Source organism: Pempheris klunzingeri, chromosome 2 (genome assembly GCF_042242105.1).
Source record: "Pempheris klunzingeri isolate RE-2024b chromosome 2, fPemKlu1.hap1, whole genome shotgun sequence".
NCBI lineage: Eukaryota > Metazoa > Chordata > Actinopteri > Acropomatiformes > Pempheridae > Pempheris > Pempheris klunzingeri.
The window spans coordinates 12,642,756-12,922,078 of record NC_092013.1 but is presented as its reverse complement, the minus strand read 5'-3'; the positions used below and the strand labels follow the sequence as shown (position 1 = coordinate 12,922,078).

Sequence of the window (279,323 nt, the reverse complement as noted above, 5' to 3'; positions counted from 1 at the left end):
TGCTTTAGATATTTCCCCCGTCCAACATACCTGATTCACATGAATTGGTCATTATCTTTCTGCTGCTTCAAGAAGACCCATTCATTTAGCAACAATGATAAAATATCCTGTGGCTATTAAAGTACCATTTTAAAAGAACAGTTCTTACTGTGTGATTTCCAAAACCCTCTGTAACGTAAATTGTTATCAGAAACATATTGCAAGTAGGAATACACAAGAGGAATAATAATAGATCTACATTTATAACCAGGAAGAATAGATTAACTTATTGCAGATACAACGGATGATACAAACATTGTAATATATTAAGATGAGTGTTTCTCATGAATAGTTTTTTGGCAGTTTAGACTAACAAGTATTATTGCTTGTAGGGTCTAGGATTGTGACGATAACCGCATTACCATGGTCACGTGATGCATACAGCTGTGTTGAGCTAATTATGATATAAATCATTTTTATGTTGTACTTTGAAAAGGCCAAATCAGACTAAGGGCTAAATATCAATAGATCTGTAATCTTGCCTAAAGCATGTCATTTGCTATAAATTTGAGACTGTTTTATGACTTGTCCATGTTCATGTATAAGCTGCATGCGTTCTTAAGCTTTTGTTTAGTTTTTGGAACAACTTTGCTCACAGTCCATACTATGTTGTTTGCACACGTTTTTAAATAGCATATGGGCCTGTGTCCATGTAGAGTTTATTTCAAAGGTAAACCTCCAAACCGCAGGGAGAAGTTGCTTTTACATGTCACAGCCCCAATAGGATCCACACATCTCACAGTTATGGTTCCATTTCAGCTGGGTTTTTTTTTTGCAGATTAAATAACAGACGATCTCTGGGCTCTGTCACCGTTGTCATCAAGGCCTTCTGTCATGCGCAATGTGTGCAAGTCTGTGAAAGTCTGGAATACTTCTTTATTTGACGCCTTCTTTACTGATGCAGTCGGTAAGTCCGTTGCTGGAGTGCACAGAGTTTTCAGTCTCTGTGCGGAAAAAGAGAAGGACAGTTTGCTATTAATGTCTAGAGTATTTTAACTGTGCTAAAAATAACTCATCTGCTGAACTGTAATCATGTTTCTCCATGAAAGACATTAACAGTCAGTATGGGCAGGTTCTAGGCTCAAAATCAATAACAACAACAATACAGTTTTCACAATTTGTTTTTCACAGAAGTGAATGGGTTTTTTTTTTACATGCATGAGTCACACGTTTTTTCATGCAGTGAAGCCTGAGCAGACATTACTCGTGTCATGCCTCATATAGGGGCATCAGATCAGAGGGCGATTGTAAAGTATGTGTGGTGCAGTTTATTTACCTGTATATGCTTGAGTGTTTCAGTTACAATCATTCACTCAGTTACCGTGTTAGAGACACATAAATTGAGGCATTTCCAGAAATGTATTACAACCTTAATTAGTTTTTAGTTTGTAACCATTCTAGCTCTGTTGTCTGATTTACTTTTGTAAACTTACCTGTTTCAGTGTTCCTGGAGTGACAATCACAGCGTACAGCATCCACAGAGGAACCATGAGCGTTGAAGAGAGAGTAAAGAATCCTCCAATGGCATAGCCCCACCAGGGGTATTCATAGGTGTTGTTGAACTTGAGCGGGGTATATTTGATCAGGGAGAAGAGGAATGTGCACTAAAATAATACAAGCAAGAGAGAAGACATAAAAACACACACTCTCATTTATGTTACACACAGAACAGCAAGGTCACAGTCAGCTATGATTATTTTATTGAGTTTAGGAAAACACAATGCAGAGTGAGACTTTTGTTCAGATGGAAAAAACTGCTGACTGTTAATATCCATCTTAAGATTACACACAGCCTTCATAACTTGCTTTGCTGATAACTTGCAATACAGTAAATAGCCAGTTGTTTTTATCTCCCTAGACTGAAATTTAAAAAAAAACACATTTTAGATTTAACTCAAGTTACATTACTCAACTCAACTTGATTTTGTTTTTTGTGTTATTTTGACAATCTGTATCTGAATTTGGTCTCATCATTTTTCATAAAGTGAGTGTGGAGGCTGCAGATCATATATCAAAGTTATTTAGATCATTGTACAATTAAATATTCCTTCAGAGGAAACAAGCCAGTGATCTGTTTATAACTTTCACAGATTCTTTAAATGGTTCCTTCAAAATGACATTCAACAGCTTTGAGTTACAATGCAGCACCCCATCAGTGGTGCTGGTTTCCATCTGGTTGAGACATGGACTACCTTCAGGACAGAAGTGTCTGGCAGCTGTCAGATACACTCGCTTGTTAGGGCAACGTGAACAAAGTTACAAGGCAGACATGCCTACATTTCCAATACTTACAGTACAGACGGCCGGTGTGAAATACTGCCAACAATATTTAATAAAAGGCCACGGTCGATATCCAATCATGTCTTTTATATTATCGTACTGACGATCTGCACCTGAGGAAAATATGTAGTGTTAGTTATACGAGTGTTAGGGCCAACACTGCTGTTTTCATTCATGCTGTAAAACAATATTAGCTTTGTGTTCTGTGTCTACGCGTTAAAACACACTTCCAAAGCTATAATGCTTGCATTAAGTGAAATATTTCCATCAATCTGGAATATTCCAGGTGATCATTGTATACAGGTTCTCAAAATTCAGCCTCAACTTGCATTCAAAATAAAGTTAAATGGGTTTAAATCAGAGGTTCTCAACATTTTAGTCTGTGCCCCCTTAACATGAAGCAAGACTGTCTGTGAACCCTCACAGGTATCATGTGTTTGTGATGAGGTTAATCAAACCACTGATTTGTCCCTATTTCATTCAAATAATTTTTCACAAGTATTTCACCAGAAAATAATATTAGAGTAACACGTCAAACATGAATAGAATTTTCTGTGGCAAAAAACATATTTATTTATTACTTTATTATTTATTTATTACAAACTACTTGGCTGTACAGCATGAGCTTATAAAGAGGGGGCCAACAGCAGCTACAGCAGATTTTAGAAAATTTTTCCTCACCATAGACCCATCCAATACAGACAGACTGAACAACTGCAAAAAGCAGGAGTGTCATCCCACTGCAGGCGTAGTAGTCAAATAGCTGGAAGATATAAAGGCCTCCCTGCAAATAAGAAGAAAATGAGTCTTTGGTGAAAGTCAAAACAAGGTTGTCATTGTGCCATTCACACTCTCTGTTTTTCCAATATGTTATTGTATAAGTTTGTACCACATACAGCAAACAAGTTACATCCACAAAAGTGTATTATTCATGCTTGTTTTATGTCATCTGTTCCTCTTTTATGTCTTTACCCATAATTGTTTTGTTTGTTTCTGTTTTTACAGAAATAGTATCTGCCGTCATTACATTTATTCTGTAAATAAAGGCTAATTAATCAGTGATGTCAATATCACAACTCACCTCTGTGATCATCAGAAGGCCCACAAAGAAACTTCCAACAGAAATGGCGAGAAGAAGGAGCTTGCGGTAACAGCTGCTTTGAAAGATGGCAGGATACAAGTCCGAGATGGTTGTGACGAGTGCCTCTTGATATACAAACTAGAGACATGAAAAAGATTATTTTGCATTAATACAAAAGAATTGTAACCTGGTGTCTAAATCTGATGATTAAATTCCAAACAGACTTGGTACACAGCCGTACCTCACTATCCAATCCTAAGAAGATGATCATAACGAAGAAGAAAATAGCCCAAAGCTGAGGAAGAGGCATCAGGGCCACAGCACGAGGATAAGCGATGAATGCCAACCCTGGACCTGCAAAGGTACGTGGGTAGGTATTGTCACATTCTTACAATATTTGGTGTCACTCTGAGTTTCTGTCAAGTATTATTAACCTGCCATACCTGATTCAGCCACCATCGATATATCCACACCTTGCTCCTTTGCCATAAAACCCAGCACAGAAAAGATAGCGAAGCCTGCTATAAAACTGGTTAAACTGTTTAAGAGGCACAGGTAAACACAGTCTCTGTGGGTGAAAAATGGAAAAAAATATTGTAAACCTGTGCTCTGATGTTAACTGCAGTAAATACTTGAATACAGAGTACATTCAGTTAACATGGCCAAACATCCAAACCTGTAGCAGTTGTTGCTGTACTTGTTGTAACTTCCTAAAGATGTCAAAACACCTGTGCAAACTCCATAGGAGTAGAAGATTTGACTGCCAGCATCCATCCATACCTGAGGGAGTAGAAAGACATTATGTTCAGTTTAGGTTTGTCAAGATTCAAGTGTCCTAGGAATTACATTTCTATACTACTAATTGCTACTGGTGATGAAATTCTGTTATCGAAGGTTTCTGCGAAGCCGCAAAATGATAGCAAGGTAGCAATGTACTTAAATACAGGCTGACAGAGCCGCTAACCTCACTTGGTTAAGGTTCAGAAAAGATTTTACCTCTGGATCAGTGAGGCGGGATGGGTTGGGGTAGAGGTAGAACATGACTCCATCTTTGGCCCCCGGTAAAGTAAGACCACGAACAAGCAGCACCACCAGCATCACATAAGGAAATGTGGCAGTGAAGTAGACCACCTAAGACAGATCCAACAACCAATATTTGATATTTTAAGAACAGGGTTTGCATGAAATCATAGGCTACATCACAAACTAACATTAACAATTGTACTGCACCTTTCCTGTGGACTTCACTCCATTCCAGACGCAGAAGTAACACAATGTCCAGGCAAGAAGAAGACAAAGAGCAAGGTCCCAACGAATATTGCCAACTTGATCAATTCCACTGGACAGGCCCAAGATTCTCCTCCTGTAACACAGTTCATTAAGGAACAATACAACAAAAAACAGCAGTGTAATATGGTGATTTAAATCATGCTACTTACTCCCAAAATTCTACAACTGAAGATGTGCTATTTGCATACAGCAGAGGGGATGTTTGATTGAGATGTTCAAAACAGCCATCTTACATGAAAGAAAGAAAGAAGTTGTTGGAACTGACTGACAAAGTGAACGTATCGCACAGTTTCTGATGCCACAGCTGGAATATAAAATCTTGGTACCTGTATTCCAGCTGTTGTGACAGTTTGCCCATGGAAGCTCAGACGTGAAGGATGAAAACAGGTAGAGAAATGCCCAAGCAAGTATGATAATATAGTACACCCCAGTGTACAAAATAACCACTTGGCTTCCATAACCTAAGCCTGCAGATAGACAGAAATGTTAAACATATTGGAGGACCATGAATAAACACCATTAATGTTTGTAGATGAAAAGCAGCCAAAACTGACTTTCAAAATTACATATGAACTGTATAATGCAATAATTCTGTATATCGGCATTAGAAATGTGCAAATATTACAATACAAAATAACAACATAGCAAGCAGATGCCTATTTACACATCTAGCGGACACAAGCGACGCCAGATGGTATGTATATTGGTATGGTATGTTGGTATGGTAACGGAGTGGCATTCATTTGACAGACCTGACCAATGCAAGTCCAATGCTGACTTCCAGCTCTGTCTTGGTGTGTTTGGGAAGCATTGGTTAGATAAAAATATCAACTAGAGCAGCTTTAAGTAAACAAAACAGAGAGATAAATTAAAAACCACTAGTACTGTAAGTGCCATAACAGTGGACTTAACCCTTGTGTGGTGTTCGGGTTTGTGGACCCGATTTCATCCGTTTTCATGTTCTTTATCAAAAGAAAAATTATATTAATCATTTTTTCAAACTCAGACTCATCAATATGAGGCAAAGCCAATGAGTCTGAGTTTGAAAAACTAATTAATCGTATAATTTTGCTCTTCATAAAAAAATTAAAACGGGTCCCACAGACCCGAAAGGGTTAAAGACTGGTTACAATAACCTAATCTCCTTCAAACTGTGCTGGCAATATCCATTAGCAGTGATGTATGGTGGCTTTCTCTTTTGTATCACACAGAATTATTTTTTATACTTTTTTGAAATTTATGCTGCTACTAAAAAAAACTATAAACATTCCTTACCTTCAAAAAGAGGGCAGATTTTTCTCCAACATGTAATTCCACCCTGACTGGTGTACTGGCCCAAAGACGTCTCCAGGAAGAAGAGTGGGATGCCACAGGTGAACAAAAACAAAACATAGGGTATGAAGAAAACACCTTTGAAATAAAAACGAGATATCTTGTTAAAATATTGAACTGCAATAGATGAGAAATGATTTTTATCTCATAATATGATCTGTTAATTAATAGTCAGCTTGTTGTTTAAGGTTCCATGGCTGCAAAAGAGATGTAATTATTTTAACATAAAAGCTGCAGTAGGCAATATTATTTCACACCACTTTTATGATTTTTGAAGCTGAACTGAAATCGACAGAGGTAAAAAAAATCTTCATCATCACTGCCACTGCCAAGATACACATCAGTTTGAAAAAAAACTAATATACTGTACTAATACTAATACTAATACTAATACTAATACTAATACTAATACTAATACTAATAAACTGCTTAAAGATGCAGTTTACCAAGTCCCCCGGAAGTGCGTTCCACTTTTAAACAAATTGCCATGTGGCTGTGTGTAACTCTGGAATTACAACCACTGAGCCCTTTCAATTTCGCCATAGACATACATTATGAAAGAAACACAGTGTCTACATTTTATGAATTTGGAATTCATTTGGAAAGATTTGGAAAGTGTAGAAAAGTCACATGATCAAATCATTTTACCTCAGTCAAGTTAGTGTAGGGTTAAATAGCTGCTTCGACCTGTCGTGCACTCATCATATGGGCATAGCTGCATAATTATATCTTTTAATGAACAGGGACACAACTCTGCCCCAACCTAAGACTAGCATTCTAAAAATGTTTGGCTACGAGCCAACTGTCAACAACGCTTTTATATGACATACACCTGGCCTTAACATCTAAAATTTACCTCCTCCGTTTTTGTAGCAAAGGTACGGAAACCTCCAGACGTTTCCCAGACCAACAATGTGTCCTGCCACAGCCAGGATGAACTCTATCTTGCTGGACCACTGCTCTCTCTCCTGAGCTTTGGGCTGAGTGTGTCCTGGTCTCGTCCCAAGGTTCATCAAATTCATTTTCACCTGTGAGTTTTGTCCTTGGTCCATTTCAACCTTTAGTAAGAATTGAATGAGTGCATGTCAGTGTGTCACACAGTATGTAACATGAAGTTGCTGTTAGGCCATATTAAGTAGGTACTGTACACAGGGATACATGTTATACTCCATTCAGTATTCTCAGACAGTAATAATGTAGTTAAAAAACACGCTAGAATTGTGACCTGAAGATGGTGCTATATAAAAAGCCATTTGATCACCACATTCATCACGAACTATGAATGTCTATACATTGTTCATTAGAGAAAAATCAGGGAGCCACTAAAATTAGCAGGATTTAAGAGAAATATGAATGTCTGTAAAACAATTTGGAGCAACTAGCATGAATAATAATGTTTATCATTGTTTACATTTAGTTCACATGACTTTACATGAGCTGATTAAATCTCAAGTGCTGACCTGTTTATTAGCCACGTCACAGCCCCATTCACTGCAGTTACATTTCCAGTCAGTATAGCATCAAAATATACTTTACCTACAGCGTAGGACTGACAAGTGCTAACTGTGTCATCACAAATATTTAAGTGCAGCAGTTGACAAGGTCAGAATAAAATAATAAAATAATAATAATTTATAATAAAATAAAATAAATGTCTGCTGAATTTTCTACCGATCAAAACTTTGGACTCGCCAATTATACTTACGTCTACTTATTTCCTTCAATAATGGCTATTTTAACATAGTTGAGAATTCAAAAAACAGTATTATTTGTATATGAAATACTTTTGTTCCCAAAAGAAGAATCATTAAATGATTCTGAGGACAAGGAATCATTGTATGACTAAGAATCTTGTTGTACTGCCAGAGCTTGTCGCATTTTTCCACTAACAGCATTCAGATATGCATTTGTTCACCCGTGTGCAAACCTAAAGTCACCCTATGATTTATGAACTCGAATTTGGCCTCAAGCAAATTTACTGTGACTGTTTTTTTTTTTGGCCCTCTGCTGTTTTCTCTGTGGGTATACAGAAGATGATTAAGGTATGATTTAGGACTTTAAGCTCATATCCTGTGCAAACTGTCAACTAACATTAAAGTATTAAGAATAGCTCTGCTGAGACAACATGTCTGTTAATTACTTATTTTAGGCATTATTGAGCACAGGAAACTGTTTCTATAGAAATCTGTACAGATTTTGATGGTAAGCTTACAATTTTTTTTTTCCTATGGCTAATGATTTATTATACTCTTATTTAGTTATTTATTTCATTCTGCCCTTTCTGTTGAGCCATTGGTTGAGCCATTCTACAGTGTTTTGTTCTCATAAAGTACATAAAGTAGTCTTCTCAGCCATCTGACTGTACCAAATCATGCGTCCTTTTGTGAAAGGCGATGTGCTGTGACATTTAGGCACCTAGTGAAAGTGAAAGCATATGATCTTTTGTGCCTAAATTGAGTTTGTAATTATTTCCAAATTGAAATCATTGTAATAAAAAGATTAGTTGGTCAATCTAATAGATGTATATATCGACCTTGCCTAATTTTTGCCTTTAATGCAAAAAGAAAAACATGAGCAAAACGTCAATATAAGATACTATAAAATGAGAACATCAAAGCTGAAAGATGATTTACCTTAAGCAGTTGAAGTCTTTCCTCGTCTGTTTGTTAAAGAAAACTGTTCCTCTCCACACTTAAGTACACTGAAATGGGTTTCTATAGGAGTGGCAACTGAGAGTGAAATAACAAGTCTTAACATTTGAACCAATAGAAACCAATAGAGGAGGGCACAGAGCATCAACGTCTGTTTTGTCTGTTTTCCAAGATAACAACAGATAACCACTTGGAGGGGGGGGCTCCTTTATCTTGGGGCTACAAGTTCACATGCAGCACATTTGTTTCCCTCTTGTTATTCTATAAAATGCATTTGAATGATATAGAAAAGTGTCATTGTTGTAGTTAGTTTTTCATGAATCAATAGTATTATCAGTGTTTTTGGGCTGAGTTGCACAAAGCAGTGCCCCTTTATGTTATCTGCTGTGGTTATAAGTAATTTAAGATATCATTCATTTATTTTTACCTGAGTCCTGTTTGAAGCTACACTGAGCTCAGCTGAGTTTGAAGGCTACCTTGGACCGGTTTTCTCTCTATTCACATTCGTGTGACATTGCTTAACAAAAGAACAAAAGCATCTGAAAAGGGGATAAGATTTCTCACCATGCCCAGTCTCGTTGTGCTCCCAGAAAATTAAAGCCAGAAAGTAGTCATTTTTATTTGGTATCTGATGGTCTTGTGGTGTCTTTACAATAATATGCATGCTTGTCAGTTTTACATAAGCCCACATAGTGGCAAAATAAAAGACTATTTGATAGTACAACATCTTTTCAAAAAGCTTGTTAGATCATTTGTTTTACTGTAGGGGAGAACGGGCTCATTTAGGCCTGTGGGAAAGTTGAGCCACCCCTTGTTTCTAGGCAGCCATACACAAAATTGGTCACGTGACTGGGCTCACAAAATAAGTGGTAAGCATTTAAAAAAAAAACCATTCTTTTGCCGTGCAAAGTGATTCATGATTCAGTGTATCAGAACAAATCAGAAAGATTCACATGTGAAGGAGTGTTTTAGGAGGTTACAAAATGAGGCAGTACTGTTGATGATGTTAGCTCCAAACTGCTTGATGATACAAGTTTGTTGAAATGCCAGGGGTGGGGTAATTTGAGCCCAAAAGCCTTGGGGGAGTTGAGCCAGTGGCTAAACTTGAACCCAAAATTAATAATGTATTATTCTAATGTAATTCAACATTGTAGCAGCAATCCAATAATGCTTTTTATTCTCAGAGTCATAACGCAATCGACACACAGATTAATTTGAGGCACCATGACATCATAACACTTCTTGTTTACATCACCATTAGCTGGTTAGCTTAACCAGATACAGCACATACAGACGCCATGACGCCCCTCTTGAGTGATAGAAAACTGAAGTTTCTATAGATGTCATTAGACCGTGACATTGCTATATTGTTATAATTTCATATTAAATAAATCTTTGTTTTATAGACATAATAATTATAATGATAATTATTTTGCAACCTCACATGAGCCTGAGTGATCGCAATATTTTGCTCCGAGCCATCCAGTGTCACCCCATCCAAGTGGGTAACGCCTAACACATTTGTCAGGCACGCTCATCTGGACATCTACACATATTTGATTGAATCAGCAGGTACCGTTAGGATAGCTGTCATCTGTAAATAACCAGCTTGTTAATATCCAACTGTTTTAGATATGCTGGGCTGAGATTTAGTTGGAGTTGACACTCCGATGCTGCTGTATGGCTGTACTCCAATCTCAACGCTCAGTACTAGTGCATTCTTTCCTTGAAAAGAGGGCATCGTCTTCAGCCCCCCAGCCACATTAGCCGCACAACATGCTAACACCAAGTTGGAGTTATTAAGTCAGTCAGTAAGAGGAGTTTTCAGTTTACTGTTACTGCGTTAGCCAAGAAACAACAACAGCTCCTTCTGGGACAACATGCCACTATGCTTGTGGTTAACTGTCATGCCAAAGAAAAAATCGGTATGTGTTAAGGAAGTGAATGTTGTCTCCAGGTCTGAAAAGTGAAACCGATACATAAGTGCCTTAAACCTGTATTCTTTGCAAAGGCCAGCAGGGGGTCACTCCACTGGCTGTTTGTGTGGAAGTCTTTGAGAAAATGACTCTAGTTTTATTCAGTAAACACGTTCCCAATAAGTTTATGGTCTCAGTCATTTGCTTAAAGTCCTCTTCAATACAGCATGATGATCATTTTGTAAATGATGATCTCATTTAGAGTGAAATGGACGATAAAGCAGGGTATGCTTTGGTGTGGGATAACCTTTTGCCTAAGCAATCAGAGACGGGTCATGTCTACACCTAACAAATCAGAGGTGGGGTCTTCAAGGAATGAATGTCATTGCTTAGCTTCCATGCCTACCACTTGGGGGCGTACCAATCTCTGCCAACTCAAGGTAATATATATTGACGTGGGATAAGTAAGTCATACCACTTTACTTCAAACGTCCAAGCCATCCCTAATGCACCACTAACTTGGATTCTGTCCAAACGGGAAGTTTTGTCCCAACCTTTCTGTAATCTGATATATTGTGTTCTTTGAAATGTTGTTGTGTGTTGTGAAATGTCTTTGTGTTTTCTGAAATGTTGTCGTTTTGACCCTCAGGACCATCGTAGTTGTTAACTCAGGACACAGCTGTGTTTCTGAACTCGAGTACCCCTGTGCAGCCCCACTTTGAAGACATTGCCAAAGATGATTCATTAACAGTCAGTGTAATGATTTGTCCAACATGCTGTTACTTTTTACCATTCACCTTGTTACCATTACACTCTACAAGCTCCTCTGTCAGAGATAGAACGTTAGCACTGATCTGAAGTCGAGTATTTTGAAATGACAAAAGGTGAAGCAAAGTCAGAAGGACACCAACAAGGATATCAATCTGTTTCGGAGGATGACAAATGGTGAGTGTACATAAAATCTGAGTTCCTATTTTATTGGTAACCAATTGGATCTCAGTGGCGTTTTTCAACCTTATTTGGCTCACAGATGTGATTTATCTTATTATTTAAAAATCTGATTTACTGACAAGGGCAAAGCTGTTAATTTGGTGTTTTTTTATTGATGTTAAAACTGACATAAATGCCAGGATGTCTGTCAGATCAGGGGCTCCATCATCATCTTTGTATTGAGGTTTATGTCTCAAATACTGCACGTTTGAACAATTGTACACTGGCCGATTTCAAACTCAATTCAAATTTGTTGCACAGTTGGACCTGAAAGTTGCCACTGAAAATAGTTTATAAAATAGTAGTTCGATGGAATAATATCTATATAATCTCAACGTCCATTTACTAGCCGTTTCCAGATCATTTAACCATTTCTCATGGTTTAGAGATGTCCAAAGATGGCTCATCTGTCATAATATGTGAGTATGGAACTTCTGTGAGCTGTATTACATGTCAGCAATTGAGTAAACTCCGTTCCCAGATGCAGACTTTGAGATGTGGTTGAAAGCTCCCCAAAAGCTAGTAAGTGGAATTTGAGTTAAGATTACTTAATGACTCTGCCCCACTTCACACTGCTGCTGCTGGGTATAATCAGAATTATTATTATTATTATTATTTTCGGGTGATAATAGAGATGGTGGCTCAGCAGCGTTCACTACCCTCCTCACTCCTCCAGCATATCACCACACTGAGCGCAGCTCGTCTTTAGTCTTTTCTCCATTTTTTTCCCTTCCTTTGGTCTCATAGTTTCTTGTCAAATTCTTCAATGTGTTACCTTTTATGTCATTTTTTCCAAAATTTTCACAATGTGACAACAAATGGTTTACTAACCATATACTCATATCTATAGCATTAGGTCTTTTATATATACTGTATTCAAGCGACTTACTGTAAATTAAGTGCATTTTAACTCAGTAGTAATAACAGCTGTTTGTCATGGAAAATTGGAAGGGACACTGAGGCAGCAAACAACTGAAGGATGAGCCCAGATTTACAGTGCAAGTGCATGTTCAGACAGATTTGAGCCCACCCTCGTCTGTCTGAACACAAAACTCTCATTCATGAGACCCATCCACTGCCTCAGCAGGGGTGCCAACACAAAACAATGCAGGAAACATGCCTCATCACCTGCTTTGTTAGCTAATCATATACATGAAAGTGCCTTTCCGGTAGATTACTTTGGAGCATGAATGCTGTATTTCTATCGATGCTTTATTTCTATAGTCGTCTATGCCATAACGTCTCAGAGTTGTAAAACCGCTGTGCAGTGTTTTGCCATTTGATAAACCTTTAAATGCATGATCTGTTACGTGAACTGGACTTCCTAGATCATTGTCTGGATCCCTGCTGACTTTTAGCATGAGATTAACATTAATTATGAAGGGAGCAAAGGAAGAAGTCAGGTGATATTGTATTCATAAAGAAATGATTACAGCTGTAGAAAGAAACAGATGCTACCTATAAAGCTAGTCCTACTTATATGTCAATGCTCCTAGTATCAATAGAATTAGAAAGAAAAAGACTGTATGTTAAACTTAATGAACTTATTAGCTCACCAGTCACTGTTTGTGTGTTCATCACATTCTGCATCCATTTGTGGTATTTAGCACAACCTGTGTTGAAATCATTGGTGCTGAATGTAATATAATGTTGTAGTGGAGGGTTGTGGATGGTGGACCTCAGGGTGCCTCTGAGGGACGGAGACTGACGCAGAGGGAGGGAGAGAAAGGATCATCTCAGGTCGCCAGCTGTGCCTTTAAGACCTTGCATTTTTAGACATGTTCCTAAAATCTATCAGGATTATTATAGTTATGCATATCTAAAATTGTATTGTATCTGTTCATCTTCAGTTATTCACTTTTTCATTTCTGGTACTGTAGTTTTGTGATACTCTGCTTTGTGGTCTCAGTTGACAACCACTTGTAATTCTATATGTTAATGACTCATCCTCATATAAGATGATTTGGTGTCAGATTAGTGTGTTCCCCTATTTTATTATGATAAAACAGATCAATATCTGCATCTGTTCAGGCTGGTGTGCATTCAGCACAGGCTCCTTTATGGAGGAGCACCACTGCTGGCACTGTTTTTGATTTAAAGCCCCTCTGTCTTTGGTGACTCACAGTGGTAGTAAATGTTATGCTGCTGCAGACAGAAATTCATGTCTCTACCTTCCTCCATCCTGCCATCAAAGACTGCCATTATAAAAGAGACACATGTAAACGTGTTGACAGGCAAACAGTAATTATTGTTATTACAAACAATTAGGAATTACTACCCAATTATGTTTCTACACCCTTGTAAAGCATTATTTTTCTCAAGTATGACGTCTGTATGGGTTGTCCATTTCCATTCCCTTTCCAGCAGGCATTATGTTGATGATTTCTCACCTCAAAACAGTCTCATGTAATTTGCAGAACTAGATCTAAAAATGACAGATGGTGTTTTTTAGGGGAAGTTAAACTTCTTCTTAGTGGCAAACAGTCAGGCGCAGTGCCTGTGTGCAAAATCCCCAAATCTTGACATCGTTTTGTGCAACAGAGAGCACATCTGTGTTCACAGACTCCATCTGACCACCCACACTTTAGCCAGAGACACTGCACAAATATACTGGGCAGACGGATATAAAAATTGTAATTCATCAGGAAATATGTAGCTCCACAATGTAACTCCACCTAAAATTGCCAAATTGTGATTATCCATTTCTGTTTATGTACTGTATCATGTACAAACAAATGAGATTCCATGTAATGAATCAACTTTGGGTGTGTTAATAGGTGTACTTTAAAATGATATCTGGGCCGCTCCTGCTCCTGCTTTCAGTCTTTATACTAAGCCATAACAAACATGATGTAAAACGAACTCTGTCCTGTGACTCCAAAACACAACTGCAAATGATAAAGTAGTCATAAAGTCAACCACATTTCACCTGTAGGCGTGTCAACATTTGCAACCTGCAGCATTCTTCAACCCAAATATGGCTTCGTTCCAAGTTTATGTTTCTCTATGTGATCTTTACTAGCCAACACTAAAGTGGTACTGACGACCGACATTGCACCCACAGCAGCCATGCTGCTGCTGTACAAATCCCCTCCTCTTTACTGTGAGACCATGTGGCCTCTTTGAATAGTCCCCGCCTTAAGTTGGTCATTCAGAAACACATTTCATCCCCGCCCCCTCCTCCCTCACTCTATCCCTCTTGCTCTTTTGCTCTCCCTCATTGTCACACAAACACAGCTCTTTCAAACCTCCCCTCATGGGCTCACTCATGGTCAGTGCTGGGAAGAACACTTGTCCTGGGGAGACTGGGCAATCTAGACTTGTATTTTCTCCGAAAGGCGCCAGATGAATCCCACCAAGGGCTAAATGGAAGCATAACAGAGGACCACAGACTACAAACGAGAAACAACCTTTCTCAGGTACTCTTTACCAGTTCCTTTCCTTAGAGGTCACAAGCAGGTTTTTCTTCCATCTTTTATGTTTGTTCTCTGTATAAATTGTAAGTGTACAAGACTGTGGTTTAATTTCTTGAATAGGAAGCAAACAGTATCTTTGCAGTGCAATGACAGCTGGGCTTTTGTGGTTGCACTTACGCTTGGCGCCTGTAGCTGTATTATGTAGGCCAAAGGTTACTGGCTACGCTGCAGTGAGAGCAGCTATTTCCCTTGTTTAGTGCAACACCTCAGGCTGCACTGTGATCATTGCTGCTAAAAGTTCACATTGTTTTAACACATACATTTCATAGCAAAGACTTTAACAGATTGTATAATAATAAGCTCTTTTAAGTTGGAAAATTGGACTAAATTAAATAAATATATTTATGAAAACAATACAGTTTACAGATTATACTAGTTGCATGCATGAATTCTCAAGTGTCTTACGTTTTCAGCATTTTAAAACAGCTATTGACGTTAATAAACGGCAGAAAAACAAAACGAAGTTTATAACTGCAATTAATGTGTTTTTTACATGTGTAGTTTGGGACAATCAGCTAATCAAAACAGAGATAGAAAACTATTTACCACTGAGTACTGCTTCAGTGTCTGTGGTGGACCAGGATAAAAAAAGAAATGTACCCAGCAGAAATGACCAACAACTATTCCTTTCTCTGCCAAGTCTTTCACTTTTAGGTCACATGTAGAGCAAAAATATCATCTGAGATATTTTTTGAAAAAAAAAAAATCTTAAGTTGTTGACAACATTCTTAGCACGTGGGCTTAGTAAGTCTTGTGTCCTCCTCATATATTTCCCCTCTTGTCAGTGTTGCAGCTTTTCACTAGGCTCTTTTTTAAGTTTTGTGATGATCAGTTCAGATGGAAATTATCTAAAGGTACTAATACTGGTGCGAATAACCTTTTCCTCTGGAGTAATTTGTGATTTGTGATAACATATCTGCTCCACTAAACTCAGCCAGACAAAATATTTTTTCATGTTTAAACATAATCCTGGGGTTTTCTGTCAGGTGATCATCAATGGTGCAATGCTTTTAGCCATGTTTGATGCATGGCTTTATGAGTGTCCACCACATTGATGAAGATTAAAATCTCACACATCAAATATGAGAAAAATGCTGTACAGAAATTCATGTTCCCACCTGATGAATCCTGCTGACTTTGGCGTTCACCCGACTTTTCGTGTTGTGCCGCAAGATGTCCAATGCTTATAACCATATATCTGCAAAACTAATGACATTCCCATCACCCTGTCATGCACTTTGTCTGTAGTGCTAATTAGCAAATGTTAGCATGCTAACATGCTAAACCAAGATGGCGAAAACTGGTAGATTAATTAGACGTGCTAAACATCAGCAAATATTTAGGTCAAAGCACAGCTATACCAAAATACAGCTGCTAGCATGGCTGTAAGCTCTTCCCAAATTCATGCTATGTACTACATTGAAGAAGGTTTTTAGTGTTTTCGCATCTAGTGTGCTCACAGGGCCCTATGCCACGCACTGTTCTCTCACAATGCAGTTTAATTTAATTTGCAGAGACATGCAAAAGTCACACTTTAACAGATGTCTAATCCCGCATGTATTATATCATCTCCTGTTTGTATAGGCCTTTACTATTAAACTTGTTTTTTTGTATACTAACTGTTACAAAAGTGAATTATGATGATCAGTATGTGGTAAATGCTGAATAGAAATGTGTTACATTGTATTGTAACATATACAGTAGGGTACTGTACAGTAGCTTTTGACATTCAGACCACACTACAAAATGATGACACAAAGTTGGTTAGAGCTGCATAAGGAAGCCCAGTCTGGCTTTTACTCTTAGGTGGACAAGAATTTGCCTGCCTATGATGTGCAGGAATCTTATCAAGGTAGACTGACTAATTGTCAGCTAACTGTCTGTTTCCTGGAGCCTTCCCAGCTGGACTGACGCCCTGCACCTTGCTGGCCTGAATATGGGAGCAGTCACTCTAGTCAACAACAGCTGTTGCCTAAAGCAACTGTTCTTGTGGTTCTGCATAATATTATTGTGCAATTATACTTTTGTTTCCAGGATAATGGAGATTTAGGGCCCATCAAGCAAAACAAACAGACCTGACTTAAAACACACATCATCTGTGATTGTATCTCTCAAGCAGAAACTGATGACATTTGAAATACGAATGATCTCAGATACGAAAAGTGGAACAACCTTTTTCTTGAATAGTGAAAGATCTCAGAAAGAGCCCTGTTTGAAGATGGTGGCAAGTTATTTCACCTTGCAGGTATTTTTTTTTCTTTTGTTATTCATGTTGCAGTAGGCAACTGGGGCAAGAGGCAGGAGTTGCTGTGTTTGTGTCACTTAATGCTGTATTTCCTGTATTTTCCAGCATACCAGTGATCTATTTGGGTGATAGATAGTCTTGTGGTTTAAGTAGTTTCTCCCTCCGTCCTTGAGATACAGAGTCCCTACCAGGATTGAGGTTGCTGCTGTGTGTTTGATTCTGTAATCTGTCCTCTCTTTGCCCATAAGGACGCCTACAATATTTTCAAGTAGTTGTCCCAGTAAAAAATCTGGTTTTATTTCGTGATAACTGTCAACCAAATGCAAAAGGTTGTTTCAAAGTCCACTATTTGGTTTTCTTCATATTTGGCTTAAGGACTGGATGTTAGAGGATCATAATGTTATTATAACTCATGATAAAGTTGTTACAGATGGATTAAGGTAAAGGTTAGGATTAGTCAACTCTAATGACAAGTTTGGCCAGCAGAAGCACAGCGAAGTATCGTCATATGTCGATAAATGGTGGGTGGGCTTTTTAAATTTCATCATGTTGGGGTTCTATATGTCATTAACTACAAGTTCATATAAGTATTCCATCATATTGTTTGTCCAAATGTGTTCTTGCATAACTTGCTGGTTTAATGACTTCATAGCAATCATATATTTGAAAAAGCAAATTAAATCTGGTTGGAATCAATTTATTTATTGTTTATTTGTTAACCAGTGTACACCTTGCGCAATTTGTGCACAAAAGAAGATATTTTCTATGGAAATATTCATGAATGAGACCCATTGTTAGTGAACATACTTTTCCTATGTTGAGCAATTCTGTCCCAAAAGAGTTGTTGTCCTTCCAGGACAACAAAGACACCATTTACAGGACACGAACTGAATAGAAGTTTAACATGACAATTATGCCACAAGTTGTGGCTCAGTTGATTATTCAGACCTTGGAAACACTATATCATTAAGGGAAGGGTGTGGTGGAAAGTAATTTGTACTAATTTATATGAATGTGTGTTTAAAGCTGTCACTCAAAAGCGTGTGTATCGTTCAAATATGGGAAACACTTTCAGACAATAGTAATTGCAAACTATGCAAATTAAATCCTTTACACCCCAAGCATTGCCTATGGGCGATTAGTCACCAATTAACCTAACCTGCATGTCTTTGGACTGTAGGAGGAAGTCGGAGTACCCAGAGAAGAACACATGTTGTGCAGTTTGCATAACATGCAAACTGCACACAGAAAGGCCCCAAGTTCAAACCTGGATTCGAACCTGAACCTTCTTGCTCTGAGGCAACAGTGCTAACCACCACTGCCCCACCCACATAACAATAATTACTTACTGCTATCAATGCTGTCAGTGACAGGATAGATATGGTCAAAGGTCTATAATACCTTTCTATAAATTCAGATTATTTCATATTTTAATAATGTGTCCACCAGAGCTCTGCCAGGATGTTATATTGGCTAATTTTATAGTGGATATATCATATCAGCATAACATCAGCCGATATATAACAATAGTAAGTAAAATGTCCTCAGTTAGTATTGTTCACAATTTAAAAAAACAAAAAAAATCTAAGGGATTCGTATAAACAGTGCTTGTTTATGTTCTGTTTATGGTAAAAGGAAAACACCATCAGCAATATTTATGTATTATGCTCAGCAATTTTGGGTGGAAGAAGATCAAAATGTCACATCAAATGTCACATTTATTAGAATGCTCATAGAGCCTGAAGAAGAAAGCCTGAGTTAACTAAGACCGTAGATGGCCCCCTTCGTTAACATCTGTTACCTCTGGTTGTACATTTAGGGTGTGTACTGTTGCTATGTTTCAGATGTTTTCGTGCCCCAACACACCTGTTTCAAATGAACAGCCCACCTTTCATATTATGTAAGAGCACAGGTTGCAGAGAGGTCTCTGTAGAGCAGAGGGAAGGTGGGTGTTGGAAAGGATTTAAATATTCCTCTGTCACAACTTAGTCAGTCATTTCCATTTCAGCCATTTCATTTAATAGTTGCACAGCCCAGGTTTAAAACAAATAGGGATCATGACTTTGTGGTTTTAGCTGCAATACTCTCGCTCAATATCAGATCAGCTGAGTCAGTGGCTCAGTTTAAAAACCCACCTGCACTGACTGACATTTGTACATTGTCAATTCAAATGTATTAATGTTGTTCTTTTTATATTTCGTTTTATCTCTATTTGTCATAATCCGGCTCTGCCCCCCCATGTTCTTTGTGTTTTAAGACTGTTATGATTCTAAGGACTTTGAGTAGTTTGGTTCTCCCTGGTTGTGTCTTGTTTTGTTTTACCTCACTTCCTGTCCTTGTGTGTGTGTTTTTTTTTATTTTGATTGATTTTAATTTCTCTGTTTGCTGTCTTTGCAACTATATTTTATTGTATTTTGTGAGTGATTTTGAAAGGCGCTGTAGAAGTAAAGTTTATTATAGTGTTTCACCTAACCAGCCTCCAGAATCTGTATTCCTGCCTGTTACTTGACCAACTTGACTGCTTTTTGGGCCTTGGGTTTCCCCTGCCTGCAACTAATTGGATGTGTTTGACCCTTTTCTGTCTCTATCTGGATTCTCAGTAAACTTCTGCTTCCTGGACTTGTTGTTGTTGTGCTTTTGGATTCAAGTCTGACTCCAGTCGCTACAGCGAGTATCCGCTAAAACCATTTGGTTGTTAGCATCTCAGGATTTGAAGCTATTTAACAGTGATGTAGTAGCAGACATATTTTCCAGTCTATTTGCTTCACTCCCACATCAAATCCAAGGCAGCAACACAAAAGCAACATTGATGGAAGAATTACCCTCATGCCAAGCAGCACTGACCTTCTGTTGACCTAATACAGCAAGACTGCCGGCATTGTGCAGATTTTGAACATTAACATACAGTGATTCAATCATGTCAATATTACTGCTGTGGTTAGTGATTATATTGGTGTGTTGTTTATATGCTACTGAAAAGTGGCCATTTGACAATTATAATTAATACAGAAACAGTATATAGTTTTAAAAATGTAGTTAACCATGTTGTGAAAATTGTAATTATCAATAATTGGACTGAAGCATCTGCCTCAGAAAGAATGTACTCTGATCAGAAATCCGATTGAATCTTTTATCTAAAAGTAACTTTGTTCTATGAACCCTTTCTCTCATTACAGTGCGATGAATAAGCCTTTTGGTCCCGAAGTCAAGTTTAGACTGGACAAGGGCACAGCCCATCCTGCACCCAGCACCCTGATCAGAGGGCAGTGGTCCAGCAAAATTGAGTTCCTCTTGGCTGTTGCGGGACAAATCATAGGTCTAGGAAATGTGTGGAGGTTCCCTTACCTGTGCTACAAAAATGGAGGAGGTGAGTTTCATTGCATTTAAAGATATCAGAAACAACCCTGGAGAAAGCTTCAAAAGTACATGTGCAGAATGTATAAAAATAAACTGTGACAGCAGTTGATGGCAACAAAAAATAACTATTGAGGTAAGCTTGAAAGCTGAAACAGCAAGATTTTTATTATGATGATGTTTGTCCATTTATAATCAGCCCAAAAAATACAATTCAGAGCTACTATGTTAACATTACTTTCACTTGAAGTATCTCAGATTAGCCAAAAACTATTAAACTGCTCCTTTTCTGAAGAGTAACTACATCCGGATTACTGTGCTGAAGGATGAACAAACAAAACTTGTGTATCAAGTTGAAACCTGTTGAACCTCCTAATAGCTTGGGAGCTGGATCTCTCCTCCACTGTGGTGCTCCCGGAGGTTTCTCTTTTCCCACTGGGTTTTTTGAGTTTTTCCTTCCCGAAGACGGAGGGTCATAAAGGGCAGGTGATGCTTCGGACTGATTCATCGGACCGATCCGTTGGCCTCATCGACTGCTGGACTCTTTATTAGATTGTTTGTTCGCTTACACTTGTTTATTTCAGTGAACTTTGTAAAGCACTGTGAGACACTCTGTTGTGATATTGGGCTATACAAAATAAATTGAATTGAAAATTGAATTGAATAGCTTATATATTGGAACTTTTCATTTTCCTAAGGGGTTTTCTTCATTCCGTATGTGGTCTTCCTCTTCACCTGTGGCATTCCCCTGTTTCTCCTGGAGACGGCTCTAGGCCAGTACACCAAACAGGGAAGTATAACCTGCTGGAGGAAAATTTGCCCCCTTTTTGAAGGTAAAGATCTAGAATTACTGTATCATAAATTTGGGTATTTAAACATGAAAGATTTTTGTTTGACGTAGAACACATGGCATTAAATTGTTAAAGGGACAATCTGTGGGCTAATAGTTAACAAAGTGACCGAAATTCATATGATTGAAACCTGCTATTAATCTGAAATTGACTGACTGGCTTTTTAGTATTCCATTATATTTGAGTACCTTATGCTTGCTCATGTGGGGATTCTTGAATCCTTACTTTTGACTTCTTGACTCGTTGGGTTTCTCTCTCTCTCAATTAAAGAGTTTGGTCTTAACCTTTATGGAAAGCATCTCGTGATAGCACGTATGAATTGGCGCTATATAATTAAAGATTGATTGATTGATTGAGTAATAATAAGTGTTTGTTCAAAGGCACAAAGCACATAATGTATGTAGACATAAACAGGCCTTGATTTGTCACCTGTTGAGAAAATACACACATAAGTCAGACTTCAGTGACGTACAGTATGCGAGTGAGTCAAAGTGGGAAAGGAAGACAGAAAGGAAACTTTAAATTCAAGGTGCAAGAAATGTAACATTACAGACAAAATATATGTGTGTGTGTATATCTGCAAATTTGTATATGAATTACGTAATGAGAACACCAATCTCAGTTTGTCTTAAAAATAAATATTTTCTACATAGAATCAGTAATTCCCAATGGTTGGTTCTTACAGCCTTTCAGACGCTGTTTTTCTCATAAGTTAATTTGTGTTTTCAATGTTTCACCAGCCTGCCTCTCAGGTTCTTTTGCAGAGAAAGAAACAAAAGATTATTGAACAAGTCATTCACCCAGTATCACATCACCTTTTCTAAGAGATGATCGCATCAGTTAAATATTGCCCCCTGTGACCTATCACATGTGGCCGAAAGAGTCACAAAAATTAATGTTAATCTTTCCCATGTACGCATTCAGCCATGTGCAGAGTTCTTTAGTAAATCTACCACAGTAGACAAACTACTCATTACCCTACATTTACTCTGCAAGACTGTACTGCTCTTGGGCAGTTTCTGTCCACTAGCTGTTTGTCTGATATTGATGGGCCTTAAATGGCTATTAATAAATTGTTTCATTGATAATTGAAAACTGGGTATAAAGTCTGGAAGGAGCTGGATTCCCTGTGTGCCAAACAAAATACTGTATTATAGACTAAGTCAAACAACACATTTTTCTTTTCTTATATATAATATTTCATATTGCCTAATACTTGTTATTAATGTTATTTTATTTGTTTTATATAGTATTAACATGTGAGATAATGTAATTACTTAAAATTTGTTGTGCTTTGTATATTCAATCACTGTTTGTTTGTTTTTTCACATTTTCCTTTTTTTCTGTTACAATTTTGCATTATTTAATTTGTTTGTATTCAAATTTAAGTGATTTAATCATTTTACCATTTGCTGTTTTGCATATAATTAATCAAACGAGTTTTTCATGTTTTGCCACAAAAAAGAGTCAATAACAAGGCATCACAGAAGCATGTTGAGCGCTTCTTTCTTATTTTGATTTATTCTAAAATTATTTACAGCCATAATTAGATATTGGTCACTTTCAAATGTTGATCTTGTGATTAAAAGACTTATTGTTTGTGTGTTTGTTTGTTTCAGGGATTGGTTATGGCAGTCAGGTGGTTGTTTTGTACTCCAGCATCTATTACATCATCATATTGGCTTGGGCCTTCCTCTATCTATTCTTCTCTTTTAACTCTGAACTTCCCTGGGCGAGCTGCAGAAACAGCTGGAACACGGGTAAGTCCCAGTACACGAATAAACACACATGGAAACAAACAAATAACTAGATTATCAGGAATCTTGCAGCAATAATGCAACAATAACTCATCACATTTGCATAAAGTTAATGGAAATCATCATGTTACTGGCTGGTTTTCTTCTTTTTGCTGTAGAGATTAATCACATTTTAGGCTCAGAGAGTTTGATTGTGGATCTGGAGTGCAAAGTCCAGCTACTGGAAAACATTTTAAGTGCCAGGATTTGCCTGCCAGGCGTGGTATTCAACTTCACATTACGTAACATCCTTAAAGATCCAGACACATTTTAAGACTAAAATATGAATAATAACTAGTCCCTGATGCAGGTTTTCCCCCAAAGAAGTTCACTAAATATTCTTTTGCATTACATCAACTCTGCCTCCCTCAATGAAGCATTCAGGATCTATGAATATGCAAATATTGTCCATTAACTACTGGATATAAGATGTGTCTTACCTCAGTGAAAATCCATTTTCAAGGTATCAAGTTTCCACATCACACTTGTATAAGTTGCATACAGGACCCTGACTTCCATACAGCTGTACAAGACATACACATCTTAAACTGAGACTTTAGGTGAAAACAGAGAAACCTTTCACATAAAATAAAATACTAGCACATGTAGGAATAAAAAGAAAGAGGGATACGCAGGGAGTACAACAGGTTGTTCAGTCAAGGTGAAAATGTTGCTAAATGTTCGAAGGATTTGACAAGGAAATAATTTGACAATGTGTGTATATGAATATGTCTTTGCATGCCTTGTTTGAAGAGACCTGTGTGGAGTTTGATCGAAGATCGAATCAGTTCAACTTGACTGTTGTCGAAAATGCAACATCGCCAGTGAGGGAGTTTTGGGAGTGAGTATGAAAACTAAATCTAAAATTCAGATAAAGGAATAAGCTCCGAAAGTGACTCTACTTTTATGAATTATGGCTGAAAATGTGATTTCCAGGAGAAGAATTTTGAATGTCACAGGAAGTATCCACGAGTTAGGCAGCATGCGATGGGAGTTGGCTCTTTGTCTCCTGTTGTCCTGGACCATCTGTTACTTTTGTGTCTGGAGAGGAGTGAAGTCCACTGGGAAGGTAGGACCGGGCTGTTAGCACTACTTTATGTAGTATGTAAAGAACCAAGCAACTGCTGAAGGGCAAAGCAATAGGAATGGGATAACAATTCTTTTGGTGGACAACGTTCTCTTCCACTCCTAAAAAATGCTGTAATCATCTTATTATATCTCATAACATGATGTGTTCATAAAAGTGTTGATGTTTCTAGCAGAAGTATCAAAATAAAACATTTAAGAGTTGAACAAAGGGCTAATAAGGGCTAGATGGTATAATTAAAGGAAAAGCTTGGCAAGACTGTGACACCACAACATCCAACACGACTGTTGATGTCCTCAATTTTTTCACCAATGAACCCTCACCGTGGCTCTTCCACAGGTAGTTTATTTTACCGCCACATTTCCATATGTGATGCTGGCAGTGTTGCTAGTCCGTGGAATCACGTTGCCCGGGGCCTTAGATGGGATCAAGTTCTACCTCTACCCAGATCCATCCCGCCTCACTGATCCACAGGTACGAGCAGCTCACACCACTTCCCTGTGGCTCTACTGAACCAATGCCTCTCAAGCCATGGCATGCTCATAGCAGGTCTCATAATTAACAAAGCAAATCAATCAGTCTTTATTTATATAGCGCCAAGTCATAACAAATGTTATCTCAAGATGCTTTCCATAGCACGCAGGTCTAGACCAAACTCTTAAATTAAGAGAGAGACCCAATGATTCAAGAATTAAAAATTAAGGATTCAAGAATCCCCACATGAGAACTCCCCTTTAACGGGAAGAAACCTCGAACAGAACCAGGCTCAGAGGTGGGCGGCTTTAGGTCGGGGTCCGTGTTGATTGGGGGTTGGAGAGCCAGGAGAACCGCAGCCACGATCCAAAGGAACCTGAGAGATGAGAAAAGCACAAAAAGGCTCCAGGGAAGACAGGGAAGTTGGTAACAGGCATTAAAGGGACATTATAGGAGCATATGGGAGCATAGAGATGTGTCATGGGAAAGGCCCCCCAGCAGTCTACGCCTATAACAGCAGAACTTGGGGCTGGTCCAAAGGTACGCCCAAACATGCAATGAAGTGTGAAGGCTGCCAAAACCGTAAACCTGAGTCACACAGAAATGGATTTTATTCTGTCATTACATTAAATTTAGAAATATAATATAGCTCAAATGAAGCGCTGGAAGAATCGTAATGAACATTTAGTACACGTGACAACACAAAGCTGCTTTAGTGGAAAGTTAAGTGGAAATCTGAGTTCAGGAGGTTGAAAGGATCGGTTACTCATACACTGTATGACATGGCATCACGTTTTTCACTATGGCTGTATTTGCAGGTGATTTGACACATAAGTCAACTGCAGTGTAAAACATTAGCAAATGTTCATGAGGTGGTTCTGTCTAGATTCACAGCAGGGTTGCAACACTCAGTGAACCGCCTTTCATATGTAAGATAAGTGTAATATGTGTAGATAAGAACATGTCCCTTATTTGTCTTTGCAGGTGTGGATGGATGCTGGCACCCAAATATTTTATTCCTATGCTATTTGCATCGGGTGTCTAACTGCACTCGGCAGTTATAATAAGTACAACAATAACTGTTACAAGTAAGTTTTATACAGCATTTCGTATATGTTTTTCAGTTTGGGTACTGTAGATACACATATAACACTTTCCCAAAGTGTTCTCCCAGGTAGCAGCTCAGTGGGCAAGTGATTTAGAAAGACAGATTGAAATAGAAATTATGCACACAAAAATGACGTGATATGGAACAAAATCTTAAAACACACAAGACCTTTATGTGAGAATTTAGCTGTTTCCAAGTGTCACCCCTGAAGATACACAAGACCCTTTGAGACGTTCACCAGAACCTCTGAGCCTCTTCAATGCCCATTTTAGGCAAAATATTTATAGTTTATACAGTAGTAGTAGTTTATACAAAGGAAATCCCATCATGTTTGATTATAGTCTCCTCTGAAAATATTTCGAGTCAGGAGCCAAGCTAAAGATTTAACTAGCCGTTTTGGGACAGTTTAGGATGTAAGTGGCAACTATGGAAAGAAAAATGTGAAAGATTGTTTACATTTGGTGCAAAATAATGGAGTATCATATGTTATTTTTGTCTTTTTGTTTTTAGGGACTGTGTGTACTTGTGCCTTCTGAACAGTGGGACCAGTTTTGTGGCTGGCTTCGCCATCTTCTCTGCACTTGGATTCATGGCATATGAGCAGAACACAGACATATCAAAAGTGGCAGAGTCCGGTGAGAATATAGAAAATAATTGCTAATAATAAGAGAATAAATCAAGGAATGAATGAACCATTACATTACTGAGCATTGGAGTTTTGGACGAGCAAATGAACAGAAAACATCTGTCGTCTCATTCGTGCTGCAGGTCCTGGCTTGGCCTTCATTGCGTATCCTCGAGCAGTCGCCATGATGCCTTTTCCTCAGATCTGGGCGATATTCTTTTTCATTATGATCATCCTGCTGGGACTGGACAGTGAGGTAAGCTGACTCCTCTTTAAAACTCAGAGAATCAGAGCAGAAGTTTTTCTCTTTAATGTAAAAGTAAAAGTTTTAAAGTTTTCTTTAATGTCTTAAATGATCATGAAATAAAATATTATTATTAATACATACAGTAAAAATAATGAGTTACAATCTCTTCAATTTTTGATGTGTATGCCAAAATTGAACTCCATGGATGTCTCACAGTTAAAGAGATTTTTCTATCAAAAATGTTTGTTTTTCCTGTTTTCCTGTGTGTTAGTTACCACAATACCTTAAAAACTAGCCAGCAGTTCGGCAACATGGTGAACTAATGCACTTACTAATGTGACATAAATCTGGCTCATGTATCCCATGATTTTTTTTTGTCACTCTGTGTATTTTGATGCAGATCCGGATCCAGATGCAGATTTAAAAAAATCTTATCTTTATCATTATTATACATTTATTAGATTAGAGGATTATGCCGCCTTGGCAGAGGTATGCACTCTCTGAGTACTTAATATAATTATGAAATGATCTCTGCAAAGTTTGTATGTGTGTGTAGCATGTGTGGAGCTACTGTGTAACTGGCAGGACTGTGTTTCAGTTCGTAGGTCTGGAAGCCATCGCAACAGCAATTTCTGACATGAATCCTTCCTTCTTCCACATTGGCCATCGACGGAAACTTATGCTGCTCGCTATCTGTGTTTTTAGTTTCTTCATTGGCCTTGTGATGGTCACAGAGGTAAGATCAAATTAAAATATCACATCACTTTTCATCACAGTACCTACATTTTCTTATCAATCAATCAATCAATCTTTATTTATATAGCGCCATTTCACAACAGCGTTATCTCAAGACACTTTACATAAAGAGCAGGTCTAGACCAAACTCTTTAATTAAGAGAGAGACCCAACGATTCATGAATTCAAAATTAAGGATTCAAGAATTCCCACATGAGCGAGCATCAGATGTTAAATTGAGCAACAGTGGCAGGAACAGACCCAGGCTCAATGTGGGCGGCTTCTGTAGGGGTCCGCGTTGGGAGGAGGTTGGACAGAGAGAGAGACAGAGACAGACAACACAAACAGCAACCACCGTACTAATAGTGGCTATAGCACTAGCAATAGGAGTGTGACTAAAAGATTAGCAGTATGATATTATTGAAAAACAAGACGAGTGTCCGACGATCCGCAGCAGTGATTCATGAAGCAGAGAACCACATCAGCAGGACCAGGACCAGGATCCACAGGAACCTGAGAGATGAGAAAGCACAGAAAGGCTCCGGGGAAGATAGCAAGTTAGTGGCAGACATTAGGCTGACATGAGACATAATGATGGAGAGGAAGAGGAGGATAGAGAATAGAGGAGCTCAGTGCACCATAGGAGTCCCCCGGCAGTCTGAGCCTATAGCAGCATAACTAGGGGCTGGTCTGAGGCCTGATCCAGCCCTTAACTATGTGCCTTATCAAAAAGGAAGGTTTTTAGGTCTACTCTTAAATGTAGTGAGGGTGTCTGCCCCCCGAAGCCAAACTGGAAGGAGGTTCCACAGGAGAGGAGCCTGATAGCTGAAGGCTCTGCCTCCTGCACTACTTTTGGAGACTTTGGGAACCACCAGTAGGCCTGCATTCTAGGAGCGCAGTGCTCTAGTGGGGTAGTACGGTACTATGAGCTCTTTAAGATATGATGGGGCCTGACCCTTAAGAGCCTTGTAAGTAAGGAGAAGGATTTTAAACTCTATTCTAGATTTTACTGGAAGCCAATGAAGAGAAGCCAGTAGAGGAGAAATGTGGTCTGTATGTTAAAAGTCTAAAACCCAACAGCTAACTGCAGTCTCATGTCACACACAGGGTGGCCTGTACATCTTCCAGTTGTTTGACTACTATGCCTGCAGTGGGATGACTCTGCTTCTCTTTGCCATACTGCAGTCTGTATGTATTGGATGGGTTTACGGTGAGTTAATATTTAAGCATGGTTTCTTTACTGCAAAGTTGAAATTGAGTTGAAGTTTCCCATCACATAATTTCCATCTCCTTACAGGTGCAGACCGGTTTTATGAAAACCTAGAGGACATGATTGGATACAAGCCTTTCCCCCTGATTAAGTATTGTTTGAAATATGTCACTCCAGTAATATGCATGGTGAGTTGTAGTACAAGTTTATATGCTACTGAACATTAGCTCAGCCCAGCCCCCGGTCAAACTTTCTCCTAGCACGGCACCTGTGCAGTTTGCAGTGACACTGGTGAGAGATTTACCACCTTAAAATCATACTGATTTGTGAAACAGAGAGTCCATGATTTGAGGCATAAGTAGACAAAGGCAGGATTCTCAAGTCTGGAGAGCAACTGTCACTTGAAGAAATAGAATCATAAAAAATGTCCAATAATAATAGTATGAAGAATAGAAGATCAGACTGTTATTTTTCCAAGCAACTCTGTTTGGCTGTTTTGGCTTAAATACTTTGTTTGTATTATCAAACTATATAATTTTGATTTTAAGTTGTCAGGCTGTCAGGTTGACAACTAACCAATGAGTTTGATGAATGTGAATTAACTCACATAACGAGTTTTGCTGGCGCTGCTGGAGTATAAACTTCCCCAAATACAATAAAGAGGAGGACAGAGACAGAAACCAGTGGTGGGTGGTAGCGCATTACATTTACTCCATTTCATGTGCTTAAATGTTTTTTTTAATATGTACTTCTGCTCCGTTTCTCTGAGCTACACACTTGGACTGATACGTTTAAGGCCTAATGTGAGTGTGGTGAGTGTGTGGTGCAGAGAGTGAAAGAGTCCAGTGAGTGACACAATTTCTTCTTGTTGCTTTTAAGAGATTAAACAGTGCTTAACAATGCATATTTTGTCATATATCTGGTTCTGGAAATGACACTTAAATGACAATTAAAAAGTAACTTTTTTTTATTTTTACTCAAGTAGTTATTACAAGTAGTTGTTGCTACTATTTTTACTTCTGCTTCGGAGCCAATACGATTTACTTCTGAGTCAATATAATTATAAAGTAACAATATAATTACTTGAGTACCATTTTGTTTACTCAACCCACCACTGGTTAACAGCAAATAATATACAGTGGATCCACTGGCTGGATGGATCCATGAGTTGCACTAGCTAACGGGGCTTTTTAATAATGTAACTTGTAACCTCACAGTTTGTTAGTTTATAATGTGCTCCTTGGCCTCACTATAATTGTAGGTAAAAGGTAGTTTTCCAGACATGTTATTGATTGCAGTTTCCCTAAGAGCAAATAAGCAAAGTGATTAATCCATCCCTGACGACAGAAAAAGACGAAAGAAGAAACCCACAGCCTGACACCTGCACTAAACTAGGATTGGATAATTACTGTTAACGTGGGGGGGTTTAACAGTCAATAATCAAGCTGGAATCAATTGTCTCCAGACAATTTAATGTTAAATTAATCAACATTTCTTTTTCCTTCCTTTAATAAGCTATCTTTATCAGTTGCATTTAAATGGTTTCACTATGACTCCTTTGTAGTTTGAGGTAATTTGGGGCACATTTATAGAATTTATTAAACTGTCTTCAGACTTAACGATGCTTTCTCCATGTATGTTTTCAGGGAACATTTGTTTTCTCCCTGGTCAAACACACTCCTCTGAAGTTCAACAACACTATTGAGTATCCATGGTGGGGTTATGCTCTTGGCTGGTGGTTCACTCTCTCCTCTACACTCATGGTTCCTCTCTGGATGCTGTACAATGTGAGCACCACTCCTGGTACACTGCGAGAGGTGAGCTGTTTGTATATGTAAATGAATCAACATGTCTTCAAAAGGCGATGCGTTTTGTTTACTCATTTATTTATTTGTTTGTTTGCTCGCTTGCTTGTTTATTTTCATGAAAACCGATATTCTTCTTTGTCAGAGGATCGCCATCTTATGCACTCCAGCTGCAGACCTTTCTTTGAACAAATCAGAGAAGAAAGAGCTTGAATTGCTGGACTTGACCTCATCTCCTGACAGTGTGGTGTCCTAATGACAACAGACAAACTGGAGCAGCTTCGGACGTACGGACCACTGTGAGGCATGAGAAAAACCTACTCCAAGTTTCTTTTAAAGCAGGTTTTTTTGGTGTTTGACCTCTTTAAAACAAAGCATGACCCCGCTTCTACCAGACGCATATGTATACCAGCTGATTGTGAGCAGCTCAAATTCATCAACACTACAACACAATTTTGTGCAACAGAAATCTGCTCTCCTCACCTGTTAATAATGATCTTGCGACCCGTCAGATTTACGCTGTGGCCCCTTGTGGGGGTCCCGACCTCCCGGTTGGAAATCCCTTCGCCAAAGAAACGGCTTAAAATGTGTTACTGTCATGAACATGGTGAAGAGAAACTAAACTCAAAGGTCCACTCACTGTACTGGGAACATTTGTTTTCTCCTCAGTCTCTGAGCTTTCAGCCACATATCATGGTCATGGCTGCAGATGCAGCTGGCTCAGGTGTCATCACATGACCTTTTTTTTCCCCCAATTAATTTAGTTTTTAAATGTCAGAGGTGACGTCTTCAATTACATAAACAACAATACAATTCTCTGCTCTACTAGCAAGTGGACCGTAAAACCTAAATGATCTTCGGGCTGGTGTTTGATACTTAAAACTGTTACTTATCTAAAGTAAATGTGTTGAGCATATGAGTATTTTCATTTGTTTTGTTTTGCTTTAACCAGATTGTTGAACTATTTGAAGTAAAGTAACACTGATAGACACTTGCCAAATAAGCCATGCAAACTGAACACTTCAGTCACTTTTCGGTCACTGTGAGTGACATAGATGAAACGCCTACGTAAATTATAACTAAATGAAGAAGTGTAATGAGAGAAAGGCCAGATTCAAACCACACTATGTGCACCTTAGCAGACTGAGCCAGGCTATCCCAACACTTTGAGTGTTTCTAACCTGAGTACAGCCACTGTACGAATCACAAAAAGGATATATTAACTGAAGTATGAAGGTCATATTTTTAGGCTACTGTAACTGTCAACTTTTCTCTTGTTTGATTATAGTTTTTATACAGAATACTCATTTATCAAGTTTGACAGTTAATGTTTATATCATTTTGTATAATTTTTTACATGTATAACAGAAATTTGTGACAATATCTCCTTGTATAACACAAAAATGCTGTAATATGACATTTTTCACATTCAAAGAACAATCAAAATTTAGTTTTTAAAGGCTAATGTCTGCCTATGCTGCCTATTGTCAACAGTAAATACATCATAAACAGTTAGCTAATGTTTTATCAATGGTAATGTTTGTGTGATTGAATGAATAATAGGGTTGGTATATAAGTAGTTAGTTTCATGATTTAAGTGCTATTAATTAATGAGATATTTTCACTATTATCGATGAATGAGGAAATCAGGTCTTAATATTAGTTAACAGGCTCATCATTACTGATTTATTTCTTTGTTTTCAACTCATTATTTGGTTAAATTGACTCAACTCGAATGGTGAGAAACTGCTTAAAATTTGATGAGTTGATGCAAATCAGTTATACATAAAACATGGATCAGATTAAATAGAATAAGGTTACAGTATTTCAAGTAAGTTAACTGTTTGTCATTTACAAACATTGAGTCATGATGATTGAGTCAGAAAAAAGTTGCTTTCTGAATATTTTTTGACCTTTTTTTCTGACCAAGTTAATTAAACTGTTGGTAAAATGTTGATAGTAATCTGGCTTTATTTCTTCTGGGTGGTGAAATGTGTAAAGCCCATTAACGGAGTCTCGTGTATGAACTGTGTCCCTGAAGGCACGAAACCAACAACGTTTTCAAACAAATTCCTACTAAGCTGCAAAACCACACATCAATAACTCACCACAGCTGTTCTGGAGCTTTCAATCATATCACATGGTCTTCATTCTTAGACTTTAAACTAACATGAAGGTCTTCAAATGCTCAAAAAATGCAAATCTGAGTTTTATGACAACTTTGTGGTGAGATTGTTCCCTCAACAGCCGTTTCTAAGGTGCAATATGAACTTTGGACCTCAGATGAATAATTAATTCTAAAAAATAAAGACTATAATGAGTAGGCAATTATATGCTGACCTTTCAACCATATGCTCTGACATCCATGGACTTCCTGTCCATGAATGTCTAAAGAGAACTGGATAAAGTGTTGGAGGCAGGGCCTGTTCATTTCTATGAAAGTTACTAAATGGTACATAAAGCCAAAAAAGTTTGACTTCCCAAGTGAAATCTTTTGCATGCGCACTAGCGTTTCAGGCCCTCCGCTGATTTTAATGGGGATAAAATTATTTCATTGTGCAGCTCTTCTAGGCTTTCCAAATGCAATTGGACTGCATTCTGATGGTGAAAGGAGCCATTTCACAGCAGTTGTAACACTTTACAGACATCTATAATAAAAGTCTATGTATGTCAGATTGGCCTCAAAACCTTGGGGGTTTGAGTGGAGCAAGATTAGTTCAGTCTTGTCACACGATCTGTGCATTCGCTTCATTGAATGAATTACTGTTGTGGATGGACCTGAAAAGCAGGTGAGATGTAAAAAACAAACTGAGTGTGCTTGTCACATATGGGCAATAATTAATTTGATACACAACAACTGAACGACCCCTAACGCAGTGTCTTGGTCATTTTTCTAACAAAGGGGCACGGCATCCTTCCTCAACTTATCTACTGACAATACATGTTAGATCAGTATTTACTTTAATAATAATGTATCAAATGACAAAATGACAACTATGTGAAATGCATCATTTGTACTGGTGAACCTACAGAGCTGATGAAGAAAGTGGAGCAGCTAGAGAGCCACATATTTCCCCTCAAGAGGTGGTGCAGACCAAAAACAGAGTTACTGCATAAAAGAGTAAATATTAGACTTACATTCATCAGGTGGACACGAATACAACTCCACATGATTGATGACATTGCTCTGTAACTGCAAGATGTTTTGAACTGCAAGACAATTTGGTATGTCAGCATTGTGCTCACAACTTGTTTCTGATGCCCCCAAGTGGCAAAAAAACATAGTAAATGTGTAGCTGACATGAGGACTGTACCCGGTACCAGGTACTATCGCCTAGTGGAAAACCAAAAAGACAGAGTCGAGTCGAGTAGGTGCTAGTGGAAAAGCGCCATATATGTGTATGAGCAGAGAGTTACCTGACTAACCTGAGTGTGAATATTAAGTCAGTATATGAGTAACTCTGATGAATGTCATCGCCCTTTGTATATATTTCATAAAATACAGTGTTGAAAGAATACAAAGCTAAAATTCATTAAATCTGTTGTTATAGGTTTTTTAGGTTCAGAGAAATAAATATAATGTTTCCTCAGATCAGACTATTTGGTGACGAAACATGTAAGATTAAGATAAAAGCAAAGGCCAGTTTATTTATTGGAAAGATATTTACCATTGTGTCACTAAGACAGCAAATTAAAAGCACAAATTAAAGACGTTAGTAATGATGGTGGCACTAACCTGATTCTGTCTTCTATGAGATCAATAAAACTTCTTCATAATTCTCTCATTTAAGCTTTTTTATGACAATATCGCCATGCTGACGTCAAAAGCAAACTTCAAAGATGTTATTACAAAGTAAAATACTGACCTGTTACATGAAGAATGACATCTTTCTTTAAATGCAATTTTTGGATTTATTTAATGCTTTTAAAGTGCAAAAAAATAAAAAAAAATATATATAAAGAAGACATGAACAAAGGTACCTTACGTCATTTTTTTTGTCTGAAAATATGTCTTTTGCATAAATGCCGGTTTATAACATTGATCACATTTTGCTTTGCAGGGCGCAGATGTAACATGTAAACATTTTGTATGACATAACACGCCTAATAAAACCAATCTCACACCAGCAGTGCCACAGTTTAACCAGCATTTGATCAGCTGCATTTCATTCTGATTGTATATGTCAGAATTGTCCAAATTATTCCTGTAATTTGCATTATCAAGTTATCGATGATCAATGTGGCACTAAGAGGCCTGGGGATCTTTTCATAGTTGACAGTAGGGGGAAAATATTCCGTATATTCATCAATGCAATTTAGAATTGCTAGAAAAAGTACTTCATGCTCTTTTCAACTGTACAAAATGTTTGAATGTTCAGAGCCAACAGTACTTGAAAACATTTAGCAATAAGCTGTTTAAAAACCTTGCTAACATATAACAATATACATTAACACACACACACATACACACTTTTTTTTTTTTTTTACACAAAATATTTAAGACAGCTAAGGTTTTCATTCTGAACCAAACAATGCTTATAAAACATGTCAAGATTATTGTCAAGATTTAATCCAGACATTTCATGAAAAAGACAACAGTGTTGGTTTGACAGTCACCAAAGTGCATCATTGTCCACTATCCACTAACATTCACACATTTAGAAATAAAATTAAAAAAATAAATGCAATGAAATAAAGAGACTCCTGTTGCGGGACTGAGGTAAAAATAACTGCACAGATGTAAAATTATGAAGTTGACCACATTACCAGAGTTGACAAATTCATGAAATTTGTCATGAATTGGCAGAAAACTGTGATTCTGAGGATTTTAAAGCTTCATTGTGGTTTGTGTGTCCCTCTCCCACTTGAACTAACAGAGTCAATGCTGGTGTGTCTGCTCTGTCAGACACAAAGGTGGGAGCGAGGGCATTTTAAGATCAAATGCCTCCTTTTAGGGGGAAGTTTGAATCATAATTATGAGGATTTGTGACGGTCATGTGTTCACCTTTTGAATGAAGAAGTTACGTGCGCTGAGGATTGTGCAATGCTGTTCATGTAATCAGCTGATAGATAAACATACAATGAGTGCAGCAGTAGAAGAAACTTTGAGTAATCAGTCACTACAATCCACCAAAGCTCAGGCGAGGAAACATTTAACTTAATATATATTTTAACTTATGTATTTTTTTCTACGTTTTTGCAGCTGCCACTGGATTGAATTGTAATCTGTCCATAAAAATGATGTTATCGTCTGTTATAGTTGTTTTACTTGATCGCCTGCCATACCGGACTGGCTTCTCATTTAAAAAAAAGGTTGTACTGTGTGATGTGTTTCCTGGATAAAAACACAAAATTGCAACAAATTAATAAGGACTTACCATGCATGTATTTATGAACAAATTATTTTAGTGCATGACTGTGGTCTTGTCTATCTTAGTAAAAACAATTCCTCATCTTTGCCCAAAGCAATTGTACTTATAGAAATAATCTCTCTACACCACAGTCCTGTTATAGGCTTTAAAAAAAGATGTACTGATTTGGCTTTATGGGTAGTATCTCAATGTCACGAATTAATCTCATATCAATTCTGCTGTCGTTAGCAATAATTTAACACAGTAAATTAAAGACTTTTGGTATAATTTAGTTTCTGTAGTTTGTGCTTTTCTTTAGGTTCTCAGCCGCTTGTGTCTGCTAATTGGAAACTTTAGGCTTCTATCACTGATTGTGAATCCTTGTATTAGTATTCAATTCAATTCAATTCAATGTTTCCCAACCTTAAATGACTGCAGGCTTTCCTACACAAATATTACTTCCTATGAAACAAGGCTAAGTTATCAGCAATTTTCTTACTTTTCCAAAAAGAGGAAAAGTAGAATTGTTTGTTTTTTGTTTGAAATACCACTTAGCAGACGGGACCTGTTACACCTTCTATCCAAAGTACATATTGCACATTAAAAAAATAGCAACGTTTCAAGTCTGAATCCCAAGCACCTCATGATAAATGCATGCAGCTGCCCAAGAAAAGGCTTAATAACCAAATACAAGTCTTGGAATTAGAAACACGCTGTAGAGGCACATCTCAACTCTACACAGTCGCCTAATGACAAATAAAATGGAATTCCTCTGTGTTTTTGAAGAAATAAATGGTGTTTTTTTTCAAGATAAAAGTCAGGGCTAGAAGTGTTCACCAATCTTAACTCAATGTTTCTGCAGTCCTAACTCCACTGGAAGGTGCATCCTGGCAGTTGCACAGTCTGTGTGACAGGGTGAAATGCTGTTTGGCTTGCAAACGTCCCTGTTTACACTCTGCTTTATATGCAGGAATGGTAACGTTGGATTTTGGGATAAAGAGGTTTGGATTAGAGGCCTTTATGCGACTTCACTCCTGCCTCTGCTCCCATGATTTGGAAAGCAAAGAGAGGCATGTCATTGTTTTTCTCCCTTTCAAATGTCACTGTTACGATGGACAGTCCTGACTCCTCCGCCGTCGTTTAATGCCCACGTCACCATTCATGCCGCTCCTCATGCTGTCATCCCGCCGCCTCTTCATCTTCCCAGTCTGTCAAGGAGAAATGAAGCACAAATGACTACAGCAGTCTAAAATAAACCATCGTTGATATGGAAAACTATTTTGAAATTGCTAAAATCATAGACTGTATCTATGTAAAAAGTGTAAAAATGTAAAAAGTAAATAGCATTAAATCAAGACTGTAAAAACAGGCCAAATTTAGATTTTTCATTGATATTAAGAAATCATTTTATTAACATGTTGTGTTGTTGTATTATATTTCCCTAACAGAGAAGCAGTAGGTGGAAACACCAACAAATCCATGACTGAACACTAGAGGTCAGCATCATACTGAAGAAAGCACAATAATACACAGGACGACGATACTGCAGGCCAATTTACTATCAAAATGTAATCGAAACCTTTGGGAAAAAATAATAACTCAGACATATACATGTATTATATCTGTAATATAAGGCATCCTGTCATGAATATTAAAATATTTTACATTTGGCTGGAAGTGGTGGGCTCGATCTCCATCAGTATTATCAATTATTCTCACCATGATACCCAAAATGGCTGACCATAAACTGAACAAAGTGCCCCAAGCAATTAAAGGTTTAATGAGTCTGGTGCGCATAAAAATCTGATTAAGTTGAAATACAAATCAAATTAAACAATTGAGAGGTCAATCCCTCTACTAGTTGCTGTTTAGATTCTATGTATCAAAGGGTGAATGAATGCAATTGCTGTGGAAAGTGAAAAGGGAGTGCCATTTTTGTGGCAATGCTGGATTTAAATTAGTTTTTTCTTTTGTAAAGCATTTTGTAACAATGTTTTAAAAGGTACTATATGAACAAAGTTTTTTTTAATACCTGCAGATAAAACAACGAAAGAGTTGCTTTGGTTGGTCATAAAACAAGCTGAGCTTTTAAAAAAGAGCATGAATAACTGAGTAGTTCCGTGTGTGTGTGTGTGTGTGTGTGTGTGTGTGTGTTGAGTGCTTAATGTTAGTACAAATGACAGTATTCTATAAAAGAAAAGAAAAGACAAGAACAGAAAATAAATGAAAAGAAAAAAACTCAAACAAGACCGGCTGACTGTTTGTCCACTTTTAGCCAAGAACAGTGAGTTTACAGACCTTGGCGTCCCGTTCAGCAAATTTCTGGAACATGTTGGCGTATGTCTTCTTGTCCTGCTCATGATGTTCCTTAATCTTGTTCTGGCAGACGGAAATCTGAGCACGAGCTGCTCGATTTGAGGGGTTGACTTGCAGCACTTGCTGAAAGTCTGCCATGGCCATGGTGAACTCGTTGCGAAGGAGACGAGCTTCCCCACGACGATACAAAGCCTTCTCGTTGCTCTCATCGAGCTCAATGACCTTATACACGCACACAAAATCACAGAGCAGTTAGTTAAGGATGTATTCACACGTATTTAGCAGCTACAGAGAGACAAAAATGAGAAAGTTAAGTGTTTAAATATGGACAATCACCCGGGTATTGCAGCTCACCTTGTTGCAGTTCTCCACAACTTGTGAGAACTCTTTTATCCGCAGGAAGCAGATCGCTAAATTGAGATGTGATGTCAAAAGAAAGTCCTGTATCCTCTTCTGCTGATCTATCCCAGTACCACACTCCATTTCTAGCCAGGAGACGATGCGCTGGTACTGGATGACTGCCTGGTAGTACCGCTCTGCCTAATACCAAAAGATAAAACCATGTTATGAACATGTTATGAAACAATTATAATTTGTTGAGATAAGAGCTCAGCACGAGGACTATACCTTAAAATATTGATTCCCTTTATGCTTGACTCCAGCAGCCAACTCCAGCTTTTCCTTCAAGTCCATTTCCCAGGATTCTTTAGCCTTGTGCAAACACATAATATCACAGGATATGAGTAATCAGTGGTTTTAATTTGAATTTGTTTGTCTTAAATGCAAATACGAACCAAAGTCCATATAGTAACCAAAACTGGTCTAATGTACAATTTGTCTGTTTATTTCTTTAGAATAAAACGTAGGAAGCAGGAATCACCCGTTTGAAGTCTTTGAGAGTAACTTCATATTTGATGTCTTTGTCTGATCCAATTTTATACTCTGGTCTACCTTCACTTCCAAAGCCGTACCTATGAGAAAAAGAAAAAAAAAACACGACAGAGCATGAGCCTGTTGATATATACTGCTCAGAAGAACAATGAGGAAGAAAAGAACATAACCGTTAAACCTCGACTTTGGAGCGTGCCACTTTGAAATATAGAGCAGCCAAACTAAGTTCAAAGATGGTATCAACTGTAGCAGCATTACAGACGCTATCTTAAAATACCATGATGAAAAGGGAAAACTCTTTCATTGCTAATGAGATATAACATATATATATATAACATAAGTGGTTTCAATACATCTCCCTTCATTCATTCATCATATATTTATTCATATGCATACGTATTATAATACAAAACAGAGCCAGTTTGTAGTTTAATTCAAGTTTTTGCATTTTGAAGGCAAAGATGCTGGTAGCTCTTAACTGAGAAAAATATATAGATATAATAAAAAAAACACACGGATTAAGGAGATGGCTTCATATATAGCATTAGAAGAATTCACATACATATTGCAAAATAGTTCCGTTTTCTTAAAAGGGATGAAGTAGCTCATGAAAAAAATGTAAAGTCAAAATGTAAAGTTATTTCTATTTAATTTATCTTTATTAATCTCTTATCAAATGAGTTTCTGTGTTACTTGACTACTTGCAGGCATTAATTCTCAGTATGAATTGTTAGTGTGCTCTGAATCCCTTGTGTTTTGTATCGCGTTCGCCTGAGGAGATAATGGGGCAGAGTTAAGGCAATGATATGATGTGGTTTGGCCAGTACAATGTGTTCTGTTTATTTTTGTAATTCCTCTTTATATCTCTCTTTATATCTATCTATCATCAAAATATTTTTTTTTGATTAGGGGAATGGTATGATGTGGTTTGGACCGTACTCTATGTGTTCTTATTTTTTTGTGTGTCTATGTTGTTCATTAAATTCATATTCATTAAGTTAAAAATAACATTTAAACATGACAGAGAAAGCTGGATTAACAAATTAATCTCCTTCTTGAATGTGATCAAATGGGAAGAAAATATTATTGACAATAAAAATAGGAATTTACTATATTTTTTGGATGACTTGAAGAACCCACTCATCAAGCTCCTGCATTTATCAAGATGCTGGTGGATTTTAAGCTTTGTGGAACTATTAGGCATTAAAAGTACTGCACATGTAGTTTTAAGAATATCGCTAAATCAATATCAGCACAGTATCCCCACCATATGAGACAAATTTTAGCCTTTGATTTAGCACTCAGATTACAGTGAGTGACGATGGTTTCTCATACAGTTATTGTATAGTTGTTGAGGACCACGTTACATCTGACTCCTCACAATGTATATTTATGTATACAAAATATGTACTAGAAATAGTAGCAGGAACAGCATTGTTGTAATACCGAATCTTGTAAAAAAAAATCTTGTAAATTTAGGGATTTTTCATGTTAGAGTATAATTCTTCAAAACCTCATATCAGACAAACACAGAGAGAAGAAAGGCTGCATATTGAAATAGCAAAATGAATATAATCGTCATCGGACAGAAATCCTGATCCAAGTACTGTGGACTAAAAAGCTCCTGGGGACATAACTGTATTTTAGTTTAACTGGTGTAATGAGGGACCACAGGACCTGTATGAAATCTAGCGATCCCACTGCAACTGCTTTGAGAGAGAAGTGCCAAGGATCGCGATTTAACTTACTTTGGTTTTAAGTAAAGTATACAGCACTCTCCCTTCTGCATCTTGTCCATGGCTCGGTCCACTCCAAGAGGAACGCCTTTATCTTCAGCCTCACCAACAGTAAAGCTCTCGTCCCTGCAGTCAAACAATCTACCACCACAGCTTCCCTCCAGGTGCACTGTGGGACATAACACACAAACCACAACACAGTTTAACCTCTGATGTAACCGTTTAATGAATTGATCATTTGGCAAACTGGCACAACATCAAGCAACTATCCATGAAGAAAAGAAGTGGGTTTACCGTCAACAGTTGCTCCATCATTGGGATTAGTGTATCCCTCTCCTTTGACTTTTATTCTTCTGATGATGCCGCCATCGTCTGTAAGCATCTCTCCTTCAAACTTGAGTAGCTCCATCTGTGTAGTTGTAAACATTTATTTAATCATTGTACAACACAAACAGTTATACAAAGCTGAAACCAAAATTACAGCTACGTCTATCCCGTTGCTACAGTTCGTGTAGGAGGAGAAAAACAAACGCATAATGAAAAACAAGTGGGAGTTACCACATAAATAATGGAAATAAAAAGAGATTAAAGCAAAAGACAACTGGATATAGATAGATGCACTCAATACTTCTATCAGGACAAGAAAAATTTTTATTCCCCCCAGGTTGTTAAAAGTACATTTTAATTTCCCCAAAATTCAGCCTGGCTTATTTGGGCATTTGGAAACTTTGTGGCCGCTATAATTTAAAGTTTAAAGTCATGTGCATTAGAACAAAATCTGTCTGCAAAGCATGAGTTTGTAGTGACTGTCCCATCCGTAGGTCACAGCCTGACAGACAGACAGACAGTCAGACAGTCAGACAGACAGACACACAGACACACAGATAGATAGAACTCCTCTAGCACTGAACTCCTGATTATATGATGCTTTGTAACATCTAACACAGTTAGTTTATTGTTGGCAGTGATAGATGGGAAGCACTGAAAAAAGAAAATGTATGGACATTAGAACAGTACATTTTTGACCAAGATGTTTCCTTGGGGGGTAAGCTATTAAGCAGAGCACTTGGCTAAATCTCTTTTGATTTTTCCCACAGCTGAAGTATAATTACAATTGATTATAGGGGACGGAGAAAGCCTGAATTGTATCCCCATTGAGCTCCAAACAGTCTGTAAGAGTGGCAACTGAACGACTCTGGCTGTCTGACTGAGGGGGATTCAAAGAGACAAACCAGTTCATTTCATGACCAGACGGCTCCATCTGCAGAGACGGACACATGCACCTGACTTATCAGGGTCCCTCTGCGCAATGCACAATCAATGAACTGCACAAATGGCAGCACTGACGAGGCACACCTACCTCAAACACGACTGGGGAGCTGGGAGGAATTTTCTCGGGATTACCAGCAATTCCATAAGCATACTCTGGTTTGCACAGTAACGTGCACACCTCGCCTCTCTGCATGGACAACACGCCAATGTCCCAGGCCTTGAGGACTTGTCCTGTGAGTGGATCAAGAAAACACAAAGACTATGAGAGGAGACAATGCTGGTTTATAAAACTGACTCAAATATTATGTGAGAATCAATGTATTATTTGAGATTTTAAGGGAATAGTTTGACATTTTGGGAAATACACTTATCAACTTTCTTGTCCAACATTGAGAGGACTGACACCACTTTTATATCTGCCCGTTAAACATGAAGTTACAGTCAGGAGACAGATAGCTTCGTATAAAGAATGCATACAGAGGGAAACAGCTAGTCTGGCTCTGTCCAAAGGTAACATAAAGCCTGGCCACCATTTCCTCTAAAGCTCTAAAGCTCATTAATTAACTAATTAATGAAGTGATGGATGCGTTTGGGGGGGGTTAGGCGCTTTAGCTTTAAAGGTGCTAGTAGGTGAGTTTGGTGTCGGTGGACAGAGGCAGTTGTTTCCCATATTTTCCAGTCTTTATGCTAAGCTAAGCTAACTGTAACGGAGAGGTATCAATCTTCTCAGTAAGTAGTCTCAGCAAGTAAGCAGAGAAGCGTATTTTTCAACAAACTGATCCTCTCAGTAAGAGCCAACATGAGGACACCATCAGGTTCGACAGTAATGCATAAAGTCCCCTACCCTTGCCCACATTGAAGCAAAAAGGTTCTTTGCGATCTCGACTGGAGTCAAACTTCTCCCCAGTGAGCAGCTTCCCAGTGTAATGGACAGTCACTCTGTCCCCAATCATTGGATGCTCTCCATCGAGCCCCTGACGCTTCACAACCTGCAGACAGAAAGCTTCCGGTTCAACTGTGAAACCTTTTTATAACAGGGAGTATAGAAGAGATAGGAGCTGAGGGAAGAATGAGTCCTACTAGTGCATGAAAAACTGAAAGAAATGAAGTAATAAATACCTTGACAACTCCATCGTCTTTGTTAGGTGTTACATCGATTCCCCTTGCAGCAAACACGGCTGTGGCTGACTGGCCATCCATAGGCAGATCCTGATCAGTGGTCATTTCTGCGTGTGGACATCACACGGTAACACTGTAAAAATGATTAACACACAAGCCTACGTGTTAGAAATCTGAGCACCATAAATACCATGTCCCTGTGCCTCATGTTTTCACTTTAGGACAAACTTGCAGCGACGACTGGAAAAGACTGGAAAGTCACAATCTTTGACAAAAATATCAGTACAAGATCTCCATAATCGACTCAGTGAACAAGACTTTTTTTTCCTCCACATTATATAACTTGTAGCTATTTAAGAGCCCGTGTTGTAAATCCGCATACTCTACTGGAGATATATTTACTGCAAAAGCCACATTAACATCGATCCCAGCTGTGCGAGGAGCATTACTTTGCACTGCAGTTGTGATATCACTCAGCTGTGCTGCACCTCGCCTGATCACCCACAGATGAAGTAATTACATGACTATAAATATGTTACTTCAGTCATTTAATTTTGTAACACGCGCTGCCCTCACCAGAGTACACTATGTTCCAGGCTATTAGTTTATAGCCCTTTGTGATCTTTGTCAACCTATAAATGGCATCCAGACATCTTACGGACACCAAAATTCAATCCGCAGCACAGCAGAGCCTCATTTAGATGTGTTCACTGTTTCTGTAACGAGTATTTGAACATTAATCTTCTTCCTTGTATGCACAGGAAAAGTGTGGGCTCGGCTACGCTCACACACTCTGTACTGATAAAGCTGCACCATCACAAAAACAGTCATGTAATCTCTCTCAGTGTTTTGTGATGAGGCAGGTAAGAATCTTGAATTTGATCACGACTCTTCAACTCGGTGGTGATACACACGGTGATACAACATCTTATCAGAATATGAGGCTATTTATTGTCTGGTTTTGATGGGTGATGTTGTGATATGGGTGAAATACTGTGACTCTTTTGGGCTGTGCTGCCGTTAGGTCATATGTTTTTATTTAACAGCATTTGACCTCTATCTGCATGGTCATCATACCCACATAGATGCTGATCTCTTCCTAAGATCTTTCCTCTTTTGATAGCACTAATTCTCATTTTGTTTTTGCAAAATAAATTGTTTTCTCAAACAGTTATTGTCAAACTGATCAGACAAAGAATTCTCATTTTTTCTCTTTCTTAATGCCATAATAGCACAACATTAAACACTGTTGTAGAGAGATAAATAGATGGATCAGATCAGACATTTGATACCAGAACCTAATACGTTGCAGTAGTGTAGACACATACCCAGGTTGTCAGTCAGTCAGACAGAATCTGTAGCTTTGCCAGAGCAATAAAGCTGTAATGACCTGTTGGTGTTACAGCTGCTAAATGTTGCCTCTCTCATCACAAGAGCAATCATTGTCAACAAGCATTGTTACCACCTCAATACACACGGCTGCAGGCATTTTCGGTCAGCGCAGGCAGAATAATCTTGACATTGTTTAAAGACAATGAAAAAGTTAGTTGGCAATGCCGAGCACATTGGCAAACACTATTTGGTGATTATTATCACATGCAACAGCTGAGACGTTAACACTTGCTCGAATAGCATCAGCTCACAGCTGTTGTGGGACTGTCGGGATGTTACTAATGCCAGGACTTTTGGCCAGAGTTGTGAAGTGACGATTGCAAAATGTAACATCTACGGTGAGAAAATACATGGTAGGCTAACCAACGAGGGTTTTCTGCTTCTCAAAGACTCACAGCAAAGTATGCTGGTTTTAAAAACATGTGCACTTGGTGATGTTTAGAAGTACACCGTGTGGAGCCCAAATTGGCCCGTCATTAGGTGTACAGCCGATTTGGGATGTGAATGTTGTACGTATTCTAAATGTAATTACGTTTTCAAAAGTTGTTCCGCTACTGTGTGACGTTATGACTCTTTGGGAAGCAGAAGTCAGTGGACCTGGACCAGAATGATGTGTACATGTTTTGCACACTGACCAACAAGTGTTAACAAAGGAAAGAAGACAATTTGATTTTATAATTACAAGCAGAAAATGATGTAATTTCTCTCTAATATTGTTGCAGGTCAGACAGATTTATCTAAAAGCTAGGTTTTGCGTTTGTTTGAGTTGGCTTTGCTTATAAGAAGAGCTATGTAATTACAGATAAGAGGTAGTCTCATCGATGTCACAGTCAAAACTCCTTACTGTGACTTTCGACCATCGTTTGAGCTTCTCGCACTGGACGTCGTGTGGCTTTAGGACAAGTTTAAGTAGAATTTCTCAATTCTGTTGAAGCAAACAGCATATCTAAGTTGCCAGGCTAAGTAAAGTCATACTCGTATATACTGCAAAGCCTGAAGACAGTAATATGAGGGATAGATCATGCAGGGTGCTCATCATACGGCTCTCTTGTGGTCACGTAATATTTCCACAGAGATGGTTTAAGATTATAAACTTTGCTCAAGGTCAGTGGGCCCTCTGGTTTCTCAGTTTTTCCACCACTTGTCATGTCTTCACTTCCAGGACATCGCAGATGCTGCTCATAACTATGTGCAAATCGTTGGACATCCTGATGTGGTGACTAAGTTCTTGTAGAGCTTGTGAGTATGAAAATGGTGCAACAGAGCTTGGCCTGAGATGCACCAATTTGGCAATACGCTCACTGCATTGGATATTGATCAAGAGATGGATTTGAAGTCCCTTTCTTCATACGAGGAAGATTTTAGGAAGAGCAAGAGCTCAAGCCATGGCACCTCCATGTCCCTTAACCCACTGGGTGAAGCCACAGAGATCTGTGTTGGTGATACCTGAACAATTCATTCTGCTTCTTTATTTTCGTGTCATTCTCAAAGAACAAGTATTCGTTCACCGAACTCCTCAACACGAGCACAGCACAAAATGTCCGTCTCTTCTGTAGCAACACCTTGTCCTGTTGTCTTTAAGATGTCATGGATTGCATTTTAGATGTAACTGGTTGTACGTGCATGAGTGTGTGTGTGTGTGTGTGTGTGTGTGTGTGTGTGTGCGTCTGAACACAATGTTCCTTCTATTCACAGATCCCCGCTGGCAAAGCCTGACGGTTTTCACCAATCTGAGACCCCCTCACATACAGCCATCCTCGATTTTCGAATAAAAAATAAGCAAATTTTGATTATTCAAATTAATTATGCCTTTGTGTTTACATTGACATGCAATTCAAATGAGTAATGGTGTAACAGGAGTAATAGTGTGATGATCAGTGAATTCACACAATGAACAGTTATTCACTCCATCAATTTGATCGTTTAACTTTTTGCTTTTCCTGTATGAAACACTTTATTTTTATCTAACACTGAGAGCCAACTGCAAATAGCTACAACACAGATAAAATAATGGCATGTAGGCTACTTGTACCTAAACTCAGATACCCTGCGGGGGAATGCAGGAACAGAACACAATGAGGCTAAGACCACATCCACAGACGCTCTCAGCCTATCTGTACATTCTGTCTCACATCCGTACTCGGCTGCTGATTCATATATGAACATGTGAGCACACACTGTGACCCATTGACTGGCATCCTGAAGCAGAGCATTGTCATGGAAGTCTTTTTTAACCTGACAAAAGCATCACTGGGAGACAAAAATTAAGCTTGTGAAGTTGTTTTTAATGGCATGGCTTTATTTTGGAAATGCTGCTACAGTGGCAAAGGTTTGTGGCATTCACTTGTATCTATGTGTAGCGTCTAATGGTTATGTATCCGTTCATGTCAGTGCATTTAGACAGAAAGTTATTTTCCCTCATTAATATCCCCCTTAGGCAATCTGATTCATTTCTAGGACATTGCCTCAACCCATGTCCATGTCAGCTGGCCAGCTCTGCTTCTACCTCACCGCCTCATCTCCAATACAAACACATGTATGATAGCACCCAAGTCATTCGGAGGCTCCCATGATGTCATGTAACGTCCAACTTGGTCCCAGTATGAGTAAGAGTCTGCACAGAGTGAACCAGAGTTAATGCTACTGATTCTCAGAAACAGGCTTAGATAACCTGTAATTTATGAAGGTACACCTAACCCCAAAGGGATTCTGGATGTAAACTGTTGTTCTCCTCCACCTCCATATGGGAACCACAGTCAAGTGCCACACTCACTCACACACACTCACCTAAAAACCCACACACACACCTAAAAAGACACACACACACCCAGGGAGTCTTATCACCCCTTATTTTCCACAGCACATTGGCATTTATACCTCTGTAACCTCAAATGCCCCCACGCATGTGGCAAATTCAACATCCATCCTAGAGCAATTGCTACTCAGACACTGGACGTGTATTTTAATTAATCATTAACGCGTTTATCAGACTCCTTTTTTAATCCTCCGGATAAAATGTAAATTCATGATGTATAACAAGTGTCCCTTTAACTCAGCAAGGCGTGAACAGAAAGCCGGTGAACATTATGTCTTAATTAACTCCTTAATCAAGTTAAGCAGCACAACAGAGGGAATAAATTAAAACACTCACATTTCCTTGCGATCCTTTTTTTCTCTTATGTCTTCTCAGAAACGGTGGATTTTCAATCGGTGGATATTTGGTCCTCTTAATTCAAGCCCTCTCCTCTCATCTCACATCCAGGGAACTAAATGTCCTGCTCATGTGGTGACTATGTAGCGCTTTTTTCCCTTCCTTTTCTTTTTTAGCCCCTTTCTTCTTTTTATCCCTTTCCTCTCTAGTGACCATAAACGTGCCGGCGAGGCAGCCACATGGATCTCTGGACTTGAAAATGCTGCTGGTGAGGGAGAGAGGCAGAGACGCACGGGGGAGAAAAAGAGAGAGAGTAGAATAGAGTAGAGTTGTGGGAGGGCTTTTAGTGTAAAATTAAGGGGCAGGTCTTGGAAAGCAGCCACAAAGTAACACAGTGTTCCGGCTGTACTGTAGCTGTACCGCTGCCGCTGCTGATGAGAACACTGTGTTCCAATAGACACCCTGACCTGTAACCCGTTCCGTGCCGAGCCAGGCCGGGAACAGCCTGTACCGCAGCAGGCTGTTCTCTCCGCTCAGCTGACAACACATATCATCAACACTGCTGTGTGCGAGCCGAGCCCCAGTCAGCCTGCCTGCCTGCCTGCCTGCCTCACACACACACACACACACACACACACACACACACACACACACACACACACACGTTGGGTGTGTGAGCACCGACATGAAAGCGCAGATAAAACGCGCCGTGAGACGGATTACTGTTTCTGAAAGAGGCGCTAAAAACACCGCTTTTTATTTTTGATTACCGGACATTTTTATGCAATAAGCACAGTTGCTGTAAGGTTTTATAACTTATTTGAAGGTAGGGATCTCGACAAATGCGCATAAATGTGTACTTTTAATAATCATTGTTATTATTTTGTTATTACTGGCTAACTGCCTGGTGCTAATTTTGCTTTATTGTGACTTTCATTGGGTGAAGCTCATTTGGCAGTGTTTACATGACTCACCCGTTTTCAGATGTTATATGTAAAAGTAGTGGCACTATAATGAAAATCATATACAATTATAATTTTAATCAAATTAAATTAAAATCAACTTTAATTTATGGATTGAAAGTTCAAAACACTCACCAAGGACCAGGTCCAAGTGTTGAATGCAGTTATTTCTCTTAATTTTGGGGAAGTATAATACATTATGTTTTATAGGTTCTTGTTTTGCAAGTCAAATCTTAATCTGCAAAGAAAACATCACAGCTGTTTGGCAGTAAATATAGAACTGCACCAGAATCACTACCACTGGTGAACACTCAGAGGAATCTGACTCTGGTTTTAAGTTGCTATGAATGTAAACACAATACCAAGAACAATTTACAGGAAGATAGAAATAGACATGCAGATAAAAGCAAGGCCAACAATGCTGAGCACGGATGGGTCAAAATAAACATAGAATTATTGTGTAGCTATTAGAATATGCTTATAGTAAGGTATATGTGAACAACAATGAACAACTGTGCTGGAATAAACTGATTAATGTCATAGATTTATTTATACACATGAGGTAGGAGGCTATGTACAATGTATGCATGGATACACGTGTACAGTATATGCAGCATGCATTCATTTATATTTAACAGCAATGCTGAATGTTAAAAAGCAAGGTTTGTTAAAACTATAGAATATATAATTTGTAGGTACAGTTAATGTTGTAGTGTTGAATAAATGTTGCAAAACAGAAAAGATACCAGAGAACGCAACACTGAAGTTAGCATCCCGCCGGCGGCATTTTGTCTAGGAAAGTGAAATGCCCTTGTTTAATTCCTTGTTTAGTTTTCCCTCTTACCTCTGTTAAAGTAAATACTGAAGTATGTACAATGACGGATACCCAGCAAACAATTTTTAGTTAGTTGGTTCAAGCTAACATTTCCGTAGGTCATTCAGTATCTGGAACACTGTTTTTTCACGTTGGACCAAAAATACTGTTTAATATGTACAAAACAATACGAACAAAATACTACTTTAAGTGTCAGGGAGCGTTGCTGGAACATTCCCTGGTGGTTTGTAACCACCTTGGCCCTCTTTATCAAAGGCTCCATACTATTTTATCGCATTTATTGTCACTCCAGCATCATGACCACATGTGCAGGCAGTGTTACCCTTAAGCTGGCGCCCATAAAATGTTAGTGCACCAAAAGTAATTCAAGCTAGTGTAGCGTGCTTCACTAAATACTGCTCAGTCGCTATTCCTAAACCCAAGACATCAGTAAGGCTGACTTAAGATCAGTGAGCTAAGATTAGCTTAGCCATTAGCTTAGCTGTTAGCTATCAGTATCAAACTCTAGCTAGCTCTTATCTGATGAACAATGGAAGACACTGTATCGTAAAGATGTAACTTATACTGTAAAGTTGATAATAAGAAAAATTTATGACAAATTTGACTTGAGAGTGCGACTTTATCCATGAACTGATATAACCACACCATATTTACGAGGCGGACTCAGCTCGCAAGACTGTGAGCTTGGCACTCTTTGGGCAACGTCCCCTTTAGGTTATTTAAAGGTTTTTCAAGAATAACCTTCTGAGAACCTTCAGCCAGCGTTCCCCAGACGTCCTGCAAAGGTACAAAAATAACCTTCGGTGAACCTTCCGAGAATCATAACACCCAATGGGAACGTTCTTAATAACTAATAGTTGCAAATATGACAAGAAATTTTAGGAAACGTTTCAGGAAGGTTTGTTTGCGCTCACAGTGTGAAATGATACCTTGAACTTATAAACCTGTTTCAGGTGCCGTTATGTGCAATTGTTTCTTATAATTTGGAGGTGTTTAATGCATCCCATTTTATGAGCTCTTGTCAATTCATATCCAAAGAAAAGAGTGTGTTGTGAGTGCCGTTTTGTAGAAATGTTGTCAAAACAGTTCTACTTAACTGTAGCCTACAGGTTTTCTCCTACGGCCATAAAGAGAAAACAAGTGTTATAGTATCAAAGTACCAGTAAGTATTAAAAGTAAAAGAAGTCACTGTGAATGACAGTAAAGATAGTCTCCATAAAAGTGTTCAATGGCAATCTAAAGCAATAAACCTGTTCCAGGTGTTGTTATGTGTTACTAGTTCTTGTAGCCTATGTTTTATGAGCTCTTTTTTCACAAAACATATTTTAGTAAAACAGATAATAGTAATTTTCTCTAAAATGTAGTAAAGTAAAGAATGAGTATAGCTACAAATACTTCCAGTCTTACTTATCATTGTTATTACTTTGTGCACACTAATAGAAAACAGGTGATTAGATCCAGCAGGGAAACACAAAGTATTAAAAGTAAAATTACTTTATTAGTGTTGATCGTGACATTAAAGTAGTCTACCTGGTCCTGGTGGTGTTATCTGTAATTACTTCTTGGGAAGTAGTATAATTTATCATATTTTATGCGCTCTTGTAACCTGTAACTGCAGCCTAATGAAGCTTCACCATTGTTCTCACCATTATTTATGTACAAGTAAATGTTGGAAATTAATGTACTCACTGTCAGAGTTGTTAAATGATACGATTACATAATAAACCTGGTCCAGATGTTGTTATGTGTAATTACTTGTTGTAAACGTGAGACTGGTGTAATGCATCATATGTTATGAGCTCTTGTTGTGCAATTCAGATCTTACTCTGCAAAGAAAATAGTGCTGCTCTTTTGCAGTAAAACATACAATAATTTCCTCCTCACATGTAGTAACGTAGCCTAACTTGCTATTATAGCCTGATTCCTATGTGACCTATAAAACAGTTATTAAGTAAAAGTATTAGACAGAGCAAATGCTAATAATTATCCAAAGTAAAAGTATGAACTGTGAGGATGTATTGTGATGTTAGAAAGTAAAACGCATCCTAATTTATGAGCTCTTGATTTGAAAGTCAAGTATTAAGAAGAGAGTACAGTTATCAGGGAAATACTATGTACAGTAGTATAGCGTGCCATAATTTAATCTGAAATGTAATGGAAATGCCCAAGAACCACTATTACTATACTTCCTAACCAACATGTTCTCCCATGTGACCATAAGTTTGTCTTTAACCTGTATTCTATCACAGTTTCCTGAAAAATACAATTTGCACAGTACATGTACTAAAGAACTCAAAAATAGAGAAAGACATGAGAGTGTGGGGAAGGGAGCAGAGGAGTTCAGAGTTGTGGGAGTTATTGTCTCAACAGTTTGGGGAAAAAACTGCAAGGGATTAGACAAAGATTTGTTTTTTAGATGTTTTCCAACCACATTCTGGGAAAAGTTGGTATTTGGAAGTGCTCACAGAGAGACAGTTGGTTGTGATCATATATGTGATCATTGGTTATGTGCATTAGAAATCATAAAAGGTGGTTTATGTTGGCAATTAAACTTCTATCACTCATCAGGTTCTACTATAAGATAAGATAATAATTTTGACTATTATACTACTACTGAATCTAATTAATGAGCTCTGGTTCCTAAAACGTACCTTTGTATTTAAATACAGGCGACCAGTAAGAAGATATTTATGTCAAAACTTGACTTTACTGTAAAAACTGTGACTAACTGAGAATCATCTCCTGTGTACTAATGAAATCTTATTTTCAGTATTGGACTGTATCTTCTATTGTGTTTAAATAAAGAGCATTTTGTTAATGGGTGAGATGTTTAAAAGAAAAGTACTCAGAGGCTCTTTGATGAGCTCAGGATTTCTCTGAAGCAAGACATATACAATGGGGGGCCAGGAGGAAGAGGGGGGAGGTGGTGTCAAAGCAGCTGAAATTCCCATAAAAGTCATAAAAGGTTTTATGGCTTTGCTTTTACGCTTTTGCGGTCTGAGTATGCTGATATATTATTATGCCCATGCAGGATGTTTGCAATGCAGCATGTTTTATGGCTTCTCCTTATATTTATGTTCATAATATTTTTGCATTAAAATGTTTTAAAGCTTTAAAATGTGGCATCAGTTCTTTGTGTGAGTACATATCTTTGAGCAATAAAGGAACTAAGATTTGTTCATGTGAAGGAGCTGAAACCGTGCCTTATTGCTTGAGCTGAGGTGCTCAGATAGTTAAAACTTTATTGCAGGTTCCTGGTGGGTGAATCCCACAGTCAGAGGTGGTGAGCACACTGTCTGACCACACTGCTGGCAGACAGCCAGGCAGCTATTGAAGGGAACATGATGATCCTGTTAATTATAAAGGTGACATAACACAAGTGAACCTGATTCTGCAAACCCACCGGGGTGTTGTCAACCGGCTGAGTAATCTTCTGAGCAATCTGTGAAAGGAAGAAAGTAGGTTTAGCACACTCTTGTATTAGTACATTTTATTCAGAAATAGCACAGAAACAGGATGACAGTGGCCTTGTCATCTAAACACACAACCAGCCCTCGCAGTGCACCAACGTCCAACTGAAGCTGTAATAATAAATACATAGATAATTCTTTAAAACTCATCAAGACAGTGGACTCTAGCAGACATTTGCTTGTTTTCCCAAACCCTCGTCTGAACTGCGGTGTCCTGGTAGCTTTGTTGGCCCTTCCCTCCGTCTTGTATGCGTAAGCGGAGGTCAAAAATGCACTCAGCTGACCTGAGCTGAACCGAAATGCATGAATAGATTTCTATATTGACACATGGCCTGAGATGTTGTCTTCCTTCCTGAAACATCATGAACATCTTGTTTCTGTTGTTGTAACAGCAGCAACCTGGTAGGAAATAGGAGAGTTAGATCAACGTTTAAATACACAGTTTGTAGTGTTTAATATGAACACATTAAACACTTTTATCTGGACTTAGCACTCATATTTTTTGAGCTTTAGAGCCTCTTTGCTCTAAGTAAGAAACATTAGCTCAACACCCACTTAAAAGCCTTTCAGTCTTTGTTAAAAGTAACCAATAAACAGTAGAGCCTCTTGATAATTGGCTTACACATTTACTAAATATTGTAAGAAGCACTAAAATCTGACAGGCATTTGCGAGAATACGTCTGTCTGAATGAGTGTCTTGGTGTAACCAGAAGCACGCGGGTGAGTTCATTCAGGGATACAGGCTGCACAGTCATCAGGAAGTGAAACAGAACAGAATGTGCTGTACTAATCTGATTGAAAAACACTGCCCTGAGTGGAGGCACGAAAAAAAAAAAAAAGATGTTTCATTTAAACAGCTAAAAGGAGAATCCTATGGCAGCAGGATGACATGTAGAAAGAAAACAAGCCTGGCTTAACTCTTCATTTGGTGATATAAAAGACAAGTGGTGAGGATAAGGGTAGAGAAACACTCGCTCTCACACAAACATGCACCCAGCGACTAAAATAAGCTGAGCAACATAATGCTCTTTGTTTGTGTTCTAGGCATCCGTGTTACGTACATGGGAGTAATCTTGTGAGTGATCCCTTTTATCCCTGAACTTTTGCCCCCTGAAGCAAGAGTTCCTTACTGCTGCTTCTGCCAAGGACCCTGAATAAATGGTTCCTCGCTGCCGCCGATGAAGACAAACACAGAGGAACAGTGACTAATGGGGGAATCTTTTCTATTGCTTAATTTCCACTTGAATGTTGAATAACTTATATGTATCTTATTCTCAGCTATGTTTAGTGCTCATTTTTATCTCTTTATATAATCAGTTATTATGACTGTAGTAAAACTGGTTTCCATATCATGATGATTATCACTGGAGTTTACTAAATACATAAAGTTGTCAGTTATAAATGAAGTGTACAGATAGTTTCCTTAAGGTACAATACAATACAGTACACTCAATACAACAGCGAAAGTCACATATTTGAAATGTATTATATATAATTATTATATATTACAGTACTGGATAATTATTAACTCTGCCTATTAGAGGCATTTTAGTTTAGTTCAGTATTTTAGTTTTAAACTTTGAACATATATTGTTGGGTAGTTTAATCTATAACAACTGACTATCTAATAAGTTAATCATGTGTGTTTAATGGCATTAAGGTAAATTCAGTGAACAAAAAAAACTAATATTTCCCGATTAAATGTGGAGCTATGAAGTGGCATAGTCAAATAAAGTACAAGTACCAAGTACCGAGTTGTATTAAGTGCAGTAAAACATAGTTACATTCCACCACTGGCTGTGGTCAGACCACACATTCATGCATATATTTGGAAAGGTAAAATGGTTGGCAGAGGAGGGTTTTTTGAACATACAAATGATCTGTACTCATTTAGCAATATAATTTGTCCTCTAACTTTAGGTGTTTTTCTGTGATTTTCCTCACTACTGTGGGATTGTGGTTGTTTATTGCCTCTCACTGGGAACACGGCTGGATTAAAAGAGTGCACGACTTCCAGATGTGTGCCTCCTTTTGTTTTGATGCTTTCATGTTTTGTCTGATATTTTGTCAATTCATCCTCTGGTCCTCAAAGAAAGATTTCTTTACAAATAAAAAGACAAAGAGACTTCCTTGTGCTCTCTTTAACAACTCAAAAAACAGCCTGTTATCATCTTGACACTATTTTATCAGAATAGTTCATATGAATTCGACATATTTCAGATGTCGGCTACAGAAAATTATGTATTATTTCTATTGTAGGTCTCAGAGACTCCAGCTGTAAAAAAAAAAAAAAACATGGCTAAATATAATGGATTTCTATATCTGTGATTAGTTATGATACAAATTATCATGCAGCATTACCTCTACAAATTCCCTAATGAGTCTTTTTGGATTTCAGCAAAGAGGTGTTTATATTGTTTAGCCTACATTGATATAAGTTCTCCACAATGACCACCCTGTTGAATCTACACCTCCCTAAAACAGTTTTGACAATAGCTGAACATGGAGGTAGGATTTATTGCAGGATTGTTGTATTAAACAGCGTTAGTTTTAGTTCAGTCCACCAAATAAAGGGCAACTGAGTATATGTGTTTTTAGGCCATATAATAATAATATACATATACACATATACATATACATAAAACATGAGATATTTCCTTGTTTGGTGAAATGAAAATGTTTTGTGGTCATTTCTTCATTTCGTCACCTTCATTTGCTGATGTGTGAGCACAGTTCATAGTCAAGGGGAGGGTTAACACTTCAATACTTTTCTACATAGTGAGTATCAAAGAAGCAAATACATTTAAAGGAATAAAATTAGATGATTTTGATGTTATTACTAGTATTTTTACACATTCAGCTGCTGGGTTCAATGGAGCCAAAGCTACAAGGCGGTAAAACCAACGTTAACCTAACAGTACACTTGACAATGAAACAGCTCTGTCCTCCACTGGGCAGCACTTCACTAAACCTCTGCTAACTCCATCAAGTTATTCATCATAAGTTTAGCATACATGTATAGCATATATGCAGCAGTTTCATCCATACTAATGAATCATGTGTGAGTATTTACTTGATAACTTATTTAGCTGCTCACAATAGCAGGTAGCAGCCTATTTAAATATATTAGAGTGTGACATTGCTAAAACAAAATTAGTAGACTGATTTACAAAACAGGATGCTTCAAAGCGGTCATTACTGAGTTTAAAATGTGTAACATTAAAGGCTGTATTTAGGACTAGTGTGGTACCATAACACAGTAATTAGCACAATTTACCATCAACTACAATTACTTGCAGATTTTCCACTTCTAGCATGGAATAAAGAAAGATTAAAGGAGCACGTGAAGAGTGCGATTCAGGGTCAGAGAGGTACAAGGACTTCTGTTACTCGTACTTCTTCCCCTGCTCATCTATGCCTCTTGAATGTGTCTCTGTACAGGAAGTGTACATCCAGTGTCTAACCACCCACCTGAACACTTACAAGGGATCGTTTGTGGTGTTTTCTCCTGTTGAGCAATAACCCCCCTGCTCTGCTGATTTACTGGTATGTTCCCTGCACAGTAATTGCTAAACAGCAGGCAGTAACTGTTCTCTGTTTTTAAGGTCAAACTGCATGAATAATGTTTATATTTCCTGTCAGCATAAAACAAAATGATATAGTGTCTGCTTCTGCAGTGTGTTTGATGTAACATGAAGTACATTTGGCAGAGAAATAATTTTCTTTCATCAGTGGAGAAAGAAATACTTAGATCCTTTACCAGAATAAGAATAAGAATCAGCTTTATTGACCAAGTATGTGAACACGTACAAGGAATTTGACTTCGGTTTTTCCACTGCTCTCATGTACTCACACATAAACAGACAAAAAGGAGACAAGAGCAACAGAGCTGAACAAAGTAAACACACATTTAATTTAAGGAAGAAAATAAACATTTTTGGTCTATGTACTATGTAAATATGTGAATATATATATATAGGTGTAAAAAAAAAACTATGTGTGAAAAGACAATAGTACTTGAGTAAAAGTACCAACACAGCAATGTAAAAGTATTCCAACACAAGTAAAAGTCCTGCATTTCAAATCAAGTGAAAGTACAGTACAGTACAAGTATTATCAGCTAAATTTACTTAAAGTACTAAAAGAACTTGTTTTGCAGAAAATCAGCCCCCTGTGGCTGATGTGACAAAGAACAATATTAATACTGAAGGAGGAGCTCGTTTTAAATACTTACAGTTGCAGTAAGTGGTTACCAATCTTGGGGCCAGGGCCCTTCACAAAGGATCACTAGATAAATCCATGGGGTCATGAGATGATTAATGAGGGTACTAAAGAAGAAAAAACACAGATCTGCTACTTCAACTTTGATTCATTTGTCAGACTTTTTTCTGTTGGAGAGTTTTACCCTGTTGGGCCTCACACAAATATTTCAATGAAACAATGTGAAAAATTTAGAGGGTGAATCTTTTTTTGGCTGAACTGCTAATAACTCACATAAATAGTTCAAACATGAGGGGCCCCAACTAGACACTACTTTTTCATAAGGACTCACAAACCAGAGAAGGTGGGAATCACTGGTTTAATCTTATATAGAGAGAGAACAAAGACCTACTCAGCACAGTATGTAAAATAGCACAGATTGTCTTTATTTGTGTTGTAACTTCAACAAATTATAGTATAGTGAGCTGTTGATTCACTATTTTTGAAGGAATATTTAACAGTTTGTCTCTTAAATAAACAGCTGAGTATAAATTAGAAAGAGTGTGTTTGTGCAACCATCCTGAAGAACAAACTAAAGAAAACATGCTTGTTTGGAATAAGAAGAGTGTGAAACTTCTCCTCAAACAAAAAAAAAACAACCTATAAAGGGATGATGAAGTGTATTAAATGTTTTGTGATGTGATGGACGGTCCGCTCCGCTACAGTAGGTGGCGGTGTGTACATTTAGCATTAGTTTACGAGCACCCAATCACACAAAGAAGAACAAAGGCTAATTGTTGTGTCTCTCTTCCGCTCCGCTACCGGTGCTAACAACAAGTTAAGCTAGCTGCTGCGTGAGCGGCGTGATCTGCTGCTAACATTTCTGTCGAGCCGCAGCTACAGAAAAGGTGAGCCGGCTACATGTCTGAATCTATATATCTGCGTGGTTTACTCCACCCAGTGTATGGTGTGATGTTGGTTACCATGCAGGCGGGCCGGGATGTTAAATTTCTTTTTAACTGTTTCGTCGCGGTAAATGCTAATTTAGCTAGCTGCTACGTTCTTGTTCTAGCTAACATGGCGTTAATATTTGCATGGCTGTGTCGGGGGTGGGGTGGGGATGTTGGCAACATAAAAATGTCGTATTCAATTTTGGCGCAAAAATACCTGGTTGTGTTAGGTAAATGTGCGTCTTAAGCTAACAAAGACAGAATGAAAACGAAGTCTAAACGCTTCACGGTTGCTGTTAGCGCACATGCTAACGAATCCAAATTACTTGTGGACGCTAGCTAGCTAGCCTTAGCTTGGTCATGTGCAGCCAATGCTAACATTTAAGTAGAATCTTATAATATCCAATTTAAGTTACATTTGTTGTGGTCATTAAACAGTTAGCCAACTTTATGTTTAATGATGTGGTTTTAATAGTTAGTTAGGTTACTGGTGTTATTTGTGAACATGAACGCCGCTTCCGTGATTTGAGAGGACAGCGTTAAAGCTAACTTCTCGAGAGAATTGGCTTATAAGTCATCGATGTATAACCAAACATTGATTCAGGGTTTCCTTTATACCCTCTGCATTCGATTGCAATACATTTGTGGCTGTAACAATGTCTGTCTTTCCCCTCAGGCACATCTGACACAGGACTGCCTGCGGGAAAATAATTCATCTGGTAAAATGGGAGGTAAGATAAAATAACCTGTTCAATGGTGTTGCTTTTCCCTCCAGTTCACTATTTGATATAATATCTTTACAAAGGGAGAGAGACAGGAAACAAAACATTTACAAGTTCAAATGAGGCATTGACACGTTTACATGGCACAGGAACAGCCTAATCAAGAGTTTTAGAGCGAGTGACAACGTGACTTTTGATTGGTTGAGCAAGAGGCAGGATTTGCCTACCTGCCTTGCCACCACAGGCCTTGGCCTCAATTAACACTATCTTCACTTTCACCCAGTTCACTGTATGTCTGAGTGTGACAGACACAGCCCGAGTCACAAGTTTTTTTTTTTTCTTGTTCTGTTCATTCAGTCGTGAATAAACACTTGGGTGCTGCATCAAAGACTTATGATAGCAGAGAAAACACTGCTGTCTGTTTGATCTGACACGTTGACTAAAGTGTTGGTGATATTTCATGTAAAGTGACTGTTGTGACAGCCACACAATTATCTATACAAATTATACAAGGCATTCAAGATTAGTGTCTGCGGGTTTCATGAGAGCGTAGAAACATTACTAAAACTTTTGGTTGTTACGTTCATTTGCTGACTGCATTTTTGCTATCCCAACCCAGAAGACAGGTGTGTCTGAGCCATATGTGTGAAGGGCGGGGGCCAGCTCTCTGCCTGTCTTTCTCGCACAAACACACAGCTCTTAGGGAAAATGGCAGAGAGAACTAAATGATAAAATGTCTAGTTACACTTTTAGAAACAAAGAAATACAAGCAGTCTTTTTTTTTTTTTTTTAATCAAGTGAAAGTGACTCATACAGCAGAAGAAGCACAGCTTTAACTGCCTCGCTTGTAGTTTATCTGCTGTCGCTCCATCCACCTCAGGTATATTAATTATGCTAGCAGCCTAGAGCCCACACAGAGTTAGCTAAATTTGTGTGTTTTTTAGTCAGGGGAGCATACCTGCAGATTTGGGTCACTTCCATTTCCATAAATTCCATTACAATTCTACAATATGGGACGCTGCTCAGAGAATTTATGATCTATTTTACCTTTCAGTTATCACATTATTGTGTCTGTGTGATTTGTTTCAAAAATGCTGTTTCAGTTGCAACTCAAGAATGTTAATTTATATACTGTACATATAAGGAAGTAAAGCAATGTTAATTCTGTTTGTGGTCTTTTCTCTCAAAAAATAAAGAACTGATAACAGCATCATTAAAGTACTACATCCATATATAGTGTCAGTAAGAGTAGGAATACTGTAATAATACATGCAATACAATACCCATCCCTGCTCCTGCCTTTTGTTTTTCATTTTGGCCCGTTAGTGTCAGTGCTGCTGTCCTTTAAAACAGTTGGGGTCTACAGTGCAGCATTTTGCTCACAAGCTCGTAAAACTTGGTGTGTGCATGTTAATATATTGGTGTACAGCAGTGTGAGTTCTGACACCCAGACTAGAAAAACAATGTTACACAGATTAGCTGAGCTCTGACTCTTGCTCTGTTTTCCTCATGAGTAAAATACAGTGTACTGAACATTCAGCTTCTCCATTCATCATATCCCTCCATGTTTGTTTGTGTCTGTTTCTTTTAGACCCCGCTCTTCATAGAGACTGTCCCCTTGACTGCAAGGTTTACGTTGGGAATCTTGGGAACAATGGAAACAAGACAGAGTTAGAAAGAGCTTTTGGGTACTATGGTCCTTTAAGAAGTGTTTGGGTTGCCAGGAATCCTCCAGGCTTTGCTTTTGTAGAGTTTGAAGATCCCAGAGATGCATCTGATGCTGTGAGAGAACTGGATGGAAGGTAATATATTTTATTAGAAGTTCTTCCTTTTGTACTGCTTGCTCTGTGGGTTTTGGTTTTTGCACATTGCCTTTCATGTGATGACTCTTTTTTTGTTTTTTTATGTTTTAGAAACCTGTGTGGCTGTCGGGTGCGTGTCGAGTTGTCCACTGGGGAAAAGCGCTCTAGGAGCCGTGGCCCTCCTCCATCCTGGAGTAGACGTCCTCGTGATGAATTAAGGCGGCGTAGTCCTCCAGTAAGACGCAGGTATGTATTTTCCTACTTGACAACTAATTGCTTTGGAGTCTCATTTGCAGTTTTTAAAGCACAAATGACAAAGAGTTTAATTCCCCAAACACTGTAGACATAATTTTTTTTTACTCCTTCAAAATATTGGTCATTTTGGCAAAAAATCTCTCAATTTAGATCTCAGACTTTATGAAGCTTTGTCAACATTTAAGACAGAGTCAAGTAGGTAGTAAAATTTGAAACTGGTCGTCACTATAGCCAAACTTAAATTGGTAGCACTCTTACTGTTGCAGATCATGTTGGTAAAATAAAATAATTTTATGTACAAAATGAGTTCATCAATAGATACTCTGGATCTGGCTGCTTCAGGATTTGATATTGATGTCACTCACTTTCCTTAATGTGCTATAAAATATAATCCTATAGTAACTGGAGTGATACTTAAAAAGAAAAAACTGTCTGCATTATTTAACAGTTTCAAGGGTGTATTTATCTGTATCAGAGTTTGACAGCCTATTCCAAAGGCAGCTTATATCAGCACATGGCTATTTATGAACTCGGTAACGGTATGTTAAAGGTTTGCCTGTAAAATGACTAAGCGCTACCACAGTGATATTGCTTTACGAGGACATATTAAGAGCCATAGTTAACGCTTCATCATCCATCAAACATTTTTATAGGTACTTTCTAGAATTATTTTCTGCAGGTGTAAATTTTGTTTTCTCTCTGAGTTCAGTTGCCATCTATTAATAAAACTGAACCCCGTTGCAGAGTCACCACCACGCTTCTCACCATCTGAATCAGTCAACTAGTCTTCTTTCAGCATCATGTGACTGCTGACCAGCGAGCCCCAATCAGCTTGGCTGGTGTTGTCACATGACCCAGGCGCACCGCCAGTCGTCAGGTTCCACCAACCTTTTGGTTCCTGAGCATGCAGTTCCCAGCATCCTCCTCTTCTTCCTCCAACCTTAACCCAATCAACAGCGGTCCACTTCACATTATCAACCAATCAGCGTCTTTACTCTTTCTATTCTCCACACAACTACTGTGTCAACGGGAACAGCCCTTGGCTTACATCCCTTCCCATCCTTCCCCCCCAAAAAAGGCAGGGAAAATCTACAACTACCCCTTCCAACCAGCCACCAAGCAACTTCATATCTCCAACATTTGCATCATGTGGCAAATCCTCTCTGCAATTCGACCTCCCTCACCATCAGTCTGGCTTCCTTGCGTCATTTCTATCTTGTCCAAATCCCCCAAAATAGTAAGTTGCTTTTATCCTGCTCTTTGTAGTTTTTATGCTTAATGTAGCTTTCAAAGCTGCTTGACAGTTTTCCCTCAGCAGTTATTAGTAAGTTAGAGCAATTTCAGTGCAGAGCTGCAAAAATATAAAGATCAAAAGTTGTGGTCAAGGAACTTTGCCATCAGCGTTTTGATTGCAAAAATGAACTACATTTATCGGATGTTGCTGAGTGCATTTTCATGGCTCGACATTAAGCCATCTAGATATCCTTTTGGGAAGATAGTGAACTTGTTTTTTTCCCATTAAAATATCCTTTCACTGAGAGTGCTTCACTTTCCTAGGTAATCATATTTTCTGTTTCTACACAGGCCACCTGGCCAACCATATAGGCCACCACCTTTATATATATCCTTTGTCCCTCCAGTGTTATTAAAACCACTTCTATAGCAGCATTGCAGTAGATGGTTGAGCCAAGAATGTTTTGGCCACTTGTCAGAATAGCTGAGTTATAACATGTTTTGCTTGCTGTTTGTCCCAGACGAGCCTTAATGTCGAGCCCTGATTTTGTGCTATATTCTGAGATCTGGCTCCACGATTGGTGCTCATCAGACAAAGTTTCCTTTTTAATGAGTTGATCTTGATGCAGCTCATCGATGCAGATGATCCTTATATAAACAGACAAGGAACTACGTGTAACCACGTAGAATACCGCCAAGAATACCAAAGGTTTCATTAGTGACAGGAAGGGTTAAATTCTCTTTCCTAATTTCTTTTTCTTTTTTTTTTTTAACCTCACCTACACTGCAGATCACCGAAGAGGAGGAGCCTCAGCCGCAGTCGCAGCAGGTAAGCTTGTAGGAACTTTTTTTTTTTAAACTGGATGTTTCTCTATAATAAATGATAAAATTCATGTTCATTGTTTTTTTTGGTTTGTTCATCAGGTCTGTGTCAAGAGACAGACGCAGATATCGGTCTCTCTCCAGAGACAAGAACCGTAAGCGTTCAAGATCCTTCTCACGGTCAAGGAGGTAAGTCTAAGACATTGATTATCATAATCTTATCGCCAAAATATTCGTACTATCAGCCATTTTGCGTTTGTTCACTAATTCATTTGTCTTACAGTCGTTCCGTGTCTAACGAGAGGAAATGAAGACCTCAAACGATGGTTCATCAGCAGGATCCTGCTACGGTGGTGGAAATACAAATTTTTTTATAGTCATGTCTTTCTTTTTAGATTGTTTGCCAGCTTAAGACAGCTGAAGGTTGGCCAAGTTACATATTGTGTAATAACAGTGTGTTGAATTAACAACAAAGGACTGAAGTGTTTTTCTTTTTTTGTCGGTTCTCATGGTAAGATTTACCCATTTTACTGAAAAACATTTTGTCTTTGAGTTTATTCAATGAAGCATAAAACGATTTCTGTCTTACCCTGCATGTTTTGAGATGGAATGTTGGATTTGGTTTTACATCACCATCCTCCTTTTTTTTTTTTTTTTAACTGTTGAATTAAACTTCATGTGATGTTTTTATTTGTTTTTGTTTTTTTTAAGTCTTGGTTGACTCCTACTGGCAGTGAGTTACTGAGGGCTGCTTCACCAACAGAAAGAGCGTACATGATACAGTGACAGGAAGCAAAGGCAGTAAATGTTGTAAATACTGGTGCTGTTATTTGCAGGCTATTGAAGACTAAAACATCTGTAATTCTGTATTTTACCTGTTTCACTTTTGCAAAAGAAGGCATTTACTCTATTCAACTTCACTTGATTCTCTGAGCTCTGACAGTTTGTGTTGATGCAGTTAAACAACTTGTTCAATAAATGTTTTTCCAAGGTGACATTATCTCCTTGTCGACTGTTTTATTCAAGTAGTTGCATAAAAGAGTATGATTTATATCATGTAAAAACTCAGCACGTACGATAACCAGATTAGATTAAAAATGAAAATGGAAAATTAAGCTTGTCTCATTTCAGGAAGCATTGTATGTTCTTGTTGCTGGCAAATGCAGCAAGTATAACCCACACAGGAAGCTCTGTCATGATCGCTGTGAAGGAACAACCCACCTTCCCCTCCCATGTGTGAAAAGTAAGCATGCAGTGCAGGCTGACATTACAAAGCAGCTCATGTTGTGACATGACAGATACCAGATTTGGGTGGTAAGTACATGTAACGTCGTTCTGTAGGAGCTCTGAAATTTAGCAAATTTGTTTGTTCTTTAAGGCTGTTTATTTTCCTGATGAATGTAATTGGTGCAGTTTGTAGTCTGTTTAAAAGAAACTGACTGAACTTGAGTGAGTGGGCATTAAGTATAAAAAAATCAGTATGCACTTGATGTTCTGTGTTTGGGAAACTCTTCTGAGGGTTTCCTAGTAGTTAATGGAGACTTAGTAGCACATATTTACAGTTCTTTGATATTATCTGATGCTGATTAGTGGTAGATTTAAACTTGTCATTGCATGACTAAATGTCTCATGCTCTAGGAGAGAAGATTAGCAGACATGTCGGCTCAAAGTGCAAGGAAAAAAAGAATTGGTTCACGTCGTCGGGTAACACACCAGAATGAAACATCAGAGGCTGATGAGTCCAACGGTTCTTCTGTAGCGCATGGGCACACACCAGAAGAAAGTGCTGAATCAGTAAATATACTAGCTAATCCTGACAATTCACGATCTGAAAGCCAAAGTCCACCATCACCAGAACTCCCAGGGAACAGAAGAAAACTGGGGTCTTCTCGAAGAAATAAAGGACAGCATGTCAAGAGCTTGGCGACTGAGCCATACCACAAACCTAGAGAGGAAGTTGAGGGAAAAAACAGGGGTAATGAAACCCCTGAACCATCACAAGTGGCACACGCAGTACAACCGGAGAGGCAGGAAGAATTACGTCAAGCGACATATAACAGCTCTTTGTATTTGGCCAGTACACCTGATAATTCTGATGTTCACAAGTCAGAAGCTGATCTGGAAAGATCAGTTCCCAAAATAGAAAATCTGCCTACAGATCAAGAAGAAAATTATACCGATTCTCGTAAATTAATGGACACCATGCTGCAAGGAGTTGACAAATCAGACACTCTTCAGAGTGAGGAAGTCAAAGAGAACGCACATCTTGTTAGCGTCTCTGACTTATCTATTTTAAGTGTACTTACATGTCCCACAGTGGATCCACAGCCAGTAGTTACAACAGTAGTTACACAGTTTTCTTCCGCACCAGAGATAACTACAGATGAAACCAGCCTGAGGGAACAAACTGACATCGAATGCAGTGTTGAGCAAGCAGAACTTTCATCACCAGAAGAGGAGTTGTCTACAAATGAGGAACAAAAAGAGCATGTAAAGTTACTTGAAGACAAAGATGCTCAACATTTTGAGGATAATGTAAACAAAGTGCATGATCAGGAGATTAAGCCAATACAAATGCACAAAATTGTTCACCCCTCTGAAAGTGTGATACATGACGCCAAGGAAAATTCTGAAATGATTTCTGGACACCTGATAGACTCAATAGCTCAAGTCACTGATACACACCAGCCTCAGTTGATGGTGAAAAGTACTGATGATTCTGCCACCAATCAGGAAGTTTCATATCCTGACAACAAACAGGATGAGCATCCTACAAAACAAATCAACTTTGAGGCCTTAGGCCACACAAATGAGGATGACTGTGTCTATGACACCAAGACACCACAGATCAGTGACATAGGCAGAGAGGACACTGCACTAGGTCAGGAGTATGAGGGTGAAGGCCGAGTTGTGGATGATCTAAAAACCAGTGCTGTACAAACAGTCCACCAGGAGAAGGAGGGAATCCTCTCTGAATTTGAGGAGAGTGAATCTTCTGTGCAAACCATGAAATCAGAAATACACACTCCTGTGGACTCCCAACATGAGCAGAGTGACTCAGACTTCAGCCTTATTGGGAACAGAAGAAAACTGGGGTCCAGCCGTAGAAAGAAAGGAAGAGAGCATGTTAATGAGTCTGTTGCTGAATCATACCACAAACCTACAGAGGAAGATGGTGGAAATACTATGGATGATAATCCTCCTGAAACAACAAAAATGTCATTAACAATAGAAACAGCAGTTAAAGAAAAATCAATGGAAACCCTGCTGGAAGAAAAGGACACATTTGACACTCATCAAACTGAGGAAGTTAGTGATCAAGTCAAAGAAAATGCACATGGTGGGACACTTGTTGGCATCTCTGAGCTTACTAAGTCAATTTTACATTCAAGTTCAACAGCAGATGAGCAGCTAATCAGCCTAACAAATTCTACAGAGATCTCAGAAGAAGAACTTTCCAATGTGTACTCTGCGACAGACAACGAAACAGAGGAAATAGATGATGACACAGAATTGTTAACGCAGGATGGAAATTCACAGGGCAACGTTTTGGTGAGTGAGTCACATTTAAAATCAGAAGAAACAGAGTCTTCCACCACAATTGACACAACCACAGGAAAAGGCAGCCCCAGAGAGCACCCACAACCTGAATACAGTGTTGATCAAGCAATACTTCTATCTCCAAAAGGGGAGCTGCCTACAAATGAGGAACAAAATGAAATGTTCGACATAGAAAATGCTCAGAATTCAGATTATGTTTCAAACAAAATGCAAGAGCAGGAGGTTAAGTTATCATATACCAACGAACCACAGATCAGTGACACAGACAGAGTAGACACAGTGCTGGGTCAGGAGTATGAGGGTGAAGGCCAAGTAGGGGATGACATAAAACCCAGTGGTGAACAAACAGTCCATCAGGAGAAGGAGGGAATCGTCTCTGAAGTTGAGGACGGCGAATCTTCTTCACAAACCCTGCAATCAGAAACACACGCTCCTCTGGACTCCCAACCACAGGACTTTTCTGTCAGAACAGAAGAGCAAACCCACACAGGTTTCAACTCCACAGAGAGCAGTGGGAAATTTGGGTCAAGTCGAGGAAATAAACTAGAGCAGCAAGTTAAGGATTCTGATACTGAATCATACCGTGAACACAAAGAAGACTTCAAAGTGGAGGTGTCTGATACATCAGTGGGAGTCAGGCTGGAGCAAATCGATAAATCTGACACTCTTCAGAGTGAAGAGGTCAGATGGACTCATCATTCAGGGGATGCTGTAAACAAAGTGCATGGAGAGGAGGTTGCGCCATCACAAATGCAAGAAACGCCTCAAATTGACGACTTCTCTGAAAGTGTGATACATGACGCCACAGAAAATTCAGAAATAATTTCTGGACACCTGATAGACTCAATAGCTCAAGTCACTGATACACACCAGCCTCAGTTGATGGTGAAAAGTACTGATGATTCTGCCACCAATCAGGAAGTTTCATATCCTGACAACAAACAGGATGAGCATCCTACAAAACAAATCAACTTTGAGGCCTTAGGCCACACAAATGAGGATGACTGTGTCTATGACACCAAGACACCACAGATCAGTGACATAGGCAGAGAGGACACTGCACTAGGTCAGGAGTATGAGGGTGAAGGCCGAGTTGTGGATGATCTAAAACCCAGTGCTGTACGAACAGTCCACCAGGAGAAGGAGGGAATCCTCTCTGAATTTGAGGAGAGTGAATCTTCTGTGCAAACCATGAAATCAGAAATACACACTCCTGTGGACTCCCAACATGAGCAGAGTGACTCAGACTTCAGCCTTATTGGGAACAGAAGAAAACTGGGGTCCAGCCGTAGAAAGAAAGGAAGAGAGCATGTTAATGAGTCTGTTGCTGAATCATACCACAAACCTACAGAGAAAGATGGTGGAAATACTATGGATGATAATCCTCCTGAAACAACAATAGAAACAGCAGTGATACCAGAGGATATATCTTCTGTCTCACCAGAGATAGCTACAGAAAAAAGCAGCGCTGAAGAACATAGTGAAATTGAATGCAATGTTGAGCAAGCAACATTTTCAACATCAATAGAGGAGTTGTCCACAAATGAGGAACAAAAAGAGCATGTAAACACATCTCAAGTGAGAGGAGCTCAGCATTCAGACGATGCTGTAAATGAAGTACACGGAGAGGAGGTAAAGCCAACAGAAATGCAAGACATGCATAAAATTGATCACCCCTCAGTTAAAGAGAGCAAATCTTCTTTGAAAACACCACTATCAGAAATGAATGCACCTCCAGATTTCAATCTGGACAATTCTCAGAGTATCAAAGAGCAAAGTCACACAAGCCCCACAAGGAACAAAAGGAAATTTGGGTCAAGCCGAAGAAGTAAAGGCAGCAGACAGCACGTAAAGGACGAACCTAAAGAATCTGAAGAAAGTAGAGGGGATGATGAAGCCCTCGAAACAACAAAAATGTTAATAGCAACAGAGACAATGTGGCTGGAAGAATTAAAAGAGAAAGCATACCTCAAACCTTCTGAGGAAATTAGATCAACTGTAAATGATAAAGAAAACACACCAAAGATGCTGGAGGAAGACAATATTTTGTTGGACATTACCTCAAGCTCAAGCAAAGATGATTCTGTCAAATCCAATGATAAGGACGATGAGGAGGAAAAGAAACACTCAAAAGAGCCAGAGGATTTATGTCAGTTTACAAGATATGACACAGTTAAAATGGACTCGATACAATCGCCAGAAGTCTCAGATTGGAAGGATGATTCACACATAGAGAATATCTCATGTCATGATGACAAAATCACGGCCATGTCAATCACTGCAAATGTTCCTGAGCAAGAAGAAGCCTTTCATGTCCAAAACACTGAAGTTTTATCTTGTGATAAAGACTCACTGGGACAAGAAATGAATATGCAACTGACAAACGATGCAATAGAAACTGTGGGTCCACAACTTTGTGGACAGGATGAAGTTGGGGAAAAATTACAAGATTCGACGAAGAAAGACCATGAAGCCCAAGAAATTAATGCTTCACAGGGTGACCCGTTTTCTGCTTCACACAACAAAAATGACACTTTAGCTCCATGTGACACTGGCCTTGAGGAAAACTTCAGAGCAGAGCAAGCTGCTGATGTGACTGAGGAAAGTGGACTTTCTACAGCAGTGACTGCATGTACCAGCCAACTTGGGACAGAAGAAAGTGCAGATTTGCAAGAGAAATCCAAACAGAAGAGGAGAAAGATGGGCTCTACTCGCCGGACTCTCAGTGGGAAACCAGAAGGAGGAAAGGACAACAAAGATGAAACAAAAGAAAGCGACTTTAACATAGAAGCTAACGTTAGAAAGCTTGAGAAGATGGAAATAGTGGAAGAGTTACCAATGAAGAAAAGGACATCGCAGAGTCTTTGTTATGAAAAACAACTGAAAACGAATGAAACCAGTAGTGGAGACAACAAGGGGCAAACGCAACAAAGCTGTACCTCTGACCTGCAGAGTATACAGAGCAATATGTCAGACATAGATGAGTTGAAGGCTTTCCCTCTTGAGCAATCTGCCTCCTACAGTGAAGAAGTGGTTAATCCTGTTAGGTTTGTTCAGGTTACTGATGCAAGAAACACCGAGAGGAATGTAGATGTTAGCATGGAATCATCGCAGCTAGATGATTTGACGGGCAATGAGATGCATATAACCTCTGTGCAGACTTTGAATACTGAAGACGCTACAAAAAAAGGGAGTTTTGAGTCTTCATGTGGGATCAAAATGAGTACAGAAAATGATGAGGAAAAGCCAGAGAGTGTAAACACAATACAGGACCAAGGTTTGAAATCAGATGATGCACCAGTTGTAGCTGCGGCAGATTTGGAAATAGTGAAATCTGTGATCAGAGGAGGAGCTGGAGAAGGGTATGAGAATGACCAGGCTAGCATGCAAGAGCTGAACGACGTGGATGATGTCGCTCACAATAAAAATCTCGAGATGAACAGTGCAAGTCCCAATTTAAATTCACCAAACAGGAGAAGAAAGATGGGGTCCACTCGCAGGAGTCTCGGATCACGGACTCAAGACTTGCATCAAAAGCAGGGGGTGGATAATGATGCAACAGAGACTGCAGCAAATGTTGGAGATGTAAAGTCTGAATGTTTGTCTGGCATCAAAGAAAATGAGCTGCAGCCTTACATAAAACGCAGCCACAGTGAGTCTCAACAAAGGGAAGAAAAAGTATTTGAAACAGTGGAGTGCAGCCACACTGGTGAGTCTTATTTCAAACCTCCAGCTCGCCAGACATTTGAAGAAAATCCTGTTTCTCATGGCCAGTTAATAGAAACAGAGCCTCAGCTGACTCCCAATTATCTCCCTGCTATACCACGCACTTCTCCCAAACATGATCTAATGTCAGAATCAGCATCTGGTGGGAGAAGAAGAAAATTGGGATCTCACCGGAAGTCACGTGGACACCAAAACAACGAGGATCAAACCGAAAGAGGCGACAAAATAACAGAAACACAAAAAGGGAGAGATGTCACAAGCATCACAGATGAAAGCACAACCACGACAACTGAAGAAGAGTCTTTGGGCCTGGATAAAATAGCAGAGGTAAGCAGTTTTCTGTCTTACAATCTAACAATTTTTAGTAGGAATCTTCAGTTATAGTTATTTCACATTGCAACTGATGCACAGACTACTGTTTGCACTGTGTTTTAATTCCTACTTGTGGCCAGTTTTTAGGGAACTTTCTAAACACTGAGCAGTTCTCTTTCTCACAGTAAGTCTGTGTTGTACTTCCCACTGCACACTGATCAAGTGTTTGTTACAAGAGCAAAATGAAGCAAGGAACCAAAATGAGGAACATGCAGACCACAGTGCATGTTTCTCAGAGTGTAAAGTAGAACGTAAATGTGGTTCTGTGTTTATTTTTGTCTCTTGTTTACTTAAATAGGACTAAATGACTGACAGTCAGGGGGCTGTGGCAAATGAGTGACCTCAAAGCATGCAGCATCATGCAGCAGAGAAAAGGCCTTGCACAGATGTTTTGGTTGTTATGCATGCATTGATTATATCAAAAAGCCCTGATACTTTTCCTCACTATAAAATGTCATATTTTAGTGGTTGTAACATTGCATTGTTACATCACATATCAGATGGAGCACAATCAGCACAAATTCCTGAGTATCTGATAAAGCGCTCCCAGAAAAACAAACATCTCACTTCCTGTGTGCCAGATGATTATTCCTGTGAAACCTGTCAAATACAAAAAGTAGATCTGCAGTTGTTGGCTTGACATAAAACAAATATATAAGATTATCTTTTTATCAAGTGGCAAACTAAAGAGAAAACAATATGTGTATCATATATCTGCTGCCGTCACCTCATGACTGCCATGTTTTTCGTCTGTGCAGGTTGATGAAAGCGACAAGAAACCATCATCCAATATCAGCACTTCAATGCTGGAAAAGCACTCAAGGCCCAAAAGGTAAGGCCGACAACAGAGACATCAACAGTGCGGCCTCCTCCAAAACTTGTCCAATTGGTTGGGTAACTATTGCTTGGGTTACTAAATCTATCACAGCTTAATTGATTTAAGCAAGGGTACATTGAATCACATTGGATTTATACAGCAATGAACAACTAACCATTACCTCAGCAACTGAAAACATCACTGAGGAGAGTCTGGGTTTGGATTTCACTGCTCAGAACCAGTAAACAATGATCATATCAAGACTTATTTGACTCTCAGATAGTCTTCTAGACATTTAACCTCCATGAAATTTGTAGACCATGTTAGTCTGCGTTTAGTCAGTGTTAACCATTTAATCTTATTGCAATATTGCACTGACAGTTCTGCATCAGTTTAACTAACCTGGAAACTACCGTCATGTTTTAGCGTTTATGGCAAAGACTTACCGTCAGTCTTCTCACGTCAGTTCAAAATAAAACTATCCACTGAAGTGGTAAAGACGTTCTGTCACTCAATCATTATATCTCACAAACGCCTTACCTCTGCTCTAATCCTCATCAACATAGTACAGTACACGCACTATATAAACAGCTTTGTTGGTTTACAGTGCTTTGTTGTGATCCAGCTTCCTAATAGGCAGTCTATAGTGAGGTCACTGCTGGTCTGAGTAAGGAGACACGAGAGGTTAGCGTGATATGATGTGACTGCCACTGCGTTATTCTCAACATAATCATCTTAGAAGATGAGATGGAAGCACAAGCATGGAAAATATTCATTTGTCCCTCTATCAGTTACTGACTTGTCATGAGGACAGACAAAAGGATAGGGCGCAGTGACCAAACTGTACAGTGGTTCTTACTATTGTGTGCATGATTGAAGACGTGTAACGTGAGATGTGTGTATGTATGCATGTAAATTATTAAGATGTGCTTTTCCTGGAAGAGGGAGGTATGTTTAGGTATTCTTGTAGTTTTAATCTGCAGCAGATTGCAGGATCCACTGCAGATTATTCTCTCAACGTCGTCTGTTCCACAGTGAGAAAACATCCGAACGAGTGACTCCAGTTCAGCATCCTTATGCTGGGATCCACCTCGGACAACAGAGTCAAAAGACGTATTCTCTGGGTAAACAGAGCATTAATACTTACACACAGCAGTCAGTTTAATATGGAGAAAGGAGTGTAACATGTGACCCGAAAGTGCTTTTCTGTTAATTTTAGGAGAAACTCCCACAGCCAATAGCTACAATGTGCTGATGATTGGAGACAGCAGTGTGGGCAAAACCTCCTTCATAGAAAGAGCTCAAAGCGGGAAGTTTTCTTTAGATTTACCAGCCTCTGTTGGTAAGACCCAGATCTTTATCCTGTTTTATTCCCATAAATGTGTGTAAATATACAATTTAATGTAACATAAATACATTTTGCAGGACTTGACAGCTCCTTGTGGACTGTGGTAGTGGATGGAAAACCTGTGGTGCTACGGTTGTGGGACACAGCAGGTCAAGAAAGGTAACTTTCCTGTTTTCTTTTACACTGCATTATTGAGACACTTGTACCAAATATTTCTGTTGCAGTCAAACCTGAACTGTAAGTCTTTTTGAGAAGACATTTTACCATTTTAGGAGTCTGTTTTCCTCATCAGGCGATTTCCTTGCAGTACGTTGCATGTAGAGGAAATGTAAAAATAATTTTAACACATTTTGCTCATGTTAAAAAGTTCACCCAATATTTGAGGAAATGAGCAACCCCTCTGAAGCTACAAACATGCATCCCCGAGCGTGTGACATAAACTACATCCAGGATTGATCATGTCCTTCAGTCTGTCTCTGTTGGGATAATGGTGGTGGTCTTGAAGCATTAAGAGGTCGACCGTTTTCTGATGATGTTTGCGTAAAGATGTCTGTAAGCAGAGTAGAGATTTCTGTCAAAACGTCACCGATTTCCAACGTGCGCAGAAAAGGGAAATAATGTTGTTGTTGTTTAAAGAAGAGGTTTTTTGCGAGGCCAACAGTGTGATGGTCACTGGCAGTGTGTACACCTCAGCAGACAAGACTTCAACTGAGCATATGTGACAGTGCTTACACAAGTGTCATCCTCTACACTCTTACTGCTGTAGACGGTCACGGATACTATAAATGTGAGTAACTACAGGCAGCAGCAACCCTAAACATACCAAACAAAGTGTTCAAACCAAAGGGATTAGAAGCCTCCGTCAGGCCTGGTTTCAGAACAGGTTTGACACATCTCTGAAATGCTTTGTAAGCTGTAATTAGCACAGATTTGGTCCCAGCAGCAGAGCTGAGGGTGATGTGCATGCAGTGTGTTGATGTCCACGTGTTCACACCACATTCTTCATGTTGGTTGCATTTTCACAGGACATAGATTAGCAGATTAGTGTGGTTTGAATACAAGTTAATATTGAAAAAGGTCATACCAGTGTGTGGCTCAGACAGTCACTGACAGCCATATAGAGTTTACAGAGAGCCTCCGTAATGTCAACACAGGGATATACACCAAGTCATTGTCACTTAAACTGTTTAAACATGTCTGCTGTCAGAAGATTTAGATTACGATTTAGTCTTAAAGCCCCAAAACATAAATAAAAGGGCTTCACATTTATTATATAAGGCCTTGTGGCCTTATATAATAAATATAATAATGTAGTGAACTTCATTGTAGAAGCCATTGTGCAGTCAGTGTTTACATCACCAGTATTTCCAGGAAAGATGTTCAGAGTGCTTCTCTTGAAAAAAGGGTTCAGGGAAGTCTCTGCAAACTCATCTAACCAGTATCATTAGACCAGCAGAAGCACACGTTCTCCCTTTAGGGTGAATTACAACAGTAATTGCACCATCCTGTTAAGCCAGTGGCCTCTTGTGATGAAAAGCACAAAATCTCTGAGCAGCCTGTTTCTGCTAACATTCTTTGTTACCCTTCAAAGGTTTCACAGCCTCACAAGACAGATTTTCCACAAAGCCCAGGCTTTTCTCTTGATGTACGACATCACTTCCTCCCAGAGTTTTTCTGCTGTCAGCTACTGGGCGAGCTGCATTCAGGTATGGTGCCCTTAAAGCTTCAGTGGCTGTTGTTTCAGTGTCGTCACCACACCACTGGCTTTGTTTACAATTTTTTTCTTTTTTCTTTTTAATGATATGAAACTTCTCATATGGATCATAATTTAATGCCATAACACAGAACAGTTATGTAAGAACTTTTCTAAAATCTATACTATCTGGAACTATCTGATCAAAGAGTAGTGAACAAGTCCAAAAACCTGATGAAGTATTTGTTGCCACTACTACAAACACATGAAGGTCAGAACCATGAAAGTGTTAGTTCTTTATATACAATTTAAAATCTCCAAGAATCTCCTCTGAATATAGTCTTAACTACAACAATGATAAAAACCTATACTGAATTAACTACCAATGATATCTACATGATGATATCTATGGCATCTATATGCATCAACCATACTTCACATTCCAATATTGATATTGATTTTCAGTATACACTAATTTATCTGAGAGCAAACAAAATAAAACTTTTACTTTTACTTTTTAGAGTACATGTGACCTCAGATTGGTCTGTAGACATACTTTAAATGGAAATCAAACTCTCTTTGCAGGAAGGGGCTGCAGAAGACGTGACCATTTTACTTCTGGGGAATAAAAGTGATCATGCAAAGCGGCAGGTTAAAACTGAGCAGGGGGCAACTCTCGCTACGGTATGGGTCTGTGGAGTTACATCCTCTCACACTTTTAGCTCATCTGGTGATGACAGAATATAGCTGAATAGCTGTGATTCAGTCACAGACCCACATTAACAGCAGCAGTTTTACCTCCACAGGAGTACAACTTCACATTCATGGAGTGCAGCGCGGCCACAGGTGAAAATGTGATTCAGTCTTTGGAAACTGTGGCCAGGTAACATATTTCATCTCTGTCGCAGACTTTTCCTTTGTCTAGTGCCAGCTATCACACTCATATGAGTTTTAAAATTATAAACTTATATATTCTGGGGTGTTTTAATGTTGTCTTCCATTCATACAAATGATTGTGTTGTTGTTGTGTTGTTTCCAGGATGCTGAGTCAAAAAGTTGACACAACAGAGGAAGTCTTGTTGTTACACAAAGAGCCCCAGCAGAGAAAATCTTCAGGATGTTGCTGAACAGACGTGTGTTGAACTGAAGCTGGTACTTAAACAATCTTTGGTTCTTTCAATCCGTTTTATTATTAGTTGTATTCATTTATATAAATGTATAAGTTAAATTTCCTTTTCACAATTACCTTTAGCTGTTTTATTATTCCTACCAAGCCTTACAAGTACATTATTGAGTTAGAGGACAATTTAAGAGTAAAATATTCCTTTAGATGCATAAAATAGTTCATAATTTGGCTGTGAGATGAAGCCACAGAGGGTGTTTTGATGTGTACTCACTGTAAGCCTTCATGTATAAACTATACTGTACAGCTGGTGTGGGCTTTCTTCCTACTGTGTGTTTTATCTTGTTGGATTGATTTTCCTTCTGGAATATGAAAGCTTTACTCTACTGCTGCAATTTGAAATGATCACATTAAGTCACTGTTTGTATTGTTCCAGACTGAGGAATTTCCATCTGTGGGTGTAATAAAAGATTCCTTGTCCTTGTTTCCACAAAGACAGTCTTCTATACTGTACAGTTATTGTTGTTCTACAGTGTCGATACTTTATGAAAATGATCAATTTTATTTTTAGGACACAAATATACACTGTGTCTGTACGTGGCTTTAAATTCCACTGTTTCTGAATCTTAACAGGGAAAATTACCACTTGGAAGTTAAAAAAAACATGGCACCAAATCAATACTAGTAAGGGTCTGCAGAACTTTGAGCATACTTATGTAATAATAGTGCAATATGCCTGTGAACCAGAGTGTCTTTTTCCTTCCTGGCTGTTTAGCACACAGTCTTATACAATGATTACATTGAGTTTATTATGGTTTGTGTGTTTACCATCTGTTCTAAATGAACACTTCTGGCAACGTCCTACTTGGTTTTTGTCACACAGCTGCCAGGTCGGCCAGATAATCATAAATTAATTTCATGCCTCTATAATTAAAGACAGTGGTAGTTAAATAATTAGCAGGTTTTAAATCAAATATTTTTTGTTATGTTTCTGTGTATTTCCCTGTAATCTATATCACTTTAATCAAATTGTTCTAACATCATGTCTCATGCTTAATAAACCTCCAGAACAACAACTGTGTGCTCACGTAGTTAATTTGTGTCCTCATGGAAGTTGTGTGTTTCCAGACTGACAAAGACAACAGTGTTCCCAGTGGAGCAACAAGTCCTTCAATGGTATGAAGAGCATGACAACAATGGCGCCACTGCAATAACCCCAAAACATCCCAAAAGAGCTTTTGTGGGGAAAAAGAAACGCTGAGGCAGCATCTTCTGACATCAGAGGATGAAGACGATTACACCAAATCTGATATTAGTGATTGGCCCTAACTTCACTGGCAACATTAACCCACCAGGAGAATTATTCCTCCTTCCTTCCTGCCCTCAGTTATTCAGATAATTCAGTTTTAGGTCGGGACATGTAAACATTGTTACTCTGTTCAACATCAAACATCACAAAACCTGATAATAATATACAAGAAATGATTTCCAAGAATGATGTGATTTGGTACCAATACCAAGAAATTACCAAGTATTCAATTAGTAAACTTCTAGGTACAAGGATCACAATGAAATGTAAGTTATAATCTCTTTAAGCTACAAGAAACCGTTTTTATTGCATTTACGATTGTTAGAGCCTGAGGAAAGAAGCTGCTCTGTAGTCTGCTGGTATGTCAAATGTCATTTGGGCTCTGGGCAGGAACCTTGGCTCACTGATGCTCAGAAGATGGATACAAGTGATGTACATATTCTTTATTTAACAAGGTATAAAGTGGTTGTTGAGATTAATATCCTGTGGTGAACTATGCACATCCCTTGCCCATTTGTTGCCAGACAGGATGCTTTCTATTACACCACTGTAAAAGTACAACACCAGTGCTAATTAATTCCAATGAATTGCTGCTGTGTAACCTAGAGACTTTTAGTCAGTACACAACAGGTCAGCTGAACAAGCAAAAGCATCAGTCTGTCTACAAACATACAATTCAACATATATCAATCAATCTTTATTTATATAGCGCCAATTCACAACAGCATTATCTCTAGACGCTTTACATAAAGAGCAGGTCTAGACCAAACTCTTTAATTAGAGAGAGACCCAACGATTCAGGAATTAAAAATTAAGGATTCAAGAATTCCCACATGAGAAGACCAAAGTTTCCTATAATTAATATTTTCTTTGGGAATAGGAACTTCCCATTTTCCCTATAATTTGCATCAAATTACAAAGTTATTTCCATGAAGAAATAACTGAATAAAAACCTTTTGAAAGGGTTAAGGCACACGGTTACATATACAGGTTTGTATCCTAAACGTAGGAGCACCGTTCAAGTTACTATTGGGGTCATTTCTTTCTCCTGTCTTGAGTGGTTTAAAACAATGACAGCAAAGTAAGTGAAATAAAATTAGCTTTGACCTTCTGTCACTTTGGAGTTTTTGTGTGTATAGAAAGTGCATTGTCTCACCAAGACACATTAAACACCACCAACTACTTTGTACTAATGCACTGTTTAACATCTCATCTATAGACACAGCAATAAGTTCAAACTATAAAAAGTAGTACCGCAACAAAACATATCTTAAAAATCTTCTCATTATATTTCATGATAGAAAATAAATGAAAAACACTTTCATGTTAATACTTTGGGGAATAATTTAATATTACCTGCACCACATTTAATGAAGGTGTCTCTGTAGTTTGTACATTAAACAAACGCATGATATAATGAAATGTGTCCAATTTGATATTTTCTCTTGAATCAGGATCTCTGATCTTTCTCATCTCTTTTCCAACGGAGCTGAACACAAAGTGATGCAGCGTTCGGGCTCGTAGAGTAGCTGTAGAGCCGTTCTGTTTTTTGTGATCAGCTACCAGAGTGACTTGTATTAACTGCTTATCACAGCAACAAGTTATTTGATTCCACCTACTGCTGCTTCATCGCTGCTTTCATCCTGTTGACTGACTGTCGTTGTATTCTCCTCCAGTGGTTGTGACGCTGGGTCCTTGATCTGTGTGTGGGAATGTTTTTTTAGAGGACTTATACTGCCTGATGGCCTGCATTACATCAGAAGCAGTCCAGTGATGACGGATCAGGGCGTCCTGCAAGGTGAAGGGGCCATCTCTGGTCCGTCTAACTCCTTTACACACCGCTGCGCTGCGCAGCTCGAGTCCAATCTCATGCACAACTTTGAGCAGATATTTCTGAGTTTCATTTATGCACTGCACCTCTGCAAGAACAGGGGGAAAAAATATCAAGCAAGATCAGCGAGTATACTGAAAATATTTCAAATTGTTAGATGAAGTTTGCTGTGTGTACAATTGAAGATTATTTACCTAAAGTGAAGTTGGGGGGCTGGAAGTGAATGCAACGCAATCCTGTCAAAATAGGCTGCGATTTTCCCTCTGGACCCAGTAAACCTTTCACAGCCATCTCATAGGCCTCCTGTGAGCGCAAGTCTACTGTGGAATGCCTACACAGGAGGGAAAATGTGATCTGTGTCTACGAAAAAAATCATTTAGCACTTTATTGTGTCCCTGCTAAAAGCTTATTCAAATGATGAAGCACAGAGACAAAACTGTCCAATGAGGTGGAACTTATACAATATTGATATTAGGTTTATAGAAATGCAATGAGTATTAAATATAGTTACATTAACAAGGCCTTTTGATTGGCTCCTTGCAGCATTGCCAAGACTTTGTCCAGCTTATCCTGAGTGATGTGACCTGTTGAACACGACAATATGTCATCGTAAGATACAGTTAAAAGGCACAATAACTGATGCAGTGAGCTTCAGTTTTGTTACCAGCTGGTGACGAATACACAATGAGTTACAGTATTACAGAGTGAATGGCTTTAGACAGTGTTATTGGTTATCTGTAGTGAGCTGTGTAACCACTTATTTCAAGTAATAAAAAAAATAAAATATAATACTTCTTCTCAAATGCAATGATCTCACAGTATCAAGCGACCAAACTGGACACACATGGTCTTACCATAGGTGGCCCTTTCCACAACTCTGCCCGTGTGAGAGAAATCATCTGTTGCTGTCCCAAATTCACCCTCCAGTGTGTAATCCTAAAACATAACAAACTGTATCAGCACTGTGTTTATTCTGTCTTCATTTCATCCTTGTACATCACATGTAAAAACCAGCAAGAAGATAAATTACCCTGGTGACTCGTGTTCTGTAGAGATCATTCAGGGCCCTGTTTCCATCCCCAACAGCAAGAACTAAAGTGGAAAAAAAAGGTGTGTAAATGAGACTTATCACATTAAAACACAAAATAGTCTGATATAAATTGGTTTTCTCATGTGATCTAAAAATCACACCCAGGACACCAGAGGAGAATGCATCCAGGCGATGTCCTACTCCAACTTTAATATTTTGGAATTCAGGTCCAGTCACTAGAAACACACAGAAAACAACCATTTTATTCACTCACATATGTATTAAAGATATGAGAGAACACTTTAATTCAGTAGCACCATGATAAGATGTGTGAACATGATCAGGTGATCCAGGTGAAGATAAAGTACCCAGAGGATGTTTGGAGAGCACTGGCACGGAGACTGCAGACAGTGTGAGTCCCTTGGGTGAGTCAGCCTCACTGACTGGGTGTGCCAAGAAACGGACCTCCTGAGGAAGTGGCTGGGACGGTGTGGCATTTAAACCTATGCAACAAAAAAAGGTGTAGCATACAAGGGTCAACAATAATTTACATGGGACCCAAGTGCTTAATGTTAATGTGCACATTAGCGACACCATGCCTTACTTTCACAGCACACATAGAAATCTAGCAGCAGAGTTAAATGCAGTAAAGGGTTTTTATCTCACCTTTAAGAAGATTTGTCTCGATTGTATCCCGGACGAGTTTCCAGTGGACACCAGAAGGTTTGTACACACAAAACAGACCCTCTAACCTCCGAAACATCCGAATAGCTGGAGTTGCCATTATGTTACTTGCATCCCGATTTCTTGAGAAAAAAGACTAGGTCATATTTCTCCAGACTTTTTACACTGCTAGGAGTGATTTGTATTCTTCACAATTTGCTCCACTTGACTTTTAAGCATGTGAACCTTCGCGCATGCGTCCATGTTTGTCCATTTAATTTCCGGTAGCTACTTTGTGAACCTACTGCCGCCTGCTGGTCTGGATGTATAACAGACTGTAGCTGCTACGTGCAAAACTATAAGTGTGAGAAGGCAGGAAATCCAGTAGACACCGGATTAAAACTGTTAAACAGTTAATTTGAGGAGGGTTGGAATAAATATTGTGATTGGGAATCACCGTCATAGGAGGTTAAACAGCTACCGTAAAACCCCTCAAGCGAAGAAGAAGGAGGACAGGCGGCTAAACTTAGCTAACCTTGTTTACAACCTGTGACAGTTCTGGAGACTTGACTTCGGTAATGTTTAAACTGTTTAAACGCTTGTTTCTTGTCTTGTCTTTATAACACAGTATGTGCGAATGGGCCGGAAAGTTGCTAATAATACTAATAGTGGTAAAACAGTAACATTACAAGGACACTTGACGCGATGCTAAGTAGGTACGATATTTGGTTTTAACGTTAACTTCCGCTGATCAGAACTTGTAACCAAGACGACAGCTTGTAGTTGACGTCATGTCCAACGTGTGTGTAGTAGCCAGCGTCAGCAGCTGTTAATAACCATGGAAACATGACGTATATGTCTGTGTTTATACCTAGCATGTGATAATCAGTAACAACAGCATAGCACAGGGTTGTCTGGTTCACTGTCACTTTCCATAACATAATGTGACATGTCCATGTAAACCAAGGCGTCCTTTAACTTGTCTCTGAAGGAAAACCACGGGTGTAAATAATGAAATTAGTGTTGGCTGTGTTCCATTTAGCTGCCTCAGCTTGAGGGTCCTTTTATTGTCAATGCTGGCTTACTCTCATCATGACACCAGAACAGCAACACCTGAATAAAACAGAGCAATCCTTAAAGAAAGCTACAAATTCATGATCCATCCACACAGCTGTTTTCACAATACTAATCCACTTGATTATGTAGCAGCTTTTAAGGCGGTACAGTTTACAGATTTAGATTTACAGTCTGATGGCCTCATGTAGTTGCCCACACAGCTCCCTGCATCTTCAGCCTGGGCAATAGTCTCATCAGAATAATTTACAATACCTGTGTGGGTGTGCAGGTCATTTAATGTTAGTATTGGCAACATCTGATTTTCCTACCATGACAAGTCAAAATGTCATAAGGACTATGAATTATTTAAATATAACACAGGTAGACGTAGATATTAATGCAGGATCCACCTTAAGACGTTTATCATATCAGTTGATTATGCGCCGTAGTGGTGCATATTCCCAAACATTTGTCATTATAATTAGATTTAGAGCTGCCATTATTCGATTAGTTATCAGCTAACTAATCATCAGTTTGAGTAATTTTTAAAAAAAAATAGGGTACAGTAAAGTGAATACAGCATATGTGGGTGGTGGAAAGAACAAGACATTTGAGGACGTCATCTTGGGCTTTTGGAAACAAAGATCGACATTTTCCCCATTTTCTGACATTTTATGATATGACATAATTCCATTTAGCTGCTTCAGTTTCAGGGCCCTGGTGCTGTGCATGCTGGCTCGGTGTCACACTGTCTGTCCAGGACACCTGAATTGTTGTTGTTAATGTTATTACTAACGTCTGTGCTTTTCCTACTATGACAGCTCATAATGTCTGCTATCAAAAAGGCCTATTGTGCATAACTTTTTACATTGTATGATTTGATTAATAACACTAGAAATGTCAATACTTCAAAATGGTAATATAGCTTAGTTCACTATATAGTAACTAGTCAATGATTTTAGACTCAGACTTTTGGGTTTGTCTGAACTATTCCCACAGAAACAACCTGGCGAGGAAACATTTAATAAACACTCAGGTTCTCGTGTTTGTTTGTTGTTTTTTTTTACATTAATCTGTGTTATGCCTGTGGTGTTACTTCTGTAGGTGTAATGCGAGCTCCTCTGCGCTGGGTGCTATGGGATGTAAAAGACACCCTGCTGAAGGTGCGTGCCTCTGTGGGAGAGCAGTACTGCAAGGAGGCAGAACGCATGGGCTTGGACCTCAGCCCCGTGGAAGTCGAAGCTGCTTTTCGCCAGGCGTATCGACGTCATTCCAGCAGATACCCAAACTACGGCATCACTCAGGGCCTGGATGGACGGTCTTGGTGGATGGCCGTTGTACGGGACACCTTCTCCCAGTGCAGGGTACTGGACCCAGCCCTGCTAGACACAATTGCTCACAACCTTTATCATAACTTCTGCAATGCAGAGAACTGGGAGGTAAATGATACATGACACATGTGGTTTGCTTAAATAATAAATTATAGGTTAATTTCAATTTCATAAAGCCTGCTTTACTGATGTTACTGCTTCATACATTAGAAATACAACACATTCATTACAAAATAGTTTGGAAACATAAACTAAGCTAAAAAAAAAATATCACAGTTTTCATTTGCAATGACCATTTAATTTAAAGCCTGTTCTATTAATACTTTATGGTTCTGTGTAAAATGGTCATTTAAGATTGTATAATGTCCCTTTGTTTTAGGTATTTCCGGACTCAGCGAAAACTCTGGAGAGTTGCTCCTCTCTAGGACTCAAGCTGGGTGTGGTGTCAAACTTTGACGGCCGCCTGGAAGAGATTTTACGTGTTTGTGGTCTGCTGTCTCACTTCAGCTTTTTGATAACATCAGAGCAAGCAGGTGTAGCAAAGCCGAGTCCAGCCATCTTTGATCAGGCGCTGCAGAGATGTGGTGCACCAGCTGCTAGTGTCGCTCATATTGGGGACCACTATGTGAATGATTACCTCGCCTCTCGGTCTCTGGGCATCCACGGGTTCCTGCTAGACAGACACAACAAACACAACCGACCCGACGTCCCTCGAGAGCATCGGCTCAGCTCGCTGGAGGAGCTGCCACCACAGCTTCAGCAGCAAATGGACTAATGCCAAGTAGTCATGAGCTCGTGTGCAAAGCTTCTCAGTCCATCTGTGGTCCAGTTAAGGAACTAATTTCTGTGATTTATCAATGTTGACATGAGTGGGCTCCACTACTTTGGAGCTCTTCACCTGTTTAACAAATGAAATGCTACTGACAGAAGTTTTTAGAACAAAATCCAGAATATCAGGGATCGTAATATAAAAACAGTTTGTGAAGTGTGGAATGATCATGCACTTTTTCTGTAAATAAACGTGGAGCGATAAATATGTATTAATTGTACAGAAGCTGTCTTAGAAAACAGCCTCATTGACTTTTTGACTGATGACAAAATTAAAGGGTTTTGAGACTGAGAAAAAAAAAGGGTAGTTATTTAAAATGTAGTGTCTCTTTACACACGGGTAAATAGCCTGACGGCAGCTGTTAATGCCCGGCCCAGTAACGTCGAATAAAGAGCGACAAAGTCCTCATAGAAGGAGGATGTGGTGGATGAATGGGTCAAATATAGGACCTTCACCCAGGGGAGAGGGGTTTGAGTTCTGTGTGAAACCATCCGTCAATGCCGTTAGCCTTTTCATTTTTAGCCTTTTGATTTATTCTTTTCAGTGGGTTTCAGTTTTAAATCATGCGTAGGTTTAGTCAACAAAACTACGTGGTTAGGTTTAGGCACCAAAACTCGGGACATGTTATAAAAAGTAAGATTTTTTGAGAAAACAAATCTATTTATCTATTTAATCTATATATTTCTTACACCCTAATTGCTTAAATTATGTAAAAAAATCGAAATATTAAAACCCTTTTTCTTCTGTATCTCAGGAGGATGAACACCTGGGTGTAAATAGCCACATTGGCTATTATCCCAGAGTGCAAATAGCATCTGCTTATTTAGAAACAGTCTATGATCAAAGACTGTGAATGGACACCTCACATCACTCCTTCATCACCCCTTGTGCCATGAGGGTGGGGGTGATGAGAGGAAGACCACTCAGGATGGAGAAGTTTCATCACTGTATAGTAGCGATCACTCAGAGTACGTTTGCACTGATTTGCAGTGACACCTGCCTCTAGAGGGATCTTTAAGGATCTTACATCTTTAAGTATATTTGGGGCATTTTATACTTTCAGTGCAGAGTTGATAGTAAAGAGGCAACAGGGAGTGAAGGGAGAGACAGATGGGGAAAGAGGCAACAAAGCTCCACTGCCAGGCTTGAAACATGGACGTTGTAATTTCTGATCAGCACGTAAAACCACCAAGCTATTGGGTCCGTCTCTTAACTTGTCACTTCATCTGTCATCTGTATGTCTATCTATCCATCCACAACCGACTTTGGCTGGTGCTGTTAATGAGACGCCCCTGTTCACTTTTTCCATCAAACAGGTTTTGGTCTCAACAATAATTCATTTCTTTTGCAGCAGGGGAGGCAACACAACATGTACATGCATGCATGCAACTCACCACCATTCACTAATACTTTTTCCTAAAAAAAAAGTTTGCTTGTAAATTCTCCAGCACAGAGGAGCAGAGATGTTGCTCTCATTGGTAGAATATATCAAACCAACAGCTTTAAAGGCAGATTCACGTTTTCGAGTCAGTGTTAAAATAGTACATGCCACACGCCAGTACGTACATTGAAAGCTAGTGGCAGCTGAAATAGTTCGTGCTGTGCATAGTGGCCCTGTAACACCATTTCAATATAAATTTACATGGATAGAATTCTGTAAAGATTCAAAACTTCAATCATCAAGTCATCGACATGAATTTGAATATCGTAACATCACACTTACGTTGTATAAAATGTCTTGAAAGCTGTGTGTGTCCAGCCCAAATTACATTTGGGTGACCTAACCCTTTCAACTGAAGCTCTGACCTTTCATCATTCCGAATGATTTGTTTCTGTGCTTAGCAGTAGAAGAACAAGGCAGGGTTGCTTAACCCTAATACCTTTGTAAGTACTCTTATTTCAAACCATCTGGTCAGAGGCAGATACTGGGAATGCTGGGCCGAGGATCAAAAGAACAAGAGGAAGCAGAGGAAGAAAAAGAAAGAAAAAAAGACCAGAATGGAATTGCAATTCAAAGCAGAGCTTCAGCCTTTTATGGGGAATAGGGATTGACACGTGTCCAAGTCAGATTTAAAGAGTTTAAGAGAATTTCTCGATGCCGAAGACACGCGTCTTCTCAGTGTCAACATCCAGTTTAAATAAAAAGTTTTGATTTCCCATTCCTTTGCCTTGTTTTCACTTCAATTTCTACTTGCACTCCTTTGTATGTTAAAGGGTATTGTGTATCTTTAGGGAAGGGCCCACAAGAGCTGCTTAATTCAAAGCTGGTTTAGTAGCTCAGCCAGACGGCTCTAAAGGGCTCCACAGAAATCCAATTGCAGACATAATGGGATTGCAAAACAAAACGAAGCTCCGGAGAGCGAAAGGGAAGAGCAGTGGAGATGCAGCACGTTAAGTGGGAAGACGTCAACTCAGTAACATATAATGGAAAGAAAAGAAAAAAAACAGGATGTGGTGCATTCTAGCACATTAAATAAATGCTTTAACATGAATGGGTATACATTCTGTTAACTCCAAAAGACAAAAATAAAAAAAACTTAATGGCAATATAGAAGAGGGCTGAAACATTTCCTTCAGCTATAAAAGCACTCAAGAGTGCGGCTCTTTGTTTAACTGTGCCCGGGGTTCAGGGTTTCATGTTCGGCAATTCTGCATCCTGAAATATTCAGTGAAAGAGAAAAATAGAAGGGCAGAGCATCAGAAAATCGGGGTATTTCAAGAGAGAAAGAAAAAAAAAAAGAGGAAACAGCAAAAAGAAAAAAGAAGGTCACGCAAGGAAATCCAATAGCTAACTCAAGGATGGAGCAGCAACTAATTACCACATAAGAAATATGCACACACACAAACACTCAATTGCATTTTTAATTCTTAATTGGAAAACAAATGCAGATAATAGAAGCTTTCCAATTGTGACGCAATAACTTCGACAAAGTAAATGGTTAATGCATGAGAGCGCTTTTGGATGATTTTGTACAGACACACTGAATATTTCTGTGTTTCTGATATTTACACATCTTTACATTGTAATAAACATTAACATAGATTGTGAATGTAAATATCATCACATACTGTAAACAAAGACAGGTGTATCATCCCCTCAGAGTCTCTTGGCATATAAATACAATCACATTCATTTTAATTCTTTTTTTTTCCTTATAACACAGAGCGAGCAAACACTTCATACCCGAGGCAGTTTGTAATCATCATTTAGTATTTCTTCACCGATTATTCTTCAAGTTTTTTAAGAAAAACTTGAATTTGTTTTAAATGAACCCTCAGAGGTTTCAAATCAAAAGCAATGCTATAACACACCAGTTTTGAAATAAATAGAGTTTTGTGCTGTGTCTTTAAAAATACAAGCTGTGCTTTGAGTGCTTAGGTGGATGTGTACAACCCACGTGCCTCTTCCCCTCAGTGCTCATTCAGGCAAAGTTAGAAACGAGTGATTTGGCATCTCTCATTATGTGGACACTTCTCCGAGTGACGACATCGTTCAGTAAGTGCAGCTTTTTTTCATGAACAGCTTGCAGAAAAGTGCAACAACATAATGGGACCATGGAATAACGTGGCCTCCCTCCCAGTTTGTGCATGTGTCGTTACAGTTATAGCTTGCAAATCAAAAACCTCTGATGCATGAACATGTTCAAGTACGGCTCAGGAATAAATAAAAAAAGGAATATTTCAGCTGCAGTAGCAATACTGGAGTCATTAAATCATTTGAAGTAAAAAAAAAAATACCAGAAAGATTTTTTTCTATATCATATCAAAGCCGTGTTGGAGCAATTTGGAGCTGTAAGCTTTGTGTATAATTACTGATTGAAGTCCAGGGTTTTTAATCCATCAGCAGTCAGTCCATTTAACAATTCCTACTCCTGTCAGGTGAAGTGAGTTCATTCTTTAAAAACAGACACTAAAACTTCTTTAAAGCATCAGTTTTCCCCCACCATAATTTCTTAAAAATGTCCTCTGTGCTTGTAGAGTTCTGATGAAAAGTGCGCAAAGTTACTAAAAGACAAAAATAGGAATTGGGGTCTTCTGACTTAAGAAAATGAGTTACTGTGTTCAACATCCGCACGGGATGTTTAATGGCCCAGTAGGTTGTTTCTCATGTCCTCTAGACCAGCCAGAAACAGTAATTCAGTACACAAGGAGCTCTTCTCATGTAGGATTTGGCAGCAGCTTCATCCTCAGAGCTTCAAACAGACAGTTGTAGTTCTGTGAGTACTTCCACAGAATCAAAGAGTGAAGTAAACATGTTCTTCGGGTACTGCAGGTCAAAAGTCCCAGTCAGTGGAACCAATGTCATGGAACATTTAAACTCCCACATCAGGCAGGCTTACCTTAGCCGCACTGATGATTGTGCTTCTTCGCCTCTGGACAGGTCTGCCTGATCAGAAGGTGTGAATAACACTTTGGAAATCCTGAGGGTTTGTGGGCCGAACAGATGAGGAACACTAAACATGCCGTGATGCAAACCACTCATGCTCCACCAAGAGTCTTCTCAAACCACTGAAAGGGAAAAAATAAACAGGTGAGGTCTTTGTTTCTTTTTCCTCTGTGCCATATTCTTTAGTCTTTAGTCTTAGTTTTTTTTAGATAAAATGAAAATGAGCCACACCATTGGTGGCAGATTGCACATTCCCATAAACACACCCTGAAATTTCGTCGTTCCCACATACAGCGTCCTGCTGCTGTGAATTTTCCCACACCAGATAGAGAGACAGACACTTTACTCATCCCTTAGGGTAGATTGTGTAACAAATGTGTATTCATCCCCAACCGAAAATAGTCCAACGCATGGACTATTTACTCCTGTTTGAGTAACGTTCGCTGAACACTACAGCGCCCAGCTGCTTTATAATGAAACTATATATTTGTTGCCTGCTTGTTAAGGGTTGCATCTTCATTAGGATCAAATGGGCTGAGAGACCGAGCAGGGATGGAAAAACATCAAATAACGCCAGTCTAACACGTATTATTTTCATCCACAACCACTGACATTCGGAAAATATGAACAGGGACACAGAGATCCAATCTCTCTGTATCGCATGCTTGACCTGCAAACGTAGAGCTATGTACCGTTTGTCTAAATACAGCGCATGCACAGTATTTACTGGACGTGACACAGTTCTCCACTGCTATCAGCTGTTCCACAGACTCTCAACTTCATTTATCAGTGAACAGAAGATAAGTAAATAGAATGTGACATTGGAAATAGTCTTTTTGACACAAGAAATAAATAGAAGTACCACTCTCAGAAGGATAGCAGGATGGTCTGTGCTTCTCCGAGACGTAGTGATGTGCGTGGCTCCGCCTGCGACAGTCCTGCCTCCACCAGCAACTGCACAACAAAACACATTTGTGCTCAAATCCAAAAAAGAAAAAAATCCTTCTGACATCAAGTCCATCACTTCATTCCTTTGATGGAAAGATTTACTGGCCTGTAAATGCTGCTTGTTACTTACTGTAAAAGTGTACACAACACCATGATGAGGACACACCCGATCACACACAACACCAGCACTGTGGCAACCGTCTGTTGTCTGTGATTAGTTGCTACAACTGCAAGCAGGTCTGCATGCTCGCACCTCATCCCAACAAAGCCTGGATGGCACCTGCAACGAGGATGGAAAAATCAAATCAGGTATGAATTCGATTTGACGTAAATGGTGTTAATGGATTGGAATGGAAGTAGCTCATATCACAGTTGACAGGAGGCCAACAAGTCTACTGGTTTGATATCAAATGTAGTCAGTCTTACTCATCAGTTTTATGTTGATGAGAAACGGCTTTGAAATGAATTACACTTATAATCTGTCACCACTCACAGTCATAACAAAACGATTGAAGGTACGAAGTCTTTCGAATCCATTAATACGCAAATGTGATGTCATATAGCTCATGCTTTCTGCATATAGGGATAATTATTTAAATAAAACTTTTATGAAAGTTGGTTTCTGTGGTTAATTTGCTCACTCTCTTATCTGCTTCTACACAAACAAAGACCACAAACACTGGAACTTCAGCCTTTAGCTTTTGATCTAAGATTTCTCTTGTGTTTCTTTTAAAGGATGGCAACATTTTGGTCTGACATAATGTCTATTCCAAAAATCAGTCCAAAACAAACACCAACTTTCTTGGAATTGCTAAAATATCAAAGTAATTTAAGATGCAAACATAGAACTGGGAGAAATGCGTTCTTTTGTATATGTGAAATTATGTTAGTAGACTTTACAGTGCAGCTAATTAACCGGCCGGTAGCACAGTGGATAATTGCGCATGCCATCGGCCTGGGGAACCCAAAAGGACAACAACAACAGTGCAGCTAATTCTGGTAGAAGATGTATTGTTAAACTTGTTGGCATTTTATTGTGAAGACAGTAACAACTTACACGCATGCAGGAGTCTCCTCTAATATCAGGAAACGACATGTGCCTTGGAAGCAGAAATGGCGGTGGGAGTCCGGACAGTCATCAAAATGAGACCGAACAGCGGCCGCCACAAACTCTGTGAGGTTGTAAGACAAGATGTGAGACTTTTTCAGAGAGACGCACGTGGGTTTATAAAATGCAAATTAAATCATTTTAGTTGGGCGACTCTTTAGTTAGAGTAGGGTATATAAGCAAGAATCTGCTGATAAGTGGGTGGGTTACTTGAAATGTTGATACAGAACCATCCACCTTTTAAAGTCCTACAGGGCATGAATTTTAACCCAAATTAAAATATCAAATATAATCCAAGTGCATTTCATGACACAGGTGAATATCATAACCCTAAAAATAGCCTAAGCCTCCAGAGACCTGAAACAACAGCATGTACTAAATCCTAAAGCTGACACCCACGCCACCAACGGTAGACTGAAGCCTTTTGTTACCAGTTGCGTGTGGATTTGTGGTGGCTTACGTCTCTCGCTGTACCTGAGAGGGACAATTAAGAGTCAAGAAAAGTCTCGGTGAGACGCTGAAAATAAAAACCTCTGTTCGTCAAGCCACATTAGGACTGAGGAGAGAACACATCCCTGCAGGATACTTTAATTCAACTTCTTTTTTCTTGAGCAGCTATCTCAGTTTACACTCAGGACAAAGATATCTGATTAAATGAACACCCAGACAAAACAACACATTTCTTATGCGTCAGCTGTACAGTCAGACACATTCCTACATAACTGGCTAAAACAGTCAGTGTTCACCCAGCAGCCGGAACAGATGCACAGTGTGACATTCAGGGTGGGAAGGAGGATGAACATCCAGACAGATAGATGCATTACAGCCTTCGTCACACACTCCATTCCAACGGTAAATGGGCTTTTGGACTGCAGCCTACATGTATTGTCTCCTTCTTTCAGACTCTGTGAAAGCCCTCTGTTGTCCCTGAGGCATCTGCCTACCAACCCCTCTCTCTTTCCATGTGATTTTGGCAGTCGAACGAGAGCAACATTGAAACAGAAACCAGCCTTTAAGGCATGTATGGTGCTTTTCAAAAAAGAAAATAAAAAAAATAATAATTCAACACCGTAGGTACAGCTTTTGTGAAATGGCTCAAAGTGCTGCTCATATATACAGCTCATAATCTTTAATATGCTACAATTGTTGCCCTCACTCACGCTAAGAGGATCAATTATCAGTGAGCGCCACACTGTCTGATGCACTGCAGCTCAGCAGGAGGCTTTTCAATGTTGGGAACTTCAGCTGTGGAAGCAACGCTGCAGTGAGTGTGAACTAAGAGCTGCAATGTAGACAAATGGCGCGTTTTATCCTAAATACGGGGATTATTTTTTTGCTGGAAACCTCCACTTGCATGTGGACATGACATGACTGTGCTGAGACCTACTTTTGACAGGAGGGACGTTAGTTGTAGTGGTTGCGGTAGTCGTGCTCCTGCTGCTGGTTGAGGCGTTCGGAGCAGCAGTGGAGTTTGTATCTATGGAAATGCTGCCTTCACTAATAGCTGAATTGCTCTGCCCTGTTTCCGCTGTAAAGAGGGAACCTGTAGAGAGGAAAATAAACAGCTAATAAAATGTGATACAGTCCTGCGTGTTAAAATAAACAAATAACACTAAATCCCTGCAGGAAAATAATATCAGGTAGAGAGCACCTGCTGTGGATGTAACACTGCAGCGAGAGGGGATCATGGTCTTGAAACAACATTTGGCTTATGAAATATAGTTATTTTTGGGTAGAAATAGCTCGTCAATGAGCTTGAATGTTTCCAGGACATGGCTATGTGGAGACTTACTTTGAACAGGAGGGACATTAGCCGTAGTAGCTTCAATGGTTGGGGTAGCTGTGCTTCTGCCGCTGGTCATCGCAGAGCTGTTTGCTGAGGGGTTCGGAGCAGCAGTGGAGTTTGTATCTATGGAAATGCTGGCTTCAATAATCGTTGAATTGCTGGGCCCTGCTCCAAATGTAAAGAGGGAACCTGCAGGGAGGAAAATAAACTGCTGTTAACCTATAATATGGGCCTGATGTGAGAAAATATAGAAATAACAAAAAATCCCTGCAGGAATATAATCACAAAAATACCAAAAAGTTCACTCACTCACCATTGAGTACCACAGACATACTAAAAGTACCTATAGGAATATAAGAAATATATATTACTCTATTGTGATCTCCCCTCCCCCACCAAAGGAGAACCAGGTGTCACATATCCAACTATATGATGAACAACCTGAGGGTTAGTAATCTGGCCCTGCACAGCTATGATCATGTGACTTTGTCTTCAATGTGATATCAATGCTTCATTGAGTAACTAGAGCCCAACAATAGTAACAGGGTCAAGCATTCACTAAAAGGATGAGACCAAAGCACTATAAATACATAAGGTTCAGTGAAGACACGCAATCACAGCTACAGACTCAAACCAAGTGGTGAACACAGGGAGGGTGGACAGAGTACAGAGCAAATTGGCAAAAGAAATGAAGAAATATGGCCATTTTTTTCTCACCATAAAAACACAGACATCCATTAAAAAGCACACCCACTTTAGTTTGAATGTACTGAGTAGTTTCCTAAAGGCACACCAGTAAGAATCATTAACACCATAGAGCATAAACAAAATGCCATCAAACACAGTAAAGTCAGCACAACTAATACAGTTAATGTGGAGTTAATATGGAGTTTAAATGGAGTGCCTAGAGTAAAAAAAAGTATGTGGTGGTAAAAGGATCAACTGATTTAAGATTAAAATAACAGAATCAATAGCAGGCAATACACAGGAACCTCTGTTAACTCAAATCACTGAATTTATCTAAGTGTTTGACATAAAGTGAGAAGTTAAGAGTGAGACATGGTGACAAATAAAAAGCTGAATTTCTGGAGAAATTAGTCAAGTCACTCACCGCTTATGAGAAAAATAGTGTCCCAGAAGATCCGAGTCATGGTGACGACTTGTGGTCTAAAGTGGAGTAAGTTGACGGTCAGACTCGGTGAAATGCGGGCGTGTGTTGAGAAACCACATTAGTCATCAGTGTTTGAGGCTGCAGGGCGGCCAGCAGCAGCAGCAGCAGCAGAGACCATCAGCACGGGACACATTTAATCCTGCAGGCCGGTGTCACTCACTCACATCTGATCAGCTGTCGCTTCGGATGGAGTCTGTGAAAAAGTAAGTGCGGCCCAGTTTTCACTTTGTGATTTTCTCTTTTTCAGTCCAAAACACAGGAGGCTCCGGCTGGATGTCCGGGCGTTTAACTTCTCCGCGTTCAATTGAGGAAACTCGTGTAATCCTGTCAGAGGCTGGCCAATTAGAGACAGGGAGGAGGAGGAGGGGGAGGAGGAGGAGGAGGAGGACGGGGCTTCATCTCACTATGACCTCAATATAAGACTTTTTTTGTTTGTTTGTTTTAGTTGAATTTATCAGGTGCTCATCAGCCTGTAGCTGATCCTTCAAATGATCTCATTCAAGCACAATTTTGATGGTTTGGTAGTTTAGTTCTCTGGCTCCTCCAAAGGGTCACAAGATAAGGAGGAGTTGTGAGATGATTCATTTGTCATAAAAAAAAAAAAAATTAAAAAAAAGTTTTGTTCCATAACTTTTTTTATTTTTCATTTTTATTCTTCAGCCATTTGCAGGAAATCCTGATTATTTTAACTGAATTATTTTTAAAAAAAAATTAATTAAGAATAAAAGCATGATAATTATACAAGTCACCTTGAAACAACACTTGAAAAGTGATTTAAAATAAAGTATAATTGCACAGAAATTCTGTAAATTTCTAATATATGTTTGTGTATTTTATGTGCTTTTTTGCTTTTTTAAACTTGATTTATGAGAGTGAAGTATTCGATGTTGTTAATGTGCTGTTGTGATTTTCAGTTTTATAGATAAAATTGAATAAATAAAGTGGCTTTAATCCCTAGAAAAAAATGTAACTGATTTAGATGCTTTTCTTGATCAGTAGGTTTTGAACTCAATAAAAGTTTTATTTCATTTATCTATTTATTTTCCTTTAAAGCAGTGGGGCCTAAGAATAGCTATGCTGGTCCGTCTGTTCGTTCATCTGTCCAACAGTTTGGTCCAGAGCAAAATATTATCAACAACTACTGGCCAGATTCCCACGAAGTTTGGTGCAAGATATTCATGGACTCCAAAGTATAATAATGTGTTTGGTGACTCTCTGAGCTTTTGTCGACAGTGCCGCTGTGTCTTTTATCAGGTTTGTGAAAGCTGCCAGACTTTAAGTGCAGCAGTGAAATGCTTTAGACACACATAAACAAACCCTGTGTTTCCTCAACACTTCCTTTCAGAAATAAAGGTCATTCATCATTCCAGTCCAAAATAATTTCCATCCTACTGCTCTGAAACTGTGTCCCTCCTTTTATCTGTGGCCTTTGAGCTGCTGTAAGAGATTAGAGGACCTCAGTCTTTTACACTCTCAGCTGACAAAAATGTGATGCAGTGACAAGTAAACTTGTTTTCTACTGTAAAAACTATCAGGGGGGATGTGAAAGCAGTCATTCACCGGTCAGCTGAAGCCCAAGATGCAACTGAAACTGTCTCCTTGTTTTTGAATGGTTAAGATACACAACATGAGCAGCAAGTAAAGAGCAACAGTGAGCAAACCAGCTCCATCTGCTGGACAAAAACTACACATGGATCATATACAATGTTTCAGGAGAGGAGAACCTGTCAAAGAAGACAAAGTATTCAGGACATTATAATAGCAGAACAGTTTATTCAAAATGAATTCAGTGTCCTGCATTATTAGGAAATGTTGTGGTCCTGTCTTGTAGAGCAGCCCTGCGATTTAAGATCTTTAGTTTAGTTAGTTTATTCAAGAATTCAAGGATTCAAGGATCTTTATTGTCATATCAGCACACATTTCCACATGAGATGGCACAAAATTAGGTACTTGGGTCCTGGTTATTAGCCAAAGGGAAAAAATAAACTTTAAACAAAAGCACTATGAACAAACAAAAAAAGCACTATAAAACACTATAAAAACAAGCATTTAACAGTGATGAATAAGAGTGTGTGCAAAATGCAGTTGGCCGGGTAATAAAGTGACATGTGTAGTGAGTGTGCAGGTCTGTAGAAGTGTAAAGTGTGTGTAGTTGCTGGTATCAGGTATCAGGGGGAGCTACAGAGCACCACCAGAGTCCAACAGTCCAACAGCTTCTGGGAAAAAGTTCTTCCTCAGTCTGATGGTCCTGGTCCGGATGCTCCGTAGCCTCCTGCCTGAGGGGAGAGGGTGAAAGAGGGAGTGTGCAGGGTGGGTGGAGTCCTTCATTAAGCAGACGGCCCTCTGTAGTGATCACATGGTGCATTTCACTAAATAAAGTTGTGTTTAATAAAGAAATAACACACATAGTGACACATAGGAACCTTGGGGCCAGATGCTCCTGCACACAGCAGGAGCACAGGATGGTAGTGCATGTATATAAGGTGTTATCTGGGGGGTCAACAGGGCGAGTGATATGTGTCCAACAAGAACAGTGTCTTTTAATGCATTACATTTTTATCTGTTTGTTTGTTTGTTTAAAACTGTCAGATTTGGACTAGATTACAAAACAAAAACTTGAATGTAGAGATAATTTGGAATTTGACATTACACTTTTTGCTGTTTGCAATTAGCTATTTTCATGATGGAGAAAAATGTTCATTTAGAGTTTTAAAAATGTATTGTTCAGGTGATTTATTGATATTTTAGATACTGAGAGTTATCCTCTCATACATCTTTTATGAAGTGAGGCCCCACGTATCACTGTCTAATGGAAGAAAAAAAAAAACCCTTACTGCGCATGCGTCGTTCTTAAAACACATTGCACTGTTAATTGTCAACTCCACAGAGTTAGACAGAGAAACCCTCCTGAGTAAACCTCTGATAAGAAGAGTCCTGGTTACACATCAGCTCGGCGTTTGGTCACTTACGCGTCAACTTCATCCAATCAGAGAAGCCCAAACGCTGTAAAACGCGCACCCTGGGCGCGCGCTCGAGCTCCAGTTTGACAGGTGATCTGACCTGTGCACTGTTTGTTTGCTTCATCAAGTCACTCCGTAGCTTTTCACCATCACCTGCGATTAACGATGTCTCATGATGGTGCGCAGAAGGTAAATTCGTGTTATATTATTATTAGTATTATACAATAAGTAATCCATCCTAGGGTTTAATTCCCTGCTTTGATCTGGAGACTCGGTTGCATTAGGCTGGACATTCTTGCAGAGAGGCTGCATTACTTGGAGACTGTGTAGTTCCCATGAGCTGCAGAACTTTCTGAACTTCTGCATTTCTTAAGAAAGTAGAGCCTGCAAAACAGCATCAGAGTGGCATTTTGTCATATGTCTATATCTGCATGTAATGTGAAATAACTAAGTTTGTCTGATTGTTTTAACAGAGCAGTTCTCTGACACTGGTGCTAATGGTTGCTTCTGCAGCCATTGGAGGAACTCTTCAGTATGGCTACAACCTCGCCATTATGAACGCTCCCACAGCTGTAAGTTTTTGAGTTTTTAAGCCATCTAATTGCCATTGTGTGTGTGTATGTGTGTGTGTGTGTTCAGGCAGCAGCAGATTTCTCAGATTTTCCAAGTGTTGATTATTAGTCAAAAATGGGCTTATATAGTATAATTACTTATTTACACAGCTGATAAGGCCTTAAAAGATGCTAAGTTGCATCTATCAGTGTGAACATGCATGAACAGCAGCATGATGGTACATTAAAACTGACGATATTTACCTGTACGTGTGTTTTGTGTGTCTTTGTGTGATCCTTATACGAGCAGTGTAGACCAGCATCTGTGTTCTTCCACATTTGGGTCACAGTGTAAATTGGCACAAACAGGAATTAGGCTACTTGTGTCTGTGATTAGTCATTCTCATTGTAACACATCCAATTGTGTTGTGCTGTAGAAATCGTTCCTCAGCGTGCTGTTAAGCCGAGCAGCTGCACCGATAAATAAAGACCACAGACTTCCAATTACAGCAAACACTTCTGCTTCTTGCCAATAGACACAAATACTTTATTCTGATCATTCGATAATGACATGGATTTATTTTGAATATATTTTTAGAGTCACGTCTCTCTGTGTTAATCGAATAAAAAAATAAAATCACTCCTGTAATCGCAGTGTAGGTGGTAGCCATGGTGGTAGTAAGTGACCACTGCTTTAACCACTGCTCTGTTTACTCAGTGAAACTTTAATGGCCGACTGTCTCGTTCTCTCTTGCAGTTCATTCAAACCTTCATCAATGAGACATTCCTGGAGCGCTGGGACATCCAGTTGGAGGACTACCAGGTGACTCTGATCTGGACAATCATTGTCTCCATCTTCTCGTTGGGGGGCTTTGCAGGGGCTCTTATCGCAGGACCCATGACCATACGCTTCGGGAGGTAACACAACACGCTGCGTCATGCTACTGTGTGTAGGAGTGTGGCTGCACGAGCACCGAAATATTACAAACTGAGATTTTCACTGCAACATGCAGAGAGTGAATGATCAAGCTGTTGATGTGAATGAATACAGAGATTGTTCATTTATTTTCCTACGTCACGTGTGCGCATGTACATGATCCTGCATGTTAAACTGTACTGAGTTGATCCTCAGAGAAACACATACTGTGTATATTACTCTAGTTAAGTGTACTGTAATTAACTTTAAAGCGTTAGGCTGGTGTTGTTTTTTTTTTTATTATTATTGTGAACCAATCCCGTGAAAAGACTGAAACCAACAGTGAGTAATTCTGTCTCAATACTTTCTCACCCTTTCTGTGGTGTTCAGCTCAGAGTCAGAAGATGTACATTTCTAAAAGGAACGGATCATTGAAAGAAAATATTTTTAGCATCGGATGAATAAACATTTGGTGCACTAAAAAAAGAGTTTTTACAGCAGCAAGATTGTGTTTGTGAGATCTTACCAAACTAAATACTAGGGTCTCTTACTCATTGGTTTTGCGGTTAGATGAATGATTTTCATAAATAAAATCTACCCACATGACAAAAAGTCCAGGAGTGTGTAGGAGTGTGTATTTTTTAAGACTTTGATTCTCATTGACCAGCAATAGTTATTAGAAATCTATTAATTTTTTTCTCTTTTCTCTTCCTAAGGAAGAAATGCCTGTTGCTGAACAACATTTTCCTCATGACTGGTTCACTCTTAGCTGTGACAAGCAGAGCTGCAAAGTCTTTTGAGATGATCATGATCTCACGTGTCCTGGTTGGAATAAATGCCGGTGGGTCATTTGTGTGTTTAACCTAAAGCACCTGTTACACTGTCAGATTTTCCTCTCATGTACTGTATATTCACACTGCGAGTAGCTGACTGAGATGAGAACTGACCGAAACTGAGACACTGAAGAGATGATAATGGAAACAAAAAGACAATCAAACAGAAACTTCACATAAAGCTGCTGTGTGTTTTGCAGGGATCAGCATGAATGTGCAGCCCATGTATTTTGGAGAAAGTGCACCAAAGCACTTAAGAGGGGCTATCTCCTTGTCATCAGCTGTTTTCACAGCATTTGGTGTTGTGTTAGGACAGGTGGTCGGACTCAGGTATGGACACTGTCTGGCAAATTTTTATCCAAATGTCCTAAATGTTTACTGAAAATATGTGGATAAGATATCCACTGTAACACTCTGGATTATTTATTTATAGAGAGATTTTGGGCAGTGAGCCATGTTGGCAGTATCTTCTTGGCAGTAATGCAATTCCTGGCCTCATTCAGCTCCTTACCCTGCCGTGGTTCCCAGAGAGCCCCAGATACCTGCTCATCGACAGAGGAGACAAGGAGGCTTGTATCAACGGTGGGTACTTTACTGTATTGTACTGTATACATTCACTCACACACTGTAGTTACACACAATTTTAATACATAAAATTGTACACTACATACACTACATTTATCCAACAGCTAAAGTTAATTTTAAGATCAAGATTTTACATTTAAAAACACATAGGAAGCTTATAAGATAAGATGCATTATTAAACCAGTGGTTCCCAGCTTGTTTGGTTTGTGGCAAATTAATCATCTCACAACCCCCCACATTTATCTTGAGACCCTTTGGAGGAGCCAGAGAACTAAACTACCAAACTGTGTATACATTTTCTGCACCTCAACCAGTTACGCCGTCAAAATGCTAAATACACATTGTTGCACCAGCACTGAAAATAAGATATCATATATAATACTAGATTAGTCACAGGGACCTTTTCTTCTGTGGAACGAGCACTGTTCTGACACTTTGATGTACTTTCACTGAACTAAAGTTTAAATGCAGAACTTTTATTTATGATGTAGAATTTTTACAATTTCTTTTTAACTTATTTTGTTTTTAAGTATTTGAATTGGTATTCAAGTAAATGATCTGACTCTGACTCTTCTACCACTGTTGTTAACTTAGCACATGAAATGATAACTATACATTGTTTATGTATAAGAAACATACACCAATAATAACAATGCAGTGCAATAATAAGTTATAGTCAGAGAATAATAGATCAAACAAAGTCTCATGCATTTAAGTTGTGTGGTTTTTTTGTTTTTTTCATGGTCAGCTTTGAGGCGTCTGCGGGGCTGTGAGGTCCAGAGCAGTGAGCTCGATGAGATCCTGCAGGAACAGGCTGAAACTAAAGGCATGAGGCCGAGCCGACCCTGGGAGCTTTTCTCTGACCGTTCAGTGCGCTGGCAACTCATCTCCGTCATGATCATCAGCAGTGCCATGCAGCTCTGTGGTAACGACTCGGTATGACGAGCTGGCATCCGTGTCAGAGATTTGTGTCTTTTAGAGTGCGGTCGGGCATCTCCATAGAAAATATTGTCATATAACCCATGTGGATCAGTGTCGGTGATACCGAGCTACGATGAGAGGATCGGATGTTCTTTTGATCCTCTGCTATGTCAGGAGGTTGATTAGAAATTTGAGACGATCCATCAGCGGTTTGTGTCCTGTCTCGGTTACTTTAATTCCTGCAGGTCATATTAATAATGTATAGAGGCAGTGAAGCATCATCCCTTGCTGTAATGTGCAGCAGTGATGTGTGAAGACAGCCAATTGTTTTGAATGAGCATTAAGTCCTAAACGTTGCTCCTTTTTCCTCACTCTGTATATATGAGCATTAATAACACACTGATTTTCAGGGCTGTAACAAGTCTGTAATATGCAGACTAAATACTCCAGTGTTTCAGGGATTCTCACAACATGCTTTGCAGTGTTAAGGAGGGAACGGGGTATTAGCATAGTTACTCTGTTTGCGAAATGCTGGTTTAATCAGCTTATTAACAATTGAACCACTTGTAAAGATGCTCTGCAGTACTATAATATCTTTATATGTTCTTTCTCTTTCAGATTTACTTCTATGCAGCATATGTATTCAAAGAGGCTGGAATATCTGATGACAAAATCCAATATATCACAATTGGCACTGGTACATGTGAATTCACAGCCTGCATATTGTGTGTAAGTATCACTGAAACCGTGTTATGTAACTGACTGCAAGCTAAGAGGGATCCATGTTTGCAATCCTTTTAAAGCTTAAACATAGACTAAGGACTAAGAACAGCCACATGCACTTTCCATACATCAATATTCACTCATTTGCGGGAAGTTCCTGGCTTGTATTCGTGTAGTAATTACTGCTCTGGACTTAATGCACCGTACTGTAAACTGTAAAGTAATTCAGTATAAATATATAAATTCAGTATCAACATAACAGAGACTGACGTACACACTTCGATGTTTTCAGAACCTGCTGATAGAGCGCCAAGGACGAAGGTTCATGCTGATGGGAGGATTCATCCTCATGACCATCTGGGCTGTTGTCTTCACTATTGCTCTATCGTTTGAGGTATGATAAATCACTAAAACGGTGTAGATCAATGAATATCCATGATGATTATGTGAGTTTTCTGTGGTGAATCGCTGAGTAATTATTAAGACTGGTGGTCAGTTTTGGAAGGTGTTAAATTGTCTTTGTGATTGTTTATTCTTCGTTAATTGAAACTGTGCTAATCTAGACCGTGACTGTATCCAACATTAAGACTACCAGATGGACATTTCACGAATGAATGTCTGAAAACGTCCTTTTATCATTGATGCATTGATGTGTCACACTCAATATACGTGTACATGAAAACAATGTATAAAGGAACATGGCGAGTGTGTGGGCAGTGAAATGCAGTGATGTCCCAGTTTTACCAAGACATTTCAGCGTGTCTGTCAGTCCACTAGGAGGCATCCTGAGTCAACATTCAGGCTTTAGAAAATGTTTGACTTTTATTGGGAGAAAACATACATTAGATTGAGAATATGAATAAAAGGGACGATGATTTAAGTTACACATATATGTCTGAGGAGTTCAGTTAGTTGTATTAACTTAAAGTCTTACACATAAAGTGTCAGAATTCATGACTTGCTCACTGTGGATGTTTGACCTTGCTCCCTAAACAGCACTATATATCCTGGATGTCGTACCTGAGCATGGCCTGCATCTTCACCTACATTCTCAGCTTTGGCATGGGACCAGGTCAGTTTAACTTTATCATGACTCACAAATCCCAGGATTCATCAATGAAGTGAAATTACACACAAGTTCGACACATTTCAATAAAACATCAACATTTTCACACAGTTAAAGTCATTGTGTCATCCAAAGTCTTCACTGCTACAGTAAACTATTTAAATGATAAATGTCCAAACGATATACTTGTTGTTAAGGGAAATTAAGCTAAATAAGCACAACTGCTTACATATCAATTTCCATTTGAGTAAAAGCTGTCTCCTTGGAGGAAATTTAAGGTGATATACAAACACTCAGTTTATTAGGTACACTTAGTTAAAGCTAATACAGTCTAGGAAATCCAACAGTCCTGCAATAAATCCTCCTTCATGAGAGTTATATGTTCACTTTTTGAAACTGTTTGAGAGGTTTTGATTAAACTGTATGATCATTTTTGAAGGGTGTATTTTGTGTTGCTGATGAAATTTATCACATTTATAACATTTCTATTTATAACAGAATCACCTGTCAGCATAATGCAGAATAATACTTCAGTACTGTAAGGAGTCAGTATGGCTTTCGTCTTGGAAGTGTGTATTTTTCAGCTGCTCTCTAAGTATCTTGGTCACAGTTTTAGAAGGAAAAAAAAGACCTCATGGATCTGTATCAAGATTGTTTATTAATACGTTTAAAAATCACTAACAGCTGATATATTGTTATACGATTTTTGAACTGCACAAATATCAATATCAGTGCTGGCCCAAAAAATCCAGCATTGGTCTAGCTATAAAATCTAATGCTCATATTTATATTCCCAAGGATGTGATGATGAAGGTACCTCTGTTAAAAATAAATTAATATAATATTTCATTAATTAATATGATATTTGATATTGTTTTTTTTAGCTGGAGTGACTGGCATCCTCCCCACAGAGATCTTCAATCAGACTGCTCGGCCAGCTGCCTACATGATCGCTGGCTCCATGATGTGGCTCAACCTTTTCATCATTGGAATGATCTTCCCTTTTCTAGTGGTCAGTCTGTCCCTGCATCCATATATCCATTCAAACAACCTCCACAATGAACAAGCATGCATATGCCTACACATAGAGCGGTTTGCCCTAAAATTGTACCCACAATTTAAAACAAAGTGTTCCTACAACATTATTAAGACAAAACTATGGCTGGTGTTGTGACTGTGAACGTTTTTTAAAAATTATTGTTTTTTTGTTTTTTTTTAATTTGTTTACATTTTTCCAATTAATTATGAGATTACGTGACAACCAACAGGTTAAAAAGTAGCATCAAAGAATTCTCAGAAATATTTTTGGCTGCTAAAGGCACACAATAGCGCCTCCCAGAGTTCAGCGTCTCTAGCTCAGTAAATAAGGGATGAGATCCAGCTTTATCTCTGGTCCTAATGATCTCTCTAAGGTGTGGAATAGCACATAGTTTGATGGATGGTTCTAATTATTTCCCAATATTATAAATCCTTTTGTAATTCTGCATATTTACATATAAAAGTGTCAGAAACGCACAGACAAGCTTGGAGTTGGTTAAGATTGAGACTCACAACTAGGAGTTACATATATGTCGTCATGCATCAGGCCAACAGCTTTCACTTGCCTTTCTTTTACAGAGCGAGTTGAGTGAGTACTGCTTTGTGCCTTTTGGAGCGGTCTGCCTGCTGTCAGCGCTCTACGTCGGCCTGTTTCTGCCTGAGACCAAGGGGAAGTCTCTGTCCGCCATCACAAGTGAATTCAATAAGCTCAACTTCAAGGGCCAGGACAAAGAATGTGCATCACAAAGTCAAGCCCAGTATCAGCTGGGTGAAGTGTGTCTCTCCACGGCCTTGTAGACATTTTCTCCTGAAACACACAGTTACATCCAAAAGTGTATGCCTCACTTTGGCCCGATCTGCTTGAGTTGGAAGTCACGCGCAGTCTGGCAGAAACGGGGGGGAATCTTTGCTCTCATAGCACTGAAAGTAACGTAGATCTGCTCTAAGGCCTCTGTTTGAATTGTGTTCTCTATGAAGAAAATCTAAAGGAATTATCTTTGAAGTCTTCACCTACACATTCATCTTTTGCGCTCCGTGTCACTGATTGATATGAGAGGAAAGTGATTAAAACCACAGTTTACTCGGCTAAATGTGGCAAAAAACAGATGCTACACAGGAGTGTTTTGTCTCATCAGACGCAGCAACAGCAGTTGTTTGGAAAGAGTCGGCAAAATAACTGGATAGTTTTAAAAATGCACACATCTCACATATTTTTATAAACGTATTTTTAGGTAAAGAATAAAACATTCCAGTATTGAATTTTTTAAAGATATTTTGCATGTTAATAATGATATTAATAACATGACGCATTTATCAGTCATGTCTCCAGCACAGTTATTGCTCCTGATTTTGGAGGTCAAAGGTCAGAAGACACTTCAGCACTACCACTTAAACGACCTGCAGGATAGTCAAAGTAGCAGATGATGCCCCATATCAACGAGAATGTATTAAGATAGAAACACGGGATTTCTATTTAATTAGAGTCGTCTTTCATTAAATATAACCTTATTACATATAAACTGCATGTGTCACTGGACACGACTCATTCATAAAAAAAAGCTATCATGATGTTGAGCATTCGTGCTTTAAGTAATGACATAAACTGTTCAATCAAATGTTTATACATGAGTGGAATACATGCAATTGTTTATGTTGAATATTACCGTCATCCTTTTTGTTTTAATGATCAAACCCTGAGCCAAGAAAAGTATCTCATATTAACATTTTCATATTTCATTTTTCAATGAGATCATCAAAAAGGTGCATTGCAAATACAATAAAATCACATCAAATAAAATGCCTCTGGTGTATAGTATTTTTTATTTTATTTTATTTACCAACCATTACATTCACTCTCACTATATTAACTTCTTTTAATGTCTTTTTTTTAATGTATGTAAGAGTATTTTACCCTACAAACAGCCGAGTTTAGGTAGGAAGACTTCTGTATCCTCTGGCTGGTGATTTTATGTTTTCGGGTTGCCCCTCCATCCCATTCTCGTATACGCAAAATCTTAGAAACTTGAGGATATTTCTTCAGATATGACACACAAATGTCCACTTGGACTCACAGATGAACTGAAGGGATTTTGGTGGTCAAAGATCAAAGGTCAGTATCATACTGAACTCTCTCCACATTGAGCTTGTTTTTTTTTCCTCACATTATTTAGTGATTACTACAGAAGGCACTTTTGCAACTGGCCCATTGTGCTGTTAACAACAACATGTTTTGGGTGTTTTATGGCACTAGAAGGGTGAGTATTCTTCATTTGTCAGTGTCTTTGCTCATTTACTGCACAAGGTTTCAGGGTTTTCTGAACATCGTGAAAACACAACCTCTAAAATAAAGCAAAGCTGCAACAGAATAACTGCACATTAGATTAAACACCTACAATTTATTATGTTTTTTTAATTTACAGTGGGGCAAAAAAGTATTTAGTCAGCCACCAATTGTGCAAGTTCTCACACTTACAAAGATGAGAGAGGCCTGTAATTTTCATCATAGGTACACTTCAACTATGAGAGACAGAATGTGGGGAAAGAATCCAGGAAATCACATTGTAGGATTTTTAATGAATTAATTGGTAAATTCCTCGGTAAAATAAGTATTTGGTCACCTACAAACAAGCAGGATTTCTGGCTCTCACAGACCTGTAACTTCTTCTTTAAGAAGCTCCTCTGTCCTCCACTCGTTACCTGTATTAATGGCACCTGTTTGAACTCGTTATCAATATAAAAGACACCTGTCCACAACCTCAAACTGTCACACTCCAAACTCCACTATGGCCAAGACCAAAGAGCTGTCAAAGGACACCAGAAACAAAATTGTAGAAGAAATCAACTGTGGGAGCAATTATTAGAAAATGGAAGACATACAAGACCACTGATAATCTCCCTCGATCTGGGGCTCCACGCAAGATCTCACCCCGTGGGGTCAAAATGATCACAAGAACGGTGAGCAAAAATCCCAGAACCACACGGGGGGACCTAGTGAATGACCTGTAGAGAGCTGGGACCAAAGTAACAAAGGCTACCATCAGTAACACACTACGCCGCCAGGGACTCAAATCCTGCAGTGCCAGACGTGTCCCCCTGCTTAAGCCAGTACATGTCCAGGCCCGTCTGAAGTTTGCTAGAGAGCATTTGGATGATCCAGAAGAAAATTGGGAGAATGTCATATGGTCAGATGAAACCAAAATAGAACTTTTTGGTAAAAACTCAACTTGTCGTGTTTGGAGGGGAAAGAATGCTGATTTGCATCCAAAGAACACCATACCTACTGTGAAGCATGGGGGTGGAAACATCATGCTTTGGGGCTGTTTTTCTGCAAAGGGACCCGGACGACTGATCCGTGTAAAGGAAAGAATGAATGGGGCCATGTATCGTGAGATTTTGAGTGAAAACCTCCTTCCATCAGCAAGGGCATTGAAGATGAAACGTGGCTGGGTCTTTCAGCATGACCATGATCCCAAACACACCGCCCAGGCAACGAAGGAGTGGCTTCGTAAGAAGCATTTCAAGATCCTGGAGTGGCCTAGCCAGTCTCCAGATCTCAACCCCATAGAAAATCTTTGGAGGGAGTTGAAAGTCCGTGTTGCCCAACGACAGCCCCAAAACATCACTGCTCTAGAGGAGATCTGCATGGAGGAATGGGCCAAAATACCAGCAACAGTGTGTGAAAACCTTGTGAAGACTTACAGAAAACGTTTGACCTCTGTCATTGCCAACAAAGGGTATATCACAAAGTATTGAGATGAACTTTTGTTATTGACCAAATACTTATTTTCCACCATAATTTGCAAATAAATTCTTTAAAAATCAGACAATGTGATTTTCTGGATTTTTTTTTTCTCATTCTGTCTCTCATAGTTGAAGTGTACCTATGATGAAAATTACAGGCCTCTCTCATCTTTTTAAGTGGGAGAACTTGCACAATTGGTGGCTGACTAAATACTTTTTTGCCCCACTGTATATGCAGCAGTAGCCGGGATATCCAAACTCTCTGTCAAGTTCTGAGCAACATGACTTTTTCTTTAACAAGATCCTCCTTGTCTGGTAATCATCCACATTTTTCAAAGGTCACAACCCCAGTTTGTAACGTAGACTTTTTGTTCTATGTTTAAAGCGCCTGAGCCCAAACTGAGATTCCTGAGATTTTCTCTTGCATATCAAAGCTCCTTAATAGCTCCAGGGCCCATTATGAAACTTTTGTCACAGGACGAGTGGTAACTCCCTCAATGAGTATGTTCTTGTGCGTGTGTGGTTTGACTTCGACTTTTTTTTTCAGTAATATCTAACCAGTAGACGTGGTATACTGGCAGGACTTCAACCAGGCAAACTAGAAAGATCAGGCTGAATCTGGTGCAGCGCTGGTCATCCCTATCAGTCACGTCAAAACATGACGCTGTTGCTCTGACTATATGAATGGACAACTACAGTTTATCAATGTGTAACCTAAGCTGTCATCCTTCATATAAGCTCATCCTGTGCTCACTCTGCAGCCAACATTCAGAGAGCGACACGCAGAAAAATGGACGGTGCACCAAGAAAGGTCGGTGGAGATTATTACACCACATCAGTGTTTGTGGTCCACAGTATTTTTAAATACTTTTAAGAGAATTACTGATTTTGCACAAAAAAAAGAAGAAAACATTCACCAATTTATTAGCATTTAGAATCAAACTAAATAGAGAAATTCAAGCAAATACAGAAAAATAACATAGTTTAATAATAATAATATAGTTTCTGTATTTACTATGCACTGTGAAAAAACCTGAAGCTACTTTTAATCAAAGAAATAGTCCCAGAGAAAACAGCTGACAGTGAAGTCTGTGGATTATCCAGAGTTACAGGGACTAAAGTGTGTTTCCAAATGTGTTCTGGACATCAAAATTGAAAATCAGTATCTGCATCAGTAATGGTAGAGTAGGCACAGCAATATATTCATAAAGCACATCTAAGTCGAAGTGTAGTTAATGCATGTAGCAGCAAATAATGTGTACATACACACAGCTGTGAGGGATGTATTCAGATTCTTTACTAAAGTAAATGTATCAATTCTGCAAAATAAAAAAGTATTTCATGATAGTAGTTGGGTAGGTTGGCAATTCAACTATTTAACTATTTTCTATAGTGTTGCATCGTTAATCTAATAGGACATATATAGATTCATCATGATATATATGTAAAATACTAATCTGTGAAGTAATTATAACTTTAAATTAGTGTGGTGGTCAGAAAAAAAAATCTTAGCGATAATGAGGAATCATTATACTCTAACAATTATTTCTACAATTAAAACAAAAGTTTCTATAAAACCTTTGTGTATCTGCATTGCTTACAAGAAGTTGAACTACAGAGCAGAACAAGGAGGAACTGTTGGGCACACAGGAAGTTTTACTTTAAACATGATTTCAACTTGATTTCGACATTTCAGCTGCAGTACTGGAGGCTGTATCTGCTGATACTGGTGTTGGGAATCGGGGGATCGTTTCAGTACGGGATTCAAGTTTCTGTCATCGCTTCTCCAGCAGCGGTAAGACTTTTATTATTAAAAATGCAAAGTATTCATGAGAACAGTCAGGCATTGTACACGGGGGTGTCATTCTGCTGAACTGATCTTTTCACTGATCAACACAAAAAGCTCATTTTGCCACCTGTTTTTTTTTTTTTTTAAATCACACCACTTTATCTGATATATACACACACCCCCATCTCACAAGATACATTATGACTCATACACGACCACACATCACATGACATGCTGATTGTGCACACAGTGAGCACTATACATGCCTACAATAAGTGTGTCTCATACACGCCTGTCAACTAATGAGCAAACTACTTCTATCAGAAAATAATCCCTAGAAAACATAGAACTTTTCACAACTTTATTCTTTATTCAGAGCTTTTGAGTTTTAGTTTGATGCCGGTGTTCTCACGTAAATTATATTTCAATTATATAAACTGTTTTATTCTATTTTATTCTATCTATAACAATATGCTGTAAAGGTGGGATGGGATGTGACATTTGTTGCTGCACTGGATCTTAATCCCTTATCATTAACGTCATTATCATCACCGGGAGTAGAAGCTGTTGTAATAGTAGTAGTATTTTTTAATACTATATGAACATGTTCCTATTAATGTAAAGACACAATCCATGTAAAGTTAGCTAACGTTGGCCACAACAAGCTAACACTCATAGCAGATCAAGCAGACTGAGGATGTAGCAGCAAAAGCCTTGAATGGATTGACATCAGCATTTTATTACTTCATTATTATCATTATGCTGATTATATGGCCTTTGGATGGGATTCTTTTCAGCATTTGTCTCTCATATCTTCTCTGTCAAAGCGTCCTTGAGCAAGGAAGATTTTGTCCCACAAAACAACAAATAGCAGTGTCTTTGTAAGGGCAACAATGCATTCACTGTGACAGATCATTATTTCAGTTTCCAGTTCAATTTGAAAGTCAGAATCTCCCTTGTTCAGTCACACCTCAGTGATCAAAAGGCACTGCTGAGACACCAGGGTTACTTTACACTTTATCACATCTCTGACCTTTCTGCAGCATGTTCAGAGTTTCGTGAACCACACGTGGATGGAGAGATACGGAGGTCCAGTGGATGATTCTACCAACCAGCTCATCTGGTCCTTCATCGTGGCTGTGTTATGTCTTGGAGCCTGGGCCGGGGCTGTTCACAGTGGCAGCCTTCCTGTCCGTTACGGCCGGTGAGAGACGCACACACAATGGATATATTATCTAAAAAGGCATCTCTTGGGTTTGATAGGGTTGTTGATTAATAACAAACACTCAGCAATTACATGCTGACATCTCTGTTGAACTGTTTTGGAGCCAAAAAACCACTACACTGGTTAAACTGGGACAAAACACCATTAATGTTCACCTTCAGTACAACAATAATCTGGTCTAGTCCCATTTTACATGATACAACTGGCCAAAATCACAAACCTTTTTCAGCTGCAAAGTTGAAAACATAAAAAATTAAAAGCTAATTGTTTCCAAAGGGACAACAGGAATTAATCTATTGCTTGCTGCTTTTGGTAATAACCCATCAGAGGAGAAAAAGCATCTTTCCATAAATACAAACTTTCCATAAATATTTCTTCTCACAAACACGAAGAATTCATTAATGTTTTTCTAGGCTGTATTAAAAAACTTTTTATCTGTTTAACTGAGCAAAGATACATGAACCAGTGCGATCTGTAATTTGTTTGCTTTACAATGAATTGAACCAAAAAAAGAAATGATGCACTTAATATATCCATAAACCACCAGGTTCATACTGGCAAATAGACATAATTTTAAGCAATAGTTTGACATTTTGGGAGGTACACTTATTTGCTTAGTTAGATGAGAAGATCAATACCACTTTAATATCTGTACATTAAATATGATGGCTGTTAGCTTAGCGTAAAGAATGGAAACAGCCAGACTGGCTCTGTCTGCCTGCCAGCACCTGGAAAGAAACAGCCTGGCAAATAAGCCTCTGGAAAACCACAACTTGACATTTTTACATTTTTGTGTTTGTACAAATTGAACAAACAAGACACAAGGTGGTAATTTGTGAACCTGGTCGGTGGATTCTGTTAACTTCAGAGTCGCTTCCAGTTTTTGTGCTAAGCTTATTATGTTTATTGTGTTTATTCTGGTGAAAGCCAGCATGAGGGTGGCATCAATCTTTTCATCTGACTCTTGGCTAGAAAGTAGTAATTGGCAAATTACAAAACCAAGTGGAATGTGCTCAAAGATCACAACAACACATTTCCTTGAGTGTCATTGGTTTCTTTTGTTTTTGCAGGAAAAAAGCTCTCTTGTTCAACAATGTCGTGGCGATTGTCGCTGCTCTCCTCATGCTCTTCAGTCGCATGGCCAGGTCCTTTGAGATGATCTTGCTGGGAAGATTCCTCTATGGATATAATGTTGGTATGTTCTGATGATGATGTGTGTGAGAGAGTTACCTTCTTTTGTCAGGCTGTTGGGGTTGGTTTTCTCTTCATGTTGTTTTTCTCCACAGGCCTTGGCTTGAGTGTGCACCTCATGTACCTCGGAGAGAGTTCTCCAAAAAAACTCAGAGGTTTCCTGACTCTGACATGCTCAATCTTCATTGGATTTGGAAAGGTCATGGGTCAAATCATTGGCATCAAGTAAGACATGACAGTCAGCACTTTAAAGCATAAATTCAGTAATATTTAGAACAAATAGAAATAACAGGACAGAAAAACATCTTACTCTCTTATTACTGAGACCAAGTTTCTTCTTCTTTGGGAACAAACATCACTTTGGCAGTCGTTTATTTTATTCTTTCCAATCACAATCAACTTCTTGTTTCCGACTTAAGTACAAAGCCTTGGAGACCTTGTCTTACTAATTAGTAAGGATGAGCAGCACAAACAAATTTTTGTGGAGGATGTATCACAGAAGCTGTTTTAATGATCATATTTTAGGTGCCAATGCATACTGTAGATCTACAGTTCCTGCCTTTTTCCTGTTACTTTAATGAAAGTCTGTTTTGCACTCTGTTTAGGGAGATCATGGGCACAGAAGAAATGTGGCCATATCTCTTAGCTGTTAGCGGTATTCCTGCCATCCTCCAGTTTGTGACGCTGCTTTTCTTACCTGAGGCACCGCGATACCTTTACATTGACAAAGGAGACGCTGAAGGCTGCAGAAATGGTGAGTGGGCTCGGCAGACTCTGTATTGGCACCTCACACTGGATTATTAAGTTTGCAAAGATATTTGTGGAAGTTTAGAAGTACTAATATCAGTCAGAGACAAGACTGAAAGCTGGAGTTTGTAATTTGGCTTCACCGTAGATAAGACTTTTAGATCAATATCCCCAAATGATCACTGACCAAATGTTTCATTTTGTCTTTTACCTCAACTTACTGTGAACTGGAGTAACGTGGCAGCTCAGTGTTGTATCAAAATCTTCCTGCAACTTGTACCATTTATCTTATCCAGTTATGACTGACTTGCTCTTTAATATGCAATTTAGTTGCCTCAGGTCAAGCATAGACAGGTTACCAAAACACACTATTAAACCTCCAGTATGATCACTTTAATGGTGTTTAGACCAGGTCATAAATGAACATCAGGATTACTGTATAACTGTGTGTTTGTGTGTGTGAAAGCCTTACAGTGGCTGTGGCAGGAGGACAACTTAAAGCTGGAGCTGGACGACATGCAGAAAGAGAGAGAGCGCACACAGGGCGAGAGGGCAAAGACCGTGAAGGATGTGCTGAGCTCTCGCTGTGTGAGATGGCAGCTGCTGACTCTGGCCATCCCCTGCGCTGGTGTTCAGTTCTGCGGCATCAACGCTGTGCGTTCATTTCTGTTCTCCCCCTTCACAACTCAAATATTTCTATCATTAACAACTGAGTGCAGTTTCATGGAACACGCTCGATTTTCTCCCTCATCCAGTGCTGACAGCCTCTTATATTTCACTCTCTCGTGCAGCTGTATTTCTACGCCTTTGACATCTTCCGTGAGTCTGGAGTGCCAGAGGACCAGATGCATTACTTGGCCATTGGAATCGGAGCAACAGAGCTCATCACTGTCACACTCTGTGTACGTGTCTCTTCAGCAGCAAAAAAACAAAGTTACACAGAAACCTGAAGGAAAAAGAACATCACAGTACACATCAACTGAAGGAGACGAACGCCTTGGCCTAGAAGGAGTCTGAAATCTGGGTTTTGAGTGTAGATGCACTTCAAGCTGCATCACAGAGCTCAATTTATGGACCTTTCCTATTATTTACAAAATCTGACAAGGTGATTATGGAAAAATAATATTCAGCACTACGGTGTTGGTAAGGACAGTGAGCACTACACATTCTTAACAAAAATAAATCAAAACAAAAAAGAGACATAATGGGTAAAGATAAATTGCTGATTAGTTAGATAGGCTGTAGTGGGCAAAAAGTCCTGTGTGATTAACAGCTAAACCTGTGCACTTTATTTGACATATCTGTTAATCTCTGCATCACTGTTGTGTCTCAGTCTGTCTTGATAGATCGTGCCGGCAGAAAGAAGCTAATGGGCTACGGCTATCTACTCATGGGCATCACCATGTCTGTTCTTACAACCATGCTGTCTTTCAAGGTTAAAAAAAAAACCCAGCAGAGCACCTTTCTCTACACTGAGCTGTAAAGGATTTGTTATAAATGTTTCCCTTTTCATACAGGATCTGAATCCATCGATCCCGTATGTGAACATCGCCCTGATCTTTAGTGTCATCTGCATTTATGGACTTGGACCTTGTGAGTTTTCTGTTGCTTGTTCACCACCATAAATCTTTTCAGTGACTTTTTAATCCAGTTTTTAAAAATGGTGTTATCTTCTTTCAGCTGGAGTGTCTATGGCTCTTCCTGCTGACCTTTTCCTACAAGCCTGGCGTCCCTCTGCTTATGTAGTCAGTGGGACTATCAACTGGCTGAGCATGTTTCTCATAGGGATGCTGTTTGGCTACGTTGTGGTAAGATATCTGCTGTCACATCATAGGTTTCCTCAAATTATCAATATACAGTATCTCTCCTTATATCATGTCAACTACATTTTTTTCTTAAAAACACAATCTGTTTTTATGTGTACCCATACAGGATGGACTCGGGCAGTTCTGCTTCCTGATTTTTGTAGCTTACTCCATTTTCAGTGGAGTATTTATGATATATTTTGTCCCAGAGACCAAAGGAAAGACAATGGTGGAGATTATGGAGGACTTCAACAAACTGAATTACAAGAACAGAGGCATTGATGTTGAAAGGAGCACTACTGATCTTTCAACTTCATTTTAATTTTTTGACTTCTGCATAAACCATTGACTGTGAATTCCACAGTGAAACACTGAACTATCAAAAACAGTTATTCAAGAACATGAATATAAATGTATTTATTACCCTTCAGTATAACCAGCTAACAGATTATCTGTCTCTGGTTTGAGTACCAGGGCAGGCAAGGACGGTTCAATGGTTTATTGTTAGAAGAGCAGATATAAAAGTTTAGAGTCATGTCCAAACAGAAGTCACAGAGTAGCAGGAACGAGGCAGGGAAAGGTAGTGATCTGGTACGGGTCCCAAGCAATGACAAAAGACAACATGACAATTTTAGACAATCGGACCAGTGTATGTATACACTGATGAGGTGCAGGTCTGGAGACAGATGGGGAAGCTCAGGTGAGGAGAAGGAGGTGATTGAGAAAAGTCTGAGGGCATCTGGTGGACTGACTGAGAACGGCAGCTAAGGGGCAGGAGGATGCGGGAATGTGGGTGAAGGAAGGCACAGAGACGCACAATGTGATGTTATTAGAGGATTCTGAAACCAGATTATAGACTCAGAACACTGACAATAAGATGTCTGTAAATATATCAATGTGGAAAATAAAACCTTTGTAACTGCATATAAATGTGTCTTGTTTTATAGCTGTTTACCAAAAACGGCAAATTGCAGAATGAATGAAATTTTTGCGATTCGTTTTTTTTGCTTTAGTTGTTTGTTTTAATCTGTGATCTCCTGCCTTCTTATGTAAGCAGTTAGTCCGTTTTTAAATTGATATTTAGTACTGTAAGTAATATAATCTGAGAATTTTTAACCAACATGAAACAAAGCCTAATTAAGTAAAAGTAGTCAAAATATTACTCCACTACACATAAAAATATTGCTTTCAAAAACATACTTAAGAAGTAGTACAGAGGTATTTGCAGCAAAATGTATTTAAAGTATCAAAATTATAAGTACTCATTCAGCAGCGGTGTGACATTTTATTCTATAACTACTTTTGCATTACTTTGTAAAGTATGGCAGCCCTGAGAGCTCAACACACTGTAACTTAAGAACAAAACAACAAATAGACTTGGAAGGAGACTTTTCAGGACAGGCTGATCTAATTGTTGTTAAAGGAAATGAAAAGATCTTGTGCCTGTGTAACCCTGACAAATAACAGGTCAATGTGGGAAGGGGATATGCTGATGTAAAAAAGATACAGTGGCAGGTACCAGTTACTGTAAATTAGCTATAATTAATGATTACAATCAATGAGCTATAATAACGATTTTTTTTTTTCCGAGTAAGTGACAATAAAAGTTTGTTTAAGCGCACAGAAGTATTTCATATGAGGACATAATATAACACGGGGCTTGTCGTATCCGACAGGCTGCTGGCTACACTACCTAACTTCTTTAGGAGGCTCCAACTGTTGTTGTTGACAGGCATGGAGGTGTCTGATAGTACTGACTGGACAGAAGGTAGCTGATTTTGGCTGAATCAGAAGCAAGAACAGGAGACTCGCAGCGTACTCACTGTTTGACCTCGCCCTCTACATCTACAGGAACCTGGTAATTTGCCATCATGCAACAGCAGGACCACATCTGGTTTACTGTGCCTGCCAAGGTGAGGGGAACTGGTGAATCCCAAATTCGGTACTCCTTTATCCTATTAAGTGTTCGTTCAGCGAGAGTACTGAGTCTGGCTATGGCCTGGGTCCTCTCCGTTTCCACTCTGCTGAACTGGCTTTGATGCTTGAAAGGTGGGGTGATCAATTTGGCCCCAACATCCTCCAATAGCTTCTCAATGGGGAAGCGCTTGTCTGCCAAGGTCTCATCTCCTGGCTCCAGTAACTCAAAGATTCCTGACTGCCTTGTCAAGTCTTTGTTAGAGATTGAGCCAGTGAATAATTTGGATGCAAAAGTATTTGCACCACAGGGTGCGACTCCAATTAAAGCTTTAAAGGTGGTGCAGCTCCTGTGTGTATAGAAGGTTTCAGACAGGGGGGTACTTGCCTCTGGGCTCTTGCACCTCAACTCTGCACAGTCAACAATGACTCTCAGATTTGGGCTGAACTGCTGGACTTTGGCAGGCATTGTTTCTCTCACCTGCTCCTGGGTCATCCAGATTTGAATGGATCCCAATGTAAAGTACAAGTAATTGGACCATGTGATTAAAACCCGATTCACAGTAGAAATGCTCACTCCAAATACCTCTGCCAAAGCTCTCTCCTTGAGGCCAGCAGCGACACACAGGCAAAACATGAAAAACTCATCAATAAGCTGCAGCTTATGTCTGGGACTCGGCTTAATGACCCCTGTCTCCACAGTGGCAAGCCCAGTCCTCCTTGCTTTGGACCAGAACACAATCCTAGATGCCGAGGGCTCAATGGATCTCCAGAAAACAAAAAAGATGCGTTTGGACGAGAATCTCGTGAAGTGCCTGAAGTCGGCGTCAGACACACACCATCTATCCAGTAGGGGTCCAGAGAGGGTCGGGCTTGACACCAAATCCGCCAAATCCTCTATTTTTTTCCAACACCTCATCAAGAGCAGCTAAGTAAGAGCAAATAATAAAAAAACTGACTATTTTATATTAAGAAATTGCACTTAAAAAGTAAAATACATTTTTAAAGATAGAAGTTCAATGTTATGTCAGATCATACATGGTCAGTGTGTGTTATATATTACTTTACTTTAATCCTCATTAGTTCACTGTAGACTCTGACACATAGCCTGGCTACTCTAAAATACATTCCATTCTACTGTATAGTATTGGGTTCAATACTCTATATTGATACAATAATATAATACAGTATAAAACAGAAGGCTATTCAGAAGGTTAATGTTTTGGCATTAGCTAATTTGATTCGCCCCCTATACCTAGATCTTCATTCTAGCATACAACCAGTTTCATGCTCAATTGCTCAAGTTTAAAACAAAGCAAACTTCATGTAAATTGGTTAAAAAATAAGCGAGTTACATTTTGTGGTGAACTCTGCTTCTCACATACAGTTCACGTGTGGATTTTGACCTCCCCAATATGGCGGCTGCGCAGATGCAGGTCACGTCAACGAACGCAGCATCAGTGTTTCTACATTGATGAGTTAAACGCCCTCACATTCCTTTAGTAAATAGTGTAATAATGTAAGGTTAAGACAGTCACCTTACTTGCATGCATACATGGACAAAACCTGAGCCTTAATGTTAGCTTGACTACTAGCGTAACTGTTAGCATATTCTAGATGTTGCCTTGTATTGAAAACATTACGTTGTCGGGTTTGTCTAACATCATTTCAGGCGACATAATCTGCAGGGTTAACATTTAAATTGTCGGACTCCTGGAGACTGCTTGTAGCAACTGTATTTATCATGTTTGTTAGCAACATACTAGCTAAAGACTCACCCTGAGGAGGACAGCAGTAGTCATATTCCTGCACCACCACAGCATCAACCCAATCCATTGCACCTGACGCCATTTCCTCCACATCACAACCACCGCTGTTTCCAGCCCGTGTCTGCGGCGCTGGTTTATTTTCTACCCAGTTATTCCAAAGAAATCTGGAGGGGATGGCCTGCGGTTTCAGGTATTTGCGACCAGACTCTGGATGATAGAGGACTTCATCCTCCTGAAAGTGCAAGGCACACACAAACGTGCTGCCTCTCCTCGCGGTAAATCCTGCTCCCTCGGCTCTTCTTATAGACAAAATCCATCTCCTCCTTAAATCTTCGTCAGTGGGAAAACTGTGGAAGGACAAATACGGCTGTTTCCTTTTTGAATTTGAACAATAACGCACACTACATACCTGGCTGCTCCTGGACTCTGCCATTCTCAAACTAGCTATAATCAGGAAGAGACCTCCCCCCACATCCAACACGTGTAGGCGTCTGTATGGAAAGCCCAAAGGGTCAAATACACGCAATTTTGATTTCTAGGTGTTGACAAAACGTTAACAGCATGTTAATCACGCACACACAACGTGTTGTTAAGGTGCCAATATGCTCACATGCTGACGACTGTGTGATCTCAGACTTCAAGCTCAGGTCAGACTGAGTCATGTGACCACTTGTCCAGTTTAAATGAATGAATGTCACAAGTTCCCTTTCTTATTGTTTTTAGCACATAAAATTCAAATATTTGGATTGCACTTGATATGACAAATTCTTTTCATGAAAAGAATAGACAAAAAAATAAGATAGAAATGATAATCGATCAACTGAATTGAAAGTTTGAGTTAGTATAGTTTGCAAGAGCACAAGTATAAACACAAATAGAGGTTGTCCTCCTCCTCACTAGGACTAGTGAGGAGATGAGATTTCGTCTTCAGCATGATGACATTCAACGTCCCCCGACAAACTCTGTAGTCTCGTTTATTCACTTGTTGATCGACTACCATCTTTTTTAAAGCAATATGAATTGCAGTAACTACATTGCCTTAAATTCATTCATAAATGTAACATTAGACTTTTAGACAGTTAAGGATTCATGTTATCTGTTCTTACTGGATAAACGTCCTGGACAACATGGAAGCATAGCGCCCCCTATTGTATGGGAGTAACATTTTCCATATATAGTTAAAGACATCCGCCTCCATCCACATCTGATCCCTCCCCACACTGGATTGATTGTGTCATCATCCATCAGTAATAATTACAAGTGAATCATTGCAAGCTTTTTCAATTGGAATTTATTTGATGCTCATCTCTGTACCAACAAGAGAGACGAGACTCAATAACAGAGTACAAAAACAAATATCTATAGAAAAGTATGCTTATATTGAAATATGTCCAAAGACGTTATAACAAAACATGTAGCTCACATGTTTTAAGAGCGATCTTGTTGAATACGATGATAAAATACCAAGTTGACATATTGTACATTTTCTGTGTGTGTTTTTATACAAAAGTGTCAATGCAAGTCACTCTGTACAATTCTTAACCTTTAAAAAAGAGGACCTTTTTTAATCCACTGCTGTGCACAATCAGTATTTGGAAGGCACTTTGCAACAGACCAAAAGCCGAAAGCAAAACATTTAGGCCTAAATAATCCTCCAAAAAATATGTTACACTTGAGTACCAACAGGAGTGAGAACAAATCATACATCCCAGTGAAGAGAAACACTCAAACAAAGGAACATTATTTCCTTACAGCATCTTCCACTTGTTTTCAAATAATCAACAACAAAACGACCCTTATTACCTTTTAAGGAGTAAATACTAGTGCAGAGTGGATTAAAACAAGGACAAAAAAAACTTGGTCAAAGACATGAGTCGTGCAGCTGGCAGTGTGAGTGCTACCAGAGCAGAGTGACAGTACGGTGAACAGCGAAACTATTACTGCCACCAACCAGTGATCGACATTCAGTCCCCAGCTCAGCCCGCATGCCAGAACATGCAGTTTACACTTTCAATCAAACGGCCATAACTTAACATCCCTCCATATGATAGACAAGGAAAAAAATCTATATATGTACAGGACCACCATTGACAAACACTGATCATATTGGTTGGCTCATATATATTTATATATATATTTATAGTGTGTATATGAATGGTATATACACTTGTTACAATCACAACATAACCATAAATAATATAGGAATGTACTGAATTTAACAGACTAAGTTACTCACAAATAATAATTAAACAGAAAGCAGGAAACACAGATCAAACACAGAAACAGACACACATGAACTCTCTTTTTACAGTGATCACACACACACACACACACACACACACACACCTTCACTGTTGGACTGCGTTTGATTTGGAGTGTGACACAACCCTGACCCATGGGTCAAAGAAAGATGTTAATCAACTGCTGTGCGAGTTCTACGAGAGGTCAATAAGCTAAAATACTTTATTTTGGATACTTTTATATTTGTATTTTAGTGTCAAACTCTTCTTGCAAATGCCAGCACCGCTTTGATGCCAGTTTCCTCTAATTTCTGATAGTGATTGCTTGGTTTGCGTTTAAGTAACTACAAAACCAAGACAATGTGTGTCATGATTGTAAAAGGGGACTGCGATTGCATTTTTGATTGTGTTCAAACCAAATTTAGCTTTACTTACAGGGGACAATCTTCACATACAATTTGTTTCTGATCAATCACATCTTGTCAGATGTTTTTAAGATGTAAAACCAATTCAGCATCTAAGAAATGTTTTCATTAAGGTGGACGTAGAACGAGATTTCAAGTGGAAAGTAAAAAGGGTGTGAAGCTCCCATTGCTTATTGATTTGGCCAATCAATTAAGTCTGTTCTCTTCACAGGAATGTTTTGGATTCAATGTTTTTTAAAACACATTTTCACTATAAAGACGCCCAGATGGATAGCTTGTGCTTTAACCTAGCGACTATTAGTGCAAACACAAGACGTGTCATCTACTAATAGCACAAGCAAATCTGACAGGAAATGAGTGAGCGGTACAAGAAGTGCAGGCGATAAAAAAACATGGGAAAGTTAAAGTGAGCTTAATTATTTGACTCTGTAAAAGTTACAAGTCAGTCCAGAGGCTGTTGGATCAGGGTGCAATTCCTTCTCGCCTCCTAGCTGTTGCACAGCACACACATAACCACACATCTCCATTCACCATAATTTAGAGTGAAAAATGGTCAAAAATTTGCAAATCACAAGAATTTTGTTTGACAATTTAAAAAAAAAAAAACTGTACACAAAACCAAGGGCATGAATAAGTTAATAAAATATATTCTACATTTCTCAAAATATATACTGAAAATATACCTGACCTTAGTCCCTGTTTAATGTACACAACTGATTTAATACCTAACAAAAAAGGCTTGGAAACCTTGTCATTGTTGGGGAGATACAAAGCTCATTCCTAACAAGCTCAAGGCATGTTTCAAGGCAATAGTTACAGGTTTAAAAAAGAAAATCATTTCCAAAAGGATATTCCTGTACACAGTCAAGATCATAATAATAATGGCTTTCCTCTCCTAAACTCCGAAATGTTGTAATTCATTATACATATATTTGCTTAAATAATGAAAAAACAGATAGTTCCACCAGTAGGACTACAAGCATTGTTAAAAATCTGACAGCTGTAGTGCTATTGGAGCTTTAATAAAAGGTTTTTTTCTACTGACACTCTCTAATAGCATTTCTTCTTTTTCATTGTTTTTCCATTTGTGAATTTGCTATTGGCGGTGATACACAAAGCCCTCTGCTGTAATTTTCTTTTGTGAGGTAGCTTAATTATCTACTTTTGTTTTCTAGCTGAAATTATTTTTTGCCAGCTTTTATGGTGCCAGATGAGTTTTGTGTGGAAGTTGTTAAAAGGTTTTAATCGGTGCATGTTTTAAAAGTGCTCCTTAATTGTAATCCTGTCAATATTAATTCATTAAAGTCCTCGACAGATATAAGTGTCACTCAAGCAATGACACTCTCGCTATGAAGCCGAAGAAAATTATTCAAAATAAACGTGTCATGAAATATGCCGCGGGCCTGTTAGGAATGCTTCTTGGATTAATTAACATTCAAAGAAAACCTTCTAAATGACTGAATCACTGTCCTTAAGAAAAACAAAATCCTTCTTAAATGACACAGAGAACATAAATACAGAATTCACTAACGGACAATAAGTAATTACTTGTTTTAAGATTGCAGTAAATAACTCATCTCTTGTCAAGAAACATTTGTGCAGCTAAGAAAGCTCAATGCACACACACACACACACACACACACACACACACACACACACGTAAGCCAAAAACAAACAAAGCATACCGTACATAACTTCAACAGATCCACATCAGATAAAGGAAATAAAGCCTTCATGTCATTTCTTTAAAAAGAAAAATACACCGTACTTGCACTTTTCATACTCTGAAAAAAGTAGAAAAAGTAGGAATCGTATGGCAGTCCGTGACAAAAATGTCAGATACACATTAAGCAATGTAACAAACAGAAAAAAGTTGTCTTGAGGCAAAGTTATTCCCAAATACAGAGCATCTTCTCTGGGCAACCCGGCTTTGTCCTAAGAATGAGAGGCTTTGCGAAAAACCTTAGCAAATGTGTCACTTCCCTCCAAAGTCGATTCCACTTTGACCTGCCTCAGCATCCACCAGTGAAGAGGCAAACGCTGACTGGACTATCTGAAAGCCAAATGACTCGAGCAGAGACATGTTTTGTTGAGGGGAGAAGGGGGAGGTCAGGGAGGGGGTCAGCTCATTTAAGCCTGACCCTGAAACCGCCTGGGCCTTCTGGGCTTTGTGAACTCTGTGCTGGTGTTTGTTGAGGTAGGACTTGGTGCGGAAGGCCTGACCGCAGATGCCGCAGGTAAACTTCTTCTCAGGGTCCGTCTTGGCTTTAGAGCCCTCTGGAGACCCCAAGGTCCCCGCAGAGGCTCCGTTACAGGCTAAAGAGGGCATCTCGAGCTCCGGCCCGTCAGGTTTGTGTGGAGATTTCAGCTCGTCACCGTTGGACAACTCCCCAAATGAAGGATCTGATTCTTCTGACTCCAGATGAGGACATTTCCCAGCGTTTTCCTGCCCGTCTGTGGTAAACAGAACATGGATAGGATGGCGGAGAGCGAGACAGAGAGAGGGGAAAATGGGAGGAAAGGGAGGCGTGAATTAGGACAAATGGATTATAAAACAGGTTTTGTCAAATACAACTTTAATCCAGTAGCTGGTTGGCACCTGCAAAACATTACTTGAGAACTTTAGTGAGAAGGCACCAAGCACAAGTAGAACAAACTGAGACAATTAATTTTACACATCAATCACCATATATAGTAAAAACAAACAAAAAAACAGACACAGTTCCTTCAAAATGTGGCTACAGTATTTAACTATACAATCATCTATCTCAGTCCATTTGCCCAGTGTCCACTGACAATTGCTGCACTCATCCAACAAGTGGGCAGTGCTAGCACCATGCCCCCACCCACCCTCCTGCTGGACTGTACTGACCTGCGACAGGCCCATGGACGGGGAAGCCAGGCAACCCGCCAGAGCGACACTCCCAGAAATATGGAGCCCCACCTGCCTTCCCCATGAGCAGCTCAGGCTGCAGGCCCATGGCTGGAGGGCCAGGCTGGGGAAGAACGGGGTGTCCAGAGAGCCCATGAAAGCGACCCTCTGCCTCAGACGAGGTGAGAAGCAGCTGGCGACTGGCACACAGGTCTACACATCACCCGGCCAGGGAGAAAGGAAGGGGGAGAGGGGGCAGACATGACAGGCCGGCGGAAACCATATGGACAAAATTACCTTCATTTCATCACTTGTGTTTGAAATGCTGTCTGTACACAATGCAGGGCTAGGTATGTTGCCTTGTTTGAATAGATCTGTGTTGGTGAATCTCATTACTAAAGCTATCAGTGATCAGTAAATGATCTTTTTCCTCTTTTCCCTTCCTGCAAATACCAAATCACTGAACTGTGATTTGTGATGTAAATAATTATTGAAATAATTGACTAAAACTTGATATTTGTGAAAAAAAACATGGATGTGAATCATCTATGTGACTAACAAGCTACATTAATCTGACAAAATGACATAAATTATGTGTCATTTGAGTACAGACCTTTGTCACAGTTGACGGTTTGACTTGGTAAACACAGGCGTAATTAAAAACATTAAAAATGACACTGTATGTAAGTGTAGCACTGTGAGGACCCTGCTAGTGCGCATGCTGGCAGAGAGTCATCATTAATGTTAATAGTTACACCTGGTTGTCCTGCTGTAACATGTCATTATATCCCTGTGAGGAAAGCCCATACTGTGTATAACAACATATAGTGTTTAGAAACTGCAGTATATACAGTGACAGTACACACGTCTGGCCATGGCTATTTCCAAAGATGAATCTTATTTTCAGCTTTTTTTGTGCTCATGTGTCTGAAGAGCTTTGTCACTCAGAATTAAATCATTAAAACCAAGTGAGTGCCAAATCCTGTGAGTTCCCAGCTCACTTCATGTGTAGCGTTCAAATATTTAGCCTCTCTCTGTTTCAGTAATTAGCTTTATTGAAGCTGGTGGTTCAGAGCCATGCTTGGTAACTGCTTATTCGATATGTGACAGTCAGTCAAATCCAAACTGTTGTCCACAGTGCTGACGGAAAACACATTAATGCTACTGTAGCAAGACGTCTGCTCATTTAGTGACACTCAAACAGGACGAGAATCTGGGGAAATCACCGCAGAATGACACCACAACCAATTATCTAATTATCCTCTCGTAGCTACAGGAACGCCTCTCTTAAGCCAATCAATCTTGAAAATAGGCAAACCTACATAACAGCATGACCTGAGCAAGCAAATAAAAATTATAATAATGCTGCCCAAAGGACACGCGTGAAAAACATGACTAATCATTTGATTATATTTTTCTGTTATCTGTGAATATGTGTGTCGTAGTTTGACAAGTTTTTTGTCACAAACTTGCTGGCAAACACTCTGGAAACCAAAACTGATTTAATATTATAACATCCTGGATCCTGAAGTGGCTTGAAGGAAACTGCTAAACCACTAACTTCTAATACCTATTAAGTCTCCACTTGCCAAGAAATTATAAAAAGGTCAGTACTGCGCTAATTAATTTGTATTTGTGGAACTGAGTGTGACAGTATCACTAGTTAAAAAGAGGCTTGTTTCTTTAAATACCTCAAAAAGCTAAAAGAAATGATAAAACTAACATCTATTGAAGACTATATGTTAACAGCACCTGCTGCATGTCTACCATAATGCAATTTATTGTTAAATAAGTGACAGAGCATGATCAGTTTTAATGATTTACTAGGTGGCACATAACCTTAGTTTGGTAATTGGCCGAATACCATATTTATCAATGCTCTCAGCTCATGTGTTGTCTCATTCAGGTACAAGTACAATCAACACACAAAGACTGTCTTCCATGTTTTTTTTTGCCAATCGTGATCGTGGCCGTGGCTCACAGGTCACTGTGCACTGTCTCTATACTACTGCTGCTGCTGCCCCAAAAAATGGCACAACTTTACAAGTTTCAATGAATCCAGAGCAAATGGAGTATACATTAAGACGATCATGCAACAACTGTGCATTGTTGAACAACTGCTGACGGACCAGCCAAGCAGAAACAGACACCATTAACCATACGATGCCATGGCCATGCTGGACAGACACACACATACAAAGAAAAAGCAGAAGTGACTTAGCACTCAAAAGTCATCAACGATGAAGTCTAGACAACCTCCACCCGTTCAGTTGCTGTATGTGACCCTAGGAACTGTCTACATTAAATACCCAATTCCCAAAAAGTGAGGTAATAGTAGAGAAAATCTCCTCAGAGAGGTGTGCATTGCTTCCAGCTGTCTACCTAATTACCACTGAGAGGTTCTGTGTACACTGCTTCATCTGGATAAAAGACCCCCACAGTTAGCTAGCAGAAACACAAACCAGCACATGAAACTGCACACAAGTAAATGTTTCAGCAAAAGCTTGGCAGCAGAGGTTGACGTATGCTCGTGTTTTAAACATACACAAAGATGCAGCAGCATGTTTCTCCAAAAAGCAGCAGAGCAAATGAAAGCCAGAAACATGAAAGTTTGGGATGGGGCGGGCGGCTGCTTGCCTTCCACTGAGCACCGGCGTCCCATGTGGTAAGGGTTGCCGTTGTGCATCTGCAGTTCCCCCCTTGGCTCAGGGAAGGTGTGCATTGTGGCAGAGGGGGACAATGGAGAGCCATGGTGTGTCTTTATATGCACCTTAAGGTAGGACGCAGTGGAGAAACCTGGGACCAGAAGAACAAAGAACAAGGCAGTTGTTTGACACACTCGAGGCCTTGGCGATGAGGAGGGGCATCCTGTTAGACCATGACGGGCTATTTGATGTCAGCAATCCGACAGATGTCCTCGTTGGTCTGACCAAAAATAACTCTGGGACATTGATGATTAATGGAGGGGGAGTTAAATTAATGTCCATCACTCATCTCTCAACAGTGAAGAGCGTCACTATATTGCAGGCAAGAGGCAAAAATTGATCTTCCTGTCTTGAGCAAACGTGTGACTCACATTATAAAGAGATGTTCTGTAAGAAATAATCACAGTACATTTAACCTTGTTTCACTCTTTGGTTGTAAACTAATTCATCTGCAGGTACACAAGCAGGCTATATTTCTGGTAGCTTATAAGGTTTCCATGAAAAAACACCTCAGCAGATGTATTTTGTTTTAACTCAGCTTCTCTCCACTGTCTTGGATTGTATTTATTTATTTATTGTCGGTTCTTTTATCTTTTGCCCTTTAATCCACTTTATCCATCATTTCGGCTGCAGTTTTTACATTTCCCATTTCTTATCTTGTTTATACTCGTACTTGTAAATGTAACATTGCTCTTATTGTCTTGTGCACAAAGCGCACTTGTGTAAATCAGAACACTTTCATTGGACCCCAGTATAAATGAAGGATGTATCAGTGAAGAAAAAAGGTACGGCCAGGGACGGACTCTAGTGTGTATGCTCCATAAGCATAAAAAAAATAGACGCCTGGGAAAGCCTGAAAAACATTCTCAGTGTGAATCACCAAGGACTTATGCACAAGATAAAAGCACATTTCAGACATATTTGTCATATTTAGTATGTGCATTTAATAGGGGTGCATGATTATGACCAAAATGATGATCACAATTATTTATATTTATTAATACCAAGATCACTATTTTTAATCACCATTATTCATTGATTTTAGAGTTATATTTTATTGCACTGTCACATTTAAATAGTCATAACATTGCTTTCACCTCCATGTTGTGCAACACTCCTGCTAATGTACAAATCTTTACATCAGAATCAGACTGCTCCTTATTCACAACACATCTCCTAGAAGCAAAATATCAACAGAGTTGTACCAAAACTTTTAACCCAAAATTAGAAGGTGACCTGCTGTACATTGTGGCTTTTTTTGTGGATGTCTGCGTTGGCGCTGAGGTATTGTTACCAAACAAGTTAGTCGTCTTGCTTGCTGTCAGGCATTCTTTGCATTTTTAGTTCCTGCTTAACACCACTTGCCCTGAATCTGACTTTTTTTTTTTTTTTGATTTTCTTGTTGCCCATCTGCTCTCTGGCATAAATTACTCTTCCACTTTCAACTCTCAACTGCAGAAGCAGCATCCAGGAAATCTTTGCACAGGCCACCGCTGCAGGGTGGAGCAGCGGCATGACAGCTCCCCAAAAGTGAAGCCAAAACATCTTGATCACCTGTTTCTGGCTGTCAGCTTAGGAAGCGCTTGATTTGATATGCGGTCGAGTTGTCTCAGAGTGGAAAATGCATTTGAAACGTCAATAACGCAGTGGATAATGTTCACTTAATTGTGGGAAGCACCATCAAATCAGGAAGCAAGGGGGGTGTTGGGGTGCTTCCTTTTGTTATACTCCCTCCTTTGTCTGGGCAGAAAATAAACATTAACGTCAAATACATTGCAACTTTTTTACAACCCATTTCAGTGTTGATGGAAGAAATTATACCACCAATTTCAGAAACTGAGAAATAATAGCCTCGGTAGGTAGATATCTCGTTCATACCGACAAATTAACAAAAAAGAAAGACACAGTGAGACAGAACACGCAGAGGCTTCACTTTTGTCTGGAAGCAGTGGGATGTCATCAGAAAATCCCTTGACAGTGCTAATAATTTCCACTTTATCAATTCTTGTGAGGTAAACAATAGAGTTAATGACATGCACGGACGTGTTTTATCTGCTATGTCACTTGCACTCATGGCATTGCCAGATCGTGGTTCAACATTTGCACACGAGTCAGCTCAGATAATGGAGCTTCGTTATTATAGTTTGCATATAGTATGCATTCACGTCACACCGATGACCTTCATGACAGCGCTGGGATATACCTTTACAGTACAAATGACGTAATTCCAAAAGAAAAGTATATCAATTGCAATGGCGTGAACATAAGTCCAGACCGTTGTTACCTTTCTAAACACAGCAGAGCCAATCAAATACCAAAACCAGACAACAGCAAAGTTTTTATGCTCCGAGTGTCCATGACTTCAGTCCCGACTGAATGTGTGTCTGGACGTGGGACAGAGGCGTTTCAGGGGAGCTTGTAACAGTGTGATGCACGCCGAGGTACTTAAAACAATTACCTTTGTTGCAAATGCCACAGTAGTTATGCGTTCCTTCACTGTGTTTCTTGAGGTGGTCCGTCATGTAGGCAGCTCGCAGAAACTTGCCACAAACTTTGCAGGGGATTTTGTCCTCATGGCATGCAAGGTGTGACCGGAGGCGATCTCTTGTAGCAAAGGAGGCATTACAAATCTGAAATACAGAAATTAACATGTTGACACCTTTCTCATATATTATAGTATAAAACCTCCATTAGCTTTGTTTTGTTTTTTTAATAATATATGAACTCTGATATATAGATCCGAAACATTACCTGGCACTTGTGGGGTCTCTCTGTTGTGTGAACCTGTTTGATATGTCCATTCAGGTGGTCTGGTCTGAAAGAAAAAAGGAAATTAACTTTAACAACATTAATAACAAAAAGTCCATCTATGACTAACTTATAATACATTGTCACAGATCTGAAGATGCTAAAGTCACAACTGAATTACTTACTGAAGAGTAGCAACTTAAAGTAAGCATAAGCACTCGAATGGGTGTTGGACTTTGCGTGCAAACCAACATGTGAAATGATCACCCCTAATATACACCACATGCTCAGTTATTCACTTGTGACTTTGTGACCACGGATTCACATCCACATCGTCTTCATGTTTACAAGTATTACATTTGTGTGGAGTCACTACATTCATCTTGTAAAATATCAGAGGCTGACTGATGTACTTTGCCACGTGACGGTCACATCGAGAAAAAAATAGAAAACAATAAAATGTAAAAGTAATGCAGCACAAGTAAGCGCTTTACTTTGGGGTTAGTAACTGCAAAATCTATTCCTGGTCGAGGTACCATAGAATAAATGAAGTGACAAATTAATTTGATATATTTTTCTGGTTCAGATGTCCTTCTTCACTGTGGAAAGGGACAACACTGTTGCAGCCAAACACAAGTCAACTACATGACATAATAAAGAAGTATTAATAACAGTCGTTAAATATGTTGGAAGAGTTCCAAAAATAAAAGCAAATCTTACTAAATATATTTTTTGGCCTTGTATTGGACAGACAACCCGTAGTGGAGAGGCAGACATGAAAACTGTGGATGTGGTTATGTGGCATGCACTGTAACCTTTCAGCTGCCAAGCGCTAATATAATGAATCCAAAAACACTCTCCGTGGTAAGGGTTGTCTTCATTGTAGTAAACCAACTACAAGGGACTGGAGTTAGCATGCAACTATTAGTGACTTCCTTTCTTTTATCATCTGCATGCATTTCAGCCTCCAAAGCAGTAGGGGGTGACAGTGAGTCTGCAGCAGGGCCTGGGAACACTGAGCCTGGGAAACTGCCTGGTATGAGTGGTTGAAGCCAAAATTACACAAATACACAGATGACAAGTTAATCTGGAAGAGTTGTGCAGTTTTCAAACAACAGAAGCTGAAAAGTTTGTGTAGGACAACAGTTAAGAGCGTGCTAGGGTTTGCAGAGAGTGGCCTTCTGAAAATCACAGACAATACAGATGAAGCAGGGCTGACATGATCTGCCTCCATCAGTTTCTGCTTTGTGGTTTCACCGTTTCGTGGCTGTGAGTGCTCACTTAACAGCTCCAGTTGCTCTCCTTTTAGATACTATCTCGTATATCTCGTATACCTTTTAGATATCTCGTATGCAGACTGGCACCTATGATCAGAATGATAAACAACACTGCAAACTGTGCAGGGTGTCCTGGATTATTTGGGAATCCGGGGCATTGAGGCACAGTGGCAGCGTTGTTTTTCCTACACCTCCAAAACACGGGACATGCAGTCAGTGTAGAAAATCAAGGTAAACTCACCGTGAAAAACCTTTTCCACAGCTTTGGCACACATACGGTTTGCCCACTGACCCGTCATGGGACCGCACATGGTATGACATCCTGTCCTTGCGTTTGAACCGGAGTCCGCACACATGGCACGCGTACGGCTTCTCTCCGGAGTGGGAGAGCTTGTGTCGGTTCAGGTGATAAACGTCGCGGAAAACTTTACCGCAAATGTCACAGCCGACGTGCCGTCTGGTCCTCTCCCGTTTGCGGCCGTTGTCCAGCGTCAGCCCTCCGTGTAACTGCACGCCGTTTTCCACCGACCCTGGCTGGGACATTAAAGAAATGCCGCCCGCCGCTGACAGGCTGTCACCGACGCTGTTTACACCGCCGGTGTTGGCTCCGTGCTGCGCTTCGTGGTTCTTCAGGCGGGATGCCTCTGTGAAAGCTTTCCCGCAAGTCCCGCAAGGAAACAGCCCATTGTCTTTCTGGGTGCTGTGATTAAAGTGCACAGCCTCCACCGCCGCGCCAGCCTTCTTTGGTCTCCCCCTGCTCCTCTTCGACCCGGGGGAGCCAGCGTCGTGCTGAAACGCGTTCCCCGGTATTTCCGTGGATGGGGACACGGGCAGTCCCTCGACGGGCTCCAGCATCGGCACCGACGTCTCGCCGCCGTCCTCCAGCAACACGACGGCGGCGTCTCCGCCACCGTCCACATGCATTTGTGCATTGTTAGCAAAGCTTTGACCGTTCACCAGCATTCCCGTTCCGTTCACCAGATCCTGTGCCACCGGGAAGCCCAGCTCCGTGGCCCCGGTGGCCTGGAAAAGGCTGGCGTCTCCTCCCCGTGAGGTCGGGACTAGGATCTGCACGTTGGACTGTTTGATCACCTCCTGGCATATCTCGATGACGGACCGCATCAGGAGAAACTTGGCAGCTGTCATCAACTCCGGGAAGCACTCCAGTCGCACCACAATCCTGGAGGTGTAGGCGAAGTCCAAAACGTCTTTAAAAACTTTCGGGCTGATGGTGTGCATCTCCAGCTCCTTGGCGTCGCCGTCGCCCTCCGTCTGGCGGCTGAAGACCGACTCGAAATACTCGCTACAGGCGGCTAACACCGCTTTGTGGGCAGGGAAGCTCTCCTCGCCGACGCGTAAGACCACATCGCAGAACCTGCCTCCATCTTTCCTCTGAATGTTGAGGTTGTGTAGCATCTCCGCACTGTGCTTGCTCACCTGGTAGGTGTACGAAGAAGTCCAAGACGGCTCCGCTACCTTCTCCATGCCGAATTCATCCAAGTAACAATGGTTGTTAGCGACAACGGTGGGAGAAATGACGGGTTTTTGTGTGAGGATTTCGCTCAGCTAGCTACAGGATCCAACACCAGCCGCCCCTCCCCGTCGTTTTAGCATCTAACGTTAACCGTTAGCAGTAGCAGCAGGGAAAAATGGCAGCCCCCCAGCTTCCTGTGAACTTTGACCCTGGTTTCTTCAGGGGTGGGGGTCGCTCTTGGTTTGTGGGGACAGATAATATATATATATATATAAATATAAATATGCGCTCCTCTGGGGGGTTTAAATGCTGGTAGTGTTTGTATTAATGCTGCTTTCATTTCATGGCAGTCACACCAGAGGAGTGGAGCTCCAGCACCGCAGGGGTCCTTCATGTCTTTGAGCCAAAATGTGAGCACGCAGGTCTCTTCCTGCCTGGTGCGTTTGTGGTCGGATGGGGGAGGGGGCTTCACATACACGGAGAAAAAAAAATCCCCTCTGCTGCAGCCTGTGAGCCCCATTCAACACACATGTGCAGCATAATGCTGCACAAGTCACTCAAGGTTAACTTCTGGCTTCACTACAAAGGATACTTGTAAAATTAAATATGAACGAAATCAAATGAGTAGACCCTCATACATGTATAACCCTCTATTATTGATAATACCAACCTCTAATATCTGCAGATATGAATTAATGGTTGACTATCACTTTGGGGAGTATTTGTTTTTGCATAAGTGTGATACATTTTAGAAATCAGTTTTTAGATTAAATCTTAAAATCTACCACTTACTTTGTCCAGTTCCATACACATGAGAGCAAGATATTAGAAACTTAAATAACACAATCCATTTCCACCACTGGCTTAAGTAATACAGTTGAATCAACATCTGTGTCAAATATTGAACATAAGCTTCACCTAGATAGGATTTAATCACAGCCCATTGCATTGAACTGGAGCCTGATCAATATTGATTTGAGGCAGATACTTTTTTTTTTTTTAAAAACACACAATGAAACCCATGAGGATCCCTTGCATGTGATTATCAAAAGGATGCACAAAGATGTGCATTTTAGAAGTTTCAAATGGCGAATATTTCTTTAAGACCTAAAAACACCTTTGACATGTCTCAATTATTGATCTACATACTTGCCAGTTCTGCAGTATTTGAAAAAAGGTGAACTGTGGACTTGTGCCAAATACACAACTGTTAAATGTCCCAAAAACACAACCATAAGTGCAGACTTTCTTCATGTCTATGTAACTAGATGGTTGTGATATTTTTATAGATATTTTGGATGAGATTAGAAAGAGCCTGCAACACAAACAGTATTACTCCTGTTCATACAGAGTTCTGATTTACACCCAGTGGCCACTTTATTAGATAAACCTGTACAGTACAATCTAATACAACCCAAGACTGCAGCTCTGCCATAAATTAAACCATTTATTATTGGTGAGGTCTAGATCCCGTCTTAGAAGAATAATGACAGAAAAGTGATTCCAATATTCTCATGTAAGCAAATGGGTCGGACAAAACATGTCAGTATGATACAGTCGAGTTGAAACACCTCAACAAGTACAACGTCAATAATACACAGCTGAACCAACACTTCTGACAGTGTAAATAATCATTAGCTTTGTAAAGGCAGATTTTACAGTCGAGTTTGTTGGAATGCATTAGTGTGTGCAGGTGCATCTAATAAAGTTGCCACTGATGTTATGTATATTCAGTACATGAATAGGAAATACAGAACCATTTAAAACAATTAAGCAAATTGTGTTTACTCAAGATTTTATTTATTAATTCTATTTGTGCTTTTTATAACTTAATAGCACATGAACAAACTGAATCCCAACCACCCTCAAAAAAAAAAAAAAAAAAAAAGAATTGACAGTGTGAGCAGTGCTGTCCCCCTCCTAGTGACTGGTTGGATGGGAGAGGATACAGTTTAAGAGGAAGGGGAAAACAAAAAAAAACAAAACAAATACACAAAGAAAGGCACAACCAGCATTGCTGCATCCCCTGGAGTAGTCTTGAAATGCTCCAGCCAGTCAAATCTACAGATAAGGGCCACTAGCCAAGGGTAGAGTGAGCGCTTAAGTTACTCATCCATCCAACATTTCTCACTAGCAGTAGCCCTTTCTCTGTGAACTTCAGTGGGGAAATTAAAGTCGGACAAGACAAAGGAATGCTACCAACTCTTGGTGACTTTGTCTCTCGCAGGTATCAGTTGAACTGCAGGATAGTTTCACCTTCCCCCATACCAAGAAAAAGAAAAAAAAAATAGCTATATACAGGGAGAATAAGATTCTTTCCCATGGTCTGTACAATTGGGCCTATACATTATTTACTGCGCAGAGCCTAACAAATAAAAAAAGGAGGGAAAAAATGGAAAAAAAAGTTCACTCAGCTGGCAAAACAAGTTGCCATCACTCGTCTTCCCATTTCTGCGGAAAAGCCTCTTCAAAAGCAGTGACTTCAAGGTTGAAGACAAAGCATGGCATGGTTAGACTGTCCAGGTCTGTGCACTGTCTTTCAAATTAAAGTTCACATTTTTATGGTAATGAGGAGGTGCAGATGGGCTAAAGGAAAAAAATTGCTATCCAGCAGTGTTTTATTTTCTTATGGCCGGAACTCCAATTCGTCTACACTTATGACCTTGGTCGGCATGGAGGGGAGTGGCTGTTCTAGCACATCTGATCCAAACCACTTGGCGAGGCCTAGAGGTGGGCTGCCCCCATGCCGCTGGGAGCCGTTTGTCCGGTGAGGGCCTTGGCTCTGTGACTGAGGGCCTGGGACGCCTGGGGGTATTACAAGAGACGACAAAAATAGTTTAATCAAAGAAGGCTTTAAAACTGAAAGTGCTCACCCATTTGAAACTTACTAATTCCTGCCGTTAGCGATTCTACATAAATCCAAACTTAAATAATCCTTACTTTTTTCTCCAGTCCTTCGTTTTTAGGTTAATCTCTGTGGCACAGTTACCACATTACACAAGATTTATCTGAAGTTTTAAGTTTGATGACAGCACAGTATTTTTCTGATTGGCTGTAGCTACTTGGTGCAGTTTGCAAGAGGAGTAAATTAAAATTATTGTATACATTGCGTAATAAAGAATTACACATTACTGTACGTTCTCTCTGTGCGACAGTTATGCAACATCCGGTTGTAAATTCCTCCTGGACGGCAGAAAGTTTAAATATTTTAACCTCTGGACAGCAGGGCCTTCTAATGTTACCGGTATTCCCTGCTGGCCTCACTTCATTTTACTGTCCTGCTCTCTTCTACTAAAATTCTGGTCTGCTGTCTGCCTGAGTCCATGTGAACGCAGTATTCCTTAGAAATCCAAAACATACTTAAAATAGACAACTACACATTTAAATCTAGAGGGAATGTTACTGGTGTGCTCTGACGTAACTCCCCTCACCCCCTGGCAATCTGATCGCCTATCGCTGGTCTTGAGTGGCCATAATATGAAAATAGAGATTGCCCTACCCTAATACAGAATCTCACATATGCGGTATGGATTTCCATGCACAATGAGAAAGACCTGCTACCCACTCTAAGCTGTAAACCACTGTTGACCCAAAACCTTTGAGGGATGTAAAGACAGAACTTCCACTTACCTGGTCTCTGTTGCTGAAGTTGCTGCTGCATTACTGCTAACTGTATTGGAGTATTGGCTCTGGGAGGTAGAAGTGGATGCCCTGTTGCACTTAGAGGGTACAGCGTTTGTCCAAGCAGGGCAGCAGGAGGCAAGCTTTGAAGTTGTGCAAGGTCAACGTGTGGTGGAAATATACCTGGTATGTGCGATTAAAAAGACTTTCATCAGCTCATCAAGCTCAGAGTTTTAACATCTGATCAATTTCACAAAAAGCCTTTACAGTTAAATAAAAAAAGATGAGAACGTGGGAATAACAGGAGTAGTTGATACTAACCTGCTTGCATAAGAGCAGGTCCAAGTTGTTGGGGCTGGATACCCTGCGCCATCATTCGATGAACCACATTAGGGTAGTAATGGGGGTTTGGGCGTACCATAGGTACATGGGGTGGCAGTGGTACCGGATAGACGGGACGAGGGAAAGATGTGGAAGGTCCTGGAGGTACCATTGTGGCTGTATGGTGTCCTGCGGAGCCAGGTCTCAGACGCTCCTGGTCCTTGTTTGGCAAGGTCTGAGAGCCGGCCTTTACTCCCCCAGACTGGGCAGCATTCCCATCCATCGTCTCAAGGTAAAGATTTGGAGAGCTACTGTCTGTAATCACATAACCCAAATCCCAACAGTCAGCGTTGTACTTCAACTAAAGTTTAAATCAGAGCTGTGGCTAAAGTACCTCGCTCAGTACCATCTTGAGAGTGTGATGTTGCCTCCTCCTTGGTCTCTGAACGACTCGATGGATCGTCTTTGCTTTTCTCTTTTGTTGCGTACATTTTTCGGATCACAGATGTGGGTGTAAATGATGGGGACAACTGTAAAAGACAAAACATTAACACTAGCAATATCAAGATGTGTACAAATTACAGAAAAGAAGAGAACAGTGAGGAAGGAGGATCAAGTTTATGCTCACCATGCTGGTGACAGGGTTGCCTGGAGAGTTTCTTCCAGCAGGCTGAGGGCCTGGACCAGGGGAGCGGTTTACACGCTGCAGTCTGTGGATCACAAGCACATCAGTATTACACATCTGGCAAATGCTAACTAATCCGTCTCATCTTGTTTCAGTGCATACATTATGTACACACTTAGCCAACCCAATATCTCCTATGAAAAAAGGTCAGAAAACAAGTTGTAGTAAGCAGCAGCGCCATATTGCAGGCTGCATGTACAAATCATTTTAGTAGCCTCATAGAAATGTTTTTGACAAGACGACCACCAATTATGTATTTGGAAGAACCCCACAAACTCATTTAACCATGAATACATACGGTGCAATATTTAAATACATTTTAAAAAACTAACCTATTTCGAAAGGATTTGTCCTGTGGAGGCTTGTAGCCAGACTGGAATGAGTGATGGCCATGTAGAGCAAGGTCCTGTTGAAATGCCAAAGCTTCCAGGTCCGCCTGACTCACTGGCATCGAGAGCGCCCTCATCTGGATAAACAAAACACACACAACTGAAGAGATCCCCAGCTGGTACCTTATGTTGCTTTTCTTAAAAACATGCCACATATCTTGAGTAAAATCTATTTTCAGTGATCCAAAATCTAAGTAATTAACACAAGTTCCACAGGTCCAAACATTAAGTCACCTGTTGCTGTGCAGCAGATCCAGGGCTGATAGATCTGTGTACATCAAACTGTTCTGGCAGCATGGGCTGAGCACCAACAGGAAAACCTTGAAGTGCGAGAGGGAGAAAAACTATTAAGTCTTCCGGCATGTCTGACCATCTACTACTAAAAAAGATAAGATGTTGGATGTTGAGGGTAACATGCCCACAGCCTTATTACAACACTTGCTAATTGTTGTGATCATATGCCACTTTGCCCCCAAAGCAGGTGATAACCACATACTGACATCCCAGTCTGATCATGAAGAAAACTTTGGGAAAAACTTTGGGAAAGACTTGTCATGTTGACCTTTTTACTTTTGTAGACCTTGTGTAACATAGCATCTCTCCCATAATCACCGTTACTCTCATCTCGCAAAATGCCTCAGTGCCATTTGATCAAAGCTGTAATTAAAGTTTGGACAGTAGCTTAACAAAGATAAAACACTTCCTCCTGTTGTTCCACTTCTAGAGCTTGCCATTGTGTGCCGACGGTCATTAAATGTTTTTGCAGATTCTCATAATAAATTGTTAGCCAAAGCACTGAAGACAAATATTTCATTAAAGCACACATTTGGAATCCCGCAAGAGTCTAGATACTCTACAGGGCTCATTTCTGATGATGCCATCATGAGGAAAGTCAAGCCAACTTATTCCAGAGAATACATAGAATATGCATTTTCCCAGTTACAAGGTATGGTATACAAGTCTTTATTTAAAAAAAAAAAAAAAAAAAAAAAAAAGGTTGCATCTTGTCCCTTCTGCCATGTACGTACCTGCTGAAGGTTGCAACCGACTGCTGAAGTAGTCAGGTGAGGGCGCCCTCTGTGGAAAGAGAGGGGGTGACGGGCCCTTGTGCAGTAGGCCGTGAAGAGGGGCAGAGGCCGTCGGCCCCTCAGAGCTGGTCAACAGACCCCCAAGTAGCGTAGGGGAGACACTGCGAGCAGGCGGACCTCCTAAGATCTCCTACAATACAAGCACACAAACATATTCAAGTTATAATTCACTTAAATCTGTCAGACCAATAACGTTAAAGTGCAAAACTATCATTCATAAAAATGTGGGACGGAGTAACCCCCCCCACCCCACTAGGTTTACACTGAAATTTGCCAACTTGGGACCAGTCGCTCTCCTCACAGCTGGTGAAGTTTTACTGAGTAATAAAGAAACACTCCTGAATACAAGACACACAAGGTTACAGTGTTCGTGGACATTAAATCTTAATGTTTTGGTTTTTAGTGTTTTACAGCCTTGGCTGCCACACACTGAGTCAGTAAAGTTAAACAAGCACATTTACTGATAAAATAAAATCTATTCTGTTGATGGCTGTTTGATAGACGTTGCTGCAGGCCTGGCTTCTGGTCTACTCGTATTCATCTCATGCTGGCTCCGTCTGACTGCAATAAAAAGTGAATATTTAGATTCAAATTTCATTTTACTTCAGCAGCAGTGTACTGGGTTTAGTCTGATGTGCTACCTTATCTGAAGGCTGCAGGATTCCAAATGTCTAATTAATGTTTAATTAATTTGTCAACTGTAGACAGATTTGAAGGGTCTACATAGTACTTCACAACATGAGGCATCCTTAAAAAGGGCAACCGATGCATATGATAATCTAGTAAGGTGAGGGAAATACAATTCAATCTCTTAAGTCTTAAATTCTGACACAGGCTGCTGAAATGTCAACTTTAAATTTTTTTTATTTAGTAATTTTTTTAAAATTCTGACACTGGCGTTATTTTCACAACACCCCACTGTTATCTGGCAGTGTTGCTACAATGAAGAAACGTTCCTCATTCATTAATGTAATGTTTTAAAGACCTGATCTAAAGAACAGAAAACAGGTTGGGAATTGGACCCGAGAAACCAATTCAAAACACAGTCACACCTGGAAAGACTAATACAAAAATTCTGGCAGCAGAATGATTGCTGTCGAAAAGAGCCACAATACATATTTTTTCCCCCTGCACTTCAGTTCTCTCTCTCCATCTGATGGAAAATCCATTACTGTAATAATTATGACGCCCCACCTGATCACAAACCAAAGACCTGCAGTACAATGGGACACAACTCAGGCTGAATACAATTTGCACACAGTCCTGATTCTGTTAACAGGAACCGAGAGGTTTCTAGCCTACACTAAGCATTTGTCAGCATTAGCCCTCCAGGATTAGTAAACACACACAGACACACACACACACACACACCTGAAATATGTTCTTCTGCTGCGGAGCAGGCACCGAAACATCAGACACTGTCACCACAGCTTGGTCTGAAGGTTGCTGTTTGTGTAGGGAAAGAGTTCATGGTAAATGCAACCAGAAGAAGCCATTTCATTGAAAAACCTCATCTCAGTAAGTAATGCAGAGTGTGCGGCAGGCATTTTGAAGTGCATCAAAACCACACACAAACTGGCGTTTAAGTACCAGTGTTCACCCGATATAAAAACCTGGAAATGTATCAAATATAGACTTTGGTGGAAGAAAAAAAGCAACCTCCAAAATTTATGCCCATCACTCTTTAGTCAGTTCATGAAATTTAAAAAAGTGTGTCATCTAGGTAAATTTTAAAAAGCTTGCATGCAGCATCACACAGGAACAGATTTGTGTCAGTTACTGGTTCCAGTGCAACATACACAATGTTACTTATCCAGTCAGTGTCAGCCTGGGTCAGTATAAGAAATACAAATTATATACATGTAAAAATACTTACATTGTTTGTGTTGGTTTTGGGGTGAGTTGGCAGAGTTCCACTTGCCTTCATGCTGCTAACCAGTTTATTAAAGGCCGACATGTCTGTGTCACGCGAGTGTGGACGGGCGCTGGAGCCACCAGTTAAAGCCTCTTCTAAGTGTTGAGCCATGAAGGGCGTGCCATTACCTCTCTGTGGAGGCGGCACCTTTCGCACCTGTGGTTCAGAGCCCAGCTTCATGCCCTTCATCTCTCCCTCCACTTCCTCCAGCGAGAGCACCGCTCCACAGTTAGCTAGGGAAAGATGGACACAGTTAAACTTTATGAAACGATGTTTACAACGATGTTACCGTTTTACAGTTGCAATTAAATGCCAATTAAATACCATTAAAAGAATCCCATATCAAAAAACAGATTTGAGTAGATTTATAATAACAGCACACCAGCTCTGCATACTTGTGACCCTCAGACAGGAAAGCTTGACACAAAAACACAGCAGAGAGATTTATAATGCTACTGGACAGGATGTCAACTCTGTAAAGTTAATACCAAAACAATCATTTCATCTTCTGTCTCAAACCACAAAGCAAATACAGACATAGCGTGCACCTGTACATGATTGGCAAGTGCAGGTCGTGGCCAGATGAAATGGTAAAAGCTGAGCCAGGCTTAATGTTTTGGTCAGATTACAACTAAATGCATTTCGAGCTTGAGCCTTCTGTGTCTGCATCCTGACACATCAGGCTTTGAATCAGCAATATGAACTTTTTTTTTTTTTTTAATGCTGTGTGAATGTTGCTGATCAAAGCATTAAGGAGTTGGGAGCCACGAGGGGAGGATTTAAGACTGATCAGGCACATATAAGGGGTTAAACAAATCACAAATGCAAACAGCATTATGAGAGTCGACAGAAATCTCTATCCACTGTTTCAGGAGTGTACAAGTAACCTAGCAGCCAAATGTTGGACATGGCATTGTTCAAAAAAAAAAAAAAAGTTTACTCTTACTATGGATGGGGAAAATTTGCAACACAGTCTGTGAGACAAAACATTTCAACAGTCAGCCATCTTATTATTATATCTGGAAACTGAAGGCAATGTTGCGAGTCATAAGCAGGACAGGTGTGTTGCAGTGTTGGACTTATGGGAGTTTTGCATTAATGTGATAACGTACTTCAATTAGTCAGATATTTATTTCAGTAGATTACCTAAAAACATTCTCCACCTGGTTATTTAATCTATAAATGTATTCACAGTAAGAAATTTGTTACGGTATATCTGAACTAACAAATGTATGGGTGAAGTGACACTCACTGCTCTCCCGTAGCCGAGCTTTGTTGACCGACAGGGTGGAAAGAAGAGGTTTCAGGTCTATTTTGGCCTTGTGCAGCAGCTCCAGGATGTCCACTTTCTCCCTGCAATCCGTTGACTGAATAGGTGTGAAGTACGGGGCAGGGCCGTGGTTGGGGGACGTGCAGCGAGGCTCGAGCCCTTCTGAGGAGAAAAACAGTCCAAGATCAAGGACATCTGAACAGAAATTGTGTTTTGAGGACATGAACATATCAAAACAAGAATGTAATAGGTGAGCTAGCATTGGAGACCAGTGTGGCAAAACAGCAGTTTGGCATCAAATTTTAAAGCAACTTTACCTAGATACTCCAAGATCAAGATTATAATGTCACACACCCAGACTGGGATACAGACAAGATAAACTTCTTTCAGTTTCTTATTTTATATTTCTAACGATATGCCTCCAATTTGTTTTTGCTGTGAGGACAGAATTGTAGCATTATCTGGATAACTTAAAAACCTAAGACTTCCTAAAATCTTGAACATGGAAGCTCTGACACTTTCAAAGTTACCCACTTTTAATAGCAAAGGCCTCTAATCTTAAAATGTTCATACCAACACATACCAAAACACAGCTTAACCACTGAGTGCTGTGTCTGGTTTTAAGCTACATGATTACATGAATCTCCCTTAAGGAAACCAAATCATTCACCTGCAAGTTTTTCCAGCTCCTCATGGGGAGTGGACCTCAGGCTGCTGGACCGGCTGCCTGAAGGGCTCAGGTTACTGGAGAACCACTGACTGAAGCGACTAGCTGATACAGGGCCCTCCCCCAAAACATCCTCTATCATCTGCAAGACAGAAACAGGAGCCAGTGAGACAGAGTGGGGGGAAAAAAAAAAAAATCTGCAGACCGAAGGGTACAAGGACAAAGGCGGCACTTACGTTTAGGGCGTTATCCATCGATTTAGCACAAAATGTGCTAGAAGATTGAGGGCAGTGTCAATGAATGCACAGCTGTTTGGCCTTGTGTTGATTTAATACCACAAACCAGTCAGTAAACAACTTTATTTAGTTTTGCAGATTGGTTCCCTTATTTCTCCAATTAGCATTGTCTAATGGAGCTATAATGATGGGCATAAATTTGGATTGTTGATACCTTTTGAAGCTCCCTTGAACCACATGCAGCCCGCTGACAAAAGTATTCAGAAAGTGCACCATTAAGTGACAATACCCACCACCACAGAGCAAGTTCAGTGAGACCAAGCCATTGCAGCAGAGGTAATCGTTTGCTGACAAAGTGTAAGCAAACTTAATCTTTGGCTTCAAAAGCCCCCCCCCCACACACAAACATAAAGCCTATAAAATTTGTCAGGTCAAAAAATGGGGCCACAATTGTCAACCTAGTCTCTAAAATGCTCTAAATGATTATAGAAATGTGAAAAAATTACCTGCAAGTCTGATTTGAAGGGAAAGGAAGGATACTTGAAAACCTCTACTGTTAAGCTAAAGTGGTTTGGGATACTACATAAAAAGGATTTATACATGCCATGCCATCTGTGATGTTCACACCTTGGAAAAAACACCCACAAAACCACACAGTGCACCCCAGTACTTACAGAGGCCAGTCCTGGCATAGTCTTCTCCAGATTGAAGAATTCATTGAAGTCAAAGTCACCAGTCGTCTGCTCAGGCAGAACATCAGGGTGGGGAACTTCCTGATCAGCAGTGGACTGCAAACCCACACCTTCGGCCTGCCCACCATTACATTCTACAGCTGCATACAAGAAATATGAAAACAAGAATCACAATCTTAAGTATCCCCAATTTCACAGCAGTGGCATTAATCTAAATCATAAAAATACTATGCAGTGAGGAAACAAACCAAAAAAAAAACAAAAAAAAAAAAAAAAACACACCACATAATGAGTAAACCACATCACGGTCCTATAATTTTGAAGAACAAGGGTTTGACATGCCTTCTTTTATAGACTCTGTCCGCTTCCTTGAACGCTTGGACTTGCGCTTATCATCTTCCAGGATTCTGTCATCAAATCCGATGAGCTCAATTGTCTCAGACTGGCTGGTGGGACCCCCAGAGAACCACTCCGGCTCCTCCTCTGCATACGAGTCGTTTCTTCTCCTTTCACTGAACACACGCTTGTCACCGAAATCTCTCTGAAAGTGATGATGACAAGATAAACATGAACTCACTGTGATGCACGTGCTGCTAAAATGTACTCTTAAAGCAGGACTCTGAAGTCCAGGCAGCACCTTCCTCAACTTACCAAGTAGCAAGTAAATGTTGTTTGCTTTTATTTGATGTAAGACACACTACATTAGTGAGTCAAATCCAATTCTTGTGGGAAAGAAAATTCCAAGTTTAAGGATTTATTTCAACTGTATATTTCAATTCAGCTATTTTTTTCCTGTAAAATAAACTGAACTTTCCAGGTAGTTTTGTGACAAACTGAAGGGCATTTGCACCTGGGATTCTGCAGAACTCCTGTTCTGGCAGTCATACTTACATTATCATTGCAAAGAATTGCTAACCTAATACATAATGGATGGTCAGAAAGCAATGGAAACCAACCCTGAATCTTTTATCCTTGAAGTCTCTCTCACGTTCCCTCTCTTTCTCCGCACGGGCTTCTCTCTCAAAGGCTCGAGCAGCAATTATGCGGCCGCTGCCGATCCTGCGAGCTCCTCCTAGACGGAGACTCTCATTCTCCTTATTTTCCAAGGGGCTGATTGGGCGACGGGCGTGGGGTGCAAGTGCAGCGTTGCCTTGACATCCACCCCCGAAGCTGCGTCGCTGAGGGCTCAGTATGACATCCAGATCATCCTCCTTTAACCGCTCACGAGGATCTGAATACAATGTCAAAAATATGCTTGTTTTTAGCGGTTCAAATGACAAAGACAGCACCCGCAGTTAGATTATTACCAAACCAATTATCCAAAGCAAGCCCACATTAAAGATGATCATTCAGGTTTCTCAAGAGATCAATCTTTTCTGCCTCATTTATATATATGTCTTTAAGGTGATACTATGTAGTTCAAACATTTGGGTAACCATAATCTAGAGCTGCTGGATATTCACAGGCTGTGAGCTTTACAATAACAGAGAACTTCTAGACATATTATAAGTATGTTCCTTAACGATTCATCGGTAGATATCCACTGACACAAACATCTTCCAACAGACATCAAGGCGTTTTATGACCTGTGCTTTGGTGTACTTCTTTGGGTCATTTACCTGGGATTCTTCGTTTCAAAGGAATTCTGTCATCCACATAGTCCTTCTTAAAACCTTCGACCGGAGAGCTACGCTCTGAAGTGGGATACAGTGAGGCATGCCACTTCTCAGGGTCCCAGACACCATCACTGTATGAAAACATCATTTGAAGCCCTCAATTAAGACAAACTCAACTAGCTTATAGGCTAAAATGAGATCAATAACTGAATAAAAAAAAAAAAGAGAACTGAAAAATATTATGCAAACAAAAGGCTCAAGATAGATTCAAGGCTAATCACACTACCAATGAAGGATACATTCAGAGCACAGCTTACATTTTTAATGTTTTTCTCTATGCTTCCGAGCATTGAGAGAATATAGAACATAACGTCATTTACTGAGCATAGCTAGTAGTATTTAGAGCCAACTACAACAATGGATTTCAGCATTAACCCTGTGAGCCAAGAGGAGTAATTCCATTGTCTATCACACCAGCAACTTTTCATTGTATTCCTTAGTCATCCCACATCTAAAACTCACCCCCTGATTAAATATCTGTTATTGAAAAAAGCAGGGCTCTGAAAGACTGACAACCACTTAAGGAGAAAACACACAAAAGACTGGTGATGCATTAGGGGTTAGGAGACAGATAAAAAAAATCTCAGTCTTTCATAATCACAAGTTCTGCCTGGCATTTCAAACAGCTTATCCAGATGGTTGTTAAAGAAAGTCAAAGCAAACATCAAAATATTTGATTTATCAGCTGGGGTCCTGAAACTCTGCTGCAATTCATTCACGGCAAAAATCTGAATGCAACCCATACAGACTGAATAAAACAGAGGCAGCAGAAGCAGGTCATGGCTTCCTTGATTTAATGACAAACAAAATCAATTTTGTAGAAAAATTCAACATGACAGATTCTGCTTTTTGCTCTACTGATCTGCTGCTCAAATACCCAAGCCAATACTGCCTCTAGAATTTAGAGACTACAATTAAAAACATAAAAAGTGTTAGGTCTGCAGATCACTTGTGCATCTTCATTTTCAAGAGAAGAAATCAAAACATCTAAAAGCCCAGTTCAGGCCAAGGATTCACTACCAGACGAGGCGACACTTAAAACTACTTGCAGTCAGTTAGCAGCATTCTGAAACCGCCAGTTTACACTAAAACGTCTTCATAAAACGTGTATTGTCTCCATAGCAAACGCTGCACGTGTCAGCTTTTCAGGCTTTTCTTGTAGCTGGGTATAATTACCATCTTAAAATATGAATGCGGATACAGAATTACTTGCTATAGTTACATTTCTAGTCCGATGAATAAAAAACAATAAACCCACAAGAAAAGAGGGTCGAGAATGCAGAGCTGTCCATGGGCGCTTATGCAAATTTGTGCCGAACATGAGAAAGGAGATCTTGTCAGTTTTTTTTCCTGTTTGTTTTTGATCTTGGAGTAAATTTAAGGCAAAAAGAAGTCATTAGTTCTAAAACCAGCCACTGGCGATGAGACAAGCACAGATGCTGCCATCAGCCAACTTGAGCTGAGACAGGTCACTTTACACTGCTGCAATGTACTAAAACATATCATCACAAATCTTTGGTCTGAACTGGACTTAACAGAACTGTGTTTGCCATCCATTTGGATTCCTGACTGAAGTAAATTAAACTAAATAAGGGCAGGTCCTGAGGATACTAAGGCCACCCAAATGCTAAATTACTTTGTCAAATTTAGAAGTTTGTGAATTGTGCATACATTTGGGTGTGAAAGAAGCCAAAAAGCAGAGCACACCAACTCTACTCTTTCTTGAGGCATACTTTGATCTGATGTGGTCTGAGCTCGTAGGTGTGCGAGCCGTCCTATAATAAGAGAATTTTAGTAAATTCTTGGCCCCATGTTACAAAAGTTGTCATCAATGAATGTCCATCAGTATCACGATGACAGACAAGTAGAACAACCAATGAAAGCCATTAATGTTGCAGATTCAAAACAAATGCTTCAGCTCATTCTCATCAGTTCATACATTTGAAAAAGAAGGACATACTTATGACCAGACCAGGCACTTAATCACAGGCAGCCACTCAGATTTGCCTTTCCCAGCCAAAGATCTCTAGGCTGCCAGCTGGCTGAGAAAGACTCCCAAGCCAAGTCCCAGCAAACCAGCCAACTCCCAGCAACCATTTTCTTCAAAAGGTGTGTTAGGGCAGCCCGTTAACTACGTAATTGAGGGGGATTTAATTTCAGCCAAGCACCCAGCAGGAGCTCTACGAGGATCCACCGAGGATCGGCCAGGCCCTGCCATAGCCAAACCGGCAATTCTAGGTGTCTGCATCTTCAAGCCAATTATAGTCAAAAAGAAGCCAAAAAAAGTTCCAGTTTTTCAATGGAGCATATCCAAGCTGGATCAGTCTGGCTTCCGTTGATGACCATCATCATTTTATGTGACTTGTACTGTGGATTTTTATACCCGGGGAAATAAGTTCTTACCTGTCATATTTCTCAGAGAGACACTCTGGCCTTTCATTGGAGACTGGCAGTTCTTTTATTTCAAGAAGCTCCTCCTGGAAAATAGTTGATAAAGATTATTTTGTAGAAGAACTCAGTGTGGCCTCTGAATTATCATATTGTTGGCATTCGTCACCTTGGAGTATCTGTAAGGAGCTGTGGCTGCTGGCTGTTGTTTAACTTGGTCCACAGCAGCATCGCCAGTCTTCTGCTCATCGTTCTCCATGACTGATTTCAGACACAGAAAAAAAAAACAGCTTCCAGCCCAACAATGACTCTGGTCCTGTTGGAGACAAAGTTAATGTCAGGCATTACAGTAGCTGCTCCACTGACTTTTGAATGTGGATCTGACTGAACAATTATGTGGCCTTAAAGGTGAAACTAACTGCTTAAATTGATATTGATTAACTGATCATTTTTGTCAATCAATGAGGATTTATTTTTTTCATTCGGAGCAACGCATTGTCATTGCAGTGCTGGGAATAGCAGGCGAAGATGAGACATGTTTACTCAGAAAAAAAAAAACATATGAAAAGTAGTCTTAAACGTGAATAGCACAACCAAAAAAAACAGACATAAAATTGAAAATAAACTTCACCTAAAATCGCATGAACTTTCAAGGGGACAGTTTTAACAGACGCTGCTAACCAATTAGCAAGTTAATTGACAACAGCCAGAGACCGCTGACGTGAGACGAGACACGCCAATTACAATAATTTACCTAGCATTGGCGTTAATTACCAAATCTGTAGCGTCTGAACTGTGATTGAAGCTGTTTTTAACTTTTAAAAAAACAGCAGCCAATGGAGAACGTTGACGTTACTTAGCCAATCTGTCGCTAAGTTTATCATTTCGTAGCCGAGTCTCGAGAAAATACACGCTAACAATTAACGCAGACATTGGTGGAGGGTTAGCTAAGCTAGCGTCCCACACATAGTTATTACCACTTATTGGTAGTATAAGATTCGTAAACAAGTGGGGAGCTAGTACATCGAGAAAAACACCAACGGTAAACTCACTCTGTTTGGATGCTGCGTGGATACTGGTTTCCTTACGGTCAAGCAGCGGCAGTTCACGTTAGTTAGCTAGCTAGCAAACCTAGCACCTTTAGCTAGCTAGCTAACTAGCTGGGGAATGGGGATAATACCCACCCAGCAAACTACCAAATCTAAAGCCGGCTGACTTGTAGCAGTGATTTCCGCAAACGCACTCTGTAACGGGATAACTAAACACAATAACACAGGTCCAAATAACAAATTAATTCACTCGGAGACTGTGTAATCTCAAATAATTGTCTGCTCTTTCTCTGTTTTCTAAGTCGTAGCAGCAATTTTCCTCTGATCACCGCTTTAAGAAGGTCCTAGGAAAGATTACACTGTGCCCACCGCGCCTTTGTAGAATTTTAAATATGCTAATGTTCGTCAGCAATTATACGTTTTAATAATTAAACCATAATATATGACCACGATAAAGGGCAATATAAACCGTGAAAAAATCTAACTTTCTTTGTGGACGAATAACTTACACTTAATTTAGAACATTCAAAAAGGCACTATTTAGGGCAGCTACTTGTTGACTTGGGGTTTGTCCGATTTGTGACTCTGCCGTAGCCGTCTCACGGCGCTTCTTTGTGTATACGCCTGACCCCGCCCTCCCGAGCTGCCAGGTGCACCATTGCGAGTATCCGTTACTCTGAGAGGACCCTGAGGGTGCGTTACAGACTAGTACCAGAGATTATTGTAGCATCTTTACTGGTACTCTGCGCCGCACAGCGAGAATATGAAAATGTCAGAAGTTAAACTACGATATGGAGGATAAGGTGTAATAACCACTGCTTGGAAATAATATTAGATAGTGTGAAAACGAGAGAGGCGGAACTTAAACTCACTTCAGTGTGTACTGCGCAGACCATGAGCGCAGCCTGTTGCCAATGACAACAGTGTCCGGAACACACCCCTGTGTGACACCCGGTCACGTGACAAGGAAAAAACAAACGCGCGGCACTTGGTTACTCAAACGATTTGTTCACGTTCATGGACGATGTGATTTTTATTACGTACAAACGACTTAAAACAAGGGTACATTGTTGCTTGTAGTTTAAAATGTGAGGTTGCGGTTCTGCAGGTGGGGACGCTGGTTAGATATAATGCAAGGTAGAAACACCAGAAAGCCAGATCCAGTGAGACCTCGACCAAGCAGTGTGAGCTCTGGTGGTGAGACCAAACAAGTCCGCAAAGTTCACACCAGAAAGGTTCCTTACAGAGTTGGATACAACTGGAACAAAGGCGGAAGACTCAAGGAGCTGAGAATAAGGTGCTCAGACACTTCACTGACTGTATTTCAGCTCACTACGTTTATCCTCTATCATTTATAATTGAGTTGTTCAATCACTGCAGGCACTTGGCGAGGAAGTTTCTAAAGATATGGATGCAGAACACCTTTGGTCGAATTCGTCCTCACAAAGCCAAGTAACATGTTACACTACTAAACTTAGGATAAATCATAGTCTATTTAAAGCTGAGATCTCAGTTCTGTGTGGCTTGTTCAAATGTCCTTCCCCTAACCCAAGGATGATAATATTGGCAGGTCCCACTATAACAGTGTGGTCTTAAGAAAAGCCTTTGAAGGATGGAGAGACGAGTGGTGGACGTCCAGGAGGGAGTGGAGTCTTTTAATGCGAGCCGAGTGTCACTACAGGTGCATCATTCAGTCTGGTACCTCAGTCAGCTGAGCTCACGAACAGGGGTTTTGTCTGCTAATGATGTGTTTTGTGTTTCAGGTATTATCTCTACAGCTTGGCTTTCCATGGCTGGCGAACATTCATGTCACTGCAGAGGGAAAAGAAGAGTAAAATCCATAATGCTCAGTCATTTGGTATGATTTTTGCCACATGCAATGAAGCATTAAAGCCTTATGTTTTGCTAGATATCACAAGCAGCTGTTTTTGGTATTAATTGCTTTGTTTCCGTCGCTAGCTGACAGGCAACGGATGCGTCTGATTTGGGACAGATGGGAGGTTTTCACAGAAATGAGGCGAATGAAGAACAGGATGGTTGAATCTGCTCGTGAGCACAGCAGACTCGCAACTCTGCAGTAAGCTCACTGCATTTATAAATCAGACCGACACCTGTAATGCTTGTCGGATTATTGGTTTTAACACTGTTGTGTTTTCCCACCCACGCAGTTCAGCGTGGACCTTGTGGCAGGCGAGGCTGCAGCAGCATCAACACTTTCACGCTTTGGAAGACCAAGCTCTGAAACAGAGGGTGCTAATTTTACAGAGGAGGGTAAAGACATGTTCCAACACACCTGTGAATCATATATTGCGTGTGATAACTATTGATCTCCTCCATTTGTATTTTGTTTTGCTGGCATGTGATCCTCTTACCAAAGACTTGGCTTCAGTGGAAAGAAGCGCACGCAGCTGCTCTTTGCCAGAAAGAGAAAGAATCCAAAGCTGAAGTTCACTTCGTCCTGCGACTGAAAAGAAAAACACTAAATCATTGGAAGGTTTATGTGTTTTGTCTCCAAACCAAGAAGAAGTCACAAGGTCGGAGCTCATTCATACTATACTTCTCATGTATATTCACATCTCAACAGTATCTAAGCTTGACTATTCACTTGTCTCTTACAATTCCTCTGCTGATTCTTTCTTTGTTTTTCTTTTTGTTTTTAAAGATGTGGCTCGGCTTGCCTGCTCTCTCCGCCTGGCAATGATGTGCTGGAATAAATGGAGCAGCGCGTTGTATCACAAACAGAGCGAGGAGCATCGTTTGCAGGCTGCAGGGCGTTTTGCCGTACAGAGCGTCCAGCGTAGAGTACTGGAGCACTGGAGAGCTTGTATCCTTATCCAGAAATAAAACAGCATCATAATTAGTCTGCTGAGGCACAGAAGGGGGCTCATGATTATCAATGTAGTTGTTTGATTCTTGAGCTTGTCAGCAGATGTGACGCTGTGCAGGGAGGAGGCAGAAAGAAACAGGGTTGCAAGTCAACATCACCACCATCATCTAATGGTAAGATTAAAGAAAAAAATAAACCACAGCATACAAGCAGAGAGAGTTTGGTGTCCTGATCACTGTGTTCTTGTTGCAGAGTGCTGGACTGCAGGGACTTTCTCTTAACGTCGTCAGGAACAAAACACACCGGCTGAACAACAACATGGCCTTCCAACATTATCATCAAACTGTAATTGATGAGCAGTCTATTATACTAACACTATAGTGTCAATTATGTATTTTAAGTAACGTTTTTAAAGCACCTAAGGGTTTTGTGTTTTCCATAGACGATGAGTAAGTACTGGAAGCTGTGGCGGGACCGTCTGGAGGAGGCTGAAGACAAGAGTTATCAACCCCTAAGAGGAAAGGCACTGACGAAACACAGGTGTTTTGTTTTTACATTTCCCAGTGAAAAAATGTATTAAATGCTTTATGTTGTATTGTCCGTGCTGGAATCATGCTGCATATTTCATATAAAGTTGATCCTGTAACATAATTTGGATTTAAATTAAAAAATTTATTATTTTTATTTTGATTCTGATTAATCTTTACAGCACATCCCTGTTGGGCAGCTGTTTTCACCACTGGAGGGAAGAACTTGCCGAGCAGAGACACATGCAGGTATTTCTAGAGCCAATACATGAGCAATACTCACAGAGCAGAGAGAAAGACTTTATAATACTATATTGTTAATTTAAGTCACTCAGTCGAATTTAGTTTTGAATGCTTCGATGACTAAAGGAAAACATTAGTACTTTAATCCTGGGCCCTATTTTTGCACCAATTTCGAAATAGACTGGTAGGTGCAAAAACTTTTGGTATTGGTCTAGTAGATCACTTGGCTGCCATGAACAGGCCACAGTAGCTTTAATATAATCCTTTGAGGCAACCGTTGCCAGTCAAAGTTCTCCACTCAGAGTGCTTGTGTTTGGCAGTGGCAGGCTGGAATTGTAATTCGAAGTGTCTGACAACATAACAGCAAGGCTCCCTACAGAGATAGACATGCAAGATCCTTTTTGTTTAACCAGAAATGGCTGTTATATCACTCTCTCCAAAGCCACCAGACTCCACTGACAAAAACCGCGACTCCCATGTTCCGCGAGTTAAAATGACTGTTTTTGTCAGTGGAGTCTGGTGGCTTTGGAGAGTGATATAACAATTGTTTCTGGCTAAACAAAAAGGATCTGACAGGACTGTCTCTGTAGGGATCCTTTTCGTAATGTTGTCAGACATATCAATCTGAGTCTGTCACTCACAAAAACAAGCACTTTTAGTGGACGTACTTGAATGTCCTTAGAAATCTAAGGATACAGCCATGGTTCACCGCCCATTTGTGACTGACGGCTAAGGAGATCTATTGGACCGATTCCAAAATGTTTTGCACCTTCCAGCTATTTCAAATGCAAAAAATATGTAAAACCAGAACCCAGGTTTAAAAATACCAGAGATATCCTTTAATTGCAAATGTAAAACTATAAAGTTTTTCTGCAGGAACTGGAGCATCGTGCAGACATTTGGTTTTCTGAACGAATGGTGCCTCTGTGTTTCAACTCGTGGGTTGAGTTTACGCTGCAGAGAAGACTCCATAAACAGAGGAGGCACAAGGCAGAAGTCTATAATCAGTGAGTCAAACTACACCCCTGATTTGTACTTGTGCTGTAATTAATTTCCAAACCAAGCAGAGTTGATCCTTCTGTTGTGTCTTTATGATTTCTCTGATCACTGTGTTCTCAGGCAGCGTCAGTGCACCTGGGTGTTTTACACATGGTGGGAACGATCAGAGAAGCACAAAGAGCAGATGCTCTCTGAGCGGCTGGTATGTTAGCTGTTAATGGAAAACCTGAGCTATTGCATATGGTTGATTAAGCGCTGTGTGTCAGGTACTGACCAATATCTCGCTGTTATCAGGCCATTCTCCACGAGGAGCGGTGCCGCTTGCAGAGAGCCTGGGGTCGCTGGAGGCAGCGAACAGAACAGCAGATCAATGAGGAGGAGAAACAGGAGGCTTCAGAGCGCCTGTACCTGCACAGACTCCTTTACAAGACGGTGACGCAGTGGAAGGACAACAGCACTGAGATCCGAGATAGGTGAAGCAAACCGAGTGCCGCTAAAGAGTGAGCGGAGCGGTGAAGTTTCTGTTCTCTTGTCTAACACCTATTTTTGAACACAATGCATTTCAGGAGAAATCGAGAGCAGCAGGCTTGTCTTCAGGGTGACCTGAGCTGCATGAGAAGGGCTGTGGAAAAATGGAAGGAGGTGATTCTGTAGTATCTGAGCTGTCCTGTTTGCACAACATTTACTCACTTAATATCTGATAGGCATCAGTGTTTTTGGCTCAAGGGTTAAAAAAGACAGAAACTCACATTTTTAGGTCTGGAAACTTATATGTTCATTTGAACTGTTCTGCTAAGCATCTGTGTTAGTCTGCATAGTGTCTCAATGAGAGCAGAGCACTGATGTGTTAGTATGTAACAGCATGTTACAATTCAGATGCACAGTTATCTGTTCCAGGTGTGTGTGTGTGTGTGTGTGTTAGTGACTCTTGTATGTATGATCAGTTTGTTCAGAGCCAGCGAGTGAAGAAAAGCAGAGTGAAGCACATGCAGCGTTACCATGAAGTTAAGCTTCTCAAATGCACATTTATGGCCTGGAAGGTACATCAGCATTTGTAATCATGTGACTTCTTAAGGTTGGAGTAACAAAAATCATGTTAAAGCTGATAGACAGTATGCTGATGTGTTCACAGACACACCATCTACAGATGTCTCAGATCTACATTCATGCAGAGGAACTTTACAGACAACAAAAACTGAACTTTCTCAGGTACTGAACACAAATCCTATTGATTTATATTTGTTCTCAAAATCTGAAGTCCGAGTTTGAATTTCTTTCATTAGAAAACACTATGATTATCAATAAAATGCTGTGTCACTGACCCCCTGCCTGTTCCCATTTCCTCTGTATCCCCTCAATAATATCTCTCTACAGGAAGGTTCTCTGTGTTTGGAGGGAGAACGCAGTGCTGGTGACAGAGGTCAAGTTCATGCAGCGAAAGGCACAGAATCACTTTCAGCATCTCCTTCAACTTAAGGTTGAAAAGTTTGAGTCTGATGCTCTCAAATTCAAAACGATAATAGTTTTTTCTTTGTTGTATCCTCGGCTCATTGCTTTCTTTACACTGAATCTGTGCAGGTGTTTCTTGCTTGGAGAAAAGCAGCAACATGTGCAGTGTCAATGCGCCACCAGCAGGAGGAAGCAGTGAGCAGAGCTCAGAAGTCCATAAATCAAGGTAACAACAGGACTTCTTATAGTGATCACATGCAGCACATGCAAGTATTTTAAGTCCTTTTCAATATTTATTTTGTGTTAATAGATTAAGTTTTTTATGTGAATGTTTGTCCCTGCAAGTATTTTGCAGGTATTGTTTTTTCATATTGTCAACAAGATTAACTTAATCTTTTGTCTACCATGAAGATCAGGCAACTGAATCGTCCTCCATTTTTTAACTGATGTTTTTTGTGTGTAGTGCGGCTGCTGCGGTCCTTGAGACGATGGAGGAAGCGAACGAGGGAGGCTCGGAGAGAGAGAAAATGCATGGAGAAAGCCAGACAGCACCATGAGTCCAAGCTCCTCTCTAAAGCAATGAAAGCGTGGAATAAGCATCACTTTCAATACCAGAAAAACAAGGTTGTAACTTCATTATCCCTTAACTGTTGCATAAAGCCACACTGTTGACATCATATTTTTTTTAAACGTGAATTTTTGAAAATGTGATTATTTCATAGGTAATGAAACGTCAGGGACTCCTTTTGCTGAGATTAAAGATGTACCAGACATACTTTGAACAGTGGAAAATGAAGGTTTGTTAATATTCTTTTTCACACTCCAAACGCTTTAGCCTCTTAAAGTCCACTGATTTTACACACAAAGATCACTTTACTTGTCAGTAAAGTAAAGTGACAAGTAGTTACAAGGCCTGTAAAAACTGTTGTGTAATGTCCTCTGCGGCTCTGGAGGAGCTTTGTGAAGTCTGACATGAATTTATTAAGATTGTTGCATCCAGATTTTAGGACATCTCTCATGTCTCCCAACTTTATGGAAAACTAAAATAAGAAGTTGCTGTACTCCTTTAAAATTGCTCATTTCAGCCAGATGAAGAGAAGAAAATGGAGAGAAACCTTGTTTTTTTTTTTGTGATCTTGTTTCTTGTGTTACTAATTGCTCAGCTTTCTATGTGGAACATTAGTATGAGTTTATATCAACGTCAGACTGATAAAGGTGGTTTGATTGCAGTTAAACTGGCTGTGACTTTGGTTTGCTTTCTGCTAACAGCTGCAGCACAGACGGAGAGAAACAAAGCAGACAGAGCGAGCGCTCTGGCACTGGTCCCTCACTCTTCAGGCCAAGGTAACACCTGCCTGCACATTCTTCTGTCACCACAAAATTGAGCACTGAATTGTAGAATTGTTGCTCACATGGCTCAACGTGTCGTGACGTTGTTTTGTGAACCTGCTGCAGGTGTTGTACGGATGGAGGCTGTGGGTCACAGAGCAGCGCAGGAAACAAGAGCAGGCATCCAGAGCTGCACAGGTCTACAGAGACCAGCTGCTGAGGGAGGGAGTGACACGCATCCTAACATACGCTGTTCACATGAACGACCTCACAACGAGCCTAACACAGCACAGCCAAGAGCAGGTGGGTGTGTGTTCGTGTGTTTGTTTAGTAGATATTTTGTCACTGAATCGGAGTATCACATCATTAAGTCTGCCTGGCTCCTGCAGAAATCGCGACATCTCCAGAGAGTGGTTAAGCGCTGTGCTAATCGGTGGAAGCAGCGGGCGTTGTGTAAACCACGAAGACAACAAGAGGTCAAAGGTCAACCACTAAAAAAGAGCGTGACCTTCTGTTTGACTACACCTGGAATGACGAGCGTTTCACCGTCTGACTCAGTGGAGCAGGAAGCTGAAGATGGAGTGCTTAGCAAACTGTGAGTCTGAACCTCTGACAGGTTGTGAATCTGTGTTTAACACATGGACTCATTCTTCAGTTTTTTGTTGTTGTTTTGTTTTGTTCCAGACTTCTCACCCGTATGCCTCGTCGTCAGCCACGTCGCTGTGAGGAAGCGTTTGAGTCTCCACTGAAAATGAAGTATAATTTTTTTCTACATTATGAAATTGCATTACGTGATTTTTAATCACTAGATTTCAAATGAGAACTCAGCTTACATAACATATGCATCTTGTTAAAGCCTTTTTTTTTTTGTTTTCTAGCACCCCAAAGCAGTCTGTCTTCACCAGTGCTGAAGCAGCTCCAAAATCCTCGCAGCTCAGTTCACAAGAAGGTCAGCGTACAGAGTTGTCCTGCCTCCATCCCGCTGCCAAAGTCCCCGTTTCCTCCACACATCAGACCTCTAAGCCTCACATGTCCACTATGGACCCTCCTGAGACAAACCAAGGCGTTCTGTTACCCCCCTCTGCTTTCATGACCACAGACACCAGTGAGTTCTTGTAATTCATCATGAAATAACACGATTGTCTGTCTTGGATTATGCAGAATATCACAAAAGCTGTGGTCTCAACATTTTGTTGTGCTTCTTCAAGGCGGACGTCTGAGAGCATCCAGTGAAGAAACCATACAAGATGCAGCTCTGACCAGAGAGCTGCTCAGCATCCAGCTGGACATGAAGACATACCAACAGGACAGGAAGCAGCTCAGGTAAGAAATCTGTCAGCGCAGTTTTTCCATTCGTGTTGTGCTGTTCAACAGCTGGTCTAAAGAGTCACTGATGTTTGACTGTGTGCGTCTTCTCAGGGCATGGCAGAGACTGAAAGAAGTGCTACAAAGTTGGCTGCAGACCAGTGGAAGAGACGAACAAATAGAAAGGCATGCTGTTTGTCAGGAGCTGAAGGAGGTAATGAGGATGAGATCGTTTTGCCTGTTTTATGTTAAACAGAAAACAACACTTTTAAAAACTGCAAACAGGCCAGAAATGTCAGAACTTGTATGATACTTAAATTTGTAGTTTACACTTTAGCGACGATGACTTTGTTATAGTCCTGATTTTGTTGTTGAATCCCAAATTGCCAAATTTCATCCAAACTCAACACAATTTTCATGGGTTTCAAACATCAGCACTGAGCTTAAAGAAATCAAGTCATCAAGTGCAAATTTTGTCTGCATTTTTTTTGCCTGTGTTGGACAATGAGAGTCAAAAGGCCCTAACCCTAACAGGAAACGGGGAATTCTTTAAGCATGATCCATCATATCTTTATGCAAAGGGTAGAACCACATATAACCACAACTCATACAACTAACTAACTAACTAGCGAATAAAAATGGCAAATGAGAAAAATGCATGTTGTAACCTCAAGTGCTGATCACGAGGAAGGTTACTTCAGGGTAACTTCCCGTGTAATTTACACTGATGTCTTAAATTTTGCATGCATTCTTTTGAGGAGAAGAGATCATCGGCTGTGGGGAAAAAAAAGTCAGCAATCAGAGGTCATATAAGGGGAAACGGTATAAAAATCACTTACCTGAGTCACAGCTGATGTTTGTGATGTTGACAGTTGGAGGAACGCATCTGCAGACTGTCCGCTGAACTGGCAAAAAGGAAACCAACAATGCTGCTGCATGCAGAGAGGATCCAGCATTTACAGACTGTCCTCCATGCGTCAGGAGTTTCTTCTCTCCAGCGGGGATCAGAAGAGATGCGAGCGGCTCACTCCGTGTTTATGACATGACAGGAAAACAGACGCCTGCTGATCATTTGGACTGTTGCTCTTCTGCTTTGATCACATTTCTTAACATAATATGAAGACTCGCACAAGAATTGAATGAAAAAACTTTGACCCAGCTGACACATATTTTGCTGTAAGCGTGCTTGTTTTTTTTAGATTGAACATGTAATGCACTCAATATGTGAGGAAAAAAAAATCTTTTGGCAATTTATTCTTGTTAAATATCATGTAAACTGACCAAAGAATGACTGAGCATATCCCAAAACAGTAAAGCCTAGTTCCCTCTAGCAGCTTTCACTTTAACATCTACACTTAAAAGGAACATTGGCTAGGGGTTGTCCTTGTGACAGATGGTGCTAAATATTTTCCATATGTGTGAAAAAAGTGACTTTACTGTTTTCAGAGGAGCTGCCCTTGCGCAATAGGGTTTCGATTTATCCGCTGGTGCCTCTAATGCTACGGAAAATCTACGCAGGAGTGCCTGGGATTCATTGGACTAACAGAAAAGACAGCTGTCTGTTGCGCTCTGCAGACTACATAAGACAGATTTTATCCACAACACGGCAGAATGCGAGGACTTTATGCCATTTTACTCGTTTTCATTTTTGTTTGCTGCATCATGGGTAAGTTTTGTTACTGAACTAGTTCATGTGCATACGTTGTTGAGTTATTTTATGCTCATATTCAGTCTCATGTTGTTCAAAGTGTTTTTTATTCTTTATAAATGCTGGCTTTTGCATGTTAAAGGCAGGACTGTTGCTCTCTTTTCTGAGCTTTTTATGGACATTATTAAAAGTGGTTTAAACATTATAATTGTGGTGAAATCATTTCACACTTTACCAGAATTCAAAGTTGGCTTTAACAGTTCTTAACTAATGAAAGCACAAAGAAATTCATCAAATACCCGCATCTCTCTAAAACACAAATATGCATGAAGTTGACTATGCAAAATGTATATTCATCCCCTGATTAACTCATGTGGACTGTTCTAACTATTCCCTACATGTCAGCTAAGAAGATGCGGTGGTGCACAGTGTCAGATCCTGAACAGAGGAAGTGTGCAGAACTAGCTAAAGCTCTGGTGGCCGTGCTGCCGCCAGCTACTGTTGCAGCTTTTGCCAGACTCTCATGCATACGAGCGTCCAGCACGACTGACTGCATCGATAGGATCAGGGTGAGCCACCCTTCACCTTAAATGTCATACTTTTTTTTTTTATAGTTTAGAGCATTACACTTTAAACTTATACAATAAACCATCTTGACAAATACACAAAGAAAACATAAATTGATTGACAACAAAAGCATGTTTTAGAAAAGAGATTAGACGTAAAGAACAAAGATGGATGTTGAAATGTTTTGAATCAACATTATTGAGATGTTGAAGTCTTTCACATTTAATCTCACAGGTGACTTAACCTGTAGGGGGGATGTAACACTACAGGCAACAATTTCTAAGTACTAGATTTTTGAGGTCGATATCAATATTCAACATAAACTTATTTTGATCAGGATCCCTTATGTTTGGTGTTAGAAAATTATGACATAGTTGTACTGAAAAGGACATTTTAAAGTTGAAAAATCAAATCAGTGTCAAATCTGTCAAATCAGTGCTCTGATAGACAGACAATGTAATAGAAATTTCTAAATTACCTTAAGCTAACTTATCAATTTAGCTCTGTTATTGATGATTACCTTTTCAATGGAAGAAAATATCAAAACCAGGAACAGCCAATGCCACTGACGTCCCATGTCTCAGGCTCATGGAAACCCTTCCTTCATTAAATCAGACATAAAAATGTGTTGGTGTTTTGAATTAGCAACAACACCCAATCTGGAAAAATGAAAGGCTTTGATACTTTGTTACTTAATAATCAATTACTATTGACATGCATGATTAATGTGTATTTGTTGATTCTGTATGATGAAAGCCTTCAGAGGTGTATGGACCCTTATGCTTTGTTTCAGGCTAACCGTGCTGATATAGTGACGTTAGATGCAGGAGAAGTTTATTCTGCCGTGAAGCAGTTCGGCCTCGTTGCCATCGCCAAGGAGATATACACTGACGGTAAGTTTACTACACCTTTTTGAGGCACTTGAGCTCGTCTCCACAGCGCCTGTATCTGAGCCTGTATGCCTGTCTGTGTATGTCCATCTGTGTCTACACTGAGTCCTGCAGGAGGCTGCATCCTGTCTGTGGCTGTGGTGAGAAACAGCAGTTTAGACATACGCTCCCTGCAGGGCCACAGGAGCTGTCACAGCGGGGCTCGATGGACGGCTGGATGGAGCCTTCCACTCGGCTTCCTGCTGTCCCGCAACTACCTGAGCTGGTCAAAAGAACAGCCGCTCAGTCAGGGTAATGAGTTTCTAATCATCTGTCAGTGGAAACAGTAGACTGTGGAAGGTTCTTCTTCTTTCAACTGTCGTTTCTTGTCATCTGTTTTTTCGATCCCCCGACTTGTTTTTCTCCTCTCGAGCAGACGTCAGTACCTTTTTCAGTGCCAGCTGTATTCCTGGAGCTGCTGCCATGGCACCACCTCTGTGCGCTCTGTGCCAAGGCCAGAAGTCCTACATTCGCCAGAAGAATTACCACTGTGAAACGTCCCACAGTGAGCCCTTCTACAACAGCCAAGGGGCCCTCAGGTCAGATTCAACAAAGGATCGACAAGCTCTGAACTTGAGACACACATTTGCTATATTTCAAGCATGTAGACAGTCGATCATCTATTGCCTCTTCTGCTCTGTCACAGGTGTCTCAGGAACGGAGCAGGAGATGTTGCATTTGTGGACCATTTAGCTCTCGAAAATATTGAAGGTAAACTGTCCTCTAATGGACTTCTATAGTATCGTACTATTCATTTATTCTGTTGCAGTTTCAACTGTCATTGCAGCGTCCTCACCTTGAGTCCAGCCAGGCATTTTTGTTGCAAATCGTCCTTCATATCTCTACCTTTTTATTTCACTCTTTTCTTTGCTGTCTGCAGATTTAATGAAGGCAAAAATGCCACAAAAAAAAAATACACAAAATACACAGAGCAGCAGTAGTAGACTTCAGAGATCAGACATGAACATGGTCAGCTCCAGGATCACTATCTCTTTCATGAAACAATATCTGCTTTTATATAATTAATAATATTAAAAAGCATACAGTTTAAAATTGATAAAACACACATGAGACATCACAGGCGGTGTTGATGAAGATTTACAGATTCAAATAGAAGAAGCTCCTGTTTTAAGCATAGTAAGATCTGCTTTTCTCTCCTTCTTTTCATGCTCTGTTTGTCCTCAGACGGTGAGAGAGAGGAGTTCAGGTTACTGTGTACAGATGGCACACAAGCTCCTCTCAGCCACTACAGAAACTGTAATCTGGGACGCGGTCCAGGTGGCGGCATGGTCAGCAGGTTTAACTTTCGCAAGGTTGCTCGCAAATTTCTGATGACAGTGCAGGTACATTTTTCTTTTGACTCTTTTGCCCACAAATATCACACTGTCTTTCCAGGCTGTATGTCTTTGATTTTTCCTTCACCCCAATAAAAGATTGTTGAAGGAGTGTTCATTATTGTTTTAGATGCTGTTTGGCCAACAAGGAAGAGAGCGTAAGCGCTTCCAACTCTTCAACTCATCATCTTTTGGAGAAAACGACCTGCTCTTCAAAGATGTGACGGATAAACTAGCTGTTCTGGAGGATGACATGGATGTCAGTCAGGTGCTGGGGCTGGATTATGTGGCACTCCTCAAAGGTCTTGGACATGAAGGTGCTCGCCGACATTGGTGGATAGCTGTTCATTTTTATATTCGAAACAGACTGCGGGTGTGATTTTATGACCTCACTGAAGCTGTATGTGTGCAGGAAGTTCACTGGAGGACAGTGTTGTGCGGTGGTGCTGTATTAGCCATGCAGAGCAGAAGAAATGTGAGCAGTGGGCTCTCAATATAAAGTCAGACCCGCTGGTGTGTGTTAGAGCCGTCTCGATGCGAGACTGTATTGAAAAAATTAAGGTACGTCATCTAAGTAATGTAACACACAGGATGGTGGGATAATAACTTGGATAATAACTTTTTATCACACTTGAAAAACAACTGTCATTCACCTTATAATCACCTGTGCACTCTCCTAACATCACTGCAGAGGGACGAGGTGGACGCTGTCTCGCTGGATGCAACTCACTCTTTCATCGCAGGAAAATGTGGCCTTGTCCCTGTAGTCACAGAATATTACGGTAAGAGTCTCTTATTCTTTTCTACTAAGGTCTATTCTCAACGCTTAAATATCTTTGAGTTTTTGGACTGTTGGTACTAAAAATGGCTCTGAAAATGCAATGTGTGTACAAATAATAAAGCAATGTACATCTACAGTCAATCTAAAAAGACTGTAGAAGTCTTGACAGCCCATAATAGCAAAATACACATCAATAATTGAAATAGTAATTCTATATGATAATGCAAGGACATAGAGGTTAAAAGAAAACGAATAATAAATTGCATGTACATGTAAATAATAACAATTCATGAACAAAACGTAATGCGGCATATTGAAAAAGGAAAACTTAGAAAACAGATCTAGAACCTTAGGTTGTGCCTTAATGATGTAAAATATAAGATCTAACTTCCCCTTATTTTCTCAGCCTTTTCCTGTTGCAGCCTAGAAATGTAATTATGTTTCTAGTAATGACCTTTCTGCCTGCACTACTGAGAACCCCCAAATAATAATAAGTAATACTAAGTCGAAGGTATTTGACATCTGCAATTAACATTTTCTAAAGGCGAAGCACCCAAGGAAAGGGCCTGCAATTTAAGCAGTTAACCTGAAGTTTTTCACCTTTTTATTAACCTTATATAAAGCTGTAAAAAAAATGATCACCAGATTGATCACTACACATGTATTGATCTGTTTCCACCGTGTTTCTCTTGGACTCTCAGAGAAAGAGAGAAAATGTGTGCCCGCTGAAGGATCAACCCACTTAGAGACAGATGGTGAGGCAGCGCCGTAAATGGCCAAACAATCTTGGCAGCTGATGTGATTGTCGTTTTTCCATTGAAACCACCTCTGTCTCTCTGCTCAGTGTTGCCCTCGGTGGTTGGCGTGGCGGTGGCAAAGCGCTCCAGCAGAAATATATACATCGGGAACCTGGGAGGCCGCCGCTCCTGTCACGGCCACATGTACAGCCCAGCAGGGTGGCTGCTGCCGTACAGACTCACGCTGAGCCTGGAGCACAACAGCAGCTCCCCCTGTGATCCAAACCAAGGTAGTGCAGTGATTCAACCATATGGAGCCCTGCACCAAAACCCTCATTGAATTATATGTCCTCTCTGTGTGCTGTCACTTCCTACTGCTAGCTGCTGGTCTCATTTTAAACTTAATACGTTATTGCACTAAACGTCACACACAGGATGACTGCAGCGGCACGCTTTTGTGTTTCCTTAGTGTACAACAAGGTGTTTTGGAAAGGCTGCCTTCCAGGTACTCAGGGGAACCTGTGTAAAGTGTGTATGGGAGGCACAGGGGAGGCTGCCACCAAACGCTGCGCTGACAACCACAATGAGCGTTACTATGGCAACATGGGGGCTTTAAGGTACGCGTAGTGGCTCACCTGGTCAAGAGCTCTCTGTTTATCTGTGATTGCTAGTGTGCAGCATTTGAATGGTTTTTATGAAAGTTTTGAAGAGGCGGATTGAGGTGGTTTTGGTTTCAGTTGTAACAGTTTTAATGTACTTCGCCCATTATCACAGGTGTCTGGTTGGAGATCCCAGTGGTAAAAGCTACGGCGACGTGGCCTTCCTTGACCAACACAACCTTCTTGCCAACATCCTCAGTGAGATATTCAAGACTTGAACACACACGCTGATGCCAACATGAACTGTGCGTTTATTGTGTTACACTATGTCGTTGTCGTGTTGTACTTCAGGTTTGGGCTCCACTGGTTGGGCAGAGGGGTGGACGTCATCAGACTTTGAGCTGCTGTGCGGCGATGGTCGTCGGGCGCCGCTGTCAGAGTGGGAGAGCTGCAACCTGGGAGTCATCCCACCGAACACCATCATGACGCGGCCAGTGCTCACGGCTCGAGTGTACGACTTCCTCATGAAGTCACAGGTCAGTTTGTGCGAACAGATTATTTTAAAAAAAGGGGGATGCTTTAAATCGGGTGTGTACCCACATGGCTCCACAGCGGACAGTCTACAAAACAGGGGGCTCTGCAGTCTCTTGAAGGCATCAAGGACGGCGTATGTTTGTGGATCTCTCTCTCTATGACGAAGCAGCTCTTCTACCGCTTAAAAGAAACCCTTGAAACTGCAACTTGGGACAAATGAAGTAGGAAAGTCTTTAAAATACTGTCCGTTTTTTTTTTTTTCTTCTTGTTCAGCTTCAACAACTATATATAAATAAGCATTATCAGGTTTGTAGGAACCAAATACTGAAAAACGGAAGAACAAAACGTTGAGCTTAATTTAATACAAAGTAGTTTATTCTTTGGATTGCAGAAAAATTACTTTATTAATCCTCTATTGGGGAAATTCTTTTTTCCCTCTCTTTTACACACACACATAACCATATTATAATATTCATATAAATTAATAATATATAGAATAGCAGTGTAGGTGGAGATGGTAGAGTGAGCACTTAGAGGTTCAGTGCCTTGCTTAAGGGCAGCTTGGCAGCGCCAAGGAGTCCTTGGATAAAGATGTTCTTGACATGAGAAACTCTGATAACTTTCTTTCTCACAACAACAACCATATACTATATATACTAAACATTTAGTCATAACTAACTAGTTAAGGTCACTGTTTTCTTTGATTACAAATAAAATGAATACACAGCGGTAATAAGTTGATGATGCAAATAAAAACAATTTGTTTCAACGTCCTTAAAATAAGGTGGAGTTGACGTCATGCGAAACCCCACAATACTTACCACTGCATTTAGGACAGGGTTGTTTCAGGCTACAGTGTGATGCTTTATTAACATATATAAAAACATTTTTAGATTAAAAAAAAAAGAGAAATTTGTCAGTTGCCTAAGATGTCTGACCTAAAGTCCAACATTAGCAACATTGTGATTTACATCAGGAATTAGCTGAGCAAAGTACTCAAAACAACTGTTATCTAAGATCAAGTCCTTTGCTTCTCCTGGAGAATACTAAAAGAGACCAGAACAGTCAAATTATGACCTTTGACATTGCAGAAAAGAAATAGAGAATGTTTAGAGAGATTTACTCTTTTAACAAACAGGTTTGTTTTTATCTCATAGGAAACTTTGGCAGCCAACCCAAACACAGAGTTCAAGCTCTTTGAGTCTCACCAATATGGAGAAAGTGATCTTCTGTTCAAAGATGCAACTCAGTGTTTTGTCCACACGAGCCACATGGACTACCGCTCCATCCTCGGAGAAGAGTTTTACAGTCACGCAGAAACTGTCTTCAACTGCACACACTCTGGTACGACTCATCGAACACACTCACTTTATTGTAAAACACATATTTAAACTAAACTATGTTTAATGCTAATGTTTACATCTGTTTTCCCGACAACAGATATCTTGGAGTTTTGCAATCAGGATGTGTGCAGCATATTCTGATAGATACACAGGAGGAAACGTTTTTCTCTGTGCTCCTCAGTGGTTCGAACCTTCATCCACAAACGTGTTTCGTCCATATCGGACGACTGCAAACCATCACTGGTATCATCCTGTTCACAGCACAGATTAAAGTCTAAACTTTGCTGCCTTCAAACTGACTTCCAGATGCCATTATAACTTAAAATGTTATATTGTGTGTAATCCATGTGTCTTTTAAAAATGCAAAACAAATTCCTGCCATTAAAGGATAACTGATATTTTTAAAAATGGGCTCTATTTTTTTTTTAACATAGTTTGGTTTTGAAATGACGGGTAGGAACAGAAAGATCGCCTCCCCCAGCAGCCTTGAACAAGCTACAATAGCTGTAACGTAATCCTTTGGAGCAACTGCACCACTCAAAGTACGTTCACTAAAAGTGTTTTTGCCACTGACAGGCTCAGATTATTATTTGACGTGACTGACAACATTATGGACAGGATCCCTACAGAGAGACACCTGCAAGATCCTTTCTGTTAAACCAGAAACAGCCACTATATAGCTCCATTGACGAAAACAGTAATTTTACTTCACAGAACGCCGGCATTGTTGATCAGCCGCTGCCTTGGAACAGTAAGTTTGTTTGTGTTCTCGTGTGACTTTGGTGTTTTTAAAGCGTTAGTTTAGATCCGAACAAATGCTGAAGTAGCATTTGCACTATCAGCTCCCATATTCTGCATAGTAAAAGTTATTGTCTTGGCAAACAACGAAATACAGAGCAGCTTTATTGGTCATTACTGATGAATCAGTATTGTTGGAAATGACATTTTCAGATGTTAATTGAATGAAAAATTTCCTGACAACCTCCCCCTGCCCATCACTAATCATGCACCCCCACTTTTACTGCTAAAGATTAGTGAAAATATGCTTGGTTAATAATAGCTCCATTCAAATCAACAAAGGTATATGTACCTATGTATTAAGTTAAGATGCTATTCTATGAGTGTGTTTACTGTTTAGGTAATCACTTTTATAAATAACAAGATGGATTCCTTTGGACTACTGTTTGTCACCATAAATAAAATGGTTTGCTGCACAGTAAGAGTTACATATACAGCACAAACATACCATGATAAAACAAATTTAGACAATTTAAAATTGTCAGAAAAAACAAGGTTGAACACCACAGCAAGCTTGAGCTTTAAACTTTGGACTACAGCTCCCAGACTACAGCGCGGTTCTGTTCGGTGTTACGTAAAAACTCGGTACTTCCTGTTGCTGCCGCTGTAACAGCCGGACAAAGGTTCCCATCTTATATCAGCCTGTGCGGTTTGTTATGTTATTGAATCAACTTTCTGTAGCTGCTGAAACTTTGCCAGTTACAACTGTAACTTTAAACTGAAGCTACCGCTGTAACTCACAAATAAGGTATAGTAGCTAAATAACGTCCCTAAACAGAGCTAGCTAACTAACATTGTATCGTAAACGTTAGCTAACAGTTAGCTGTTGAAATGTGCACTTAGGGAAAGTAGCCCAGTGACTGTTTCCAGTGTTTCTTGCTAAATTTACATATTTATCTCTCATATATTCAAGCTTTGTAGGCACTGACGCTCATGAAACATTACAATGTAAATAAATGTTGTGTTTAGCCTGTTAGTTGTGTAGCTTTTGTTACTGTTACAGTGACCTGTCAGTGTAGCACACATGGGTGTATTGTACCAACAGGGACCAGGAGGTGTGTATAATCCTCCGTGCTGTGTTTGTCTCCCTGCAGATGAGATTACCATGGCGGGTCCTCACAGTACCTGTGAGAGGGGCATCCTCAGTCCCTGCGGGTATGTTGACCTTCGTCCCCGCCTGCAGCACCGCTGACGCCCACTCCCTGCAGCAGCTGCAGGGCTTCGTGTCCCGCTCCCGACGCCTGTTTATCATCACCGGAGCAGGGCTTTCCACGGAGTCTGGGATCCCGGATTACCGCTCAGAGGGTGTCGGGCTGTACGCCCGCACTGACAGGCGACCCATGCAGCACGCAGAGTTTGTCCGCAGTGCAAAGTCCCGTCAGCGCTACTGGGCCAGAAACTTTGTGGGGTGGCCGCAGTTCTCCTCCCATCAGCCAAACTCTGCTCACAGGACCCTGCAGCGGTGGGAGGAGAGGGGGAAGCTGCACTGGCTGGTTACACAGAATGTGGATGCTCTTCATTCAAAGGCAGGACAGAAGAGACTTACAGAACTTCACGGCTGTACCCACAGGTGAGGAAACATCATCTGACACTTTAATCATGAACCTGCTGTGGTAGCTGTCAAAACTGTGGTCTCCAGATTTTTAATTTCTGGAAAAGGAAAAGATAAAACAGTTTCATAATGGTGCACGATCATAAGTCGAAAATAATAAATGGTAGAAGAAGGGATTAAGTGTCAGTAGAAATAAAGCAGAGAATTTAAAGGGATGGTTTACCCAAATACATTTTCACCCCTTGTGGTTTCCAGCCACGCAGATAGTTTTGGTTTTATTTGCTTATTCTGCCACCCAAATACAGTAGAGGCGAAGGTGTTAGTTGTGCCCCGAATATTTTAAAATTGTATTTAATAATTTGATACCAACATGTAATTCAAAGAAAAGGCGCAGCGGTTACTTCACATACAGTAATAACAGTTTCCATTGGGTCTATTTCTTCCATATAAAGTAGTTGCAATGAAATCAGTTCACAGTGACATCTTCTTAAGCAGAGTGATATCTCAAAATCTGCTTAAAAGAAACCAAAACTCTCTGCAACTCTCAACACTGCCAGTGGTAGAGAAGTGATATCTCAGATATAAGAGAAAATATCTTTCGTCATCTTTGCCTTTTGACTAAAATATGTATAAAGATGAAATACTAGTGTTCGTGCATGTGTCCTCAGGGTCGTGTGTCTGGGCTGTGGTGGCATCTCGGCGAGGGAGGAGCTCCAGAAGCAATTTGTGGCACTAAACCCCGACTGGAGAGCGCAGGCAGGCGCCGTGGCTCCAGACGGTGACGTCTTCTTGGAGGACGAGCAGGTCCTCAGTTTCAGAGTTCCCTCCTGTGGGGACTGCGGAGGGACACTGAAGCCTGAGGTGACGTTTTTTGGGGACACAGTGAACAAAGCGACGGTACAGTTTGTGCACGACAGACTGGCGGAGTCGGATGCGGTGCTAGTCGTGGGGTCATCTCTACAGGTAGGTGTTAGAGAAATGTGTGAAGCACCTTGGTGAAAATAGCACAAGTTTACACCACAATTCTTCTGGATTTTTTAATTTAATTGCGCCCCTCTGTGTCAGGTATATTCAGGTTACAGGTTTTTACTGGCAGCAAGTGATAGGAAAATGCCTGTCGCCATCGTGAACATTGGTACCACGAGGGCAGACCACCTGGCCGAGCTGAAAGTGAGCGGCCGCTGTGGTGAAGTGCTGTCAGTCATTCAGCGTCTCTGACTGTCATGGACACACACAGTTTGTATAAGCTGGTCATAAAACTACCTCAGATTTGAACAGGTAAACAACATCAGGATGACTGCCTCAGCCGTTTGGCTTTTTTTTTTGTGAAACATAAAAGGAGTCAGGAGCATCTGCACCTCTCTGCCTGCAGAATTTGCAACTGTTTTAAACGTAGAACAAGAACTGACTCATCTGCTCTCACCTATTATATGCAGAACAGTTGAATGTTACTACTGGGGAGGTGAAATGAGGAGAGAGCCACAAGGTCCGTCTCACCTGTATACTGGTGCTGCTTTTATTTAAATTGAATCAGGTAGGAGGGACATTGTGTTGTATTGAAAAATCTGTTAGGAAGTCTTTTTGCTTGTTAAACAAAACTACAAAATGTAGAAGTGCAAGCTCTTATTGTGTGACGGTAAAAATCATGTCAAAGGTAAGATGATACAGCTTTGTAAAGTAATTAAAGAGATCATACAAAAGTCTACTGCAATCAGACGGCTTTTAAACGGTGTGATCAGTGCTGTCCTGGAATGATTATTCTCATGTTTTTACATAACAGTGCAGAGATGGGTGTGCACCTTAAATGCTATTCTAGTCGATAGAGTGGACTAGCTGCTGCTGACAGTCAAGAAGTAAATATTGTTTTACCGAAAACTGATGCAAATGTTTGTATGTAAAAACATTGTGAAACATGTTTTCTGTTTTGCACAATTTGAGGAGGACATCATCAGTGTCAGACTCCACAAACACAGTTATGCATTTTCAGTAGATGCACATTTTACTAAATATACCAATATTCACATTCTGACACATCATTACGTCTCTCTGTATGAAATGAACTCAGCACGACAGGTGATCATGTAATAGACTGGTCCCCTTACGCCACATTATCAGACAGAGATAGAGGATGACTTGGACACTAAGTGTAAGACATTAATATATAAAGTCTATAGACTGAGTACGTTAATCAGGGATTAAAGCAAGAAATATTTCTGAGCCCGAACACAGGAAATGTGGACAATATATTGAATTAAAAAGTATGTGAATTTAAAACTGCTTCGTGCCTGAGACCTTCAAGCCCTGAGTAATACAGTACAATAGACGTTTTTTACAGCATGAAAGGCAAAAGTGGAACTGATATTATTGATGGCTCCATAGCATTAAACTGTAACTTCGGATTACCACTACCAGTTAAGCTTTACAAACAGATGGCAAAGACTAAAGCTTGTTTTTTCCTTGGGCTAATTCAGTTTACTGAACTAATGAGTTTGAATTACATTTATTCAGAATGGATTCCCAAAAGGATAATTTCATCTCAGTTTTGTTCTGTTTAAATAAAACGATATAATTTACTGCTTAGATCTCTGCTTTTCTCTTTGTTCACGACTTTACATAATAAAATATAAACACTTAACTTTTGAAACATAGTTGATCAGTCACTGCTGTCATGATGTAGGTCGAGTGTGTGTGTATGTGTGAGAGACTCCGGCTGCACATTAATAAATAAAACTGACACAGTTCAACAGAGCGTTGACGTAAACCCACATATTTCATAACAGTTTATTTTAAAGACAAACATACGTTCACACTACAAACAGACTGAGGGCAGAGTGACTGTGGACTGACAAACTGTAAGATCCTTCAGGACATTTTGCTGCTGAAATCTTTCATGTAAACGAAGCCTCCAGTCTTCCAGGTTGGACTGAATCTCTTCAAGCAGAACAGCCGGGACACTGAAGGAGTACAGACGAAATGTGTGCACTGTGGCATCGGCCTGCCACGTTGCTGAGGCTGTAGTCACCACCAGGGGAGTCATAGACAGACAGTTTTCAAAGCTCTGGGTCTGATCAAACCAGTAAGTGGCGGGGTAACCCAATAAAAGACCAAATACTGTGCACAGGTTCCATTCCTCTGATTTTTCTCCAACGTAATGAGGTTTCTCTGCCTCCTTCAGTTGTTCCAACCCTTTCAGAAGAAGCAGCAGATCGTGCATCGTGCTCTTCAGCTCCCCTCTGAGCGGGTCAGTGGTGGTGGGCTTCTCCAGTGAGTGGCCGACGTCAATCACAAGCACGCCGTTATCGTGCAACAGCTGTTCCACATTTGATCTGACTATAGCCGGGTTAACAATGAGAGCGTTTCCGTTTAAATCCAGCGTGAGAAGCGATTTAGACACGAGCCGGGAAGACTGCAAGGAGCTCAAATACTGCTGCACCTGATCAGCACTGGCGCCGTTGCTGTCATACAATAAAGCCGGTTTCAGCCCCAGATCAACAGCCAAGACCTGAGCGGCCAAGTCCAGACTCTGAGGACCAGAGAGAGATTTTCTACCAGCAGACAGATATTTATGAGCTGCAGCAACAAAGAGCTCCTGAGAGGACATGGCAGCGGAAATAACAAAACACACAATATAATGTACCAAAATAATACACTTCAGAGGCTTAGACACGTTTTGAGTTTAAAAATTAAAACCGTTTCAAAATCTAAAGGACAAGAAGAACAGAGACATTGAATGTAGTTATTCCTCTTCAACCCACCTATAATGACATGAAATATGATATTCTACAGAAAAGAGAAGCTAATTCAGGTCAAGATGATTTGTTTTCATAGTGTAACTAGTCAAGATTATTTTTTCATGCCCTTTGTTTCTTCTTTGTTGGTCCAAGACACCTAAAAAGCAACAAAAAGATCAAGCCATTACAAACAATGTACCAATTTAAGCTAAGATTTTGTAACTTGGGCAGCTGTCTGCAAACAAGCTGCAGTTTGACTGTAACACACATCAGTTTGACCAAAAGCAAAGAACAAGATCTCACCATCATCCCAGTTTTGGCAGTGATGCAGTTTGACCAGGTTATGTCACAGGCTGCGGAGACATCAGGTCAAAATCTGAAAGATTTCTCGCAACCCAAACACCAGCTGCAAACAAGCCCAGGTTGACCAGAAGATTCCTGAAATACAAAATGATGACTTTTTCTTAGAGGATTAAACAAACAGCACCATAAATGACATACTTCTTAAAAAATACTACTTAGTGACTGTGGCTGGAAAAACCTGCTGGGCCTTCATTAACCACTGATTCTTCTGAGTAACATGCACATTTTTTCTATGCTTTATTTATTACTTTAACACTTAACTTACACACACCCTGACCAGTAATAATATACCTACTGTTTGCCATCATTTTGTTCATGAACACAGAACAAACATTTGCATTTACTCTAAACCATCTAAACCACTGGGACACAGTGACGCCTTTTATATCTGCCATGACATGTACTGGGCAGGACATTAGTCTGTTAATACACTCTTTCTCTATATTGCATCATACATATTTTGGTTGTTCTCCTCTGAAATTTCTTATTATTCATTGAGTGATATTTGCACCGACAGCTAACGTATCAATAAGCCAGTATATCTTTGTGCAGCTCTAATGTAAAAGCACCATATCATCACATAAGTGAATACAGTGTTTTGAACCACGAGCTTCAGTGAAACAGTCCTCCAAGGATCCAGCTAACTAAGCAGGACCCGCAAAGGTCATGGCAGTGAATACTTTATGGTGATGTTGCAATTATCTGAACTCACATTTCACATACAGTAGGCCTGAAGCCTGCAGGGGCCCCTGGGGTTCTGGGACCCCTGGGTAGATGACCTGAGTTAGTGTCTTTACAGTGTCAACCGGGTTTGACTAGTCCAGAAAACAGTGAGACACTGGGACAAGCAAGGGCGAACCTCCCTGGCGCAGTGTGTGCTAACATTAGCTAATGTTAGCACACGATTCAAACACATTACACAGTGTTTTATTCATATTAACTCACCTCCTGAAGTCGTTTCTGTCTGTTGCAAATCGACACGCTGAGCTGATCCACTCCATCGCGCTGGAGGAAGAACCCTTTTTAGCGTTTGCTCCGCTCATCTCGCTAATGTGCGGCACAACGAGGGTCGGCAGACAGGAGGAGGAAGACTTTAACTGTGACACAAGTACGGGGAGCGACAAGGCTCAGACCTCACCAGAGTCGATCATCGTTACATACCCAAAGATGTCCGCCACCAGGTACCGTCGGTTCCTAAAGCTGTGTGAGGAATGGCCCCGGAACGAGTCACAGAAAGGCCACGACATGGCGACGTTTCTGCTGCAGCGAGTAGCTTCAGCCTTCCGTGAGGGTGAAAACACACAGGTAACGTCGTTTAACTGACCCTCCTGCTAACACCGAGCTAAGCTAACAGGGTAACCGGCGCTAGGAGCGCCAGCAGCCGGCGACCTTCCCTGCCCTGGTCGGTGAGGGACACCCGTAAAGCCTCTTAACCATCAACACTGTAAACGGAGCCGTGCAGGCCGATGCTAATGTACTGAAGTTTACTCATTATGACTTAAATAAACCAGCCAGTTAACCAGGTTTCACCATGTAAACACAGTTTCATTGGTTTTCTTTCCATCCTGATAAAACTGGAAAAGAAAAGTGCCTGAAAACTCTCGGTTTACATAGATTTAGTAAATTAAATTTTAAATCTGATATTCTATTTTAACACAAACAGCTCAACAACACAAGTAAAATACAAGTAAAAATACACTGTATTGTGGTTCTTGTTACTTATCGTCCAACTTATCTGTGCTGTTATAGCTGATATCACGTTATTGTTGAGGTTAATAATTTGTATCCAAAATATGATGAATTAAAAAAAAAAAAATAGCTGCAGCTGGAACATGTAAATAAGGCTCACACAGTTAAGATTCAAGATCCCTTCATTGTCATTGCCTTATACTAATATATAGAGTTAGTTATAATAATCCAATATAAATGATTTTATATTTCTTTATACCACTTTTATACTGATGTTACATGCAGAAGGGAATGATTTCACATGGTTATATTGGTATTTGTATTTAATATAAACACTTACATCATTGGTTCATAGAGTCTGTCTGTTCTGCTCCAGTGTTGCCAGTCTCTACTGGATGTGATTATTTTCATTAGTGAATCGCCTCATAAATATTTGGAACACACATTTTATAAATAGCAATATTTTTATATCAATGTACCATATTATTCGTGGATCATCTTTAAGTTTGAGTGGGAGTCAGGAGTGTTGGACTAATCTATTAATGATTAATTCAAAATTGTAAGTAAGTTTGACTTTACTAGTAGTTCTACATGTTATTCTTTGTGTAGCTTTTATGATGACATTTAAAGTTTTATTCTTCTGTTTTACTGGCACAGTTAAGTTATTTGCACTTTTATGATTTCCTCAGTTTTATTATTCTTTATGAAATGCAGCTGTAACATATCTGAAGTTTTTTTTTCCTTCTATTTTTTTCATGTTAGCGTGGTTCCTAGCGTCTGATGTTTGTCCAATCAATACATTTTCCCCACCAGATATCAGATCCGGAGAAATGCGACCAGATGTATGAAAGTTTGGCCCGCATTAACAGCAACGTATACAGACAACGAGTGAGTACAGTATAAATATTTATCTCCATAACTGTATCCCCTATATCTGTGTTTTAAGAACCTAATTTAATTAATTATTGACGACCTTGTGGCGGCTACTTTGGATTTCATTCATTTGTATCTGTTCACAGTTTCCTCGTGTAAGAGACACAAGTTTTACTGGAGTTACGGTAGACGAGTGTAAAGTTCTTTTGAGAGGTATGGACCCACAATATCATATTTATATTTCCGACTATTCAGGAAACAGTTTTGTTAAGTTAACTTTTTTTTTTTTATTGTTCAGGGAGTGCGCAACAGATGGACGACGAAAAAAAGGGTTTGTGGAAGACGTTGATGGAGAGACTCTCCAAAGATGCGCCTGAAAAATAACTCTCTCTCTCTTTCTCACACTTTCCTTTTCTCATTGCATGTATAGAAATAAAGCTTATTGTTGGTATCTTTATCCACTGTTATGTTATTTTTATTATCTCTTATAATATCTTCTTTAATTATCCAAATCAAGACATTATCTCTCTCTGACCCGACATTATACATTGTAGGGACGCACCAATCCAACTTTCTCTCTTCCAACACCTTAACTCAGATATCAGTGTTTTCTTTTTCCCAAATTTAAAATCTCTACACCTCAATGCACATAACTTGAAATAATTTTTATACGAGGTGACATGAGGACAGGACATGCTGTGGCTTTAAAACTTGAGTTGGTGGCCTGCTGTGACTGAACGAATGTATCCACTACAGTGACATATTGGATAGAAATCTTTTATTATTTGAATGGAGCTATAGCAGTAAAAACAACACAAGATTCTTAATCTTAGATGCAAACATGGGTCATTGTTCATTCTAAAAAAAAATAAAAAAAAATGTGGTTGCACATTTAATTTGAAAAACACGCCAAGAACAACGATTCTAACATAAGAGCTTTGAATGAATGCACTTTGCTTTTTTTGCAGGGATCTATACAGTTTGGTTAACAACACTGAAAAAGATAAATTAGAGACAGGTTGTTTTACAGTCAAACATTCAACTTATCAGATGGAGTAAAACACGCTCTCAGGTGGAATTTGCTGCAGATGACGAAAAGATATCAAACCTGCAGGACAAAAACTACAACAACATGATTTCTCAGTCACTTCATCATGATTTTTTAAATAAGTTTTGCATATTAGTCAACTTATTTGCTGATACTGTGATATAAATCCTCAGAGAGCACTTCAATCAATCAATCATTCAAATGATTCAAAATTTAAATTGTTGGGTATTGTAGTAGGAGGACACTCCTGTGTCTCCTACTCTTCCTTTTTCTCGGGGTTGTCCCTCCATATGCAATAGTTGAGAGAGGTGGCGAGGCACAGCCAAGCCAGGTAGGGCGCCATCAGCAGAGTGGCAGTGCGGCTGATGGGATACCAAGACACCATGGTGGCTCCGACGGTCCCAGTGAGGAGCACAATCTCAATGAGTGCCTAAATTTGGCAAAAAGATGGCGTTAGTATGCTAGATCCCTCATTTTGTCTCCCAGTCGCAAAGCAGTACTTAAGTTCATGTGTTAAGCTTACATATTTCAGCTTGTGTGCGCCAAAGAAGATAGGAGTCCAGGCCCAGTTCAGAGCTAGCTGCAGCCCATAAAGTCCCAGTGGAACCAGTGCCTCCTCAGTGAAACCTCCCAGTTCTTTCCACACCAGGTAGGAGCTATACCTGCATTACATGATTTAAAATGGGATAATTTAGACAGTGAGGCTGCATCACAAAGTACAAAAGACTGCAGGACCCAGCCACAATGATGCTCACCCCATGCCTGTATACAGACAGGTCCACACTACAGGGAATGCTGCATTTGGTGGGCGCCATGATGGTTTCTGCAGAGTCGGGTACCAGTTCTTCACCTCTTTGCGAGTGACGTAACCTCCATAGATCCCTCCCAGGTGCGGCAGGGCCGTCATTCCAAGCATGGGCAGCCACATGTTCTGAGACAAGAGCAGGATGCACGTCAAAGCTGTTTAACCTCTGCTAGGCTTGGATATCATACTTAAAGGCAGGGTCTGCAACTTAGTTTAGAAGCACTTTTCGACTGGACGGCCGACCTGCCTGCCTACCCCTTGCACCTAGCCACAGTCTTCCACAAGACTAAAGCTGACGAGCTAGTTGCGCAAGAAATGCAGAAAAAGCGTGGCGACAATTTAAATCACGACTCAGAGACAGACTGTGGTGAGTCAAAAGCGCGAAGCTCACACCCACCAAGCTGAAGAACGAGAGAGAGCCGCCGCTGACCACAACAGACTGACGTTTACTGAGCTAACAGCACGAAGAATAGCCTCTGAGCCCAGTGAGCAGTTGCCATGAGCTAAAGGTAAGGTGTTTATATGATTGTAGCATTTAATAGAGATGTTCATTTCTATCAAAAATACTATTTGATAGTCACTGTGAACTATTTAACACTTTGCTACATTGTTGTTTTCATTATCACCCAATTTTCACCTGTATTGATGGCACGTGTTACTTGTGGCAGAGTTGCACGCTGGACATAAGCGTTTGGATTAAAGCAGATGTCGAGTTGATCATCGTTCACGACATTTTCCCTTCCACCCGGACCAAGCACCGTAGCGGGAGAGGTGATCTCCCCGGGAGGTGAGAAGAGAGTGCAGTAAGAGTTAAACTAACCCAGCTAATACCGAAGGCTAATCCTAGCTAATGTCCGATCACAGGAAGATCTGCTGGATGAAATGGGACTTAGGCTGCCCAAGCAACGAAAAATCAGACAGTTTGAGCCGAGATCTACACGGACCTGGCTCCATCTCAACACCCCGTATCAATCTACTGCTCCCGATGGGCGTAACCACCAGGAAAATATTTTTCTTTCTTATAATTTAACGACTACTCAAACATCACGGCCAAACCCCAGCATTTAACAATTGTTAATTTCTCAGACTGACAACTAAGAGACAGAACGGAGGAGGAGCCAAACGGCAGCGGCGGTGGACGGTCTTGTCATTACAGTCGTGGACTTGACCTCCAGCTGTAACGTTAGTCAGGCAGCACGTTCATGTGTTGTGGAGAAGCAGCTTTAGAGGAAAGCCTGAAGGGACGGGGTGGGACATTTTTGGTTGGGTACCATTAAAATCTAGCTACTCTTGCTAGTTTCTCCACAGTTGCAGACTCTGCCTTTAAATACTCGTACCCACTATGTTCAGACCATGACCAGAGTTCAGAGTTTGTTTTTTTTTTACCTTTTTATTGCTGTTGCTGGTGATAGTGAACCAATGCTGTGGCCCCGAAAACCAAAACAATTACGCTAAAAGACACTTTAAAGTTGTGCAGATCTGAGGAGAAGTGCAGAGGCCGGTGATAATTTTCTGTGGGTTAATCACTACAAACAACCCCCTTTCACATGCAAGTAGTTATTTAATCCATTGTTCATATGAAAATATTGATTTGAGCTGCTTTAACTCAAACATTACTATTAGTTATTAGCCATATACACCCAGTATTAGTCTTAAAAATGGTTTCTTGTTATAGATATATATATAGATAGATAGATAGATAGATAGATAGATAGATAGATTTTCATGGTGCAAAGGTCAACTGCTGAAGGAAAAGGAAGGTATGAAAATGCAGTGAAGACTAATTAAATTTGTTAGCTAACAGGTATAACAGGTATGTTTATCTGTCAAAACTTTGAGGAGTCACGCGCCTGGTGGTGCACATCTTTAACACAATACAAATAGTTTTAGCACAGCAGCAAATCATGCTAATTTTAAGCTAACTGTTTGCTACCTGTTTCCCGGTGTTATGTTGGACGACATTACAGTGCACCTATAGCAGGACAAGCACTAAAAGGCTCTACTGAGTCAAAGTTTCGTTCATATTAAAGATAAATGTAATGTAGCGCAGGCAGGTTACAGGCTGTCACGTTACTCACCCTCACTCAGGTATCAGCGACCCCGCACAGTAATGTAGCCTCAGTTTGATGTTTCAGCGGGTTAATGGTGCTGCGCACAGGCAGAGAAGCCCTCTGACATGCTGCTGTTCAGTGATACAGGTTATTTGGACGGGCAGGGCTGTCTTATCAGGTCTGGTCAGTAACTCCGTCCTCAGACACTCCCTCAGCGAGCAGGAGCCAAACCATACCGCCTGTGACATCCCAGCATGCTTAGCAACGACTGGTCGTCAGGACAAAGTCAAGAAAGCCGGTGAAGTATCTTGGTGGTTGGCCAAATAAATATGTTGTATAACGCTGCCGAGTGGTCCAAAGGTCACTAAAACGCACTCGCCAGTGTGACCTTACTCACCATTTAATGCATATTTCCTCGTTGCTTTCTAAATACGCACAGCTGGATAAGTGACTGGACGGGCGACAACAAAGATTATACAGCCGTCGGATAGTTCCCTCTCATACTGAGTGCCGCGGGGTTTCATAATAGCTTTCTTAGCATAGTAGTTTTATACGAAGAGCTAAAATATGCTTGTTAAGTATTGATGATTTTTAAATAGCCAGGCTCCTCAGGTGCCATGTGGTTCCTTGCAGGGTTTTCTGGCTCAGTAAGAGGAGGGGCTGTAAATCTTCCTCTGGATAGATAATCCATTTCTGCTCATGGGGATCTATATGTGGAATTTGCCCACAGTACTCAAACTGCACTTATGAATGGCATCCTTATTTTTATTTCCTTATTTTAAACTCGAGCTGAAAAAGCATCATTCATGTGGACATTAATGTTGAGTTCTGTGGTCATTTTAAGTTACTGTGTTTTATGTATGCAGGATAGTGCATAGTGTTACACATATTTACACATGACAATCATATGTTTTTTTTTTTCTTACTTGCAAAACAGCATGTAACTATGGTTATGCCGTAACTTTGCCACATTTAAAATTAGGACATATTTAAACCATAATATTCAGCAAAATAGAAGCTATAGTCAGGGTTAAAATGAAGACTGGAAACCCTAAATACTTGTTCATCTTTTAGTTAGACTAATGAATCCTCTGTGAGAAAGAAACGGCCGTATCAGGGATCGCATGCATTACATATGACAAACGCCTGATTTATACCAAAGGTTGCAATCACCACTGCACTGTGCATATGTGAAGCACCAGCTCCTGTTATAAAACTTCAGTATTCCAACAACTAGACGGTGCAGTTGAAACATTTTAAAAAAGCTCTGGGTGTGGTCGGAGGTGTGCTTTGTTGCACCTGTAACCACATTTTATGATGTCCTGGAGTACATCTGTAAATCACTGCAGCGAGGTGAGAGGCTAAAACAATGGAGGTCTGCAGGTGGTTGCTGCATGGATCGAATAGATGGATAGAAGTTACTAAAGTTGCGTAGGACTAGGAATATGAATGTGGGGCTCTTGTACATTGCATTTACAGTATTTATTGTGTTTTGTAGTGTTTGTAAGGAATCAGTAGTTAAATATGCATCTCTGGTCTTTGCTTTAGAGCGTTGAAATAAATGAGACTGCAAATGCTTCCCCTTTGCTGTTTCACTCATTTTTTCAAATCAAAATAAGAATTTAACAACGCTCAAAAACAAACAAACAAAAAAATGTTTGTGTTTTTTTGAATCACTTTTTTTTTTCAGAGACATTGTACAAAAATCTCAAAACTCTTACACAAAGACGAGAGATGAAAACCATTGTTTCCTTCCAAACACGGTTTGACAAAAAAAAGTTCCACATCAAACTGATAAAACAACAAGTTTCATGTTGGACCACAATTGTCTCTCATGCTAGTAGTGATGTCACAAAATCCTGCCGTCTTAACTCACATCTTAAGAGTAGTTTGACATTTCGGGAAACGTGGTGGATTTTCTTTTTAACCTTTAGACAGATTCAAGCTAGCTGTTTCCCTCCGTTTCCAGTCTTTATGCTAAGCTATGCTAACCACCTTCTGTATTTCCTGAAATGTAAATCTATTCCTTTAAGGTGAGAAAGTTTAGTCTTGTAGCAGTTTAAAGGTCCCATATTCTGCTCATTTTAAAGTTCTTACTTGTGTTTCCCCTGTTTAAAAAAAAAACCTTCTGCTGCTTCACTCTCGTCTTTAAACAAGTTCGCCTTAGCTGGGGGAGGTCACATGTTCCCCTTGTGACATCATAAAATGAGCCAAATCTAAACTGAGCATTTTCGCACACATTTACGGTCTTTTTTCATAGATTGGCGCACCAGGGATATTTATATTTATGTTGAATATCAATCAAAATGGGCATTTTGCAGAAATGAGACCTTTAATGTAAAAAAAAAAGTGCTTTTTAGTGCAAAACTCAAATAACGTAACGCAAGTAAATACAGCGAAGGTCAAACACCCATGTAGCCAAAACACATTTTTGGGGGACTTCAATGATACACAGGGGAAGGAAACATTAAATAAAAACTCATGCACACATTAAAAAAAAGTTTTTAAAAGAAAGAGAGAGGAGAGTGTCCACAGTGAGATCCCGGTTAGAGATGCTCTGTCCTCCCTGTCCAGTGGGTTTTGTCGCCCCTCCTCCAGGTCCCTCCGTCAGACAGGCGCACCTTTCCCCTCCTCTCCGGTCCTCCAGCGTTTCTTACCTTCTTGTCGCTTCTTCCAGCCTCGTTGTCTGGCGGTGAACTCTCACCCCAGCTGCTTGGGAAATGTCATACAGGCAGAGGCCCGTGCTGCAGTAGGGGGGCGTAATAGGAGGAAAAAATAACAACATTTTTACTGCTCTCACTGCATCTTTTATTCGCCTCTCTTGCCGTGCAAGTGCCACATCCCGCTACCACCACCACCACCACCACCACCTCCTCCTCCTCCTCCACCAGCAGCAGCAGCAGCAGCAGCAGCCGATAACTACCCTCAGTCTCAATGCTTATTTCGCATTAGGGCTCATTTAAAAAAATCCGTGCCAGACATGTGAGTAGCAACCCATCGCTGTCGTCTCTCCACTCACCCGTTGACTGCTATGTGCTCCCGCTATTGTATCCTCACACCAATGAGTGCAGATGGTCATTGAGCCGCGTCGATGTGCATTTTAGTGTCAGTGTGCCGCTTTCGTGGCTGTGCAGGAGGCTCTGCACGCTCATGGGGCACATGAAGCCTCGCTGGCGGCTTGTTTTGGGGCTCTGCGTCGGTTTGGCTAATGGAGCAAAAGGCTGTGATTTTATTTTTTGTATTTTTTTCTGCTGTAAATAGCCCAGATGGAAGGAAAGCCCATTCAAACACTGGCTGTGTGACATGTAGCCTAGCTCTTTAGCCTGCTCGCTTTGATTAAAGGTAGTGAATATATGGTGTGTGTGTGTGTGTGTGTGAGTGAGTGAGTGAGTGAGTGAGTGAGTGTGCGTGTGTGTGTGTGTGTGTGTGTGTGTCCAGCCCGGCATCTCCAGTCAGATGTGGAGGCCCAGGTTAGAGCACACATTATGCGGCGGTGTGGATGTGAAATCTGTTTGGAGGCTGTGTGTGGGTGACAATTAGCAGGAAGCACAGGATGGTGGCTGGTGCAGATGTGAGCAGATGTGTTCACTGTCCAGTGCAACATTTTGTCCATAGAGCTCATGCCACAGATGTGTAAGGTTGTTTTGTATCCAGTGGGTTTCTCCACCTCACTGATCTGAAGGTGCACAGCTGGTCTGTGTTGACGTTTGGTGATTTCCAGTAATAGATTGACAGGATAGCTTTTAAAAAGAACTATATTGTTCTTATGATAAATTGTAGTATTGGAGTCTTATGTGGGTTATTTGTGATTGCACACAAGAGATGTGTGACAAAATAAAACTCCACTTGCTAGGTTTGCGTCCAACTTCTTTCCTCCTGATGCCAAATCAGTGCATATCTTACTTCACTGTCACTACTAGCACGCAATTGAAGATCTGGACTCCGTTCAGATCATTTTCATCTATGACAATGTTGGATTGTTGTTGAGAGCCCATCATGAATAAAAAAGAAACATGAAAGGTTTAATTTTATGGTGAAAGTCACAAAGAAAATGGACTGAATGTGTAATATCACAGCCAATATACAAACGGTTGAGTAATATCAATATCGGCACTGATACTCATTCTGCGTATTGAATCGATGCACTTAACCACATCTCATGGTCTTCATCAGGAGATGCTCCAGTATTTAGTAATTCATAATGTTGACAGACAAGGACAAGCTCAAAAACACTCATCTGTTTCTAAAAAGCCGAATGTTTGATAATGATTTTAAATATTCTTAATCTGCCGTTGATCTGAAGGCTTTTGACAGAGAGGTGACAGGAAATGAGATGAGAAAGTAAGAGGGATTGCATGCAACAGGTTCAACTAAAAGAAGCAAAATGTATATTTGAAATTCATGCGTTGACATTTGAGCTTTTTGTCTAAACCTGAATGTTGTTCATGGTTTCAGGGGGGAGAACGCCATGCTTCTCCTGAAGATGTCAGTCCAACAAACTAACTGGCTTGTGACAACGTTGCCCAGTCGAAGATCCTGGGATTGAGACGGGAATCCCTTCACACTGATGGCCTGGACTGAGTAAGACGTTTGTGTGTGCCCGTACCATGAAGTGGACGTGAAGTGCTGTTATTTGTCTGAGTTGGACAACTGGCATTAAATTGCTGATGTTGTAAATGGGTGATGATGTTTGTGTCTGTGACAGGTTTCAGCTGGCCTGCTGAAGCTATGGGGAGCTGTTGGAGCTGTCTGTACAGAGACCCCATCCGAGACAACCATCTCACCAAATTTAAGGTCAGTAATCCCAAAATAACTTTAAATTCTTCACTTTAATTTAGCTCTGTCTTGTGTTGTTCTCTGTGCTGGTAATTGCCTGTATAACAGCACCACTTGTACTGTTTGTTCCCACGTGTCATTATGCTGTAATGAACTGATGTATCTTAGTGTATTGCAATGATAATCTTCATGTTGTATTCCTTTCTCTCTGTCTCAGGTCACCAATGTGGATGATGAGGGCAACGAGCTGGGCTCTGGGATCATGGAGCTCACCCAGACTGAGCTCATTCTTCACACACGTAAGAGGGACGCCATCCGGTGGCCGTACCTCTGCCTGCGCCGCTACGGCTACGACTCCAACCTGTTCTCTTTCGAGAGCGGTCGCCGCTGTCAGACTGGGCAGGGTAAGTAACATTTTCTCTCTTTGTCTGCTTGAGTACACGGCCGTAGAGTCATGATTGTAATGTTATTATCAACACTCTGATCGACAGTTTATATTTGTTATTTTAACCATTTGTATGGTGTTGCTAACTCGGCTTTCTTTTCATTGAATACATTTTAACATGTCACAATATGAAACGCATAGGCGTAAATAACAAAAAGAATGATTGCTGAATTCCATTTAGCTGCTTCAGTGGCTCACTGGTTCACTTGTTGATGTTATTAGCAACACTTCTGTTTTTCCTACTATGACTAGTCAAAAAAAACGACTTGTGTGTAAAAGGACCCTGTCATGTTCAGACTATACAATATCAGTCTGATAAAGGCCCAACCAGACAGACCAGCATGCCTGAATCTTATCTTGTACTTTTCTACCATGTGTCTTGGACGCAGAGCCACAGGAGCTCTAAGGGATCCTTCATGTACACCTGTAAAAGTTGGGTTATGGTTGTTCAGGACTAGTTAGTTAGATGTGTTGTTGTGAACGACCACACTCAAAGGTGGAGTAAAAAGACTGCTGGTTTGAGACCAGACATCGGTTCAAAAAGGGGGATAAAAGTCCACATTTTATACAGTCTCTCCTGGATTCTTAGTGTTGCTCTGTTGTTCACATGAAAATTGAAAAAACTAGTTGTGTCAAGAACCCTGATCCGACGTCAGACAGGCGTAGGGGTCTCCGAAACTATTTGACCATCCAACAAGTAGTTCTGACGGAGTATACTGTTCCCTTAATCACGGAGAAGTGAAACAGGGATGATGGGTCATTTAATTTCAGTGATGTTATGACCTTTTGACTATCACGCTCAGGTCGGGAGCGTAATGCTAAATTACACACACCTGTGGGTGCGACATCATCTCCTGCACACATGCTGCCTTCAAATGTAATTGTAGAGCTTGTGGTTATGACGCAGGAAGGTGTGTACATGATATGTTCGATGTTCAAGTAATCGTGAGAACATCGTGCTGCTAGCAGCATCGACACTAAAAGGCTCCTGACTGTCAACGTCTAGAAGCCCCTGAGGTTAACAATTTCGCTAGCAAGCGGGTAAAGTAACCTTAATGCAGGAAATTTGAGGCTGTTGGGTATTTCAACATTTCACTCAGACACAGAATTACTAAGAAAAACTCTATATGTTTAATATTACAATATATTAACCTACCATCCACTGAATTATTAACCTCTGCCTCTGAAAACGCCAACATCACGTTACATCTCATGAACTTGCAGCTTTCAGAAAATTTCTTCTCCTGAAGTCATGAATACCACAACAGGCAACATTCATATGGACTCCTACCTCGTACACGGTAAACACGACCCCATTTTGAGGCACCGACATACTGTACAGTATGTATGATGTGTCGCCCCCACACACTCACCTTCATTTTAACAAATGGGAATGGAAAAGCCCTTTTTCATCCCCAAGTGACAATGAATGGTTCTAGGTCCATTTTCTCTCATAACACTGTGAACATTTGTTGTTATTGCTGTTAGGTGCATTAAAATGGGTCTGCACAGCACACAAGCACAGATATCCTGAGGTCTGATTCAGCGTAATTTATATATTTATATGGTGTGCTATCGGTGTCAATTAATCATTAATATAACCATCTATCCTTCAGCCATGGACTTCTGCCTTTCCGCTGCATTATTGGTGACTAATTATAGGCCAACAATCTTGTTATTTTTGCTTGTTTGATCAGGAATCTTTGCATTCAAGTGTTCCCGGGCAGAAGAGATCTTCAATCTGCTTCAGGAGCTGATGCAATGCAACAGCATCAACGTGGTGGAAGAGTCGATGATGATGAGTCGTAGTGGTCACACACCAGAGATGGAAATGTCTCGCACGCCACAGACTCCCAACAGTGAGTCACACCACCTCACACAAAAGCAGGAGTCCTGCTAATTATACGCTGATGATTAATTGTAGAACTTGCATTCAGAAATGCAGCAGCAAATTCAGCAGAATTTGTAAGCTATTAATAAAAACAGGTTAAATTGAACCCACTGGGGGACAGGCACAGAGGTATCTAAATAAGTGGAGCAGAGACACAGCCTGAAGCCACGGACTCACTTCATGTGGTCTGCTAGAGCTGGGTAAAAAGTTACTTATGTCCTCATAAAAACTGTATTGTGACAAAAAATTCATATTGAAATATTGTGGGTCACAGCTCATCTGTTTAAATAAATAGTAAGTTGACTCTTAGTGACAGGTAGATCATCCACTCTGTGTGTGTGTGTGTGTGTGTGTGTGTGTGTGTGTGTGTGTGTGTGTGTGTGTGTGTGTGTGTGTGTGTGTGTGTGTAAAAGTAAAATATCAGTAACACCACTGTACAATCATACGGGAGTTGAACCCCGGCTCCCCAAGTAAAAGTACTCCTGTAGAACCATTCACCCATCAGGACAAACTTTTCCTTTATGACTTTGTCGGATTTCAATCCACATCACCTGATTTCCTGAAGTCTTTTCGACCAGACAGTCCTGAAGGTAACATCATCCTCAGTGATTGAAAACCAACCACACAGATATTCAGGGCGCAGTAACGTAGTTAGTGTCTTACGTAGTTCTCCAGTGTTTTGTTTGGGCCACAGTGGTGTAGCTGTTAGTTCTGACTGAGCCTGAACGCTCCACTGTGAAGCAGCACTAATGGGAGAGAGGAGACTCTCTGATTTTGCTGTTTTGTTTCTGGTAAACACTGAAAAACGCTGAATTACAACCACAGTGTACTTTATCAAGCAGAGTTTTTCAGTTGGTGATAACAGTCTGACACAGACAGTCTCCCGTTGTGTGGTTGTGTGAAAGGGCGACTCCGGATGTCTGGACCTGATTCTCCAGGAAATGTCTGGAGTTTATATGAGAAAATTGCTTAACAAGAACAGGAAATCTCATTTTTAATGGTAATTCTGATTTAGAAAATGTTTTTTAAGGGGGGTTTTCTGTGTTCAGAGAGCTCTACTGCAGCTGCCGCCTACTATGAAATTCTGATGTTATTTGCATGATTTCTTTTTGAAATGATTAGTCAGAAAAGCCATTGACAAGAAAACCCCTTAAGTTCCACTGACAGTTCCACCTGATGTGATCCATCCCTGTTCGGAGAATCTAAACATGTTATATCAATACAAACCAAAAACATTTGATTTATAACTTATAAAATTACAATGAATAAAATAACTTAAGTGTCTTCACACATGAAAACAAAAGAAGGGGAGTGTAGATGACACTATTGATTGTAGGACAAAGTATATTTACGACAACTTCTCTTTTCCCTTTTTAAAGCTAAATAGGATTCATAAAATACAATTAGTTTATGGCATTGATTACTAAATTTTTTTTCAATCTCACTGAATCAGGGCTCCACCTGATTACAAATGCTGCCTTGGATATCTTTGTCTGTGCGTTTATATTCTTACATATATATGTGTTTTTGCAGCTCCAGCTTTCCCTGTCCAGGGTTTTCCTAATGGATACCCTGGTTACCCAATCAGAGGTGATTCCTCCCAGCCCTCTCTTGCTGATGATCATGGGCATAGCCTCATGGGTTTGGAAGACCAGGTAAGACCTGTCCATGCTCCTTATAGTTCACTGTATCTGTGCTAAGCTCACAATTTGACCCTGTTTTTTTTTTCCCCCCAACAGACCCACACCTATGTAAATACTGTTAGTATGGAGGGGGATCTCTCTATGCGTCACTGTGTGCACTCCCTGCCCGAAGTGCGGCCCAGCACTTTCCCAGAGACAACAAGGGGAGCCATGCCCGTCGGGGGACAAGGAAATCCGCAGTCCAACCTGCGGTGCTGTCCCCTGGAGGAGCATAACGATCCTCAGGTGTTCTTACAGCCGTCCTCGCAGGAGGTCAAATTCATGCTGGGCCCCACTCCAGCACAACGCCATCTGCTGGAGCGGGAGAGGGAGAGAGAGAGGGAGAGGCATGGGCACAATCCTCACAACCTTCAGCCAGTAGAGGGTGCAACAGGCTCAGAGACGGAGGGAGACGAGCCCTCCATGCATCTGTGCAACTCTCACTCCTATCACCATTTCCATCACCACACGCACCGGCACCCGGGCCTTGAGCACGCAGACAGCTGCCAGAGTGGCGAACTCACCTACGAGAACATCAACGGCCTGAGGAGTGGCCGGAAGCAGCGGCTGAGTCCCAGTAGTGTGTCGCAGTCTGTGGGTTCAAGTAGCAGCAGCAGCACTGGGGACAGTCACTCGCACTCCCTCCTGCACCCACACGCCCACGGCCCCACGTCTCTACCCCCACAGGGCTACCCCTGTGAGAGGGGCATGGGCGGAGGTCATCGTCGGACAGCTCTGCTTAACTACGAGAACCTGCCCTCCCTGCCGCCGGTGTGGGAGTACAGCGCTCTGCAGCGGGATGACGAACAGGAAGAGGAAGATGATGAGCAGGATGAGGAGGAATATGAGGAAGAGGAGGAAGACTTTGATGAGTATGAGTTCTCAGAAGGCCCCGGGACACCCAACGGGTACCACCAGGACGGTCGGGGCATCCACAGAGATGCCCTGCAGAACTATGTCAATACAGAGCAGGTCCAGCCTCCCCGGCACCGACACGCCTGCCCCCCACATCCACGGCCATGTCAGCCAGACAGAGGGGGGCGAATATTTAGCTTTGATTTCCGCAGACGGTCAAGGTCAGGGGTTGGAGGCTGTGAGCACAGCCACATGCCTCCATCGCGGCAGCTGAATTACATCCAGGTGGACCTAGAGGGAGAACCTCCCTGCCAAGCCCTCAGCGGCGGGGGTGCCCAGACCCAGCCACAGCACCAGCGCCTACCACCCAAAAAATGTGGCCCGCAGGCACCCCGGCGCAGTGAATGCTACGCAGTCATTGACCTAAAGAAGACAGCTGCCATGTCCAACCTGCAGAAAGCTCTGCCCAGGGATGATGGGACTTCCAGAAAGACTCGCCACAACAGCACAGACCTGCCTCTGTAAACGGTGTTCAAACTGAAGAGGAACGATGAAGACAGATGAAGGCTTATCCTCATCTTAGCACACTGGACCCTTCACTGTCATCCATCCATTCAACTGTCGGGCTGACTAATACAGTACAGGTACCTAATTAGAAACTTACTGAAACCTATCTGTGCATATAAAAGGAAATGAGAAATCTCTGAGGAGAATTTGCCATTTTATTCTGTGTTATTTATTAGATATGTGGTGTGAAGCTCTCTTGAGAAATTGGCAGTTTTTACTGCAAATACTATTTGCTGGATATATGGATCTTTATGTATGAGCATAAAATCATATATATTTATGTATGTATGATTTTATGCTCAGCTATATTGGAGCAGAGACCTCTGTTTTCAGTGGAAGCAGTCATTGCCATACTGTATTAGCAAATTTTAATTCATAAATCCACCTCCACTCAGATATTATGGTTTTTCCATCATACCGTTGTCGGCATGAAGAAAGGTTAATGGTACCTCCAAGATACTGGCCAATATTCATACCTCATCACAAGCATCTAAGTCTAATATTGTGGCTGGTGGAAGAGACCATTAGTTGTTATTGTATGCCTATAGAGCATTTTGCACACAATCCTATGGAATTGTATTTTATCATATTTTAGGAATGGTGTCGTCCAATCCAAGCAAAATGGATTTAAATGAACATAAGAGATGGTGATATTTGGAGAATTATACTAAAGTGAATGATGGTAAAAGTAGCACACATGGATAAAAACGAGCTCTGGCTCCCTCCTGTCCACATGCAGCAAATGAAAAGGTAGCATATCATCTTTGATCACACCTCCTGCAAATCATCCCAGACCTGCAGGAGGTCCATGCGGTTTACGCTCGTCACATTGCACTTTTGACCCTGGGCCTCTGAAGCGCTCTTTGTCTCTGCTCCCACTCCACTGGAGCCACCGTTCACGGTTCGACCGTGTCCTTTTACCAAACGCAGGGGGCCAAATACTTCATTCATAGTCAGCGATGTAGATAGGATTTATTTACATGCTTTGATGGAGACATCAACAACCTCAAATAGTGGCATTAAGCTATAACCTCACATGAAATGTGCTGAATCTATAATTTATAAGTTAGTTATCAGGTGTGAATGGTCTATTTTAAAGGGTAATCAAGTATGTCACAAAGTCATGCGGTGAAGATTTTTGTGAGGCTATTTATCAACCTTCTTAGTCAGATATTTATTTATTTATTCCATTATTTATTTTTCCATTCTTTTTTTTTTAAATTGTAATAATTTCGTTTTCCATGTGATAACCAGCGTTTTGTAATCCAGTTGGTAATATGGAGACCAAAGTTTCACCTCAAATTATCACTGGATACTGGTGTATTACTGTTATAACTGTGCTTAATTATATCTAAAAAAAAAAAAAAAAAAAAAGAGACTGTATTTATATTTTAAGTGCCAAAACTTAATTGCAAACTGTATGATGAGTAAACTCAAACGTGCCATTAGGATTTATAGAGAACTGTAGGACAGAAAGGCAGAAGGTAGTAACAGTCGGGAGACAAACTCTTAAAAATAAAAAAAACAGAATCCAGCTTCTTAATGAGAAGTAGAGATGAAAACAACAAACACTGCACATTCCACCTCATCCACATTGACAGCCATTTTGGAGCGAGATATAAGAATGGTAATCCTGTAGTCTGATAATCACAGTTCGGGTGGTTTTATGCTGCTACATGTACATACTAACAGTAGCCCCTGTAAGCTACAGGTACTTGTCAAAAATGAAAACATACGTGTTTGAACCTATGCGATGTCAGATCTTTTACCATATTGTTAATTGCTAATAGAAAGTAGCATTGTTGTGTTCTTCGGAGATTATTTCTTAGCAGTAGAAATATAATGAACCATTTCAGAGAATGTTTCATTTGGCCAAAATTTCATTCATTTATAATCCAGATTGTTTTCTTGACAAACTGGCTGTCTGGTTGGAGACTTTTACAGAAGCGTTGGCCCACTGATGTCGTCACCTTTTTGTTGAGCGCTCATATCGCTTTGTTATTTTCATCCGATGGAGGAAGGCCAAGCGGTCTAGATTTACTCATGTGTAGGCCTTCAAATACAGGTGTACTGTGGCATTTAGCTGAAGTTGATCTTTTTTTCTTTAGTGTTCGAGAGATGAAAATGAGATGTAAATACAAAGTCTCTTCTTCTGATGAGGAGGGTTTTTTTGGCTTCTGTGTAACATGAGATGCAAATAATTTCTTAAAAAAAAAAACATCTTCAAGTCCACGTTCAGTGCTCAGATTATGTGCCCACGAAACAACACAGACAGAAATCCTTTGCAAAATAACCAAAACTGCAGCAGATTTTAGATAAAAGCTTTCAGCATTTACACGTCCAGGTTGTGGTGGTACAGATCATTATCGCCAATTTTTTTTTTTTGATTAACCAATTCATTATTTAGTCTGTGAAATATCAGAAAATAAGAGAAAAGGTCCATCGCGATCTCCCTGAACCCGAGGCTGCGTATTTGTTTTACATTAGATACAATAAATGGCATTTTTGTTTATTTAATCTTTTATAAATGATTTAAATCAATTATTATCAAGGCATAATTTCACTAGATGTCCCCAAACTTTTACTAATCTGATATTTTTAAATATGATAAAAAGGTATCTGCATTTTATAACTTGAATTTATTTATTTATTTTAGATTAACTTCACAATTTTCTGGCATTTTATGGACTGAACATTTTCAAAGTGCACACCAGAGTTAAAATTCAACAATATTTATTTTCCTATGATATAAAGCTGTAAAACACACAAGTGAGAAGCTGCAACCAGCAAATGTTTTGGATGTTTGGTTTAAAGTACTTTAGGAATTCAATTATCAAAATCGTTTGTTTGGAAGTTTTAATTGATAATCAATTAACTGATCAATCATTTCAGTGCTACTGGTAACAGTAATGTGAAGGTGAGATGAACATTTTGAGTCGAGTTTCTGATGAACATTCCCAACACAGAAGCCTTAAATACCCCAAAATCAAAAGTTGATAGTTTGTATTTTTGTTTGATTGTCATACTTTGATATGACATTAAAAAAAAGAAGTCTCTTCTACAAGAAAAGGCCAACTTTTAGACTTTTTTGACTGTATTTGCAAAGATAATGTCATGATACATTGGAAGGATGTTTACATTTTTGCAATAATAGGTGAATTATTGTTTTGTCGACCTAAATCAGACCAATGTGTGAAGTGTGAAATTTAAATAGTAGTCTTTAGAGCTGTGGGCTTAATGTATTTAATCGCCTGTACTTCTGTGAATCAGCAGTCTGATTTTTATTTCAGGTACAATGTTTACTTTTCAATCTTCATAGTACGATTTTAGCTATGAAAGTAAAAAAAAAAAAAAAAAAAAAAAGATGCCTGTTTTCTTGATTGTCAGACACTGTGTTTGCTTAAACTCACATTAACAGTGCCATACAGTTGGTGACCATTGCCAGTGCTTACATTAAATTTTATTGTATTAAACTTTTCAAACCAGTGACGATGTTTCATACAGGAATCAGAAAGTGTCACATGTGATTTTATGGTCATTTAAAAAAAAAAAATCCATGTTGAAATGTGTTAACTATCTTTGTAATAACGCTGTAACCTCACCACCACCCAAACCAGTTAACAGTGATTACCGCATCATTATCAGATACTCCTGTGTTTACAGATTAATACTCAAAATAAATATGTTGAATAATTGTTTTTCCGAATCGCCCTGCACAAGAACAGCTCGTGTGATCTTGTTGCACTTGAGTTCTAAAGAAGTGCTGCTCCCATCTTGTAACTCATTGTGATTGGCTTGGTATTGATGCTATCTCAAGCATTTCATTTTCATAACTTTCTGTGTTTATGCTCCAGGCATAATTCACACAGGTGTCTGTGAAATCATTAAGCATTCCTCATTGGTTTGATTCGTTCTGCTGATGTAATCTGCAGGGCAAGGAGCCACAAGTCAAGATAACAACTCCTGCCATTAGGTTCCCCAAACTGGATTTATTGTATGGGTTGTTTAACAAAAGGGCTTGCTCTGTGTTTACTGAACAAACATAAACTCGTATCTTGAAGTCCATCTAAAGAAATTTCTCACCGTGCCTTTCATGTTCAACCTGGAGAAACATTTTCATTGCTGTTTTTGAGGGTGGCCTGTTTAATAAGTAATATAATAAGTCACAGCCTGCTTGAAGTTTTAAGTCTGATGAAGTTGAAAGGGGCTTTGGTCAAACTGGTTCAAGTTGTATTTAATACTTGAAGTTATCTTTGACAGAAAAGTGCCAACTCGTGATTGTTTTACATCATACTGTATTTTGAAATTATGTCTGTTGACATTTTAGGAAATCTGCTTTTTTTTTTTTTTTGCCGAGTTAGAATAGAAGATAAAAGCCACTTTTGTGTCTGTACGCTACATATAAGGCTGCAGCAAGCAGACAGTTAGCTTAGCTTAGCATAAACACTGGAATCAAGGGGAAGCAGCTAGCCTGACTCAAAATCCACCGACCAGCACATCCAAAATAACATGTTATATTGCCTTTATTTAACCCACGAAAAACACTATGTAATTTTGTGGTGAGGTTTGGTGGCAGCAGTTGCCAACCAACAGAAGCTCCAGAAAGTCACAACCTCCAGCCATGAAACAGTTTGGCACATAATTAATTCTTATTCGATTGATACCAAAAGAGAGTGGTATGGATCTTCTCATCTAACTCTTGGCTAGAAAGCAAAAATATTGATTGATTGACATTGACATTGATTGAATGTTGAGATAACATGAGACGTGATCTTAATTATGGGTGGAGTGGTTTTAGGTGATGCGGTGAAATAGCCAAACTGACTGAAAAGGTGTTAGATCCTGACAAGTATGTTCTGTAGCATAAAATGTTCATTATGAGTCAAAATTACAGTGTGATTGTCATGTGGCCATGGTGCACTCCATCTGATCTCTCATCAGCTGCCATTTTCTTCTCATAGTGCTGAAGAATGTGAAAATAGAATTCCTTTCCTTTCCTTTTTCGTATATTTTTCCGGTTCGTTGGAACTCGAAATGTGTAAAATAAATCAGATTACAAGAGTAAGAAACGCCAGCAACATGGTGTGCACCATAGTGCTACACATCATCTTCATCAGTGGTTTTCATCATCATCATCTCTTAAGTGATTCTGTACATCATCTTAAAAAAAACCAAACAATAAAACATCTCCCACAGAGTATTTTAATCTAAATGACATATTGTAAAACCTCAACTTCCTGTCCATGCTATGAGATAGATCTCTGTCAAAATACTGAAAGTATCAGAAAACTGTAATATCTCTTATTATTATTATTATTGTGCATTTTCTTAATCTGTTTTTTTTTCTTTTGGTACAAGGGTGGAATCACCACCAGATGGTGATGTACATGTACGGGTCTGAGCTGTACATTTTTGTGACAAATTTGTGTACTTACATACAGCTTGCATTGGCCTAACTTTGTGACTATTATATCAATTTATGAATCGAATGAGTGCCAAATATGCTCGAGCATGACGAAACCCGGGGGTAGGAGGAACTGCAGGTACTCTGACTTATCGAGTGAGACTGGAGTGACTCACTGCGGTTGTTGACTCTTGTGATACGAATGCACAGCCGACGGTTTGACCATGCTAAATATTTTTGCTGAAAAGAGGGAAAACTTCGTTATGTTTTTGTCTCAGTTTGAAAAAGTTTCTTCAAATATTTGTTGTATGTTTCTGTGTCCATCCACGGCTTATAAATGAGTATGCAGTGACGGTCTTATCATGCTGCCATTAGAGGTGAATATACAAAGCTGATTTGCTTCATTAGTTGGACTGACATTTTCATTCTTACATCATTCCACACAAAGATGTATGTTATCTGACCTCTTCATCCCACCCAGTCCCAACTCAGATTGAGCCTGACATTTGGTGACTTTTACCCTGAATTTTATCAATTATGGAGTGTGGATTTGTCCAAAATGTAAAAGTAAATGTAATTCTAATATTAAAATGAAGCTATGAAAATATCTCATTGCGCACTAAACAGTGTCTATTTTTTTTCTTTAAGTCAAACTTTTAATGTGTCAAAGAATCAATAAATGTATTTGAGCAAACAAAGTATTTTCCCTCCAGGATCATGTGCCTCTTCAGTTCATAACGTAAAATTTTTAACATTACAACATTTACAAGATATTTTTTAAGGTATTCCTAGGATATTTTTATAAAATATACCAGAACACACTGCTCAACAATCAGAACAGTTACAAGATCTAAAAAAAAATAATCTTTTTTTAAGAGAAAAAGAAACAAGTCAGGTCAACGTAACGGGAACACCGAACCTTTTTGGGCTGTCGATGATCAAACCTGATCACTCTTGGAGGGAGAAGTGCTTTGTTTGCTCTGGTCTATTTATTATTTTCTAAGGAAACATTGAAGGTAGATGTGAAACAGGCCTGTTTAAATGTGTGTAATACAATACTGACACCGTTGGATAAACATAAATCTTCCAGCTCAGCAGCTGAGAGAAGCTGCGCTGTGTGATGGATTTCTGTACCCCGAGGACAGAAGTGATGTTAACTGTGTGAATACCCTTCAAAGTAGCCTCTTTTTTTTGTTGAGAAACATGTGCAGCTGTCTGTAGCTCAACAACCTGCCCAGGATGTATAATTTATAATCCAAGTGGACATAATCATGTTTCCCATGTTTGCTTAAACCAGAAATTAAATTGTGATTTAATTCAACAATTGTTTTTGCAGCTGAATATTAACTTCTTTTGAGCATGTACTTAGTGTCTGCCCGTGTGTAAACAATTTTAATAATTTGATGTACAGAGAGCATGGTCCTTGTTAGCTCTAGAGATTTACAGCAAAATGTAAATATATGCCTTAAATAGTAGCTGTCTTGTCTTGTGTTCGTATGTCTGTCTTGTTTTATGGCTATTGAATAATTGTATCAAAAGAGGAGCCTCACAAATAAAGCAGAGCTTTTATTGTTTCTACTCTACTTGGCGTCACTAATGTTAAGTCTGGAGGATTTTAAGTGAACTAAAGCGCTCAATAATTCATTTTGTTGTAACAGAACACAGGTAAGATAGACAATGCCTGTACGAGGCTCCCTGAAACCCATGCTACAGTTTGCTATTTGAGTGTTGGATTTCGGTGTGACGACCAAATGTACCTGAAATATGATAATCTGAAATTTCCAGTTTCCCGGTGGAGTTTTCACTACAAACACTTCACTGTGTAACAAACAGTGGCAGAGCGGGTGCAAATGTTTGACAGGAAATATGGCAGAATTGCACATTAAAAGGAAAAAGATATTTACAACAAAAAAAGGAACTGTTGGGTGGCTTCTGAATTGCATATAAGCCACCTGAAATATAGTCAAATATAACTTTATTGATGGCCGTTAAAATGTCCGTAATGCACAGTAAGTGTACATGATTGTACTTATAATCAGTATTTTTATTACAACAATCTATCAAACAGTGTGACAATGTGAAGAAAGTTGCTCCATAGCGATGAACCTATAGGGAGTTATTACCTGAATCTGCAGCTCCTCTCGGCTTTGCAGAGATTTTTACTGAGTTTCAGCTCATTCTTTACCTTCTTTATCTTTATCTTTTTCAACCACAGTCGGCAGTAAAAAAGCTGTAAAACCCCTCTGTACTCAGCACCAAACAGCACACAGACACAGTTAGAGACAAGCTGGTGAACAGTAGTGGAGCAAAAACGGAGCGAGAGAGGGTCAATACTGGACTTACATTCATGAGGTGGACACAAACACAACTCCATATGAATGACCATGTTGCTCTGTAATAGCTGGACGTGTTGATAAGCAACTGTTTGCGGTATTAATATAAAAGGTGGTGAATCACTGTGTTGACAACTTGTTCCTGCTGGTTCCAAGTGACCAAAAACATTTACATCAGTTGATCAGTTGGCAAAATAGAGAGTTGGTGAAATTTTAGTTTGTTTTGAAAGCTTAATGTGAGAAACCAAGTTGCTAATTGGATTTTTGTTGCCCTCAGTGATTAGTGAATGGCTGCTTAGGCCTCATGCTTCAGCTTAATGTTGAAAAGCACAACTTTTTTTGTTATGTGCTTGAACCTGTGAGGACAAATCAGTTCTAGCAGGATAATACAGTGATTGAAATGTACTGAAAAGATAGGATTACATTTAAAATAATAAGTTTGTTGAAAGATGTACACAAATTGTTAACTTTTTTTGTGAATAACTTTAAATGTGGGTGGCAAAGTGGTACGATATTTTGCTCACTATTGTCACTCTTCACTATTTCACTATTGTCTCACAGCACAAAGGTTCCAGGTTCAAACCCGCTGGCTGGCTTGAGCTTTTTTCTGTGAAGTTTTGCATGTTCTCTCTGTGTTCGCGTGGGTTTTCTCCGGGTACTCCAGCTTCCTCCCACAGTCCAAAGACATGCAGGTTAATTGGGGACTCTATATTGCCTGTAGGTGTGAGTGTGAATTGTCTGTTTCTATGTGTCAGCCTTGTGATTGACTGGCGACCAGTCCAGGGTGTACCCTGCCTCTCGCCCAAAGTCAGCTGGGATTGGCTCTGAAAATGTAAAGTACCTTTTAAAGTACCTTTAAACACTGGCACCAGCACCACCATGAATTTGACTTGATGATGGTGCTGGATGAAAAGTCAGGGAATCTCCAAAGTTGATACAATTCATCCCGATGAGAACATGAATGTTTGAGCTAAATTTCATGACAGTCCACAAAATCAGAAATGTGAATTCATGGAAAATGGATGTTTCTGCTTCTTGTGGTAGCAGTTTGTTTTTCTCCCAATTTTGCTTATTTGAGGTTAACTGAAAAAAAACATGTCTGTGACAAAACTGCGAGATGCTTGCAAAAATGCTTGATTAAGGATTGGTGGAGAAATGCACAAAACATTTCTTATACTGTGTTGATGATTTCTCTGTGTTGATGCTTGCTGTGTAAGATTGCTCAGTATATTGATTGGAGATGATTAATTTTGTGCTTTTGTATGACAACCCTGATAGAGTTTCTGGAAACTATATTTGTGCTGCTCATTTCACTAAAGATAAAGCTTTGCTAATTAGACTCAGCTTTATTGGCCACACACAAGGAATTGGACCACCAGAATTGGTGCCATTCCTGATAATCCTGCAAGCTTAAATTCAACAAATAAAAGAATAAATGAAGCTTATGAGTTGTGCCAAATAATCAGCTGAGTAGTTTTGTCTCTTTGCGTAACCCAGAGCTACAAAAGTTGACGGTCTTTGTCCCATAAACGTTGAGGACGTGGAAGGATATTTCAGGTCAGATTTCATTGAATTTGTTATTTATCTGCTACTGTGCCTGAATATGTCAGGAATTTTCCTTAAAGGAAACAGCCTTGAGACGCACGGTCACAATAACAGTCTGGTGAAGAAGACTCAGCTGTTGGACGGTGGCCAGTGGGCAAACAAGTTGGAGTTTCTGCTGGCTGTAGCAGTGACCCTGGAAAACCTCTGGAGGTTTCCCTATTTGTGCTACCAAAATGAGGGAGGTAAGCAGAACTTCCAGACCAGAAAAATCTTACATTCTTTATGCTTTTACATTTACTGTTCTGCATGAAGCCAAGCAAATGCCTTGAATGAAAATTAATATTGACTCCAGTTTGAAGTTGTTCTCAAACTGGTCTCTCTCGTGGCCTCACCTGCTGCTGCCTGTCTGTCAGGACGTCTGTGATCCACTGACAAATGGACGAATGCACAGTGTGCTGGGTGAGGTGATAGTGGGGGACTTCTGCGATGATGGAGTTGAATGCTGAGCAGAAGTCCACAGTCAGGATCTTTGCATATTTCCTTGCAGCCCCAACTTGCCCTGTGAGGTCGTTCAAGTCTCTGGAAGGATTTCATGACCACAGACGTCAGGACGATGGGCTTATAGTCACTTAGTCAAGTGATAGAGATTTTCTTGGGGACCAGAATGTCTGTAGAGCGTCTGAAGCGGGACGCGGCCTCATGCAGCCCCAGTGATTTGTAGAAGATCTGCGTGAAGATGGGGACCAGCTGGTCAGCACAGACTTTCAGAAAGAAGGGTGACACGCCGTCTGGGCTGGATGCCTTCTTGATCTTCTGTCTATGAAAGAGCTGACACACATCGTCTTCACTGATCCTGGGTGCAGGTGGTGGGTCAGTGGGTCAGTGGGGAGGGGTGAGGCAGTGGCAGCGGGCACAGTTGGCTGTGTGATGTGAACGTTGGCCGCAGTGAAGCACATTAATGTCGTCAGCCAGTTGTAGGCCGGTCCTCCACAGTGTGGGAGAATAGCCTCCTGTAGTCAGTTATGGCCTCAGGAATCTCCACCCTGATGCAGCGTCATTGGGTAAAAACCTGTTTTTCAGCTTCTTGGTGAAGCTCTTGTTGTTTGGTCTCCTTTGTCAACCCTTCTCAGGCCTGGTTGTTGTTTCCACCTGAGTTTATCTGTAAACCAAGTTTTTTTTTAGGTGTAATATGAGCCGGATTTCAGTCTAACCTTCTCACTCAGTATAGAAGCTGCTTATTTCATCTATCATCATCAGTCATCATCCGATTGAGTGAGTAATGTGAGTTTCTAAGTCTTATTATATCCCAGATATCTATTGACTGTGCAGTTCTTGGTTTGCATTCTGTCCACAACACTAACACAGGAGCCACATGAATTGTGAAATGGAAAAGAATTAGCAAAAACAATGTAATGTAAAAGTTTTTTTTGCAAATCCCTTTATAACAATATTTATCATTTACATGTAAAATACTGAAATGGAGCTATTTAATACATTTAATGATTTTATTTACCAAACCTTCTTACCATTACAAGAATGTGATGTGTTTTCTGTCTCATTATAATTAATCACTGAAAAACTGTATAAATATCCATATCAGAGGCTATTCATAACTTACTGACTACTTATTGACATAATTAACTGAGATAAGTTAGACTTTATTGATGCCACAGCAGTAAATTTAACTCTGGCAGGGGCAGGAGAAGCAGTGACTATAAAAACTATAAACTATAAAAACTAGAAGAAGGAAGTCAGTGAAATAAAACAACTAAAAGCAAGTGATCTATGAACAGTAAAATGAAGTTGGTAAATACATGAAAGGCAACGTAAAGCTAGAGAAAAAAAAGAAATGTACAAAGAAGAACCAATGATTGATATCGCAGCGCTTGCATGTAACTGTATTATAGTAATAAGTTGTTATACAGTATAAATGTGTGCAAACAAAAAAGGAAGAATGCTGCATGTTCAGTAAGTCTGTCCACATTGTTAGATTTTATTATGCAAACCAGATGACAATGTGCACAAAATCCTATTGATATTTGTTTTTGCATGATTTATGACCCCAAAGCTGCAAATTCCCAATTGGCAGATAACTGAAGCTTGTGTACAGCCACTGACATAACAGAGACGGCTCAGCTGATTTGGTTTAGTTGTTAGCAACTGTGCTAATCTCAATGACTCAAGCTGCTCCTGTCTCAGTGGAAAAATACAGCAAGGGAAGTGGTATACCTTGGACCTTTGTCAGAGCCAAACACTTTTTCAAGTCAGACGGCATGGTGTGCAGACCAATCCGACCATAATTAGGTCATAGAGGAGCCAAAGGAAACCATAGCTACTTTGTTTTTCACTCTGGCTCTGCTCATGACATGTTGTTTGTGTAGAGATCCTACGGTACACCCAGCTGAGAGGAATACTGATCAGTTTGTTGTTGCTGCGAGCAACTCTTGGGGGAGGGGGCTTTGTGATGGAGGGGTAAGTACTTCACTATCTTTTTGTTTTACACTGGGCTGCTAAATGCATTGCTTCAATTCTAAAATGTGCTCTAACAAGTTCAGCTTTCTGATAAACACTTGCCAGTGAAAACTTTCCATTCCTGATAATCCTGCGGGCTTAAGTTCAACAAATAAATAAATGAAGCTTATGAGCTGTGCCAAATAATCAGCTGAGTAGTTTTGTCTCTGTGCATAACCCGCAGCTACAAAAGTTGACAGTCCTTGTCCTATAAATGTGGAGGAGGTGGAAGGACATTCAGGTCAGATTTCATTGTATTTGTGATTAATCCACTGCTGTGCCTGAATATGTCAAGGGAATTCCTGAAAGGAAACAGCCTCGAGATGCCCGGTCAAGATAACAGTCTGGTGAAGAAGACTCAGCTGTTGGATCGTGGCCAGTGGGCGAACAAGTTGGAGTTCCTGCTGGCTGTGGCAGGGACCCTGGTTGGGCTGGGAAACCTCTGGAGGTTCCCCTATTTGTGCTACAAAAATGGAGGAGGTAAGCAGAACTGCCAGACTGAAATCAGAAAAAAGTCATACATTCTTTATGCTTTTACATTTACTTTCATGAAGCCAAGCAAATTCCCTAAATGAAAATGTAATGTCAACGAATGTGGAAAAATAACCTTGAGGTATAAATAGATTTAAATGCTAAGAAAGTTGCTCAGACATTGCACAAAGCTGCCGTTTGTTATTAATGAAACCTCTTTTTTTCTTTGTGTAACCAACTGAAAGTCAAGCGACAAAGGAAACCATTGTTTTTCCCAAATTTGGAAGGTAGTCATTAACATAAAACCATGTAAGTTGTGTTGTTGTAAAATTCAGGCCATGCCTCACAAAACTCTGCAGTCATATTGCATTTGTGTTTGTCTCTTCAAGGCCACAGTCTGTGACTAGATGTGTCAGATTTGGGTTTTTAGAATTTATGGGACTGCTAAAAGTTTTGAAGACATGTCCAGATGTTGCCATGCAAAACACAAAACCAAAAGAGCCATGAGCAAATATTGCCTTGTAAAATCTTGATTGCATAAGAGGTTGCACCGCCCTCTCTGTGCCTTAAAATACTGATAAAAGAGGAACAAACAGGAATTATTTTTTTATGTGCACCATCATAAGATTTTCCCTGAGAGAACAGTATCATAGCATGCTTCTTACTCTCATGTTTATCTCAGGCGCATTTCTGGTTCCATACGTCTTGTTCCTGCTTTCTTGTGGTATCCCAATGTTCCTCCTGGAGACGGCCATGGGACAGTTCACATCTCAAGGGTGTATCACCTGCTGGAGGCACTTTTGCCCCTTGTTTGAAGGTGAGTATATTGAATATACACATGTATATCTGTAATAAATCATATAGGAAATGTGTCCACCTGTCAGGGCTAAAATTTCCAAAATGTGTGCAAATGCTGGATGTGCATGTACACGACATCTGATGTAATTACAGATAAACATATACTGTACTTGTACAGCTTCATAAATATTATTATATTATTAGGGTTAATTAAATAATCAACCTCATTTATATACATTATATAGCCATAACTCAGTACAACATAGCATATGCAGGAGGTATTTAGTTTTCAATGATGGGAAGTAAGTAATGTCATAAAATAACTGAATGTAACACTATAGAGCACAACATATTATACATTTACATTACATTATATACATTTCCTATATATATTTTTGAACATTTTACTCTTCAGCTTTTTTCCCACATAATTCTCAGAATTGAGCAGTTAGTATCAACAAACAGGACTAAATCCTGTCGATCCAGCTCATCTTTGTTGTCAGCAGCATTCCCCTCAGTCACAGGCAAAGCATTTAGGTCGCAGTCCCACAGTTTATAATGTCAAACCAACATGTGTCAGTCTGTCTCTCCACACCGTCTGACTTCCCTTCCCTGTCTTTAATATTTTGAAATGTTACAAGTACATTATCTGATTTATTTAAAGCTCAATAACTTCCTAAAACATCTGGGCACTGTAGCTTTTAGCAAATGTTACTCAAACAGGAGGAAAATGTGCATTTCTTGGGGATTATTTTCAGCTGTGGATCAATACACATTTGTGGTATTAACAGCAGCAGGGTGTTGTATGTGAAACTGACTGACTTGACTGATTTAATTGTTTTTGGACGCCAATGGAGATCTATGACACAGAGGAACAAAATGTATCAAACAAAACTTGTCAGTAGGATTAATAATAATAATAATACATTTTATTTATAGGCGCCTTTCAAGGCACTCAAGGACACCTTACAACACACAGTTAAAAACAAACAGTAAATTAAGATTAATTCATTTTAGGTTTTGGTGTTTTCATGGAATTTGTTGACCAGACGTATCATTTAACACACAGGAAAAAGAGAACAAACCAATCTGGATAACTGGCATTAGCCTCTGTTCCAACAAGGGAGGACACAAAGAATGAGGAATAATAAGATTTATCGACAAAGGCATAAAAGAGGATATATAGTCTTTAGCTGTTAACAATATCATTTACATGTATGATATGATGATGACATGAAGGAGTGAAGAATAACATAAAGAGTACGATGGAAATACCTATGGCTGCTGAATGTCATGTGGACTGAAGATGCACAGGACGGAGGAGGGACACATCAGTTTTTCTGAAATGACAGCTGACAGCACAGAGAGAGAGAGAGACGGACAGATTTAAACTCTGACAGATATGAGATACTTGATTCATGAGAAGTTGATATTGAGCGAGAATTTGATTGGTTTAACCGCAAGAGAGGAAACACACACAATCAGCTGGTGAGTTAGAAGCTGGAAGAGAATAGATAGAGGAAGTTAAAATAATTAGTGATCATGTCTTGGCAGTCTTCCTAAAGCTGAATTTACTGTAGGCTTCATCCGTTTTTCTGTTGGTGTCTTTGTTGTATATCAACAAGATCACAAGTTTAAACATGTCAAGCCTCAATTAACCTTGGCAATGGCAGGTGTGCAAGCCGGCAGATTTGGCAGAAACTTTACACCTCCAATCTGTGTTAAAAGCTTACACATACACTCTGAGCAGACATGCCTGTCCTGACCCGGTCCACAGAACAGCTGCAGCAGCTTGCATAGCTTTGTCTCCAACTGCACTTAAGTCACGACCACCTGCACCACAGCATGCTTTCTATGCAGGGTCCACTGACATCGTGAACCTATAGTCCCAGATAGACCCACAGTAACAATACTTTATTTAAGTCTACAGATGTTATATATATGCAGTATCGTTATCAATAGACACTGATCAAACTGTCTCCTCAGGGATTGGTTACGCTACCCAGGTTGTGATTGCTTATGCTGCAGTGTCATACATCGTCATCCAGGCATGGGCCTTCTTCTACCTCTTCTCGTCCTTCAGCGCTGAGGTCCCATGGGCCAACTGCAGGAACTCCTGGAACACAGGTACACATGCAGACAGATGCAGAAATTGACTGTTGCCCATTAATTTCTTTTATATTAGATCTTTGTAACAAAAGTGATGGAGAAGGGCCTACAAATCTGGATTTAAAGGCTACAGAAATACCAGACCTTGTGCAAAAGTCGGTTGCACTCTTGACTGATTGATTGATAGATCAAATGATTGACTTCACAGCAGCCCAATCGCTCACAAAAGGTGAACACTTGGAGAACAAAAATTAACTACAGTGGTATCCTCAAATGAAATACAACTATGTTCATTCTAATAACGTGGTGTGTGTTCATCAGTGATTTCACTTTGATAAACCTTCAGTTCTTGATTTAGTCTTGCTAAACATTTCAAATTAGTATAAACTGGTTGAAGATTATAGTAAATAAAACTGTCCTTTTGTGTTCAAATATTTATCTACACTTTGATTTAATTTGAAATGTTGTCTCTTTTTTCTTTTCTTCAGAGACTTGTGTTGAATTTGATAAAACAAACATGTCATCCAATTGGACAGCCTTTGCAAACGCAACAACACCTGCAACCGAATTCTGGGAGTAAGTGTAATTCACACCTGTCATCCTTTACAGCTCATATCACATTTCACACAGGAGGCTGAACACCTGTGTTGTGCTGTTGTTTGTGTGTGTATTTGTGTGTGTGTGTCTTTCTTCTCTCTTTAAAGAGAGTCTATGGCAGCCCATAGTTCCAGTTGGACACATATTAGGAACATTGATTCACAGAGGGAAGTCCAACAAATGTGAGGTGGAATTTTTGGGGTCACAGGTGAGCTGCAAAGCTGACCTTGGGCGAGCGGCAGGGTACACCCTGGACTAGTTACCAGCCAATCACAGGGCCAATACATAGAGACAGACAACCATTCATGCTAACACTCACACCTACGGGCAATTTAGAGTGACCAATTAACCTGCATGTCTTTGGACTGTTGGAGGAAGCCGGAGAAAACCCACGCAAGCACGGGGATAACAAGCAAACTCTACACAGAAAGAACCCCAGGTTCAAAGTGCAAACTGGAACCATCTGTTATCCACTGCACCATCGTGCTGCCCAGCTGCATTTCCATGTTACTTTATTTCCTATCCTACCTATTTATCCATTTAAAGGTCCCATATTATGCAAAAGACACTTTTAAATATGAATATGTGTCCCCTGTGTGTCTAGAGACTGCCAAACTATGAGAAAAGACCATCATCTCTCTTTTTCTCCAGCTCCTTCTTTCAATAAATGTTTGTGAAAACATTCAGTTTAGATTTGGCTCCCCTTATGATGTCATGAAGGGATCCGTTGATCATGTGACCTCCTCTAGCTGCTCAGCAGGTCGACTGTCCTCACCCACTGAAAACAGCCTGAATCCACCAAGTCCAAATCCAAGTAAATCTATTCTAGTAGGACCTCCAAATACAAGTATGAATGAGCAGAATATGGGACGTTTAAAGCAGTCCCTTTAGAACTACCATGGGACCAAATGTCAACAAACGTACTGAAACTGTGGCCCTTGAGCTACGCAAGCGACTCGGCTGTAGGGATGGAAAAGTCTCGGTTGGTCCACCTCATTCCCATCAGCCTCAGCTGTACTTTGTGTTTATTGCTAATTAGCTAAGGTTAGCATGCTTAAACTCCTCTAGATTATGATTATGAACACGTAAAATATTACACCTGCGTAACATCAACATCTTAGCATTGCAATTTTGAGTGTGTCGGTATGATGATGTTTGAGTTCTGCTCAAACTGAGTCAACTTTCTTTGAGTCAAGAGGGACCCAAAAGTTAGAGTTTTCTTTATTTCTTCTATTTCTTCTTAGTATTACAAAGATCCAAACTTCATAAACCATCTAAAACAAAACATAGAGCCAGTGCATACAAATAAATGTGGCTGCAAAGATGTAAAGAAGGGTGTGAAAGTATACACTATGAATGTACTTCAGGCAATAAAAACAACCGTCAACACATTTTACTTCAAAGTTGATCCATTTTCAGTATGTGGTAAAGAATACAGCACTGGAACAACTTGGTAAAAAAAGTATTAATCTATTTGGCTGTTCAGGGATGATATGTGTGCATGGCATCACTAATAATTGGTGCTTAGATCTTAAGTTGTATTAATGTGTTCACGTTCTGGTCTGAAAACTCATTTTCCACCCGAAACAGAACATTTCGGCACATCCAACAACATTTGCTTATTTTCAACAAGAATCTGGTGCAAAGAAGTAGTTACACCATGTGATCAGTCACTTTGATGAGTCATTCTTCACTTTCATACATAATAACCCTCTTTATAATTTTATCGTCATTGTTAGAAGCCTTGAACAAAGTTCCCTGTGTTTTTGTCTCCAAACTTTTTTAAAGTTCCTTTTTTGGAATTGTGATGTGTTTGCTTTCAGGAGACGAGTGCTGGGTATATCTGATGGGATTGAGGAGATTGGTAGCCTGAGGTGGGAGTTGGCCTTGTGTCTCTTACTGGCGTGGATCCTCTGCTACTTCTGTGTTTGGAAAGGAGTGAGATCCACTGGAAAGGTAGATGTCTTTCTTTAGAAGATTTTGTGCGTCTTGGTGTGTGAGTGTGTGTGTGTGTGTGTGTGTGTGTGTGTGTGTGTGTGTGTGTGCGTGCATGTGCGTGTGTGTGTGTGCATGTGTGTATTCATTTTCGGATCACATTCATAGGATTTATATGAATTTGAAACTAATTGATTTCCTCTTGCTATATTAATCCAAAATCGAAGTGGACTGGACCTGCTCAGCTTTTGACAGGATGGTAACACCCTAATATACCGTGTAAAATGCTCTGGACGCAAATGGATAGACCTACAGTTGGGAGAATGGCAAACACATATTTCTTATTAGTTGTTCTTGTTTTAGGGAAAGTTTACAGTCCAGTTTGTTCAATACTCACACAATATGGGATTCAACAAAATGTTCCACATCATTGGCAGCCTGGATCTGTCAGTGCCTTAGTGTTTGAACATGTGTGCAGTCTTGATTGTATACAAAAATAAAATGCCTCAATAGAGTACTTGTATCAAACCCACCTCACATTTATGTAAATGGTTGTGACTGATCTGATCCAGGCCAGGTCATCTGGAAATCTGTTTAAACTAGAGGGGGGCCGGACACATCTGCCAGACCAAATAAAACAGCTGGAAGATTCATCTGATTCCCAGGCTAGTTTTGTGATGTTACAGCATAGAAAAAGAGGCTCATGCAAGAGCATTTTTATTGTCTTAAAGGGTCCCTTATGATTTTCCATGATGACTCCTTACAAGATTATTCAAAGTCAGGTTCAGGAAACTCTTAACTGTAGCCACCAAAAGCCAAATATTCATCAGTAAATGTGTGTTTGTGAGAGTTCATCATTATCACAATCTCTTGGCCACAATCTGGGCAAGTTTCATTCACAAAAATGTCACACAACAGTAAGAAGAGTCAGAAGGGGGGGTGTAAGATGTCACGAGAGCAGTGTACTGTGAAAGAAATAACAAGTGAATGGTTTGATATGAAGTTAGATGCTAGAAATGTGAAAAAAAAAACAAAGCACAGTGGCGTCCTAGCTGTGTTGTCGTAAAAAAAAAAGATAAAAAATAAGAACCGTCTCGGTCAATTGGCAAGCCATGATGATGATTTATTTATTTACTATGTAGGACATCCACATGCAGGACAGAAAATGTGGTAAGGCACTAAAACTTGAAATAATGGATGTTCAAAAAGCAGGTCATGGCAGGAGTAAGTGGAAGAATTTACTTAAACACAGGCAAAATGAAACCTGGGAAATTTAATGAAACTAAATGAGGCTAAAACAAAAAGAGAAAAGGAAGTAACCCAACCAAGTCTTTTCTATTCACCACCCTGCCGCTCCCCACTAAATCAAACAAGCTAATCTTAGTCATATAACTTAACTGATTAAAAAGAAAAGTTCTCATTCACTTTGGGAACAAGAGCAATAATCACTGCAAAGAAATGACACAGGAAATGCCTTTAACTGCCTAATACAAATTTGTAATTCATTAGTCAGCAGCTTTCCACAGGCTCCATGTTGTCTTCATTGTTCAAAACTGTAACAAACACTAGCAGCACCAAACATTTATTAGAAAACACAAAGCAGATGTGAGAGAAAAACATCAATGATTGAATGAAGAAACATAAGAAATGCAGATGACTCCATACATGGCTGGATGACTGTACAGCCTAATTACATAGTTTATATATTTGTATTCACGGAACCACAACAAAACAATTCTGGTGGTTTGGTATCCTCCTTCAGTTCAGGAAGTTATATTTAACAATGTCCTCTTGATGTTTTCATTTTATTTTATGGAACTCTTTGCTTTTTATGGAGCTGCTCTGTTGCAGCTTCTTGTCAGATTCCAATTATGAACTGTGACTTGAAACAACATTAAAAGCAGAAACCTGCCTTTGTCCCGTGTCGACAGGTAGTTTACTTTACGGCCACTTTCCCCTATGTGATGCTGTTGGTTCTGTTGGCTCGTGGACTCACTTTACCAGGAGCTATGAACGGTGTAGCTTTCTACCTGTATCCTGACCCGACAAGGTTGGTGGACCCTCAAGTAAGTACATTACATTACATTGCCTTACATTGCATTTATGTAGCTGATTCAGCCATTTGGATACAAACCAAAGATTTGCAGGAATCATGGGAGTACGTCAGATTAATCAAGTAAGCTGACCTGCTCCAAGTGATGCAATTAGAAACATGAGATAGAGAAAGTGTTTTTTTTTATTCTTCATGGGCCAAGGGGCAGGCTGAACATGTGAGTTTTCAGTCTGCGACAGAAGATGTGAGCAGTTTCTGCAGTGCTGATGTCAGTGTTGAGCTCGTTCCACCGCTGCGGAGTCAGAGCACACAGTTGTGATCTTATTGAGCAGTAGCTGACCCCCCACTCGCAGTGAGGGAGCAGCAAGTCGTTTGACAGTAGCAGGACGTAGTGGTCAAGCTGGGGTGTATGGCTTGACCATGGCCTAAGCCACAGGGGGTAAGTACCAGTGACTTGATTGGAGCAGTCACCAGTAGCCAGTGCGGGTGCGGAGGAGTGGTGGTGGAGGAAGAGCACCCGGGAAGCTGCATTCTGGATGAACTGCAGAGGTCAGAGGTCAAATGCAGGCAGACCAGCCAGAAGCAACGCTGCAGGAATCTAGGCATGTGGTATAAGATAACAAGCCCACCTTCACCCTCTGGGTGAACCTCCTGATGTTGTGGAGTATGAAGCAGCACGACCGGGTTGTCAAATATTTGTGCAGCAGTCCCCACTCTTACAATAGTTTAAGTGTTTACAATTATTTATGTTCTGGCATCTGCTTAGGTTTGGATGGATGCAGGTGCACAAGTTCTTTTCTCTTTTGGGATTTGTCAGGGAAGTTTGACAGCTCTGGGCAGTTACAATCAGTATAACAATGATTGTTACAAGTAAGTGCTCTCTTCTAATTTTTTTCTTTTTCATTTAATTCTTGCAAGTAGTTTTTCTCTTGTTTTCTACATAACCATTAAGAATTGATTTGGGTTGTGACTAACTAATTTTAATTATCTATTAATATGCTGATTGTTTTCTTGATACATTTTTTTTCTAGAAAAAGGTCATGAATGATGAAACATGACCACTATCATTGCCAAGCAATATTTTCATATTGTCTGATATAACAGCCCAAAATCCAAAGATACATTCATATTACCATCATATATGGCAAAGACGAGCAGCAAATCTTCATATTTTAGAAGCTCAAATGGTTGAATGACTGAATGACTGAAATACAGAGCCACACTTATCCCTAATGCAGTCTGTGTGTTACTTACCACAGCGATTTTTAATACAGCCACTGGGGACACCAAATGTAGACATTTTCAAAGTTGATAAGGTACAATGTAGTAAAAGGCATAATTTAAGAATTATGTCACATTAGGCACAATTTAAAAACATACTCTTCATCAAGTTAATGACAGGCAGATAATAACACCTGGCACCTTCCATGTTAACATTTCACATCACTTATCATATATCAATAAATGCCTTAAAGCTTTTAATATATCAATGTTTTTTATAATACTGTACAAAGACTCTGCATCACTTTGTCCTTAATCAGTATTTCATGTCTTCACCAGCCAAATGTTCTCTGCTATTATCTCAATCAAACTTTATTGTTTATAGTTTTTAAAACAGAAAACAAAATGATCTAACATTTCACTCTTTTGCTCAATATTTTTTGTTTGTTTCTCTCCTCAGGGACACATTTGTTCTGTGTTTGGTGAATGGCGGGTCAAGCTTTGTGGCAGGTTTTGCAATCTTTTCAGTGTTGGGTTTTATGTCCTACGAACAAGGACTGCCAATATCTGAAGTGGCTGCTTCTGGTAAGACCACAAAATAATTATAGAGCTCATAAAACTATTGAACTATCAAATCTGATCTTAAAGTGGATCTGTGCGGATTTCACAGCAAATTATTCATTAACCATTGAAAAATATTGCACCCTTGGTAAATGTGCATGCTCATGGGAAGTGGGTCTACATTTTAGAGACAAACCTTCTGGATTATCCCTTTACCAGCTAAAACACTGCTGATACAGTAATCGTTAACAATTGTTTCTATGAGCACTTTTAATCCTAAATTTAAGGCGATTAAACACCCATCTGGCCTCAACTTTATGAACAAAACTACTGCTGATTTCAGAAACCAGTGAAACCATCACTTTAGTTTACATTTGTGAAATTTCCAATGCAACGTTTGCAACAATTATTGAGCCATCAATAGTGCCATCAAGTCAATATGGTCCAAAAACCTTGTTTGCAGCAATGGGTTAAATCTGCACTTCACAGAATTTAGGGGCCTCTAAAGGTAAAAGGGATCCTTTGCGGTAGCTGAAGTACGGTGGCACCTGAATGTATTTTACCTTTTGTAACATGATTTCACAATAAGATGAATATTGTTCCTTAACAGTAATCTGTCTTCGTAAAGTTTTAAGTTGTATTATTAAAATATCAACTATGTTCCTAAACACAGGTCCTGGCTTGGCATTTATCGCATATCCACGTGCAGTAGCCATGATGCCTTTACCCCAGTTATGGGCGATATGTTTCTTCATCATGGTCATCTTGTTGGGTGCAGACACACAGGTGAGATTAAAACATACTGGGATTAAGCAGTTATAAATCTGTTTTATTATTTAACTGTTTCTGTTCTTTGTTAAGGTGTTTCGGTTTAATCGCTTGTCTGTGTCTTTGGCAGTTTGTGAGTCTGGAGTGCCTCATGACCTCCGTCACGGACATGTTCCCCACTGTGTTTCGGAGAGCTTATCGTCGAGAGCTGCTGCTGCTTTGTCTCTGCACTGTCTGCTTCTTTCTCGGCCTCCTCCTCGTCACACAGGTGAGAACCTTTCATGTTTGTGGTCTGTTCACAATGAGTAAAAGGTGGCCTTTCTGTGTACTGTCCAAAAACAGGTAGATTGTGATAATGATTAATCCTCTCTTAATCAGTCCTTGACCTGTAGCGTGCCGAACTGCTTTAATCACCACCCAACATTCATTAAACAAAATTGAATTTAAGGTAAGACAAGATAAGATAAACTTTTTTATTCCACACCAGGGGAACCTCACTTGTTACAGCAGCTCAAGAGTCAAAAATAGAGGAAAGAGTAATTGAGTGATGCATAAGTAGAAAAGTGCACTCAGCAGAATACAGCTCTCTACTGAGCGACCCCTGCTATCGTAACCTAACCTAAACCTGACCTCAGCTGTGGGGGGGCACCGCTATGGGAAACACTATCTGATGGGGGAACAGATTGCAGCACAACACATGCAGGTCCTGACCTTTCTGGGCGTTGCCTTCAGCAAAATTCTGCAGAGGGCCCCTCCTAACTGTGAGCCTCGTAAACCACTGTCACACATGATAGCCCAGATGCAGTTTGCTGCACTTGTCAGTCTAAGAATCAGTAGACCTACACAGAACAGTATGAGGTATAAATAAATGAGATGATAAAATGTAATTTTTGATAAAATCTTAAAGATAAGCTAACATTAATATTAATATACATAAGTAAGTAAGTTATAGAAAATATAACAGAAACATTATAGAATACAATATATATGGATAAATAAGACTGCTTAATAATTAGTTCACTCCTCACAATATTATACTTTTAGTTTATACCATTCATGACTCAGATTAATACTTGATGGTTATTATTTACTGATAAATGTGCTTCCATATTGTCTAGTATGCCAAGCTAATCAACATTTGAAATTCAATATTCATCAGTCCAGAGTTGAGACTAAACCTCTACTGAGAGACTAGATAGTCATTGCCTTTTTACGTGCACCTATGAGGAGAGCCATCAGACCCACATATTGTCTGTACATACTGTCAACGGTCTGGACCGGTTCCCATCACAGACTGATAGCAGACCAGCTCAGTGTGTCCCTCAGACAATATCAGGACATTCTGATATGGCATTTCAAAATTAAAGCCCTCTAATTTCTTATACGTAAGCTGTCTTCCCTCTAATATTTACATTTGAATTAAAAAGAAAGCTCCTGTTTCCATAGACTACTTTTACTTCAGACTGATAGTGGACCACGGCTATGGAAAGCCAAAAGGTTCACAATTCATCACAATTATTCTGCCGTTTGAAGTAATTATGAATGCCACCGTTTGTAAACACCATTCAGACTTTAAACAAATGCCTGGTCATATTGCCAGCCTGCCTCTGTAGTGTAACTGCTTGTTATGCCAATTTTCCGCAATAATGATATAAACCATTCTGGAAAACAATGGAACTGTGAAAATGTGAGACAACTACATTTGCAAACCTTTGCAGTGTTTTCCTGTAAGATTTATATCATTATATCATTATTATTGTTATATCGAGTGACAAGCTTAGCACTCTCTTATATTGACATGGTCCTGCCTGGAGTAGCTCTTGAACAACTGACCACAGACAGGAAAGGCAGTTGTCTTGTCCATTAAGCTACAGAGTCATCAGCTAACGGTGCATGGGGTCTGCAGATCTTCCAGTTCAAAATGAGACCAAACTTTTGTATGGATGTCAGTTTTATGAGCTACAGACAGACTGACAGATACACACACTCACACACATGCCTGAACACATGATCCCGTCCATGCTTAAAATAAATAAAATATCATAAAAATAAGGATGAAAACTATATACAATATACACTAGATACACCATACACTTGCACAGGTATGACCACAATGGACTGCACATGATGTAACTGCACAGGATAATTGCACACATCATTGTAACACAGTACACACATGGTGTGAGGAATTAAGAATATAAAAAATATGTAAAAACATTGCATAGATATAATTGCACAGAGACTGTATTTGCATGATAGTTTGTGTTGTTTTTGTGTTTGATGTGCCGTAACAATCAACCCTCTGTCATCCTGCAGGGAGGCCTTTATTTTCTTCAACTTTTTGACCATTATGTTTGTAGCGGAAACAATCTCCTCCTTCTTTCAGTGTGTCAGTCGATAGCAATCGGATGGATATATGGTGAGTCATTATGGTTATCCTGCATTAATCAACAACAAACTTGATATGGCTTTTGTTTTTATGCCTGTTGAAATTATATGTATTCTATTTATTTTATTATTAGATGTTTCAAAATGTTGTATAAGTTTTGGTCATGCTCAAAAATCTTTTGAAAAGCAAAGAAAAGTCCATTATGTGTATGACTAAAAAGTCTTTATTCAGTGGTTAGTCATGTTCTTGGACTGGTCAAACAATTGGCCTAACCAGTGAAGGACAACATGTTTTGTGCAGCACAGATCAAAGCCTGTAGGGGCACAAGATGAAACTGTTCATTCAGTTCAGATTGGAGTCAGTTCAAAATCTGAAACATCAGACTAAATGCTCAACTCAGGCTGTTAGGGAAGGTTTTTGACATGTTTTAGGCCTTCAGACATTAACATCCATCATTATTCTCATCACATATCTAATTATATTAAAAAGAGAGTAATAATATTATTGAAATAATTGTAGGAATAATATCCGACACCTGTGGCTCAGTTGTGTTACTTATGTTCTCTGTTATGCCGCCCCCACCCCATTTCTCTTGTTTAAGCTTGATGGACAGTTTTAAGTTTTCTAACTACTGATTCCCCTGACTGAGCAGAATGCCTTTTCACTTCTACAGATTTTAAGTTGAAACTGGGTATTTTATTGTTTTCTTTTTTTATTACCAGGCGCAGATCGTCTCTATGACAACATTGAAGACATGATAGGTTATCGTCCGTGGCCTTTAATGAAGTATTGCTGGCTTTACGTTACCCCTGCTGTTTGTCTGGTGAGTGAAATTCAGTTTTGTTAATTCCCATCAATAACCAAAAACAAACAAGCAGTTTTCTGTATTTGTGCATAGTATAGATGGTAAAGTGAATGAGGCTCTTCTGTGAGAAAAGCAGATGAAAATGTAACTTCTTTTTGGTCACTGAACTGACATTTTATCTTGTGCACACACCAATTTCACTGACTCCTGTTTGCCTGCTGTGAGGTGAGGCAGGCAGTAAGGAAGAAAAAGAATCACATCGCCTCCAATGTTTTTATGGTACACAATTCAGGATACATAAGACAGAGTACATGCTGATATTTCACAAAATAAATATTGTCTTTTTTTTTTTTTGCATCTTTCCCAATATCTCTGCCTGCCACTCACTTTTCACCTCAAAGTGTCTCAAGGAAAGAATGAGATGGGAACCAAATAAATCATTAAATATTCAACAAATAACACAAATGAACAAACAAAACTGGTCCTTACAATACCAAGAAGAGCATCAGGCAGATGTTTTAGACTGAATCCTTAGACTGTGGTGTTGAGCCTCCACGATAACAATCAGTGACATCTGCTGACCAGCAGCAGAAAGTGACCAAAAATGATATAAAATGAAAAAGGGCACATTAATCTGATTTTTGATTGGAGTGTTTGTTACAATTATGGCGATCATTTCCATGTGTTAGTAATACACATACACTTGAAGCATCCCTCAAGGTAAAAAACTCCGCGTGTCAGCAGGAGGCTTTGGTGAAAGTCACAAACACCTGATTTCACTGAAGCTGTTATAATAAAATAATTGTTTCTTTATCCTGTCAGGGTACCTTCCTCTTTTCAGTGGTGAAATACAAGCCCCTCAAGTTCAACAAAACCTACGTCTATCCGACCTGGGCTTACGCTTTGGGTTGGTCCCTCGGCCTGTTCTGTGTTCTCCTGGTTCCTCTGTGGATCATCTTTAAAGTTACTCAGATGAAAGGGACAGTATGGCAGGTAAAGAAATAATTATAAAGATGTGATTAAAGTCTTGATCTACAGCTGAGACAATTAGTCAACCAGCAGACTGTTGGCTGAACAAAACGTACAATTTAAATATCTCAATATGGGCATTTTTGACTATTTTGATAAATTTTTTTCATTGATAATGAAAGCCCAAATATATTAGATGAGTAGATCAGTTGATATAAGTATGAAATCTTTTTATACATGGGAATCAGGCCTCAATCTTGCCTTGACAGGAGTAAGTACCTTTACTCGTTAAATTTTAATTAAACACACTTTTTCAGTTGTGAGGTGTGGCTGTAACTGCCAGGAGCAATCGTTTATTTATGGTTTGCACTTAATGTCATGTCTAGTAGTTTGATGTTGTTGTCATTTCAGTGATGATTTACAAATGTTTAAATTTTTGCTCATTGCAATCACTCCGACTTTGTCACAGGGCAAGGAAATACAGTATAAGACTGTGTACTTTGACCTCATCTGCTCCCTTAAGGACACAGAGTCCCCTCGGGCAGCAATAATATTGCAGAGGATGTGACAGCATTCTGCACAATCCAGTTTAGACATGATGAAACAGTTTCTTGTTGTTATTGCTGTCCTTTACTTCGGTGAAACGCTAATTAAAATAAATGAATGCGGTACTTTCTCCTGTTGCCCTCACTGTCCTTCTAATACTTAGTTTTATGGTTAATCTGAGGTCTACCACTTTACAATAAGACCACCACTATAAAAGATTTATAAATGGTTTATAGATAGGTTATTAGTCAGGCTGTGAGCACTGTATAAATCATTAATTATTATTATTAACATCCAGCTACTGCTTACCACTCAGTTATCTTACAAACGCTGCCAAAGCCTGAGTGTGTGAATTTGGTACTATTATGTGCCAAATGAAAGTTTTAGGATGACAATGAAATTAAACTATTAAAATAGTTAGATGCTGATGGATGATAAATGTTGGCTGATGGAGAACACAAAGTAACTAAAGTAACCACTGAGATCTGAGGTTATGATAAACAGTAGTAATAATAAATGTGGGCTCACTATTTGGCAAACAACAGGACACTGTTGCCTTTTTAATCTAATGTGTTATAGCAGTTTAGTAATGATTTATAACGTGTTAACAACCTAATTAATAAACTAATCATAAACCATTTATAAATCCCTTTCAGGGGTATTGTTATTGTAAATTAGTGCCATTTGAGGGAGTGAAGAAAACAATAATGATGCATGTTGATAAAGATCAACTTTGCATTTCCCTTTATAAATCAGAACAATGGTGAGCTCTCTCATTGCTCTATCCAATAAAGAGAACTAGTTAAGGACTGTTGTTCAACAAGCATCAGAGTCCTGTAGCATACTTAAAGTAATAAAAGCATTAAGAAGGAACAGCAGTATGTCAATGAGGTCCTCTAGCCAGACTTATGGGTCAAGGACGTGCAGCTGCACATGCCACCATGTTTGGCAGAAATACTCACTTTGACAGTAATGACGCCTAAAAATGTGAGAAATGTTGCATGAGAGGCCTTACAGGCTTTTCTAAGTAGCCTCTGTTTGTGTGTTGGTGCCTGTAAGTGCCTGAGTGCTACATATAGACCGGTAATTTTACCACCAAAGTTAAGTCTCTTGTTCTGTTTTGTATCAAAGGCATGACACACTGGATACCAATATCATTATTTAATTATTGATTGAACTGTGTATTATTTTCTCATAGTTTGGTAAAGTAAAAAAATATCAATGACTCATCCCGAGGGGCATTTATTTACCAAATTTCATAACTATCCATCCAGACATTTCACTAAAACCTACAAATATGAACCTCATGCTGGCACTAGAGGAAAAGTCAGGGGATCAAGTAAAAGATTAAACTGTTCCTGCTCCTGCTCTTCAATATGTTGTCTAATGTGGACTGGTGGATTGTCCCCCCCCCCCCCCCCCCTGCTGTTTCTACAGAACATCAGGCAGCTTTGCCGCCCTGAAAACAAGATGCACATCACAGCAAAGCAACCTGAGCAATACCCTTTGAATCCAGACAACACTCTTACTGCTGCTGCCAATGAATACAAGGCAAGTGCTGGAGCTGAGGGGGAGATGCAAATGTGAGAAACTGAGCATTTTTGATAATGTTTTAAATGTGTTTTTTTTTTATTATTCTAAACTGTTAAACACGTTTTACAAGGTAAGCATTTTTAGGAAATTCTGATGAACAACAGATTCTCTGGACTTCCGGCTCTATGGGGTTACCACATCAGGTCTGCAACCTGCACAATAAGCAGTGAGTCTTGTGTCGCTGTAAAACACCTGGAGACACACAGTAAACACTGTAAACACACAGTATTGAGAAGACAACGTTTTTTAAAAAGCTATTTTGAGGCAAAACAAACAATAAATCATCATTTCCATGTTTCAGTATGCCACCTTCATAGAAGATCAAGAGATGTTGATCTTGATTAATATCACTGTCCACTGATTTTTAAGCAATTCCATCCCACAAAAAGCTCCAAAGGTTGTGGTAGCTGGTGCTGTCTTATAACGGAGCATGCCTTTATAGAGAATTCATGTAGGTGATAAATGTTCCCTTTATTTTATTTTTTACCCAAATGCAGGAAAGATTTGTATTTAAGTATAGATATTGTCTGTGTTATCTGTCTCTTTTAGCTCTCTATTTTATATATTTTTATGTTGTTACATTTATTTACTTACACATCCTTTAATATATTCACCTACTATCAATACATTGTGGGGATCATAAGTCTGGTACCAAGAAACTCCCTCTAACAGCACAGTCTACATTTTGCTTTGCTGCGTAAGCTGATTGCCAGCCCACCACACTCATTACATCTCACTGAATGATGTGATTTAAAACACTCTGGATTGATTATTCTGCTTAAAATAATACAACAGATTTAACAGTAGCAATATAGTTTTTTGTTTTTGTTTTTGCCACCAAAGTTCTTGATAAATGATTGCTCTGTCTGGTAGGTGGTTACTGCCATGTTGAAATGCATAAAATAGCAAAGTGAGACTAATTTTAAACTTAAACTTTTCTATGCAGATCTTAAATCTTATTTAAGCTCCGCATAGAAAATGAATGAATGCCAACTGAAGCACTTTCAAAGCGTGGGCGGGCATAAAGCTCTCCTGTTTGAATCTTAACAAAAATCTGGTAAAAGTCAAGAGTAAAAAGAGTAAATGTGTCTGTTCATGAAAACGTATGGAGACAGATCTACTACAACTCCCAGGGAACATTGTGTGAAGAAACACACAGTACAACTGTTTGTTTGTTTGCTACTCAGCAAAAAAATCTGTTTATTTGTCTGTCTTAATTTTAACAACATAAAAATTTCTCTACACCTCTAATTCAATCCACTGTCTGTCTTAACTCTATAGTGTAATTTAATTCCTAGACACCATTATTTATATGTTGAGGAACATTGTTGTGCTCTTTGCACAGGAAATGTTATCATTTGACAGAGTTTTAAAAAGTCTTGAGTTAATGCTGCACAAACAAAATAATCACATATTTTTCCTGTGCTATTTTTGATAGTTGATTTTGACTTTTGGGCCCCAGTGTGACTGTCTGACTTGTTGGAAACGTCAAAGCTGTGTTGACAGGAGAGTGAAGGTGATTCGCTAAAGCTGCTGAAGTAACAAAACTCTCAGACATAATACGCATTATGTTAAAATGATGTAACCCCTGCACACAATGTAATAACTGCAAACACTGCACTGTTTTTAATATCCAGCTGGCTTCCATGGAGAGCTGGTACGTCTCCAGGTCATATCCAGCCTCTCTGATGCAACCAAGTTAACATGATGTCTGAGTATTAGAGGATCAGTTTCAGATCTGCTTTTTGAGAGCCCTTCTAGTCTTGCTGTCTATCTTTGACAACCATTTTATTACTTAGTTCAGTTCTTTTAGAATATAATATTTGATGCTGTTCCCCCAGAGGTGCACTTAATTACTTAATGTGTACTTTGAATAACCTTTGTAAAACATATTTTTGTCAAATTATAACCATGCTATGAGAAATCAATAAATCTTGTTTCATATTGTGCTGATTTGGAATTTATTTCACTTGTATTCACACACTCTATATTTCAAATGCATATTGTTTTCATTGTGTGTTGCCCTGGATTGGATGTTACATCAGTGAGACAAAACTTTTCCTTCTTAAGGAGAAATAAAAACAGACAAACTGTCTCCCATGTCTTGTGAACCAGCTCCTTAAAAGTGGAAAGAGAATTTTATAACAAGACCTACAATGGTAAAAAAAAAAAAGCACCAAGACACTTCCAGATTTACTGGCAGACATAGAGCCCTCCTGTTTTTTATTGGTCTGGTTGGTGCTAATTAGCTCTTTCTTGTCTTGATTTCAGTCCACGGTAAAATGGTTTCACCCCCACTTTGTCCATTTTACCTGTGTATCCCAGTTCCCTGAAGAGGTTTGTGAAAGGCGTCTGTGGAGAAGGGAGGGACTTCTTCAGCTAACCCAGTCTTCCAGTCCAAACACAGGATAGCCTTCTGTGTTTTTCATAAATTAAAGCCCCAATGATTTATATGTATCCAGGATCTGCTGTCCATAACTTTTTCAAAGATATCATCAAAACAATGTAAGCAAAGCAGAGAGCAAGCAGCAAACTGTCTGCACTGTAAGAAAGCAGATTTTAGCTGTGGTATTCCTATTTTTACTTCAGTAAATGATTTAGATACTTCTTCCAACACTGACAATTGAGTAAATCTATGAGACTTGACTGAAAAGAGAAAATGCTCTTGTGTGAAAGCACCCACATTGGCAATGAACAAGCTGCAGTAGCTGAAAGACCAGTGATCCCAAAGAGCCCCCTGCTGCACAGAAGTAATCCGTGAGGAGCTAAAAAGGTAGAAAAGCAGTGCAACACAAGGGCAACTGCATTAGATAAAGAGCTATTATACAATGACCAAGTACACTTATAGGTAACTTTATACCTGGACAAGTTCGGAGAGAAGTATATAAAGTACATAAAAGCATAAATATAAATAGGTAGGTCACATAAAACAGCTGAGTAATATCTGAAAAACATCTACTAATCATAGATTTCATGGCTGTACACAGTGCATATATAACATGTGGATGGTGATCATTTTTTAAAGTGTCATGTCATGTGTTTTATCACATATGCCATTCTGTAATTGCTGTAAATTACACAAATACCTGAGTAAAGGCCAACTTTACTTTGACTGTGTTAGATTAGTTTTGCCTTGGGTATAGTAATGTGCTGGCTACCTGCCATTCACCCTGAAGTGTCCAAGCTGTCACTCTGCGAAATGGTAGCGTACTTGGGTTCACTCACCCTGAGAAAGGCTTCTTTTACATATACAAACATATGCACCTGTCAGCTTAGATCCTAAAAGGTAAGTTTCTGTTAAACACAAACACTCACATTACAAAAACAACCTTGATGTACACTGTCTCCCTCTCCTCAAGCTCTGCTCTGCTGCTCAAAAGCTTAAATTCACATAACAATGCAAATACATAGACGTCTGAGCAATGGAGCAGGTTTATTTTAGCAGCTACACCCCAACTACTAGACTTCGGGGAGTAAACGTGTGCTTTTGCATCTCCACTTTTTGATCATACAACTTTGCTATTTTGTAACATTTGTCGTACTTTCAGTCAAAATTAAAAAAAATCTAGTGACTGATTTAAAAATTACGTACGTATGGAAAGCCAAAAGGGTCACAATTCGTCACAATTCCGCTTTAAATGCTGTCAGACGTAACGTCGGCACCAGCCACCGTTTGGCGTTATTCAGACGCCTGGTGAGCCCAGTAGCCTGGCTCTCCAGTGTAATGGATAAGATGGCTTCTTTCACTGTCACTGAATGTGACGATAAAAGAGTGCTAAGATTGTCTTTTAATTAAGAGATCAATCATAAACAAAAACAGAACAAAATTTTACATTTTAAGAATATTCTTGTTCAGTAAACTTAAAACAAACAAATAAACACAAACTCAGTGTATTCAATAGACAGTGAGACAGTAGTTCAAACTTCAAATACAACTTTAGAAGAACAACGTATGTACTAAAGGTTTAGTGTCAGGAAAATATGGGATTGAAAAATTAAATTGGAACTCTCTGGTTGAAAGAAAATCAGGTGAGGTAGTTCAAAGTCCTATAAAATCAAATTAGAAGACAAAGTGAGTGATTGGGTCAAAAATAGAACATTTATCTGGGAGACTGGGGTTCATGTCTCCTGTTGATATTAAAAGGCGACGATCATTGATTTTTACACACACGCTTTGTGTGTATGGTGGGATTAGGATTAGGGCTACTGTGATTTAGGGTTTACCTTTTTTAGGGCGTACAGTTTTTAGGGCTTAGGGTTACTTCTTTTACTTTCCAAGTTTATTGTGGTCAAAAACTCAACAAAATCTTGACATATGTCCAGATGAGTTAAGTAGATTTGCAATTTCTCTTGGAAAAAAATTAATGTCCAATCTGCTGAAACTAGTAGAAAACACAAAGCTAATATTTTATGGTGCAATATAAACTGAGCTTTTTGCTGAAAGAGCAGTTTTATTGGTCATGATTGAAGGCTCTATGTTGCAGGAAATGGCACTTTCAGGTGTTGATTAAATTAAGATTTTTCCTGCCATACCTCTACCTCCCTTTCCAGAATTTCCCCCTGGGGATCAATAAAGTATTTCTATCTATCTATCTATCTATCTATCTATCTATCTATCTATCTATCTATCTATCTTTGCTCATCACTAATCATGCACCCCCCAACTATAGCTAGGCACCCCTGCACATATATATTTTCCTTTAAAAATAAATATTAGATGTAAATAAATATGTCTGTGTAAAAAGTACTAGATTTAAAGGCAACTTGGTTGTTGGATTTGAAGCTTGGGGAGAAGCACATGGAAACCAATGTACCGAGGCAGCATACATAACAAAAATCCTTGGCCCCTGGCAAAAGCACACGTGAGCAGTTTAAGAGATGATTACCTATAATTCATATCATGTTTTCTTTGACATAACCATATTAATGTATATTTATATCCATTGATACTTGCAATTAAGCTGACGGGCTAATCTGTATTCGTGACTGTGTTAAATAACTTTTTTTTTTTTTGCTTTGCTTTGTTTCTTACAAAACCTTCAATACCTCGTCCAAAAAGGAATTAGTCACACTAAATCCATTACTCCCCTCAAAGACTTTTTGGCACACATCAAGAGGTCCCCCTTGTGGCTTAAATACCTTGCTGTCTGTCAACTAGGTAGCCCCTCACAAATCTGCATCAGACAGTCCTCAGTCAGGCAGTTGATCCAGAAACTCAACCATCTATGCCAGACTTTTCTTCAGACTATTTCTCCCTCATCGGTATGGCAGACTCTCTGTGCAGGCTGTGCCCTGTCCCTCCAAAGACTACTTCACAAACAGTGGAGGAGCGTGGCAAGTGGGGCAGCAAAAAGGAGTTCATTCTGTCTGTGGCTGGTGCTATTATTGGTCTCGGAAATGTGTGGAGATTTCCATATCTTTGCTACAAGAATGGTGGTGGTGAGTATTTACTTTTATTCTTTGTTTATTATTCTCTCAGGTTAGTATTTCCACCTCAACCTCCACTTAATAAACGTGCAGTACAGTGTCAGATCTGGCATATAGACTTTTTAAAACTTTTTTCGTAATAATCTATAAACTTGACAAACAAAGAAACTTATGGCAAATATTGGAATATTGTTTTATTATTCACCAAATCACAATTACTAGATTTGTTTAACTTTACTTTTTAGTTTGCCTCTTCTTGCTTGAAAACTGACTGGTGGTCTAGAGAAAAAAAAATCCCAGTGGATGGAGGGAAACTACACCTGTTAAGCTTGTATTTATAACAGTATATAACAGTATTTTATATGTGATAAGTTGATGAATGCATTATTATAAGTTCATACAAACTCTTTTACTATCATTGTAATTTTTTTTTCAAAAACCCTGAAGTCTAAGCAATGTAAAATTTTCCGCCTTTGTCTCTCTCTGCTTCACATTTGATGATTAAGGATCTGACAGGTTATCAAAGGCTATGAAAATAATGTTCTGTCCATGTTTGTGCAAAGAGCAGAGCCACATTCTTTGCTGAATCCCTCTAAATTTTTCTTTACATGCAAAACACAACTGCCCGGAGGCTGATTTTATTTCATTCAAATTGAGCAGATTCAGAAACTCAATCTTTTATACGAGTGTTGTGAAATGCAGTGATACTGTTGCACTGAACCTTACAAGAGCTTGGGTGACTAGTTATAATCTGATTAATGGAAAAGTAGCTTTAAGATATATTCTTTAAAATCTAATCATGATTCTTGTGCGCCTTGTATATGATAAGTAAAGAGCTACAGCACGCAGCAATCCAATAAAAGGCTACTTCTTGATTTGTGGAATATAATACAGTATGTAATAGTAGTAATATGCATATTCCAACTGCACCATTTCTGCCAGTTTTATTTCATGTCAGATCAGGCTGTTCCCCATAAATGTCTGAGTATCATTGGCTAAGAAACACATTTTGTTGTTGGGATGCTACAAACATGGCGCATGCCGATGTTGGCGGCCAGTAGCTCCTTCAAACTTTGCTACATTTTTGTTTTAATCTATTTTTTTTACTTCTTCTCCCTCATCAAGACTCCCAGAATTTGAGAAAATGTTAGTCTAGAGATACTCTCTCCACCTAAATGGTCACACACATCAGCCTACAAACTACTCTTAGCATACAGTTAACTAGCATTCCCTAACAGTAACATATACAGTGGCCCTGAAAGCTCAACACACTGCAAACTTGAGGGACAGCCATGAACAAGTTATAGCATGTAGCCATCTCATGTTGGCCCTGTATATGTTTCACCTAAATGTGGCCAACTGAAATCAGCAACCAGCAACCAGCAACCAGCCTGATATCGCCTCTCAGTTTAAAGCTTCTAGCAACAGAAAGGTTTTGGACAGTCTGCAGAGTCTTACAACTGACATTTTTGCAGCTATAAAATGCATTGCACAGTGGGATTATTTGCAGAAAGACAGTACTCATGGCAAGTACAAAGACGTCTTTGTGCTCATCTTAGGCAGTTACATACAGTTGCACCTAAAATTATTCAACCCCCATTGCAAATTAGGTGTTTTGGCAAAATTTGCAAACTGCTGTGTTCAATGAACACCCCAAACAAGAAAGAATTCAAATAGCTCAACACAACTATTTTTACAGGTGGTTTCTCCAAATTCAACTGAAAATTATTCAATCCCTTCTTGACAAGCACCTTTAGTCATTCGTAGAGCACCCTTCTGCTGTTAGGACATGCTGCAAACATGATTCATAGCAACACACCAGGTTCTGACAGTGTTCCTGAGGAATCTTAACTCATTCCTCATGGCCAATAGCCTCCAGCTCTCTAATATTCTTGGGTTTGTGTGCTGCAACTGCCATTCTTCAAATCCCACGGGGGATTTTCTATGTGATTCAAGTCAAGCCACTCTAGTGTCTTCCAGGACTTTTTCTGAAGCCAAGCCTTGGTGGACTTGGAGGTATGCTTGGGATCATTGTCCTTTTGGGAGGTCCAGTGATGGCCAAGCTTCAGTTTCCTCACAGACGGCCTGACGTTTTCTCCTGGATTTCCTGATACTTGATTGAGTCCATCTTGCCCTCCAAACGCTGCAAATGGTTTCCGGTGCCAGAAGAAGCAAAGCCTCCCCAGAGCATCACCGAGCCACCGCCATGCTTCAGAATAAGCAGGCTGTTCTTTTCAGCTTTTGCCTCATTCTTCCTCCTCCAGACGCTGATCCATAGACCTGAAAAGTTTCCGTTTTGTTTCATTGTTCCACAGAACAGAATCCCAAACTGTCTGTGGCTTATTTGTATGGTTTTACATTGTCTTGTGCTTTTAGGTCGGTAGTGGTGTACATCTTGGAGTTTGGACATGGAGTCTTTCAGCGTTTAGTATGCACCTTACTGTAAAAACTGAAACCTCAGTGCCTGCTGTCGCCAAGTCCTGCTGCAGGTCTTTTGCAGTCACTTGAGGCCTCCTGCCTCCTCAGAAATCTGGTGGCAGCCGTTGGTAGCTTCCTCTTTCTGCCACGTCCAGGTAGTGTAGCCAGAGATCCTTTAGCTTTGAACTGTGAACTATGCTTCCAACAATATCTCTAGTGACATTCAGTGCTTTTGCTGTCTTCTTGTATCCTTTTCTTTGTTTGTGCAAGGCAATGATCTCCTCTCTTAACATTTTGGGCAATTCTCTTGACTTACCCATATTTCTAACATGCAACCAAATGTCACTGTGAACAAACCCAGAGCCAGTACGGGTACGATGCAAATAATGAGGCCCTTGATGAGTTGCATCAGGTGTGCTTAAGACAACACCTGATTTGCGAAAGAGTGCTCTTATGAGGGATTCTTTTCAGGGGGGTTGAATAATTTTGAGACTGCAGTAGTCATTAAAAGTGGCATTTTGTGTTTAATTTGGAGAAACCACCTGTGATATTAGTTGTGTTGAGCTATTTAAATTGTTCTTGTTTGAGTTGTTCATTGAACACAGCTGAAAGTTTGTAAATTTTGCTAATACGCCTAATTTCCAATGGTGGTTGAATAATTTTAGGTGCAGCTGCATATCAATTTACAGTGAGTGAGTCAAATATCCGAGGAGTTAAAGAAATCTATAATATGCGTGTTTACGATGCTCTACATTTGCAGGTGCGTTTTTCATCCCTTACCTCCTGTTCCTTGTGACCTGCGGCGTTCCTCTGTTTGTACTGGAGACAGCACTGGGCCAGTACACCAGTCAGGGAGGAATCATGTGCTGGAGGAGGGTCTGCCCTTTGTTTGAAGGTGAGGTATACCTGCCTGGATTGTGGTGCACTGAGCAAGATAAGAAAGAAATACTACAGCTATGTATTGTTACTATTTAATGTTGTTTCCAGGTTTGGGATTCGCCAGCCAGGTTATCATTTTCTACGGATGCATCAGCTACATTGTGATTTTAGCCTGGGCTTTTCTCTACTTTTTCTATTCATTCTCTGGCGAGCTGCCATGGGCCACCTGTAACAACACATGGAATACAGGTTAATCAATTTTTTGATCTAACCATTATCTCTCTCCCACATACACACTACTTGCTATTAGTTTCTTAATTATGTTTGGTTTAAGTGTATATACATATACATGCACATATACATGTTACTGTATCACTATGCAACGATTAATGTGTGGTACTGATCTAAAAAAATGTATTGATTGAGTGTGCATTTTGAATTTTAACTGTGTTTAACAATACTTTGATGTATTTCAGATTCTTGTGTGGTATTAAACAGCCATAATGCCACTGCCAACTGGTCCTCCCCTGTGAATGCATCTTCGTCTGTGGTAGAGTTTTGGCAGTAAGTTTTTCTTCAAATGAGACTGAATTCAACAGAAACAAGATGAATAAACGTATGTTATAAAGGCACGCACTATTTGAATGGGTGTATGTTTAAATATCCATAATTAAGACATAATAAAATCAAAATCTGAAAACACTGGCTTTGCATCTTGGCATGGAGTGGAAACCAGAGCTTTACCAAAGTGATATAATATCAATCAGTCAATCAATCAATCTTTATTTATATAGCGCCAATTCATAACAGCGTTATCTCAAGACGCTTTACATAAAGAGCAGGTCTAGACCAAACTCTTTAATTAGAGAGAGACCCAACGATTCAGGAATTCAAAATTAAGGATTCAAGAATCCCCACATGAGCAAGCATCAGTGGCAAGGAAAAACTCCCCTTTAATGGGAAGAAACCTCAAACAGACCCAGGCTCAAATGTGGGCGGCTTTCTGTCAGGGTCCGTGTTGGGTGGAGGTTGGACAGAGAGAGAGACAACACAAACAGCAACCAACGTACTAACAGCGACTATAGCACTAACAATAGGAGTGTGACTAATAAATTAGTAGTATGATATTATTGAAAAACATGACAAGTGGACGACGATCCGCAGCAGTGATTCATGAAGCCAGAGAACCACAGCAGCAGGACCAGGACCAGGATCCACAGGAACCTGAGAGATGAGAAAAGCACAGAAAGGCTCCGGGGAAGATAGCAAGTTAGTGGCAGACATTCAGTTCTGGACCAGTTGGAGAGTCTTTAACGACTTATTGGGGCAGCCTGATAATAGTGAGTTGCAATAGTCCAACCTAGAAGTGACAAATGCATGGACTAATTTTTCTGCATCATCTACAGACAAGATGGGCCTGATTTTAGCAATATTACGTAGATGGAAAAAGGCAGTTCTAGAAATCTAGAAGGATCTAAAGGACAAATCTTGATCAAATAAGACTCCCAGATTCCTCACAGTGGAGCTGGAGGCCAGAGTAGTTATGTTGTTAGAAAAGGTGTCCCTAAGGTGTCTGGGGCCAAGCAGAATAACTTCAGTTTTATTTGAGTTTAGCAGCAGAAAGTTCCTGCTCATCCAGGACTTTATGTCCCTAAGGCAGATTTGAAGTTTACTCAACTGATTAGGTTCATCTGGCTTTATTGATAAGTATAATTGTGTGTCATCTGCATAACAGTGGAAATTAATGGAGTGCTTCCTGATAATATTACCCAGAGGAAGCATATATAAGGTAAATAGTATCGGTCCAAGCACTGAACCTTGTGGAACTCCATGTCTTACTTTAGTGTGGACAGAGGATTCATTGTTAATGTGTACAAACTGAAATCGATCTAATAAATAGGACTTAAACCAGCTTAATGCTGTTCCTTTTATACCAATGAACTGTTCCAGTCTCTGTAACAGGATGTGATGGTCAATGGTGTCGAAAGCAGCACTCAGGTCTAACAAGACCAGGACAGAGAGAAGTCCTCTGTCTGATGCCATAAGGAGGTCGTTAGTAACCTTCACCAGTGTTGTCTCTGTGCTATGGTTCGCTCTAAAACCTGACTGAAAATCCTCAAATAGACTATTGAAATTTAGAAAATTACACAGCTGATTGGCTACGACTTTCCCCACGATCTTGGAGAGAAAGGGAAGGTTGGATATAGGTCTATAGTTAGCTAATACACCTGAATCAAGAGTGGGCTTTTTCAGGAGAGGTTTAATTACTGCTACTTTGAAGGACTGTGGTACGTAGCCTCTTAGTAAAGACTGGTTGATCATATCCAGTAAGGCTGTGCTGATTAGGGGTAGGACCTCCTTAAGTAGCCCAGTAGGAATGGGGTCTAGGAGACATGTTGACGGTTTGGATGAGGAGATTACTGAAGCCAATTCAGGAAGATCAATTGGAGAAAAACAGTCCAAATGCACATCAGGTCTAGCAGCTGATTCCATGATTCCTAAGTTTGAAGTTGGATCAGACCCTGTTGAGGGCAGGAGGTGATGAATTTTGTCTCTAATAGTTAGAATTTTATCATTAAAGAAGCTCATGAAGTCGTTGCTACTGAGCTCTAAAGGAACACAAGGATAATATGCCTGTTCGCAAACATACACACAAGTACTGTCTGGCACTGGTTGGGCGTATGCAAACTTTGCATAACTTATTGACATCACTGATCATTTTGCTGTACATGTTAAGGCAGGAATGCTTCCCACTTTACCAATTCTGTAACATAGAGTTATGATTGGTCTTATATAAATACTGATATAACTCCATCTTAAGTTGAACAGGAGCAGTGATCTAATCAGTCGGAACAAATGTTACTTAACCGCTGTTAAGTAATGTAGGTCATGAAATTTGGCCTAATGATGGAAAGCACAGACCAAACATACCCTTTGACTAAATAGCATACAGATGTTTTGAATCACAGCTTTTTCCCTTTTTCCCTGCACTTCCTGCACCAACCCCTACTTTAACCCCCTCACAATCTTTTTTTCTTATTCATCCATTCTCTATAAAGTCAGCACACAGGTCTGTGTGTGTTCAAGTACTGGCATTATTGAGGGTAAATCAGTGTTGATGCCATGTTCATGCCATATGTATGGATGGTAGAGATCTGAAAGATCCCCTTATTAATGAGCCACATCATTACAGAGTTGGTTATGTGAGGATTAAAATATTGTCTATTGACAATATGACACCATATACATTAAATATGGGTTTATATACATTGAACGAAGGCTGATGTGAGGCGTCCATGTTTGGCACTTCCCTATTATAAATTGCAGAGTTGGATTCATCAGGGCTATACGTATCTATATCTAACATGGAATTGTCTGAAAAGGCAAACAAATTTGGATGCCTTTAATCAGCTGAAGTTCATCATTGAAAGTAACTAAATCCAGTTTTACTGTATGTTTTGCTACATTATGAGCATTTTCAACCCCCCACACAACTCTGCCATCATACAAGCAAACACTCCAGATCATAAACGTGGGAGTAGTTTTCCACCTCTTCCATCCGTCCCATGTGATGTAAATGTGCTGAACAACTTTCACGATCAGGCTCATTTGTCAATTTACAGCCAAAGCCCTCACACATTCAAACACAGGTGTTTTCTTTATTTTTGGCTAATTAGACCTTTAGTCAGGGCTGTGTGGACATGTATAGACTCCATCAGTCTGTTGATATTTTTAGTTGCATCATTTCGGGTGCGGCAGTTCACACCTTAGGCAAACTCCCAGTCCACACATGAATGATAGAGATCTGAAGAGCACATTCAAGTCTTTATTATTATGAATACTTTACTGAGGTTCAAAATCATCAAACCATTCCTCAATCACAGATGTAACTAATAACACAAATAATTTTTATATAGATACAGCACATATTCCTTGTGTCCTTGCTGTTGAGAATAATTGGCATGCATGGATGTATGTTTCCACAAATTATTTTTTGACGATACTTTGGTCTTACAGACGACGGGTGCTAAAGATATCCACTGGTATAGAGGCCATAGGAAACATACAGTGGGACCTTTCTTTGTGCCTTCTTCTGTCCTGGATCATCTGCTACTTTTGTATCTGGAAGGGAGTCAGATCCACAGGAAAGGTAAGATTGAAATGATGATGAGAGTCTCTTCAACCATTTTAACCTCTGTATTTAGTTTGTTACGTCTGGTGATTTGATAAGAGCAAAAGCATGGTCATGTGCATGTGTAGTTTATTTGACAAATGTGTTTTCTCCAACATGTTTTTAAACATGTAACCATTATGACGTTTCCTATTTTAAAAAAAAAAAGTGTGTTATGACAGTTGACTGTTAAAATGTTACATCACCCACTTAGATAACATGCAATACATTCTTTGTACACCATTAATCTGTGACAGGCTTAAGAAAAAAAAGTCTTCTCTACCTTTTTGTAACCAGTGGTCTCCAGCTGTGTTCCTTGAGTGCCCGAGTTTTGATATAAAAAGTTATGAGATGTTATTTTGGCTTCAGGGGCACTTTTCTGTCAGGTGGCTGCCAAAGCTGGCTCTCATGTGCACACATGCTTGGCCCTCTTGCGGTACATTCGAATCAAACCAAAAGACTTTGGTGTCAGATATTTCTTCAGGGGTATACAGTTCAATACAGTAGTTTCAGTAGTTCAGTTTTGCAGCAGTTATTGGATAAATAAAGTCCTTTAAAATAGATTGATGGGAGAAATCATTAGAAAAAATAAGAAGTTTAATAAGATGTTTCTCACGTGCTGTAACATTTAGCCTGCTGGCACATACAATCAACTCTCACCTGCCACTCTGTCCATCCCAGTGTGAGAAAAGTTGCTACAAGCCAATCCTTTTAATTTGACGGATGTTCAGTGAATGAGCAGGACTGGCATGATGTCAGTGATTATGAAAAAGTGAACTGGAAATGCTGACTGGCAAACTGTTCCATAAGAGAGATGTCTGAAATAGATCCAAGCTGTCTGTGCCTCGTGGTTACCTAACGTGATCCAATCCCTCCTCCTGTATTTTTCCCTCAATTTCTCAAGTTCAAATTACATGAGCAGATCCTCAGGTATGATAAGAGCCTTAGTGGCACATTCTTCTTCCCACGTGTTGAAATGTACTAGTTGTTAATTAAGCAGTTTTTGTGTGACTCATTTTCAGACTGATCTGCTCTGGATTTTTCCAACTGCTTGAACCTACTTCTCTATAATAAGTGCGCACAGTGGGTCAGATAGATATTTCCCAAGATATGTCCTCAGGCACATAAGATGTTGCAGTGTGTGTTAACAATTTTGGTGAGTAAAAAGAGTCAGTGTAGTGCCAACACTGTTGGGTTATGAAACAGTGATTCGGGTGTTACACAACTAACAAAACTATGACCAACTGACCTCACAGCATTGCTCCTGCTGTCCCAAGCAGACTTTTCAACATTGTTACTATCATAGGTTATTCTGTAGCATTCTTTATTTTATATACTTTTCTGACTAAATGCAGGCTACCTACATCACAGCCACATTCCCCTTCCTCATGCTGGTGGTGCTGTTCATCAGAGGAATGACCCTCCCAGGAGCCATCCATGGCATCAAGTACTACCTGTACCCTAATCCTGCACGGCTCGCTGACCCACAGGTACCATTCATACTATATTCTAATCCGCATTGGATTATTCTACTGCAACAGTCCAAAAGAGTGTTTTTGGTCAAATAATTGGTTTACTGGTTTACAGGTTTGGATGGATGCTGGAACCCAAGTATTTTATTCCTACGCCATATGTTTGGGATGCCTGACTACGCTTGGGAGCTACAACAAGTACAACAATAACTGTTACAGGTGAGTACTTCAAGATGTGACTATTTCAGTGGCTGCAGTTGCATTGAGTTAAAAGAACCTAAATGTTTTTTGTTTTTTTTGTCAGATGCACTATTTTATAGATAAAATACTATTGATAAAATATGTTTTATGCACACTTAGATCTCTGAGTACTTTACTTACCTTCATCGGAACATTCATGATTGGTCAAAAGCACAAAAAGAAAGTGATGCACTGCATAGATCTAAGTGTGCAGAAACCTTGTATCAGTTTACACTTTTTGATGCCTCCATCATGTCAGCAAAGATCTATCTTGCAATGGAGGTGTGGATGTTTCAAATTGATTGTAAGCACGTTCTGTGCATTATTTTACTACAAGATGGTAGCAACGTAAGTCTAACAGTCCCATGTTACTGAGAGAAAAATAACAACACTGCATTGTTTCTGATTTGCAGAGACTCCTTCTATCTTTGCATGTTGAACAGCGGGACCAGTTTTTTATCTGGTTTTGCCATTTTCTCAGTTCTGGGCTACATGTCCCAAAAACAGGGTGTCGATATTTCTTCAGTTGCTGAGTCAGGTACGAATGTGAATCTATTCAGTAATAATTAAAAAAGACTTAAGATGATACAAAGTTGTTTCCTATAAACACTCAAATGGGTACTCATTTTAATTTTCAGTTTGATCTGTTATGATTATTCTGCCATACTTGCTCGTCAATCACAACAGATAGAATATCAACATTGACACCCGCAGGTTGTATCAAAGAAGACGCTTGGGCAGACAGCATTGGCTTACTCACTGATGGTTTCCCTCTGCAGGCCCTGGCCTTGTGTTCATTGTCTACCCACAAGCTGTGACCCTTCTGCCATGGCCGCAGGTCTGGTCCGTGTGCTTCTTCTCCATGATCATCATGTTAGGAATAGATGGACAGGTTAGCTGCAGCCTTCATTATGTGTCCCAAAAAATGCCCTGTAATGTCCCTGCTTTTGTTGTTTCTACACTAACTTGTCTTTCTCTCATTCTCCAGTTTGCTGGGCTTGAAAGCATCATGACTTCTCTAACGGATGTCTACCCTTCCCAGATCCGAAAAGGATATCGCAGAGAGTTTATTCTGATGCTGATCTGTGCTGTTTGCTATGCGTTTGGCCAATTATTAGTGTCAGAAGTAAGCTGTGAGAACTGCATTCATTGATGATTACATGAGTAACTCATCATGTGAGAGCACACAATGGAAACTGTGAAAACCTCTTTGTCCACCTTTTTTTGGTCAAGATCACCAATTTATTGTTCTAATTTCAGGCTGGTGCATACATTCTGCAGATCTTTGATCACTATGTATGCAGTGGTCCCACTCTGCTTCTAATGGCAATCTTCCAGTCAGTGACTATTGGATGGATTTATGGTGAGACACACCAGTGCCACAACTGTCTTTGATTTATTTATGTTACACTGATGCAAACTAATTTTACAACCCCATAACCAAAGCTGTGTCCCAATTTTAAACTGTGTGTTTATTCTGAAGCTTTAGATATGTCATGCTCTTGCCCTGAAAAATGTCTAAATTAAATATACTAAAAAGATGTCACAAGTGCACCAACATGCCAGAAAACTTTTCTACAACAGTAAAATTTCTTGAAATGTCATTTGGTGTAAAGCCATAAAATGGCCCATGAGGGGCAAAACCCCTGCAGATTCAGCACCACGGACAGGGCCGACAATCACTGAACTCACAACTGCAGGGAGAGTGTGTATTTCAACGCAATGTGCATTTGTTTTTTGGGATAACAGACATTTTTCGGACTATAGTTTCAGAATAATGGGCTGTGTCTGACAATATGGTGGTTTCAACAACATCAGGTAAACTGTGACCATAGACATATAAAGATAGACGCCACATTTACTGGTTCGATCTGTTGTTGCAAAATGTCAGCACCACATTGGACTGGGCAAGACTGGTCTGTAAACACATACAACTAGGCCCTAAACGGGGGAGCGGTATCTTTTCTGGATAAAAAGGCACTATCATGTTTACATACATTACGAAATCTCATTGCACTTTGCTGTATGATGACAATAAATCTGATTCTGATTCTGACATTTCTTCACCAATTTCAATAAGTCATTTTTTATGTTCAAGGATTTATTGAAAAGGAAAACAAGTTTTGACTAAATAGCTGTTTTTTTCATTCATTTCATTATTTTGTCCCATTGAAGTTATTTGAGAAAAGTGCTTTTTATTCACAAAAAAACACAGTTCTCCTATTTCATTGTATGCGTTTACAGGCCAGTCTTTTCTGGTCCAATATGGCGCCGACGTTTACAATCGGTCAAGCTCCACTGTTTCCTGCCATAGAATTGTAGCGTTTGTGGTTGCTACTAGCAACAGAATGTTCAGCTGAATGTTCCACTGCATTTCCTGTTAGTGCTACATAGACTCTAAAGGCCTGAACATACTCCGCAAGAACAGAGAAATTTGTTCTCTCTCCCAGGGCTGCGAGAAAAAAATGACCTCATTCTTTTCTCGCAGCCCTGGTTTGGGAGTTCTTGCACCTTGTTCTTGACACATCATCTGGGCAGAACTTTTTTCTTGTGTGGTGTCTGAGAACTATTGTGTGATTGGTCAGAAATTTAAAGTGGAAAAGCAGAAATGTTGTAATTCCTGCGTGTGATGCAGTGGGAGGGCCCTATGAGGACTTCCCAAGAGTTCTGCGCTTGAGTTTCTCGTGAAGTATGAAATGTCCTGGCCAGAACAAACTTTGTTCTTGTTCTTGCCACCTCGAGAAAACGAACAAATTTCTCTGTTCTTGTGGAGTATGTATAGACCTTATAGACAGTAAAACCCTGCATACTACCTGCAGTGAAATGTAGTATATACCGTACTGCTGTGTATAGTGCTGTAAGTGTATCATGGAGCTGGGACAGAGCTAATGAGATGTGTTTGTCTCTGTAACAGGTGCTGAGCGCTTCTGTGACAACATTAAGGACATGATTGGTTACAGGCCTCTGCCACTGTTCAAGTACTGCTGGATGTATGGCACCCCTCTTGTTTGCAGTGTACGTAGCAATATGAATTATGCTTATAGAAATTACCTTTGCTTTTCAACCCACCACTGTTTATATACACTATATTGCCAAAAGTATTCACTCACCCATCCAAATGATTGAAATCAGGTGTTCCAATCACTTCCATGGCCACAGGTGTATAAAATCAAGCACCAAGGCATGCAGACTGTTTCTACAAACATTTGTGAAAGAATGGGTCGGTCACAAGAGCACAGTGAATTCCAGCATGGTACTATGATAGGATGCCACCTGCGCAACAAGTCCAGTCGTGAAATTTCCTCGCTCCTAAATATTCCACAGTGAACTGTCAGTGGTATTATAACAAAGTGGAGGCGATTGGGAACAACAGCAACTCAGCCACGAAGTGGTAGGCCATGTAAAATGACGGAGCGGGGTCAGCGGATGCTGAGGCACATAGTGCGCAGAGGTCGCCAACTTTCTGCAGAGTCAATCGCTACAGACCTCCAAACTTCATGTGGCCTTCAGATTAGCTCAAGAACAGTGCGTAGAGAGCTTCATGGAATGGGTTTCCATGGCCAAGCAGCTGCATCCAAGCCACACATCACCAAGTGCAATGCAAAGTGTCGGATGCAGTGGTGTAAAGCACGCCGCCACTGGACTCTAGAGCAGTGGAGACGTGTTCTCTGGAGTGACGAATCACGCTTCACCATCTGGCGATCTGATGGACGAGTCTGGGTTTGGCGGTTGCCAGGAGAACGGTACTTGTCTGACTGCATTGTGCCATGGTAAAGTTTGGTGGAGGGGGGATTATGACGTGGGGTTGTTTTTCAGGAGCTGGGCTTGGCCCCTTAGTCCCAGTGAAAGGAACTCTGAATGCTTCAGCATACCAAGAGATTTTGGACAATTCCATGCTCCCAACTTTGTGGGAACAGTTTGGGGATGGCCCCTTCCTGTTCCAACATGACTGTGCACCAGTGCACAAAGCAAGATCCATAAATACATGGATGAGAGAGTTTGGTGTGGATGAACTTGACCTCCACCTGATAGAACACCTTTGGGATGAATTAGAGCGGAGACTGAGAGCCAGGCCTTCTCGTCCAACATCAGTGTGTCATATTAAACCCTATGGATTAAGAATGGGATGTCACTTAAGTTCATATGTGAGTCAAGGCAGGTGAGCCAATACTTTTGGCAATATAGTGTATGTGTGATTTTGTTTCCCTTCACAGGGCACGTTTGCGTTTTTGCTCCTGAGATACACCCCCCTGAGGTTCAACAACTCCTATGTCTACCCTTGGTGGGCGTACTGGATCGGCTGGTTTCTGGCCATGTCATCTCTTTCAATGATTCCACTGACCATGGTCTGCAAACTAGCCAAAGGAAAAGGGACTCTCTGGCAGGTCAGTGGTGGTTGTTAGTGGATGACTTGTTATTTTGGAGTTTTAAGAAGCATTTAAAGTTAATAAACTATTTTGTGTCGCCTGTGCATAATGTTCTGCTGCAAGTGATACTCTTTGACAATATCAATACCTTCCCCTAGCGTCTCAAGACAAGCTTACAACCTGCTGACATCCCAATGATGGTGAAGGAAATGGAAAGCATCAGCACCTCACTGCATGTCCCAGATGATGGAAAAAACAATCTGTAAAGAACTGCCAGTTCTCTAAAAATAACTTTTTATTTTGTTTTTTACTATATATACATATATATATATATATATATATATATGGTGGTGGTATTCATTTATAGATATTTGTTTTAAGGTGAGATGACCTATCTGAGTAAAGTACATTAAATGTCTAATTTAGGGTTAAAGATAGAGTGTACAATATACTACAATTTATGCAATCTCAACAGGACATAAGTGACATTTTATGCACATTTTAGCACATTCAATACAAAAGCACAAACTTTTACGTTACTGTCGTCTGTATGCAGTGCATTACTGTAGTAAGTAAATGCTGCAAGTAAGTAAGCCATTGCTCTAGTGTGGAATAATACACCTGGCATGCTGAGAAGACTATCCCAGCAGTTAACTGTCCACATTATAGAGCATTTCTCTCTTCCACTATACCGGCACCCAGTTTATACCCGAGCCGAGTCCACTACGTGTAGTAATCTAGTTTATTCCTGTGCTGTATGTAACAGCTGTTTGATTTAATGGAAAGTTATTTAATCTGAGATGTTGATAAAGCATGAGGATTTTTGTTTTTAGATCGCTAAGAACCGTACACGTCCCTATTTGTGACCGTGCTCTCGTGGTAGCTCAGGTATAACCAGGCTATGGGGTGGTTTGGTGGGGGGTGGGGGTGGGGGTTATCACCTATGGAACCCCGAGAAAATACATGAAGTTCAGCCAACGGAAATAGTGTTTCTTCAGGCGATCAATAGTGCTGCCATGTCTGCCCAGTTAATGCAAAACTGGAGCCAATAGACAGTCAATCTATGTTAGCATAAAGGAAACAGGGCTCTGTTAAAAGGGAACAAATCTACCTACCGTCACCTCTATAGCTCAGTAATTAACACATTATGCCCTGTTTATTGTATCCGTATTCAGTGAATTGTAAAAACAACCAGTTGTAGTTTTACATGGAGTCATTTGCTGGACTATTTATTGGCTAAATGCAGTGACTTCCTGGAGTTAGTGTGAGTGACACCAAAAGGTTTGGGTTTTTTTCCAATATGGAGACGGTGTAAAAGAGTTGAGTCTGAACTTCAGCATCAGTATGTGTGATAAAGTAATTTCAACTAAAAGGTGCTGTTATCATCTTTTTCAAGCCAAATGAAAAAAAGCTCCTAAGTGGACTTTGGAGTTGAGATTATTTTGTTACACAATGCGCACAATGTACGGGTTCTCGTCATTAGACTTGGTTTAGTCACACAGACCTTGTTGGTTTTCCCTAATACAACCAGACGTTCGCAAACCTTTAAATGAAACCTACAATGCCGTCTTTCACCTCAATGACCTCCTCACTACATGTTTTCAGTGCCATGTTCAGCCCCCCCCTCCTCCTTTGTTCTCCTCGGCCCCCTTTTATCTAACTGAACGGGCCCGAGCAGCAGAGATTCTGTTTTTAGAACAGGCCGAGTCATTCATGCCAGTTCATCTGTGAAACTCTTTCAATGTCCTGACATTGTGGGATCAATATAATCAGTGGTGTTAGCATCTATTTCACAGACACAGGTCTCTCAAAGTTAACTGTCTTGCCGTGGCCTCAAACTAAAATCAACTAAAACAAGTTACTTTTCTTACTCTAACTCATCTGATTCCATTACCTACATTTTCTTTGTGACTTATAGAGAAATCGTGGAGTGGTGGCGCTTTTACTTGGCTAATGTTTTATATATTCAGTGTATATTTCATAACATTTAGAGGCATGTATTAAACCAAATAAGTATACCTCCTCAGGCTGTTAAAATGAGTGTTGAACTACTTGAATTTAGAATACAAATCCTACAGTGCCTTAAACATACTGATATTTACTTTTTTTTTAAGTACATAGCATTTCCATAGATTACTACATTGATGAGGTGTTTTTATACATAACTTTTATCTTTATACATGACTTATTTGTGAATGAATTTGTATAATAAAATACTTTCTGGGGCAACGTGACTTGTTCATTTTCATTATGTATGCATGTGAGGTGAGTTAACTGGTTCATGGACAAGTGATCAATAAATTGTTAACAGGGATTAACAACTGGCCAGCATTTTTTTTTTTACCATTTTATACATTATGTCAGAGCCACCTTATAACACAGCTAAAAGCAAAATCTTTGAAAAGTTTAAAAGGACAGTATCAGAAATACTTCTTGTACTTCTTACTCTGCTACATTTATCTAACTATATCTACTTGTTACTCTTCAGACTAAGATTTTACAAGAACAAATGTGATAACGCTTAAGCTATAAAACTCAGCACATCGTTAAAGATCACAAAAAAGTTTAGTCGGGACATATTTCAGATGTTTCAGAAGTTACATATGCCACATTTTAGGATTTTATCTTAATGCCTAAAAAGGTAAAATCATCAAATTATTCACAAAAAAGCAAAGATTCAAGCCCAAAAAATGGAATACAGCATCTTCGACCCTCAGGTTGGGATCCAGTGAACAACCTGACTTTATAAAGCTCCACCTCAACCCACTACACCAGGAAAGCGCTTTGAAAATACTGATGCACAGGAGACTTTTTTACTGTAGAATGGGCACTTTTTGCAGATAATACTTATGCACTTTCATTCAAGTAGGAGTAATGCAGGACTTTTTCGTATGACGGGATTAAATTGCACCAAGTCTGTGACCTCACTGTGAAGGAATTTTGGGAATCTGGTCATGTGAAGCTCCCACAGTCACAGTTTGGGGTGGAGGGGGGTGGGGTCACGCTCAGACAGAGTGGTAGCCTAATGAGGCTGTCTCTGTCTTTGGAGCACAGTTTAGCTGATTGTTTTGGGAAGGCTGGCTCGCTCCAGATAGGTAGTGACGCTCTGTTGTCTGGGTTACCAAGGTCGAAGGTGATAGCTGTATGTGCTCCAGACATCACAAGCTGACTGACTCCTGCTGAAGAAACAATGCTGACAGGGACCTAAAGATTCCATATCACACGATCGGGGAGAGGGGGGTAACATCACCAGTCATAGTTTCTTGTTTAGGTTTCAGAGAGCCAATAGACTAGACATCAAAGTCTCTTCACACTCACATTCTTTTTTTAAGCTGCTTGTTAAATTATCTTTGCATTTCTATACTGTGCACAGACAGTGGCTTCAGAAAAACAGCTCTTCACTTTTTGCATAGTTTATTGTACTGTAAATGTAACTTTGATTACCTTGGAGATATCGCTAACTTTATTGGAGTCCATGTGTGGCACAGTCAATTCATTGGCCACAACCCGTGTATTAAATCCCACAATTCAGTGCTTGTTTGGCCAAAAACCAAGCAACGAAATCCAAACAACTCCTTGTGGACCAATGCAATCAGCTTGGTGGTGTAAATCAAGGGTTATAAAACAATTTCTAAAGCTTGCTACTTGTCTCCAGGAACGCATAACTCAGTGAAGTGTGAAAAAAGGGGATGGGCCTAAAAACTTTATGAACTGTATTTCAGTAGTACAACTATTGTTGTCTTCCTTAAAATGGTTGCCAACCCTTTTTGGCAATTTACAACTAGTGAATAAAATGGAAAATGTAACCCAGAGCAGTCAACAAATCAAACTGTCAATCTTACTGAAACTTGTCCAACTTTCCATTGACTTTAATAGACCACAGACATATCTGTAAATATTTGGCTGAATTTTCTTGTCATTTGCATGTTTTTCCTTAGATCTTTTGGGTCTACTCAAACTGTTTGCTTGAAAAATGACTTAAACAGTAAAAGGATTATGAAAACATAAAATAATCAATACTTAATTGAATAAACCGCTGCATTTGGTGCATTTGCTGTTCCTCTAACCTTTCAGTTTGTACTAGTGCAACACTTGCAAGGATTGATCATCTCCATAGATTAGGCACACCACGCAAATAAGACACATGAATGCTACATGTTGAAAGAAAAAGAAACATTTATTTAAAAAAAAAAAAAAAAAATCTGTAAAAAATAATCAGCACTTGTTTAACTGGGTACATTAGTTCTGAGGATTTTGATATCTTCAGCTGGCCGATCTTGACTGCTCGTCTCTACCATCCCAATCCGGTTCAGCACTCCTAACCCCTGGTACACTCGTCCAAAAATAGTGTGCTTTCCATCTAACCACTGAGTAGGTGCAAGAGTGAGGAAGAACTGGCTTCCATTTGTATCCGGTCCTGCATTGGCCATCGCCAGAATACCTGCACCTAACAGACACAGATGAGAGAATTACAAATCATAACTTTTTATCCCTCAAGCAAACATTAAATGCTGCATATTAACATCTGCATAACATTTGGAATACATCAACTTTAATAAATATATTTTAATTACCACATAGTTGCCAGTTTATTGGATACATTTAGCTAAAACTAATGCTGTTTAATGTGGCCCTGAAATAAAAACCCTACCTTTGTACTAAGTGCTGCACAAACATATACTAATAAGTTAATTGAAAAGTAAAAAGAAGCCTTTTATTTGTGTACCATCTAAATTAACCTCCTCCACATCTGCCACCTTCTGTTCAACTGGGACTTTCACACTGTGATTACCTGTGAATTTCAGTTCTGGATTTAGCTCATCTTCAAACTGTTTGCCGAATATGGAGGCACCGCCACGGCCTGTTAGGAGAACAAAGATCAGTAAACTACAGATTTACTCTCAAATGAGGTAACCGAACAAGAAGCTTACATTACTTACATTACTACATACTTCTATACAAGAAGTATACATTAAACCACAAGGCCATGAATGCACACAGAGGTGTGGTGGAGATTTAAGCCTCAAGATGCACAGTGTTCAAAATATATGGACACAGTCACATTACACACATTGCTGCATTTCCTCCCATTCATAATCAAGACATTAGTGAGGTCGGCCACTGACGTTGGATGACATCGGTGTGTCAGATTAACGAGCAACCATGGTCTGTGGTTGTCATGTTTATGACAGCTGTTGAATTCTGGAAATCTAGTGTGTGGTTATTGAATGTGCGAAGGAGCGTGAATGTCTGTTTCAAATCAATCTGAATACTATTCATTTTCAGAGTCTCGTTTGAGCAAATATGTCACGTGATGGAGTGGAGGGCTGCAGGCCAGTCTAGTGTTTTCACACCAAACTTGCAACACATTTTCTGTTTCACTTAGAAACGTTAAAGGACCTTCCACAAACGGTTAACTGATGTAAAGCTGGAAGCTCGTAATTTTCTCAAACGTGCATGTGGACACCCCCATCGCAGTCCAGATACATAATGTATGTGACGAACCCACCTGTTCCTGTAGGGTCTCCTCCCTGCACCATGAAGGCTTTGATCACTCGGTGAAACTTTGTGTTGGTGTAGTAACCCCTTCTGGCCAGCTCTGCAAAGTTCTTGCAGGTCTTGGGTGCATGTCTCCAATATAGCTCCACCACAAGTGTACCCATCCTACAGTACATGAACAGTATTAGTGCCTAGCGTCTGAAACGGAGGCTTGGCTATACACGTTTTGAGTTTAAATACTCAAGATGTGAAGAGTGAAATGTTACTTTTTGTGGCTGAATAAAAAGGATACAAACAACACCAGCGTGCTAACAAGGAAGCAATGCGAAGTATAAGAATTAGCAATTTCTTTATATCTATACTCAGCAGCACTCTGGCGGGGTGATGATGATTATCCAAAGCCCCAAAACACATTTCGTTTTCAACAGAGTTAATCTAACACCCATCAAACAGCTACACTTGCTTGGCTGACTTCACGTTACTGAACGCTAGCTCAGCTAGCTAGCTAGCTAGCTGAGCTAGCATTCAGTGGCTTTAATATAAACGTACGTCGTGTCCAGAGTCACGGTTGGCGGCTGCCATGTGTCTGGAGGTATCCCCGACATTGTCAGTCTAAACGGTGTCCTTCAATGGCCTTCAAACAAAACTGTTTCAGTAAAAAAAAGTACGTGATTTATCAGCCTGAAACGTTCATTCGTTTCATTTCAATGGAGGTTTCTTCTTCTACGGTTGCCGCTCGTTTTCTCTTGCACGTGGGAGGAAGTCAGTAGCCACAGACCGCCCCCTATTGACCAAAACCACATATTACCTTTAGCATGGTTGGCGGTTATTATCACCATTAAACCATAATCTATTTTAACCCTTTCATGCATGAATCATGATCTTTTTTTTTTTCAACCCATATTTTATAAAGATATATTTACATGTCCAGTAGTTGAAATATAGCTAGTGATGCATGATGTACAATTCAGTGGACATGTGATTAATCATAATTTCCTCCCAATATAAAATCAATACTTTAGCAATTTAGCAATTGTACGACTCCTTAGATGTTACTTGATCTCCTCATATTTTTCTTACCTGCAAGGGTTTCTTTTTATAGAAGGTTTGAACAGAAAAAAATGAGCAACTTCTTGTTTCTGGCTGTCTGTCGACCATCTTGGTTTGACTCTTTTTTTTTTTCTGTCAATGCCGTTCCGTTAAATGAACTATGAGTCTAAATTTTCAAATAATAGTCATTATTATTTAATAATAATATTATTACTAAATAGTAATGATAAGAATACTAATGATAGTATCTTGTATAGTATCTTATGTTGTCAAAACATAATCGTCATATCTGTTACAAGAGGGACACTGGTTTGAGAAAATATGGTTTAAATCAACAGTGTTAGAAAATATGCAGACACGTTTATGTTAATACATTTATGCTTTATTATCATGAAGTTTTAGCCTGATGCAGGACTGTGTGATAGTTGCTGTGACCTTTATACTGATACCAAAGAGATGAAGTGTGTGCCTACCAACCTGCAGTTTGCCTACCAACCGAGCACTGGAGTGGATGATGCAGTCATCTACCTGCTTCACAGATCCCTGACTCACCTGGAGAACACCGGCAGCACTGTGAGGGTCATGTTCTTTGACTTCTCCAGTGTGTTCAACACCATCCAGCCGTCACTGCTCAGGGTGAAGCTGGAAAGAGCGGGAGTGGACTGTCACCTGGCTGCATGGACAACAGACTATCTCACCAACAGACCACAGTACGTGAGGCTCCAGGACTGTGTGTCTGACATGGTGGTCTGCAGCACAGGGACCCCACAGGGGACAGTACTCTCCCCCTTCCTCTTCACCCTGTACACCTCAGACTTCAGCTATAACTCTGGGAGCTGTCACCTCCAGAAGTTCTCCGATGACACAGCCATCGTAGGGTGTGTGTCAGAGGGGGACGAACAGGAGTACCGGGAGGTCGTCTCCAGCTTCGTCAACTGGTGTGAGCTAAACCATCTTCAGCTCAACACCAGTAAAACAAAGGAGATGGTGATTGGCTTCCGCAGGAAGACATCCCAGACTGCACCCAGGGACTGGACATTGAGAGGGTGGAGACCCTCAAATACCTGGGTGTTCACCTCAACAACAAACTGGACTGGTCTCATAACACAGACGTCCTGTACAAGAAGGGCCAAAGTTGTCTCCACCTGCTGAGGAGACTGAGGTCCTTTGGAGTGTGCAGGACTCTGCTCCGGACTTTTTATGACTCTGTGGTGGCGTCTGCAGTCCTCTATGCAGTGGTCTGCTGGGGAGGAGGGAGCACGGAGAGGGACAGAAAGAAACTGAACAGGCTGGTCAGGAGGGCCGCTTCTGTCCTGGACTGCTTCCTGGACTCCATAGAGGAGGTGTGTGAGAGGAGGACACTAACAAAACTCAAGTCCATCATGGACAACCCCTCTCACCCCCTGCACGGGACTGTGGGGGCCCTCAGCAGCTCATTCAGCAGCAGGCTGAGGCACCCACCCTGCAAGAAGGAATGCTACCGCAGGTCATTTCTCCCATCAGCCATCAGACTCTTCAACAGCAGCATCACTGGCTGATGTTAACACACTGTTTTTCCATTCATATCATTCCACTCCTTGATATTCCTGTCCATACTTGTACATTTCACATTTTATTTTATGATACATAGTGTAAATATTCCGTAATGTAAATATTCTATAGTGTAAATATCTATTTATCATCACAACACTTATATTTATTTTGCTATTGCTTTATTTTCCAATGTTGCTTTTATTCACTCTTTCTTGTCTATTGTTGCTGCTGTAACATGTAAATTTCCCCCTATGGGGGATCAATAAAAAGAAGTCTAAGTCTAAGTCTAAGGATGTATCGGACTGTGCTTGCATTCTTGAGATAAAGAAAAGTTCGAGAAGGCCTTGAACAGTGAGAAGTCAGCGTACCTGCGTTTCTCACCAACCGCCCCTGCAAGGAGGAGAAGGAATAGGGTGTGGCGGAAGACTACTGAGAGGAGGAACTTTACATATATATGCTTGAAAGACACTGAGACTGCTCAGTGCAGATGTAGATCTTTGCCTGTACTCCTTGCTTGTTGCAAGTAAAACTTTGAACTGAGATCTCTGTCTCTGAGAGTTTTTCTTGTGTGTTGGGAAATTTTGTGGTACGAACTAACAGCGAAAATACAGTTCTTGTCTTATAGAAATAATTTCCTGACAAACAGTAAAAACTTTTTGTCTTTTAAGTAAAACGTCATGATGAACTAGAACATGATATGATGATATGTCAAAGCATGTTAACACAGATTTATTAGTATTAGATCTTTTACTTAAGTGAAAGGTCTAAATACATCTTCCATGACTGGAGAAGAGGCAGGATGCCAAATTTAGACTCGATTTACAACATATCATATAATTTGTTGTCCCCGGGGAAAAAAGGAAATTGTCATGATCTATGCACGTCAGGTTAGGAATGCAGATATTTATCACAATGACGAATGGGAGAGAAATTTCAAGAGTTCATGTAGAGCTAATGTTGAAGGAAAGTGTGAGAAGATATGTCAGCTCCTGGGGTGAAGACAGACATACTGAGGTTATGATTTATACATCCGTGATCAGTAGAGAGCAGACACCTGGCCTACAAAAGCATTACAGCGAAACTGGTTTAGCTTTAAAGCCCTAAGGTAAAAGCATCAAAGGTGTGATGTACAACTTTTCATTATTACAAAATTGGGAAAATACTTCAGAGATCTTAAAGTTAACACATTTAAGATCAGTAGGTGATGGCTTTCTAGCTCCTGGCTTCTCTCTGTCTGATCCAAGCACTGATAGAGCAGTTCTGTCACCTCAGTACATGCTTCACATGAACTCTTGTTTTAATCTCTCATATCCCACATCGACATATTGAAATTATTAGTTTTATCTGTCCATGATCCAAATATATTTAGTTTATTGTCACAGAAGAGTCAAAAAAGAAGAAAACATCTTCACATATGGAAAGCTAGAACCACTGAATTTTTGGCATTCTTTTTTTAATGGAATAAATGAATAAAAATATGGAGTTTGTAAACTACAGAAAATAAAATGCAAGTAAAAAAAACCAAAACAAAAACACCAGCTTTCACTGAGTACTCAAGAAGGAATGAAGTGTTTATCTGATGTAGTTCATATTTTAAAGTGTGGGGGCAGCAGTACATTTACAGGCCATCAAGCCTGCCAAAAATGAATGAGAAGAAGAAGAGACTCTTCTTCGTCTTCTTCTTTCAGTTGTTTTCCGGTAGTTGTACCTCGGCAGCTCCAGCACTTCAACTTCTCTGCCGACTTGTCACATTGGTAGAAAAGGTAGAGACACTAATTTACACTGTGTCTCCTGTATTGACTGGATTGTTTCATTAGCTTTTTTTTCCCTTTTTGAGTGTAAACTTTCAATAGGCACTTGTTCCCGTAAATAGGTGTCACGTTTAAGTCTGCTCTGAGCTCAGTTAGCTAGATTAGCTAATGGTGACTAATGCTGCAGCAGGAAACGTTGTGTTTGGGGTCTGGTTAAAAATGTGGACAAGTTCATATTCTGCTTAAAGTTTAAATGACTTAGTGTTTTATTTCGTTAGACAGTGGTATGACGGTTTGTGATGTGTTAATTTTATGCAATAATTTATTACAGCCAAATCCCAAATCAGCCGTAATTTGCTTAATGAGATACATTCACGACAAAGAAAACATCAGCTGAACTTGCTGTCCTTGAGTTAATTATTTTGTGTGTCAGTCTATTATTTCCAACGTCAATAATTACTCAAGATAAAGTGATATTTTATATATTAACAGTGATCTGTATTGACAGATAGCTGCTGTGTAAGGTGAATTAATAAAGTGCATATGTTCCAGCAATGTGAAGATATAATACTAAATACTATAATACTGAAACAAAAAAAAAAAGATATATATTTTACTTTCCCCATAAAATATATTTAATCTGATATCATAGAGAAAAACATCTCATTTTCAGATGTTGAAAACTGGAACCACTGAATATTTGGCACTAAAGTGGCCTAAAGACTAATAGATTTGCACAATAGTTGCTTGGTTCATTTTGTATTTTGACAAATCGATTAATAATTTCAGCTCTACAATACAGGGCAGCAAGGTTAGCATACTTGATATGTCATCCTAAGTGAGAAGAAGTAGATGGGAAACAAGTGTTCTCAAGTTTAGTGTAAGTCTGTTGTTTTTAAAAATATAAAGGTGAAGGATGATCTTATCCAAATTAAAATCGAGCAACTGAGCAATTATTTTAGATTTTATGGAGTGAATCTGCTTGACTACTCAGTAAATTAGGTGTGCCTGCATCAGCCGTGCCTTTTAATTCATAGTTTAATTATTTTGAACGTTGGGAAAGGAGCAACAGTTTCCTTGTCTCTCCTGTGAAACAAAGCCTGTAGTCATTGTGTTGGGTGGTTACCCTGCTTGTTTATCTGGCAAGCAAAGGGTGGGGATTATTGGGGATATCATGTCATGTCATGCTGTAGAGCAGAAGGAGTTTGTCATGGCAGAAATTCTGTTCTTATCAAGGTAGCATCATGACTTGGTGCCAAAACTAAAATGAATATCCATTTTACTGCAGCAAGAGACCCATTGAAGCTGCAAGCTTAACATTACTTTGACAGATGCAGCAATTTCTGCATCCTTACTGTCATGTGATTAATCAGATGAGAAGGTCTAATCCAATTAGGATGGTAGCATGTCTGTTAGCACACATAAGCTTGCAGCTAGGTCAGGATATTTTTGTGAGTAAGCCCCAAGGAGGAAAGAGAGTAAAAGAGCTGCGCCATTAGTAGCAGAAAGATAGATTTTTGGAGAGCGGTGTGCTTTTATTTGAGTTATTTTTCTGTCTCTAACAAGAGCTGTTGGCTGCAGTGCACGTTTGTCCAGAGGATCACCAGATAATAACAAGTTCAACTTCTCTGTCTCGTCTCAAGGTCCTACACCATGTCCATTCGCAAGATCCACGCCAGAGAGATCTTTGATTCTCGCGGAAACCCCACTGTTGAGGTCGACCTTTACACTGACAATGGTAGGCAACAATGTGCGACTTAAAATGTACAAATGTATTGCCCGTGTGCTTCAGTGCTTCAACAAAATTAATTTCATCTTCAGTGATTCTCATGTCACTGCTGTGCCGAGTAATGCCTGCCTGCCTGCCAGTGGAGAGTTGGGTGCACCTCGTGAGAGCACACACAACAAATCTGTTTTGTCAAATGATACATTTGTCTCTTAAGCTTCTTCTCAGACAGTCAAACACAGTCATCAGATCATATTTAGGGCTGTTTTGACTAGATATTGCAAGTTTTGTACATTTAAGTAGTTAAGTAAACCATCTCTTGTACATCTAGCACTCACCTGGTCTGAGAAAGGAGGGGATCCAATTCTCTCCAACTTATTTCTAGAGATCTATGAACCATGTATCAGCATGTATTTGTGCCATTTTGGCTCAACAATGTGAATACCAGGTCAGGAATAACCTAAGCTGAAATAACAGGGGACATTACCTGCCAGCCACAGTCAGTTCTGCTCAATAATGCATTCACACCTTACTAATGGTAAGAACATCTCAAATCAAACTGTGATGAGAATAAGATGGTGTTTTCAGCACATGCTTTATTTGATTGAGTTTGGCATTTTTCCACATTTAAAAACAATGACCAGTTCAACCTCAGAAATATTGACAGATACATTTCAGACTAATCATGCCAAGGACATGTTGCTTCTACCGAGTATAATAGTCAGTAGACGTCTCAACATTTCTCATCATTGAGCACCTACAAAGAAGATTATTTCGCTTTTAAACAGTGTTGCTATAGAAATCAGTACAATGTAATAAAAAAAAAAAGGTTGTTCTGGCTTTAGCTGTACAAGCAGTTCTCAGTGTGCAGGCCAAACGAGTCACCACTCTTATGTCCTCATACATTTCACAGGCTTGTTTAGGGCAGCCGTACCAAGCGGTGCATCTACTGGAATCTATGAAGCCTTGGAGCTCAGGGACAATGACAAGTCTCGCTACCTTGGGAAAGGTTTGTAAACCATCTATGTGTTTTCTTTTTCGAGGAAAGAGGCAGTTAAATGTCAGGTGTGGTTGTGATATTTACCATAAATACAAAGAAGCCGTACTGCCTTGGCAGATTGAAGTAGAATTCAATTTCAGGGAAAAATATCACATTTAATGCTTTGCTAATTTTCTCTAACTTTCCCTGTGTCCTCTATACTCTCCACTCTCCCTCTCTTCCTTTTTGCCAGATGTAAAAGGGTTAGTGAGTTTTCTTTGCCTGTCAGTTTGACAGTAGATCAGTTAATTGCACTGTCATGTAAATACACAGTCATAACAAACTCATCATCGAATGCTTTTTGGCATGGTGAATTGTCAGTGAAGCATGCTCTGACTCCTGTATTGACACTGACCTTGTGGACTGATCGCCTGTGAAATAAATGTTGTTGTCGTCCTTTTTCTGGCTGCTCCCTTCTGGGGTCGCCACAGCGGATGATCCGCTTGTAGATTTTGGCGTTAGTTTTTTACACCGGATGCCCTTCCTGACGCAACCCTCGCCCATTTTTGGTAGCCGGGACTGGGAGGGAGTGGAACCCGGGTTCCCCAGGCCGATGATATGCGCAATTATCCACTGCGCTACTGGCCGGGAGTGTGAAATAAAACCATGTAATAATTTAAAAAGAATGATAAAAAGGAAACATTTGTACTATCGCACGCCTCTCTGTATATGTATTTAAGAAATAAAAGCTGCATGTGTTTCGAAATCAATGTGTTTAACAACATTATCTTTTAAAGCCAATAATAAAGAATAATCACACCAGTCTGTCTGTCACAGGAGTCTCACAGGCTGTAGGACACATAAACTCAACTATTGCGCCTGCACTTGTCGGCAAAGTAAGTAAACCGTTCTCCCTCTCTCTATGTTTTGTTTGCCAAATTTTGTTTCATATATAATTTTACTTCATAGCTGTATTGCTAATGCAATTTATTTCCAACTTGTTTTCACTTTTTGTCTCCTCAGGATCTATCAGTTGTTGAGCAAGAGAGAATTGACCAGATGATGATTGACCTGGATGGCACAGAGAACAAATGTAAGTGACAGTAATCAAACTGTTGTTAATCCAAAACAACTACATGATTCAAGATTCAAGACCTTTATTTGTCACATACACAGTTATACACAGTTTAATGTGCAGTGAAATGTTTTGAGTGCCTGTTCCAGATTGAAACAATAATAAAATAAAATAAATATAAAATAACACAAAGTGAAACAGTAAGATAAGGAAGTACAGATCCTCATAAATATCTGGAGTGTTTTTTGCCTTTAGTCTTGTCTATTAACAAGCGTAACACCTTGACCAGTCAATAACTTTTTACTGTTCTCCTGTAAAAACTTCAGCAGCAGACATTATTAATGAATCACTGATACTGAATACAGATTTAAAATAAGTATTCCTTTTATTGTCATTGATATTTTTCTCTCCAAACAGCCAAATTTGGAGCAAATGCCATCCTGGGAGTGTCCCTGGCTGTTTGCAAAGCCGGTGCAGCGGAGAAAGGTATCCCCCTGTATCGTCATATTGCTGACCTTGCAGGAAACCCAGAAGTTATCTTGCCAGTGCCGGTGAGGATATTTGTGCTGAATTACACGAATCAATTTCCTGTTTTTTTTTTTCCTTGTTGCTCAGTTCACTCTCCAGTTCATGTTGAAGTCACAGCTCACATTTCTCTCACCAGGCCTTCAATGTGATCAACGGCGGCTCTCATGCAGGCAACAAACTTGCCATGCAGGAGTTCATGATCCTGCCCATTGGTGCGAGCAGCTTCAAAGAGGCCATGCGCATTGGAGCCGAGGTTTACCACAACCTCAAAAACGTCATTAAGAAGAAATATGGTCAGGATGCCACCAATGTGGGCGATGAAGGGGGCTTCGCTCCAAACATCCTGGAGAACCAGGAGGGTACGTAAGAGGGATGATTTTGTTTGATTTACAGATGTATGAAACGATGCTGGCAAGACTAGCAGAGCTTTTAGAACTCCAGTGTGAAGTCAAAGTGCTCTTGTCACAATGAAGACAGAATATCTAAAGATTATTGAGACGGTTGGCATTTGTAGTATGTATCATACATAAATGGTGACCATAGAAATGTATATAATTAATATGTATGTGTGTGTGTGTGTGTGTGTGTGTGTGTATGTGTGTATATATATATATATATATATATATATATATATATATATTCTACAATATAATACAGCACACAAGTCCAGCAACAAAGGCAACCATACATCAAATTGTTTTTGTTTTGAGTTTGGTGTTGTGTTAGAGTGTAATTTTGAAAAGTTTTTCTGATATTTGTTCCACGCCATTAACATTAGACATAGAGATGACAAAATAATGCAATTTAAAAATATCACACACTCAAAATTACAACAACAAAATTAAAACATCTCTTTGACAGTGTCAACAGTGAAAAAGCTTTATTGCTTTAAAGCTTTATTTATACAGGACTGTAGAATTTGATTGCTTGACAGGGGTTAGGGGGGTTTTATTTTCTGGTCACTCAGTGTGGAAATCATCATCATCATTCATGTCTTCAGTTTGTTTTTCTAGCGTACATCATGATAAGTAATACGGTGCAACTCCGTTTTTTTTCATGTTGATTGTTTCACTCTGCAGCTCTGGAGCTAATAAAGGATGCCATCGCCAAGGCAGGATACACAAATGAGGTCGTGATCGGCATGGACGTGGCAGCATCTGAATTCTACAGGGGGGGAAAGTATGACCTGGACTTCAAGTCTCCTGACGACCCGAGCCGCCACATCACTCCTGACCAGCTGGCTGATCTCTACAAGAGCTTTATCAAGGATTATCCAGGTAACCTCCCGACACTTTCTCTTATTATGTATTATTTAAGAGACAGAGAGGAGGGCACACAATCTTAAGTAGAGATATCCGCACCATCGCAGTGTCATCAAGGAACGGGATCTCGAACTAACCTATACGGGTACCTGTCCTGACTTTAATCTATTCTTCCTCTAAGAGGACCAGATAAATTGATTTTGTCCCTTTTGTCAACAGTGGTTTACAAGCCCTGGAAAGTTCTCAAAAACAGCAGTATCTCCTTTATTTCTTATCTTCATTTGTTGAATCAGCAGCTCAAGTTTTAAATGGATGTGACACAAAAAGTATGAAGGAAAAAAATTGAAGGGGGGAAAAAAGATTGGAGTTCATCTCATTTCTGAATCAAGTTGCCAAAATGTAGATCACAATTGTGAATCCCAACAGGAGAAGTCAAATCGTCACAAAAATCGTCTTTGTACTAAAAAAAGATTTGTTTTTGCATCATTTATGTTTAGTCTTGTACAGCAAATTGGTCCAATTATGAAATGCTGTTGTTCACATTATTATTAGAACCTTTATACTTTGTACCTTTTATACTGGTGAAAGTTGATATTATTTCAAGGTTCCCGTGCTAAATTTTTACTTTGATAGAATATGTGTTCTTTGAACAAGGGGGATTACAACCAAATGGAAATATTCCTACACCAATGCGTCCATGATCCTTTTAGTGAATGAAAAGATAATTTGATATTATAACAACTCCAGTCTTATTTAATAGTTTTGGCCATCAGTCCTATCAAAAATATTAACATTGTACTCATCAGGTTTTAAATTGTCACACACACTGTCAGTGGTAATCATGAGTCACAGCTTATGGATCGATTTCCTGATTTAACTTTGACTCACACTATTACTGTGCAATGAGAGCATTACAGACATTTTGGGTGCGTCCAGTTTGAGATAAAATAAAGTGGTGTAGATAATCTGACTAAACTGACTTCGTCATAGCCCTGTCTAATCATGTGATTGACTACATTTACATGTGCTATATACTCACTTTTTTTTACAACAATCCTGCTAAACTGTTTATATGATAATGAAAATGAATAATTCACTCAGGAACAGGTGAAGCCTCTTGTGCCATTTTGCTTCTTTTGGTCAAAACAGGATTTTTTAAGCTTTTTTTCCACCGGTGGTGTACCATGCGACCACAGCCTCCCTCTTTCATTCCATTAATCACCTTCTTTAGAAGGTCGGTGTTGTATATTTGCAGAGAGCCAAAAACCTGTGGATATCCAAGTTTTTCATGATGATTTTAAAAAGGGTGTGTTTCTTTTTCTGACCAGAAGTATGGACTTTTCCTTCAGGCAGCATCTCCACCCCAGCCTTTCAAACTCTTAGTTGGTTTGTTTACAATGCACAGAGCTGACTGTAAACAGCTCTATGAGTCGCAACCTGCAGTAAAACACCCCAATTTAGAGGACTAAAACCAGAATAATATCGGCATATCCCACGTCTTTTCTCATGTCTCAGAAAAAACTACGTTCGGAATAAGGCCTAATTCCTAATATCCAAAGAGAATATGTTGTTTTCCTGACCCCCATCAAGTTCAAAATATTGTCATGTTCAGAATAATAGTGGAATAAACATAGTCACTGTCTCATCGTTGATGTTTAATGCCCTGTTGGACTTGTTGTGTCTCACATCTCACATCTCGAGTTTTGATCCTTTGATGGAACAAAAGCTGAACGCGATCACAGATGGTCGAATTGAAGCCACACCAAACAATGACAAATGTCTGCATATTTCACTCACAGTGGTTTCCATCGAGGATCCCTTTGACCAGGATGACTGGGAGGCCTGGACCAACTTCACTGGAAGCTCCGACATCCAGATTGTTGGAGATGATCTCACAGTGACCAACCCCAGCCGCATCACCAAGGCTGTGGAGACGAAGGCCTGCAACTGTCTGCTGCTTAAAGTCAATCAGATTGGCACAGTTACCGAGTCTATGCGAGCGTAAGTCAACACTTGAGACTTAAAATACTGAATATTATATTACATTTAATGGTCTGCAATGTCTAGAAATTGGTGGTCCCTCACAAAAGTGTTTTTTCTCCTCCTCACAGGTGCAAGATGGCTCAGGAGAACGGCTGGGGTGTGATGGTCAGCCATCGCTCCGGTGAGACTGAGGACACCTTCATAGCAGACTTGGTGGTCGGCTTATGCACCGGACAGGTACGTTCAGATGACGAACACCTTTATTGTATGTGCCGTGTAAAAAATGATGGATTTATCTCCACCGTTCCTCCGTCTCAGATTCTAAAATCAAATCTGGCATAGTGACATGACTTGGACAAAGATTAAAGGAGAATTTAAATTCTTTTCATAACTCTTTCAGATCAAGACCGGGGCTCCCTGTCGCTCTGAGCGTTTGGCCAAATACAACCAGATTCTCAGGTGAGTCTCATTCTCATACAAACCTCTCAGTTTCATCACAAACATGTAGTTTATTTAAAATATGAAATACAATTTTGCATGTGTTTTCTTTTCATTTGTGAAATCTGTTAAAACTATTTAACAGTGCTGTACATTAATTCTGAACTTTTTTTTTTAACTATAGAATTGAAGAGGAACTGGGAGACCTGGCTCGCTTTGCTGGGAAAAACTTTAGAAATCCATTGATTTGAGTAACTGAATGACACATTTACTTCACACAAATGTGTTCATACACACAAATCCACGACAACACATCAGATAATGATGGAAAATGCACCAAGGCAATAAAGGATAATGTAGAACTAATATCAGTGGTGATGAATTTATAGAGAGAAAATACTGTAGTCGCTGCAAATGTGAGTCTTGACTGTAACGTCCTCTACTGTACTCTGTTCTTTTTGGTAATGTGGAGAAAAAAAAAGAAAATAGACCTGATAATAACTTGAGTAATATTTATTTACAACACTGACAAACTGTAATCTCAAAAGCTTCATCTGGAGACACAGTAAATAAAGTTTTCTTAGTGACAGAATGTATGGTTATTATTTGTGTAATCTTTACTTTTCTGTGGTTGCTGCTGCCACCAGATGTTTTTGTTGGGTTAAATGAGATTAACATCTTTATTTCAGTGAATTATATGGATAAAGAAAAACAGAAGTCGATCTGAGTATCCAGCTAGAGAGCTATCTGTGGAGCCATAAATCCACCCAAAATACGGAAATATCCATATCTGCAAATGTGTTATCTGTAAAGACAGATGTGCATTATTATTATTATTATTACAGTAACACACACTAAATTAACATTTTCTGATGAACTTTTAATCTCAAGCGGGGCCTATTTTTCTGCCTTTCTGATTTGTGTCTGTGTCTCAGATGACACTCCTGCTTTGCTTTTTCATTTGAGGCAAAGTCAACGGCATGTTGATTTAGTTTGTTCTGCATCAACAACACTCACAATTATCAAGTCCTCTAGTCCTTTCAGTAGTAAGCCTGTTTTTATCTTGGTAAACTCGTTTTTAAAGTCACATCTTTTTAAATGTCAGCTCCTGATTCTATTTTCCATCTTTTCAGGGAGATTCCAGCTTGTTGTATAATATGTAGTGCACATATGAAAAACGGTCTAACATATTTGTGTCATCATCAGTGTTTCTTAGCTGTGAATTTGTTTATTTCACACAAATACAAAACACATTAAATATTTAAAGAAAATTGTGTTCGAGTGTGGCGGAAACCTGTAATGGCTTATGTGAAAAACCAAATCCCAAAAACATGCAAAAGATAAAATACACACACATGAAATCAGCCAAAAAATGTAAATGCTTCTGTTCAAAATTGCACAAATAAAATTAGTGTAGAAATGCAGTTAAAAACTACAGAGTTGCAGGAATAATTTCCATTAAGATATGGACCTAAATTTAATCTCATGGCCACACAGGGAGGGAGTGAAACCCCAAGAAGTCATCTGCAGGTTGACAAGAATGGATGCGTCAGTAACAATGGAGAACTAGCATATCAGAGCACACCTTGTTTCCAGGTAGAGTGGCTGACATTGTTTGGCATTTAACAACCATACAGATAATAACAGGTAATATGTTGGCTTGTGGATGCTCAGCCTCATTAGCCTCTAATATAATATAAATTATATATATATATTTATGTAGTTTTTGAGGTGTCCTCACCAGAAAGTGTTAATTCCCTCATTGTGGTTTGATGACCTAATTTATTCAAACATGAATTTTTTTTTTTTGGATGTGATAGCAGGAAAATATTGAATTACATCAGTGCACCATGTGAGTTACTCTTTTATAATAATCATAACAATAATAATAATAATAATAAGCTGCTGTTTGCCTGCTAAATCACAGCACCAGACTGCATCCACATAAGCTGTAATCTTGTTCTATTCAATATTTTAATTAAAGATCATATTATACTGTAAACCAGAGGCGCTGTAAATAGGACAAATATGCCGAATTATGTGTCGACCAACGGGGCTATTCCTGCCGGCGGTGGGTTAATGTAATGGCTTACATAACCGTGTTTAATAACCACAGCAGCACACACAGTGTGATATGGTGTTTGATTCATGGACGCCTGTGCAGCCTGTGCAGCAGCAGCTGATGAGCCGCCCCACTGACTGCTGCTGCTGCTGATCCGCGGCACATGCTCAGTTATGTGCTCCCAGACAACTTTGAAGGCTTAGCTGTGGCTGCTGAGGTCACTGCACTGGAAAAAAAAAATACACCGACTCCCTCCACTACACCGCCTCCATTTTGAATAGCCATGTAATAGGGGATTCGCATAGTTTGTGTGTATCGCCCACTGCGCTGCGTAGTGTCAACAAGCCACATCCAAACATCCCTCGACATGGACGACCTGTTCAGTCCGCGGAGGTAACTTGATTAACTCACCGTTTGCGTTCATATTTTAGTTGCAGCGTATTGAAGGTGTCTTTTAGCGTTTTGTGGCGTTACTTTGCGAGCCGTTTGCGTGAAATAGTCGGAGTGTCAGTGGTCACGAAGTTCGTGTCTGGCTAACAAGCTAGCCAAATAACAGCGTAATGTTACTGTGTCGTTAGCAGCTAGCAGCTCCTGCTGGACAAACGGCTTTTGGTCGCTTTAATGTAGCTAACAGCTATTCCTGCAGCTGCTATTTTAATCAGTGCAATTAAAGCAGATTAATCAGACGAATCACCCGCGAACATGTTTAATAAATCGGGGTTTATCCCCCTCGGGCTTGACGTGTATTGACATGGGCTGTTGTCGCTATATCGCTGTGTATGTCAGCGACATGTAGTGCATGCTAACATTGATGTTTATTATTGATCGCATACTTGAGCTAACAGTTAGCCATGAGACGCAGGCAGCCACTGTCAACCTGTTAGTAGCACACACTGTTCTCGTAATGGTGACCGTAAAAATCAGCAGCTCATGTATGATTGATTGACAGTCCTGTGCGGTGGCCAGCGTCGGATTTCATTCATGTAATATAAGGAAACGTCGCAGGTCACAGCTGAGATTGGTTCACAGTGATGGAGAGGCGGGATGTTGTTTTACTGCTGAAATCTCTGTACAGTGGGAGGGAGGCTGCCCGGACAGCAGCCAAGTTATACACTTATTATTGATCACACGTCTGTGTACACACTGCACAGCCTTAATTAGCAGTTAATACAGAGCTGACTGTCTGTAACGATGTGAGCACAACTGCATGTACTTTAGATTTTAAACACTTTGACTGCATGTAGCAGATTATCAGAGCTCCTGAAATGCAATGCACATGATGAAAAATGGATGTTCATTATTATTGTTTATTTATTTTATTTCAGGAGCCTGAACAGCACTCAGGGCGAGATAAGAGTGGGACCAAGTCATCAGGTACACCCAGTCACATTTTGATAAAATGAAATTTTAGACTAAGAAATGCATTTCTGTATCCAGTAGTCAAATGTTCATATTGTTTATATTGTATAGTGTTAAGAAAAACCTTAACAATATGATAAGGAGTATGTGTACCTGCTTTTTGCCTTCAGTGGACTGTAAGTCTTAAATGGCCTGTTAAGCTCATCAGACCTGTTTAATTAACATGCTTTGGTAAGTGCATGTCGTACAGATTGTAAGCAAGATGTGTTAAAGTTGAGGATGTATTTAAATACCTTTTAATGTGAAACTTTTCCAAACAGGAACCATCATCAATCACCAGCAAAATCTGTTTTATTATAATCAAATCCTTAATCCATTAGTTATTTTAATTACTCGTTGTAATAATACACTGTGTTGACAGCTGAATCATTCAAATGATGTTTTCTGATTTCTTATGAAGGAGAAAATTAACAATTGATTGATTGACATTAAAAAAAAAATGTCTGGATGTTTTCCTTGTAATTGCGCCTTATAAAGCAAAAATCTTCCAGTTGCAGTTCTTTTAGTTTTGTGGTTATTGTCTTTTTCTCACTGCAGGCCAAACTACCAGAGTTGCAGCCGCGGCCTGCACCTGCTTTACAGTCTCAGACAGAGAGTGAGGAACTGATGTGGACGCCCGGGGTCAATGACTGTGACCTCCTCATGTACCTCAGAGCTGCCAGGTCAGTGTCTGCACTACATCACTTAATATCACTGGGATTTTGTCACAGGCAGCACCTTTGTAAAAAAAAAGGGGGTAAATGTTTTTTTTGAGCGTGTCAATATAATTTCAAAATAAACTGTGATAATTTACCTGCAGCCATGTCCTTACTGCACATCACCATGCAGAATGTAAAAAAACAGCAGAACACGTTGCTCAGATGAGCAGATGAGTGTTTACTTCGTCTTAAGCAACCTGGTTATTGCCTATTTTCTCTGTTTACCTGATTTCTTTAATGTTGTGCAACCGAGAAATATGTCTTTAACTGCAACAAGGAATTAAGAGAAACACGTGCCAGTTTTCTGCTGGAGCATCTAGGATCTATTATCAAACATTTCAGAATCACTCCTAGAAATCAGACTGAAAATTGAAGTAGGAAAGTGCAAAAATGCACCTGTGATACTGATTTTGAAAAATAACATTATTACGTTTTTTTTTTTTTGAAGGAGCATGGCAGCGTTTGCAGGCATGTGTGATGGTGGCTCCACAGAGGATGGATGCTTAGCAGCCTCCCGTGATGATACCACACTCAACGCTCTCAACATGGTGTGAAGCACAGCTTGAATTATATTCGTCAGTATAAAAACAAATTCAAAGAATAAAAATGTAGCATTGCAGATTCATAACTGAACTGTTTTTCTCTATTCTAGCTTCATGCAAGTCATTATGATGCAGCGAAAGCTCTCCAGCGTCTGGTGAAGAAGCCCCTGCCGAAGCTTATTGAGAAATGCTGGTCAGAGGATGATGTGGTGAGACGCCTTTAGCTTTAACACAGCACCGAAGGTCAGTGCTGAGTTTGTTAGGCCCTAACGATGTTTGTGCAGGCAGATAAAATCCTCAGTGATGAAACGGATTCAAAGTGACTTTTTTTCAGTGCAGCAAGTAGCGTGAATTAAAAGGTCTCTGATCAGAAATTGGTGGTTTAGTCAACTCCATCAACTGCTGTTAAAACATTATATAAGACACAAGCCAGTGGTAAAATACTGTTTTTAAACCACCAACTTAGTTTTAAAGGGCAAATTAGTTTAGTACTTCACGCTAATTATTATGCTAGGCTTGTGTTTAATAAATTCTACTATTTATTACAAGATTAATATCTGTTTTGCAACTGCATATAATTTATTTTTATCCACCACCTCTCTTCCTCCTTTTTTCCCGCACAGAAACGCTTCATAAAAGGGCTGAGACAGTATGGGAAGAATTTCTTCCGCATCCGGAAAGACTTTCTACCCAGCAAAAAGACGGTAATTCAACACTACGTTTTTTGCATACAGAGCAGATTGTCACGCATGCAGTGATTCATAGTTGCAAAATGTTCGATTAGAAACGTAATTTGGATTTTTCCTAAAAGCCCTTGTTTCTTATCATCAGGGGGAGCTGATCACCTTCTATTACCACTGGAAGAAAACACCCGAGGCCGCGGGAACAAGAGCTTATCGACAGCAACGCAGACAGCCGTCCTCTCGCAAAGCCAAGACTCGCTCTGTGGCAGCTCCTGTCAACACCCCATCGCGAAATTATTCAGGTGAGCACTTAGTATAGCCATTTCTGTTGTTTTGTTTTTTTTTAAATTTGTGTGGCCATATGAGTTGGACCTGGTCCTCATTGAAGCTGATATTGTTCTTTGCAGTGGATGCAAGTTCTGCTAGTGAGGATGATCTTGACAGTGAAGACAGTGAGCAGGAAATCAAGAGTTGCAGCCACTGTGGTACAACAAGTGAGTAAATGTGTTTTTTTGCCTGTGATTTATTAGATAAGTCAGAGTTCAGTATTGGATGTATTACCATTATTTTGCAGATTCCTGCTGAAGCATATTAAATGAGTAATTTTTCTTTAACAGCTTCTAAGGATTGGCACCAGGGGGGAAGAGACAACCCTTTGCTGTGCACGACTTGTCGCACATATGAAAACAAACATGGATGTTTGCCACCAGCTCCAAAATCTGCAAGCGCTTCATTCATGTTTAAACCTGTAAAAGAGGAAGAAGAGGTGAACAGCAAGCATGGCATGAGGACACGGCGAAGCAGAGCACCTGTAAGCCTGAGGCTGGGTTATCAGACTCATCTTTATTACTTGTAATAAACATTTACAAGAAAAAGCCTGCACAAATGAATTTTTGCAGTCAAAATATGATGAACAACAGAAATCTGATTTTTCAGTCTTACTGTGTCTTATTGCATAATTTTCACTTTTTATCTGCAACAGTACTGTGTAGATTAAAAGAAACATGTCTGCCCTGCTTGTGTTTTAACAATACTAACTTGTGAATGTTTTTAAAGCAGCTGTCATCTTTAAGAAGTGGCCACAGGAGGCTCACAGGCTCCCCGACCAGTGAGGATCAGCAGTCCAGTAACCAGCCATCCCTGAGCGGAGCAACTTCTTTGAGATCATCTTCCACAGATAATAAGAATGAATCCAGCAGGAAGACAAACAAGGTAAACATAATGTACATGCTTCGTATAAGGTAAATGTGCATGTTGTACCTGTATGATGATGATCAGACCAGCTGGGTTGCATATTTCTGAGCATGTTAACTGTTCTGTAGGGCCTGTTAAGTTGCATGGATTGCAGATTACAAAAAGAGCTGCAACAAAACTGACTTCAACAGCCCCGTAACAACCTCACAAATACTGTAATTACATGTGTACAGTTTTATGACGTGTGTACAATTTTGTAGGATGGAGTCATTTTGCAGTGAGCAACAATATGATGAAATTATTTTAAATTATTTTATAAGCAGTGAACAAGAATGTATTGTTATTCTGATTGAGAAAAACAGCATTCCACTCATTATGCATTTATGGGGTGCTGCGGACACCCATAAGTCTATAAATCGGTTCTTGATGTTGTGTACTGGACAAGAACTGATGAGGAATTCTAGGAAGGAAGGAATTCAGCTATTGAGCTGATTAAAGTTTAGTTAGTCCCAACCTTCGTGTAACTGAAATGATACATGTGCAGTATATGTAGGTGATTTAAACACTGACCCTTGAGGATACCTGTAATACTGCTGCTACCATGGATGTTTGTTGAATATCGTCATCGTCGCCCTCTGTCAGTAATAACCACCACTGTGTAAATATCATGCTGTGTCTACAGAAGATAAAAGAGGAGGTAACGTCACCAAAGACAACAAAGCGTGTGCGGGAGAGTCCAGCTCAGGAGCCAGACGAGCCTGAAAAAGTTACAGCTAAAAGGCCGAAGACACAGGTGAGAGGGAACACTTTATGTCAAATACGATTTGGATAAAAACTTCTTCAAAGGTGCAGTTTGTGCCATTTTGTACAGCAGGGACGGTAAACTAGTACATCGGTAAGTAAAATTCATCAGTGTCGGAGGAAATTCTGCACTGAATTTCGAAATCTAATGAGCTCACTCCGTATTGTAAAGTCATCCTACATAATGTTATCGGAACACAGGAAGTTATCTAATAATAATACATTATATATTATGAGGCACGAAACAGGTACAACTTAATTGATTTGTTTGTTCCTCCAGGATCCGCAGGGCTCCCGGTCAGAGGGAGAGGCTGAGGTAGAGGAGGAAAGCTCTTCAGAAAGCCGCAGTGCTCAAGACGATGGCAGCAGTGACACCAAAGACATCGATCAAGACAACCGCAGCTCCTCTCCCAGCATTCCCAGCCCCCAACAGGGCAACGAGAGCGACTCTGACTCCTCTGCCCAGCCAAACGGCGTCCCATCAGAGCCTGTTGCTCCTGCTGCTGTGCTGGCTGACACACCAGTCCCACAGGCCCTCCCCTCTCAGGGCCCTCCCATCACTCCTCAGCCAATGCAAAGCACCGCCCCCGCTGATCCTGCTCAGAGCCCCCCTCCTCCTTCTCCAGACCCCCCTCAGCCAGCTGCTGGTCCGTCAGCTGCCACAGCGGGCTCAAACAGCCGAGCACAGCCCGGCTCTCACTCTCTTCCTGGTCCACCGCCTCCTCCATCAGCTTTGGGTCAAGAATCTCCTCTTTCTCCTGCATTTCAGGGCCTGCCTGCTCTCAACTCTGTACAGCCCCTGCAGCCGCATGGCCCGTCACCTCAGGCCCCCCAGCGACCCCCACCCTTCTTCAGGGAGTCTCAGCTCCCCCAGCCTCCTCTGTCTGGTCCACAAATCAAGCCTCCTCCCACCACTCCAATTCCACCCTCACACAAACAGATGCCGCACCAGTCTGCTACCCCTTTCCCTCAGATGCCCTCCAATCTCCCCCCTCCCCCTGCTCTAAAACCCCTTAATTCTCTGCCCAACCAGCATCCTCCGGGCGCCCCCCCTCCGCCTCTTCAGCTCATGCCGCAGCCTTTGCCAATGCAGTCACTTCCCACCCAACTTCCAGTGATCGCTCAGGTGCAGACCCACCCTGGAAAAAGCATGACTTCTTCTCACCCACCTGCTGCAGCCTCCCACCCTCTCACCTCCGTAACATCTTCTGCTATTGGCCCTGTCCCGAGCCTCCAGCCGTCATTCCCGCCACTTCCTCTGAGACCCTCGCCAAGCACCACCGCAGGAGGGCCACAAATTCAGATTAAAGAAGAGCCACTGGATGAGATAGAAGAGGCAGAGAGCCCACCGTCTCCACCTCGGAGCCCCTCGCCAGAGCCCACAGTCATCAACATGGCAAGCCATGCTAGCCAGTCTGCACGGTATGTCTGAAGACATTCTGTCTCACAAAAAGCATCTAAAGTCTTCACTCATCTTGAAAAAGTTGGAAGGTTTTGACATTCCTATGTATTGCTGTAAAGCTGTGATAATTGTTTTTTTGGCCATGTGCAGTGAAAACAACTGGTGAACAGAACACTGTTCCAGTATTTTCACTTGATAAGTTGATATGGCAAACTTGTTAGCAGACAGCTGCAAATCCATCACATACAGAACATTATTATTCATTTGGCACTTGCCTCCACCTCCTTTTCATTTGTTTTGTCTCCATTACCTTCTTGGAAAAGTTTCCAGCTCTTAGCTGATAAATGCTCCATGAAGTTCACAAGCTAGTCGTTAACTTTGTCTGCAGTTCGATGATGAGCAGGTAGAGTACAGTGGATTTGAGCCTTTTTCTGCTGAAAACATCTGCATGTTGTGGCTGAAAACAAGGCTATGTGAGTATTGAGAGTGAATTAAAACAGTAACGTTGTGGGCCGGAAAAGTAAAAAAAAAAAAAAAGTTTCATAGAGCTGAAGTTGAGTCTGGTTAAAATTCTCTTTTAAATTCACTACGAGCGGCCTCTTTGATATGCAAGTAGTCATGTGAACCGTTGTTAAAAAATAATGATTGTAGCAGTTGTAATCAAGTTATTTAAACCACTTGTTTGGAACTAATCCAAAATGTCTGTTAGAGGTGTTACTTGGATTTTGAATAACATTGTGAATGGTCGAAGTTGAAGCTCCCATGGCTGTTTACAGCAGCAGGTTTCAGTTACAATTTTAATGTTTTCTTTTATTTGCATTTCCAAATTACTGGTTTAATTAATACAGTTAAACTGTGGATTGGTCTGAAACTGGTCTGATTGCTGATGTGGTTGCCCAAGGGAGTTTGTTGTAAAGACGGTTCTTAAGAATTAATTGGTTCCCATATCCCAGCACGAAAGTTGGAGCCTGAAATCTCATTATAACTGACAGGAGTTGGACTCAAAATTTCATAATGTAAGAACTAGATTTATTTGGCTTTAAATTAAAGAAGTCAGGGACAAATTTGGCAGTATTCACTACTGACATGTACATGTCATTATGTTTCACGCATTTTTTGCCAAAAGCTCCTCAACTTACGAATGAATTATGTTGCTTTTTTGTGTGAGTGAAAGTTTATTAGGCATACTCAGGAGTCATCTGCTATGTCTTTCAGGTTTATCAAACACTTGGATCGTGGATACAATTCTTGTGCTAGAACAGACCTGTTCTTCACTCCACTGTCGGCCTCCAAGTTGGCAAAGAAACGTGAGGAGGCCATTGAAAAGTCCAGGAGGGAGGCTGAGCTCAGTGCTCGGCAAGAACGTGAAAGGGAGAAAGACAGAGAGAGAGAGAGAGAACGGGAGGCAGACAGAAGTGCTGTGAGTGCAACATATTCCTTACATTCCTTTTCCTCCCTGTCACGATACCTGTTTGATTTATCTTACACACTGTCTTTGCTTGCAGAGAGCCTCCAGCTCCTCCCATGACAGTCGCATGAGTGAGGCTCAGATGGCGGCTCAGGGCCACGGGCGCCCCTCCTTTGAGCAGCCGCCCACCACTGTAGCCGCTGTGCCCCCCTACATCGGCCCTGATACACCTGCCCTGCGCACCCTGAGTGAATACGCCCGGCCCCACGTCATGTCGCCCACCAACCGCAACCACCCTTTCTATGTCTCTCTGGGCCCTGGAGACCCCTTGCTGGCCTACCACATGCCTGGCCTGTACAGCGCTGAACCCAGCCTCAGAGAGCGTGAGCTGAGGAATCTCAGAGAGAGGGAGCTCCGCGAGAGGATGAAGCCTGGCTTTGAGATGAAGCCCCCAGACCTGGAAACTTTACACCCCTCAGCCAACCCCATGGAGCACTTCGCCCGACACGGGGCTATCGGCCTTCCCCACATACCCGGGCCTCCGCACCCCTTCGCAACCTTCCATCCCGGGTTGAACCACCTGGAGCGGGAGAGGATGGCCATGGCAGGACCCCAGATGCGCCCTGAGCTGAGCTACGCCGAGCGGCTCACTGCAGAGCGGCTTCACGCAGAGAGAATGGCATCTGTGGCGACTGACCCTGCCGCCAGGCTGCAGATGCTCAATGTGACGCCGCATCATCACCAGCACTCTCACATTCACTCCCACCTCCACCTGCACCAACAGGATCCCCTTGGTCAAGGTGAGGACTTAGTGATTTTATGGATTTTCAGATGAGTTAGTCTGCAGTAATACATGCAGTGGCCTGAAGTTGACCTTACTTTAGTGTGCGATTTGTGTCTTCATGCAGGTTCAAGCCCTCATCCTCTAGTGGACCCCCTGGCAACAGGACCACGTTTGGCCCGGTTCCCCTTCCCTGGTGGCCCAATCCCCAACCCTTTACTCAGCGATCTGCCTCATGATCACGAGATGCTGCGCCACCCTCTGTTTGGTTTGTAATCTCCGCCATTAACATACTCCCAGCCCACACCTTGAGTCTTCTCCAAGTCCCGCCAACTTGGTAATGTTATATTTGTGTTTCCATAGGAGCTGCATATCCACGAGAGCTGCAGGGCCCGATTCCTCAGATGTCCGCTGCTCACCAGCTCCAGGCCATGCACGCTCAGTCTGCAGAGCTGCAGAGGATGGCTATGGAGCAGCAGTGGCTGCACGGGCATCACCTGCACGGAGGGCCTCTACCGAGTCAGGAGGATTATTACAGGTGAGGAAGGTTACTTGAGCAATTCAAATAATTTGGATAATAAAACCCCTCAATTTAAATTCAATTCAAGTTTTCACTGTGGAATTACACAGCAGACCAGTACTGGACAATAAAGGGGAATTCATAATATATAAAATCTCTTTGGTTGTCATTACATATTTCCTCCACTATGGAGCCAAAATGATGGGCGTCCTTCCACATTGCTCAGTTAAAATGTAAAATGTTTTGCACAGCCAAGCGTGTTTATTTACCTTTGTTTCTGTTTTCCAAAGCCGTCTGAAGAAAGAAGGTGACAAGCCATCATGAGTCCCAGGTGGTGCATGCCCTGAAACCCCACACACTCATACCCAATAGAATACTGTGTACTTTTGAGACTATAAGAGAATATTTGTGTCAGTTTTTTTGTTTTAATATATTTTAGGAAAAAAAATGTTTGTGGATCTTTATGTGCATTCCTTGTTCAGCACTTAAGGGACTGTCAAAGTCTGTCTGAGATTTTCATATCACTTAAGACTTTATACTAGTTTTATTATCAAAATAACGAACAATCTCGCCCATCCATGTGTGATTTAAAGTGACAGACTTTCTCTAACAAACTGTAAAACTGTTTCATATGCAGTGATATGAATTTGATAAAAAAAAAAAAAAACAACAGCTCTTATAAAGGATATGAAAACAGACTGACTTTGGTGTTAAGTTCAAATATCCCTATGATTTCTAAATGATTTCCTTGTACAGAATGGCATTTAAATCAGTGTTTGGATGATTGTAACGACCTAGCATGACTCAGTCTTCATTTTTCACCAAACTAGAGTAGCAAGTTGCATTGTGGTGTTTAGACTTTGAAAGCATAGTAGAGGTTGGTTTTACTCTTAAAATCTGCTTAATATTTGTCTAAATCCTAAAGTTTTATATATCAAGATATCTTTTCACAGTATAACCGAAGCTTTTATTCGCTCATTTTTGAGATTGTAAATATTACATGTTCACAGTATTCTATATGAATGAGTACTATTGATATAGCAGTAGATGTGAACACTTGACCCTTGATTCAGCACGATAGCAGTAAATCATAAGCTAAAGCAGTATATGGTATTATAAGTTGAGATGATAATTAATTGGACCATGATCTGTCGCCACAGTTAGAAAGTTTTATTAGAATAATGTATTTACAGCGTTTTGATGAGAAGAAGTGAATTGGACAGAAACTAAATCTTAAGCATTTTAAAGGAATTTTTAAAAGAACTGCCTCTAAATTCAATATTTATGTGAAATAATATGAAAGTGTATCCATTGCATATTTATTTCAATAAATATCTCTGCAATGACACGTTATTCTTCTTGCACTTGGAGTTCCTCTGTTTGAAGGAGAATCGCAGCCTGTGGTTTATACACTCAGTTGCCATTAGGTATCACATTAAACTGCATCAGTTTTAGCTCGATGTACCTAATAAACTGGTAACTGCCACATACTGTGGATGAAAGACAGTGCAGTTGTTGTTTTGCTGCACTCATCAACTTGGACAGAGGGGAGCCTGCGGTATTCATGGTTTTATTTCATTGCACAAAATCAGTCATATATGTAAAATCACATGTACCCAGTCTTGTTTGACAAGATATATGAAGAGGTTTGATGAAAAATAATTTGCTGGTAGATTTCAACACAAAGTGACAATGGCAACAACAGATAATTTAGAAGTAATACATACAAGCATCTGAGACTGCAGCTCCCAAAGGTTTTGTCAGTTTTAATCTATTTAGCTTTTTCCTTACTGTGTGGTTCAATACTGCACAGTCATACCTCTTCTTGCCCTTTTCAAAATTATTTAAATTGAATGGTTCAAAATGGGGAAAATCACTCTGAAACTCAACACTCTGAAACTTGAGCCACTATTTAAGATGATGCTTCCCATCATATACAGCTCAAGCAGTCACTTACTGAATCTTTTCTTACACATACAAATCAGACCAATATTCGCACTGCAGCTTTCCCTCTTTTCTCCTCTGCAAAGACACACCATATACACTCTGCATCTGTTCAAAAACTCTACAAGCTGCCTTTACACCTTAGTTTAGCTGCACCTGTATGACATAGAAAGCAGCATTTTTGGCACAACAGCACGTTTTAAAAAGTCTGAGCCTCTGTACAGAATGGTCCATCAATTAAAAATTGTTTACCCTGAAACTGAACTGAAAAAAAAAAAAAAAAAAACGATATTTAAAGATTAAAATGAAACTGAGACATTGTCCAATGAGCTTCAGGCTGAAGAGAGATTAACACATCAGTTTTCTGACTTCTACTTTTACATGTTGTATTGTAACTTGAAAACCAATAAACATACTGAGACAGTGGATATCCATAATGGATTCATGGATGGACCCGTGTGAAAATACTTGGAAATGGCATCTCTTGCATGTACATGTCAGGGGCCATCTTGAGAAGGATTCTTCTTCACGTACTGCCGCAGGTACTGGATGGCCGATAGAGCGCTCACATTGGCTAGCAGAGCTGAACAGGATTTTAGAATTGGATGTCAATACACAAAGTTATACAGCACTCTTTATGATCAAGTATTTCTTAATGACATTTAATATTCCTAACTAAATAAAAGTTAAAATAAGTTTAATTTTCATTTCATTCATTTTATTTTAGAGAGGAAAAGCAGCAGAGCAATGAAAAACACTATTGGCTCTGCTTGAAAGCTGTTGTCCCACACAGTGAGGACATAGAATAAAGAAATAAAGGGAAGACAGACAATGATAAGAGTAACAAGTTAGACAAAAACATTTGTAGTTACATTTACATTTAACATTCAACAATCAGCTCAAAAAAAAAAAAAAAAGGACTGTCAAAATATTTCAAATGCAGTGTTGCTAAATTCTGTTCTAACTGCTCTAACATTGGCACATAGACTGTATAAATGAAGTGAACATAGCTGCCTTTAACCTGCATTCTTTCTAAAGGCCAGAAGGGGGCAACTCTGCTGAGGTCTGATTGTATGGAAGTCTCTGAGAATGAGCCGCTTTCTCCTCAGTAAACACTTTATTATGGTCTCAATCGCTAGTCTTCATTTAGTAAAGGAAGTAAAGCAGACAATAAAGCAGGGTATGCTTTAGGGCGGGACTACCTTGTGACTAACCACTCAAGAAGCCGGTCATGCTGAAATTTCCGAAGTGAACGTCACTTCTGGTTCCAAAACCAGGATGGTGACGCTCAAAATGCCAAACTTGAGGCTTCAAAATGGCAGTCAATCAACCAATAAGCGACGTCACGGTGACCACATCTACTTCCTTTATACAGTCCATGCTTTGGCCAATGATTTTGTGTTCTTGAGGGACGCTATTGCTGATTGGAGGAGGTTGATTGAGAAAAGCACGGCAGACTATCGGTGCAAGGAGTTTCCTACCTGCTTTCCAGGCATCATCAGCTTCTGGATCAGAGGATCTTAATACCCAGGAGGCAAAAGCGATGCAGACCAAACACATATCTGACTGCTTCAGTGTGGAGAAGATTCCCTCTTGTCCTGTAGGAAACACAATCATGCACAGTAGAGTAGATTTTTTTTAATTGTAGCTTTGTTTTGGATGTGTTTTTCACATTCAGTCAAGTGAAGACAAAAGCTTGGACTTACTTGTTGTTTGCATAACTTCCAAAATCCTCTGCTGCACTGCCAACTCTCTAAACAACTGAGAAGGAGAAGGAGAAGAAACTCTCCTCTCAGTGAGCGCAGTTGCTGGTGGATCTGCTCTCTTGGTGTCAATCTTCTCAGCCTCGACTGGAAACACCCAGGCCCCAGACCTGCACCAGATGCTACCTTTGTCGTGGAAGCTAACCTTCCTTGCGGACAGCAAACCCTTCCAGCTGTGAAATCCACGTGGGGCTGCTGCACACGTCCCAAAGTCATGGCCCTGCATGAAAGAACGAGACACAACTCTGATCGGAGAGACGCCATCCTCCTCCTCGCAGTCAGCGCTCAGGAAAACATAGTTCGGATTTGGGAATGCGAGTTCTCTGACGGTTGGATGAGAACAAGAGAAGATGGGGATGGGTTTCTCCTTGCCGCACTGGGAATCATGGAGGGGGGAGAATGATACAATGTCACCCCCGAATGTACAAAGAGTGTAGTCAAACACAGGAGCCTCTGACATGTCCCCTGGATCGTACACAGCGACACACCAGGAGTCTCTCTTTGCTTTATACTCTGTGAAAAGGTATTCAGACTCTTCAGGGAGGCATATTTGAGTATGTTCATCCAGTATGTCCATGTTGGATAGAAAAGATGCATGTATTAGTGTTCCCAGGCTGTCACTTGGTTTTAAATCTGTGTTTTCCTCCAGAGATCGAAAGCTGCTGGAAAGTGGGCTTTTCTCATCTTTACCGACAAACAACTGCAGAGATAAGTCCTCTGTGTTAAGAGCTTTTACATTGCTCACACTTTTAGTTTTAATTATCCGTCTTGGCCGCGCAAGTTCGCTTAAAAGTGAAGCATTGGAGTCCTCATCCTCAAAGCATCGCCCTTCAAACTCCAAAGGCACAGGTGTCTCCTTTCCCTCAGAGCTCGTGGACTCTTCTTCCTCACGTGGAGAGAAGAGAGAGGCACTTGTGCTTTGGTGGTTTTTGGTTTGAGGGTCAGGACTGGGGTTCCTGCTGGCGCCGAGAAACTGCCAGTACTCTTCTTCAAAATCGGAGGTGGAGAACTCGCAGCTTGAGCGATCTGGTTTGGAGTCGTCAGGCTGTGTGAAATAGTCTGAGTCAGTGGTGTCAGATGTGTCCATGAGACCACCGTCAGACAAATTAGACTCCACTGTGTCAACCAAAGAGCTGGGATCCTCTACGTTAGGTGTCACTGTTTCTTGTGTCTCCCTGGGAGGTGTGCTCCTACCAATCCTGAGCTGTAAAATATCATTTATCGTCAGTTTTTCCATTTCATCCCAAAAAGCAGAAATGGCGTACACAGGTCGAGTGTCGCCCGCAGCTTTGGCATATGTTTCAGGGCTGTCGGGCACAGAGCAAGGTGTTACAGTTAAATCAGGAACAGGGAGAGGACTAAACCGATCCCCCGAAGAGCCACCAGATGCTGAAAGATTAATTTCATGTTTCTGGAGTCCAGGTGTATCCGAGGGCATGCCGAGCAGCGTGCTGTGTGTGTCGTTATCACATGTGGAGCTGTCATCTGGCATTTTGTTTGTGTTTTGCCCAGCAGATGGAAATGCTGGGGTGGGCTCAACATCGGTGGCTCCATAACCTTCAGAGTTAGTAGCTGTCGCATTGCTAGAGGGAGTGGTGTGATCCGAACACGTTTCTCGGTCCTGTGTATTGCCTGCATCGGTATTCTCAGTCAGATTGAACGGATGACCTGTTCTTGTCAGAGATAATGAGCTTTGGGGTTGTTGGTTTTCCATAGGAAAATGCTGAGTTTCCTCCACTGACTCAGTAGCTGACAGGTAGCTTTCGGAGTCATAACTGTGAGTAGAGAGGAACTCAACACTATCCTGATCGTCAGACTCCACACTGTCCCACCGTGGAGGACCTTTGGGTGAAAATGAGCTATGCAGTGTGGATGCTTGGCTACCTGGGTCATGTTTGTTTCTGTCTGTCGTTGGCTCTGTGATATTTTCTATGGGTGGATGAGACGTTACCAGTTTTTCCGACAAATAGTCTTCTTCACCAGACACCTGCCATAAATCTGAAATGTTTTCCTCAGAGTTTGAATAATCTCCAGATTTATTTACATTATTCAAGTTTTGGTTTGATTGTGTGACATCCACTGTGTCCGTCCCTTTCTCAGATTTGTTATTGTCTTTGTTTGTCTTCAACTCCAACCCATTTTCAAGTGATTTCTCCTGCCTGGGGGTTCTGCACATGCGATTGTCCTTACAAGGTTTTTTTTGTCTTCGTTTTTTTTTCACGGAGGGAGGACGCGCCCGCTGTCGTGCGCGATTGTCATTCACTGTCACGAACCAGCGCTCTTTTTCTGCTCTTAAAGTGCTCACGTCCTCGCTCACAGCTCCGTCCGCAGCGTGTGGCTCATTTGCTTTTAGTTCTGTTTGGCTGCAAGAAAGAGGGTCAGTTTCCTGTTTGAGTTGACACGTGTCACTCCCTGTATGCAGATTTTCCTCTTCTTTTTTCAGCTCTGTTGGCCCTCCCTCTGAGGACTGAACATTCAGTTGCTCAGTTTGCAGAGTGGTTGTGATGTTGTCATTCGTCTCTGTCTCTTCAGGGTAATGGAGGCATATTTCAGAGTTCCCCCACGCTTTTGTTGTAAGATCACCTTGATTTCCTCCTGAACTGCTCTGATTAATCTGCGCTTTTTCCACGCAGCAACCTGCAGTGTTGTTTTCGTCTTCCTCACTGCTCACAGCAGGGCTCTGTTGAGGCTCCTGTCGGCCTGCACTGTGGAGTAAACTTAAGTTTTCTGAATCTTCTGAATCGCTCAGGCTCAAGATGTCAGGGCAGGCGAGCGAAGGCTGCAGCAGACCGCACTCCTCACTCTCCTCATAGAAGCTCGCCCAGTCATACTCTGCAATGCGCATACTGTGATCCAAATCATCCATTTTGATACCTCACATGCTCTTCAATCTGAAAAACAGAAAGATCAGTGTTGGGAAGGTTGCATTTAGGTATTTTGCATGTAAAATAATGAATGCAGCTTTATGGAATGTACAGCAGCGTGTCCTTGATATCCCCTCTGGGTTATTGTTAAAGTCACATCAACACATTTGAGTTAAATATAGAACATGCATTTGTCTGAAGCTTAACATCGCCTGTAATCAGCTGTCATTAGGAAACTGGTGCAGAAAGCACGCAAGCTGCTGTAGGTGAAGGCCTTAGAGAGCAGCAAAGCAACATCAGAGGGTCGTGGTCACAAGCTCCATAACAGACCCCAAAAATAATCTGTGGCCCTGCTCTTAGAAAACAAGTCTCATAACCTGATATGAAAGATTCAGCCGGCCAATGTACAACATAGTGTGTCAGCTTAACAAACATACTCGGTGGAGGGTTTGTAAACAGAGTGACAGGGTGAAGCTGCAAAAAAAAACCAAAAAAAAAACGTATAATATATAATATATATATAATATAAATTGCAATGTTATCTCATTTTGTATTTGATCAACTCATTTGTGTAGTATTATTTGAATTTGTGGTTGAAAGTCATTATTTTCCAGATGTGGAGTTATCATTATTTAAAATTTCCCATAGGGAACATTGTTGCTTACAACAAAGTCATTGAAGGTTCCCTCTAATGACTTTATTAACATGACCAACATGAAGCGCACTGTGTACCTAAAGCACATTGTTTTTAATGTGTTTCTGTGGCGGATAGGAGCCTACCTGTTGCAGAGGGACAAAGTATCCAGTTTGAAGGTGGCACAACTTTCTCTCCCTGCAGGGACACTTCAGCTCTGATGTCCGTCTGTCCTTGCATATGTCAGACTGGGACCTTGCACTCAGCTGTTATAAATAGAGCAGTATGTCCAGTCACATGTAGCTGCTGGTGCAAACGTCAGTCACTGCTTTTCCAGAGGTGTGACATTTCAGTGCCTTAAAATACAAACACTGGTATATTTATTAGAGGTAAGATCAATAATCACTTCCATTAGATGATATGATGACAAAATAAGCACAAATATCAGATCTTTCCCATCATGTTATGTACACTGTTTTATTTCTGTGTAACAGATAACAATTAAAATGTGTAAACTCAAGTTTTGATTAGATTTTTTCCCCCAAATACTTTTTTTTTTATATTTCAGAAAATATTGCAATGTCATTAAAACCCCAGAGTATTTAACATTTAGCCTTAGTTTTAAGAATTAAGCACTCAAAAACATTTTCGGCAAACTATAAGAAACTATTTTGGAGTATCTATAAATACACCTTTCTTACCTTAAATACTGTAGATTTTAATGCTTTCACTGTCCCTTCTTACAGCTCAGCTGTCCTTGTGTACAGGATAGCATCAATATCAACATCATTTTTGTTTTAGACATTTTTAAATCCACCCTGAAACAAAAACATTGAGATATTTAAAATGATTTTGCACGACAGCATCGTGTTCTTTGCAAATATGTCTCCATATGCTGAAAATCACAGCATTAAGATTTATACTGGTATATTTACTCTTTACATAGAGACAATAGAAATAACCTGTGAAGTTAGTTTGGATCAAGTTTACCACAAGTGAAAATAAATAGTTTACATTTGTTTCTGATGTGCATACACTACAATGGTAACAATCAAGATAAATGAAGTTCTTTCATTCCTGATTTGATTGTGTGGTAGAAGCCAATAAATCAATTTAATCACAAACAGGGAAATTAAAAAAGTAATGGGAGATTTGTCGGTAATGCGAAAATAAATTCTTGTCAACACAGACTGAGACATTGTTTAATATCAGCAGCAGGAACCACAGAAGGAACATATAAGAATTATTCAGATTTGTCTTTGAACAATATTTACTTTAGGCTAATATGTGTCGTACAAAAAACAGCAGAGTGAGGGATCACGTAGCTGCACAGAGGGAAACAACAGTTATGGAAAGGTGCTTTATTTCTCCAAACATTACATACATCTTCAGAACATTCTTCATGGCATTGAAACTAGAATATGTACATCATTACAAAACAATACATCATTTGTATAAAACAATATGTACATGTACTTCAGCTTATGGTTGTCTGTACAATAGCAAACACGTGAAGCAAAAAAGGGGAATATTTATGGAATGATTGCTGCCTTTTGTTTGGTTCACTTCATATGGCTTCATATATACTGAAGACAAAAATGACTTAAACAACCTTTGTGTTGTCGAGATATAAAATTATATGAAATAAAATACCATGTAGCAAATAAAACTTGGATAACTAGCCATGTTTTAGAGTCGTGTACAGTAAAGGCCACTGGATATCATTCAAATACCCAATTATTCATCACGTCATGACTAAACGTTTCTTGGCTGCATTTAAAGCTCATATTGGCACAGTAATCACAGTAGTGGCGTACAGTAAAAGCCATTTTCTTCAGACAACATTTGGCAAAAGTTAAATAGTCATCAAGTAACGTTCACAAAGCAACAATAATGTTGCCAGCAATCCAACAACAAAAAAATGTCAATCACACTTGGTGGCAACAAGTTATTTTGAGTATTTCTTTAAAAAATATTAGCCGATGATGACCTCAGACAAATAAAGTGCACAAGGACTCAGTATAATTATCTTTTTGAACTTACTTGAATTTGCTTCCGACGAAAAGAACATGATTCTCTTGTTGAAAACGACTTCTTTCATGATGGAGTGGGTCTGTTGTGGAATGCAGTTCATGATTCATGATTTGCTGCACGTGTGTAATACATTCACCTTGGTTAAGCTCACAAAGATAATAAATACAAATGCTATAATAAAAACACAAAAAGCAATCAAACATTGTGATGCAGCGCTTCTGGTAAACTCTCCCTAAAAAAGGTCCCGGTCCAACCAGAAGAACTCTACTGCAATCGACACGTAAATTAATTCTGTTGGTCTGATTGTAATCAGTAAAACTCAGTGCACTGTTACAAAATGCAAAAACATAATCACACGCGGAAAAACATCCTAATTAGCAAAAAACAGGCTTCCATCAAATGTCACTGGGCTGTCACTTTGTCCCAGAAAATTACTCAGCTTGGTCACTGGCTTGACTCATCTTTGCTTTAAAGAAACAGTTTGACATTGTGGGAAATTCTCTTTCATATCTTAAAAATGTGGCTAGCAGCCGGTTAGCTTAGCTTAGCATAAAGACTGGAAACAGCTGGCCTGACCCTACCGGCACCTTTTATATCTCACTAGCTACGACCAGTCACACAAACAAGACGTAACGTATTAATTAGAGAGCTTCGGAGGGGCAGGTGCTCTCTGACAGAAAGTGAACATGTGTATTTCCCTGAATGTTAAACTATTCCTTTAACAGACAGGTCATGCAACCCATCACTTGAGTTCTGCAAGTCAACTAAACTGTCAACTGGCAAACTAAAAAATATCTAATAACAGTGTTTAGACTTAAAAACCAAAAGGAGTGATCCTGAAATGCTGCATGAATGTGAGGAAAATTACTAACCCACCCGTGACGAACGCTTCCACTATTTTTCCTGTGATATTAAGGTTATAGTGTCAAAAATGTCAATGTCATACTCTTGATAAATACTGAAAAAGTAACAGCCCTAGTGACAAGAATGCAGCAGAAGCAGCTACAGTTAAATTTGGCCACCCGTGTACGAGTGAGCTGGTCTTTCTTCACACTGCTGAACCTTCACACGATTAGAAAAATCTAACATCGTTCCTGAGCGGTCTCTCCCACCTGAACCAGCACTCCCACCTCTCCTCCTCCTCCTCCTCCTACACGTTAAAGACTTGGGTAGTAGATGTGGTGGGTACCGTGGCATTATTCAGTGTTGACGTTGTGGAGGGCCGCTCCCTTCTGACATATCTTGGCTTCCTCACTACAAAAGAAACACACGACAGAAGAACACAACATAACCACCTTGGAGAAAGACAAGAGGAGACGTGCACTGGAATTGCTGCCACACTGCCAAATCCTCCTGAATAATGTTTTGACTGCTTTGCATTATTCAGTTGCTTCACATAATGCTACGACCTGTTCTGCAAGGTCACAGCTTCATAACAGGAAGTTTACCGAGTATGGTGTAATTATCTTACCTGTAGAGGAGGGGATCATGACCGCCTGGAAGAGGGGAAAAAAAACAAAACAGAAATTGTAACCATCGCACACAAACATGACACTCCAAGTGTAGTGTGTAATCAACTATGAACAAACCATAAAATTAACTTACTGTCTCACTTGGTTGGAATATGAAGGCTGTAACATAAAATATTTAGATTTGAGTTTAACCGACTGAAAATCAAATAATCACCAAAGCACAGCAAAGCAAAAACATTGTGTTTTCCTCATTCCCAACGCACTTCCATGATTTATTTTCTAGTATTTAATGGGTGTGGTGGGCAAACAGGAGCTATAGAGCTCCATAATTCAGGTCAGATCCTGTATAATGGCGATTTGTGCACCAGAGCCGTGAAGTGCTCACCCTTGTTGCGGCGGTAGAAGATGCCCGGGAGACGGTTGGAACGTTTGAGGTAGAAAAAGGAGGCGACGGAGAGGATCAGGAACAGGCTGATCAATAGCGTTCCCAGAAGAAGAGAGGCTGCCACACCTGGCCCTCCTGCTCAAAGACACAAAACAGGAAGCGGCTGATAAGACACTTGTCGACCATCTGACCTGCTGCTGCAGATATTCAATCTTTAATCATCACACTTTACCACATTACGCCTTAAAGTATGTTCACTGAAAAAGACATTTGCTCAAAACTAAATCGACTTTAATTCAAACTTGCAGATATATTATTGTAAAGGCCAAGAAATAAATACTATACATAAGTTAAAGTAATGACTGTGGACATGATATCTTACCAATTTTAGGAATGACAGTAGTTACAGTTGTGTGGTTTTTCCTCTCCACTGTGTAGTCTAGTGTGCGCAAGGAAAGGGGAAATTCAAAAACATGATACAACACAATTGAGACTTTTATGCTTTGACAAACAGCCAGTAGACAGTTGTCAGTCCTTACTGTAGGTGCAGACTGTTACGTTCTCCATATCCACAGCTGCTGAGTCACAGAGTATGCAGACAGTGTTGCTGTTTTCAAGGACGCGCAGAAAGCATCCTGTAGGATCCAAAAAATGGACATATTCCACATTATTTGCCATTCTTTTGCACTTTGATACGCTTTTACTAAACATGTTGTTTTTTTTACACTTCTTTGTGTCATGTAGACATTAAAACTAAATTCTTTACCTTTTTGTACAGTATACAGTGCACATGAAAGTGCATAAAACAATAACAGTAAAGTAACAGCACATATTCACCTATAGTGTATGGATATCTACAATTTCATATAACATGTATAAACATAGACATACTACAAGAGTTAGGCTTTAATGTTTCTATACAAGTGTGGGCCTTCTGCGGCTACGAGTTTCTATTACAGCCTCATATGTTTTACTTAAAACATTTTCTCTCAGCATTTAATATGCCCTTAAGTATTAATATAATGTATTAGTCAATCATCTTTATTACATTTAAAAAGGAAGCTCACCCCCCCAACTACTTTGCATTCTTAATAATTTTGTACCAACAAAAAGTTAATCTCCTCCTCCAATATAACTGTCATAAAAAAAAAACGATGTGCTTTTCACACGTTGCTGCATTAATGACTTTATATACATTTTAAGTTTTTCCAGTTTAAAACAAATTCTTTATTCGGTTTCAATGATGAGGGTTAAAAGGTAAACACGAGGCCGTTTCATAAACAAAACACTTTTTGTTTTTCATTGTATTGTTTGTCCTTTTCAATCCTGTCACTGTGTCCTTGAAGCATGCACAGCACAGCAATGAAATTTGACTCTTTGTATCGTGTGTGTGTGTGTCACACAAACTCTGTTCTGTTCTTGGTACATCTCCCATGTGAATTCTTTTAATACATCTCCTCAGTGCCATTATGTCTGTTAATGAAATCGCTCTGTATTTACGCTCAAATAGTACAGCACTTTAATAACTGTGTCTTACATAGATGAATATATAAATCTAATGAATGCTTTAGCTGTTGAACAGTGAGGCTTTATGCAGGTCCTGAAGTCTCAATTATGCAATTTTATCTCGTGCAAATTAAGAAATTTAAAAAAAAAAAAAAAGGAGGCTCTGTAGCTGCATGTGTTTTGATCTACCAAAGTAATTATATGAGATACACTGACTGATGGCTGATCTCTGCCTGATAGCAGTAAATAATTTTGATATTAAAACTCTTTGCATGCATTCTGTGCATTACCTGGTTCACAGTGAGTGTCATTTGAACACGAATTGTTGGATCTCTGCTTCTCGCCGCAGCACTCCAGTGAGTTCTGGTGAAGGGCCTGCAGTACAGACAGACCAGCATTCACAGATTAGCAGATCAGTGTAACCTGTAGCAGAGCACACACACTGGCCCTTTGGCAGAGTAATGTCCATTTTCTACCTTTGTTACAGGTGTCTCGGGTCTGATAAGAATCACAGTTGCAGCCAACACCAAGAGGAAGGACAGAGCCATATTCGAACCCTTAAAAAGATCAGACAGACTTGAATTAGACACATAGTATTACCCATGAGGCTCTACAGGAAAGAAGACTGATCGAACAAAACACATATTTGACCGGTTCGATATTTGTCTAATGAATGTGTCATATATTCTTTATTAACAGGATGACCAGAAAAACTCAAATAAATTTCAGGTAATATTCTGTTTGGTTGAATCTGCTGTTTATTGACCAAACTTAATAAAAACACCATCAAGAGCAAAAAGCTGGTATCAAATATGACATTTGTAGTCTTGTTTACTTCTACTTCTTTATTCAAATGAAAATACCAATCTTTAAATTTGAGACTGAATTTGTTTTTTAATATTTGACTGGTTTCTGTTGGTAAATTAAAATAATTCTAACACATCCAGCCATTTTAATAACTTTTGAGGTGTCTTATAGCTACTGGTTTCGCTCCCATCCATTTGTGACAAAACTGTGGAAGCCAATGTCTGCAAGTGTGATTAAAAAAGGTTCTGTTAGTCATTATAATGAGAAACTTTCTCAAAATCACTTAGCATCTCAAAACGATCACTAGAGAAAGTTTCTCTATATATTTTAAGATACAAAGTCATTATTTCAAAATACTAAAAAAAATTTTGTTTTGACAAGACTTACAGGGTCATTTTTCTCCACTGCAGTGGCTGAAATGAGCTTCCATACACAACAACCTACAACTTCAGGACTTTTTAAATAAATGTCTCCATTTGTCTGTTTTAACATGAAGCCTATTGGCTCAATCTGACTGATATCACAACACATTTGTCAAGTTAGAATAACCTTCTGTCTGAGGTCAGATTAAACACAACCACACATAGATGTTTTTCATATCTGATATTGATTAGTGTTGCATCCCAACTACACAAATGGCTCACCCACAACCTCAAGAGTTTAAATATTCATGAGGGGGCAGTTTTTAACACAAGTGATTTCAACAACACAATACGACTATAAACTTTGGCCTACTTTTTAAAATATCTTTAAATAAGTCTCACTGCGAGGGTAAAGCGACCAGAAACAGAGCTAATGTGTCAGAAAATGTCATGAAATGTGCTGTAACGTCAGTAGAGTTAGACAGGAAGCAGCCAAGGTGTTTAGCTAGCTAGCACCTGTCACTGGGATGAAGTTAACCCGGGCCGTGATTGTGCTAACAGTCACACCTAAAACAACCATGTCAGCGGTACAGGGCCAGATTAGCTAATCTGGTCCAATCTGTTGTACATTATCGGGTGTGTTTACAATCACAGACTGAGCAGCTGCACGTTGCTGAATGTGGAGACAGAAAAAGTTAACTCACCGGCCAAACACTGGCGTTAGGCTTTGTCCTGACCAAACTCCTCGGTGTGGTTCCTCTTCCGCCGCTGAGGTTTGACCGGACAGTCACGTATTTGTTGGCAGCTTGGTCATCAACACACCTCTGCAGCTAAACCTCAGATGATCCGACAGAAACGCAGCTGATAGCTGCCTGCTTTCATTTAGCGAGTACACTTCCGGGTGTGGTTTTCAAAATAAAAGGTTTTGTGTTTTTGTGCTTCATCACTTATAGTACAGGTTTGTTTGTATGAAGAACATAAAAAGAAATAACTAAAGGCTTAGACTGGGCATGCATTATTATTATTATTGTTATTGTTATTATTATTATTATTATTATTATTATTATTATTATTATTATTATTATGTTGTTGTTGTTGTTGTTGTTGTTGTGTGATGGAAAAATTCCTAAAAATGATTTTGACTGAATTCAGTACAACTGTGAATCCTAACCCTAACCTATAAAAAAAACATCACAATAAAACGTAAGGGTAAATTAACAGTATTAACAATGAGAACCTCATTCACTATCTTAACTCATAATAATCATGATTATTATGATTGAATATTGAAATGAACGATTAATTGTTTATGCATTTTAATTTATTTTGTTTTAGATGGCTCGGCTAAATATGCTGAAGAAGTGTTGGCTTCTATTTCTGTTCAGATTAATGGTTGCTTTCCTCATTTTGCAGTATAGCAATGAGCTGCGTAGGTGTCCTATTAGATAGTTAGATAGATAATAATCCTACTTTAATAGGCCTTTCTTACCATGTTCATTTTAACTTGTCATTGTAGGACAGCAGGGGTGTAATTGATAACAGTAACAGATAATATACAGGATAATGTCTCCTGAATAGAATGCAGCCATTAATTCATCGTATCAGTTACACTTGTGTCCATTAGCTATAATACACCAACACATGTGTACATAAAGACAAGCTGATGTATTCTTTAAAACATCTTTAA

General features: G+C 39.9%; 27 protein-coding genes across 33 annotated transcripts in view; 15 read left to right on the top strand and 12 right to left on the bottom strand.

Annotated features, from left to right (window-relative positions):
- Positions 1 to 8,740, bottom strand: part of slc6a22.2 (solute carrier family 6 member 22, tandem duplicate 2) — an 8,942-nt gene extending 202 nt beyond the window's left edge. The window contains exons 1-15 of one of the 2 annotated variants that reach the window (XM_070851625.1): positions 8,656 to 8,740; positions 6,879 to 7,080; positions 5,966 to 6,100; positions 5,017 to 5,157; positions 4,840 to 4,918; positions 4,631 to 4,763; positions 4,397 to 4,531; positions 4,077 to 4,180; positions 3,844 to 3,968; positions 3,642 to 3,754; positions 3,401 to 3,538; positions 3,001 to 3,103; positions 2,332 to 2,432; positions 1,473 to 1,643; positions 1 to 983 (exon numbers count right to left, since the gene is read on the bottom strand). The exon at positions 1 to 983 is cut by the window's left edge and continues 202 nt beyond it. In XM_070851625.1, coding sequence (XP_070707726.1) covers positions 819 to 983; positions 1,473 to 1,643; positions 2,332 to 2,432; positions 3,001 to 3,103; positions 3,401 to 3,538; positions 3,642 to 3,754; positions 3,844 to 3,968; positions 4,077 to 4,180; positions 4,397 to 4,531; positions 4,631 to 4,763; positions 4,840 to 4,918; positions 5,017 to 5,157; positions 5,966 to 6,100; positions 6,879 to 7,074 — 1,839 coding nt within the window. In that variant the 5' untranslated portion in view covers positions 7,075 to 7,080; positions 8,656 to 8,740 and the 3' untranslated portion in view covers positions 1 to 818. Of the gene's footprint in view, positions 984 to 1,472; positions 1,644 to 2,331; positions 2,433 to 3,000; positions 3,104 to 3,400; positions 3,539 to 3,641; positions 3,755 to 3,843; positions 3,969 to 4,076; positions 4,181 to 4,396; positions 4,532 to 4,630; positions 4,764 to 4,839; positions 4,919 to 5,016; positions 5,158 to 5,442; positions 5,477 to 5,965; positions 6,101 to 6,878; positions 7,081 to 8,655 lie in introns of those variants that run through there. The other variant, XM_070851632.1, reaches the window with a different exon arrangement.
- A 6,060-nt stretch (positions 8,741 to 14,800) lies between these two features.
- On the top strand, positions 14,801 to 32,547 carry slc6a22.1 (solute carrier family 6 member 22, tandem duplicate 1). The gene is made up of 15 exons (XM_070851675.1): positions 14,801 to 14,998; positions 20,477 to 20,667; positions 21,353 to 21,487; positions 23,125 to 23,265; positions 24,055 to 24,142; positions 24,238 to 24,370; positions 24,728 to 24,862; positions 25,847 to 25,950; positions 26,481 to 26,605; positions 26,739 to 26,851; positions 27,441 to 27,578; positions 28,685 to 28,787; positions 28,875 to 28,975; positions 30,434 to 30,604; positions 30,738 to 32,547. The coding sequence occupies exons 2-15, from the start codon at positions 20,481 to 20,483 to the stop codon at positions 30,846 to 30,848; spliced, it is 1,785 nt and encodes a 594-aa protein (XP_070707776.1). The 5' UTR covers positions 14,801 to 14,998; positions 20,477 to 20,480; the 3' UTR covers positions 30,849 to 32,547.
- Positions 32,548 to 36,252: 3,705 nt separating this feature from the next.
- Positions 36,253 to 48,133, bottom strand: fkbp5 (FKBP prolyl isomerase 5). Its single transcript, XM_070837418.1, has 11 exons — positions 47,821 to 48,133; positions 43,278 to 43,410; positions 43,003 to 43,147; positions 42,247 to 42,389; positions 41,181 to 41,295; positions 40,899 to 41,055; positions 39,140 to 39,230; positions 38,887 to 38,970; positions 38,614 to 38,799; positions 38,242 to 38,481; positions 36,253 to 37,151 (listed from the first exon to the last, which is right to left on the bottom strand). The coding sequence occupies exons 2-11, from the start codon at positions 43,380 to 43,382 to the stop codon at positions 37,050 to 37,052; spliced, it is 1,368 nt and encodes a 455-aa protein (XP_070693519.1). The 5' UTR covers positions 43,383 to 43,410; positions 47,821 to 48,133; the 3' UTR covers positions 36,253 to 37,049.
- Positions 48,134 to 58,016: 9,883 nt separating this feature from the next.
- Positions 58,017 to 64,071, top strand: srsf3a (serine and arginine rich splicing factor 3a). Its single transcript, XM_070847137.1, has 7 exons — positions 58,017 to 58,195; positions 58,914 to 58,968; positions 60,551 to 60,761; positions 60,873 to 61,007; positions 63,040 to 63,078; positions 63,174 to 63,260; positions 63,355 to 64,071. Exons 2-7 carry the CDS (start codon positions 58,962 to 58,964, stop codon positions 63,380 to 63,382), a joined length of 507 nt encoding a protein of 168 aa, XP_070703238.1. The 5' UTR covers positions 58,017 to 58,195; positions 58,914 to 58,961; the 3' UTR covers positions 63,383 to 64,071.
- A 4,772-nt stretch (positions 64,072 to 68,843) lies between these two features.
- rab44 (RAB44, member RAS oncogene family) lies at positions 68,844 to 76,776 on the top strand. The gene is made up of 9 exons (XM_070850969.1): positions 68,844 to 70,685; positions 71,489 to 71,562; positions 72,583 to 72,671; positions 72,767 to 72,889; positions 72,973 to 73,054; positions 74,487 to 74,601; positions 75,174 to 75,272; positions 75,395 to 75,471; positions 75,628 to 76,776. Exons 1-9 carry the CDS (start codon positions 68,901 to 68,903, stop codon positions 75,713 to 75,715), a joined length of 2,532 nt encoding a protein of 843 aa, XP_070707070.1. The 5' UTR covers positions 68,844 to 68,900; the 3' UTR covers positions 75,716 to 76,776.
- A 1,591-nt stretch (positions 76,777 to 78,367) lies between these two features.
- trub2 (TruB pseudouridine (psi) synthase family member 2) lies at positions 78,368 to 80,732 on the bottom strand. Its single transcript, XM_070847121.1, is given in 9 exon segments — positions 78,368 to 78,742; positions 78,744 to 78,939; positions 79,046 to 79,182; positions 79,363 to 79,435; positions 79,706 to 79,787; positions 79,882 to 79,943; positions 80,043 to 80,117; positions 80,250 to 80,384; positions 80,548 to 80,732. Coding segments are annotated over 9 exon segments (999 nt in total). The 5' UTR covers positions 80,666 to 80,732; the 3' UTR covers positions 78,368 to 78,621.
- A 287-nt stretch (positions 80,733 to 81,019) lies between these two features.
- Positions 81,020 to 83,948, top strand: hdhd3 (haloacid dehalogenase-like hydrolase domain containing 3). Its single transcript, XM_070848741.1, has 3 exons — positions 81,020 to 81,119; positions 82,705 to 83,039; positions 83,311 to 83,948. The coding sequence occupies exons 2-3, from the start codon at positions 82,710 to 82,712 to the stop codon at positions 83,704 to 83,706; spliced, it is 726 nt and encodes a 241-aa protein (XP_070704842.1). The 5' UTR covers positions 81,020 to 81,119; positions 82,705 to 82,709; the 3' UTR covers positions 83,707 to 83,948.
- A 2,703-nt stretch (positions 83,949 to 86,651) lies between these two features.
- Positions 86,652 to 93,433, bottom strand: tgfa (transforming growth factor, alpha). The gene is made up of 7 exons (XM_070840684.1): positions 93,101 to 93,433; positions 91,996 to 92,178; positions 91,591 to 91,746; positions 90,153 to 90,267; positions 89,226 to 89,375; positions 89,010 to 89,101; positions 86,652 to 88,269 (listed from the first exon to the last, which is right to left on the bottom strand). The coding sequence occupies exons 1-7, from the start codon at positions 93,138 to 93,140 to the stop codon at positions 88,262 to 88,264; spliced, it is 744 nt and encodes a 247-aa protein (XP_070696785.1). The 5' UTR covers positions 93,141 to 93,433; the 3' UTR covers positions 86,652 to 88,261.
- A 2,852-nt stretch (positions 93,434 to 96,285) lies between these two features.
- LOC139210603 (solute carrier family 2, facilitated glucose transporter member 11-like) lies at positions 96,286 to 104,465 on the top strand. Its single transcript, XM_070840672.1, has 12 exons — positions 96,286 to 96,309; positions 96,594 to 96,692; positions 97,429 to 97,589; positions 98,304 to 98,428; positions 98,621 to 98,750; positions 98,854 to 99,002; positions 99,754 to 99,941; positions 100,545 to 100,655; positions 100,942 to 101,043; positions 101,646 to 101,721; positions 102,600 to 102,727; positions 103,333 to 104,465. The coding sequence occupies exons 1-12, from the start codon at positions 96,286 to 96,288 to the stop codon at positions 103,549 to 103,551; spliced, it is 1,512 nt and encodes a 503-aa protein (XP_070696773.1). The 3' UTR covers positions 103,552 to 104,465.
- Positions 104,466 to 107,284: 2,819 nt separating this feature from the next.
- LOC139210593 (solute carrier family 2, facilitated glucose transporter member 11-like) lies at positions 107,285 to 114,146 on the top strand. The gene is made up of 12 exons (XM_070840658.1): positions 107,285 to 107,305; positions 108,191 to 108,289; positions 109,327 to 109,487; positions 110,579 to 110,703; positions 110,795 to 110,924; positions 111,305 to 111,453; positions 111,913 to 112,100; positions 112,238 to 112,348; positions 112,780 to 112,881; positions 112,964 to 113,039; positions 113,127 to 113,254; positions 113,379 to 114,146. The coding sequence occupies exons 1-12, from the start codon at positions 107,285 to 107,287 to the stop codon at positions 113,571 to 113,573; spliced, it is 1,485 nt and encodes a 494-aa protein (XP_070696759.1). The 3' UTR covers positions 113,574 to 114,146.
- Positions 114,147 to 120,705: 6,559 nt separating this feature from the next.
- On the bottom strand, positions 120,706 to 130,789 carry patz1 (POZ/BTB and AT hook containing zinc finger 1). The gene is made up of 6 exons (XM_070846874.1): positions 129,443 to 130,789; positions 127,928 to 127,991; positions 127,635 to 127,806; positions 125,109 to 125,267; positions 122,472 to 122,684; positions 120,706 to 122,053 (listed from the first exon to the last, which is right to left on the bottom strand). Exons 1-6 carry the CDS (start codon positions 130,684 to 130,686, stop codon positions 121,575 to 121,577), a joined length of 2,331 nt encoding a protein of 776 aa, XP_070702975.1. The 5' UTR covers positions 130,687 to 130,789; the 3' UTR covers positions 120,706 to 121,574.
- A 1,355-nt stretch (positions 130,790 to 132,144) lies between these two features.
- On the bottom strand, positions 132,145 to 146,986 carry eif4enif1 (eukaryotic translation initiation factor 4E nuclear import factor 1). 2 transcript variants are annotated; one of them, XM_070848030.1, is made up of 19 exons: positions 146,672 to 146,986; positions 145,793 to 145,913; positions 145,639 to 145,712; positions 143,179 to 143,306; positions 142,516 to 142,790; positions 141,902 to 142,100; positions 141,542 to 141,699; positions 140,635 to 140,773; positions 139,947 to 140,126; positions 138,656 to 138,927; positions 138,151 to 138,225; positions 136,720 to 136,909; positions 135,926 to 136,011; positions 135,635 to 135,768; positions 135,246 to 135,327; positions 135,012 to 135,147; positions 134,618 to 134,932; positions 134,306 to 134,479; positions 132,145 to 133,480 (listed from the first exon to the last, which is right to left on the bottom strand). In XM_070848030.1, the coding sequence occupies exons 2-19, from the start codon at positions 145,880 to 145,882 to the stop codon at positions 133,302 to 133,304; spliced, it is 2,886 nt and encodes a 961-aa protein (XP_070704131.1). In that variant the 5' UTR covers positions 145,883 to 145,913; positions 146,672 to 146,986; the 3' UTR covers positions 132,145 to 133,301. The 2 variants fall into 2 exon arrangements, with proteins under 2 accessions (XP_070704131.1, XP_070704140.1); XM_070848039.1 differs by having other exon boundaries at positions 135,024 to 135,147; positions 139,947 to 140,123.
- Positions 146,987 to 147,802: 816 nt separating this feature from the next.
- sfi1 (SFI1 centrin binding protein) lies at positions 147,803 to 156,405 on the top strand. Its single transcript, XM_070851035.1, has 30 exons — positions 147,803 to 147,969; positions 148,053 to 148,124; positions 148,243 to 148,353; positions 148,436 to 148,530; positions 148,632 to 148,749; positions 148,841 to 148,943; positions 149,050 to 149,206; positions 149,335 to 149,496; positions 149,602 to 149,672; positions 149,752 to 149,844; positions 149,942 to 150,039; positions 150,209 to 150,275; positions 151,146 to 151,276; positions 151,389 to 151,470; positions 151,563 to 151,741; positions 151,835 to 151,910; positions 152,213 to 152,308; positions 152,401 to 152,477; positions 152,643 to 152,745; positions 152,847 to 152,943; positions 153,181 to 153,341; positions 153,440 to 153,514; positions 153,987 to 154,061; positions 154,173 to 154,349; positions 154,436 to 154,641; positions 154,731 to 154,802; positions 154,925 to 155,151; positions 155,255 to 155,369; positions 155,466 to 155,565; positions 156,224 to 156,405. Exons 1-30 carry the CDS (start codon positions 147,803 to 147,805, stop codon positions 156,395 to 156,397), a joined length of 3,537 nt encoding a protein of 1,178 aa, XP_070707136.1. The 3' UTR covers positions 156,398 to 156,405.
- Positions 156,406 to 156,959: 554 nt separating this feature from the next.
- Positions 156,960 to 164,162, top strand: sxph (saxiphilin). Its single transcript, XM_070851043.1, has 17 exons — positions 156,960 to 157,017; positions 157,405 to 157,568; positions 158,360 to 158,459; positions 158,571 to 158,747; positions 158,872 to 159,034; positions 159,142 to 159,206; positions 159,681 to 159,838; positions 159,960 to 160,146; positions 160,242 to 160,390; positions 160,521 to 160,611; positions 161,312 to 161,365; positions 161,455 to 161,637; positions 161,817 to 161,964; positions 162,122 to 162,204; positions 162,298 to 162,482; positions 163,638 to 163,824; positions 163,921 to 164,162. Exons 1-17 carry the CDS (start codon positions 156,963 to 156,965, stop codon positions 163,962 to 163,964), a joined length of 2,193 nt encoding a protein of 730 aa, XP_070707144.1. The 5' UTR covers positions 156,960 to 156,962; the 3' UTR covers positions 163,965 to 164,162.
- A 1,553-nt stretch (positions 164,163 to 165,715) lies between these two features.
- Positions 165,716 to 167,493, top strand: sirt4 (sirtuin 4). Its single transcript, XM_070850160.1, has 3 exons — positions 165,716 to 166,191; positions 166,842 to 167,136; positions 167,239 to 167,493. The coding sequence occupies exons 1-3, from the start codon at positions 165,716 to 165,718 to the stop codon at positions 167,389 to 167,391; spliced, it is 924 nt and encodes a 307-aa protein (XP_070706261.1). The 3' UTR covers positions 167,392 to 167,493.
- A 1,447-nt stretch (positions 167,494 to 168,940) lies between these two features.
- c2h1orf74 (chromosome 2 C1orf74 homolog) lies at positions 168,941 to 169,774 on the bottom strand. The gene has a single exon (XM_070841341.1). It carries the CDS (start codon positions 169,772 to 169,774, stop codon positions 168,983 to 168,985), a length of 792 nt encoding a protein of 263 aa, XP_070697442.1. The 3' UTR covers positions 168,941 to 168,982.
- Positions 169,775 to 169,837: 63 nt separating this feature from the next.
- Positions 169,838 to 171,351, bottom strand: tomm6 (translocase of outer mitochondrial membrane 6 homolog (yeast)). The gene is made up of 3 exons (XM_070841378.1): positions 171,213 to 171,351; positions 170,208 to 170,342; positions 169,838 to 170,061 (listed from the first exon to the last, which is right to left on the bottom strand). Exons 1-2 carry the CDS (start codon positions 171,308 to 171,310, stop codon positions 170,246 to 170,248), a joined length of 195 nt encoding a protein of 64 aa, XP_070697479.1. The 5' UTR covers positions 171,311 to 171,351; the 3' UTR covers positions 169,838 to 170,061; positions 170,208 to 170,245.
- A 54-nt stretch (positions 171,352 to 171,405) lies between these two features.
- On the top strand, positions 171,406 to 173,286 carry uqcc2 (ubiquinol-cytochrome c reductase complex assembly factor 2). The gene is made up of 4 exons (XM_070841366.1): positions 171,406 to 171,572; positions 172,770 to 172,844; positions 172,976 to 173,042; positions 173,128 to 173,286. The coding sequence occupies exons 1-4, from the start codon at positions 171,435 to 171,437 to the stop codon at positions 173,211 to 173,213; spliced, it is 366 nt and encodes a 121-aa protein (XP_070697467.1). The 5' UTR covers positions 171,406 to 171,434; the 3' UTR covers positions 173,214 to 173,286.
- A 306-nt stretch (positions 173,287 to 173,592) lies between these two features.
- tspo (translocator protein) lies at positions 173,593 to 177,113 on the bottom strand. Its single transcript, XM_070841354.1, has 4 exons — positions 176,761 to 177,113; positions 174,633 to 174,808; positions 174,401 to 174,539; positions 173,593 to 174,307 (listed from the first exon to the last, which is right to left on the bottom strand). The coding sequence occupies exons 2-4, from the start codon at positions 174,803 to 174,805 to the stop codon at positions 174,134 to 174,136; spliced, it is 486 nt and encodes a 161-aa protein (XP_070697455.1). The 5' UTR covers positions 174,806 to 174,808; positions 176,761 to 177,113; the 3' UTR covers positions 173,593 to 174,133.
- A 4,170-nt stretch (positions 177,114 to 181,283) lies between these two features.
- On the top strand, positions 181,284 to 186,907 carry frs3 (fibroblast growth factor receptor substrate 3). Its single transcript, XM_070850523.1, has 6 exons — positions 181,284 to 181,314; positions 181,439 to 181,527; positions 181,727 to 181,913; positions 183,652 to 183,813; positions 185,379 to 185,500; positions 185,585 to 186,907. Exons 2-6 carry the CDS (start codon positions 181,462 to 181,464, stop codon positions 186,905 to 186,907), a joined length of 1,860 nt encoding a protein of 619 aa, XP_070706624.1. The 5' UTR covers positions 181,284 to 181,314; positions 181,439 to 181,461.
- Positions 186,908 to 198,420: 11,513 nt separating this feature from the next.
- On the top strand, positions 198,421 to 215,852 carry LOC139209031 (sodium- and chloride-dependent GABA transporter 2-like). Its single transcript, XM_070838780.1, has 15 exons — positions 198,421 to 198,703; positions 199,038 to 199,222; positions 199,896 to 200,030; positions 201,998 to 202,138; positions 202,609 to 202,696; positions 204,541 to 204,673; positions 206,584 to 206,718; positions 207,472 to 207,575; positions 208,387 to 208,511; positions 209,161 to 209,273; positions 209,386 to 209,523; positions 211,572 to 211,674; positions 212,367 to 212,467; positions 213,272 to 213,442; positions 215,402 to 215,852. The coding sequence occupies exons 1-15, from the start codon at positions 198,696 to 198,698 to the stop codon at positions 215,549 to 215,551; spliced, it is 1,830 nt and encodes a 609-aa protein (XP_070694881.1). The 5' UTR covers positions 198,421 to 198,695; the 3' UTR covers positions 215,552 to 215,852.
- A 4,969-nt stretch (positions 215,853 to 220,821) lies between these two features.
- Positions 220,822 to 234,797, top strand: slc6a11a (solute carrier family 6 member 11a). Its single transcript, XM_070837073.1, has 14 exons — positions 220,822 to 220,996; positions 224,163 to 224,297; positions 224,390 to 224,530; positions 224,758 to 224,845; positions 228,299 to 228,431; positions 229,808 to 229,942; positions 230,040 to 230,143; positions 230,578 to 230,702; positions 230,944 to 231,056; positions 231,153 to 231,290; positions 231,425 to 231,527; positions 233,079 to 233,179; positions 234,379 to 234,549; positions 234,690 to 234,797. The coding sequence occupies exons 1-14, from the start codon at positions 220,822 to 220,824 to the stop codon at positions 234,795 to 234,797; spliced, it is 1,770 nt and encodes a 589-aa protein (XP_070693174.1).
- A 3,890-nt stretch (positions 234,798 to 238,687) lies between these two features.
- ppil1 (peptidylprolyl isomerase (cyclophilin)-like 1) lies at positions 238,688 to 240,745 on the bottom strand. Its single transcript, XM_070846688.1, has 4 exons — positions 240,580 to 240,745; positions 240,041 to 240,195; positions 239,324 to 239,392; positions 238,688 to 238,978 (listed from the first exon to the last, which is right to left on the bottom strand). Exons 1-4 carry the CDS (start codon positions 240,633 to 240,635, stop codon positions 238,758 to 238,760), a joined length of 501 nt encoding a protein of 166 aa, XP_070702789.1. The 5' UTR covers positions 240,636 to 240,745; the 3' UTR covers positions 238,688 to 238,757.
- A 3,564-nt stretch (positions 240,746 to 244,309) lies between these two features.
- eno1b (enolase 1b, (alpha)) lies at positions 244,310 to 252,937 on the top strand. Of its 2 annotated transcripts, none has more exons than XM_070843353.1 (12): positions 244,310 to 244,376; positions 246,008 to 246,102; positions 247,004 to 247,099; positions 247,907 to 247,965; positions 248,093 to 248,162; positions 248,562 to 248,695; positions 248,809 to 249,031; positions 249,752 to 249,949; positions 251,734 to 251,935; positions 252,046 to 252,154; positions 252,318 to 252,376; positions 252,540 to 252,937. In XM_070843353.1, the coding sequence occupies exons 2-12, from the start codon at positions 246,018 to 246,020 to the stop codon at positions 252,604 to 252,606; spliced, it is 1,302 nt and encodes a 433-aa protein (XP_070699454.1). In that variant the 5' UTR covers positions 244,310 to 244,376; positions 246,008 to 246,017; the 3' UTR covers positions 252,607 to 252,937. The 2 variants fall into 2 exon arrangements, with proteins under 2 accessions (XP_070699454.1, XP_070699446.1); XM_070843345.1 differs by having other exon boundaries at positions 244,316 to 244,367.
- A 1,725-nt stretch (positions 252,938 to 254,662) lies between these two features.
- rereb (arginine-glutamic acid dipeptide (RE) repeats b) lies at positions 254,663 to 265,218 on the top strand. 4 transcript variants are annotated; one of them, XM_070839520.1, is made up of 17 exons: positions 254,663 to 254,810; positions 255,743 to 255,791; positions 256,374 to 256,498; positions 256,983 to 257,082; positions 257,187 to 257,285; positions 257,700 to 257,780; positions 257,908 to 258,061; positions 258,167 to 258,253; positions 258,377 to 258,570; positions 258,819 to 258,971; positions 259,636 to 259,746; positions 260,035 to 261,176; positions 262,372 to 262,576; positions 262,662 to 263,364; positions 263,449 to 263,613; positions 263,709 to 263,883; positions 264,156 to 265,218. In XM_070839520.1, the coding sequence occupies exons 1-17, from the start codon at positions 254,785 to 254,787 to the stop codon at positions 264,187 to 264,189; spliced, it is 3,603 nt and encodes a 1,200-aa protein (XP_070695621.1). In that variant the 5' UTR covers positions 254,663 to 254,784; the 3' UTR covers positions 264,190 to 265,218. The 4 variants fall into 4 exon arrangements, with proteins under 4 accessions (XP_070695621.1, XP_070695611.1, XP_070695637.1 ...); XM_070839510.1 differs by having other exon boundaries at positions 258,816 to 258,971; XM_070839536.1 differs by having other exon boundaries at positions 254,664 to 254,810; positions 263,473 to 263,613.
- Positions 265,219 to 266,075: 857 nt separating this feature from the next.
- perm1b (PPARGC1 and ESRR induced regulator, muscle 1b) lies at positions 266,076 to 271,301 on the bottom strand. Its single transcript, XM_070837050.1, has 4 exons — positions 271,217 to 271,301; positions 267,516 to 270,463; positions 267,291 to 267,407; positions 266,076 to 266,392 (listed from the first exon to the last, which is right to left on the bottom strand). Exons 2-4 carry the CDS (start codon positions 270,436 to 270,438, stop codon positions 266,307 to 266,309), a joined length of 3,126 nt encoding a protein of 1,041 aa, XP_070693151.1. The 5' UTR covers positions 270,439 to 270,463; positions 271,217 to 271,301; the 3' UTR covers positions 266,076 to 266,306.
- Positions 271,302 to 273,113: 1,812 nt separating this feature from the next.
- c2h1orf159 (chromosome 2 C1orf159 homolog) lies at positions 273,114 to 278,491 on the bottom strand. Its single transcript, XM_070846275.1, has 9 exons — positions 278,341 to 278,491; positions 276,944 to 277,024; positions 276,758 to 276,842; positions 275,501 to 275,596; positions 275,344 to 275,400; positions 274,962 to 275,096; positions 274,710 to 274,735; positions 274,576 to 274,600; positions 273,114 to 274,358 (listed from the first exon to the last, which is right to left on the bottom strand). Exons 2-9 carry the CDS (start codon positions 277,013 to 277,015, stop codon positions 274,255 to 274,257), a joined length of 600 nt encoding a protein of 199 aa, XP_070702376.1. The 5' UTR covers positions 277,016 to 277,024; positions 278,341 to 278,491; the 3' UTR covers positions 273,114 to 274,254.
- Between the last annotated feature and the right edge of the window lie 832 nt (positions 278,492 to 279,323).

What these genes read in the sequence shown, in the direction of transcription:
- slc6a22.1 (XM_070851675.1), top strand. Translation starts at nt 20,481, where the DNA reads ATGAATAAGCCTTTTGGTCCCGAAGTCAAGTTTAGACTGGACAAGGGC. An exon ending in GCCTTGTGATGGTCACAGAG is followed by an intron (nt 27,579 to 28,684) that starts GTAAGATCAAAT and finishes TGTCACACACAG; the next exon opens with GGTGGCCTGTACATCTTCCA. An exon ending in TCACTCCAGTAATATGCATG is followed by an intron (nt 28,976 to 30,433) that starts GTGAGTTGTAGT and finishes GTATGTTTTCAG; the next exon opens with GGAACATTTGTTTTCTCCCT.
- fkbp5 (XM_070837418.1), bottom strand. Translation starts at nt 43,382, where the DNA reads ATGACCACTGATCAGGATCTGCCTATGGATGGCCAGTCAGCCACAGCC. An exon ending in AAGACGATGGAGTTGTCAAG is followed by an intron (nt 43,148 to 43,277) that starts GTATTTATTACT and finishes TTCTGTCTGCAG; the next exon opens with GTTGTGAAGCGTCAGGGGCT. An exon ending in TTGCTGAACGGGACGCCAAG is followed by an intron (nt 37,152 to 38,241) that starts GTCTGTAAACTC and finishes TCTCCTTGACAG; the next exon opens with ACTGGGAAGATGAAGAGGCG.
- srsf3a (XM_070847137.1), top strand. An exon ending in CTCAGCCGCAGTCGCAGCAG is followed by an intron (nt 63,079 to 63,173) that starts GTAAGCTTGTAG and finishes TTTGTTCATCAG; the next exon opens with GTCTGTGTCAAGAGACAGAC. An exon ending in TCCTTCTCACGGTCAAGGAG is followed by an intron (nt 63,261 to 63,354) that starts GTAAGTCTAAGA and finishes TTTGTCTTACAG; the next exon opens with TCGTTCCGTGTCTAACGAGA.
- rab44 (XM_070850969.1), top strand. Translation starts at nt 68,901, where the DNA reads ATGTCAATCACTGCAAATGTTCCTGAGCAAGAAGAAGCCTTTCATGTC. An exon ending in GACACAGCAGGTCAAGAAAG is followed by an intron (nt 73,055 to 74,486) that starts GTAACTTTCCTG and finishes TACCCTTCAAAG; the next exon opens with GTTTCACAGCCTCACAAGAC. An exon ending in TCTTTGGAAACTGTGGCCAG is followed by an intron (nt 75,472 to 75,627) that starts GTAACATATTTC and finishes TGTTGTTTCCAG; the next exon opens with GATGCTGAGTCAAAAAGTTG.
- hdhd3 (XM_070848741.1), top strand. Translation starts at nt 82,710, where the DNA reads ATGCGAGCTCCTCTGCGCTGGGTGCTATGGGATGTAAAAGACACCCTG. An exon ending in GCAATGCAGAGAACTGGGAG is followed by an intron (nt 83,040 to 83,310) that starts GTAAATGATACA and finishes CCTTTGTTTTAG; the next exon opens with GTATTTCCGGACTCAGCGAA.
- tgfa (XM_070840684.1), bottom strand. Translation starts at nt 93,140, where the DNA reads ATGACTCGGATCTTCTGGGACACTATTTTTCTCATAAGCG. An exon ending in TAATGTCCCTCCTGTTCAAA is followed by an intron (nt 91,747 to 91,995) that starts GTAAGTCTCCAC and finishes TCCTCTCTACAG; the next exon opens with GTTCCCTCTTTACAGCGGAA. An exon ending in TAACGTCCCTCCTGTCAAAA is followed by an intron (nt 90,268 to 91,590) that starts GTAGGTCTCAGC and finishes ACAACCTCACAG; the next exon opens with AGTTTGTGGCGGCCGCTGTT.
- LOC139210603 (XM_070840672.1), top strand. Translation starts at nt 96,286, where the DNA reads ATGTCTCATGATGGTGCGCAGAAG. An exon ending in CTATTGCTCTATCGTTTGAG is followed by an intron (nt 101,044 to 101,645) that starts GTATGATAAATC and finishes CTCCCTAAACAG; the next exon opens with CACTATATATCCTGGATGTC. An exon ending in CAGCTTTGGCATGGGACCAG is followed by an intron (nt 101,722 to 102,599) that starts GTCAGTTTAACT and finishes TGTTTTTTTTAG; the next exon opens with CTGGAGTGACTGGCATCCTC.
- LOC139210593 (XM_070840658.1), top strand. Translation starts at nt 107,285, where the DNA reads ATGGACGGTGCACCAAGAAAG. An exon ending in TCATCACTGTCACACTCTGT is followed by an intron (nt 112,349 to 112,779) that starts GTACGTGTCTCT and finishes GTTGTGTCTCAG; the next exon opens with TCTGTCTTGATAGATCGTGC. An exon ending in TGCTGTTTGGCTACGTTGTG is followed by an intron (nt 113,255 to 113,378) that starts GTAAGATATCTG and finishes GTACCCATACAG; the next exon opens with GATGGACTCGGGCAGTTCTG.
- patz1 (XM_070846874.1), bottom strand. Translation starts at nt 130,686, where the DNA reads ATGGAGAAGGTAGCGGAGCCGTCTTGGACTTCTTCGTACACCTACCAG. An exon ending in TGTGGAAAAGGTTTTTCACG is followed by an intron (nt 127,992 to 129,442) that starts GTGAGTTTACCT and finishes TTTTTCTTTCAG; the next exon opens with ACCAGACCACCTGAATGGAC. An exon ending in CTGTGGCATTTGCAACAAAG is followed by an intron (nt 125,268 to 127,634) that starts GTAATTGTTTTA and finishes TTCTGGTCCCAG; the next exon opens with GTTTCTCCACTGCGTCCTAC.
- eif4enif1 (XM_070848030.1), bottom strand. Translation starts at nt 145,882, where the DNA reads ATGGAGAACGATGAGCAGAAGACTGGCGATGCTGCTGTGGACCAAGTT. An exon ending in GACAAATCCTTTCGAAATAG is followed by an intron (nt 135,328 to 135,634) that starts GTTAGTTTTTTA and finishes TGTGATCCACAG; the next exon opens with ACTGCAGCGTGTAAACCGCT. An exon ending in TCAAGATGGTACTGAGCGAG is followed by an intron (nt 134,933 to 135,011) that starts GTACTTTAGCCA and finishes ATGTGATTACAG; the next exon opens with ACAGTAGCTCTCCAAATCTT.
- sfi1 (XM_070851035.1), top strand. Translation starts at nt 147,803, where the DNA reads ATGCAAGGTAGAAACACCAGAAAGCCAGATCCAGTGAGACCTCGACCA. An exon ending in CTCAAGGAGCTGAGAATAAG is followed by an intron (nt 147,970 to 148,052) that starts GTGCTCAGACAC and finishes CAATCACTGCAG; the next exon opens with GCACTTGGCGAGGAAGTTTC. An exon ending in AGCAGACTCGCAACTCTGCA is followed by an intron (nt 148,750 to 148,840) that starts GTAAGCTCACTG and finishes CCACCCACGCAG; the next exon opens with TTCAGCGTGGACCTTGTGGC.
- sxph (XM_070851043.1), top strand. Translation starts at nt 156,963, where the DNA reads ATGCGAGGACTTTATGCCATTTTACTCGTTTTCATTTTTGTTTGCTGC. An exon ending in AACAGCCAAGGGGCCCTCAG is followed by an intron (nt 159,035 to 159,141) that starts GTCAGATTCAAC and finishes GCTCTGTCACAG; the next exon opens with GTGTCTCAGGAACGGAGCAG. An exon ending in CTTCAACTGCACACACTCTG is followed by an intron (nt 163,825 to 163,920) that starts GTACGACTCATC and finishes TCCCGACAACAG; the next exon opens with ATATCTTGGAGTTTTGCAAT.
- sirt4 (XM_070850160.1), top strand. Translation starts at nt 165,716, where the DNA reads ATGAGATTACCATGGCGGGTCCTCACAGTACCTGTGAGAGGGGCATCC. An exon ending in CTTCACGGCTGTACCCACAG is followed by an intron (nt 166,192 to 166,841) that starts GTGAGGAAACAT and finishes ATGTGTCCTCAG; the next exon opens with GGTCGTGTGTCTGGGCTGTG. An exon ending in TCGTGGGGTCATCTCTACAG is followed by an intron (nt 167,137 to 167,238) that starts GTAGGTGTTAGA and finishes CCTCTGTGTCAG; the next exon opens with GTATATTCAGGTTACAGGTT.
- c2h1orf74 (XM_070841341.1), bottom strand. Translation starts at nt 169,774, where the DNA reads ATGTCCTCTCAGGAGCTCTTTGTTGCTGCAGCTCATAAATATCTGTCT.
- tomm6 (XM_070841378.1), bottom strand. Translation starts at nt 171,310, where the DNA reads ATGAGCGGAGCAAACGCTAAAAAGGGTTCTTCCTCCAGCGCGATGGAG. An exon ending in GACAGAAACGACTTCAGGAG is followed by an intron (nt 170,343 to 171,212) that starts GTGAGTTAATAT and finishes TTTGTATTTCAG; the next exon opens with GAATCTTCTGGTCAACCTGG.
- uqcc2 (XM_070841366.1), top strand. Translation starts at nt 171,435, where the DNA reads ATGTCCGCCACCAGGTACCGTCGGTTCCTAAAGCTGTGTGAGGAATGG. An exon ending in GCAACGTATACAGACAACGA is followed by an intron (nt 172,845 to 172,975) that starts GTGAGTACAGTA and finishes ATCTGTTCACAG; the next exon opens with TTTCCTCGTGTAAGAGACAC. An exon ending in GTGTAAAGTTCTTTTGAGAG is followed by an intron (nt 173,043 to 173,127) that starts GTATGGACCCAC and finishes TTTATTGTTCAG; the next exon opens with GGAGTGCGCAACAGATGGAC.
- tspo (XM_070841354.1), bottom strand. Translation starts at nt 174,805, where the DNA reads ATGTGGCTGCCCATGCTTGGAATGACGGCCCTGCCGCACCTGGGAGGG. An exon ending in TGTCTGTATACAGGCATGGG is followed by an intron (nt 174,540 to 174,632) that starts GTGAGCATCATT and finishes CATGTAATGCAG; the next exon opens with GTATAGCTCCTACCTGGTGT. An exon ending in GCGCACACAAGCTGAAATAT is followed by an intron (nt 174,308 to 174,400) that starts GTAAGCTTAACA and finishes TGCCAAATTTAG; the next exon opens with GCACTCATTGAGATTGTGCT.
- frs3 (XM_070850523.1), top strand. Translation starts at nt 181,462, where the DNA reads ATGGGGAGCTGTTGGAGCTGTCTGTACAGAGACCCCATCCGAGACAAC. An exon ending in CCGCTGTCAGACTGGGCAGG is followed by an intron (nt 181,914 to 183,651) that starts GTAAGTAACATT and finishes TTGTTTGATCAG; the next exon opens with GAATCTTTGCATTCAAGTGT. An exon ending in TCATGGGTTTGGAAGACCAG is followed by an intron (nt 185,501 to 185,584) that starts GTAAGACCTGTC and finishes TCCCCCCAACAG; the next exon opens with ACCCACACCTATGTAAATAC.
- LOC139209031 (XM_070838780.1), top strand. An exon ending in TATAACAATGATTGTTACAA is followed by an intron (nt 207,576 to 208,386) that starts GTAAGTGCTCTC and finishes TTCTCTCCTCAG; the next exon opens with GGACACATTTGTTCTGTGTT. An exon ending in TTACCCCTGCTGTTTGTCTG is followed by an intron (nt 212,468 to 213,271) that starts GTGAGTGAAATT and finishes TTATCCTGTCAG; the next exon opens with GGTACCTTCCTCTTTTCAGT.
- slc6a11a (XM_070837073.1), top strand. Translation starts at nt 220,822, where the DNA reads ATGGCAGACTCTCTGTGCAGGCTGTGCCCTGTCCCTCCAAAGACTACT. An exon ending in TTGCTACAAGAATGGTGGTG is followed by an intron (nt 220,997 to 224,162) that starts GTGAGTATTTAC and finishes CTACATTTGCAG; the next exon opens with GTGCGTTTTTCATCCCTTAC. An exon ending in TACAACAATAACTGTTACAG is followed by an intron (nt 230,144 to 230,577) that starts GTGAGTACTTCA and finishes TCTGATTTGCAG; the next exon opens with AGACTCCTTCTATCTTTGCA.
- ppil1 (XM_070846688.1), bottom strand. Translation starts at nt 240,635, where the DNA reads ATGTCGGGGATACCTCCAGACACATGGCAGCCGCCAACCGTGACTCTG. An exon ending in AGGAGACCCTACAGGAACAG is followed by an intron (nt 239,393 to 240,040) that starts GTGGGTTCGTCA and finishes TTCTCCTAACAG; the next exon opens with GCCGTGGCGGTGCCTCCATA. An exon ending in TCCAGAACTGAAATTCACAG is followed by an intron (nt 238,979 to 239,323) that starts GTAATCACAGTG and finishes TGTGTCTGTTAG; the next exon opens with GTGCAGGTATTCTGGCGATG.
- eno1b (XM_070843353.1), top strand. Translation starts at nt 246,018, where the DNA reads ATGTCCATTCGCAAGATCCACGCCAGAGAGATCTTTGATTCTCGCGGA. An exon ending in GTCTCGCTACCTTGGGAAAG is followed by an intron (nt 247,100 to 247,906) that starts GTTTGTAAACCA and finishes TGTCTGTCACAG; the next exon opens with GAGTCTCACAGGCTGTAGGA. An exon ending in CGCCTGCACTTGTCGGCAAA is followed by an intron (nt 247,966 to 248,092) that starts GTAAGTAAACCG and finishes TTGTCTCCTCAG; the next exon opens with GATCTATCAGTTGTTGAGCA.
- rereb (XM_070839510.1), top strand. Translation starts at nt 254,785, where the DNA reads ATGGACGACCTGTTCAGTCCGCGGAG. An exon ending in ATGTACCTCAGAGCTGCCAG is followed by an intron (nt 256,499 to 256,982) that starts GTCAGTGTCTGC and finishes TTTTTTTTGAAG; the next exon opens with GAGCATGGCAGCGTTTGCAG. An exon ending in CACTCAACGCTCTCAACATG is followed by an intron (nt 257,083 to 257,186) that starts GTGTGAAGCACA and finishes TCTCTATTCTAG; the next exon opens with CTTCATGCAAGTCATTATGA.
- perm1b (XM_070837050.1), bottom strand. Translation starts at nt 270,438, where the DNA reads ATGGATGATTTGGATCACAGTATGCGCATTGCAGAGTATGACTGGGCG. An exon ending in GGAAGTTATGCAAACAACAA is followed by an intron (nt 267,408 to 267,515) that starts GTAAGTCCAAGC and finishes TGTTTCCTACAG; the next exon opens with GACAAGAGGGAATCTTCTCC. An exon ending in TGATGATGCCTGGAAAGCAG is followed by an intron (nt 266,393 to 267,290) that starts GTAGGAAACTCC and finishes AATCCTGTTCAG; the next exon opens with CTCTGCTAGCCAATGTGAGC.
- c2h1orf159 (XM_070846275.1), bottom strand. Translation starts at nt 277,015, where the DNA reads ATGGCTCTGTCCTTCCTCTTGGTGTTGGCTGCAACTGTGATTCTTATC. An exon ending in TGACACTCACTGTGAACCAG is followed by an intron (nt 275,597 to 276,757) that starts GTAATGCACAGA and finishes TGGATCCTACAG; the next exon opens with GATGCTTTCTGCGCGTCCTT. An exon ending in CTTCTACCGCCGCAACAAGG is followed by an intron (nt 274,736 to 274,961) that starts GTGAGCACTTCA and finishes TTTATGTTACAG; the next exon opens with CCTTCATATTCCAACCAAGT.